The sequence below is a fragment of the Schistocerca americana genome, chromosome 6, assembly GCF_021461395.2.
Source record: "Schistocerca americana isolate TAMUIC-IGC-003095 chromosome 6, iqSchAmer2.1, whole genome shotgun sequence".
In the NCBI taxonomy this organism is placed as follows: Eukaryota; Metazoa; Arthropoda; class Insecta; order Orthoptera; family Acrididae; genus Schistocerca; species Schistocerca americana.
Window position 1 is genome coordinate 90,720,686 of NC_060124.1, and position 229,652 is coordinate 90,950,337.

Below are 229,652 nucleotides of genomic sequence, written 5' to 3' on the forward strand. Positions count from 1 at the left end.
GTGCACACATTACCAGGTGCCGATATTAATAGTGACCACAACTTACTTATGGCAGAAATAGAAATAAGAATGAAAAAACTGAAAAAGGCGACAATGGTGAAGAAATGGGATCTAGAGAAGATAAGGTCCAACAAAGAACAAATTACAGAAATGCTGTCTCGGGACTTTCTAAACACATTACGAGACAAAGAAGCACCTGATAATGCCAACGAGTACTGGAATATGCTGAAAGAAGGAATCATTAAAGCAGGACAGCAAAATATAGGATATGTAAAAGGGAAAAGGTCAAAAAAACCATGGGTCACACAAGAAATGATTTCCAAGATGGGGGAGAGAAGAAAATTGAAAAACAAGAACACTGAAGATGCAAGAGAGATATACCTAAGGTTAAATAACGAACTGCGAAGAGAAACAGAGCAGGCTAGGAAAAAATGGCTAAAAGAGGAATGTGATGAAATTGAAGAACTGGACAGGAAGGGAAGATACGACTTACTATACAACAGAGTAAAGACTATGACATGGGAACAAAACAGAGCAGGAAGTGCTACTATGGAAATTTTGAGTAAAGACGAAGAGGTAGTGTATAAAGATCGTGACGATGTCCTCCAGAGATGGGAAGAATATATTAAAGAGCTATATGACACAAATAGCAAACCAGAAACTCTGGAACTTGAATCACACAACAGTGTAAGTGATGAAGAGAAAGGACCGACCATCATAATGGAAGAAGTAAAGTCTGCCATTGCTGCAATGAAAAATGGCAAAGCAGTAGGTACAGATACAATACCGGGAGAAATACTAAAATGCTTGAACCACAATGGAATAAGAGAAATATTGAGGTTATGTAATAAAATATATGACAGTGGTGAATGGTCTGAGGACTTTTTGACAACAGTAATGATTCCATTACCGAAAAAACAAGGAACCAAGAAATGCAGCGAGCACAGGACAATCAGCCTCATTTCACATGCAGCCAAAGTGATGTTAAGAATAATTAATAAAAGACTTGAAAAAGTAATAGAGGAGAATATCGGCGAGGAGCAGTTTGACTTTAGACGGAATACGGGCATCAGAGATGCAATAGGGCTCCTACGAATCTTGGGAGAAAGGTTTATTGAAAAAGGAAGAGACCTATATATGTGCTTCATCGATTTAGAAAAGGCATTTGACAATGTGGTTTGGGACAAGCTGGCGACTATTATGAGGGAAAAGAGAGTGGACTGGAAAACCAGAAGACTTATAAACTCATTGTACCTTAATCAAAAAGTTTCAGTTAAAGTGAGAGGAGAAAGTACAAACTGGATCAGACTAGGGAAAGGAGTAAGACAAGGATGCTGTTTATCACCTACTCTTTTCAATCTGTACTTGGAAAATATGATTGACCAATGCTCATTAGATGACAAAGGAGCAGAAATTGGAGGAAGAAGAGTAGGGTGCTTGAGATTTGCTGATGACATGGTCCTTCTAGCCACAGGGGAAAACGAATTACAGGATTTGGTGGACAACATTGCAACTAACGGAAAAAAATATGGAATGAAAATTAACACAAATAACACAAAAGTATTGGCAATAGGAGGAAATAAGGAAATAAAAATTGTGCTGAATGGAGAAACACTAGAACAGGTGCAAAATTTTAAGTATCTTGGAAGCAGGATAGACACCGACTGGAAGTGCACCACAGAAAGGATAGCAATGGCAAAAGAGGCATTTTATAAGAAAAGGAGAATCTTCTGCAGCGGTATGGACAGAGAACTCAGAAAGAGACTCATAAAATGTCTTGTATGGAGTGTTTTTCTATATGGCGCTGAAACATGGACTATGAGGAAAAAAGACAGAGAAAGGCTGGAGGCTTTTGAGATCTGGACATGGCGGAAGATGGAAAGAATAAGTTGGATGGACAGAGTAAAAAATGAAGAGGTACTGAGAAGAGTGGGAGAGAAAAGGCAGTTACTAGATGTAATAAAGAGAAGAAAAAGAAATTGGATTGGGCATATATTAAGAAAGAATGACGGACTGATAAAAACAGTTTTAGAAGGTTATGTAGAAGGGAAAAGGAAGCGAGGAAGGAAGAGATTCCAGATACTGGATGACATGATGGACGGTACAACATACAGCAGCCTTAAGAAGGAAGCAATGGATCGCAGAAAATGGAGAGGCAAAGGACCTGCTAATATAGCAGATAACTGATGATGATGATGATGATGACCTAAGTTTGTATATTTGTAGTTCCCTAGTATACATGAGAGAAAATCTGGATAATTTTGACCTTAGGCTGTCAAGACTCCATCAGAACACTAGACAGAGGGATGCAACTGACAAGCCTCATGACAAACTAGCAAAGATCCACAGTAGCTATAAATGCCTTGGTGTCACATATTTTAACAAACTACCTAAAAACGCCCACTCAGTGCCCCTGAATAAATTCAAAAGTGTAATAACAAAGTGTGTAAAAAGCAAAGCCTTCTACACAGTGAAAGAATTTAAAGCATGAGTTTTGAGATGAGACTATAGTAAATTATAAATTGTAATATTTTATGAAGCTACCAGTGTGGTATGTTGATTCACTGTGCCATATTGTATAAGGCAATATAGAGATAAAATTTATGATTATTATAAATGTATACAGATTATTTAGATACAAAGAGACTAACATGATATGCTGATTCATTGTGGCAAACTGTATATAGTTTGCAAAATGTGATCAGTTTGTGTTACAATGTACTTCTCTGAACAGATACTTGTGTAAAAGCCTCCTTGCAAATAATTATGCAAGGATATTTGTAAAATAACTGTAATGCTGTAACTATAAAACATATGACACCAATCACATGTAAACAGGTTCAAAGAGGAATAAATATTCTATTCTATTACATCTTTTTGTGAGATTACTACATTTTGCACCTTTTCCCTTCTATTCCATGGTTAAGAACCTTTCCCCCTATTTTTATCTGCATTTTTAATAGACTACACAGACTTTTCCCTCTTCTTGAATAGGATTAAAATATCTGGTTTAATCAAAAGTCAAAATGGTAAATAAATATTAAAATATACTTTATGGAAAGTATCAGTAATTATTCACACCTCCAGTACAATAACCAGAGTTTCTCAGTATGTAAGGAGCTATTCAGCTCAAAGCACCAGCAACTTAATGTCAAAAACAATGAAATGATGTGTGTAATCCAATATAACAGAACCCTGTAAATGAGACAAAGAAATTTAATGTAGCTGGTTTAAACCCAAATATAGTAATTTCATCAGTACCTCTTTGTATGTTTCTTGCAGAACCTTCGCCCGCCCCTTTTCTGAGCGTATTTGCACCTTGAAATCCTTCCACTATTAATCATGGTGCAACACCCGATGCTACATCACAACCCAAGAGGAAAACCCACAAAACTCAATATGTGATTCAAATCAGAACTGGTACACTAAATATGCTGACAAAAACTGGCTAAACAGAGGAATGTGTAGCTTGACGAAAATGAGGAAAATCAACATACTTGGACACAGTGAAACCAAATGGAAGTCTCAAAAGCACTCAGAGAAGGATATCATGTACAGTGGAACCTCATATAGTGAGCACAATTTGTTCCAGGCTCTTACTCGTAGCGTGAAACACTCGTTAAACGAAACAATTTATTCCATATCAATTAACATAAAATATGATAATGTGTTCCATGCAGAAAAAGTACTAATTTTTTTTTTATTCATGCCATTTATTCAAAGAAAATTATACGCACGGTATTATGTACTTTTTTACGAAAAGGAAAGTTGCCACTCACCATATAGCGGAGATGCTGAGTCACAGATAGGCACAACAAAAAGGCTGTTACAAATAACCTTTTGGGCAGCGAGGCCTTTTGTCAAAAATAGATGACATGCACATGCACACGCACACGCGCACACACGCACACACACACACACACACACACACACACACACACACACACACGCTCTCTCTCTCTCTCTCTCTCTCTCTCTCTCTCTCTCTCTCTCTCTCTCCCCTCTCTCTATCTCTCATGCAAACGCAACTCATATACACATGACTGCAGCATCTGGCAGCTGAACTTTTCATATTAAAGTACATAATACTGTATGTATAATTTTCTTTTAATAAATGACATGAATAAGAAAAAGTTCATCCTTTTTTATTAAGAAGCTACCTACAGTAATTTGTTCTAGGAACACTTCAGCACTCGGCAGAAATGTGACACAGCATTATTGTCAAATAAATTTTTAGCACACAGAGCTACTGTGTTATTGGGGTGATGATTTTTAGTGTACGATGCAACTAATTCCAATGAATTGAAAATGTGCGTCCCAATCGGAACTCGAACCCAGGATCTCCTGCTTACATGGCAGATGCTCTATCCATCTGAGCCACTGAGAGCACAGAGGATAGCTCGACTGCAGGGACTTATCCCTTGCATGCTTCCCGTGAGACCCACATTCCCAACTGCCCACAACCTACATTTGTAATGTTCCTAAAGGATATTTGCCAATTAACTCATTACTTGTGCCAACTAAGGTGAAGATTCCTGTATCATGCAGTAGATGTAAAATCTGTTTCTGATTGGGTACCTCACATTGAGCTAAAATTAAATTCTTCCCAGAACATCAATATCATTCAGTGCTAAGTAGGATGCCTGTGTACAAGATAATTTTGAAGAAGATATTGAGGAAAGAGTAAGACAGGAACGAACAATTATCACAGGTGGTGTGTATGCCCAACTGGGGACTTCAAGAGATGGGTATGATAGTATCCTGGAGTCACTTGACTGAGGTCTATGGTACTCACAAGGTAACAGACTCCTTGATTTCTGTATGAGGAACAACCTTGTAGTAAGGAACTCATGGTATCAAACACAAGATACAGATGAGATGGAGAAAATGAACCTCTTATATGCTATATATTGAATGAGGAACAAATGCAAAATAGATTACTGGATGTTAAAGTGAACCCTAGAGGTTTCTTGGAAAGTGATCACAGTCTGCTCATTGGTTGTTCAGGCTCACTGAGCTAAAAGAAATAAGAAGGACACAGGAGAAGAAACTCAGGACAAGGAAAATGAAAGCAAGTTCCAAGACAACATCAAGACTATATTTCCAAGGATGGATGTAAAAATAGCTGAGGAGAAATGGAAAGATCTGAGAGTAAACTTTATCACAATACCTGAGCAGGTCAGTGAACCAGTGGCATAAGAAACTGCGAGTCGAATGACAGTACAAGAACTGCTGTCCCGAACAAGAAAAACATGTCTAGAAAATACTTCAAAGCCCAGACTGACTATAATAAGGAACTATACAGTATTACTAACTGACAAGCAAGCATAGTTGTTACAGAAAAGTAAGAAAAGTGAATAAATAAGTGGAGTGATGAAATGAGAGAGATGACGATAATGGCAATAACAAAAGCTATGAGGGACGATGAAACAGAAAAAATTATCTGAAACATCCCAAGTCTTTAACAGATAATAAAGGAAATCTCTGCATAGATGATAATAAGATTAAAGAAACTTGCAAGTCTCACTTTGATGAGTTGCTAAATGTAAATTATATACACCGTACACAAGAAGACAGTGCTGTATCACATCCATCCAATTCAGACAACGGGACAGACATAACTTGGAATGATACTGAATATGCCTGGAAATACAGAAACACTGAAAAAATCAGCTGATATCGATGAAGCATCTGGGTGTAGTGGAACAGACCCCTCCCCACTGACGCAAATGATGAAAAAGGAATTTTCGTTTTTTTTTTTTTTTTTTTTATTCAAATGAAATTACACAATTAATTATTTAAACTATCATTTTTGTAAATTAATATTAAAATAAATAAATAAATTTTCTTGTAAACGTGCTCTTTGGTCGGAAGCAGCGAAGACAAGGTATTGCTATCTCTGACCAAAGAGGTGCAGTAGCGTTGATAGACGTTCGCCAGTCAAGAGCGGCAGCAGTTGCAATTAAGATCTCTTGCTGTGATAACACATACAGCAGTTCATAGGAACAGTGCAAGTGACTGATGTATTCTTGTAAATGATATTGACCAGTTTGAAGATTCAATAATGTCAGATTTCATTGCAACTCAATTTCGTATGGTCGTAAATAAGTACAAGGAATAAATGAATATGAAAAACAGCAAGGTCAAGAGTTAGAAAAAAATCATTTCCATACCTACCTACTTCAAGAATCGGAGGGAGAAAATCAACGGAGACAATAGCCTGACCAGCAGCTATCAAGAGAAAACGAAGATCTACACAGCCTACTGTAAAATTAGGTAAAAAGGGATTCTAAAAGCAAATTCACTCTGTTAAATCTCAAAAATTATCCAAGGTTGTTATTTCTGTAGTAAATTGACCCATATTGTCCGATACGGTCGTGAAAAGTTACATTCTCAATACTGCATTAAAAACACTTTCTTTTGGTGACTTAGAAAACTTTAGTAGAAATTTGTTCACATAGAAATAAATTTTCTTTTGGCAATTTTACTTCGGATCGAAAATCAGGGGTAGTCTCATTCACGAGTTCCTATCCCCCTAAAATTTAAAAAATAAACTACCTACCAAAAAACCAAATTTACTACAGAATTGGCGACTGTGACAGGACATGAATATGAGAATGTGTAAAATTTTATAAAAATTGTAGACGTAAGGAAAGTATTTATTGATTCTGTCTTTGTCATTGTTAACATAACGTCAATTTCTGTTACATGTAACAACTTCAAAATTGAGTGCAACATTTCTGGATGAGCAATGCACATAATATAAAACGAAAATTAGTAATATATTAAAAAAGGAGACAGAAAAACGGTGAAAGAAGTACATAAGTGCATTCTTATCAGCAAACAATCAGAAGACACCAATGGTGAGTGATAAAATGCAAATTCATACTGATTCTTTACGCAAGTCGTAACATCTTGTCGTTCATACTTTGCCGCCTATATCTATCGCTTACGCTGCTATTGTGTGATTAGAGAAAGCGTGTGACGTAAGCCAAATTGTCAAAGAGCATTGTCTTTACGTACCCAGTGTTAGAGCACGCTTGGCGGAATACGCGAGTGCAGTGAAGTTTTGTAACACCAACATTCACATTTTTGACAAATTTGAAAGTGAAAAACATCATTTGTAGTGCAAAATTTGTGTATTCGTAAAAAATCTTAACATCAATAATGTCGCAATTGTCGAGTAACGATTCAGAAGCCATGTTGCGCACTACAGGTGACGTCACAGGCCACGTCAACGAACGTGTTGCTATGGACACAGCTGACCTACATGTAAACAACATGACAGACGCGACAGTCAATATTACTGATTTGGACATACAAAGTATGGAAGTGTGTAGTGTTGACAAAGTTACACACCCGATTAACACAGCTTCGGACACGTTAAGTTCTGGTAGTAGCAGTAACGGGCTTGACCCAGAAACTTACGATAGTCCCAACACAATAAGGAAAATAATTTACATACCAAACAGAGATCAAACACAAACACAAATTTCGAGTGCATGTGAATTGCAGAACACACAACCTGTAACTTCACAACCCGACACAACACATTCTGCACAGCAATTAGGCAATGTAGCAGGAAATGGAGCGTTTGCTGCCTTGCTCACTTTCCTAGGAGACAGACTCGCACAGATCACACAAAAGATAGACGAATCCAGCGAGAAAACTAGGTATGACTTAACACAGAAAATGGATGAAATGAATAGGGACTTAACACGGTTAAATCAGAAGGTAGAAGAATCAAAGAGGGATATAACGCAGCAGGTAAGAGGGGTAAAAGACGAAGTACAGAGCCTCACAGTGCAGTTAAAACGCCTCACTGTGGAGCATAACGAATTTAAGAACCAATTAGAAACGGTTTTAGACAATGTACCAAGTGAACATTACAAAATTATCCTTGGAGATTTTAATGCGAAAATAGGGAAAGAAGCAGCCTTCATGGGGACCATTGGAAAGCACAGTTTACATGATGTGAGCAGTGATAACAGCACTAGGCTGGTTAGCTTTGCGACTGCAAAAGGCTTGTTTATAAGTAGTACTGATTTCGACAGGAAGAGAATATATAAAGGAACCTGGGTGTCTCCAGATGGGAAAACAGTGAACCAAATTGACCACCTAATTGTAGAGAGGAGAATAAAGAAGTGGATACAAAATGTTAGAACGGCAAGAGGTGCAGAATGTGGATCAGACCACTTCCTTGTCAGAGGAAGGATGAAAACAATATGGAGAGCCAGGAAGCACAAAAGAATGCAAAGAGTCACTCGATATGACTATGAGAGTCTGACTGAAGATAATATAAGAAGAACTTTCAAGATAGCACTAACAAACCATTTTGAGGCTTTGAATGAAGAGGAAGGAGATACTGTGGTAGATCAGAACTGAAGGCGATTGCAGAGACCATTAAAGAAACAGCCCAAGAAGTAATCCCAAAGCGAACTAGGGGAAAAAGAGTGTGGTTCAATGAGGAGTGTGAGGGAGCAATCAGGGAGAGACAACGGGCTAAACTAGTGTGGATACAAAGCAATATGCAAGAAGAAGAAAAATCGAAGTTTGAAGAAACACGACGTCAGACCCAAGCCACATTGAGGAAAGCAAAGAGAAAATATGTTAAAAGTATCATGGAGGAAGCTGAACAAGACTTTCATGTAAATAGGTATAAAGAACTTTATAGAAAAGTGAAAAGTTTTAAAGGAGGGACATACCATCAACACAGATTCATAAAAGATGCCAATGGAAGAATGTTAACAGAAGACCAAAAAATTGGAAGAAGATGGATGGAATACTTCAGAGAATTACTAAACTCTGATGAACTAACCGAACTACTTGAGTTTGATGAACCAGTAACAGTAGACCCAGAATATCCTCCACCCACCATTGAAGAGATGAGGAACCAGATTAAAAACCTTAAGAATGGTAAAAGTCCAGGTGAGGACGGTATTCCTGCTGAACTTCTCAAGGCTGGAGACGAAACCCTCTGTTTCAAAATCCACAAGCTAATCGAGCAAATTTGGGTAAAACATGAAATACCAGAGGAATGGAATGTAGCTGTGATATGCCCCATATATAAAAAGAAAGACAAATCCGTATGTGACAACTACAGGGGCATAGCGCTACTCAACACCTGTTATAAGATCTTCTCCAACTGCCTATTAGAACGAATAAAACCTATAACAACAGACATAATTGGAGAATACCAAGGAGGTTTCCAGGCAGGGCAATCAACCACGGACCATATTTTTGTCCTAAAACAGGTCTGTGAAAAAATGTACGAATACGGACGAGAGATACATCTCCTGTTTGTAGACTTCAAGAAGGCTTACGACAGTATACATAGACCTAGCCTGATTATAACTATGACAGAGTTTGGTATACCAAAGAAGTTGGTCAAACTGGTAGAGGTATGCCTAAATGACACAAAACTTAAGGTTAAGGTAGGCAATCAAATGACAGAAAGCTTCCAAGTTGTAACAGGATTACGCCAAGGAGATGGGCTATCACCTGTCCTCTTCAACCTGGCACTTGAGAAGGTAATGCGGGATTTCAACAAAGAAAACATCAAGGGCATTCAAATTGGTAATGAACACATTACATATCTGGCCTATGCAGACGACATTGCACTATTAGCATGCACACAAGAAGATCTGAAGAGAAGTATCCAGACCTTGGAGTTATTGGCAGTTAGGATCGGTCTACAAATTAGCTCTGAAAAGACAGAGTATATGACCATAGAAAGAAAGATCCAGAACTCTCAAGATTTAATTGTGAACAACACCAGGTATAAACATGTGAAAGAGTTCAAATACCTTGGATCATTTTTTACAGAAGTAACATCAACTGAAGCAGAGATAAAAGCACGACTACAGGCGGGAAACAGATACTATCACTCTCTAGACCCTATATTAAAATGTAGAAGTGTCTCGCAACAACTAAAGCTACGGTTGTATAAGACATTAATAATGCCAGTAGTACTTTATGGTTCTCAAACCTGGAGCACTCGAAAACAAGACCTTAAGCGACTGCTAACATTTGAAAGGAAAGTCCTCAGGAAAATATTTGGACCAGTCAGAGATCAGACTACTGGAGAATGGAGAAGACGCCATAACACTGAATTAGAAGAGCTGTACAAGGAGCCTAACATCGTGGGAGTGATGAGAAGCAAAAGACTGCAATGGGCTGGACATGTTGTTAGAATGGAGGCAACAAGATGGCCCAAAATCACAATGGACTGGATCCCGTCAGGCAGCAGACCAGTGGGAAGACCTAGAAAGAGGTGGATCGATGGAGTGAGAGAAGACCTGTTGCAGATGGGAGTCACGGAAAACTGGAGACAGATTGCAGAAGACAGAGACGGATGGAGAGGTCTAACTGTGGTGGCGCGCAGTCCTCTGGGCCTGATCGCGTGAAGTCAGAAGTCATTAGGTACACTACATCAACAACAAGAACAATTACAGTCATCACAGAACAAACTGATTACTGACATAGGAAACATGAAAAACGAAGTAAACAGTATACAGGAGAATTACGGAAACATTCCAACAGAGGTTACAAAACTGTCAGATCGAATAGGATCACTAGAATTAGAGCAAAAACAGATCAAGGAAGATCTAAGCTTAGTAAAGGAAAGTCTAGAAGACACTACAACGGCACAAAAGGTGGTGCATGAATACGGCACATGCCTTACAGGTTTCGAAAGACATCTAGCTGAAAAGGAGACAGAAATAGTTGACAGAGTAATGAAACAGGTTAAGACTGTCCTAGAGCAAACCAAACAAACATCTGTAGAGACAAACACACAAACAGAAAAACCTAGAACCGTCACTACTGACACTGCTATAAGCAAACCACCAAGCATTGAATTTGGTAATGAAAAGAGTATTGTACGAGTACAAGATCAGGTACAGCAGCGGTACACACCACAAGCGAAAGATAGAACTTCTCCAGCTGTTAGCTGTTTACACAACATGCTGTCAAGTAGCAATTATACACCGCATTGCTCGTGTAGTCATTCATCAACACCACATGCAACTTTCATAGACAAAAGCTTACTGAAGTACAGGCAGTTCCAGGTATTTTCTGCGGAAAATAAAAAAGTTCACCCTGTTGTCTTCCTCAAATCATTCAAAAACATTTTGCCACAGTATTGGAGTGAGGAGCAGAAAATACAGTATGTCATTGGGTACATACAAGGAGAAGCTGCCCTATAGGTGAATGAAATTGCAGAATACTGCCACACCTATTCAGATTTCAAAAATGCATTCCTAGGCAAATTTTGGTCCCAGGGAATTCAGGAACGATTGCGGAAAGAGGTATTCCACCCTGAACCATTCAATCCAAAAAGCGGAGGATTACGTAAATATTTCAAAAAATATCTAAATAAAACTCGATATTGGCATAAAACCATATCTTATGTTGATGTTTTGGAAATTCTTAAAGAGAAGTTACCAATCCCGATCAGAGAAAGACTCGCCACAGTACCGGCAGATAATGTTGACTATTTTCTATCAGTACTGGACACCTTTGACCTGATTCACAAGGACGGTCAAAGGCAGAACAGCAATAACAGTAACCGCAACGGCAATAATCGTAACGGTAATTACAATCACAATAATAATAATACACCCGGCAGGCAAACACAACAACTTGACTACCCGCGGGGGCAGAATGGTCAAACATATGGAAACAAACCGTGGAACCGCAGGGAAAACAGATACAATCCCGGGTATCAAAACGGCAGAAATAGGAACAGGGGCAGATTTCAGCCAAATTCACATTGGCAAAATAATAACACACAGAACAATAACAGAAACAGCAACACTTTTGGAAGAAACAGGCGAGCCACATATCCAGCAACTGGCAATGCATGGCAAGCGCAAACGCCAAGTGTAAATATTATTGAATTGAATGACAACAACACAGCCAGTACACCCGTACTAGCTAACGGCAGCGTTGCCAACACCGTGGAAAACAGCACGCGACACTGCTCACCCCCGCAGCGGTAGTCGACAGCGGAGTAGGGGGCAATAACACGAAAACAATAAACCTTATCAGATATGACATGGACACGGAGATGGAGGAAGATTTGTGCTTTGAGAGAACAATTTGTACACATCGACAAGAATATGAAGTACAAGCGTTGGTTGAAGGGACACTAGGAGGCGTACCTGTGAAAATTGTTATGGGCACAGGCGCATCCGTGAATGTAATGTCAACCAGCTTGTTCGAACAGATTAACAAGACAACAGTATTGCCTACCTTTCCAGTGCAGAATTGCAAAATATTAAGTGCTATGGGGAATAAGTCAAAGGGAGTTAAAATACAGACACTAGCACCGGTTACACTGGCGAACATAGAAATAAAATGCTCATTTTTAGTAGTTGAAAAGCTCATAGTAAACTGTATCCTAGGAATGGAATTTTTCAGACAACACCAAGTTACACTGGACATAGCCATAGGTAAATGCACATTTCAGTTTGAGGGAAAGGTATTTTCTGTGGACATGATAAGAACACCTGCAATGCATAGTAGATATTGTCATTTGGTTAATCTCGAGCTAACACTACCCAAAATTCTATTTACAAATCAACAGCAACACTATCCTGGAGGTGACACAGAACATGTGAGCACACAAGAAATTATAGAGAAGGTACACGAGTGCAACAGCGTAACGCCTGAGCAACAACGTGAACTTTGTGATGTACTGTGTATACATAAACAAGTATTTAGTAAAAGACCAGGAGTAGTGAAGGATTACGTGTAGAGAATGGACGTTAAACCACATGAAACCTTTTGCCATTCTTCTTACGCTATACCATGGGCCAAGAGGGAGGCAGTAAACAAAGAGATAGAGCGAATGCTGAAATGGAAAATTATAGAGCCATCTCAGTCACCTTACTGCAGTCCCCTCTTGCCAGTTACCAAATCTGACGGTACAGTAAGACTTGTTTTGGATGCTAGAGCCATCAATAAAATTATTATCCCGGTAAGAACAAAACCAGGTAAGTTGGACGAGCAACTACTAATGCTTTATGGTGTAAAATTTCTATCAACTATCGATCTGGAAGCATCATACTGACAAATAGCAATGCATGTAGATAGCCGTAAATACACAGCAGTTGTATGTGATGGGAGAAGCTATCAATTTTGTGTGGTACCTTTTGGCCTGAATGTCAGCACAGGAGTATTTATAGCAGCCTTGGATCAAGTACTTGGGCCTGAATTACGTAGTCGTGTAACAGTATATGTAGATGATTTACTCATTGCTACAGCCACTTGGAGAGAACATTTAGATTTACTAAACAAAGTGTTGACAAAATTTTCAGAGTATGGAGTTACTGTAAATCTTAAAAAGTCAAAATTTGCCAGGCAGGAAGTGAAATTTTTGGGTCACATCATTTCTGAGGAAGGAATAAGACCACACACAAGTAAAACAGATGCAATCAGGAATTGTCCTACTCCTCAAACAAAGAAACAGCTTAAGGCATTTCTAGGATTAGCATCATTCTTTAGGAAGTTTATGCCACACCAAATTTTAAATAGTGAAGCTCTGTTAAACCTATTGAGAAAAAACAACACATGGATTTGGACACAGGAATGTCAGAAAGATTTTGATGCTATCAAACAAGCTTTAGTAAATGCAGACTTATTACATCACCCAGATATGACACAGGATTTCTGTTTAGCCACTGATGTTGCACTAGCTGTTGTATGGGCATTCAGGAAATTTAGATACTATCTGTGGGGTAACCGCATTAAAGTCTTTTGTGACCACCAAGCTTTATCATTTCTATTGACATGCAGACTATTACATGCCAGGTTAGCTCGTTGGTGTCTTTACCTGCAAGAATTTCAATTCGAAATAGTCCATATGGATGGAAAGCAAAACGTTATAGCTGATGCTTTGTCGAGGTTACCTCAAAATTTAACAGAATTTACAGAACTTACAGAACAGACAACAGACTTTAGAATCCTATTAATGTATGATGGTACTTATAGACCATATTATCTAAAACTTTGCAAAAATATGAAATTCCTGCAAGAGAAAGACCCACAATGGAAGTCAGTAAAAGAACAACTAATTAAGGGAGAGAACAACAAGATCTCTACACACTACCGTTTATCTGAAGGAGTTTTGTTTTATAGGCGTACATCCACTTCAAGGCATTGGTGTGTATGCATACCTGAAGACTCTGTGGAGAACTTTATACAACACACTCATCGGGTTTGGGGGCACTATGGTGTTTCCAAATGCATGAGTAAGACATCCATTTATTGCTACTTTCCAAACATGCGTAGGCGCATTCAACAAGTACTTAGATATTGAACCATTTGTCAAAAGGTGAAACACGACAACAAGGACACAAGAACAGAGTTACATCCTATAATACCAGAGAGGCCTTTATCAATAGTAGCTTTAGATGCTGCAGGACCCTTACCCACATCAAAAGGAGGAACTAAATATGTGATTGCATTATATGATGTATACACAAAATATTTGAAATTGTTTGCCACAAAAACTGTTACCTCACAACCCATCATTAAGAGAATCAAAGAAGATTACATTACATGAGTGGGCAAACCACAGGCAATTCTTACTGATAACGCAACGACTTTCACGAGCCACAGATGGAAGAGTTTTATGACAGAACAAGACAAGACACATACTCATTTCACGATTTCACCCAGAAGCAAATCTGGTGGAACGGGTATTCAAAGAATGGAACAGGTTCATCAGAACATACATCCCACATAAACAGACTAAATGGTTAGAATACCTTACACCACTCGAAGAAATTTTTAACAATCTACCACACACATCTACAGGGCTATTTCAAATGATTGAAGCGATTTCATAAATTCACTGTAGCTCCATTCATTGACATATGGTCACGACATACTACAGATATGTAGAAAAACTCATAAAGTTTTGTTCGGCTGAAGCCGCACTTAGGTTTCTGCCGCCAGAGCGCTCGAGAGCACAGTGAGACAACATATGTCGTGCTTGAAATGCACTCACATCAGTCAGTCATAACAGTGCAACGACACTTCAGGACAAAGTTCAACAAAGATCCACCAACTGCTAACTCCATTCGGTGATGGTATGCGCAGTTTAAAGCTTCTGGATGCCTCTGTAAGGGGAAATCAACGGGTCGGCCTGCAGTGAGCAAAGAAATGGTTGAATGCGTGCGGGCAAGTTTCACGCGTAGCCAGCGGAAGTCGACGAATAAAGCAAGCAGGGAGCTAAACGTACCACAGCCGACGGTTTGGAAAATCTTACGGAAAAGGCTAAAGCAGAAGCCTTACCGTTTACAATTGCTACAAGCCCTGACACCTGATGACAAAGTCAAACGCTTTGAATTTTCGGCGCGGTTGCAACAGCTCATGGAAGAGGATGCGTTCAGTGCGAAACTTGTTTTCAGTGATGAAGCAACATTTTTTCTTAATGGTGAAGTGAACAAACACAATGTGCGAATCTGGGCGGTAGAGAATCCTCACGCATTCGTGCAGCAAATTCACAATTCACCAAAAGTTAACGTGTTTTGTGCAATCTCACGGTTTAAAGTTTACGGCCCCTTTTTCTTCTGCGAAAAAAAAAACGTTACAGGACACGTGTATCTGGACATGCTGGAAAATTGGTTCATGCCGCAACTGGAGACCGACAGCGCCGACTTCATCTTTCAACAGGATGGCGCTCCACCGCACTTCCATCATGATGTTCAGCATTTCTTAAACAGGAGATTGGAAAACTGATGGATCGGTCGTGGTGGAGATCATGATGAGCAATTCATGTCATGGCCTCCACGCTCTCCCGACTTAACCCCATGCGATTTCTTTCTGTGGGGTTATGTGAAAGATTCAGTGTTTAAACCTCCTCCACCAAGAAACGTGCCAGAACTGCGAGCTCGCATCAACGATGCTTTCGAACTCATTGACGGGGACATGCTGCGCCGAGTGTGGGAGGAACTTGATTATCAACTTTATGTCTGCCGAATCACTAAAGGGGCACATATCGAACATTTGTGAATGCCTAAAAAAACTTTTTGAGTTTTTGTATGTGTGTGCAAAGCATTGTGAAAATATCTCAAATAATAAAGTTATTGTAGAGCTGTGAAATCGCTTCAATCATTTGTAATAACCCTGTACAGGCTATACACCAGCCGAACTAATGTTTTCTCAACAGGAAAGAAATGAATGGATCAACCCTTTACCTAAGTTAACCAATCATGAAGTTACTTTGGAAGAAAAGATCAGAGGAGCACTAGTACACTTAAAAGAACAGGGTCAAAATAGAAAGAGAGCATTTGACAAAAGACATGGAAACAGAACAGAATACAAGGTAGGAGAGGGGGTACTACTTAGGACACACTCTAAGTCTACCAAGGTTAAGAAACTGAACAAAAAATGGCAGATGCTTTATGCTGGTCCATTTAAAATTAGTAAAATTCCACACCCTGGAGCATACTTGCTAAGCTACCCAAATACTGGGAAAATAAAGGGATTATATCCACATAAAGATTTAAGGAAGTATTTAAGACACACAGAACCTAGTACGAGAGAGAAAGAATAATCTGATTTGGAAGCTATGACAATATCAGGGAAAAGACACATGTGTAAATAGTAAACTTTACTTTAGGCAATAAGTTACATTTAAGTAAGAAAGTAGACTAAGTAAGATATTGTAGAGAACAGGAGGAATAGTGGAGTGCTAGAGACACACACTACATGTTCTAAACACTTCATATACATAACAAGTCAAGGTTAGACAGTAAGTTCACACTATGTACAGCCAATAATAGGAATAAGGAAAGCTATGTACAAAAGATGGATGACAAATTACAAGAGAAAGGAAAACCCACCACCATAACACTAAAGCTATAGCTATGAACATGATGTACAATATTTACAAAACCCACCTTAATTCTGTGTAAAAGGCAGACAGTAAGAGAAGGGAAAACACTTAACACTGAAAACAAATGTCATCTCAAGCTAACATTACGAGGTGCGGCTAGAAAAAAAACGGACTGATGCTGGAAAAAACATTTATTTACAATTATTTACAATTCCATGTTATCTCCTTCAATGTACTCTCCTCCTCGGTCTCTACACCGCTCCATACGAATTTTCCACTGTTCATCGCAATGCTGCAGATCATTTTCGGCAAGTCCATACATTACTTCCGTCGCTTTTTCTTTTACTGCTTCAACAGTCTCAAATCTAGTTCCTTTCAAAGCTGACTTGACTTTAGGGAAAAGAAAAAAGTCACAGGGGGCCAAATCAGGTGAGTAGGGTGGATGATCTAAGATGGGAATGTTGTGTTTTGCCAAAAACGTCTTCACTGACAACGCACTGTGAGCTGGGGCATTGTCTTGGTGAAGGATCCATGACTTTTTTCTCCACAAATCGTTCCGTTTTCTCCGTACTTGCTCACGTAGGGTAGCCAGGACGCTAATGTAGTAATGCTGATTACTGTTTGTCCCTCTGGTACCCAATCAATGCGCACAATCCCTTTGATGTCAAAAAAAAACAATCATCATTGCCTTGAATTTCGATTTTGACATTCGTGCTTTTTTTTGTCGTGGAGAACCAGAAGTTTTCTAATGCATCGATTGGCGTTTAGTTTTGGGATCGTTAGTAAAAAACCACGATTCATCGCAAGCAATAACATTTTGTAAGAAGGTGGGATCACTTTCAATGTTTTCCAGGATGTCAGAACAAATCATTCTTCGGCGTTCCTTCTGTTCAATTGTGAGACACTTTGGAACCATTTTTGAACACACTTTGTTCATGTTGAAACTTTCATGAAGAATCTGCCTAACACTTTCCTTGTCAACTCCTGTTAACTCAGACACTGCTCTGATTGTTAAACGGCGATCTTGTCGAACAAGTTTACCGATTTTTTCAATGTTTGCATCAGTTTTTGCTGACAATGGTCTGCCAGTGCGAGTGTCATCACTGGTGTCTTCGCGGCCATCTTTAAATCGTTTAAACCACTCAAACACTTGTGTTCGCGATAAACAATCATCGCCGTACACTTGTTGTAACATTACAAACGTTTCACTTGCAGATTTTCCTAGTTTGAAACAAAATTTGATGTTAACACGCTGTTCTTTCTGTACACTCAACATTTTCCGACGCACAGACAAAACGTCAACTACTTAAAACAGACGCCACGGGCAGACTGAGTGCAGGAGGCAGATGAAACTCGAGCAGTAGGTGGAGCGAGAGTCACGTGACAGGCCACGCGACTTTCAGCCTTATTGCATTCGTTTTATTGTTTCACCAGTACTAGTCCGGTTTTTTTCTAGCCACACCTCGTATACACAAACACTTGCAAGGTAAAGCCTAGGCAAACTGAAGCAATATTAAGAACCAGATTACAGTAAATGAGAGGAAAAAGCAGAAACTATACAGTATACACTACTTTTCTTTCAGATGGAAGTAAGGAACAATATAAAGACACGATAAATGCATATGAAAAGCACAAAAGGTAACATAAGTTGAAGTGTGAGCAAAAGGTAGTATTCTGAAAGCTGAATAACAAGGAGGAATATTTTGTTGTAAGGAAAAGGTAAACTGTTGAACTATTATAGACTGCATTTATGTTATACACATGGTAACTGTCAGGGAGAGATATAACTTGGATTTTGGTGAGAATTTTGTATGTGAGTGAACACTGAGGTAATCCTACAGGGAGCCTTAACTTAGTTTTAAGTATTGGAGGAAGGAGGAATTTACAGTGGGACCAGAGGATAAAGCCCGGCCCACATTAATGATGGTAGTATTGAGGAAATGGAGGTGTTGGTACCTAATGAGAGGGCCACACAAATATTGTAGATTTAAGGTGAATGAGTGTGTAATGAGAATAGAATATGTGTGAGAGTATGAAGCCACAGTGAACCTCTGACATGATCTAGAAACCATGTATGTTATGATAGTAAGCAATGGCAAGTGTAAAGAATTTTCCATTAGAAAAGCACAGAATATACCACAAATAACCACACTTGTGTTGAGAATAGCTCAAATTTGAAGCCAACTCAGTAGGGACCACCTCAAGGCACAAAATAACACAAGAAGCAATATGCATTTTTGCAACATTTGTTAAGTGTATACGCACAGTTATCTGTAGTTGAGAAGACAACAAATTAACATTCTGTAGCCTAGCTAACATCGTAAGATAAGCTACATGAAACCTAAAGAACCACTAATATCTGAATAAGATTACTGCTCTTACTGTAAACTAGTACCTAACCTATGAAGTTAATAAGCAAACAATGCCTCAGGAATGCTGAGAGAATGTATGACATATCTGCATTTAACAGGAAGAATATGCAAAAGCAATATTTAAGCAATATTAAGCTACAAATCCTTTTACACTACAACTGTATACATGTACACACACACATTATAGTGGGAAGCACACATGAAGGACTTGTACATAGCCATAGCAGAGAATATGACATGATTTTTGAAACATGCAATGGATAGCCATGCACAGCATGTAGCTCTGAAAATATACCTACTTAAATATTGTTTGTTAAGAGTGTACATAATACATTAATAGAAGAAGCATGGAGAGTAAAATTAAGGTAAGTTTCAAGCTTGTAACATGAAAAAACGCTGATACACAAACGATGCTTAAAGTAAAACGCAGACGTCAGATATGCTGAGAGACGAATTTTGCACTAAGTTGACACAACTTGTAGAAATCACTGGTGTACAAGTGAGAAACAAAGAGTAAATGTGGAGTGAATGTGAATATTTATGGTTAAAAGTTCTTCTTTGTAGGTATTGTAGATTGGTAGTTTTTAGCATATTTCTTCACCTTCTACTTGTAGTGTAAAAATAACACGACTTGCAGTAAGAAGTGGTGAAGACCTTTGTGAATAGCGAAGTAGCAATTGAACCTCAAGAATGGAACTTATGTACAACAGGAGTTCACCCTAAAAGAGAGAAAATAAGAAAGAAAAATCAAAGGTTGAAAAAGTTCAGCTCTTTAGGATAAGATATTTAAATTCCATGTTTAAAAATGTATGTAAGGATAACTGATGCCACAAAAGAATAATGACAAAAGAATGAAGGATTTATCATGTAAAACACAAGTATATATGAACTGGAATTTCAGAAGTATAATTATTTGTCTTCTTGTTTTGCATATTTTCATGACGATGTATGTCATAAAAAAAATGTTGGCATGGAAGAAGACAAAGTGAGCATTGTGACAAGAGTAATGGAAAAAATGTGTGTGAAAGGAAAAAGTCTTTCAGTGATTGTGAAAAATCATACCTCTCAAGGGAGGAAAGTGAAGAAAAAGGCGTGCGAGTGTTACTGCTTGTGTTACATACCTGTGAGGTGATACTGCGGGCTGGAAGTTTGCACTTCGACCCTGGAGCACACCAAGGGGCGTCGTAGCGGGTACTTTGGGTACTGGTGCAACCAACGCGACTTCTCGTAGCATTTACCACCAGGAATTCAGCACTTTCACAGCCTCCACATGAAGGGACAACGCGATCATGCGCGAGGACAGGAACGACAGTGTGGGATAAGACAATGCGTGCCTTAGACGCACGAGCCAAACAATGGTCCCATGGAACAAAAGCCTGCCGACCACCAACCGTAAGGGAAACAATGGGTATCCAAGCCCAACAGGACGAATCTGAGGACTCGCCAACGCGAGCAAAAGAGGAAAAAACGCAATTGTAAAACCAAAAACTCTTTTTTGTGTGTAATATATATATGTGTATATATGTATGAATTTATGTAACAAAAATTTTTTGTAGTAGTTAAGAATATCACCTAGTACAGCAATCCTTCAATTAGATTTAGAGCAGAGCTGAATTTTTTCTTAGAGATCTATATAGATATATGTAAAAGTGTAAAAGGTACTGTTCACTATCCACATGAACCAAGGAAAGTGACCTCATGTGTCAGTGAACAGTAGGGGGTGGTGTAGTGGAACAGACCCCTCCCCATTGACGCAAATGACGAAAAAGGAAAATGTTTATTTATTTTTTATTCAAATGAAATTACGCAATTAATTATTTAAATTATCATTTTTGTAAATTAATATTAAAATAAATAAATAAATTTTCTTGTAAACGTGCTCTTTGGTCGGAAGCAGCGAAGACAAGGTATTGCTATCTCTGACCAAAGAGGTGCGGTAGCGTTGATAGACGTTCGCCAGTCGAGAGTGGCAGCAGTTGCAATTAAGATCTCTTACTGTGATAACACGTAGAGCAGTTCATAGGAACAGTGCAAGTGACTGATGCATTCTTGTAAATGATATTGACCAGTTTGAAGATTCGATAATGTCAGATTTCATTGCAACTCAATTTCGTATGGTCGTAAATAAGTACAAGCAATAAATGAATATGGAAAACAGAAAGATCAAGAGTTAGAAAAAAATCATTTCCATACCTACCTACTTCAAGAATCGGAGGGAGAAAATCAATGGAGACAATAGCCTGACCAGCAGCTATCAAGAGAAAACGAAGATCTACACAGCCTACTGTAAAATTAGGTAAAAAGGGATTCTAAAAGCAAATTCACTCTGTTAAATCTCAAAAATTATCCAAGGTTGTTATTTCTGTAGTAAATTGACCCATATTGTCCGATACGGTCGTGAAAAGTTACATTCTCAATACTGCATTAAAAACACTTTCTTTTGGCGACTTAGAAAACTTTAATAGAAATTTGTTCACATAGAAATAAATTTTCTTTTGGCAATTTTACTTCGGATCGAAAATCAGGGGTAGTCTCATTCACGAGTTCCTGTCCCCCTAAACTTTAAAAAATAAACTACCTACCAAAAAACCAAATTTACTACATGGTGAAATGATTGAAGCCATAAGAGTTGCTGGAAAACAAGGAATCCACTGAAAGTTTGAGACACATGGGAAAAAGGAAGATAGGTCTATTTGTTGACTGGAAAATTCGCATCATTATCCCAATTTTCAGGAACACTGATAGAACAAAATATTGTAACTACAGAGGTATCAATGTCACATCTCAAGTGAGTGAACATTATGAAGAAATTGTAGAACATAAGATCACACCCCTCATTGAAGAAAACTCTTGGAAGAACAATATGGATTCAGGAAATGAAGGTCAACAACTGATTTCATTTTTGCTCTCCGCTAATTAATGAAAAAATACCATGTACACAAATTAGACCTATGATTCACCTTCCAGGATATAAAGAAGGTGTTTGATGTTGTGAACAGGGAATATATGTGGGAAACACTGAAGAAAAGCGGAATATAAGATGGCATGGTACACAGGATCAATAATTTGAACTAAGATACCCACAGTAAAGACAAAACACCTGTGGGAATGGCTAAAATCTTTGACATGAAGTATGGGTTAAGGCAAGATGGAGATCTGCCTCCTCTTCTTTTCATTATGGAAATGAAAAAGATATAGAGAAAATTACACCAAATCATCGGCAACGAAAAACTGAAAACCATTTTGTTTGCCAATGATGTATATTCTGCAGAACAACTCTAAATAAGGCCTTCAAGATCAAATAAACACCTGGGCAGAAGCTGCTAAAGTATGTGGTCTCATTTTCAGCCACAAGAAAAGTGAGGCAATGGTCATGAAAAGATATGGGCAACAGTAGGACATGTTGAACTGGAGGGAAACAACAGATAACCTACTGTTTTAACTATCTTGGTAGTGTTCTTTTCGATACTGGTGTAGACAAAGAAATCACACCCACAGAATTCAAGCAGATTCTAACTTCGATCAAACAGTTGAAGACCTAATATGGGATAAGAAAGTACCATTAAAATGTAACTGAGTTATCTACGAAACCTATTATATGGTGTAGGAAAGTACTGTTAGAATATAAATACTTTTGGATTAAAGTAAGCCTCTCACTCAAAGCAGACGTGTTGACTCGCGTAGAGGCACACACAAAAAGAAACAAAACTTGCAAGCTTTTAGAATAATCCTTCTAAGAGGTAAAGTAAAAGCCACACAAAAAATGCACACGCACACATACACATGTCTATGCCCTTACATGGAGCAGGCGAGCCCAGCTGGCACTATGTAGGAAAATAGGTGCATAAGTGCGTACGTGTTTGTTTGTTTGTGTGTGTGTGTGTGTGTGTGTGTGTGTGTGTGTGTGTGTGTGAATTTTACTCTAGCTCACAGAAGGATTACTCCAAAAGCTAGCAAGTTTTCTTTCTTTTTGTGAGCGTCTATTGACAACTCAATGCTACTGCTTTCGGTGAGTTGTCTCCTTTAATATTATCACATGTCCATTTTGATGTACTGTTGTGAAAGAAGTAAAAGCTTCAGATGAATTGAGACAGTTAAGCGGTGGTTTCTTCATAGTATGGTCAGAAAGAAATGAAGGGATAGAAACTGGAATGAGGAAATCTGAAAGCAGACTCAAGTCTGTACGCCTACAAGATAAAATAATCTCATAATAACTGAGATGGTACGGGCATATGTGATGCAGGGATGCTAAAGGTTAATGAGACTACTCTATGATCTGAATATCAGAAACAAAAGACCAAAAGGTAGACCAAAACTCAGGTACAAGAACATAGTGAAGTCTGACATTGAGCAAAGAGGACATACCCAAAACATCATCCCAGAAGAAGAGAAGTTTAAGAACCGTAATTTGCTGAGAAGCCTGATTCGTCAGTCCATAAAATAAGATAGAGTGATGTGGAATATGAACAGCAAATGGGTGAAAAGTATGATGCTGACTAACCTTTTCCCACATCTGAAGAAGTTTGTTACTGGAAAATGTTTCAAATCCACCAAACACGTTATGGTAGCTGTAAATGGATTAGAATAACATAACAGAGAGGGTACTGACTTAAAATACGACTATGTCAAAGCATAAAGAGCATTTTTGATTTAACAGAAACACAAAACTTTCACTGCCAGGCTGAGAACTTTTCACCATGCCATTATGCCACCTTCTGTTAGACAGAATGGCGGTATTTTATTTAATTCAGTACAAGCCCTTTATATAAATATATGACTGTTTTCAAGAACCTATACTTTCAATATATAAATTGAGTCTAATAAAATTTTCTGTACAAATCACAAATAAAAAATCACACCTGATTACAAAGGGCAAAAAATAATATATGTGCCCTTTCTAGCTGCACCAAATGTATATATATTAACTGTATACATATTAAAAACTTACAACTAAAGAGTAAATAACCTTCATGTGCAAAGCAAGCACTGTTGATGTTAAATATTTGGTTGGTACTCAAATGTCATCACCAGTGGGTAAAAACACTGGCTTACTGTCACTCTAAGATAATGACATCATTATCACTGTCAGTATCAATCTCTGGATGTGTTGTTAAGTGCCTTTCCACCTCTTTTGATTCATGTGAATGAAATTCTGATGTATTATTCTTGGACTGTTCACATTTTTGCAGCATACCATTATGTCTGTCCTGCAGTTTAGAAGGTCTCATTTCAGAAGAACAATTTGACACCCTAACATCGATTTTATGTGGCATACCATGTGCTTCAACTTTGATTGAAGCTGTGGCAATTACCACTCTCTCTTTAAGTTCTCTTCTTGGTGATTCCTGTAGCAAATTACATTTTTCATTCTTTTTGCTCCTTTCTGCTTCACGAAGTAACTTTGCCTTATTGTCAGTATTATGTTCTGATTTTTGTTCATGAATTACCACAATTTCTTCTTCATTTTCTGCTTGTTTGCTGTTATTATATTCACACACAGTTTCCTCTGTCTGTCGGTCTTCTCCATCCACGTTGCCATCACCCTCATCATTGGATTCTTCTTCATTTTCACTGGTATCATTGTCATTGTTATCCATATCTGAAACAATTAATAAAAAACAAGGCTTCAAAGGTTTTTCTCAAAATTCTGAATAAGCAACTTTGCTAACTAAATATCCTTTTCAGGTTAAACAACCCTCAAATGTTACACCTTAACTGTCTAGTTTTTCTAGCCAACTAGAAATGCATTGTTATTGAAAAATCTGCAACTTTTATTATTATAACATTTGTTCATCCTTTGTTCATTTTGTACAGCTGTATGTACAAGTCACATTACGAAGAGGTATACAGTCCAGCACAAACCACAGAAATAACCATGTATAGAAACAAACAATGGATGATAATAATGAAAATAATAATAATAATAATAAGCAGACACAGCAAACCCAGCAAAATATCGCCCCATAACATGCCTACCAACAATATACAAAATATTAACTTCAGTCATTACACAGAAATTAATGACACATACAACACAGAACAAAATTATAAACGAAGAACAAAAAGGCTGTTGCAAAGGAGCACGAGGATGTAAAGAGCAACTGATAATAGATACAGAGGTGACATATCAAGCTAAAACTAAGCAAAGGTCACTACACTATGCATACATTGATTACCAAAAAGCTTTTGATAGTGTACCCCACTCATGGTTACTACAAATATTAGAAATATACAAAGTAGCTCCTAAATTGATACAGTTCCTAAACATAGTAATGAAAAATTGGAAAACCACACTTAATATCCAAACAAATTCAAATAATATCACATCACAGCCAATACAGATTAAGCGTGGAATATACCAAGGAGACTCATTAAGTCCTATCTGGTTCTGCCTTGCCCTGAACACACTATCCAACATGCTAAATAATACAAATTATGGATACAATATTACTGGAACATACCCACACAAAATCACACATTTGCTATACATGGATGATCTAAAACTACTGGCAGCAACAAATCAACAACTCAACCAATTACTAAAGATAACAGAAGTATTCAGCAATGATATAAATATGGCTTTTGGAACAGACAAATGTAAGAAAAATAGCATAGTTAAGGGAAAACACACTAAACAAGAAGATTACATACTGGATAACCACAGCGACTGCATAGAAGCGATGGAAAAAACAGATGCCTATAAATATCTAGGATACAGACAAAAAATAGGAATAGATAATACAAATATTAAAGAAGAACTAAAAGAAAAATATAGACAAAGACTAACAAAAATACTGAAAACAGAATTGACAGCAAGAAACAAGACAAAAGCTATAAATACTTATGCTATACCAATATTGACCTACTCATTTGGAGTAGTGAAATGGAGTAACACAGACCTAGAAGCGCTCAATACACTTACACGATCACAATGCCACAAATATAGAATACATCACATACATTCAGCAACAGAAAGATTCACATTAAGCAGAAAGGAATGAGGAAGGGGATTTATCGACATAAAAAACCTGCATTATGGACAGGTAGACAATTTAAGAAAATTCTTTATAGAACAAGCAGAAACTAGCAAAATACACAAACCAATCACTCATATAAATACATTGGCTACACCATTGCAATTTCATAACCACTTCTACAACCCCTTAGATCACATAACATCAACAGACACGAAGAAAATAAATTGGAAAAAAAACACTACATGGCAAGCACCCGTATCATTTAACACAGCCACACATCGATCAAGACGCATCCAACACATGGCTAAGAAAAGGCAATATATACAGTGAGACAGAAGGATTCATGATTGCAATACAGGATCAAACAATAAACACCAGATATTACAGCAAGCATATTATTAAAGATCCCAATACCACAACAGATAAATGCAGACTTTGCAAACAACAAATAGAAACAGTAGATCACATCACAAGCGGATGTACAATACTGGCAATTACAGAATACCCCAGAAGACATGACAATGTAGCAAAAATAATACATCAACAGCTTGCCTTACAACATAAACTTATAAAACAACACGTTCCCACATACAAGTATGCACCACAAAATGTACTGGAGAATGATGAATACAAATTATACTGGAACAGAACCATTATAACAGATAAAACAACACCACATAACAAACCTGACATCATACTCACCAATAAATAGAAGAAATTAACACAACTAATCGAAATATCCATATCCAATACAACAAATATACAGAAGAAAACAGGAGAAAAAATTGAAAAATACATCCAACTGGCTGAGGAAGTCAAGGATATGTGGCATCAGGATAAAGTTGACATTATACCAATTATACTATCAACTACAGGAGTCATACCACACAATATCCACCAGTACATCAATGCAATACAGCTACATCCAAACTTATATATACAACTACAGAAATCAGTAATTATTGATACATGTTCAATTACCCGAAAGTTCCTAAATGCAATATAACACATACCATACAGTTAAAAGGAAGTGACGCTTGATCAAGGTCCGCGTCACTTTCCATTTTTAACCAGACTTAACGTCTGAGAAAGTAAAGAATAATAATAATAATAATAATACATGTTCAATTACCCAAAAGTTCCTAAATGCAATATAACATATACCGTACAGTTAAAAGGAAGTGACACTTGATAAAGGTCCGCGTCACTCCATTCTTAACCAGACTTAACGTCTGAGAAAGTAAAGATAACAATAATAATAATAATGTGTATAGAAAAAACATAAGTATCTCAAATAAGTATAATGATTATTTCAAAACTATATATACATTGTAAATACTGGACAGAGAAGGGATGACAGGTGGTGTTCTAAGAGTAACACAACACTGACTTTCATATTTCAAGCACACCATGATTTAAACAGTCAATAACATTAATAACAAATAGATTTTTTTTTCTTTGGCTGTTACAAAATTCTGTATATCAGTCTGCCATAAAATCAGTTGATTCCGGAGAACAGAAATACCACTGGTACCCTCAGAACTTGATAAAGATACAACATCCTGAATGTAACTAACTAACGAACTAAATTAAAAATACTTTGTATAAATTGGCAAAAAGACTTGATATTTTCAGGTTTCCCCACTGCTAAGTAAACACAGGATACAAGAAGAACTGTCTAATGATACTTCTTGTAATCACACTGGACATATTGACAAATCAATCGATAATTACACATAAGTCCAATGAGGTCTTTAGGGCACACCATAGAAAGACACAATCACAGTGCCATATCACATACCAAAACATTCATAGTAGATTTAAGGGTTGCCACGGACCACCACAGTCTCACTCGTACAGTACGCATAGGGGCACAATGATAAGTTCATTATTAAAAACGTCTATATGTGAGAGTAGGGTATTGTGATTTCACCAAGGTAAGGTATTCATATGTTGGTAACACCAACTGATTTTTCAAGGTGGCCACTTGCTGCACTACTGGCAAAATGTCGCAAGTGTGTCTGAACCTCATTTTTTGCAAGATTTCCATGAAATAAAAACATTTCTACTTGTACAACTTATTGTCCATGAAAGTCAAAAGCAGTAAATGTGAATGCAGTAAATTTGGAAAGGATATTGAAGCACTGAAATTGATCGTACAAGTACTTCTAATTTTATTATGTAGTGAGTTTTGCATACTTTATGTATGGGGCACAACGGGCAACTGATGCTAGGGGCACATTGGACATACTGCCCAGTGTGTTTCACTATCATTAAAATTATTGTTCTGTAGCCTTCTCCTCTCCCCTCTCTCATGTTTCAAGAAATATGATTCAGAATAGGAAAAGGAAAACTAATATCGCATGACACCTGAAGACAGGATGAAAGAAGTTGTACAAGCTTTCCTAAACGATAGTTATGCTGTGCTTGCAGCATCTAAAGAATACGGAATTCCTAAATAGACACTTGCACAGCACACTAACGTAATTTATCTATAGCCAAATTTGAAACTGCAATATGAAACATGTATATAAATCTAAAAGCTACACTAATTCACAAATTTATTTTTCCAGATATGTAAACAAAGCAAAGGCTGCACCAGCCTTTGAAGAAGTTCGGTTTTATCCAAAGTATAATTTTAAACAAGTTTTTACATTGGAGCAAAATCACTTTTACAAGAGTATGCTGAAGTATCTGCTGACATGCTGCATGGTATACCATTACACAGCTTGCTAAGCTGACATATGAGACAGCAGCTCGCAGTAATATCAGAATGCTTGAAAATTGGGAGACAAATAAACGAGCTGGTCCAGGCTTTTAAAACGACATCATTCACTGAGTTTGAGGAAGCTACAGCCTACATCATTATCATGAGCAACTAGTGCCAGCCCCCAGGATGTGGGAGCGTTCTTATGCAGACACCAGCAAAAAAAGTAGGTAGTACGTTGTACACCAATTGGACATGGCCAACTTGTTACCCTAACTTCTTGTGTAACTGCATTGAGGAATTCTATTTCACCTGCAATAATATTCCCTACAGTTCATTATCCAGAACACAAACTATATGGCGTACCACCATAAACGGTAAGGTTAGCTCAGAAGTCAGGGGGGAAATTTTGTTCACGTAATTACATGAACCATGTTGTTAAATGTTCTAGTGCATCTCGTAACGACCCAGTTTTGTTGATTTATGACAATCATGGAAGCCATCTCAATATAGATTGTATGGACACAGTAATGCAGAATGGTGTGACAATTCTGACACTCCAATCTCATTATAGCCACAAACTACAACCTCTAGACAGAACTGTTTATGGTCATTTTAAGAGGTTTTATTACAGGGCTTCTGACAACTTTATGAAAATGAACCCTGAAAAGACTATCAGATTCAAAAATGTTGCAGCACTTAACTGAAAGAGCATATCTGATGGCATTCACAGTATCCAATATCATATCAGGATTCCAGTGCATAAGCATCTACCCTCTTAACACAAATATTTTTACAGAGCAAGATTTCCTGTCTGCTTCTGTAATGCAGCATGAAACAACTGAGGAAAATGAGAAAGAGAACTATGATGCAATTAATGAAAAAGTTGATTATGTAAGTGTTTTATCAACCTTCAGACGAGTCCAGGAAATTGCAATAAAAGGCCACACCTTGGCCTTCAAGAGATGATACCAGCAGAGCATCATGCTTGTCTGTCAAACCTGAGAGCATCATGCTTGTCTGTCAAACCCCAAGAAACTAGTCCACCCACAAAGGCACAACCAAAGTAAAGTTCAATTGCCAGAAGGAAAAAAAGGCAAAACATGAATCCTGACAGACATCCCAGAAAAACAAATACTTGTTGAACAAAAGTAGAAGGAAGCAAAGGGAACTGCAAAAGATATGATCCCTGAGAAGCAAACAGCCAGAGCCAAAATGCAGCTTATTTTTGAAAGTAATGACTCTCGGGCAGAAATGCAACTTGAGTTGGATGACACAGACAATGGACGACACTGATTTCTGTAGTAGTGATGGAGATCACAATATATTCACAATGCTCACTGAAGATCTCAAACAAGATGATTATGTAGTGGTGAAGGGGAATACATTGCAAAAAACAGATCCCATTTCGGCACTTTGTTGCCATAATCACTTCTACCAACAATGAGAAAAAAATTACACAAGTGTCCTACCTGAAGAAATCACATAAAAGTGGCAACCATTTCACTATGCAGAATAATCCACAAAAAAAGTCTCTTTGTACCACTACAATGTTCAGTAAACATGTGAAAATATATGTCTAACAATGAAATAAATGTGTTAATTATGAGAAAAGAAGTCTTTACGTCAATAATTTACCTTCCCAAATGTGTGCTCATAGTGTCCCAAGCAATTTCTAACTCTATCCCTACATGGTGGACAGTGGGCACAAGAGACAGAGCTTTACCAGTATTTGTCCCAAAACTGTTACTGTGAGAACAAATAGAAAAATTACAGAAACAACTAATGTAATTATGTGACTCATGGAGTTTCAACTTTCTATTGCAGTTACTGTAGATGAAATAAAAATATTAAGTGATTTCTGTGCTCACCATGGCCCAGCTTCCCCAACCACAACAAGCCAGCGTTTACAGCAAGCTCTCTGGTGTGTCCTTTGATGACAACCCTGCACTACATGATTTTCTTGGACCATGATTTGGACTTTATTATTAACTATCATCGACATATGGCTAGTGCACAGACTTTCCTACCTGCCTAATGCAGTACTGTCTTCACTCACTGCTCAACTTCTAGCTGTGCTTTCAGTGGCTGAGCCAACAGCTTATGGGTGCACCAAGAGCATGGTTCACATCCAAGACCCTCCCAGTCATATTTCTCTTGTACTGATGTGTGAGTTACCGAACAGTCTTTCAGAATGCTGTATTGATCACAAGGTATCCATCTCCAGAAGTTTTTCATTTTGTGTATTTCCAGTCAAGCCAAGAACAGTTACTTTCTGTGAGTTAATTATAAATAACTTGTGCTTTATTCTGATAACACCGCTGCTGTTAAGGTTAAAACTCCCTCCAAGTAGCAAGCTGAAACTTTGATTTGGTCAATGAGGCATACTCACATAGTGCAATTACATGGTCCAGTCACATTAAAGTGGCCATCACCTATTTTCAGCTTCAATACGCAATAACCACTTACAAACAGCAGGTGGCAGCACTGACAGTGGAGGGTATATGAAGTGAGCCACAGGGTCACTGGAAACACTGCTGTCATCGTCATAATGCAGAAACAGAGTGATTTATCTGACATCCAAAAAGACGATGATTGGCTTTCAGGCCTAGGGTGCAAGACCTATAGAAATGGTTAAGTTTGTAAACTGTTTGCATGCTGCTGTAATTAAATTATATTGGGTGTGGAAAAATGGTGCCAACCAAAACCAGCACCACGGCAACTGTGTTGCACCATGGTTCATAGATGACATGGGCGACGATGACTGTCGAGATATGAATGGGTGAACAGACATGAAACTATTGAGCACTGACCACTCAGATGAACAAAAGGGCCACCAACAGTGTCTCTTCAACACTGATTAGTGGAAGATACTGCATATGGGCCACCACAGCAGGTTAATTCATGCACCCATACTGACTGTTACCCATAAGCAACAGGGGCTGGAATTTGCACACCGATACTGCAACTGCACATCCAAGGAGTGGCAACACATGGCCTTTTCAGATTATTCACATTTTATGCACCATGAATACAGGGCTATATATACAAAATCAAATAGGGGTAATGCAGGAGTAAGTTTAATAATGAATAAAAAAATAGGAGTGCGGGTAAGCTACTACCAACAGCATAGTGAACACATTATTGTGGCCAAGATAGACACGAAGCCCATGCCTACTACAGTACAGTAGTACAAGTTTATATGCCAACTAGCTCTGCCGATGATGAAGAAATTGATGAAATGTATGATGAGATAAAAGAAATTATTCAGGTAGTGAAGGGAGACGAAAATTTAATAGTCATGGGTGACTGGAATTCGAGAGTAGGAAAAGGGAGAGAAGGAAACATAGTGGGTGAATATGGATTGGGGGAGAGAAATGAAAGAGGAAGCCGCCTGGTAGAATTATGCACAGAGCACAACTTAATCATAGCTAACACTTGATTCAAGAATCATAAAAGAAGGTTGTATACATGGAAGAATCCTGGAGACAATAGAAGGTATCAGATAGATTATATAATGGTAAGACAGAGATTTAGGAACCAGGTTTTAAATTGTAGGACATTTCCAGGGGCAGATGTGGACTCTGACCACAATCTATTGGTTATGAACTGTAGATTAAAACTGAAGAAACTGCAAAAAGGTGGGAATTTAAGGAGATGGGACCTGGATAAACTGACTAAACCAGAGGTTGTACAGATTTTCAGGGCGAGCAAACACTTGACAGGAATGGGGGAAAGAAATACAGAAGAAGAAGTATGGGTAGCTCTGAGGGATGAAGTAGTGAAGGCAGCAGACGATCAAGTAGGTAAAAAGATGAGGGCTAGTAGAAATCCATGGGTAACAGAAGAAATATTGAATTTAATTGATGAAAGGAGAAAATATAAAAATGCAGTAAATGAAGAAGGCAAAAAGGAATACAAACGTTTCAAAAATGAGATTGACAGGAAGTGCAAAATGGCTAAGCAGGGATGGCTAGAGGACAAATGTAAGGATGTAGAGGCTTATCTGACTTGGGGTAAGATAGATACTGCCTACAGGAAAATTAAAGAGACCTTTGGAAAAAAGAGAACCACTTGTATGAACATCAAGAGCTCAGATGGAAACCCAGTTCTAAGCAAAGAGAGGAAAGCAGAAAAGTGGAAGGAGTATATAGAGTGTCTATACAAGGGTGACGTACTTGAGGACAATATTCTGGAAATGGAAGAGAATGTAGATGAAGATGAAATGGGAGATACAATACTGCGTGAAGAGTTTGACAGAACACTGAAAGACCCGAGTCGAAACAAGGCCCCGGGAGTACACAACATTCCATTGGAACTACTGACGGCCTTGGGAGAGCCAGTCCTGACAAAACTCTACCATCTGGTGAGCAAGATGTATGAAACAGGCGAAATACCCTCAGACTTCAAGAAGAATATAATAATTCCAATCCCAAAGAAAGCAGGTGTTGACAGATGTGAAAATTACCGAACTATCAGTTTAATAAGTCACAGCTGCAAAATACTAACGCGAATTCTTTACAGACGAATGGAAAAACTAGTATAAGCCGACCTCGGGGAAGATCAGTTTGGATTCCGTAGAAATGTTGGAACACGTGAGGCAATACTGACCCTACGACTTATCTTAGAAGCTAGATTAAGGAAGGGAAAACCTACATTTCTAGCATTTGTAGACTTAGAGAAAGCTTTTGACAATGTTGACTGGAATACTCTCTTTCAAATTCTGAAGGTGGCAGGGGTAAAATACAGGGAGCGAACGGCTATTTACAATTTGTACAGAAAGCAGATGACAGTTATAAGAGTCGAGGGACATGAAAGGGAAGCAGTGGTTGGGAAGGGAGTGAGACAGGGTTGTAGTCTCTCCCCGATGTTATTCAATCTGTATATTGAGCAAGCAGTGAAGGAAACAAAAGAAAAATTCGGAGTAGGTATTAAAATCCATGGAGAAGAAATAAAAACTTTGAGGTTCGCTGATGACATTGTAATTCTGTCAGAGACAGCAAAGGACTTGGAAGAGCAGTTGAACGGAATAGATAGTGTCTTGAAAGGAGGATATAAGATGAACATCAACAATAGCAAAACGAGGATAATGGAATGTAGTCGAATTAAGTCGGGTGATGCTGAAGGAATTAGATTAGGAAATGGGACACTTAAAGTAGTAAAGGAGTTTTGCTATTTAGGGAGCAAAATAACTGATGATGGTCGAAGTAGAGAGGATATAAAATGTAGAGTGGCAATGGCAAGGAAAGCGTTTCTGAAGAAGAGAAATTTGTTAACATAGAGTATAGATTTAAGTGTCCGGAAGTCGTTTCTGAAAGTATTTGTATGGAGTGTAGCCATGTATGGAAGTGAAACATGGACGATAAATAGTTTGGACAAGAAGAGAATAGAAGCTTTCGAAATGTGGTGCTACAGAAGAATGCTGAAGATTAGATGGGTAGATCACATAACTAATGAAGAAGTATTGAATAGGATTGAGGAGAAGAGAAGTTTGTGGCACAACTTGACCAGAAGAAGGGATCGGTTGGTAGGACTTGTTCTGAGGCATCAAGGGATCACCAATTTAATATTGGAGGGCAGCGTGGAGGGTAAAAATCGTAGAGGGAGACCAAGAGATGAATACACTAAGCAGATTCAGAAGGATGTAGGTTGCAGTAGGTACTGGGAGATGAAGAAGCTTGCACAGGATAGATTAGCATGGAGAGCTGCATCAAACCAGTCTCATGACTGAAGACCACAACAACAACAACATGCACCATCAGGCAGATGGCCATTGGTGTGTACAGCATGAAATGTCTAGAAGCAAACATCGTGCAATCAGAAGGGAGCATTATGGTTTGGGGAATGTTTTCATAGCATTCCCTTGGTGGATCAACAAAAGCGACAATGTCCACCCCTACATACAGTTTGTTCTTCCTCAGCATGATGGCATTCACCAGCAGGACAATGCAATTTGTCACACAGCGTGCAGGTATATACGTGGTTCGAAGAGCACCAACATGAGTTGACCATTCTCCCCTGGCCACCAAATTCCCTGTATTTTAACCTGATCAAGAATCTATGGGACCACCACAATCGGGCTACATTTCATACTGCAAAAGGAGTTTATCCAGGCTTTTGACAGGTGGTCACATTAATGTGACTGGATAGTATAGTAGCACTTTGCCAACAAAATGCAAGGATCCGAATTCCAGGCAAATTCTAACATCTTACTAAAGGTTCAATCATCAGGAGTGACTCAGAGAGCAATGACCATACAAATCTGCCTTCGGCATGGAAAACATCTTCAGTAGAAGAATCCTAAGGAAGCCTAATCGCCCAGTGGAGGAGAGCATTGACAAAACTTCTGTCTGATTAGTTCTTCATTATTGTTTGGCACTCTGGGAACTGAACCATGCTGGATTAATGGGAGTGACAGATGAAACCCACAGAGAATTTGTCAAGGGTTTATTTTTCCAGCATAGGAAGATCACAGAAATGGTCTAAAATCCCAGCTGGGAAATACCACATGAAAGATATCAAACACCACTTTCAACCTTCCTTTTAACATGCTGAGATGGTATGCTCACAGCAGAACCAACAAACAATCTTCCTTTGACGAGTAGCTCTTGTAATTACTGCTACCATAAAATTAGAAAAATTCTTATGGGAAGTGTACTGACTATAGTTTTCCTGTGAACCACCTGCAAGGTAAATCAATATATCCACTCTCTATACAAACTTATGAAATACACATGTTATTGCAGATTTCTTCTAGTTCTATTCTCGGAGAGTTGTTAGGAGAGTGGAGGGAGGTTATTCATCTGGAAGGTGTGTGCAAGTGGTTCACTTAAGACAGGGCAGGGGTTCTGGTTCAGCACAGTTTAACCTATCAAAAATGTTGCATATTGAGAACTGAAATAAAATATTTTCATTCATTTTCCAAAATATCAAGCACTTCTAATTGAAGTGTAAGGAACATTACAGAATGAATCCCAACAAATACCTAGAAATAAATAGAGAGAGAGAGAGAGAGAGAGAGAGAGAGAGAGAGAGAGAGAGAGAGAGAGAGAGCATTAGGTAAAAAAAAAAATTATACATCCCACACAAAGCTGTTTTACTGTTTAGTGACAAATGAAACCTTGCTCTAAATTTGGAAAAGTTTAAGTTAATGCAGATGAGTAGGATAAAAAATCCAACACTGTTCAAATTGTGTACAGTCGTGTGCTTGACACAGTGACATTTATTAAATATCTAGGCAAAATATTGCAAAGTGACATGAAATGGAACAAGCACTTGTGATTACCTGAACAAAAAGCAAATGGTCAGCTTCACTTTACTGGGACAACTCTAGGATAGTGTAGCTCCTCCTTCATGGAGACTGCTTACGGAACACTTGAGTGACACATTCTTGGGCACTGATCGAGCTTTTGGGATCCCCACCAGATAAGTTCAGAGTACTAGCATTCGCAGACTGCAGAATGATTCTATGCCCTCAACATACATCTTAAGTAAGGACGACAAAGACAAAGTGAGAGAAATCAGGGCTTGTATGAAACTATATACACAGTGATGTTTCCCTCACTTCATCTGCAAGTAGAGCAGGAATGGGAATGATTAGTAGTGGTACAAAGTGCCACTGCCATGCACCATATGGGGACTTGCAGAGTACATGTATGTAGACGTAGGTGTAGATTTAGATTTATACAGGAGTACAAATAAACTAAGCTGTCAGCACTTAAGAGAGGGTAACTACAGCATTCATCATACCTATTGCCCCTTTAAATGTCTGGAGCGCTATAGTTGAATATGATATTTGAGGACGCATGTTTGTCTTATCGAGGACCTGGTATGAATTGGTCACTATTTAATTGTGTGTCTAACACCTCTTGAGTGTTAGCACATGACACTGACAAAGTTTGTATTGTGCTCAATATGAAAATGGTTTGATTGTTTCCCATCTGGAATTGTGTGTAAGTTGTTTTGATACAATAAAAATAACTGACCTCAAACATGCTTTAAAGTGGGATTTGATTATGTCCTCAGGTCTGAAATTTTTCTAGCTCATTCATAATGTGAATCAGTTAAATGAATACAGTAAGATGGATAGTACAGAGATATGCAGCAATTTATTTGAATATTTCTGTGAATAACACATATAGCAGACATCTGCTTGGAATTCATCAGACAGCCGTTTGCTGAGTCATTAATTCATTTCCTCATAGGCTGGTTTGCTCCACATAATAACGTACACTCTCAAACACTGAAATTAATGGACCCATCATTTGGATGAGATTTTAGCTATTTTACAACCACATGAAATTGCGAAAGTGGTTCAAAAGCAGTTTTATGTAAAACTTGATATCACAAAATTTAACAAGATACTAGAAAAACTAAAGAGAAATAATCCACTGACTGACATTGGATAATGTTTTCCTCATCCTCAAATGTCTTGGAATAAGCAGACAACAGCAGAAAATCACTGTTGTATCCCCGTTTCCAGACTCCTGCTGTTTCTCACTATTGTTAGTCACGCCAAATGCGATAGACGTGTAGCTTGATTTTTGTGTGTGTGTGTGTGTGTGTGTGTGTGTAGTTTTCTTCCTGGAGAAGATTCTGTCCCAAAGCTACAATGTGTAACAGTATTTTCATTGTGCCTGTCTGCAACTCAACAGGTCATCTTATGGTGAACAGCAATCTATCCCTTTCCTAATACTGTTTATATTCCAATCTGGAGTTTCCAGTGTTTGATAGATGTGTAAATACCTTACACTGGTTGTGTGCTCCAATATTTCTACCAAGTCCACACTGCTTTACAGTTCACAGCCAGTGATAAAAACTATTGCACACAATGACCTAGGAGAGTTAGGAAATAATATTTTGAGCTGTTTGAACCAGGATTAGGAAGTGTGTCCTTCCTCCTCTTATTATGATGGGAAGCAGCACTCCCAAAGGCATTTCAAAGCTACTGCTACTGCCAGCTCCCCCTCCCCCCAACTCCCCCTCGCCAGGGAGAAATTCATGTACCCCTTCTGTCCGCACCTAGTGGAATCGCGTGGGCAAATGTTACATCTGTTTTCAATGTGTTTGCATGTTGTAACACTACTATTGATATGGTAAATAATTTGTACTGATTAATTCTGAGTAATGTAAAATGTGTATTCTTTATTACGAAATGTCTTTGATCTACTATAAAGAAGTAGAGTTGTGTGTAATATTTACTCTTTGTGAGTTAAGTTCTTTGTATTACTTGGAGGGCAATATCATTTAATCATGGATATTTTTTGTTAACTCCTTACATGATGAGATTTTTTAAAATATGTCTGTCTGTAACTATGTAACAGCTGGTTCATACCTAGGGACTTTGCATTATATAAAGTAAAACCAAGAGTAATTCCCCTCTGCAATGGAAGTGAGTTGACATGAGCCTGGGCGGCAAATGAGAGAGCACAGTATTGAGTCGGCAGTCAGTAACTGATGAATGAACAGTGCAGGTGCTGAGCAAGGCTTACAGTACTGCAATCGAGACGGAATGGCCTCGGATGTAATTTGTGATTGAAAATAGTGCTCTAGCTTTGGGAAAGGCTCTAAAAATGATATTAATGACGCCAAGAAGAAGTAAATAGAGCTTATTAATGCCAACGTAACAGCCACATGCTCGCCGCAACCACTTCACCACACATACGAAAGGTCAGAACTGTATAACTGTATGAACCAGTAATTTTGTGTTTGGTTTGGCGAAATTATAATTATAATATTGAAAAACTGTTTTTGAAGAATTAGTATGTCCTGTGCACTTATCCAAATAGGATACTCTCCTTGTAAGTGACGAAATCTGAGTGTCCTTTGTAAAAATAACTAGTTAAATTCTTTATTTATACAAGAATGCCTGGAATTCAATGAGAAATTAATAATATGTTGTTGATTAAATTAACTGTTGCATAGACAAAGAAAGGCATTCAATGAGAGATGTATTACAAAGTTTCAAGAGCTTCATATTGCTTTAAATGTGTGTGTCAAAGTTTTGTGATAGTACACTTAATGTGCTTGGTAAAATTACCTGTTTCATATGTAGATAAAAACAAACTCTTTACGTCTGATCATTTTGAATCTTAAATATGAACTGAACTTAAATATGAAACAAGGCAAGAGTATTACCTGGGGAAAAGTGTTTTAATGTTCATTTGCTTTAAAAAGTGTCAGTAAAATTCACTTGCTTCACAAGTGGTATCAAAAAGCAGTTGGTTTGGATGTTGATGGAAACTGAACCTTCACTTGAAGTCATGTTTAAAGTAGTAGAGAGTATTGTCAATGCTAGTAGTGTTGAAACATTGCAAGATTAAAGATCTCAAGCGAGGGAGTAATCTGACTTTTACCATAATATCACATTGTTTCTGGAAGTGTGTATAGTTTGCTCATATGATGAAAAGACAGTTTATGGGATTACATTTCATTCTTTTATATCAGAAAGAAATCAATTTGAATAGTTGTTTCGCAACCAGAGAGACCTGAAGTGATTAATGAAAGAATAAATTTAAAAGGTTTGTATACAGTGTTGTCTTATAGCATATGTACTGTAAATGTGTGTTAACCAAGCTGGGCTACTATCTTGTGCTATTTTGTCTTGTGTGGGTTCTGAAAAACAAGTTTAGGCTGAATTAGTTAAAGGTAGAGGTAATGACTGTGATATATGAAAGGAAAGGTCTCAATTGTAATTCTATGACTTATCTGTGAAAGTGATTGCTGCTACTACCCACTTTGTAGTTCATCCAGTTGTGTGTATTCGTTGCACTTCACTAATCAGAAATTAATGAAAAGTCCTCTTGAAATAGTAAGAATAGATTCTTTCAGAATAATTTTTTCACATTATTATGCCTAATTAGGCTGGCAACCGTATTAGTATTTCATCCACCAATCATCTGTTACTCAAATTTCTTGCCAAATTTAGTCTTTCTGCAATCTGCCAACTACTATCATTACGAAGTTAAAGTTCGATGCCCTTTCTTCTGTTAGGAAAAACAGTCAAATCCAAAACTCCTCTCAGAGGGTAACACCTAATGCATGCTTAGGCCATATTTGATACCAATAGTACGTGGTTGTGTTGTGTGTAACCTCCTTGTGACAGTCTGAAAGTCCTGTTATTGGGAAACTGTGTAGTTCACACATTATCGCGACGCCAGTAGTGTTATACATAGCTTTTCCCGTGACAGGACTATTTGTTCTGTTGGGGTATAGGTGTTATAACGTCATGTATCTGAGGTGGGATGTGGGAACCAGCCCAGTATTTACCTAGGTGGATATGGAAAACCATCCAAAAAATACATCCAGGCTGGTTGGCACACCAGGACCTGTCATTAATCCGCAATCTAGATTCAACCTCGGGCTATCGCAGCTCCCTCTGTACCAGAAGTGGAGGTCTTAATGCACTCAGCTATGCGAATGGGTCTGCATTAAACTGTGAAGCACATTTGTTGTTGCTATGGTCTTCAGTTCAAAACCTGGTTTGAAGCAGCTCTCCATGCTGGCCTATCCTGTGCAAGTCTCTTCATCCCTACGTAACCACTACAAGTCTACATCCATTTGTTATTCAAACTACTCATTTAATTCCCAGCATTTTTCTGTAGTCTCACATTTCTAAGCTTCTATTCTGTTCTTTCTGAACTGTTTATCATAAATATTTTATTTCTGTACAGGGGTAAACTCCAGACAAATTCTTTCAGAAAAGACTTCCTTACACATTAAGTTTATATTCAATGTTAACAAATCCCTCTTTTTCAAAAATGCTTTTGTTGTTATCGCCAAGTCTTCATTTTATATCGTCATCATTTTAGCCATCATCAGTTGCATTGCTGCCCAAATATCAAAACTCATTTACGGCTTTTAGTAGCTCATTTTTTAATCTAATTCCCTCAGTATTAATTCAACTGTATTTCATTACCCTTGTTTTACTTTAGTGATGGTCATCTTGTAACCTATTTTTAAGAAACTAACAATTCCATTCAATGGTTCCTCCAAGTCCTTTGGTGTCTTTAACTGAATTATACTGTCATCAGAAAATCTCAAATATTTTTATTTCTTTTCCCTGAACTTTAATGCCCTTTCTAAATTTGTCCTTGGTTTTCTTTACTGCCTGTTCAATGTACAGATTGAAGCCGAATGTGAAGACTGAATAACACTGGGGGCAGCTGAAACCCTGTCTCACTCCTCCTCAAATGCACCTCCTCTTTCGTATCCTTCGACTAATAAATTGCAGTCTGGTTTCCAAACAAGTTGTAGACAATCTTCCACTCCCTGTAGTTTACCCCTGCCACCTTAGCAGAGGGAGAAATTACAATGAGAATCCCACACCACTTGGTCACTGGCCCACTACTGTTCTTATTTTACATTAACAATCTGTCATTTTATTTGAATCCAGAGACAGAATTAGTCCTGTTCCCACATAATACAAGCATACTTGTGAAGCCAAGCAAAGAAGCATCAACACAGAAATGAGTAAATGACATTTTTCTGAAAAATATGGAATGGTTTTGCATTAATTAGCTAGCCTTAAACTAAAAAAAAAAGAGCAGTTTATTCAATTTTGTACTGTCAAAATTATCCCACCTCCTATTCACTTAATATATTTATAAGAAATTATAAACAGGGTAGAAAACTGTAAATTATAACGTGTCCATACTGATGAAAACTTAAACTAGAAAAACCAGATAGTAGAGCTGCTAAGACATTTAGGTTTGACTACTTTTTCCATAAAAATAACTGCAAAATTTGTGGCTACAGAAGCCAGTAAGTTGACAAATTTTTCATATTTTCTATTCATTAATGTCTTATAGAATAACATTCTGGGACAACACCTCGCTCAAGCAAAAGGTATTGATTAAATAAAGGAAAGTAATTACAACCATGTGGGGAGCTCACACGTGTACATCTTGCAGGCAGCAGTAGCTCTTTAAGCAGCTGTGAATATTAATCACAACCTCACAGTACATTAATTCACTTATGAAATCTGTCACCAGGAATCCATCTAAGTTCAGCAGCAATAGAGATTTTCAAAATGATAAGAAAAGAAAGAAAAATGATCTTCATTACCCTTTTAAGAAATTAACTTTGGCACAGAAAGGGGTGAAATATGCAGTTATAAAACTCTTCTCACGCAAATAATGTGTCCGACAGGTAGCAGAATGTTTTCAAATTTAAAAAATAACAAAACTAAATAAAAAAGACCCTGTAGAGAGACCATATGAAGCCAAATAAATGATGATGTTATTTTCATGTATTTAAGTGTTCTATTGTTCTGTTGAAACATTCCCGATCATAAAGTTGAGTCTGATCGATGGCACAAGTATTACCTATAACTATTCCAGTCGACAGTGTCAAAAAGTTTCTCTAAATCTTCCATGTACCTACATTTCTCCAAAATACAACCTGATCTTCTCCAATGTTGGTTTCTACCAATTTTTCCATTCTTTTATAAATAATTCATGTCAGTATTTTGTAACCATGACTTGTTAAATTGATAGTTTTGTAATATTCATATCTATAGGCACATGCCACTTTTTAACTGGAATTATTACATTCTTCCTGAATGTCTGAAGGTATTTCACTTATTTTCTACATCTTGCACACCAGATAAAGTAGTTTTGTCATGATTAGCTCTCCCAAGCACCTCAGTAATTCTGAGAGAATGTCGTCTGATTCAGAGTCCTTGTTTCAGGTTAAGTCTTGCAGTGCTCTGTCAAATTCTATTTACAGTCACATATCTTCCATCTCATTTTCCTTTCTATAATACTGACTTCAATTTCATTTCCCTTGTGTAGCCCATTTTAAATATTCATTACGTCTTCAGCAGGTGACATCAACTTTCCCTTGAATTTGCAGAGCTCATCCAAATTGGCTTGCTATATGTGATACCTAACTGCTGAGTTGAATACAGTATTACGTCAACTATTAAGCAACTTGCACTCTGTGTGTGTGTGTGTGTGTGTGTGTGTGTGTGTGTGTGTGTGTGTGTGTGTGTGTATCACGTAAGATGTAACACCCCTTTTATTTCATGAACAGTTACACATACCAAAATGTGTTTTTTTGCAAATGTTAAGAGTGTTGAAGGGCATGTATGTTTTTGTTTGGTTAATGTTTTTAGTGTTGGTATGAACTGAGGTACTGAATTAAATATGTTTTTTAAATCAAACCATCTACTTTTTATAACTGCATTCAACATTTCTTGAGGAGGTATTAACAGTGATATAGCATTTGTTAATGTTGATGTTGAAGCCTGTCACAAAAAAATTCACGAAATGTCCTAGAATGTGAGCGCACGATTGCTGGAAATAGTATTTCCGGTACAAACACTGTCAAGCAGGCATCTCAGATGAGACTGCATAGCTGTATACCATAAAGTAGACTTGCAATATGAGAATAAAACTTTATTTTCCCTTGAACCAACTTACAACCTAGATGTAAGTTCAATATGAACACTGTATATGGAAATATGACATAGGCTAACATCTAGCATATCAATATGCTGCAGAAAGCAACTTCTGAATTAAATATCTAAATGTTAAAAGTAATATATGACCTCTGTCTTCTGTACATGGCTGTGAGCTGCTTAGAGGTAAAATGCATGCTGTTGGACAACTGTCTCTACCTACACTGCTATAAATTATATCATACAGGATACATTTGTTAAACTAAACATTTCATTAAAAATACTTCGGTGATCACCAGTACATTGCAAAATAAATATTCTTCACTCGAAACATTGTTTAATGCTGAATGTTAGCACATAACGACAGTGTGTACCAATGTCCATTTAGAATGCCTGAGGTAGAGTCAGGTCCCACAATGTAATTACGTATGACGATGCACCTTACGTTTACACTCCATGGCCACTGATGTTGAACCTGAGGAAGCTAGTGTGGTTTTTTCGCTGTCCAGTAGTGGATGTTATGCAAATTTGCATTATTGTGGTTAGTAAACGTTGCTTCATCGATAAAGAGCACATGTTGCAAAAAATGTAGGGTCATCTCAGTTGCTGAAAGGCAAACCAATAAAATTCTGTATGATGTTTGAAATGCACAGTTGTCAAGTGTTTGATGAAGTGATAGATGATGAGGATGGAAATTCTGTTGACGCAGACTGTGAATGTCACTTGTCTGGCTGATTCCATATTCCTTGACAATATGTCTCGTAGCACTGTGTGGATTCATTAGTGTTGTAGCTAGAACAGCTTCTTTGTGTTGTCTGTCAGTTGCAGTCCTCTTTCTCATTCTCTTTCTGATATTCAAGCAGCCTGTCCGAACCAACTTCTTAATAATTTGTGCAACTGCCTGGTGCATCAGACACTGGCTATCTGGATATATAGCCCTACACCACTGTACTGTTTTTATGGCATTTCTTTTACAGTTACTGTATAAAATTAGCATATCTAACTTCTCCTCATTGTTGTATGTATGCACACTATGAACGTTGAAGCAGAAATGAGTGGCCTAGTGGCCTGCAGTGCAGGTAAGTAAACAGGCAAATGTGTTGACATCCTGTCACAGCATAGCACGAGAGCTCTACTTGGCAGTGTTTGCACCACTAATGTCAATATCGGTCACCATGCTCTCAAATTCTATGACATTTCTTTAATTTTTGTATGACAAGTTTCAATGACAACATTAACAAATGCTTTATCACTGTAATTGTCTTCTCAAGAGTTATTAAATGCAGTTATAAAAGGTATACAGTTCCATTTAAAAAATATTTGCTTCAATATCTCCATTTATACCAGCGCTAAAAACATTAACCAAACAAAAAAACACATGCCCCTGAATGCTCTAAAATTTGCTGAAAACTGCATCAATATGTGTAACCTTTCGTGTAATAAAAGGGGTGTTATGGCTTATGTGATTCACCCTGTATAATGACTGTTACTCAGACACACACATGGTGCATGTGCAGTGAGTGTGCTGTCCGTATGTAGAACAAGAAAGGCACACAATCTACCTGAGTTTGACTGAGGGCATATTGTGATGGCTCAGAGGCTTGGCATGAGCATTCTGGAAAGTGCATGACTTGAGGAGTATTCAAGGAGTGCTGTGATGAGTTCTTCAACATGTGGTGAAACCATGTCCACCGTCATGGGGTTGGGCGGCCACCCTCACTACAGATGTTGAGCATCGTATGCTGGGCAGACTGATAAAACAGGACAGGTGGTGAACTGTGGCAGAACTATCAACAGACTTTAATGCTGGACAGAGTACAAGTGTGTCTGAACATAAAGTGCACTGAACGCTCCAAAGGATGGGCCTCCACAGCCAATGACACATGCATGTTCTGATGTTACCACGATGACATTGGCAACTACAACTGAAATGGGCATGTGACCATTGGCAACTACAACTGAAATGGGCATGTGACCATTGGCACTGGATGTTGACGCTGTGGCAGAGCACTGCATGGTCTGGTGAATCCCAATACCTTCTTCATCATGCCAATGGGAGAGCATGAATCCAATATCTTCCAGGGGAACAGCTCCTTGACACCTGTACTGAGAACAGACACAAGCTGGCAGCGGCTCCATTATGCTCTGGGGAACATTCACATGGGCATCCATGGGTCCAGTGAAGCTCATGCAAGGCACAATCACAGCTCAAGAATATCACACACTGGTTGCAGACCAAGTACACCCTTTCATGATCACTATATTTCCTGACAGCAGTGGCATTTTACAACAGGGAATGCGCCATGTCACAAGGCCAGGAGTATGATGGAACAGTTTTAGGAACACAGTGGTGAGTTTCAATTGATCTGCTGGTCCCCAACTCACCAGATCAGAACATCGCATCAGACCTTATTGACCACCCTCCCCAGAATTAACGGAAATTGGGTGACTTGTGTGTGCAGATGTGCTGCCAACTCCCTCCAGTGACCCACCATTGCTTCCATGCCATGATGCATTGCTGCTGTTATCCAAGCCAAAGATGGACATATAGACTATTAGGTAGGTGGTCATACTTTTGGGGCTGATCAGTGTATGAGAGGGTAAAAAAAAAAAAAAAAACCTGGAATAACACTGCTTGGGTGGAGCTTGTGTAGTACACATTTCTTCCGCTAGGCTTGTACAGCACAACTCATTACCAGTTCAGAGCTGCCTGTGTTGTCAACCTGGCTTGTTCTGTTCATCCCCAGTGACTGTTTTTGCTAGTGCTGTTTTGTTCTTGTTTTGTTTCTCATGATGGCAGGTGAACAATGTGCAGCTGTGAAATTTTGTTTTCTACTTGGTAAAAATGCTGCTGAAATTGTTTTAATGCTGAAAACACCTTACCAAGATGATGCTATACAAAAAACTAAAGTGTACGAGTAGTTTGCTCAATTTAAAAATGGTGACATGTCTACTGATGACAAATCGCATTCTGGACATCCATCAACTGCCCAAATCGTCAAAAATATTGAAAAAATTAGAGCTGAAAGAGCATTGACAGACAACTGATGAACTGTCAGTGATTAGTGGATCTTGGAGCTTGGTTCAACGAATTTTAACAGAAAATTTGGGAATGACAAGGATTGCTGTCAAGTTTGATCCTCAGGTTCTGACTGACAATCGAAAGGAATGTCAAGTTGAAACATGTGGTTTGAAACAGCAGCTTGAAACAGATCCAGATTTTCTGTCAAAGGTCGTTACTGGAGAGGAGTCAAGGTGCTATGGGTACAGCCAAGAAATAAAGCTACTGTCAAGCCAATAGAAGACATCTTCATCACCCCATTCAAAAAAATGTTGTCAAGTCAATAAAAAATCAAAACAATGCTGATTTACTTTTTTGATGCAAAGAGCGTACAATATAACCCCGTTTATACGTTCCTGGAATCAATGTTTTCCCACCATTTACGATTTTTTTTTTTTATCGGTCCTCTCAAATTTCCTATGCCCACAATGTTAATTTGCACCTGATTTTGCGTCAACATATTTATAATTTTCCCCCAATTTATGCATTACGAAAAAATGTTTGTGGCCAAAATATGATGCTGGCATGATGTTGGCCATCCAGAAGTGTTTACAAATATTAAGTGGTTAAGTTTCTTGACACGAGGGCACTCTACTCAGCAGATTTTAACTGGTAAATGAGTAAAAGTTATAACAATTTGTGCCATATCTCTTGCCACTGCCAAGCTCTAATGGTGTGGTGGCTGATGGGAGTAACTAGGTTCATTCGAATGAAGATAATGTGACCAATCATAACCATTTCCAAACTGTCTCTACTGCGCAAATGCAGTTTCGTGATTGTTGTGATCATCGTGACAGCTCTGTCGAACTATATTTAGCGTGTTTCAGCATAGGGCCACGTGGAGCGCTAGTTGACACAGTCTTTCACTTTGTGTTGCTCATATGTTTTCAGTGTAAACACAGTGCTGGTTACGTATTGTATTCATGCTGGGCAAAACGTGTTTCGAGAATTTATTCTCATTGTCAAGTGCAGTATTTACGAATGTATTTTTTGTGATGTTACACAAACAAACAATGAGAGTGATAGTTTGTGTGTGTGAGTGTGGTTTTCTACATAACTAATGAGGTACAGTACCTGATAACCTCAAAAAGACAACTACAGTGCATGAGACGCAGAATAACACATATTCAAACACCATACAAAACACATATTTGCACTTGACAATGACAAAAAATTCTCAAAACTCGTCATGCTAAGCTTGAAAAAATACATAACTAGTGCAGTATTTCATTATTGTATCAATATAATAGAGGGAAACATTCCTCGTGGGAAAAATATATCTAAAAACAAAGATGATGTAACTTACCAAACGAAAGCGTTGGTATGTTGATAGAGACACTAACAAACACAAACACACACACAAAATACAAGCTTTTGCAACCCATGGTTGCTTCATCAGGAAAGAGGGAACCTTCCCTCTTTCCTGATGAAGCAACCATGGGTTGCGAAAGCTTGAATTTTGTGTGTGTTTTTGTGTTTGTTAGTGTCTCTATCGACATACCAACACTTTCGTTTTGTAAATTACATCATCTTTGTTTTTGTGATGGTATCAGTTTCATAACTTTCAAAAAATGGAAAGTTCACTATGGATTAACAACAGTAGGGACTCATCTCTGTCAAAAGACATCGTGCTGTACATTCCGAGCGGCATGTAAAAATCTGTAACCGCCGGACCACATGCAACTCATGATGAACAGTGTCTTTTTACAAACATTTACAAGCTGTGGAGCACACAGTATACAAAACTTACACGTTGAAAGCAGATCTCCCATAACAATGTTTCCATTGGCCTTTTTTTTTGTATTATCATAACAAACATAAGACTACCGTGTTCAGCATAATCACCCATACAACTAGCAGTTAGGTACACCCATGTTTCCTTTGCAAATATGACTTCCTATCTCTTTAGGTGAAGCTGGAGAATGTCTTGAATGTTCAGTCACTAAATATTATTTCTGTTTTTATATAACATTAAAACAAATCATATTTTAATGATTTGTCATTATTTGTATCCATATTCAATGCACAAAATTGGCTAGATTGTGGCTTTTCGCTACATCTGTCGACAATGAAGATTAATTAATTGCCATGCACTTGTAAGAGTGGAAGGCTTCTTACTGCAGTTGCCAAAAATTTAAACTGATTGATAACACGCTTACCATTTTACGTCTTGTCTTTTTTAATTTTATAAATACACGAAGAAACAAGAAAAGAAAAAGATTACATTTCAACTTCAAAGTTGCATCATTAAATTAAAACAGTAATCAAACAATGGAAAATCCAGGATATAATGTAACAATATTATGCATTATGCAGTGAGTAGCAACTTTCCTTTTCATAATGCAGTGAGTAGCAACTTTCCTTTTGAGATGCAGAGTTGCAGAGAGGTACAACAAAAAGACTGTCACAAATAAAGCTTTCAACCAGTAAGGCCTTCGTCCAAACAGACGACAGTCATTCTCTCTCTCTCTCTCTCTCTCTCTCTCTCTCTCTCTCTCTCTCTCTCTCTCTCTCACACACACACACACACACACACACACACACACACACACACAATTGCCCTCTCAGGCAACTGAAACCACAATGCGAGCAGCAGCACCAGGGGATTATGGGAGTGGCGACTGGGTGGGGGTAAGGAGGAGGCTGAGGCAGGGAGGGGGAAGGACAGTAGGTAGGGGTGGCAGACAGTGAAGTGGTGCAGGGGGCAGGTGGGGAGGAGGGGGAGGGGGAGTGGAAAAGGAGAGAAGTAAAAAGACTGGGTGTGATGGTGGAATGAGGGCTGTGTAATGCTGGAATGGGAACAGGGGAGGGACGGGATGGGTGAGGACAGTGACTAACGAAGTTTGAGGCCAGGAGGATTACAGGAACGTAGGATGTATTGGAGGGAAAGTTCCCACCTGCGCAGTTCAGGAAAGCTGGTGTTGGTGGGAAGGATCCATGCGGAACAAGCTATGAAGCAATCACTGAAATGAAGGATGCCATGTTTGGCAGCATTCTCAGTAACAAGGATAGTGGGCAGGACATTTCTCATTTCAGGGTACGACGAGAGGTAGTCGAAACCCTGGCGGAGAATGTAATTCAGTTATTCCAGTCTTGGGTAGTACTGAGATATGAGGAGAATGCTCCTCAGTGGACGGATGGTGAGACTTTGGAAGGTGGTGAGAGACTGGAAAGATAAGGGACGGGAGATTTGCTTTTATACAAGGTTGGAAGGATAATTATGGACCATGAAGGCTTCAGTGAGACCTTCAGTACATTTCAAGAGTGACAGCTCATCACTGCACACACGACACCCACGAGTGGCTAGGATGCATGAAAGGGACTTCTTATCATGGAACGGGTGGCAGTTGTCGAAGTGGAGGTATTGCTGGTGGTTAGTAGGTTTGATGTGGACAGAGGTACTGATGTAGCCGTCTTTGAGGTGGTCAACATTTAGGAAGGTGGCTTGTTGGGTTGAATAAGACCAGGTGAAGCAAATGGGGAAGAATTTGTTGAGGTTCTGGAGGAATGTGGATAGGCGTCCCCACTCTCAATCCAGGTCGCAAAGAAGTCATCAATAAATCTGAATCAGGTGAGGGATTAAGATTCTGGGTGTTTAGGACTCTAGGCGGCCCATGAATAGATTGCCTCAGGATGGTGCCATGCAGGCGCCCATAGCTGTACCCCGATTTATTTGTAGGTAATAACTTTAAAGGAGAAGTAATTGTGGGTGAGGGTATAGTTGGTCATGGCGACTAGGAAGGAGGTTGTTGGTTTGGAATCCATCCATCAGTATACAATAGCAGTAAGGCCACATGCATTAGGGATGTCAGTGTAAATGGGCATGGCATCAACAGTGATGAGCAAGGCACCATGTGATAAAGGGACAGGAACTGTGGAGAGTCGGTGAATGAAATGGTTGACATCTTTTATATAGGAGGGTAGGTTATGTAACAGGTTGAAGGAGTTGGTCTACAAGAGCAGAGATTCTCTTAGTGGGGACACAGTAACCAGCCACAATGGGGCATCCTGGGTGGTTGGGTTTATGGACTTTAGGAAGCATATAGAAGGTAGGAATGCAGGGAGAGGTAGGGGTGTGCAGAGATATGGACTCTGGGGAGAGGTTCTGGGATGGGCCTAAGGATTTGAAGAGTGACTGGAAATCCAGCTGGATTTCTGGATTGGGGTCACTGTGGCAAGTTTTGTAGATGGAAGTATCTGACAGCTGACAGAGTCGTCCTGTCAGGCAATCCTTGTGGTTTAAAACAACAGTAATGGAGCCTTTATCTGCAGGTAGGATTATAAGAGATCAGGATCAGTTTTTAGATGGTGGACTGTGGTTCTTTCTGAGGATGTAAGGTTACTTTCCATGTTGAGGGATTTGGGGAGTGATGGTGAGGCAATGTTTGAGTTTAAAAAATTCTGGAAAGTTAACAAGGGGTGATTTGGGGGCAGTGGGGGTGGATCACGGGTGGATGGAGGAGTGAACTGAGTAAGGCAGGGTTCAACATTGATCTCTGGTTGAGTCTGATTGGTACGGTTGATGGTGAAACAGTGTTTCCACTGTAGGGACTGGGAGAAGGAGTTAAGGTCTTTAACAAGTCCTGCATGATTGAATTTGGGAGTGGGGCAAAAGGTGAGGCCTTTGGAAAGGACTAATATTTCTGTGGAGCTAAGGCTTTTGAGGAAAAGTTCATGACTGTGTTACAGGTCTGTTTAAGTTCTGGATTCTGTGTGATGGTGGGAGGGAGATTTGAAGGGTGGGGTTAAGTGTAGTAGGTCTGCAAGACAGGGTTTTCAGTTATGAGAGGATGTGGGGGAAGTTTGGAGGTGGCTGTAGAGGTGGTGGACAGTGGTACTCCCGAGGCAGGAGTAGGATGTGAGCAGGATGGAGCCCTTTTTGAAGTGGCAGTGTGCATGCTGCTCTATTTTCTGGATGGCAAGAGTTTCAATGTTTGTTTAGGGTTCCAGTAATTTGGGACTGCATAGCAGGAGAATTTTACAGATGGAACCCTGAGCTGTAATAGACACTGACAATGAAAGTTATGAATGTATCTATTACTTTTAAAAATTAATAACTTCTAAGCACTTTAAGTGATCTTACAGAACAAAGTGTCCACAGGTAGTGCTTGAGAACAGCTACTGAAAAACAGCTTCAGAGTTCCTGTTAGGGTAATAAAATTTGAGTTATGTGACTGGTATATTGATGCCATGGACTAAAAAACACATTTAATGCAAAATAAATCACAATATAATAAATGTATCAGCACTGTTAGATAATACACAGCAATTTCTTGGAGGGAGGCAAGGTACTGCAAGGAGGTTAGGGCACAGTTTTGTAGGACTATCTCGGTGAGGACCTAGGATTGGCGGAATCTGAACAGGTGGAGGCCATTGTGGAAGGAGGGGTGGCAGCCAGAGATGCGTAATTTGATGTAAGACCATTTGGGGGGTTTTTATGAGCCAAGCAGCAACACAGGAACTGAGTTCTGGCTAGGGATAAGGAAACTTTTCTGTATTGATGCAGCTGAAAGGAGCAAGGCTCCATGATGGTGGAAAAAATGCAAAAAATTACATCACCTATCCACCAAAGGCAGGGCTACCTGTGAAACCAGTCATGTGATCTACAAGCTAAGCTGCAACCACTGTGTTGCATTCTATGTGGACACGACAACCAACAAACTGTCTGTCTGCATGAATTGTCACTGACAAACTATGGCCAAGAAACACCACCTTGTTGCTGAGCATGCTGCCAAACATGACATCCTTCATTTCAGTGATTCCTTCATAGCCTGTGCCGTATGGATCCTTTCCACGAACACCAGCTTTTCTGAATTTCACAGGTGGGAACTTTCCCTCCAATACACCCTACGTTCCTGTAACCTTTCTGGCATCAACCTTTGTTAGTCACTGTCCAGACCCCTCCAGCCCCTTCCCTGTTCCCATTCCAGCACTACACAGCCCTCATTCCACTATTGCACCCTGTATTTTTAATTCTCTCCTTTTCCGCAACTCCGCCCCCTCTCCCTACCTCTTCCCTGCCCTCCATCTAACCTGCAGCACTTCACTGTCCATCACCTCTACCCTACTATCCATCACCATCCCTACCCCAGCCTCCTCCTTACCCCTACCCAGTCACCACTCCCATCACACACTGGTGCTGCTGCTCGCATTGTGGTTTCAGTTGCCTGAGACTGCAGTCGTGTGTGTGTGTGTGTGTGTGTGTGTGTGTGTGTGTGTGTGTGTGTGTGTGTGTGTGTCTCACCTATTTCTGACTAAGCCCTTAATGGCCAAAAGCTTTATTTGTGACAGTCCTTTCTTTTTTTTTTTTTTCCTCTCGACGACTCATCATCTCCGTTATATGGTAAGTAGCAACTTTCCTTTTCATGATGTTGTTAAATTAAAACAGTATTTGATATCGCACAAATTATATTTTGAAATAGTTTCAAAACAACTACTCTCTCTCACTTATATATATGAATGAAAGTAAGGATTGTTAATTCAGTTGCTGCAAATTTGATTAATCTCAAGAATTAGGTAAGAATTGACTACCACATTTAAAAAATTGATTTTATGCAAAATCAGCCAAAATATCCATTTAAGGAGTTAAACAGCTTATGTCCATATTGCAAAACTAGTTTGAATGGAAGTATTGAAACATATATCACATACACAATTTATATTTCTGTTTTTGAACAACTTTAAACAATGTAAACCCAATAAAATAAAGAAAAAGTCTCTAAATACACTGTAAGGATTAATATGCCTCGAAGTGGTTATCCTTGATGCAATTCAAATTCAAATAAAACTACATTTTTGGAGGAAAAGAGACTACATTCAACAAACTAGTACAATTTGAATAATCTTAAATAAGATAAAAATAGCCCATCTTTTTCATATACAGCACCTTGCAAATAGTAAGTGCAGATGAGCAGAGAGGCAGGTTTTATCTTACTGAATTTCCAAAGTGTTTCACAGTTGAAGTGAGCAATTTTCTATACCTAAATTTGCGACAGACCAAATTTGGGACACATTAAAAAGATTTTAAAATAAAAAAACAAGAGATCTCAATTAAATGTAATAAATGCAAAATATTACTTGTCACAAAAATACATTAATTTATATTTTATTAGTACCTTCTAAGATGAAGCTAGTAAAACATATTGATACAGACAAAATAAATACCTAATTCGAGATAAACTGTTTCATAACTGTTAAATCTGGGACAGATGTCTTAAATTACCTTCGCAAAATTTGGGATAGAGCTACAAAACTGGTGCCTGTCACAGAGAGGAGGAAAGGGGAGGAAGGAGGGGGAAGTGGGATGGGATGGATGATCTCTTGTATATGCTCAAAGAGTTTCAAGGAAGTGTAATAGGAAAGTTATATATAGAAACAATACATCAATCAGGGTCTCCAGCACACACAGATTGTTTGCTGATGGTTCTGTTGTCTATACCTAGATCAGAGCAGGATAACAAACTGATTGATAGTTAATTGTTTACAGGACAGCAGCAGAGTAACCAATCCGAGAATTAGTGTGGTCACATCTCCAGTTCTTTGCAGCATTATATCAATCTCCTACCTCACATAACAGTTACCACTGGCAGCTGCAGATGCTTCTTATGGATGGAAACATTACCTCTGTGGTTTTATTTTACTGTGTAGTTTGTTTCTCTGTGTGCCAAGTTTATTTTATGAAACAAATCTCTAAAGCCACAGTAAAAGTGGGCAGAAAAATGATAAAGATGTTACAATCCTGCGAAGCGCATTCAACGAAGCACATTACAGGAGAGTGTGCGAACGTATTCAGAATGTCATCACATAACTGTTGCTGCCATAGCTATTACGCATGAGTAGATAATATTACAAGCAAAAAAAATTCACCTCCTCCCATGCTCAACTGTCAATCACTTTATTATTCTGATCCTGGTATACATACAAGTATTGTCACAGAACTTTTGTGTGGAAATGCATAACAGAAAACAATATTTAAACATGAAAACTCCAGGTAGGAATATCAGCAATGTAGGAAAAGATAGATTGCTACTTAGTGTATAGAACATGCCTTAGGTTGCAGACAGGCACAATTAAAAGACTCTTACATAAAGCTTTCAGAAACAGCTTGTCAGCAAGAGACAAACACACCACATTCATACACACAAGCAAGCACAGCTCATGCACACATGACCACCACCAACTCCAGCATCTCACACCGCAATGCCGGTGCGAGGTGCTGGAGTTGGTAGTCAGGTGAGCATGAGGTATGCTTGCTTGTGTGTATGAATCATGTGTGTTTCTCTTTTGGTGACAATTGTTGTGACTGAAAGCTTTATGCAAGTGTCTTTTAATTGTGCCTATGTGCAACTTCACGTGTCTTCTTTACGGTAAGTAGCAATCTGTCTTTCCCTACAATGTAGAAAACAATGTTTACTTTAATAACACAGGGAGGTATGTAACACTTTTGGATTAAATAAGCAACAAGTTTCTAAACAAAAATTCTTCTCAGGAACTGCCCAGAAAGAGCATTTCAGCTTCCTTTCCAATTTTTTATCTGTCAGGCAGTTAATATCACTGGGTATGTGATTAAAGATTTTAGAAGCAGCATTATTCATCTCTTCCGAGTTAAAGCCAATTTAATGAGTAATAACGATGTACATTTATTTTTCTTCCAATATTGTAATTACAAGACAATATACTTTCTGTACTCTAGTGAATATTTTTCATGAGAAAAAAATATTTACTGTGATGCTGTAATTAATATACGTAACTCCTTGAACAGCTGGTTACAAGATGGCTGGGAAGAGCACTACCTGTTATTCTTATTGCACTCTTTTGAGCAATCAAAATCACAATTTTATTACTTATAATCATTGATTTAGTGTACAGAACACACATCAGTGTATGTAATGTAATAGAGACATAGAAAGTGTTGGAAAAACCTAAATTAATCAGAATTTACAACCATCAACACAACTTTATTACATTACTTAACGAACACAGCTTTATTATTATTTAAAAATTCTCTGAATAACTAATAATATTTTTGCATTAATTATATCAGGTAACTTTCTTTTCAGCACGCCTAGTTTCATACAATGAAAGTCTTTCACTTTCAATTTATTATAAATTTTCACATCCATGTACTGAGAAGTCTGGAAATAGCATATTGATCTGTGAAATGGAAACATATAATTTTCTTTGTTTATAGCATAATAAATTTCACTGTGAATGCAAGACTGTTTTATCTGTCAAGTAGTTTATGTGAGAAGACCATGGTTTTTTTCACAAATATCCCCAGGAATTTGACAGAATTTTCCTCCCAAGTTTCTGATTTCTATAGGTAATTTGGAAATTATTTGATTTTTTTGTTTAGTTTTATATTTTTTTAGTCAAGTCTTTGTCATGTTTCATTTTCCACCATTTAGATCACACTACCTGTAATATTCTAAGCAGTTTAGTGTGTCACTGACTCTTTGGAGAACTTGCTTAGTGGTTTCACTCCAATGAGTTTAAATGTGTCATTTGAAAACAAAACTGAATAGGGATTATATACAGAGGTGTATCACCTATTAAAAATAAAAACAGGATTGGGTCTAAAATGGAACGTCGTAGGACTCCCTGCAACATATTTTTTTCTGTCCAAGAATAAATTTCCTGTGCATAACGCTGCAACCACATTTTGCTTTTGTATGTTAAATACAATCTGAACTACTTCAAAACACTACTGCTATTCATATAATGTAGACTTCCACAGCCAGTATATGCTTCCTTGGATTTGTAAGCTTCAGGCCATGGTTCAATTGTTTGAGATCGATTGTAAAAGCTTCATGAGTCATTATAGCCTCTGATGATGTCTCCAGCATTGGAAAAAGAACATTTTAGAAGAGAACTATACCACAGACCATGGCCTAATACCCATGAAACAAAAATCATCATAGACAACAATGTTAATTTTGTATGTTAGTACTTTATGGAGCATTAGGGAGTGGTTTACACAATCAAAACATCATAGAAAATCCTGTATACATAGATAAGGAAATTCTTTGACAGATTTGTTGGCTTCCTGGAATCCAAACTGATTTAATGTGATGGAATGTATATTGGAAAGACAGATTAGAGGCCACAGGAGGGGAGAGTGTTCACTGCAGTTGATAAAAATATTCTCTCTATTGAGTGTGACAGTGAAGTTATCTGGTCACGTATAACAGGTGTAGGTGAAAACAAGTTACTTATTGGATGTTTTTACCAGGCACACCGTTCTGCTGTGACAGTTTTAGAGTCATTCAAAGAAAGTCTATGGCCAGCAGTGTGTAAATACCCAGATCTTGCAACACCAGTTGGAGGTTACTTTAACGTACCAAGTATAGACTGGGTGTCTATGGATTCATTGCAGAGGGTGCAGACAGACCATCGTCCAGAGCACTTTTGAACACATTTTCTAAAAACCATCTTGAGCAGCTAGTTCGGCTGCCCACTTGAAATGGAAATATCTGAGACCTTGTAGCTACAAGCAATAGGCCGAACCTTATCGACATCAGTATACAGATGGGTGTTAGTGATCATGATGTCCTTATAGCAACTATTGTTACAGAAGTTAATAAATCAGTCAACAAGGCTAGTACAGTGTTTTTGGTAGAAAGAGCAGATTAGCAGATGTTAGTATATCACAGAGATAGTGAACTGACATCATATAGAGGAATTATTGGCAAAGTTTAAGCAGTCTGTAAATCATGGTATGGAAAGTCATGTGCCTGGTAAGTGGATTAACAACAGTAAACACTCAACATGGTTTAATAACAAAATTCAGAAGATGCTGAGGAAGCAGAGGCTGTTGCACTCTCATTTCAACAGAGAATGCACAAATGACGATAAGAGTCGTTTAGTAGAGACTGGTGCATCTGCGAAAAGATCTAACAAGGGGAGGCCGCCAATTGTGAAATTCAGATTCGATTCATACTGCGCATAATAAAAGCTCATGGCCAGAGGTGTAACGTGGCAAAGCACCAAGATGCACTTCTCAGCCGTTGTCGAGAAAATCGACAGTTAAAAGAAACCGTTGCGGTGAAATACTCTCTACGGTTAATAATTTTCTATAGCGTCGTGGCGCAGCGGTAAGCACTCGGGCTCATAATCCAAAGGTCGCCGGATCGAATCCCGCGGCATGCAACTTTTTTTATTATTAGTTTTTTGTAATTTATATATATATTACTTATCGCGAATGCACCCACAAGGATCACGCAAAGCTTTCTGACGTCGTTTCTTCCATACTTCTTTCATTCGTTCTCCATGTTTTCTTTTTCTTTCTTCTGTCCATTTTGTTCCTGGTCTCTTTAGTGCTTCCTTCTCCGACAATACAATCCACTTTTCCACCTTATTTCTAAAAGTTTTTCTATCTTTGACATCTTTAAGTTCAATATTTGCTTTTTGTAAATCTAATTTTACTTGGCTAATCCATGGTGTTGTTGATTTGACTTTTTCTATGTAAGTGAGAATTCTGTTGGTGAGTCGTGTGGGAGGAAGTCTAGTGACATGTCCATAAAATTTTAATCTTCGCCTTCTTATGTCTGCTGCCAGGTTTGATATAGTTTTTGTGGTTCTTCTTGATTGTATCCGGTATCCTTCTTCGGTTAATTTTGGACCTAAAATCTTTCTCATAATTTTGCGTTCTTCTTTTAGTATTTTTTCTAAATCACATTTTGTGTGGAGTGTGAGCGTTTCACTAGCATATAGTGCTGCTGGCTTAATTATTGTGCAGTAGTGTCTGATTTTTGTGTTCGAGGAGATGCATTTTTTATTGTATATTTCATATGCTCTCTTCATTTTCTGTTGTCTGATCTTCTGTGCAACTTTCTCTCCTCCGGTTGGCTCCAAAATTTCACCTAGGTATTTAAAATGTTTTACTCTATTTATTTTTCCATATTTTGTGTTCAAACTGTGTATATGGAATTTCGTACAGAAAAATTCTGTCTTTTGAAACGAAATTTGTAAACCTACTTTATCCGCGCATTCCTTAAGGATCTCTATTTGTTTGGTGGCGATTTCTTCATCATCTGCAAGTATGGCCAAGTCGTCCGCGAATGCTAAACAAGATATCTCCACATTGTCTTTTGTTCTACCAAAATGGATTGGTTTCCAGTAGGATTGATTTTTTAATTCTTTTTCCCATTCCTTAATGACTTTATCCAGGACTATATTAAACAGACGTGGAGATAGCCCGTCACCTTGACGTACTCCAGTTTTTATGAGAAAAGTTTCAGAGATTTCTCCCCTGAATTTAGCTTTAGATACAGTGTCTGTCAGTGATTCTTTGATAAGCCTTAGTGTTTTGGAGTCAAGTCCAAGTTCCTCTAAAATGTTAAACAAAGATTGCCGGTCAATTGAGTCATAGGCTTTCTTAAAATCTACAAATGTACAAATTATGGGGGCATTTCTAATTGCTTTGTGTTTTAATATTGTCTTTAAATTAAATATTTGTTCTATGCATGAGCGACCGGGGCGGAAGCCTGCTTGATAATCACCAATTTGGCGTTCCAGCTGCTCTTGTGTTCTTTTCAGCAGGCATGTTGAGAGAATTTTGTAGGTGACTTGTAAAAGTGAGATTCCCCTGTAGTTATTGACATTTGTTCTGTCTCCTTTTTTATGTAACGGGTGAATAAGGGCACATTTCCAATCCTCTGGTAATTTTTCTGTTTCCCATATTTTTGTTATTATTTTTGTGAGCTCTTGCAACGTCTTTGGTCCTAGGTTTTTTAATAGCTCTGCAACAATGCCATCTTCGCCAGATGTTCTATTATTTTTTTAAGTTTTTAATGTGACATTTGATTTCTTCCTGTGTTGGTGGTAATGAATCCGGTTGAGCGTTGGCACTGATTTCTTTGGGAAACCTTAAACTAGGTTCTGGGCAATTTAGTAGGTTAGAACAATATTGAGCCAATACTCGACAGTATTCCTGGTTTGTTAGGGCTAATTTACCATCTGGTTTTCTGAACCATAAATTTTGAGGGATATATCCTCGTATTTTATCTGCGAAAGTTCTGTAGAAGTCTCTTGTATTATAGTTTCGGAAATTTTCTTCTATGGCATCCAGTTGTGCCTTTGTGTACTTCCTTTTTGCTTGCCTAATAGATTTTGAAACCTGTTTTCTAACCTCATTAAATAAATGTAGACTTTCTTGTGATTTTTTACTGTTATATTCTTGAAATGCCTTTTTTCTCCATTCCAATGCATCCCACCAAGGGTGTTTGAATATCTTTTTCAAGGGAATAGTTTCCTTAGCTATTCGCGTGATTTTAGAATGAAATTCTTCCCATTTATATATATATAATAAAAAAAGTTGCATGCCGCGAATTAATGAATTGCTTTATGCATGTTGGTGAAGGCGGATCGCTCTCCAATTGTACCGCCTCCATTTTTCCGTTTGTTTAACAGGATGTACCAAAGCTCTCACGCCCGCACTGATTTTCGACGATGTTATAAGTTGCGCTAGGGACCGTATCTACCTTCTTTCGAAGTTAGCAGGCAACTACGCTGTTATGCGGCGGCTCGCTTCGGCCCATTCAACATCTGTCCATCAAGTGTAACGAGCGAGTAACGGAGTTTATATTTCATACCTGCCACAGCAAATTTGTGTTCGTGGGGTCTCTATTCTAATTCGAACGTTTGACTTACGCTATACTTATTCGTTTCGGAATATCGTTTCTACGTCTTCCGTTAACTATACGTGGTAAACGTTGTTGTTGTTGTTGTTGTTGTTGTGGTCTTCAGTCCTGAGACTGGTTTGATGCAGCTCTCCATGCTACTCTATCCTGTGCAAGCTTCTTCATCTCCCAGTACCTACTGCAACCTACATCCTTCTGAATCTGCTTAGTGTATTCATGTCTTGGTCTCCCTCTACGATTTTTACCCTCCACGCTGCCCTCCAATGCTAAATTTGTGATCCCTTGATGCCTCAAAACATGTCCTACCAACCGATCCCTTCTTCTAGTCAAGTTGTGCCACAAACTTCTCTTCTCCCCAATCCTATTCAATACCTCCTCATTAGTTACGTGATCTACCCACCTTATCTTCAGCATTCTTCTGTAGCACCACATTTCGAAAGCTTCTATTCTCTTCTTGTCCAAACTGGTTATCGTCCATGTTTCACTTCCATACATGGCTACACTCCATACAAATACTTTCAGAAACGACTTCCTGACACTTAAATCTATACTCGATGTTAACAAATTTCTCTTCTTCAGAAACGATTTCCTTGCCATTGCCAGTCTACATTTTATATCCTCTCTACTTCGACCATCATCAGTTATTTTACTCCCTAAATAGCAAAACTCCTTTACTACTTTAAGTGTCTCATTTCCTAATCTAATCCCCTCAGCATCACCCGATTTAATTTGACTACATTCCATTATCCTCGTTACATTATGGAGACAATTAATAACATTTGTGAAATACAACTTTGTTTGCGGAAAACATAATGATGTTCGAAGTCGCCAGTTTTTCCACGACAAACAACTTTCAACATCTTATTATATGCATAATTGTTGCAACTGATTGCCGGGAATTATATATATATATTTGTGTGTGTGTGTGTGTGTGTGTGTGTGTGTGTGTGTGTGTGTGTGTGTGTGTGTGTGTATATATATACACATTTGAATTACAAAAAACAAATACTAAAAAAAAAAAGTTGCATGGCGCGAGATTCGATCCGGCGACTTCCGGATTACAAACCCGAGCGTTTACCGCTGCGCCACAACGCTGTAGAAAATTGTAAATCGTAGAGAGTATTTCACCGCAACGGTTTCTCTTTAACTGTCGGTTTTCTCGACAACGGCTGAGAAGTGCATCTTAGTGCTTTGCCACATTACACCTCTGGCCATGAGCTTTTATTATGCGCAGTATGAATCGAATCTGAATTTCACAATTGGCGGCCTCCTCTTGTAAGAGTGAAGCATACAACAATTACCACTGTCATACCTTAGCAAAAGATCTAGCAGAGAACCTGAGGAACTTCTGGTCCTATGTAAAGTCGCTAAGCGCACCTAAGGCTTCCATCCAATTGCTCGTTGACCAGTCTGGTGTGGCAGTTGAAGATAGCAAAACGAAAGCCAAAGTTTTAACTTTGCATTCAAGAAATCATTCACACAGGAGAATCGTACAAACAGACCATCATTTGAACACCAGACAGACTCCTGCATGGATGACACAGTAATAGGTAGGTATCCCTGGCACAGAGAAATGATTGAAAGATTCGAAAGCAAATAAGTCAGTAGATCCGGATGGAATCCCAGTTTGGTTTGACAAAGAATACCCTACAGCACTGGCCACTCACCTAGCTCGCATTTATTGCAAATCTCTTGCCCAATGCAAAGTCCAAAGTGACTCAAAAAAAGCACAGGTGGCTCCTGTTCCTAGGAAGGGTTCACAAACGGACCCACATAATTACAGACCAATATCCTTAACTTCAGTTTGTTGCACAGTAACTGAACATATTCTTAGTTTGAATATAATAAATTTTCTTGAAACTGAGGAGCTTATGTCTACGAATCAGCATAGTTTTAGAAAGCACTGCTTGTGTGAAACTCAGCTTGCCCTTTTCTCACAACAGGCAGATTCCATATTCCTATATTTCCAGAAAGCATGTGACTTGGCACCCCACTGTGCGCTTTTAACAAAGGTGTGAGCATATGGAATATGTGAATGCTCAAAGACTTTTTAAGTTATAGAACCCAGTATGTTGTCCTCGATGCAAATGTTCATCAGAGACAAGGGTATCATCAGCAGTGCCCCAGGGAAGTGTGATAGGACTGCTTTTGCGGTCTATATACATGAATGATTTGGCTATACATAAATGATTTTGCAGACAGGGTGGGCAGCTATCTGAGGTTGTTTGCTGATGGCACTGTGGTGTACAGTAAGGTGTCGAAATTGAGTGACTTGTAGGTGAATACAAGATGACAGACAAAATTTCTAGTTGGTGTGATGAATGGCAGCTAGCTGTAAATGTAGAAAAATGTAAGTTAATATGGATGAGTAGGAAAAACAAACCCATAATGTTTAGATACAACAACTGTACTGTTCTGCGTCACACATTCACTTTGTATAAATAAGCAATATGAAATGGAATGAGCATGTGAAGACTAGTATGGAAGGCAAATGCTCGACTTCAGTTTATTGGGAGAATTTACGAAACTGCAATGGAAACTAAATATGGACACTGATGCTACCTGCTCTTGATAACTGCTCAAGTGTTTGGGATCCATACCAGGTTGGATTAAAGCAAGACATCGAAGCAATTCAGAGGCGGGCTGCTGGATTTGTTACTGTTAAATTCGAACAACACGTAAGTGTCATGGAAATTCTTCAGGAACTCAAATGGGAATCCCTGCAGGGGAAGTGATGTTCTTTTCGAGCAACAGTATTGAGAAAATTTAGAGAACCAGCATTGAAGCTGACTGCTTAATGATTCTACTGCCACTAACATACATTCGTGTAACGCCCATGAAGATAAGATATGAGAAATTAAGCTCAAATGGGGGTATATAGATAGACTTTTTCCCTCCCTCACTATCTGTGAGTGGAACAAGAAAGGAAATAACCAATAGTGATACAGGGTACCCTCCGCCATGTGCCGATGGCTAGAGTTGTATCTATGCAGATGTGGATACTAGATTTGGCTCTAAAATGTTGGACTGAATTGCAACAATTTTTTCCATTACTTTCTTTCTTAAAGACGAGTTACCCAAGAATACAATTCCATATGGAAAATAAGCAGAGTATGTTAACTTGCTGATTTGTCTCTCTCCAAGGCTTGTAATATCATGCAACACAAGAACAACTGAACTATGTTGCTGAAGAAACTCTAAAATGCTTTTTTTTCTTTTGTTTTTCAGTTTTAATTTTGATCAAGATTCTGCCTCCTCGTGCTTTAAATTCATCACTGGTTTTGTACCCTTTAATGAGCAGAATTGAATGCCTTGCATTAGAACATTGTCCAGGTATCTAAGGTGTAATATAAGGGGCAATCAAAAAGTTCCATTTGAAGGCCATACAGTCCTAACCAATTTGCCCATCAGCCAAAATTCCTTTGACCACTAAGGCAATCATTCCTTTGACACACCAAGTTGAAGGTACCCTTTTGGTAAAACACTGCATCCTGCTGCATGAAGAAGTATGTAACTGAAACTTCCTGGCAGATTAAAACTGTGTGCCCGACCGAGACTCGTGCTTCGGTAGCTCAGTTGGTAGAGCACTTGCCCGCGAAAGGCAAAGGTCCTGAGTTCGAGTCTCGGTCGGGCACACAGTTTTAATCTGCCAGGAAGTTTCATATCAGCGCACACTCCGCTGCAGAGTGAAAATCTCATTCTGGAAACACCCCCCAGGCTGTGGCTAAGCCATGTCTCCGCAATATCCTTTCTTTCAGGAGTGCTAGTTCTGCAAGTTTCGCAGGAGAGCTTCTGTAAAGTTTGGAAGGTAGGAGACGAGGTACTGGCAGAAGTAAAGCTGTGGGTACCGGGCGTGAGTCGTGCTTCGGTAGCTCAGTTGGTAGAGCACTTGCCCGCGAAAGGCAAAGGTCCCGAGTTCGAGTCTCGGTCGGGCACACAGTTTTAATCTGCCAGGAAGTTTCATATCAGCGCACACTCCGCTGCAGAGTGAAAATCTCATTCTGGAAGTATGTAACTGCTTGCTGCACATCGTCATTCCACAGGAATCATTGACCTTTCAAGACCCATTTTAGGGCCCAAAGGCATGATAATCAAATGGAGAGAAATGAGGACTGCAGGGGATGTGCACAAGTATCTCTCACTTGAATTGACATAACTTCTGCATTATGAGATTTGTGATGTATGGACACATGTTATCATGAAGCAGCAGCACCCATTCCACAATGGTGGTTTTTGACATACATGCTGATTCATTCACGTTCTTCATTCTCTGATGGATACCTGCTGGTGTTTGTCCTTCACCAGCCAAAAAAACAATAACAGTATGTTGGTCCTGTTTGGAACATCTGGTAATGATGTCACCATAGTTCAAGTTCCTGCATTTACCACACGCACATTGGAAAGACGCGATTCCCACAGTATTCGCTTGCCAAAATGTTGGTCCTTATATACCCGCATCGGAGTTGCACTATGTTGCATATATGCTGCAGTAATGCTCTCAGATGGAAATTTTTTATCACCGCTTCTACTATGAAGAAATATGAAATAGAATGAACAAGTGAAATCAGTACTAGCAAGGATGACAGCATAAATGTATTCAATCTGTTAAGAAGACCATGTATAAAATGTTAATGTGACAGAGTACTCTTCTAATTTTTGGGGTTCTTATCAAGTAGGCCTCAAAACAAACATTCCAGGAATTTGGGTACATGTCTCTAGGATCATAGTAGCTCAGTACAGCTTATAAACAAATGGGAATCACAAGAAAGCCAACATTGCTCCCATAAAGCCCTGTTAAGTAAATTTAGAGAGTTAGTATTCAAGTGGAATGCACTACAGTTCCATTCTCTCCATCATATACCATGCACAGAGAAAATAACATAAATAAGGATGAGAATGCAGTCCTACAGACAGTTACTTTTTTTCCACTACAAATGCAAATAGAATAGAATGGGAAATGGCTAATATTACTACAAAGCACCTTCTACCATGAGCTGTACAAATACATATATATTTGTAGATTTAATTGTCTGGCTATCTTGTAGCCTACATCCGTTGCCTGACAAAAAAAGTGGAACACCCAGAAGAAATGGTCAGACATCAATATAACCTTATAGACACGCACATCATCAGCAGATGAGTTGCAATCCTTAATGACAGGTAGAATGGCCACCACAGTGCATTCATGTTGTTTGTGTTTAGTGTTGTTACCAAGCATGGTAGGTTATATAAGGTGAGAGAACAGCATCATCAGCACCTTACTGAGTTTAAAAGGAGCCTCATTGTGAGTCCTGACTTGGCCAGCTGGTCTGAATCATGCAAGATCCAGATTTGTGAGGCATCTGGGCGTGACTGCGGCCCAATGTCGGACTGCAGGGGAATGTGAGGACAGGTCCCAAACAAACACAAACGGCCACCAGCTACATTGTACTAAGAGTACCAGGCACATCGTAATCCCTTCAAGTCTGTGCCTGCCATTCTAGAACAAGTGACAGACTGTCTGAAATACTGTGTGTCATGTCACACCATCAGTCGGACACTAGCAGCTTTAGGAAATTACCGCTCCTGTTTAGGTTACCATTAATACAACACAAAAAGCTGCATTTGGAGTGATGTCTTGACGGAGAAGCACGGATTGATGATGAATGGTATCACAATGTGTTCACTGATGAATTGCGGTCCCTTAGTACCTTGGATGACCATTGTTGGTAACTGTGGAGGTCCAGTTCTTCCAATGTTTTGGATAGGCACAGTGGTGTGACTTCTGGTATTATGGTGTAGGGAGCTATCAGGTATAACTTCAGGTCACAAATGGTAGTGATTGAGGGACCTCTGATAAACATCCTGCAACCTCATACATTACCCCTCACATGACAGTAATGCGGTGCCATTTTTGAATAAGACGATCCCTTTTCACAAGAGGGACATGTTCTATGAACTGTCTGTGCTATGTTCAGGCAGTCCCATGGTCAACAAGATCCTTTCACATGTCCCCAATAGAACATGTGTGATCAGCTCAAGTATCAACTCCGGCCCAGTGCTAGCACCCAGGTTATCAAGGACCAGTTACAACAGTTGTGGCCCAGTTTGTATAAGGAGAGGAAACAACAGCTTTATGACATGCTTCCCAACCAAATCAGAGCATGCGTCAGGCCAAAGCAGTGCAATGTCGTTCTGATAAGTGGGCTTATAATGCCAAGTTCTTTGTCAGTTTGACTCTATTTTGTAATCACTGAAATACTCTAACATCATATCCTCTCACCAGTGAAGTTTTATTTCATTTCCTCCTCCTCTTCTGGGTGCTTCAACTTTTTAATCACACAGTGTATGTAGAGTTAGATGTCTGACTGAGGACTGATACCACGCTCACAATTTACCTTTGTGTTTGCGTTCCTCCTTATCTTTCTTTCTTCACCAGTTGTCTCTTGTCCTCTTTTTCCCCACTGTCCTCAAAGAAGAAATGCCCTTCTTTAGAAGCTCAATATTCATCACAGATGTTTCTATACTACCAGTAGCATTGTCTCAGTTTCCACTACTGATGACAACAATCTCCTTTAATGCTGACTGGGTTTTGCGTAGGTGCTTGACGCAACATGATAATAATATTAAACAGGAAACACTTCCTAATGTTCTGCAAAACCATATTTATTTGGTCATGAATTAGCTTTCAGCATCTTATGCCATCTTCAGGTAACAACTGACTGTTACAAACAAAGATAAAATGAAGTGTGACTTACAAAGATATTGCTTACACGGAAGATATAAAAGGTACAAAAACAAATAACATTTTGAGTGTTTACATGAGATTTTTTGTCACACATAACTAGTTGCATTAATTAAAAAGGAAACAAATGTTTTAAGTAGGGGCACTTTTAATAACTGATGAAAAATAAAGCTGAATTTACAATAATAATGTAATACTAAGCTGGCATTCTGTGCCGTATGTTTACTGATTCCCAGTGTTTCTTGTAGGGTCACTATTCTGCTTTACTTAACAGAACATAAAATTTCACATTCTCCATAATATGAATGGTTTTCTGTTATGAGATGATCTTGTCAAATGACCAAACCAGTTTTCTTTTTCCTCCTCTGTTATTTAACTTTTAGTTACAAACACCAGAGTAGACCTGTAATTTCAATTTTATTTCTCATCAGCTGTTAAATGTATAAGGGGTAGCCAAATGAAAGGGAGATTTGCGGTTGCTTATGACACTATGAGTGCACACAGGCATGCACCTCTTTGTCTGAAGCAAATTGACAGTCATGAATGTCCTCCTTCAGGGCTCCAAAAATATGGAAATTCCACGGGGAGAGAGCGGGGCTGTGTGGAGGATGTGTAAGGGCTTCCCAGTAAAACTTCTGTAGTGTTGTCAAAACAACATTGTTAACATGTGGGTGGGCATTAGCCTGCAACAGAATTACACCATCTGTCAACATTCCTGGGTGCTTGGACTTGATGGTGCACATAAATTTTTGCAATGTGTCTACATACCGCTGTGCACTAATTGTGACACCACGTTCCAGAAAGTCAATGAGCAGTTGGCCCTTGCAGTCAAAGAACAATGTCACCACATCTTTCCTGGAGCTGGCATGCACAGTTCTGAATTTTTCAGAGGGGTGAATCCATGTGCTTCTACCATTGGCTCGATGTTCTCTGGCTCAAAATGACAGTATGTCTCATCTCCCATGACAATATAGTACAGGAACTGATATTCTTCTTCATTGTGATACCATTCCAGGTGCAGTAGCGATGTTGATATTCTGATCAATTTCTGCTCTTCCATCATCCTGTGCAGAACCCTCAGTTCACAGATTTTCCAGAACTTCTCATGCTCTGTCATGATGGCATGATCCATACTGTGACTGATGCCCAACATGAGCCGAATGTTTTTCACCCTCCACTGTGGTCATTTCTGGTGGCAGCATTCACTGCAACAATGACAGAAGGAGTAATGGGCATGAATTGCACTGCCAGACAATCCCTCTGCAGTCAAAAATCACACTACGTCTCACTGTTCCCCCTTCCTGGCCTACGTAGTGAAGACACACACACACACACACACACACACACACACACACATGGCACAGTGGTGAACATGCATGCTGTTCCTTCCTGATTCCCCATACAGAAAACTTCTACACACATACCAACCTGCATTAACAATGTCCAAGCCTTGTTTTCATTTGCCTGCCCTTTGTATCTTCACATCAAAAAACTTTGTTTTCATTTTTAGTTAATGTAGCTATTTCTGTGTGACAAAAATGTAATGCTTTCCTATGTACACACTTCACATGCCATCATTTTTGTGTCTTCTGTACAAATAAAACCTGTGAGAGTTGCACCTCATTTGATCTGTGTTGCAACATTCTGTTTTCACCTAATAGTGGCTCAAGAAGCTGTAAACCACTCCATGTCCAAATACATACCATTTTGCAGAATGTTAGAAAGTGTTTCCTATTTGATATTAATTATCTCTTTGACTAATTTATTCCAGTACATAGGTTTCATTTCCAACATGCATGATAACACTTCATAACATTGTCTGGCACACACTAACCTGCCAAAATCTTATCAACAAAGTCATCTTCTGTTTCACTTCCATCAACAGTCTCTTTTTCACTACCATCCTCTTCTTCATCCTCTGATTTGCTTGCTATTTCATCATCAGCAACCTCTTCTGGTATAATATCTTTTGTTTGATCAGCAAATTTGTCAATAACCTGTAAAGAAAAGCAAATATATAACAATTACCTAAACAGAAAAAAAGTGCAGAGCAAATTGTGAACTTTTAATTTATATATATTTAATAATTAAAGTGTTGTATGTGCATTCATTTTTATAGTGTGAATTACAATAAGGAGAACCAGGGAAGCTAGTTGCAAATTAAAGACAGTTTGGTCAGGTGTCAAACTGAAACAATATGATACCGCAAAATATCTAGGAATGACACTTGATAGATCCCTTACTTTCAAGAAGCATTGCATGCAATGCCATGTCAAAAGCCTCCACTAGTAACAATATTCTATGGAAACTGTCCATATTACAGTGGGCTAGCCAGCCTCATTCTACACAAATTTCTGCAATGGTACTATGCTTTTCTGCAGCAGAGTATGCATGACCTGTCTGGTATAATTCAACACATGGCAAACAGGTGGACATAGCTCTCAATGATGCTTGCTGAATCATAACAGGTTACTTTAAATATAGTCCAGTCAAATGGCTTCACCACCTCACAAGAATAGCACCAACTGCTGTTCAAAGAGAAATAGCTGCAAATGAGGAAAGAAAGGCAGTGGAGCAAAAAAGAATCCAGCCTCTGTATGTGCACGAACTGCATCTGCAATGACTGAAGTCAAGGAGGAGTTTCCTTAGAACATCGGCGGCACTTAGAACCACGGCTGAAAAAAGTAGGCTGCAACTATCAAGGGCTATGACCTACCTTGCTTCTGAGTAGAAAAGAGTTTCTGAAACTTCTGACTATGATGAAAAATGAATGACTTAGAAGTTCCTGAATAGACTGAGATCTAGAGTTGGCAGATCAAAGTGAATTTGAAAGATGGGGCTACACTGATCAAGATGATATTCATTGTGACTGTGGAGAAGACCAAACTATTCATCACATGCTTCAATGCTAGCTATGTCTAACTGCCTGCCCAAAAGATGAAACTTCATCGTGGAACAGAAAATGCACTGGAAGTGGACGAGTTCTGGACAGAAGTAATACAGTAATATTTCTGATATGAGAATAAATAAAATATTTTATATTACATCAATAATTAAGAACTTATATTTGCAATGAAAACTGAAATTTTTCATTTGATATATAATAGAAACAAAAAGACTTGCATTTTTCATAAGAATAATGATTAGATATGTGTTAATTAGAAAATTTGATGAATTTTATGTTAAATGCTGTAAGTATTCGGGAGGGAGGGTGGAGTCCATAGTGAGATTACCTGATTACAATTCTCTGAACCCACCCAGTGAGCCACTGTACCCATCATGAAAATCACTTTCATTTTAGGGAATTAAAGTTCGTGAAGTTTGGCAGATTTTACAAAGAATTTTTCAGAGCTGCATTGAACAGCTTTGTGTAACTGATGTTTGAGTTTTGAATTTTATGTACCATAAATTAAAAAAAAAATACAATTGCTGGGTGGTCTCTTTGTTAGAAAATATATGAAAAGGTCATTTACAAACATACTGCCTCATCCATTTGTTACTACTCTTTCTCTGTCTGGGATGCTCACTGAGCAGAAGAGTGTCATAGATACACTAACTGTTCAAAAGTATGTAATGCAGAATTGACCACTAGATGTCACAAGGGGCGCATTCACCAGAATAAGAGAAGGCAGGAAGTACTGTGTTGTCAAAAGATGAGTAGTAACAGCGGAACAGGTTGGTCAGGAGAGCTCCACAACTTTGAACCTGGACTAGGCATCGAATGTCACTTGAGTAACAACTCCAATAGTGACATTACAACACTTCTAAAGCTGCCCAGATCAACTGTTGCTGATGCAATTGTGCAGTGGCAACATGGAGGAACAACCACAACTAAACCAAGATCAGACAAACCTCATATACTGAAAGACATGACCCTCTAGTGTTGCAGAAAATGGTTGTAAGACATTTCATCAGTAGAAGATATCACTTTTGAGTTTCAAATGCTACCAGCAATCCAGCTAGTGCTGTGACTGTGCACAGGGAGTGTGAGTAGAACGGTCATGCAGCTTCTCATAAGCCACACCCATCGTGTGTAGTGCCAACAGTGAAGTACAGAAAAGGTGGTGTTACGGTTTTCTTTCTTTTTTTTCCAGATTAGGGTGTGGACTTTTCTATCCTGCATGGCGTAGGTCACCTATTTATAGTCACTTGCTCTGGAGGGTACACTAAACCACAAGGAAACAAACACACATTCCTATATGTCCACAACTGACTGAGTTCACAAAGTGAATGAACTAGTAACAAGTTTGGGACTCCATGAAGTCAGTGTAGAAATACAACAGTTTCGAATCAGTAAACACTTGAGTCCAGAAAACAAACTGAGTCAACTAGGCTGTGCAATGGTACGATACGAGTAGCTACAAGGTACGATACGAGTAGCTACAAGGTACAACATGCAATGATCTGTGCCACGAGCCCAGGCCACAGACTCAGCAGCAAAAAGTTGCCACTGGGTGGTGCCACATGACACTCGTATTTTGACAGTGGCTCCCCTTACGATGGCAGCCCGCAGTTGCTGTTCACAGCCTTAGTACCTCTGACACGTCCATGTCCGTGCTGGGTGGGGAATCCAAATCACTGTCAGATACCGAAATTGTCCCCTTACTGCATGTAAGACAATGCTAAATGCAGAAGGATATGAACACACTTCACATCATGTACTGCATATAATAGAAGAACACTTAGGAGGCAATGATTGTTCGTATTAGCATGACAATGTAACCTGTTATTAAGTAACACCTGTGAGGCAATGATTTGTGGATAATAACATTCCTGAAATGGACAGGCCTGCCGGCAGGCCCAACCAATTAACACCTTTGGGATGAGCCAGAACATCAACTTCACTGCAGATCCCAGTGTCCAACATCACTATCATCTCTGGATTCAGCTCTTGACAAAGAATGGGGTCCCATTCCTCCACAGGCATCCAGGCATATCACTGAAATCATCCCCGGCATAGTTAAAGCTGTCATAAAGCCAAAGGGTGGATACACCCCATGTCATTCTCCACTGATAGGTGTCCAGACACTTTTGATTAGATATTGTGTGTACGATAAACCATTGTGGGACATGCTGAAGCAAACGTAATTTACACTATGGAAACAGTTACTCCTAAAAATTTGAGCACTCACTGGATAAAAATAGCCAAGAAACATATGACTTAAGCCATAAACATAGTGCATAAGGATCTCACCTTTAAAATGTGAGATAATGGAGTTTATACAGTGGCCTAGAGGCTACATGTCTCTCTACACACCATTTTCAGATGGAACCAAAGTGGAGGAAAATTATAATTGATTGGCCTCCACATGTGATAATTTGCAGAGTACAAATGCAGAAGTAGATACACACACAGAAATGACAGAAAACGTAATGCAGAAAGACCTGTACAGGATGTCAATGTGGCCCTTGCAATACAACCTTAGAATGTTAATGCTGATTCAACCTGCTCACTTCTCCTAATGAAAATTTTATAAAGCTTGTTTGGACTTCATTAAAGTCAACAGTTTAAAATATTAATCATCAGTGCACCAACAACAGTAAAGTCAAGTAAACATATTTGCAGCCAAGGCTATGTAATTAATAATACAGTTATTTAAAGTTGCCATATGGGATTTGGAACATGAAGTATGCCATGGTACACTGTTAAGTCAGTTTTACCTACCCAATAAGACAACCACATGGTTCTAAGGGCATTCGAGCAGTGCCCCACCGGGTTTAATAATGCCAAGAGCAATCAAATAACCGAGGGTGAACATTCATAAACACAGAAGAATTTGGCACCCTTGACTGACTACAGGTAGATGTCATTTCTCACTGGGACAGCCCTGCACTGTTGAAATTATCAAGTAGCTGCACAGGAACAGCTCTGTATTGTTGAAATTATCAAGTAGTTGCTCACTGAACAACCAGAAAGACTACAAAAGCTTTGTCTCCTCAAGATATGCATTTCACAACTCTCAAAGAATAGCCATAGGTATTATAATACTGCTGGGATTCTGGACAATAATTCAAAAGCAGTAAATCTTCAGAAAGAAATAACAGATCTCTCTGCAGTGAAGAGGTTGCTCAATATTTTGTGTTTATGGTGCGTAACCACTGGCTAATAGGGCTTGTGCAGTACTAACTACAAAGTGAGTACTGTTAAACAATATCCACAGAGACATTTCTAAATTTAGGTGCTTAATGTGTATACAAATTCCATTCTTTGTTAAAATGTATACAACAAGAAAGTGGATGAACAATAAAACCAGCAATGGAGTAACATCCACAATTCATCAATGAGCTTGAGTAAATGCTGTTATAAATCCACAACACAATCTATAATTAGCAAACCACGCCGAATAGTTTTCCAAGTCAAAATTTTATTGATGCTCACAGATCGCTTTGAACATAAAAGTGGCAGCAGCAGCAACAACAACAACAACAACATAACACATTAGTAGACAATTAATAAAGTACAGCTCAGGACAGGTCTGTTACAGCAATAGTAAGCACAAAAAAGGGCATATGACACTATTTTACTGGAATACATGTTTTAGAGGTTATATCCAAAACTACAATTCAGTACAGATGTCTAGAATATTCCTGTGTTGCAAATGACACCATGCTGTATTAATATAGACCTGCAGCTGATTTATGTTAGCAACCATAGGCCACACTTAACAACAACAACAACAACAACAACAACAAAAGTAAAGTACATATGTAATCACAAAATCTGATGTTGACATATTCCTAAACTACATAAAACTTGTATGTATACTTTTCAGAAACAATAAAACAAAGCACATGCTGAAGATACCATAACTGTGAAACGTGCTTAGGGATTATAAAAAAAAAAAAAAAAAAAAAAAAAAAAAAATTTGTATTCTTGTGAGAAGGCAGACCCTGCTTAATCACAAGGAAACCAAATGATTAAGACACATATGGCAGGCCAGATATCCTACCAAATTTTTTGAGGCCCAGAGAACACACAAAACCTTTTCCCACAATCATTGCAATTTACCTACAATGGAGAGCAGGTCATTTATCCAGGTAAACTGCTGCCTTCTTTTATGAAAATAAAATGCAGTCAATCAGAACTTCACAAACACTGCAAATTGGAGTGTCTTTTTCCTGGACGAGGTGATTATGTCTCTCAGAGCAGTGTCATGTCCGTCCTCATTCATGCCAGCATGACTTATTTACAGCAGAGTAACTCGAGTAACATCCACTATAGCTTTGTAATTCACTTCAACTGACGTAGCTCACTGTTTTGGATCCCCACTCAGTCACTCTCCCTTTAACGTACCCCGGCAGGGAGGGGGATTGCAACATCCTCAAGTACTGTGTTCAGTGGCTCAGGGTATAATATGCGCATACTAAGGGGATGAAGTGTTAGTGATTCATTTGTCAGGGTCAACAGCATCAGACTGCACTCAGGAGGCCTCTCTGCACACCCTCTGCTTTGACACTGCAGACAGTAACTGTGCTCAGTTTAAAGGTGAACAGTGTTTGCAACATTCATTCTACGTTATTACCCATGCACCCCCCTCCCCCCAATAAGTATGTGCTACTGTTGAACAGCTTCAGTCATTTGAACAGGGTCGCACTGAGGGCCTGTGGAAACCTGGATGGAGAGAGGTTTTAACAGATTACTGTGTATGTTGGACACAATGTATCAGTGGTGTCATTGCTTCCAGAAGTCGTCTATGCAACATTCCCACACTTGTAGGTCAGGTTCTGGATGTCCATATCATATAGACGCATGTCAAGATCAACGCCCTGTGTGAGCAGCAGTGGTTCACCAAACATCTTCCACAGATGAAATCCAGGCACATGTTGCACCTGCTGTGTCATCAGGGACAACAGGAACTGTCTGCTTACAGCAGGGTTACAATCAAGTGTGCCTCTGGCCAGGCTACCACTGACACCACGACAATACCAAAAATGGCTACTCTGGCGTCATGAAAGAGTTTACAGGAGAGTGGAACAGCACTCTGTTGCCTTCATTGATTAGATCAGGTTTTGTCTGTATGCAAGCAATGGGTGCACACAAGTATGGTGTACACCTGGTGAGCTGTTTATTCCAGAGTGCATTCACTCACGACACAAAGATCCGATCCCAGGCTTAAAGTATGGGGGGTCAACAGTTATGACTCACAGTCATGTGTGGTATTTCTGCAGGGTAAAGACACTAGTGTCTGATACACTGCACAGGCTGTTATCCCTATTCTACTGCCATTTCTTTGATAGGAAGATGATGTGCTTTTTCAAAAGGACAACGCATGTGCACATACAGCTGCTGCAACGCAACATACTCTTCATGGTTTACAACTGACATAGGCAGTAAGATCACCAGATCTCTCATCTACGGAACACATCTGGGTAAGCCTGCAAGAATGATTGCCAAGCTGCAACAAAAGGCACAAGATGTTTGGGATAATCTATTGATAATGTATTGATGCAACTGTCTGGAAACCCTTTTGTGTGACGTATATTTCATTTGGTGTCAATATGTTGTCATACCATCTCACTTGTCAGTAAAACGACCTTGTCCCTGAGGGTGTTGCATTTTCTTTTTTCTTTTTTTCCCCCACAGGGTATTACTCTTCTCTTTGGCTATGAGGTAATAGTTGATAATGGAATGCCATACTGTATCAGAAAACTTTCCCCATTATTGCCCCTGGCTTGCTCATTCTCATGTACCTAGTCATCCAGCAGGAATATCACCATCTTCCTTCCTGTTTTTCTCACTGTAAAAATATTAGTTTATCCTTGACATTCTAAATCATTCTGTTTTCTGAGAACACTAGCTGAATCCTCTGAAGGGCAAACACGGAATCTGAGAACACATCTAGAAGTCACATCACACTCACTCCAGTGACTTCAGAATCACATGTGTGAGACGGTCATTTCAATTATCACCTCAAAATAATCATGTTGACACCATTAAACTTGGTGACAGCGTTCATCCTTCTTTATATATTCGTCCTTCAATTTGACGTTTCCCAACAAAGGATGATTTGGTGAATACCTTCATTGTACAATCCCGCATTTTGGCTTTCAGAAAACGTTCCACCCCAAAAAATCAGCTTGTACCTATCCTGGAAATGTCTGCAGTGGAATGTTTCTTTCTTAATAAAATATGAAGAGAGTACTGGGTGTCATGTCAGGAGCATACAGAGTGTGAGGCAAAATTTGATAGCACAAAGAAACAGCATGACTGCTGTGTTCTGTGCAGAATGAGTGGCGTGTTCTAATGAAGCATAAACACCCACTTGGACAGCAGTTTGTGACACTTTGTCCAATAAAGTCATCAGCAGAGTTTGGTAGTATGCTCCTATGACAGTTTGCGCCCTACAAGCATTACCTATTAGCTCCAAGTCGTGGCTGTCCCAACAAGTACCCAGCATTACCTTGTCTGATTATGGTTGGTTCTCCACCTTTTTCAGTAGTGTTAATTCACCTGTTTCCAGAGTTTGCTCGATTTTCTTGGTGGCCCAGAACTCATACATGGTGATCAGGCAGCCAAATAAGTCATCTGGCTTGAGCTAACAAAGCTGCAGCATTTCTGCCACTGCCAATTTCGAGAGCTTTTTGAACGGATGTGAGCAGCCACAGGAGGCAGTGACCTCCTTCATTCACAAAAAGTCATGCAAGATGTTGAAAACTCACTGACTGATTTTCACTTTTACCACTATTTCCTCAAATCTGATAGAATTATCTTTTTGAACAGTATGGCTTCCAGTTCTCCTGAGACTTCTCATTCTTCATGTAGAGATGATCTGCCACTTTGCTCTTTGGCATTCAGACTTTTTGACCAAAACAGAAGCATCTACGCCACCTAATCACTGTTTTGCATGACATTCGACTGTTGTCATACACCTCCATCACTCAGCTTGGACTTTTGCACCATTGTCTACTTTCAAATGTGGAGAACAAATTACCACACAATATTCCACTTCATGAATGTGCTATGTCATTTTGCTTTGGCTCCTCTAGCAGTGTGCTACAATACTGTTACCCAGAGATTTTAATGTGTGTCAGGTTTGCTGACATGCACTTGCAAACAGACAAAAAATTGACCTGATTTTTCTGAGATGACCATTAAAACTTTATTACTACCCTCATACAATGACTGTTCAGCCCCATACACAGTGGCAGGGACATTATAATTTACACATTGCTCTCTGAAAGTTTTAGGGCTATAAAATTGGGCTATATGACAAAGCATGACCTCATGGTAACTTCAAAGTGTCTGTAGGAAAATCCAGTTTGGGTTCCATCTTTTCATGATTGCTTCCCATTCTTAGTTCCCTACGACTTCATAATGGATCAAAAAGAATATGGGAAGTACTAAGATACACATTTAAAAGCATTTATACTTCCTTGTGAGTTAGTATTTATAGTGTCAAAATGAGAATGGAATAAAATAATTATGAGGCTTTGGCAATGCAATGAATACCTCTGTATTCTGATGAGTTCTATCCACCTGTTTAGCAAACAACTTAAGGAAATGCACTTTCAAAGTTCAGCCTATAGTATGTTTCATCATTTTTTGAGAATGGTGCAGACACAGCTCCTTCCTAAGGCTCCAGTTGAAGTTCTTGAAATGTGAAGGCACACATGAACTTCAACTACACACTGCTGAAACACATGATAAATGTGGTGGTAATATTAACCATGTGTAGCATGTGTAGGGTATCAGATTCATTTAAATAAATTTCTGTAATTCTTTTAGCTTGCAAATTTATTTAGGACTGGGTGATCCTACACTAGAAACCAGCATATAAGTAACGAGCAGTACATGGCTCAAGACAGAGAGGGTCAAATGTTGACTCAGTGTAGATACGTATGCATAAAATAAATTGTTATATGACACAGTAAATACTATTATAACAAATTTAAAAAGAAAAGGTCTAACCTGAAGACACCTTTCTATGCTGATCACTGCAGAGCACTCCAAGAACAGGAACTGTATCTCTTATGTTTGAAGATTTGAACTGGGATTTGTTTAAAATCAGATGCTTGCAATTAGCACCAGGAGACAATCAGCACGGGTGTGTGAGTTACTGTTATGTAAATGTGTGTGATTTTCTACTTCTGAAGAAGCACTTTGTCTGAAAGTTGAAATATTTCTAGTATACTTTTCCCTTGTGCCTGCCAGTGCCTCATCTATGTGGTGAGTTGCAATCTGCCCTTTCCACATTACTGTTAATTCATCATGTGCCTTCTATTGTTTGTTGCAAATTTCTATATACCATACTAGACAACTGTCATTCGTCCAGGGACATTTCTGCACTAAATGCCCACATTCACAGTACAAAGGTATGATATGCACCACGACACAGAAGAAGAGTGCCTACTGATCAAGCACCAAAATAGGTACAACACGAGTGTGGCCTTCATAAATACAAATTGAAAAAGGCAATGAACTCAAACTTTCAGAACAGGTGACACCATCATTGGGGATGGGGGACTGAAATCTGATGTAGTGAAGAATAAGTCACCCAGAACCTAGGGTCTCAGCACTGTCTCTCTTTTAATTCAACACTCTATGTGGGTCATTCTTCCTTACACTCTATGGTCTATATATATTTTTCCCGTATCTTTTCTTTCTCTCACATGTAGGTTCCTATAAGAAGGCAGCAGTTGTTTCTCTAAGCTACCTCTTCAACACATTGTTCCATTTGTGCTGCTATAAGTCCTACAAACCATTACCAATTAAGCAGTAGGTAATTACTGATTAGGCACAAGAGCTCTGTAATCATGATTCATATTTTATATGTCTATATCGGTAAAAATGAAAAAAAGTAAAAGACAAAAGAGTGCACAAGCTAGTAACCCATCGCTGAAGATGTAGCTATATGGCATCATTTATAAATCAATATTATGATAGTTATGTGTTGTAGTAGAATATCTCTTATGAATTCAAACATCTTCGGGAATTCGGAGTTTGCAACCTGTTATTGATCAAAGCAATTAACATCATTCAAAACAACCAACTTGAAGTATTTAACGTCTGAGCCATGCATATTACTAAAAAATATAAAGATAAATATATTTAACAGTTTGGAAGGAATGATTTCAACCTCATTTATACGACTCCCAAACTCCTTCTTGTTCTCTCTAAGTTTCTCATCCAGCTCCTGGTCGTCTTCAGCTGGATCCCTGTTATCACCCAAATAATATGAGTGTGCATTCCATGTAGAGAATTGTCGCTGCCGCTGCAGTTGCTCTCCAATGGTCTGGAATGCTGCTTTAGCTGTAAAAGATAACTTAGTCAGCATGTTTATGTCTTACGCAAAAAGTTTAGGAGTAATGGAAGCCACTCACTGAATAGCAGAAGTGTTGAGTCGAATCAGTTCTCTCTTGTGTTACACTACCCCTGAAGCACCCCCCCCCCCCTCCACACACACACACACACACACACACACACACACACACACACACACACACACACAGTCAGTGCCCCTACATAGTGCCAGCTGGATGCACTATGCTGTGACTACAGTTTGACAAGTGCACTGGGTGTGGAGGGACTGGAGATTGGGTAGCAAGCAGCTGAAAGGAGGCAGCAGGATTGCTGTCTAGGCATGCAGGAGGGATGGGTGGCAAGTGTATGGCCTAGACATGTGATGCATGGGTGCTGGAGCTCGTGGAGAGCCGGCCAATGATGAAGGTAATGTGGAAATGTGAACTGGTAGGGGTTGATGGACAGAAGAAGGGCAAACTTTTGGTTGGAGGGTGTGTAGACTATGGGTCAACAAAGAATGAGGCCAGCAAGGTTCTGGGAGCAAAGTATGTGTAACTCCCATCTGTGTAGTTGAGAAATGCTGGTGGTGGAAGGTAGGATCCAGATGGCCTGGGTTGTGAAACTGCCTTTGAAATCATGCACAATGTGCTCTACTGCCTCTTGTGCCACTCTATGGTCAACTTTGTATTTGGCCACACTTTGGTGGTAGCCATTCATTCTGATGGTGATGGACAGCTGGCTGGTTGTCATACTGATATAAAAAGTAGTGCAGTGATTGCAGCATAGTTGTTACATGACATGGCTGATATCATGGAGGTACTGCTTCTGTTGGGCTAAGCACAGACAAGCCCGTGACCACTCACTGTGTACACGAAATATTCAGCAAAAGATAAGCACATAATCAAAGGGTTTAAAATAATAAAATAATATCTCAGTTTTCTGCTTGAGTTTTTCTACCAGAGTTTACACACACACACACACACACACACACACACACACACACACACACGATCCACTCAATCCACTAGACGATTTTTTGTTTTGAAAAATATAAGTCACTTTGGACCTACATGATGCTAGGGCAAGGACAGTTGATTCAGATGGAGCTCCACTTACTTGATAAGCCTAATACAACTTCTGTGCAGTACGTACCTCACTGTTTGATTGCAAATGACTGGTTTGCTTCTACAGTCATCCACACCATTAACACATAGCACACCTTGAGATTAATAATGTTATAAATGTTTGAATCACCTCTGAGATCTGAGTGGTGTGACAATACAAGGCACACCCTTCACGTAAATAAAATCAACAGTTTACATCATTCTCCACAATAATGTGCACCACATTACTCATTATTGTGTCATTGTTGCTCATGCCCTCTGTAGTAGGTGGATGTGATGTCACACAGGGGTATGGGGAGTGCTCAGAAGGGCTATTCTGAATTTGGCTATTACAACAGTTATTACAACTGGGAGTTTCCATTGTATGACAGTTGTTCAAGTACTCCGTGGCAGCCACTGACCATATGCAAATGTGCGACAGCACACTGTAGACATCACACTAAAATTACACCATTTCTTTTGTAGCATTCTCTTCACAATAAACAGAAACCTGTGGTGCATTATGAAATTACGGGTAGTTCATGAAAATATAAATGGCATTTCCCGCCAGGGGCCACTGGCTTCCTCTCGCAGGTGACTGCAGTCCACGGTTGGAGGCCTTTGGTGGAGGTGCCCGGAGCCACTCAACAGCGTGCTACTCAAAAGTGACATGTGCTGCAGCAGTGGTGGTGCAGTTGTAATGCATGAGTAACTACACTCCTCCTTTCTTGGGAAGAAGAGTGCCCAGATGCAGGCTCCTCTGCTAAACTATGACGGTTGACACATCCATGCTGTCAGAAGCAGTTGTCCTGGGTCCAAACAGGTCCCAGTCTATGTGAACTAGCAAGCAGGAGCGAAAGTGGCATGAGAGCAGACACACACAAGTCTTCCTCCCCAACCGGAAAAGCCAGTGGACAACCCCAGCGCCCTGCAGGCACAGCTCATGTCAACATAGCACTTTGTGAGAGGTGCCGTGAGCTGGGAAGCTGTGGTGTCTGAAGATAATGTAGTCAATGTAGGAGATGCAGGCACCAGCATAGGAGGTGCCTGTGCGAATGCTGATGATGACCTGGCAGCCATTCCCCCAACTCCCCACACCAGCCCTGCAAAATAAGGCACTGCAGAAGCACTGAGAGGCCGAGCCACATTGGTTGGGTGCAGCCAGGCCACTGGTGGAGCAGCTGGAAATCACCTCAGGAGTGTGCAATGGCACAAACGGCAATGCCAGTGGAAGAGGTGCCAGCATGGCGGTCTGCTGAGTGGCATCACTGTGCACCTGAGGGCACAACTGATTGGAATGGCAGGCCACAAGGCACTCGTCAATGTCCACCATGAACACATGGTGCCCACGGTGACTGTGGATGATGCCTGGACTCCAACATTGGTGTTGTCTGAAGCCTCAGGCTTAGACCACGGTTCCCAGCAGAAATCACAATCACTTTGTAGCTGCTACAGAGGTGACTGACTGGGGGCAAGAGCTATGGCTGCCAGCAGTGCAAAACTCCTCTTCTGGTGGGAATTCCTTGTGTTTTTAAGGACCACAAAAGATATTCTGCCTTGCCATTGGATTGCAGATGAAAGGGAGGCACCATGCCATGGTGGATGCCATTGTGTGAGCAAAAATCTAAAGGACTGAGCCAAAAATTTAGGACCGCTGTCCAAAACTACCGCACAAGGTAGGCCTATATCCAAGAAAGGTCCAGCAAAGCCTATAGAGATTCACTCCAATAGCAAGGGCACTGGCCAAGAGGAAAAAACTGTGTGCTGTGCGGCCTGTTGTTTGGAACACTGGTTGCAGCCTGTGACCAGGCACTTCACCTCACAATCAATGCCAGAATAGAACACACGCCGACATGCCAAATGTCTAGTGCAGTCACCTCGATGTAACAGAGTGAGAACCTTGCAGGGCAGTGGCACTGGAACAACAACAAGGGGAGTACCCCCTTCCGTCAAAAAGAGATTAACACCATCCAACAGGGAAAAATGATTATGGAAAACATAGAAGTTTCACAAAGAGCAGGATGCTCAGCCTGGTGGACAGTCAGTCCACCCATGTCATATCATGTGCACAATTTACTGATACACAACGCTGGGTCTGCGGATCACAACACATATCCTTGGTTGTCACATCCCTCCTTTCGTTCCCCGAAACACCTATGTACCTTGGCACCCACGGAGAGACACCTCTTTCCCAAGCCTTTTCATTTGAGGAGGATGTCCTGGATACTCTGGACTACTTTATCTGCTGGGTACAAGCATTGTAGGGAGTAAGAGGAGCTCAGGGAATTGGAACAGACAAGGAATTTAGCACTCAAAACATCTCTCATTTGCTCCAGCGACTGCAAGATCACATATAATTCCACGTCGATGACAGTAAAGTCTGGAGGCAGTCGGATCTTGAGGACATGATCAGGGAAAATAACATGGTAACCAACAGAGTCCCCCTGTTTAGACCCATCCATAACTACAGCTACAGAGTCAATTAAAACGTTATAAAAGAATGTATTAAAACTGCATACAGAAGTGCAACCTCTCCTGTACTGAACTAAATCCAAAATTACTCTGGGCCTCTGCAGTAACCAGGGTGGCAGGCGGTTGAAATTCTCGGTTTGGTGTGCCATGTGATCCACACCATGGGATGGCAGCACACACTTTGTGCAGATCGCTAATGGCCTCATTGCCTGTGAGCAATTGGTAAAGATGTATTCCCATAGATGGACAAACAATGGTATGGTATACTGGTGAATGAGGAGTAGTGAGGAACTTACACGCCTGGTAGAGTTGCCACTGGATGGTAAGTGGTGGTTCACCAGCCTCAGTGCAGAGACTGGGTATGGGGCTGATCCTGTAAGCACCCATGGCCAGTCTGATACCCTCAGGGCATATAGTGCCAACGATCTTTGGGGTAAGAAGACCTCGCTGACCCTTATGATCTGCACCCATAGTCCAATCACAATCCCATGAAGAACCTACAAAGCTACAGCAGAAGCATTCTGTCTGCTTCCCAAGAGCTGTGGCTCCCTTATCCTCAGGCTCTTTAGTTGTGATAACCATGACAGTTTGGAGTAAAAAATGAGGCCTTGAAACCACAAACAGACTTTAAAATGGAGAATTGTGTCCCACATACACAATTCATGTACAGCAAAAAGACAACGAGAATGATTAAAATGAACAGGTCTCTGCATAAAACATGAAAGCAATCTTTGCAGTCCACCCCTCCAACCTCTTCACCATAAGTTGCAACTGACAACTTGGTCTTGTGATATGAAAGAGCAGAAGACTGCAAAATCATCCATAAATAAGGAGCATTGGAAAGGACTGCCTGCTGTGGATGATGTACTGTGTGCTGATATTCTTGAGTGAATATTGAAAGTAATATGTAGTTAACGAGCTTCATGGTTAATATTCATAAATGTAATAGGTTAAAATTATGTGAAAGACATACTGTGTGTAGTGGTTTTCTTTGTATTCTTGTGTTCAATGTGTCTGAGAATGCTGAAATAATGCCAGCAGACTGGAAGCAGCACAGTAATGGCAGCTTCGGAAGTTGGTTGCTGTACACACCGATCCGACAGCACCGCCACACCAAAGAACCAGAGGAAGACTTCATTGGGCCAGCAGATTCGACACAGAATAAATTATAACATTGTTAATATGAAAAAACTGGTTACTAGTGTAATTTTGTTCATGCCTGTCTTCCACTGAAGTAAGTCATTCGATGGAAACATGTACCATCCTATGTGTACTGTGAAGAATTATAAATCAACGGAGAAGATAGTTATTGTGAAAAGAAAAAAACACTGCTATTGCAGACGTTTTATTTTGGATGCTTGCATGCTGACATTGGTTATCAAAACTGAATCAAAATCCTAATCAGCGGTTGCCTTTTTTTTTCCTTAAAGATGTTATTAATTTTTCTCATGACTGTGAGTGAGTTTACTGAAAACACTGGGAATAGTTAAAGTTAACCTGAAAATTATTGAAGGTTATTAAAGTTTACTGAAAGTAAAATATTTTGACAGTCACACTGTACGAATCAGAGGTATGCTTAATGATATTGCGTGCTTGACTGTTTAGTAATACACGCGAGCATCTCTGGTTGTCTTGACAACAGAAACTAAGTGCAAAATATCCAAATACAAAAAGTAGCCTGAAATTGATATTTCCAACATGAATCTTGATGAGAGAAAAAGCTATTACTGCTCATTTGTAATTTTCGAAAATATGTACCTGCAAAATATAAAAAATAATTCTTCAGAAGAGACAACGTTAAATATCGGCCCATTCACTATAGTTGAAAATAAGGCCAGGCTGATCTGTGGATACATTTCTGTGGCCAGTACACGTCCAGCTGTCTGCATGTTGTAACTAGTAGTATGAATAGAGTTGGATCTGCAGGTATGATGTTTGTGACACACTTTTTAGCTTTCCATGTTTGTTTTAAGTAACAATGATGCATGGGGTGTTGAGGGAGAGCAAGATCTAAGACACAATAATGCAGTAATTAAAAAACCACAGCAGAAATCATAAACATATAAACAAAGTATTTTATCTTAATCCATTAGGTAAAGCTAATATCACAACAATATTAAGTCGTATCTATCATGACAAAATAGTGAAACAGTCTGTTTACTTTTGTGATGATGTAGCTCACTGGTAAAATTTTGCATGAGTTGCCACTGTTCTCAAACACATTTACCAGTTTTCATTCTTACAATTGTGGTAAATCATCAAAGTACATAAGTCAAATCCCCTCTCCTTGTGACACACACTGAAATGACAATATATAGTGATATGTACATATACAGGTGGTGGTAGTATCATATAATCACCTACACAAGGAATAAAGAGGCAGTGCATTGGTAGTGCTGTCGTTTGCACTCAGTTGATTCATGTGAAAAGGTTTCCAACATGATTATGGCCGCACAACAAGAATTAACAGACTCTGGAGACTGGAGCTAGGTACACGAGATACTCCATTTGTGAAATCATCACAATATACCAAATTTCAGGTATTACCTCTTCCCATGGACAAGCTGTGGCTGACGGCCTTCACTTAACGACCAGGGGCAACGGTGTTTGACAAGCTGTCAGTGCTAACAGACAAGTAACACTGCATGAAATAACTGCAGAAATCAATGTTGGATGTACAATGAATATATCTATTATGAGAGTTTATCAAAATTCAGTGTTAATGGGTTATGACAGCAGACAACAATCGTGAGTGCCTGTGCTAGCAGCACAACATTAGCTGGAGTGCCTCTTCTGGGCTCATGACCATGTTAGCTGGGTCCTAGATGACTGGAAAACCATGGCCCAGTCAGATGAGTCCTGATTTCAGTTTGTAAGAGTCTCAGGTACAATTTGAGTGTGGCGCAGAGCCCACGAAGCCATAGATCCACATTGTTAACAAGGCACTGTGCAAACTGATGATGGCTACCTAATCATGTGGGCTGCATTTGCATGAAATGCAATGGGGCCTCTGGTCTAACTGAACTGATTGTCATGGTTATATTTGTCTACCTGGAGACCATCTGCAGTCATTCATGGACTTCGTGTTTGCAAACAATGATGGAATTTTTATGGATGACAATGCACCATGTCACCTCACCACAATTGTTTGGCCTCCAGACTGCCCAACATGAATCCCATCGAACATTTATGGGACATAATCAATAGCTCAGTTCATGCACAAGATTCTGTTCCCGAAACACTTTCACAATTATGGATGGCTCAATATTTCTTCAGGGGACTTCCAACGACTTATTGAGTCCGCACCATGTTGAACTGCTGCACTATGTCATGCAAAAGGAGGTCTGACATATTAGGAGGTATTTATGATTTTTGTACCTAAATGTACTGTGTTCCAAAATGTTGAGTAAAGTTTGAATATACCCTATGTTTACACAAGACATGTGGGCTCTCCAATCTCAACTCTGGAACCCAAGTTCACCAAGCCTGAACCCTGCCAATGCCAACTGAGCATTCTCAAATGCAGCTTACATAATGCTATGGACTTGCCAAGTATTACTGTCTGCAACTATAATTACATTAACCACTCCATACTGGGTCATATGAAAGGGAACATTCATATAACAATCAAAATTGGCGACTAACTGCTAAAGACCAGTTGTCTAAACACTATTGATGAAGTATTCTGGAGCAATACCTTAGTTTATCAAGTGCTGCATGTTATGTATTGCTTGTAGCGGAATCTCATCAGTGGCTATGCTGAGGTGGATAAATTGGTTCCCATCAGATCACCGAAGATAACCGCTATTGAGCATGACCAGAACTTGGATGGGTGACCGTCTGGGTATGCTGCATCCTGTTGACAATTTTGCCATTGCCTTTCAGCGGAGGAGACAGAAGGGGTGGTGGCATTAAGTCCCTGATCATTAGTCTTTGGAGCAATGTCCTGGATTAAATTACAAACCTTTGTGCATCCTTATCTGGTGGATAAGGATGTTAAGCTTGGTGGCCCCCTTGGTACTCCTCAAGAGGATATGCCCATTCTGTGAACTTAAACTGTCGGGTTTTGTCGAATTGTGTGTTAGAAACTGTAAAAACTGAGTCTTATTGTGATTTAGTGTTAGTTATTTTCTACTACAAGCCACGAAGTTATGTCATGAACTGCACTATTTGAAACAGACCCAATGTTGCACAAAACATCCTTTACCACCAAGCTAGTGTCATGAGCACACAGAAATACTTTAGAATTACCCGCAACACAAGAGGCATATCATTTATGTAAATAAGGAACAGGGGTGGCCCCAACACTGATCCCTGGGATACCCCCCCCCCCCCCCCCAATTTACCATACTCCACTCAGACCCCACATCACAGCCATTCTCAACATTGTGAATAATGACCTTTTGCCATCTGTTGTTAAAGTAAGAGGTGAACCAATTGTGAGCTACTTCCCGAATTCCACAACAGTCCCAAATCTGGAGCAATATTTTGTGATCAACACAATCAAATGCCTTAGTTAAATCAAAAAATATGGCTAGTGTTCAAATCCTTTTGTTTAATTCATCCAGTACCTCACATAGAAAAGACAATGTAGCACTTTCTATTGTTAAATGTCTTCTAAAGCCAAACTGTACATTTGATAGCAAATTATGTGATACAAAATGATCAATTATCCTTCCATACACAACCTTTTCAATAACTTTAGCAAACACTGATGGCATAGAAATAGGTCAGAAATTCATCAGGTTACCCTCCATTCAGAGGCTGTTGCACTCAGCGACTGTTATTGACTTGTAAATAATAGATTTCAGCTATCAGTCGTCCTTTTGAAATTTTATTGGCAGATCTAGATTTCAGCTAGAAACTAGCCATTCTCAATGCACTATCATTTTTGATCAATGCATGTAATGCCTGTTGGTCGGGCTTCTTCCACAGTTCATTGAATACTCAATGAACTGTGGATGAGCCCAACCAACAGGCATTACATGCATTGATAGTGCATTGAGAATGGCTAGTTTCTAGCTGAAATGTAGATCTGCTACTTTATTTAATTCACCAGCAATGCTCAGAAAGTGATTGTTAAATACTGTACATATATCTGACTTATGAGGAACAAAAATATTTTTACTATGAACTGACTGTATATCATCAATCTTATGCTGCTGATCAGACACTTCCTTCAAAACTGGCCATTTAGTTTTGTTTTATTCTGTGAATCAGCTATTCTATTTGTATGCCACATACTTTTTGCCTTCCTAATAACATTTTTAAGCACCTTACAATACTGTTTGTAATGGGCTACTGTAGCTTGATTGTCACAACTACTAACATTTTGATAAAATTTCCACTTTGTTCTACATGATATCCTTATCCCACTGATCAACACTGACCTTCTGTCTCATCTTCTTCTTCATTGTCAGGAAACAGTGTTTCCACAAGCAGGGAAGCTGACAATTTAGAAATTTCTGTTACTGCCCTGTCATTTCTTTTGAGCATGGACAAGACTGTTGGTAAATGTATTTTCTCACAGACTGTTTTGTATGGATTCCCCAGGGACTGGACTCCACGAATTGTTTCCATTGTTCCATTTCTGTTGTCCATAATGTAGCACTACTATCTGTTCTTACCACAGCTACAGTAAAACAACCATTACCATGATTAAAAGTAACATTATTAACAATACTAAAATTAAAATTACAGCCTATAAATACACATGGGCCATCAAGGATTGATGTAGTGGCAACTCTTTTCAATTAATTTTTTGCGACACCCACTCCAGTGCCACTCTTCATTTGATTCCTTGATAGCCATGCACATTTGTAGGTTGCAATTGTAATTTTAGTATTGTTAATAACAATACTTTTAGTCATGGTAATGGATGCCTTACTGTAGCCATTGCAAGAACAGGTAGTAGTGGTACTGTTGGGTTGGCGAGTTTTGATTCTCTTCCCAGTTAGCTTCCTTGATGATGTATCTGAGCTTCATGCGCATGTTTTCTGCAGTATCTCGAATTTCCCTTCCAGTGATGATATAGTTTGTGATATTGTGATCACTTGATGTCATTCCACTCTTAACCTTCCAACCTTTCACTCAGTGTGTTGCTGCCATATTTGGTAGAGTAACAACTATGTTTGGTGCTGTCCCAACCCTCCCTTCATACACTGCCAGACTGTCAGTCATATTCAATGCCTGTAGGTTGAGTTCTATGATGGTTTCTTCTAGTTGTCTTCCACGACCATCAGCCAGGCGGCTATGCCGCAATACCAACTTTGCGTGTGCACCAATGGGATACAGAAGTGGCTTCATTCATCCTAAGTGAAATATTCCTTAACTTTAGCAGATACTCACTGATCTAGTCACTAAATTGGAAATACACTAAACACAGGACGCAATTCTCCTTTCCCGTTAACACTTCCACACAGAGTATATGTTCTGAGCAACAGTGTAATATATTTGTCAGTATGATGGCCTTGTTAAATTCTATTGTTGCTGCCATAGGAAATTGCCCTTGGGTGACTATCTGGGTAGTTACTGGCATATTGGGGACCTTTCCGGCCTTAGTATAGAGGCACAATACAACTAACTCCAACTCTTCTGACACTCTTCTAGTCTCATGCAATACACTGGCATTTCTCAAGGCATTAAGCTCTCCTATTTTTATTTCCATTACGGGTGATGGGCATATATTTGACAATCTGGCCATTCTCATATGTAATCCCACGCTACAAGACCATGTGTCATCACAAAGCACTTACATAATGTATCTAAGGAGAATTACTTATTTCTTCTGGCAGGAACCTGTTTCAATAACTTCTCTAGTTTTTCCAATTCTGCTGGCAGACTGTTCACCTAGAGATGGATGCTATATATGAAATCAGGTACAGGAAAAGTAATATATTCTATTTCTGGCTGCATATTCCTTACTAGATGTATTAATGCTATAATAAGTGTCACTGGTTCTTCAGTCTAGTGAGTTACATCACTTTCTCTATGCTTTCATAAATCTGTCACAGACCTGTCCCGGTCTCTGTTCTGTTGTTTACCTCTCTGTAGAACATGTTTGTTCCACGTACGAAATGGCTCTGAGACTCGTACTGTTTTTGTTGCAGATTCATATCCTACACTGGCAAATTTTCTTTTGTTTCTGTAGGCAGCACTATATTTTCCTCGGGTTCTACACACAGCTGCCTAGTTCCCAGTTTCTGCTCACCCGTTTCACACGTCAGTTCTACTTCTGCCTTTGATCCTGGTTTTCTGTTATACCACATTGCTCTGAATTTTTGCCAAAAACTTCTTTCATGCTTTTTTTGAGTGAATTAACTCTACTTCAGTCTATCAGATGTTTTTTTTCCATGGTGTTTGATGGTGATTTATGTTTCTATGTTTCTTACATAGACAGCCTGCACTGGTATCATTAGAGTCCTCACTGTTTTCTAGTTTCCTGAGACACCAGTCCATAGTCCATTCTTAAAATCTGCCTTGTCAAGAGGGTTTGGTACATGTAACATTCATCCCTGTTTCCCATGCACTTTTTACCCCTATACTTATAACACACACATATTGCCCCCTTGCTTGATTTTACAGCAGTCTTTCCTGGTTTGGCCTTCTTTCCCACAGTGTCCACAAATTACTAATTGTTTATGAGAGCATTTTGCCAGATGACCAAGATTATGGCATTGGGCACACCATCTCAGTACTAAACAGTCTTTCACTGAAATGGAATGGACTCCAATATATACTTTTTGTCATTTCATGAGAGTTGTTCTATCCTCAGGGCTCATTTCAATAACTTGATCAAACACTTTTCTTCCCATCGGTCCTGTCTTGTATCATACTGTAAAGCCGCTTTTAAAGCTTTACTTGGTCAGTTCCCCCTCAAAATTTTGCATTTACGAGAGGCATTCAATATGAAATGCAACACACTTTTTTCCAAGTGCTAGTTGGTTTTCTTATGATTCCAATACCATATTATTCCCCACTCTTCTGGCTACAAAATTCTATACTTCAACATAATTTCTGTCCAATGTGACAGCCTTACTCTAGCTTACTGGGAGGGCCTGTGTGCCTGAATAGTACCACTATACTGGTTGACATCAGAGCCAATGTCTTGCTGCACCAATAACCTCCCCGTCATCCCTATATTGCTTCTTGTGGAGTGCCAAACAGATGAAGTCAGAAAGTGTGAGATCCGGGCAGTAGGATGGATGAGGAAGAACAGTCCAATGAACTATAGTAAGCTGCTCTTGGGTGTACAGGCTTTTGTGAAGCCATGTGTTGTCATGGAGAAGGAGAAATTCATTTACGCTTTCGTAGTGATGAACACACTGAAGTCATTTCTTCAGTTTCCTCAGGGTAGCACAATACACTTCCACGTCGATCGTTGCAACATGAGAGTCGACATTAAACAGAACAGCCCCTTTGGGGTCACAGAAAACCATTACCACGACTTTACTGGTTCAGGGTGCAGCTTTAAACTTTTTCTTGAGAGGAGAGGTAGTGTGGCACCACTGCATGGACAGTTGTTATGTTTCTGGTTCAAAGTGATGAACCTAGTTTCATTGCCTGTGACGATGTTCGACAAAAAATTGTCACGGCCAGCCTCATAACACACAAGCAATTCTGCAAAGATGGTCCTTCACTGCTCTTTCTGGTCTTCTGTTAGACGGCGAGGAACTCGGCAGGCTCACACCTTTGATTATCCCAACTCGTGTATGAGTGCGCAGCATTACCAACATAGATGTCCAGTTAGTACAGCGAGGTGTTTGATCGTAATCCATTGATAACCAAGAAAGAGAGTGACTTCATGTTCCAAGATTGTAGGAATCACAGCTACATGTGGCAGCTGGCAAGTGGGACATTGTACAGGTTTGCTCGACCTTGTTGTGATGATGACAGATAACTCACCCAATGATTTACTGTTCACTGCCAGGTCTCTGTGGGCATTCTGCAAGCACCCATAAATATCTGTAATGTTCCAGTTTTCTGCCAAAAGAAACTCAATGACAGATCTCTGCTTGGAACACAGGTCTGCTACAGATGCCATTTTGAAAGCTATGCACGGTGCCGCAATCTAGCAGAACTTTATGAAACTACAGAGGCTGAAGCATGAATATTCCACCCTGTCCCACAACAATTTCCACATTCTTTTAACCGAAGTTGCTTGAGAAAAAAAAGTGTTGAATGCCCCTTATATATTGAGGCTTTTAGTGTCTTTGCATGTGTGTTCTCTGGGGTGTCATACTGTATCATTAAAGGTCTCTTTTTCTTAGGCTGTTCACATATCAGTGTCTTTTGTACCTTTCTGTTGTTCATTATTCTTTCCATGTCACTTTGTGTTGCTGTTTCCAGGATGACTACATTGTTAGTTTGCTTGATCCTCTTTATACACATTTTCTCTTTGGCAGGGTTTAATAAGCTCGTTAGTTTTTGTTGCACAATCTTTACCTCTTCATTTGTTCTCAACATTATGAACAAAGTATTTTGGTGCATAGTTTATGACTGACTGACTGATTGATGAATGGAGGGGGGAGGGGGGTTATGGGACTAAACGACGAGGTCATCATTCCCATGATTCCATTGCACAGTTTGTGATGCTGCAATGTTAACAGCAGGAGATGTTTTGGCTGTATCTCCACTAGGTGGCATTGTTAGTAATGCATTTGGATATGTTTTCTCTGGTTTTTGTCAATTTCTCTATATCTGTCAACAACTTTTGCAGTTGTTCCAGCTATCCAATCAATAATGCTTGTTCTATTGCCCAATGTGATATTTTCTCCTTTAATTCTACTTTAATTCATATAAATAGCCTGCGTCATTTTTTGGGAATAAAATTCATTTTCAATAAAATCCATCAAATCCTCATACTGCTGTTGTATATTCATCACTTCTCTAATTGTTGCAGCTTTCTCCTAGGCATTATCATTTGAATTAGTCAAGTGACTGGTGCCAATCCTTCAAGGGTAGCAATCCTCATTACATCCATTTCCCCATTTTATGGCAAATCCACTGCAGTGTATGGCTTCTCCACACTGAGCTGTGCCACTGCCTTACCTACATCACTGATCACTGAGACATCAAAAGAAGTGCCGTGCGTGCCGAGGTGGCTCAACTCGAACCAACTGTGGCTGGCTGCGGTGGCAGTGCAGCTGACAGCAAGTGCCTAATGCAGTCCTGTTGTCCACATGCCACTACTCACTGATGTGCAGCTTTCTGACACAACGTGTGCACTGATTTGCATTATCCACCAAAGGGAGAGTGACTATCCCTCCACACTGGCAGCAACAAATTACACTTGAAACTTTACACATTTGCTCTGCTTTATTTACATTTACTGTCTTCCAGAAAATACACACTTCAATAAGTGAAACTTCCACTACTCGTGGGCATACCTGCCAATAACAACATCTGCCACACGTAAACACCATCTGAACATGGAGCCATCATCAAACCACAACTAATCCCACAGCCATCTTGGTTTTTCTAACTCCATGTCTCAAGTTTTTGAACCCTAGACATCTTTAACATTATAAAGCAAACCTTTTAACTCTGTTGACTGAATGAAATCCACTGGCCATCATGTCTTTGCAGCACCTTACTAACTTGTTCTGCATATGGCACATCTCAATCTTTTTGGAAGGTGTTTCCAATTTTGGATGCATCATCTGCTCAATTTATTGACCTGAGTAGTCATTTCTTTGGAGAGGACTAAAACGGGTTTAATGTCCCACTGATCATGAGGTAGTAAGAGCTTTTCTTTGGATATCTATTTGTAGGTATCGTAATTTTTTTGTGCTTTTTCCTTGTGTTTTAGTGGGTGAGCTGTATGAGTAAGGTTCATCAACATGACAGTTCGTTGTGATGAATGCTGACGGTGGAATTTATGAAGACAGAGGTCAGTGTGCTTAGAATTTTTTAATTACACTGTTTTCTTGGGACCTGTCTGACCTGTTTAAACTTGCATGTCAAGCTGGGCCTATTCTCCAAGTTCCATCACGAATTTAGTATTACGATGTTTGAAGAAACCTTGAAGTCTTGTTATTAGTTTGGTTCACCACAGAAGATAATAAATGAGCTACCCATCGCCACCTCATAGATTTGTTCATAATATTTTCTGTCAAACAGGAAATGGATTAACACAAATGCCTGCCTGAAGAGAGAAGTACTACTTCTGTCAACCTTCACAGTAATGACAGATAAGAATTCAGAAAGGTAGAATCTCATAAAGAGGATGGTGTACCTTCACCCATGACAGACATCACTCATCCATCCATACAGTTCACAGGCCTGCTTATACAAGCCACCCGAGTTGGCCCCTCACACGCTCTGGCGAGCTGCCAAAGAAACAGTATTATTTAAGCAATTGCAAATAAGTGCTCAGCCTATTTTGTACCCTGCATTACTGTTGTCCAGTCAGGAATGTAACAATATTATGAAAAGGATAGTTGCTACTCACCCTATAGTGGAGATGCAGAGAGACAGATAGGCACAATAAAAAGACTGCCACAAAATAAGCTTTCAGCTGACAAGGCGTTTGTCAAAAATAAACACCACACACACACACACACACACACACACACACACACACACACACACACACACACAAAATTGCAACTCACACACACATGACCACAGTCTCTGGTAGCTAAAGCCAGTCATTGCGTTCAGTGCTACACACAACCTGTACTTCACTGTATGTTACATGTTGCTCTATAATGTACTATGTTCCATAAATCATGTTTTTTCTTGCTATAGCAGAGAGAAACTGCATCAAATCTTCCTGTGATGTCCTGCATCCAGAATCAACTGTGAATTTGCTTACAATATTTTGTCAGCTAGTATGTCAGCATGCCAATATAACTAACTTTTGCTTTTAGGGAATACCTTCCTTGTGTAACTTAGACAGCTCATATAGCTGAGGTGACAAGTCTGCAAGTTCTGAGCCTGGCATATTGCATGAACTAATCATCTTGATCAATACCATCATTATCCTAATTTTATTGGTGATGATGATGATCACCATCCTGAGGGCATTCCTATTCAACAAGCCTAAAATCTTCTTGTTGTAGTCCACAAGTGACGTTAAGACTGTAACACTGCCCTTGTCATTTGGTAGAATTTCCATTTATTTGTTATTCTGCACATTTATAAGTCCTACATACACAGCTAATGTAATCTGGTACTTGTAACCTTTGAGTAGTAGGTATGAAATAATTCCTTTGTTACAAATCCTCAATGTAGTGTTGTCCAGATGGAGCATGTCTTTCACAGACATTAACAGCAATATTACAGATTTCTTTTATCAGAATTTCTTTCAGATAACAAGTAGGTGGGAAGTTACGATTGTGACTAGTTAAGACTTTCATCTGAACCCACACTAGCATTCACCTTTGACTTAACAAAGAATTAAGGAATGTTTTGCACTTAATGTTATTTTAGTACTATGTATATCTGCCGAACAAAAGTGTCTGAGCACAAGTCATGGTACAGAATACAGCTTCAACTTGGCACAAATGACTAAGTAATAAATAGTAATTATCTTCAATTTATTATGAATAATATTTGTTACTGACCTTGGTTCCTTAGCCTCTCAGGAGAAATATTCATTTTCTCCTCCTCATATGCAGACTTGAGAAGTTTCAAAACATCTTGATAATCAGGGAACTGTCCTGTTTTATTCACGTACTTTTCAATAGCACGGTTGACACTTGGAAATGCAGTTCCTGAAACACACACAACATGTTTCCAACTAAATTTTATTCAACACTGGTTGAAGTTGATGACCTAAGTAAGACAGATCATATTCCAGAAATAGCAGTAAAATGAATGTTTAAATGAAATACTCCAGCTCAATGTAATGTCAAAATGAGTCCCTAGGTGCTGTAAAATGGAGTTATTTTGTGCGGACTTCTAAGGCAGAGGACAAGGGAAAGGTATAGATTTCTTTTTTAAAAAGAAGAAGAAGAAGAAGACCACTCAGTAGTATCCTCAATGACTTAATTTCATATTCAGCTTTCTGGACTGACATCATTACAGGAGCAAAACTAATTATATAGACATGCAAAAAATTACCGAAAGCTCTGCATCATAATAGCAGGGGCTCCTTTGCGGCTGCTTCATGGTGTTGATTATTTGCATACTTCTTCCCAGTCTATGCACTTCAGGGAATGAGGAATTTTGCTAGCAGAACTTGCTGCTCAGCATGTGCTTAGGTCCATTCCAAAAGTACCTCAATTAATGGCATACACTTGTTTTACTGCTTACCTCTTTTTGTATTTGTTTTTATCAATCCTACTGCGTCTTCGTTCCCCCCCCCCCCCCTTTTTTCTTCACCCTACCTTCTGTCACTTCTTATTCTCACTTTCCACCACCACCTTTCAGACAGGCATTATTATTTTTGTTTTGATCTTCAGCTACTATTTCTGTCACATCTATTATTTCTTTTTTATTTTTGTTTAGTTCTATCACAAGTTACCTCCTTTCCTTATGTTTGACTTGTCAAATGCTTTCTGCCACAGCAAAGTTCAAACAAGTACATTTTCTTCATCTCGTCTGTTGCACTCCACAGTAAATTCCCATTTACAGACATCAAAACTGAAAGTCACTGGATGTTAATGATTTCATAAAACCTGTTTACTATTACATTTTACTGGTGTTCACATTATGTAGTTGGAGTATTTGTTACGTGCAATGATGGCAGGATGCATAGGTCTTCCTAATACTGATACATCATAGAGACTATAATTGTAATATTCTGAAAAGGATACACTGCTACTCACAACATTGAGATGTTGAGTTGCAGCAGGAACAACAAAATGACTGCTAAAAATGCAAGCTTTCGGCTAAAAGGCCTCCTCCTGAAGTAGACAAAACACAAACACACACACACACACACACACACACACACACACACACACACACACACACACACACATTCACACATTTTCAGACAAGCAGACGGTAGGTGAACTCTGATGGTGGTGGAATATGAGTGCCATGAAGTAAGCTGACTGTTTAAAGAGATGCAAGAAGGCTAGTGGGGTTACTGTGAGTGGTTTTCACCAGACAAGTAGCCGCTGCTGGCCCGTGCATGACGTTAGGCTGCCACCATGGTACAAACTCAGAGACGCAAATTTTTTCAAGGCCACTGCATAAGTGAAATCCATAGCAATAATTATGCTGACTAGACAATAGCACCACATGAAAGACATAAATGAGGTGAGGAACCATATCTAAACACCCTATCTATGGATGTAATAGTATTTTAGATAGTGACAATGAAAGTTATGAATGTAGCTATTACCTTTAAAAGTTAATAATTTCTAGGCACCTTAAGTGATCTTAAAGAACAACATATCCACAGGTAATGCTTGAGGACAGCTACTGAAAAAATTTCAGAGTTTCGATTAAAGTAATGAAATTTGAGTTATGTACTGTAATGTTGATTCCAAGGACTGAAAAACATATTTAATGCAAAATAAATCACAATATAATAAATGTAGCTGAACTGTTAGATAATAAACTGCAATAATGATCTGTAAAACTTTAATTCTCATTATGTGTAATATGGACAACAGTAAATAATGCTAATGTTGACTGTCTCACTGAATAAGATGTAAATAAATCAAAAACCAAGGACCAAGGCAAAAACTTAACATCACCACAGAGAAGGTGGTGAAATTCTTACCCTGATTCAAATATAACACTTATGGTAGCAATAAATTTAATGTAATTTTTATTCACTATAAGGTTCATGAGCAACATGTGCAATGTGAAATGTGCTCCCCTGATAGCAAAGCATATTATCATTCCACTTACAAACCAGTCTGTCATTCAACACTATTGCTATTTGGTGTCTAGTTATCAACTGTCATATACTTATTAATAACAGTGAGTTTAACACTACACATACTATACAAATGAAGTGCCTTATAAGACTAATTTTTCATGAGCGTATATTCATATACCCCTAATCAGCACAAATTTTCATATTGCAATGTTAGCTGTTGTTTATACTAAGCACCAACACCAAGTAGACTCAGTACTCAGTGAGGTCCATAATGGGAGTAGCTGGACTGACAGAAGTTAAAAAGACATTGGCGCCTTCCTAGACACTGCCAACATTAACTAGTAGACAACACTGTGTTCAATCCACTGACATCCACTATAGCATAAGCAACATGAGGAGTTAACAATCACTGAAATATTATATGTAACTTGAGTTTGAAATAACTTCCTTTATTGACAATACAGAGACCTTAAACACTGAGTTGTTTGGTAGCTAACAGTAGTAGTGACCAGAAATGAGTCAACGGCATTTTTGTCAATTCAGTTAGTACCATCAGGCCAGTGGTAGACACAGAAAAACGTCAAGGAGGGGGCACTAAAGATATGTTGAGCTACCTTTACTTTTACTATAAGAAAAAATAATCAAGTCACATGCAAAGTTTAAGAAAGTTTTATTTAAACTGATTATGCACATATACATGACAATGCCATCTTGTGATATAAAACAGTTACAATTGTGGTTCTCTTCTTTAAATGATGAATTCTAGGTGCCTTTTCTTCCTGGCAAATTGGTTAATTACATTGTCAATAGGACAATCAATGTAAGGGTGAGTGTTCAACAGAGGTAAGCCATTAAGTCAATCCTCCTTTATTGTCGACCTCAGCCAAGCCTTTGTATGCCGCAATGTTAAAAACTTCTTTCTACTGCAGCAACATATGCAGCTAGACAAGCAAATATTTTGTACAATGTGTGTAAAGTAGGACAGTCAGATCTAGAACACACAGACAATGCTTGCATAACAGAATCACGAACATTAAGGGCATTTAAGCTTGTTTGCATATATTGAAGAATCTCTCCCTTTAGTCTCTTTTTAATCACGAAGAGTGATTCTTCTTCAAAGAACTGTAGTTCAGTTAAGCACTGATTCAATTTGTGTGCCAGATCATCATTACCGCCATGTTTCAGCAGTTGTGAGGGCAAAAGTATGTTGAATTTTAAATGATAAATATTTTCTTCAGCAAAACATTCTCTCATGTCAGTCGTAACACGCTCCAGTATTGCAATAAAAACAGTTCTTTTTCAATATGTCATAGTATCATCATTATGATAGCAGCTTTCTCTGTGTCTTTGTCTGCTTGTACGATGAGGAACACTCTTTGCCATGTCTAACTCTCCATAACTGCCTTCGCCTCTTCAACAATAAGAGCAAAGTGGATATCAGCATTAGCTCTCATGCCATTGTACACCTTAAGGATCGAATCTAATTTTACTTTTGCCAACGCGACGTCCAAGCTAGGGTCTTGTAAGATATTGCTGACGGTATATGTTATGCTCATAATGCACCCAGTGTAAACAGTGTGATGATAAACTCGCAATTAGAGAGAGCTCGGAGGAGAATATTGGCTTTGACAGTCATCGGTTCTATCCTTCCAACACTGTATTTCTTTCAGAACTTTGCAAACTGACCTGAGATCAGTTGCGAATTGAACAACAACAAGTTGCTCAATCCATCTCGTTTGACAATGTGACTGCAGCAAGTGTTTTAGGTGACACTTCAACATTGTGAACCACTTTCTAAATGCTATAAAGAATGATACTGTTTCTTCAATAGTACCAAGTGAGTTTCTCACACTTGTAACTTTGCAACTGCAAGAGACAGCGAGGTTGAGCCGATGACTTCGACACGGTGCTACTTGCGCCGTTGATGGCTTTCTTTTTTATTGTAGCCACAGCTCCTTTCAATTCTGACATATTAACTAAGCAACCATCACAGCCTATACCCACACAGTTCTCAAGAGACAGAGAAAGGCTTTCAATTCTCCTTAGAATCGTAGTACCTAATACTTCACCAGTAATAGTATGCTCTTCATCTTGACTCTGTTGAGGTTCATCATCAATGTTTACACTACAATCATTTTCTTTATGGATGCCAACAAAACCCAAAAATCTTTCATGTAATTTGCCATCACCATCAACATATCTTGCAGCTAAACTCAGTTGGGCAATGTGCCCAATGTCCGTAGTCTCATTGAGGCTTATGCTTTAATAACAAGAATCTTTGATTTCCTCCACTATTCTTGATAATATCACTGTTTCACAGCATGAAATAAGTTTGTTACACGTTGTTTTACTTATGTAAGTGGAGTTTACTTTAGTGGGCTCAAGGTGATGTTTTAGTTGTAAGTCTCCAGCATCAATTCTAAACCTTAGAAGAGCTCTAGATTGGATTGGATTGTTTGGGGGAAGAGACCAAACAGCGAGGTCATCGGTCTCATCGGATTAGGGAAGGATGGGGAAGGAAGTCGGCCATGCCCTTTCAAAGGAACCATCCCAGCATTTGCCTGGAGCGATTTAGGGAAATCACGGAAAACCTAAATCAGGATGGCCGGACGCGGAATTGAACCGTCATCCTCCCGCATCCGAGTCCAGTGTGGAAGAGCTCTAGAGTTTCCCTCATTACTCACTATACTTTCATGATCATTTTCGTTTTCTAATAGACTCCCATCATCTGTATGCACCCACAGAGGAATATTTTGCTTTCTGTGAAATATGATTGTTTTTGTTATAGGTACAAGACAGTCTCTGTTTTCACTAATGCTTTCCATTCTCTGTGTTGACAACTGATTTATGACCTCAAGTTTGCGGTTGTCTTAAGCCACTCAAAATAATTTTTCATCTGTTGATGCATCACCGTGGTACTTGAGCTGAGTGTGGGTATCCAGGTCATCGTCTTTACCAGTAAGTTTGGCAAATTTTGTTAGTGGTTCAGTCACAAGTTTCTTGGCGATGATGGATTTCTTTCCTCCAACCATTTTATTATTCACAAAAATTGAATAGTTAATGCAAGGAAGTCCCTTTTTAACTTGTGAGAACACCAGCCATGGATACTGTTCAAAGTGATTATCGTGCACTTGTCAGCATTCAACCCATCCCCTCCTCCTGTACTTGGAAGTAGAAAAGATATAACCTTTTTAAGCTTTCCTTGGAACTGTGAGAGGCTTGTGTTTTATAGCATCACTAATATTTCCTGACACTAACATATCCAAATAACGCCAATATCCATGGGATTAAAAGAATCAGCCAATGAACTTTTTTGTGAAAGTTTCAACGAAGTGCTGGGTTCTGCCTGTACATTTGGTGGTGTTTCTGCGGCTGAATGGTGACCGGAGATCCATTTTATTATATTGTTGTGACAAAGGTAAATTAGATGCCAATTATTCTTGAATAAACATTTTATTCACACTGAAAAATGCAACACTAGTACACTTAACACTAAAACACACACTGTCACACTCCGTGTGTTTCTAATATCACGTCCGGCCATCCTGATTTAGGTTTTCCGTGATTTCCCTAAATCGTTTCAGGCAAATGCCGGGATGGTTCCTTTGAAAGGGCACAGCCGATTTCCTTCCCCATCCTTCCCTAGCCCGAGCTTGCGCTCCGTCTCTAATGACCTCGTTGTCGACGGGACGTTAAACACCACTAACCTAACCTAACCTAACTAATATCACTAAGCACAACACTCACTGAAGTCCATGGTGATAGCCAATAATCACAGTTGTTCACTTTTTATCACTTCCAAGTTATTGCGACGATTCTAGCTTTCAAACTGACTACCTGGCAGCAACTCTGCTTCCCTTATACATGTGGCTCAGTTGCTTCGGGAACATTCACTGCTAGAATGTTTGCTTCCAGACTTTTATGGAGTGTGAACAAATAACTACTGTTAAATCTACAAACCAATAAGTGCCTTATGACATATAATATAAGGCCGAGTTTCCAATGATGACATCATCCGGCAATTTATGTGTGTGGAACTTTTATTGTCGATTCTGTTACTTTCTAGTGCATTCGATAGAGGGCCTATATACTAACAATGTGTTTTTAGAAATCTTCCCGAAAGCCAATAATAACAGTATATATGCATCAATAGTTTCCCAGATCTAACTTGTATTACAAGTTAGGTATAGGAAATTATTGTTACATTATTAGTAAAAATATTGTTACAAGTCTCGTAACAATATTTTTACTGAGAAATTACAATGAATTACTATTATTAATACTTCACTCTTGACTAATCTTCACACTTGCACTTGCTACAACTAGGACTTTTTACTTATTCATTCTTCAGTCTTAATATTTCTGCTTCTGAATGTAAACTAGCATCATATTCAGCAAATAGTTCTTATTTATAACGCTATGTATCGAAGGTTCTCTGTACAAGAAAACAGTACAATATTCATGACTTTTCTCGAACAAATGCCAGACAGAATAACGTATTGAGATCACTAGAATGGCTGCGACTTTTCTCGTAGATATGTGTTAGCTATCTATATGCCAGACAGAAACATATAAAATATGATGATGTTGATGTCCGTACTACATAGGAAAGTACAACTACTTGATAACTCGATTCAGTCGAGTCAACTGACGAAAGAAACGAATGAACAGCGTGCGGGTTGACTGGCGAAGGCGGTGCAGGTGGCAATGCGGGCAACCCCGCACCGGGGGGCACACGCCCCACATGTGAGGAGGGTGCCCCCCATATGTATCCACTCCTGCATCTGCCCAGACTCTTCTTAAAATGAAAGTGTAGCACCACCTGCTACCATGACTGGTGTGTTGCCATTTGTTTCCATGGATGAGTGCACAAAACTAATGAAAGCAACATTCATGCATGCTAGCAACTGCTACACTTTGCAGAGAATTTGTTTAGAAAATTGCTCTTACCCTGCCAACCACCATGTGAGAAGATGCTAGCATACTGCAACTGCTATATCACATTACATTCTATATTGATTTGTTCGTCAATGTACCTTTAGTTATCATATTTATACTAGCTATCCTGAGTTATACAGATTTTTCTTTGCCATTTCATTCTTTTTTCCTACGTGAATGACCATCTTAGACTTGCAACTTTGTGTTATCCAGATTCCTTTCACTTAGATTATTAAAATGTTAAGTGTGTGGGGAAGATGGGGATTTGAATAAAAAGTTGACACAAACATTTTTCAGCAAGTATGGAGCTGTACCATTTTGAATTTGATGCACAAAACTCCATAATGAAGAACATGAGTCTAGATGGCTGACATTTGGCTACAACTTGGTGGTAGCCACAGATTAATATGGTCACTATTTCTACATCTACATCTCCAATTATATTCTGCAAACCACCATGAAGTGCATGGCATAGGGTATGCTGCATTGTACCAGTTATTGCGGTTTCTTCCTGTTCCATTCACATATGGAGCACAGGAAGAACAACTGTTTGACTGCCTCTGTGCATGATGTAATTATTCTAATCTTGTCCTCATGTTCCCTACGTGAGCAATACCTAGAGGGTTGTAGTATAATCCGAGAGTCATCATTTAAAGCTGGTTCTTGAAACTTTGTTAGTGGACTTTCTCGTAATAGTTTACGTCTATCTTCAGCATCTCTCTGGTACTCTCCCATGGGACAAACAAATGTGTGACCATTCATGCTACCCTTCCCTGTATGTGTTCAATGTCACCTGTTAGTCCTATCTGGTACAAGTCCCACACATTCTACACTGGGTAGCACAAGTTATTTGTTAGCAATATCCTTTGTAGACTCATTGCACTTCCCTAGTATTCTATCAATAAACCAAAGTCTACCACCTGCTTTACCTGTGACTGAACCTATCCAATCATTCCATTTCATATCCCTACAAAGTGTTAAACCAAGGTATTTATGTGTGTTGGCCGATTCCAACTGTCATTGATATTATAGTCATGGGATACCTTTTTTTTCTTTCTATGAAGTGCACAGTTTTAAATTTCTGAAAATTTAAAGCAAGTTGACAATATTTGCACCACTTTGAAATCTTACCAAAATCTGACTGAATATTTATGCAGCTTCTTTCAGACAGTACTTCATTTTATCAGGCAGTAGTTCATTTTAAATAACTGCATCACCCACAAAAAACTGAGGTTCCTATTAAAAATGTCTGCAAGGTCATTAATATACAACATGAACAGAAACGGTCCCAACACATTTCCCTGGGGCACACCTGAAGTTACTTCTACATGTGACAATGACTCTCCATCCAAGATAACATGCTGCATCCTCCCCACCAAAAAGTCTTCTGTACATTCACAAATTTCACTTGATACCCCATATGATCATACTTTTAACTATTAGCAAAGGTGTTGTACTAAGTCAAATGCTTGCTTTTCAGAAATCGAGAAGTACTGCATCTACATGACTGCATTGATCCAAAGTGTCATGTGAGAAAAATGTGAGTTGGGTTTCACATGATCAATGTTCTCAGAATCCATGCCAATTAACACAGAGGAGGTCATTCCGTTTGAGATACCTTCTCATCTTTGAGCACAGAATATGTTCCAGATTCTACAATAACTCGATGCCAAGGATACTGAATGGTAGTTTTGTGGATCACTTCTATTACCCTTCTTGTAGACAGGTGCAACCTCTGCTTTCTTCCAACCATTGGGCACAGTTTTTTGTTTGAGGGACCTATGATAGATTACAATTATAAGAGGGGCTAATTTAGCCACAAATTCAGTATAGAATCTGACAGGGAACCTATCAGGCCATATAACTTTGTTTAATTTTAATGATTTCAGCTATTTCTCAACACCACTGACATTATTACTTATTCCACTCCTCTTTTCAGTGATTGTCATCATCATCAGGATTTCCTTCCAGCGAGCCAGGTAGGAACTTAGTGAACGATATGCCTCCATTGGTTTCTGTCCTGGTATAGGTTTTCCCTCTCCACTACATCCCATGTTACTTCTCTTCCCTTCAGATCTTCTTTAACCTGGTCTGCCCATCTCTTTCTAGACCACCAATTGGTCTTCTTCCTGGTACCTCCATCTCCAAATACTGGCACGGCGTTGAGTGCACCCGCTTCACATGACTAAACCACTTCAATCTCAAAGCACTCATCCTCTCCTCTGTAGTCAATGTCACCTGCAGGTCTCTCCTTACATAATCATTCCTGACTCTGTCTCTCCTAGTTTTTTGTAGAGCTGACCAAAGGAACTTCATTTCACATGCTTGTATTTATTTGACTCTCTTCTCTCTTATTTATGACACAGGCCTCTAGACTATACATAACGATTGGCAGGAGATAAGTTTTATACATGGTCTGTTTGGCTCTTTGAGGGACTTCCTTGTTCCAGATTACATTTTGTACTTGGTGGAAGAAGCCAGATCCTTTTGTTATTCTGTTTAAGACTGGTTTGGAACTTCCGTTGTGTGATATGATGCTACCCAGATAATTAAAGCATTTCACACATTCAACCTCCTTCCCCTCCAGTATGATGTGACAAGGTGTTGATGTCCTGCTCATCTTCATTGCCACTGTCTTGCTCCTACTCACAGTTAACTTGAATTTTTTAAATTTTGTGTTCCAGTAATCTAGTCTCCTCCGAACCTTCATTTCCATCTCTCCACAAAGTCTCCTCCGAACCTTCATTTCCGTCCCTCCACAAACGGCAATGTCAACAGTAAAAATAAGAGCATTGAGATCTTCATTTTCTCCTTCCTTGACTTCTTTCATGATTGTGTCCATAAGTGTAATGAAGGATAAAGGGGAGAGCGAACTGCCTTGCTGAACACCTCTCTTTGTCTTAAACCATTTTGATCTTTCACCTCCTACTTGTACACTGCTCTCACAACCATCGTACAGCATCTGGACTTATTAAATTAATGAATCAGGAACATTATGTTTTCTCAAGCATTCCCATATTTTATCCCTTGGTATACTGTCATATGCATTTTCCAAATCCACAAATACGACTATCAAGTCCTTTCCTTTTTCCCAGTACTTCTCCATTAACTGATGGAGGTAGAAAATGAGATCTATACCTATTACTTCTGAACCCAAGTTGTTGTTCCTCTAATTGGTGTTCTAGAATTTTCCACAATCATTTTTCTATGACCTTTCCCAATATCTTAAGGCAGTGTAACAACAGTGCGATTCCTCAGTAGTTGGTGCATTTCTTTCTCCTACCTTTCTTGAACAATGGTATTATAATTCCTTTTTCCCATTCATCTGGCACTTTGTTTTCTTTCCATATCACCTCCAGCACCCGGTATAACCATTGTATTCCATGGATTACTGCGGCTTTAATCATATCTGCTGTCAGCTCATCTACTCCAGCCACCTTCCCACTTTTCAGCTGTTTCAGGGAATTCTCGTTTCTAACCAAGAAATTGGATCCTGCTCCTCCTCTAATTCAATGACTTTGGTGTCACTTTCTTGTGCACCTTCCCCATTCAGTAAGATTTCAAAATAATTCTTCATCTCTTCTCTCACAACTTCCATGTTCCTGATAATATCCCCATCCTCTGTTTCAATTACTTTTATGTCTTCTTTATCAGATCTTTTACTTTTCAATAATCCATATAGCAGTTTTTGGTTCCCTTTGCTATCCTGCTCTAATTTCTGGGTGAATATTTCCCAATTCTTCTCCTTTTCTTCTTTCACAATTCTCTTTGCTTGGAGTTTCTTTTGTCGGCATTCCTTCTCCAGTGTTGTCACCTTGTGTTCATCTTTCTTTCCATCTTTTCAGTAATACATGGATTAATCGGGGCAGTTCTTATAGGTTTTCCTTTGTAATGGAACATCTGAAAACAGAATTAAGCGTTTCAAATTTTGCTTTGCTGCCCTCAATTTCACTTCCTGTCTCATCCGCTAGAGACTGGATGCTGGTGCTGCTAACAGCCTTTACATATGACCAGAATTTCATTGGGTTTTGTTGAAGATTATTTGACAACATTCTGCTATGGTACTGAAGGCTTCACGCATGATTCTCTTGATAGACAAATGTATTTCATTCAGCATCTCTCTATCAACAGTGCTATGCCTTGTTTTATACCTATTATGCAATAATCTCTGTTTCTGTAGAAGTTTCTTAACAATGACTGTATACCATGGAAGGTCCCATCCACTGCGAACTGTTCTACTACGTACCTCTCTATTCAGTGCACGGTCAACTATTCTTTCAATCTAGAGCCATTGTTTCACACGATCCTACAGCCCAGACAACAGGCATTACTTGCTGCAATGTGTGCCACAATCTGCAGCTGCTACTGCCCTTTCCTGAAGGTTTCAAGTTCCTCACCAAGATATGATACTACTGATTTTTTATCTAGTTTACTTAACATGTATATCTTTCTGCTTGTTTAGGTTGTCCTTCACACTTTGGTAATCATCACATCATGGTCACTGACGTCAGTTTCAATTTTGACATCCTCAAAGAGGTCGGATCTGTTTGTAGTCATTAGGTGCAATATATTTCCATCATGAGTGGGATTCCGAATTACCTATTCCACATAGTTTTCAGAGCAGGCATTACGCAATGTTTCACACGATGTGTTATCACACCCACCACCAACAAAACAGTAATTTTCCCAGTTGATTGCTGGATGATTAAAGTCTACACCAATGATTACAATACGACTGGTTAACTTGCATACAAGCAAACTGAGGTTCTCTCTAAAGTTTTCATTTACATCAGGGGATGAGTCTGGTGGGAAGGATTCAATTACCATTTTATGCCCATCCTTATACTGAGTCTTGCCCAAACAATCTGACATGCAGCTTCAATTTCTATCTCAGTATATTTGAAATTCTTATCTACTGCAACAAATACACCATCTCCATTTCCCATTAGCCCATGCTTTTGATATATATACTTAAATTTTCCCCAAAAATCTCACTGCTGTCAATTGCAATTACAATGACTGCAGGTCTTCAAATATTCCAGTCAATGTGAATATAGTAATGTCAGTTGCCACAGAGGACAGTGACACCTGGAACCACTTTCCTTTTCTGCAAAACAGAGGGCAGATGAACACCATTCCGCTGGTCATGGATAAATGGTGACACACCACACACACACACTCAGCCACTTGGAGTTCCTGTGCCAGTTCGCCAGTTGTTAGCAGTTAGGGTTCGACAGCTACAGTCACCACCAACCGACGCAGAGCATCAGTTGCCACCATAACAGCTGGATGCTATATGCAAGTTATTGTGAAACAGTCAACATCGAGTGTGTATGTGATATTCACAATCAGAGACAGACTTAAATTGTTAGATACTAAACTTCTTATGATCTCTTTCACTTTGTTAAGTTAGTTAGCGTGTAGGACCTCAGCTACTGAGCCATGCATCAAATATCACTAAAAGCTGAATTCTGTATAAATCCTTTTAATAAACATTTATTACTTGTTTCAATCTGTGTTACACATATTACTGGTTTTAGACACAACGTGTCACAAATTCTCTGTGATCTTTATTGGGTAAAGCTTGACCTTTAATCAATTAAAGGACCATAATGCCATTAATCTGTTAAGATAACAAGAAGTACTGCAGAAGCAGTGCTGCAGTAAGGCAGTCAGCATGTGACACGCTAAGGTAATATGTTATTAATATTTAAATCTAAAGGTCACATGTTTCAATTCTTACTGAAGTACAAAGAGCATGGGTGAACTTTTATTCTAACGAGTAAAGCTTATAAGGGACTGCAACTACTTGTCATCACCAACTGAGCAGATATTAAAGCAACAGAAGCAGGAGCTCCAGATGACCAAGCATTTACAAAATATAGCAATTTTGGTTGGTGTAACTCAGGTGAGGCACAGGCAATTTATGTTAGCACAATTTCCAGGCAGCAGTTTGCGCAGTGAAAAGAATACAGTGTGGTAATAAAAGGGTTGTGGTGTAGATTCCCTATAGTGGAACCTGCCCCCCCCCCCCCCTTCCCAAGCACATTTGGTTTACATTCATAAAAGGTTCTCTTTCATCACACATTTTGGCAGGAAACAACGTGCATCATTTTACCAAATATTGGCAACGATAAATACAATGTAATGTGTTTTGTGCAGTCTTTTCTAAATGTGATTTATTTTTCACTCTTGATTATGTAACAGCAGTTTTGAAACTTCTTAACCAAATTCTTTAGCTAATGTTAAAATTGGACATTGCAGAGCTGCAATGGTATAGTGCATTTTGGGCAACAATCACTTTAATACTGCATGATGATGGAAATATTTCTTGAAGCTATTCTTATGTGTCTGAAGCTGAATCAGAATATTCACATTTGATGTGTCACCCAAAGTACTGTGTGTTAATTAACCTTTAATGCACCTCAGTCACTGTTAATTATCTTTCTTATGTGCAGGTCCTGCAAAGCAGTATCTCTGTAGAATCATATGTGTGCCTTCTACTTTGCAGCAGTTATTGGTGAAAGGAAAAATGATATTACTATAATTACAAAATTATGTCAACATTTCATCATTGGCTGTCTTGTATTTGCTTCAATGGGTGAACAGATCATGATTACTTCGTAACTTGGAGCAGATACAATATAAATTAAATATAACATATGCCTTGAAGTGACATTTCATTTTAGAACTTCTTTTGTTCACTGCTTTTTTCATTCTTGGAGAGGGTGTCTACTCCTTGACAGTCAAGACACTGCCAAGTTGTGATTTCAAAACATGAAAGGCCACACCCACAGTAGGTGAAGATATTTACTCAGCATCAGGCCTTGACAATTACTTGAACCACACACCTCTCCATTCCACTCTGCACATACGTGAAACAAAACGACTGCACACAGCACATGTTTCATGATTTTTCCCTACCTAATACTACTTTACTATTTTGTCAAGATCATCTTTCCTTGTCATAAATAGGGAGTGAGAAATGTCGTTTGCCTAGTTGGCATGTAACACTACAGTGTCAATTATCCTACATACTGAAAAATCTCATTGTATAATTGTGAATTGTTTGTTCTTCCCATGAGTCAATCGCCACAAGAAATCTATTCTCCTACACATAGGAGCATTATATATTGAGCATTATCTCAGTTTATTTGCAGTGTAAGTACTTTTAAAAAAATTCTCCATCCGTATCTGATCTCATGACCCTCAGATTACCATTCTGCACTCTTTCTACTGCATCAATTGCTGCCTGGAGTCCAGGCAAAAATATGGCTCATGCTTTGCCTGAACCTCACTAATAATAGTATTTTTTTCTAAATGTGAAACAAATACTAACAAAGAGATAGAGGGGCTGGCCAGTACTTACCTCAGCTCAGTACAGCCGATAGATACACATAAAACAGAACCGAAAATTTTTTCTAAATGCCTGTCCATCTGGAGCTCCTACCTCTGTCACTTTTGCTTCTGGCAAAGCCCTGTGTACACCATAAATCTGGACAAAATCACTAATTATGAGCAGGTGCCATCCCATTGTTACTCGGACAAAGCCACACACCTCGACACCCAACATGTATGCTTACTGGAGAGAGTTCTGTGCACTTGTAACTGATAGGCAGTAACTTTGTGGCTGCAGTTCTACAATGGTGGATATGCAACCTATGGTTATTAGGAAAATTTTGCTTGATTCAATGTCCCGTGCCCTTCTCTGGGCTTATTACCAGCCTGTTTCTTCTCCACTGCATATTGGTATATTTTCTTCATCTACAGGCTAATTCTGGAAGGTTCACATTGAGGCAGCACAAAATGATGGGACTGTATGGCCAGCAGAAGTTGAAGTAGACAGTGTGAACAGTAAACAAAGTTTTCGCCAAATCTGTAGATTAGTGAATGCACTCTTCTGCAATATGTAGCCATAGAAATTAAGTAATGATCAGGAGGGTAATGTGGTAAATGCCTACCCGAATACGTTACTGTTCTTCTCTCCTGAAGTTTTGGTACGGCACCACATTCATACTGTTGCAGCTTTTTGTACACTGCTACTGCACGCTCTTTATACCTGAAACAAAATAATAATAATATAGTAGCAATATTTTCAGAGCTGTAACAATTTTCAGTAGACGCATGGACACACACACACACACACACACACACACACACACACACACACACACACACACACACACACACAGAGAGAGAGAGAGAGAGAGAGAGAGAGAGGGGGGGGGGGGGGGGAGGGGGGAGTGTACCATGTCAGTTTAGCAGGGAAAGAGGAGGAGAAGCTAGTGCAGCAGAACTGTAGAAAGTTGCATAAACACTGGGAAAAAGGGGAGGGGGGGGTGAGGAGAGGAAGCAGGGCACCAAGATACTGCTGAAAACTAAGGAAAACTGGAGCAGGAAATCAGAAGTGCCCTTTCAAAAGAACCATCCCAGCATTTGCCTTGAGCAATTTTGAGAAATCACGGAAAACCTAAATATGGTTAGCTGGATGTGGGTTTGAGCCATCATCCTCCTGAATGCGAGGCCCGTGTGTTAAAACTGTACTACCTCGCTCAGATGGTAGAGAACACAATGCAAGAAGGCACCGAGCATGGATAATGAGTTGCATACATAGAAAATTAAAACAATAATTAAAACAAGGGAAGGAAGAAACCAGTTAGGGTCGGGGTGGGCACAAAAGGGGTGGGAAAAAGTGCAAAGAGATGGGATGTGCTCCTAGGCACGTGGAGGACACGGGCTAATGGAGATTGATGCCAAGACACAGTGATCGCAAAAATTACTTTTAGAAATTTAATTCCACCAATTTCAATAAAAGTTAACTATCTTATGTGAGTGGCTTACGTATTCCAGCTTGCAAATATATTTTACAAACAGATTTAATTTTTTTTTTCACAGGCATTCCCAGCTGTTAGATGTCACTTTTTTTAAAATATTTATCAAAGTGTACAAAGCTGAATGTGCAGTATGAACTGAAAGACCACAGAGTAAATTTCTGTCAACATTTACTATGAGAGAACTGCACTTAGGAGAAGTTGGTAGTATGTTGTATGTCAAAGATATGTAATAGTCAACTGCACTCTGTAAGGGCACAGAACTGTATTTCGGAAGACTGTTTTGGGAAGCTGAGGCAACAACACATATAATGGCCTTTCTCTCAATTAATAATGCAGCAGAACACAGTGGTCCATCACTAGCTTAAATCTATGGAAAAACAGCCTGCACCAGATATTACTGGTGATGTTAACAGCTGCAAAAATATTCAGATCAAGCAAGTGGTGTACTATAGGTGTGTCAGTTTATTTATCACTGTGCTTCAGATTGTGTAAGTTGTTCCAATTTCGTATACAATATGAAAAAAAGTATTTAAGGAAAACCAACAATTTCTATTTGAGTGATGGTGTGACTTGCATAATCTAATCTGAACATTGCAGTTTTTGTAGTATGTACAAGAGACGCTGGAAAGAGCTGATGCAAGATAATATAATGGGTTTTTGACTGCCAGGGACTGCTGGTTCCTGTTGCAGATCAATGAGGCATTGTCCACTGTTGGCTGCCTCTGGGGGTAGTGCCTGGAGCTGCTGAATGGTGCGTTATGCAGACGTGCCATCTGCCGCAACCATAGTGGCAGACACGTAGTAATGTGGGGGTTACTATACCTCTCCCTCCTTGGGGGAGAAGAGTGCCCAGATGTTGGCTCCTCTGTGACACTCTGATGGTTGACACAACCATAGTGTCAGATGTGGTTGTCCTGTGTGCAAACAGCTATCGGTCCACATGAAAGCATGAATAGAGGTAGCAATGGCATGAGCACAGACACACGTGAATTCCTCCCCCAACTGGAGAGCAGGCGAAAGAACCCAGCTCCTCACAGGCTGCAGACATGTTGACGACAAACACAGAGCTGGAGACTCGGAGTTGGGGGTGCCGCAGCATGCAGAGGTACTGTAGGGGGCAATGGTAGGGAGGCGGTAGGCAGGCAGCAGGGAAGGTGGCACCAGCATCAGTGGAGGAGGCACCTGCGGCAGCTTAGGAGGCAACTGCAAGTGTGCCAATAAAGCCTCAGCAGCTCTCCTCCCTCCCTGCATGAGCAGGCACTACAAGAGCAACAAGAGGTTGAGCTATGTCACCTGTGTATGGCTGAGCCACTAGGGAAGCAATGGAAAATCACGACAGGATGGTGGGCAGGCACAGCCTGGGTGGTATGCTGCCCATAGCATATGGCCATGCTGGTGGAAGAGGTGCTAGTGAGGTGGGTCACCGTGAGGCTTCAGTACTAAACCGAGAGTGCAGCTGATTGGAGTGGCACACCAAAGGCACTAATCAAGGTGCACCATGTCTGCACTGCCTGTGGACAATACCCACAAGCCAACGCAGGTGTCACCTGAACAGTCAGGCTAGATTGTCACACAGATGACAAAATGGTAGATATCGAAATAGAAGGCAGAGGGATAGAGAAACAATTAATATCACTCAAAAGAGGAAAGGCCGCTGGACCTGATGGGATACCAGTTCGATTTTACACAGAGTACGCAAAGGAACTTGCCCCCCTTCTTGCAGCGGTGTACCGTAGGTCTCTAGAAGAGCGTAGCATTCCAAAGGATTGGAAAAGGGCACAGGTCATCCCGGTTTTCAAGAAGGGATGTCGAACAGATGTGCAGAACTATAGACTTATATCTCTAACATCAATCAGTTGTAGAATTTTGTAACACGTATTATGTTCGAGTATAATGACTTTTCTGGAGTCTAGAAATCTACTCTGTAGGAATCAGCATGGGTTTCGAAAAAGACGATCGTGTGAAACCCAGCTCACGCTATTTGTCCACGAGACTCAGAGGGCCATAGACGCAGGTTCCCAGGTAGATGCCGTGTTTCTTGACTTCCGCAAGGCGTTCAATACAGTTCCCCACAGGCGTTTAATGAACAAAGTGAGAGCATATGGACTATCAGACCAATTGTGTGATTGGATTGAAGAGTTCCTAGATAACAGAACGCAGCATGTCATTCTCAATGGAGAGAAGTCTTCCGAAGTAAGAGTGATTTCAGGTGTGCCGCAGGGGAGTGTCGTAGGACCGTTGCTATTCACAATATACATAAATGACCTTGTGGATGACATCGGAAGTTCACTGAGGCTTTTTGCGGATGATGCTGTGGTGTATCGAGAGGTTGTAAAAATGGAAAATTGTACTGAAATGCAGGAGGATGTGCAGCGAATTGACACATGGTGCAGAGAATGGCAATTGAATCTCAATGTAGACAAGTGTAATGTGCTGCGAATACATAGAAAGAAGATCCCTTATCATTTAGCTACAATATAGCAGGTCAGCAACTGGAAGCAGTTAATTCCATAAATTATCTGGGAGTACGCATTAGGAGAGCTTTAAAATGGAATGATCATATAAAGTTGATCGTCGGTAAAGCAGATGCCAGACAGATTCATTGGAAGAATCCTAAAGAAACGCAATCCGAAAACAAAGGAAGTAGGTTACAGTATGCCTGTCCACCCACTGCTTGAATACTGCTCAGCAGTGTGGGATCCGTACCAGATAGGAATGATAGAAGAGAGAGAGAAGATCCAACGGAGAGAGCGCGCTTCGTTACAGGATCTGTAAGTCGCTTCAAAAAGCAGTGAAATACAACTGGGGCACTAGACACCCCACACATTAAACACTGATATTAATAAAGCCCAAAAGACTTGTTCACAACAAGCAGCTGTTTCGATGTATTATCTAATGGAACCTACAGCAAGGCTTCAGCTAAGTCAGATTTGGAAAAGAATTGGCCCTCAGCCAATTTTGCAAGTAACTTATCATTTCAAGGCACAGAGTCAATAACAGACTGAGTATTTATGGTAACTTCAAAGATGCCAGAAAGTCGGTTTTTTCACCAGAACTAATGGTGCACCCCATTCACTTGTTGAAACTGGTCGAATGACGCCAACTGTTATCAACAGATCTATTCAAACTTAACTTGTTTGCACATACTTAACTTGTTCCCATAAGGACACAGGTATGGGCTGGACCCAGAAAAAGCTGAGCTGAAGGTTTAAGTTTGATATGTGTCGTGAAATTGTTCACACCCCCTAAATCTCAGTACACTAGTCCAAAAATTCAAAGCACAATGAATCCAACTCTTGATCATGAATGTGAGCTGACACATGATGCATAGAGTCAGTAATAGAAAATTCAAAAGCAACAAATGCATCAAATCCAAACTAATTCTCACTGACAAGCAAATAGACCAAGAACAGGACCACGCTGTTTACTGTAGTTTACCAGACAGCATGTGATGAGAGCCAACAGTGGGGAGCCCAGCCATGCACACATTTGAGATATGAAGAACAAAACAGCCACTCTGGTGTCTACTTGTAGTAACAATGGTTTGTTCACCAGAGACATTTCGATAAAGGGCTTATCTTGACCTGAAGGCAACAATGAAATAGTATGACTGTTCATGTCCATTGGTTCAGGGGAAGGCTGAGAACGACAAACTGGTGCAATGTTGCCTTTCTTGTGACACTTTATGATACAATGCACAGTGTGTTTGTCTGGGGCGGCCACATTTCCTGGTTTGCATGGCATCGACTCCCTCTTAGCTTGGTGAGCATGTTGCTATGTGCAGTTGTTGTTCATTATCAATGACAGTAATGTTTCCCCCACACTTTTATTTGGTGGCCCGCTGAATGGGAGACCGCAAAGGATTGAGCAATGTTGAAAACTTCTTCCAAAGACAGATCTTCACATTGAAGGGCCCTCTGATGAAATTCCAGTTGGGTACAAGTTGGTGATCACATTGTGAACCATGAAGTTGGCATAGGATTCTTTGGAGGTTTTAGCAATAAAGTGGATTAGATCCTGTAGCTACACTGCTCAAGCCCAATAAGATTGATGTGGCTGATTGAGGCACTGGTAAAACTCTATGTGAGTAGCAATGCCACGACTGTGCTTGCAAAGACAGGAAGACAACAAATTACACATTTCATCAAAGGAAAGGGAAACCAGTTACTGCAAGGGGACCAACTAACACGACAACTGATACATGCAAGGAGGAATACATGGCAAAAACAATGCATTACAAGTATAATCATTGTCACCCTAAATGCAACAAAGTAATGGTGGAACCATTTTTCATAAGCTTACCATCTTCAGCAGGGTTCACATAAGGCAGAAACAGCAGTAGATGCACCTAAGACAGTGGAGCCTAAACAGACAACATAGCCTCGAGTTTTTCCAAAGCGGTCAATAGTAAGTTGCTGCTGGTGCAGAAGTGACTAAATGGAGAAATTATATGATAAAAAAGTCACTGAAGTTGAACACAGAACTTATTCTCGTCGACACTTGTGTTCTAACTCAAAACACAATAAGAAACACAGTTATGAAAAACCAACAACCTTTGAGTCATGGTGTGACATGTGTAACATAATCAGAATGTTACAGACTGGTAATATGTATGAGAGATACCGGCCAGAGTCTATGCAAGAAATTACAAAGGGCATTTGCCCACAAGGATCTGCTGGCTTCCTGCTGCATGCGACTGAGGTGCCATCTACAGTCAACTGCCTCTGGTGAGGGTGCCTAGATCTAACAATGGACAACTGCAGAATCAGAGCTAAGTACTTTGTATGTAGCACACTTAACTCTCTTCCTTTTAATTCTAAACAAAGTAAACATTAACTTTAAAATTAATGTTGGCATTCCCAAATAATCAATATAACGAAAAGCCAACACCAACAGTAGACATTTTATAGTTACAAGAGTAATGATTGCCACAGCTAAAGACAATCAATTACCTTATCTAATCAAATATAACACTCTTCAAGCACATGGGGCTAAAACTAATTAATACTGTCTTCCATGTGAGCTTTGATGATGTGAAAATAGGTCAGTAACTGCATAAACATTCTCAAAACCTGTGAATGAATTTAATATGAATGGCAACATAATCAGTTAGTAATTCAGAGAGTAAAATGTTACATTTGTAATGGATCTGGGAGATGTGTTATTTTCTACCGAATTTGTCGATACCAAATCTAATGAGGGAAGTTGTAAATGTTTTCTTATGTTTTTGAAAGAATATTTTTTTGTGAATTGTAATTTGCCTTATTTTATGCTAATTTACTTATATTTTTGAGAGTGACAGCATATTGATTAATATTAGTAGATGTGACGAAGAATATCAAAGAGACTGGTTACAAGTGGAAGCTTGTGTGTTGTGTAAAATGTCTTTGACGCTGGAGTCGTCTTTGACCATAGTCAGTCGGCAGTGAACTCTCAGTGTGTGTTGAAGGTGGAACAATGTGCAGGTCACCATTATAAATAATTTGCTAGTGAACAGGAAAAATGAATTATGTTACTATTTTTTTATATAAACTTCAAGAAGAAACCACATTCGAAGAAATGCTATTTGAAGCACCAAAAATGAGGCAAACGCATTGAACCAGGTCATTTCTGCAGCCGACAAAACTGCATTGTGGAATCACACTTTCACTAGATGACTGAAGCCAACACAAAAAGACAAATATCGTCTAGCAAACATTTCATGGAAAAGGTACTGTCATGAAATATGCTAAATACAGTATATAAAAAATAGTGAGCATATTTCAACTGGGGACTGTCTACATCTACATCTACATCTACATTGATACTCCGCAAGCCACCCAACGGTGTGTGGCGGAGGGCACTTTACGTGCCACTGTCATTACCTCCCTTTCCTGTTCCAGTCGCGTATGGTTCGCGGGAAGAACGACTGTCTGAAAGCCTCCGTGCGCGCTCTAATCTCTCTAATTTTACATTCGTGATCTCCTCGGGAAGTATAAGTAGGGGGAAGCAATATATTCGATACCTCATCCAGAAACGCACCCTCTCGAAACCTGGCGAGCAAGCTACACCGCGATGCAGAGCGCCTCTCTTGCAAAGTCTGCCACTTGAGTTTATTAAACATCTCCGTAACGCTATCACGGTTACCAAATAACCCAGTGACGAAACGCGCCGCTCTTCTTTGGATCTTCTCTATCTCCTCCGTCAACCCGACCTGGTACGGATCCCACACTGACGAGCAATACTCAAGTATAGGTCGAACGAGTGTTTTGTAAGCCACCTCCTTTGTTGATGGACTACATTTTCTAAGCACTCTCCCAATGAATCTCAACCTGGTACCCGCCTTACCAACAATTAGTTTTATATGATCATTCCACTTCAAATCGTTCCGTACGCATACTCCCAGATATTTTACAGAAGTAACTGCTACCAGTGTTTGTTCCGCTATCATATAATCATACAATAAAGGATCCTTCTTTCTATGTAGCCGGGATATTGTGTTCATGTGATCTTCAACAGTGCTACAAAGAAGAAAATTTGTGTGTGTTAATACCAGTTTTTCAGAATGTGTGTTACAGTATTGGCATTCATCGGGAAGTAAAAGTTTTGGAGAAGAAATGTTTTGGCAAAAAATTTAATTTTCAACAGACGAGGGAATTTCAAGAATTTTGATTAACAATCGCTTGGATGGAAAACGTGGATTTGCAACAGTAGAAGAGAGTTCCAGATAAGTCACGAAACCCTCGTATTTTGTTAAAACAATATTTTTATCTTGTTTTCTATTGTGTTTAATTTTTTTTTCCTTCACAATGACTTATGAGATTTTCAAGAGTATTGTGCCTAAAGTAGAAAATAGTAATTTAATAGACTTTGAAAATCAGGACAGGTCAAATGAAACAGAAAGAACCGATCAATTTGATTTAAAAAGTTTTCTTGTAAATTTCACGAAAGAAATTAAACAATCAGTTGACGACAATAAGACATACTGGGATGAAAAAATTGATAACATTTTGTTGCAAGTCCAAGCAGTCAATACCCAAGTGGGTGATCTTTCGAACAGAGTTGGCAGTGTTGAGGAAAAAATTGCATCTGTGGAAGCAAAAGTAAAAGAAATTGATGCTAAATTCAGCGATGAAATTAATACTGTAAAAAATGAGTTACTGACAGATAGAGAAAGAAATTTAATTGATTTTAATGAGATAAAAGGGGAAATTAAAAATTTGGATGAGAACACAAAAGTTTTAGTAAAAAATGCAGAACAAAAAACTGACAATAGTTTGGTTACTCTAGAAAAAAAGTAGAATACAATGATTTAGAAAACAAAAAAATCTGTTAAAGAACTTAGCAAAAAGAATTGAAAGTTTCGACATTGAATTTCAAAGCAAAAATCACAATGTCAACACTTGCAATCTTGTATCTAATATTCCAGTGAAGCATTTTTCGGTAGATGGACTCTTACAGCCCGTTGATTTTATACAGTATTGTAAGGATTGTTATTTACCTCACTCACCAGATGATATGAAAATTAAATTTGTGCAAAAATTCTTGGAAGGGGAAGCTTTGACTTGGGCAAACCAGATTGTAACTGTGGGGATGACCTTTTCAGAATCTGAATCAAAATTTCTGGAAAATTTTTGGAATGATCTTAAACAAACTAGAATCAAAAGTGAATTTTTGAATGGGAGAAACTAAAGAGAATCAGATGGGAGCATGAAACAATTTTGCAAAAGTGAACTCCAAAAACTTATTCATTTAACAAAACCTTTAGATGACTTGATCAAAATTGATACCTTAAAGAGAAGATTGCCATCAGCAAATGCAGTTGAGTTTAGTTCATTGTCCTGATAGTAATGTTGAGCAGTTTCTCAATTATATTGAAAAGTTGGATAGGATAACAACAAGAACACACAGCGGGTTTACTCAGAAAGATAGTGGTCAAAATTGGGGAAATGATAACTTTCAAAAAAGGGAACAAAACAATTATCATGATGTCAGTCAAAATTCAGGGGGATATAACAATAATTTTCAAAAGCAGGACCATAATTTTCATCCAAAACAAGAACAACATTTTCACAGAAATAATCAACAAAATAGAGAACACTTTAGGGATCAAAATCAAAGAAATTTTGCTAGAGATCAGTACAATAGAAACCACCAACAACCAGGTAATGTTTGGCATAGGAATGGGAACAGAAATGTTGATCAGAGACATTGGCAGAACTACAATCAGCAGTTCAAACAGGAACCAGTTGTAATTCAGGAAATAAAAAACGAGTAGACGCCCCCTTGAAGGTCCGCAAGGTTGAGGCAGAAGGTGAGCATGATGAAAGGACCAATGGATGTGATTATCATAAACCCAAACATGACAGATCCAAACCTAAGCTATCACATGAGGTCATTAGTTGTTACTTATTGAAGAAACTGATACTGATAAAGATAAAATTTTCAGTACACAAGAACATACAGTAGATAAAAGTAATTGTGATTCATTTAATTTAACAGAGTTTTACACTTGGGCAGAAAAGAACAACACTTTGTCAGATGATGTAATTTGCAGTCAGATTTGTAGTAGTTCAGAGACGTGTGTGAATGACAGAGAGAATGCATGCTGTCAGAATGAATGTATTAGTGAAAGGGATCTGGTAACTTTAGAAAGGGGAAATAATATTTTGGGGGATAATTTGAATGTGTATGACCTGAATATGTGTAATGATAATGATGTTGATGATAAAGTTGATAATGATGGTAATGGTATTGATGATGAGGAAAGGTATTTCATTAGTTTAAATAGGGAGTTGGGTATACACATGGTTGAAAATGGATTAAATAGTGAGAATAGAAATTATCAGGGATGTTACCAGGATGAATAAGGCTCGCAAGCAGGGTGTATGTGAAAGTGTGAATTTTGATGCTGTTGGTAAAGAATCTGACTACACAAATAATGATGACACATGTATAACTTCTAGCCTAAGTGAAACATTTACAGATACTAATGACACACACACATTTCTTATGAATCTATGGCTGAACAGTGAAACTATTTCTTTTGACAAGAATTTTAGAAAGGTGCTTATTAATGTACGTGAAACTATATGTCCTGAGTGGTGGAAAAAGATGAGATATTTTATTTTTGAAAAGCTGAAGGATAAGTACTTCAACAGTATACAATGTGATTTGGATGAAAATTCTTGGCTATTTGAGATAATAGAGAGTACTAATGACAATTTTGTATCTTGTGCAAATTTTATAACTGTGACAAATAATACATATAATGGTATACCATATGATTCTGATAAGTATAGGTTTGAGGAAATTGAAAGTGATTTATTACATGAGGATACAGGTTCTGAGAAAAGTGATAAATTTTGCAGTCCTTATATAACAGTTCAAATTGGGCCATGGAATGGTAAATGTTTAATTGATACAGGAAGTGAGATCTCGGGAATATCTGAAAGGTTAAGCAAGAAATTAAAAGTGGGGAAAGATTATGTTGAAATGCCAGTTGTTGGGGTAAAGATAAAAGGTGCTACTGGGAAGAGCACTAAATTGGTAAAAAGCCAGGCTTTAGTGAAATTTTTAATTGAAGGCAAGTTGTTCACACACGGATGTTTTGTAATTCAGGAATTTAATGAGGATTTTCTTTTGAGTATGAATTGGATAGTAAAAGTAAATACAGCATTTGATTGGGGTGGAAGAAAACTTTTGATAGAAACTAGTGAAAGGGAATACATTCAGACAAAATTTGTGAAGACACTTGGGGATCGCAGAGTAATGGAAATTTTGAAAGTATCAATTTACTAAAAGAAAATAGATTGGAGAACATTGAAATTCATAGATTTGATACTGATGAAGTTGAATTTGGGAATTTAGTAAATTTGAAAATTTCAGAAACACAAATTTTATCTGGGGAGCAAAAAGAACAGTTAGAGAATCTGCTGTGGGAATACAGTGATGTTTTCAGTGACATACATGGTACGGTAAAGGGTTATCAGTGTGAGCTTCAGGTAAAACCTCATGAACCATTTTTCATAAAACCATACAGTATTGCAATATCAAAAAGACTTGCTGTTGAGAAAGAGCTGAAAAAGATGGAAGGATGTAATATAATAGAAAGGAGTATCAGTGCATATAACAGTCCTTTAGTAGTTGTTTTGAAAAAAGATGGTGGAGTAAGATTGGTTTTGACTCTAGACACTTAAACAAAATTTTGTTCCAACAGACAGACCATCCTGAAAATATTGATGAGTTACTCTATAAATTTACAGATATAAAATATATGTCAAGTTTGGATCTAACTTCAGGTTTTCATCAGGTACCACTTTCGGTTAATTCTAGAAAATATACTGCTTTCTTGTACAATGGTAGGAGTTACCAATATTGTGTTGTGCCATTTGGGTTAAATTCTTCTGTTTCCGAATTTATAAGAGCTTTGGATCATGTACTGGAGCAAGAACTTGCATCTAAACTGATAATTTATGTAGATGACATTTTGGTTACAGGGCAAAATTGGGAGGAACATTTTTCGATTTTGAAGTCAGTTTGTGAAAAACTTAGAAAAGGGGGGATGACATTGAAATTAGAGAAATGTAAATTTGCAGTTTCTGAATTAAAATTTTTGGGTCATGTTGTCACAGACAAAGGAATTTTGGCAGATCCAGAAAAAATTAAAGCAATTTCAGAAATTCCTATTCCTAAGACTAAAAAACAATTAAAGTCATTCTTTGGGTTATGCGGTTATTACCGAAAACATATAAGTGATCAGAGTCTGAATGCACCATGTTTAAGTCAGTTACCTAAGAAAAACACTGTTTGGGTTTGGGATAAAAGTTGTCAGGAAGAGTTTGATAAAATTAAGCAAGAGTTGAGGAAGCAACACTTATTACACAGACCTGATTTTAATTTACCATTTTGTTTGAACACTGATAGCAGTAATTATGGGCTTGGAGCAGAGTTATTTCAAGAAAGAGTAGAGAATGGAGTTAAGATACATTGTACCATAGCATTTGCAAGCAGAATGTTGCTCAAGCATGAGAAAAATTATACAGTCACAGAGAAGGAACTTTCGGCAATTCATTGGGCTTTTACAAAATTTAGAATTTACCTTATTGGACATAAAACTATAGTATTTTCAGGTCACAAAGCTTTGAGTTACTTACAAGAGTGCAAATTATACCACAGTAGATTAGCCAGATGGGCAATATTTCTGCAACAGTTTGACTTTGAAATCAAGCACATAAAAGGTTCTGAGAATGTAGTAGCTGATTCACTTTCAAGGTTACCAATTGGGGGAGAAAAGGAGATTTTTGAACAAGAGGAGGAAAAGCAATTTAAAATTAGATACTTGAAAGGGGTGGAAAATGAGAAAACAATTAGAGCTGTGTGTAACAAAATTAGGAAAAATCAAAATTTAGATCAAAGTTAGAAATTAATCAAAGAAGGTTTAGGCAAGAAGGGGTATGAGAAACTTGATAAATTTTACAAATTACATAAGGGGATTTTATTTCGGAGAACAGATCTAGATTCTGATAATTGGAAACTGTGTTGGCCAGAGGCAGATGCTGAAAAGCTGATCATTTACATACATGAAAGTTTTGGTCATTTTGGGATACAGAAGTGCATTCAAAAGATACAAGAAAATGTTTATTTTTACAATATTGGAAAGAAGGTAAGAAAAGAATTGGCAACCTGTGACAAATGTCAGAGAGTTAAAGTGAGCAATCAAAGACGTGGTGGAGAGATGCAAAACATTATTCCGGAAAAACCTTTAGAGCTTATCGCTGTGGACTTATACGGAATGTTGCCAAACAGTAAAGATGGTCACTGTTACATATTTGTTATGGTAGATGTATTTTCAAAATTAATTAAACTATACCCAGTGAAAACAGCTACTAGCCATGAAATTGTAATAAAAATTGAAAGAGATTATTTCGCACAGGTGGGTAAACCAAAAGCTATATTATCAGATAATGGTTCACAGTTCACCTCTAAAATATGGAAAAAGTTCATTGAAAGATCAAAATTGAAGCATATACTTATATCTGTTTATTGTCCATCCACCAATCCTGCAGAAAGATATATGAGGGAAATTGGGAGACTCTGCAGAACTTATTGTAGCCATAAACATCCAACCTGGTTTGAGCACATTCGAAATTTTGAAGATATTATAAATAGCCTACAACATAGTTCCACAGGATTTTCACCGTATGAGATTATGTTTAATATCAGACCTGCAAATCTTATATTAGAGCTTATTGAATTTCCTAAATGTACACCTTTAACTATGCGAGAGAGAGAAGATATTGTCAGGGAAACTATGAGGAAACAAGGGGAAAAGAGGAATAAAAGACATAACAACAGGGTAAAATTAACCACTTTCAAAATTGGGGATCTTGTTCTGGTAAAATCTCATGAAAAATCAAAAATGTTAACTTCAGAAATTAAAAAATTCTTTGAAATCTATATTGGGCCTTTTGAAGACATAGAAAATCCAAACCCTAATGCTTATTGTTTGGTATACACTAAGTCAAAGAAATTATTTGGTCTCAGGAATGTTGTCTCTTTGAAACTGTATAGACAGAAATCATAATTTCAAAATTTAAATAACCTATTTTCATCTAAAACAAAAGTCCTCCACTGGAATATGCTTGTTAGAACATAACTACCTGTAGGACCAAGTACGTATATTTGCATGTATAAATTAATAATTTGAAGTCACATGTTAATTGAAACTGATGAAAAAACACTGTTGTAACAAAGAATGAGGGAAAGATTTATTACTATCTTTTTCTACAAAAAAAAAAGTCTCCATAGTGAGCATTTATGAATTTTTCTAATTTTTGGAAGCTAAGTCTTCCCTGTGGGTGAAGGCGTGCATGTGAGGACATGCATGCAAAGATATAAGTTTCAAAACCAATTTTAGATAAAGCCTCATGATATATGACCAATTTATTATTCTCTATACTGATGTTGTGGGGAGCGAAAGTTCTCTTCACAAGAATGTGACTTGTAGTAATATTGTAGTAGAGAGGCAAGTGTACATAAATAATTGTAAAAAAAAATTTAGATAGTACTTAATGTATCTTTAGCTGTACTAACAAAAAAAAAAGAGAGAAAAAAAAGAAAGAAGGAAAATCATGTATACAAAAAATATATAAAATTAAAAAAAAAAACATAACTAAAAAAAACATGCAAAGATGATGTGACTTACCAAACGAAAGTGCTGGAAGGTCAATAGACACACAAACAAACACAAACATACACACAAAATTCAAGCTTTCGCAACAAATGGTTGCTTCATCAGGAAAGAGGGAAGGAGAGGGAAAGACGAAAGGATGTGGGTTTTAAGGGAGAGGGTAAGGAGTCATTCCAATCCCGGGAGCGGAAAGACTTACCTTAGGGGGAAAAAAGGACAGGTATACACTCGCATACACACACATATCCATCCGCACATACACAAACACAAGCTTGTTATTATATATAGAGAGGAAACATTCCACGTGGGAAAAATATATCTAAAAACAAAGATGATGTGACTTGCCAAAAGAAAGTGCTGGCAGGTCGATAGACACACAAACAAACACTAACATACACACAAAATTCAAGCTTTCGCAACCAATGGTTGCTTCGTCAAGAAAGAGGGAAGGAGAGGGAAAGACGAAAGGATGTGGGTTTTAAGGGAGAGGGTAAGGAGTCATTCCAATCCTGGGAGCGGAAAGACCCACCTTAGGGGGAAAAAAGGACGGTTATACACTCGCACACACACGCATATCCATCCACACATATACAGACACCTGTAACCCGGAAGGTGTACACGGTCAAAGGCAGAGCCACGTGTGAAAGCACCCACGTGATTTACCAACTGACCTGCCTACACTGTGAAGCTTTCTATGTGGGAATGACCAGCAACAAACTGTCCATTCGCATGAATGGACACAGGCAGACAGTGTTTGTCGGTAATGAGGACCACCCTGTGGCTAAACATGCCTTGGTGCATGGCCAGCACATCTTGGCACAGTGTTACACTGTCCGGGTTATCTGGATACTTCCCACTAACACCAACCTGTCAGAACTCCGGAGATGGGAACTTGCCCTTCAGTATATCCTCTCTTCTCGTTACCCACCAGGCCTCAACCTCCGCTAATTTCAAGTTGCCGCCGCTCATACCTCAACATCATCTTTGCCTCTGCACTTCCGCCTCGACTGACATCTCTGCCCAAACTCTTTGCCTTTACAAATGTCTGCTTGTGTCTGAGTATGTGCGGATGGATATGTGTGTGTGTGTGTGTGTGTGTGTGCACGAGTGTATACCTGTCCTTTTTTCCCCCTAAGGTAAGTCTTTCCGCTCCCGGGATTGGAATGACTCCTTACCCTCTCCCTTAAAACCCACATCCTTTTGTCTTTCCCTCTCCTTCCCTCTTTCCTGATGAAGCAACCGTTGGTTGCGAAAGCTTGAATTTTGTGTGTATGTGTGTGTTTGTTTGTGTGTCTATCGACCTGCCAGCACGTCTATAGAGATGAGATTGATGGGGAAGGATCATCGCAACAACAGCCAGTAACAAGTCCACAGATTCAAAGAGTCCAAATTTGGAAGAGGTTATCAGACTGCAGCATTTACGTACTAATTGTGTAATACAGATCCATTACTGAGTGTGGTCGGGATTTTGCTGTATATGTTCATAACAACAAAAGCCCTGGGGAGCAGTTGTAATGGATCTGGGAGATGTGTTATTTTCTACCAGATTTGTCGATACCAAATCTAATGAGGGAAGTTGTAAATGTTTTCTTATATTTTTGTCAGAATATTTTTTTGTGAACTGTAATTTGCCTTATTTTATGCTAATTTACTTATATTTCTGAGAATGACAGCATACTGATTAATATTAGTAGATGTGACGAAGAATATCAAAGAGACTGGTTACAAGTGGAAGCTTGTGTGTTGTGTAAAATGTCTTTGACCATAGTCAGTTGGCAGTGAACTCTCGGTGTGTGTTGAAGGTGGAACAATGTGCAGGTCGCCGTTATAAATAATTTGCTAGTGAACAGGAAAAATGAATTATGTTACTATTTTTTATATAAACTTCAAGAAGAAACAATATTCAAAGAAATAGTATTTGAAGCACCAAAAATGAGGCAAATGCATTGAACCAGGACATTTCTGCAGCCGACGAAACTGCACTGTGGAATCATACTTTCACTAGACGACTGAAGCCAACACAAAAAGACAAATATCGTCTTGCAAACATTTCACGGAAAAGGTACTGTCACGAAATATTCTAAATACAGTACATAAAAAATAGTGAGCATATTTCACATTCCACATTAAATTTCTGCTGCTGGCTTCGGAATAACACTGAACAACACACTAAATTCTTTTCACACAAATGAGTATTACTTTGACTTCAATCAAAATACTACCATAGTTGTTTTAAAGTATTACCAGGTTTTTAAAGACTATTATTATTATTATTATTATTATTATTATTATTATCACTGTAATTATTTGTTGTATCTCATTTTGTGTGCTACATGTACATGTAGTGATAGTGATGTTTGCACGACTATGAATGTGGTTCTATAGTACTACCAGGCTCCGTGTTATGCAGCTGTAGTGTCAACCAAAAAATTCGGCACAGTATCCTTCCATTATCTGCCATTATTTTATTAAGGTGATGACACACAATTTAAATAAGGCAATTTCATGAGGAGAACATGACCAGTGCCATAACCCAATTTCCAAGCAGCTTCTCTCAGTGGAACAGGGGCCAAAATAAGCGAACATGTGTGTCTGTTTATCTGTAGATATTCATTCATTTCTGAGAAAAGATCACCAAAATTTTTGATGTAATTTAGAAGTCTTTTAGCATGTGATATGCTCAACCCAACTGGTGGCCTAGTGGCTATCGTTGTGGTCTGTCACTTCTGCATCCAGTGTTAGAACCTGATTATGGTTTTTATTTATATTATTTTATTTTTTCATTTATCTACACTTATCCATAAAAGATTACTATATGAATGTTTCTTATCAGCTTAGGGATACAAGGGCATTATAGTAACTGTAAAAATACAACAGGGTTTCACAATAAGAGTCATATGTTCATTATATAATATTGTCGCAGAAGAAGCTAAGTAGCACAGAGGTTTACTGGTTATGATACTAAACTGTTGCATGGGGGGTCTTGAGTTCAAAACTCATCTGAACTGTAAAATTTTAATTTCTATATTCAGTTCGAGTACATTTTAGAAGTATCCACAAATGTCAAGAATCATTGTACTGGAATGTTCTGTAACTGTATACATAATGTGACTTACCATACGAAAGCGCTGGCAGGTCGATAGAAACACAAACAAACACACACATACACACAAAATTCTAGCTTTCGCAACCAATGGTTGCTTCGTCAGGAAAGAGGGAAGGAGAGGGAAAGACAAAAGGATGTGGGTTTTAAGGGAGAGGGTAAGGAGTCATTCCAATCCCGGGAGTGGAAAGACTTACCTTAGGGGGAAAAAGGACAGGTATACACTCGCACACACACACACACACACACACACACACACACACACACACACACACACACACACATCCATCCGCACAGACACAAGCAGACATTTGTAAAGGCAAAGAGTTTGGGCAGAGATCTCTGCCCAAACTCTCTGCCTTTACAAATGTCTGCTTGTGTCTGTGTATGTGCGGATGGATATGTGTGTGTGTGTGTGTGTGTGTGTGTGTGTGTGTGTGTGTGTGTGGGCGCGCGCGCGAGTGTATACCTGTCCTTTTTCCCCCTAAGGTAAGTCTTTCCACTCCCGGGATTGGAATGACTCCTTACCCTCTCCCTTAAAACCCACATCCTTTCGTCTTTCCCTCTCCTTCCCTCTTTCCTGACGAAGCAACCATTGGTTGCGAAAGCTAAAATTTTGTGTGTATGTATGTGTTTGTTTGTGTTTCTATCGACCTGCCAGTGCTTTCGTATGGTAAATCACATCATCTTTGTTTTTAAAAATATTTTTACCGCATGGAATGTTTCCCTCTATTATATTCATATCATTAATTTGTATACACAATGTGTGTGTTCAGGCTGGAGTCAGTTTGCTCCACGCTCTAGTATGTGCAAGTGCTGAATAAACCTTTGTTGAGTGAAGTTAGTGTTCATCACTTATCCAATTACACCTTTTTCTATGTGACATTATTCTGGTGGAGACGCTGGGTACTGGAACTTCCGATCACGCACATTATCGACCACACAGTGGTTTCCACCAGGCTATGACAGCGCCGCCGTTTACATGGCGAGAAACCCAAGTTCAAGCCATATTCAACAGATCGCAATCTATCAGAGATTGAAGAAGAAGAGAACGTTATGATGACAGCAACTGTGTGCCACCATATGAGACATCCTTCCGGGTTCTCTGGTGATGATGGCCAAGATCCAAACAAATGGCTGAAGGTATATGAGCGTATAGCCAAATTTAACAAATGGGGTGACACCGTGTGTTTTGCTAAAGTATTTTTCTACTTGGAGGGCACTGCCAAGCAATGGTATGAGAACAACAAGGAGAAGTTCACAAGCTGGGAAGTATTCCAGGCAGAACTGCAACAGCGACACACAACGACAGAAGTGCAAGGCTGAAGATAAATTAAAATGCAGGGCACAGCGTCCAGGAGAAAGTACAGCATCCTACATTCAAGACATCTTGGAGCTGTGTAAAGTAGTGGATCCTAGAATGAAGGAGGAAGATAAGATTGCACATCTCATGAAGGGTGTTGCTGAGGACATGTATCAAGCCCTACTCATGAAGGACGTTTCGACAGCAGATGACTTCATAAAATGGTGCCAGTATATCGAGACAATGCATCAAAAAAGAATTACACGCAAGAAGTTTGAATGGCTTCCAAACGTTGTATCGATGTCTGTGTTGGAGGAAGAAACTGATTTCACAAGTGTTCTTCGTCAGATAGTGAGAAAGGAAGTTCAAAAGGCACTTGAATTGCATGGCGAGCACAAAACCAAGACGCTACAAGAGGTCATAAGGGAGGAAGTGGAACATGCATTGAACCCAATCTCTCGTCCTTCATTTCCCTTTAAAACAGTGAAAAAGTCAAGTCTCAGGTGAAGTTACATTCCTACGATGCCACATGAGGAACCTGTTTGGGCACCGAGGAAGACAGACGTCTGGAGGACCCAGGATAACCAACCAGTATGTTTCCACTGTGGACGACCGGGACATATGGTGCACTATTGTCGAGAAAGGTGGCAGATATTTGATGAAGCCTGCGCCAGAAGACAGCAGACCGATCTTAGCTGATGCCAACTCCAGGACGATGAAGACGAACAAGATGATGTGGATGCAGGACAACGTAGGTCACCATCGCCGCAAGCTGGCCGCTGGAGACGACACTCCCCAACACGCCGATCAAGGTCTCCAACGCCATTCAGAAGCTCCAGCTGATCACCTAGCCACCGCAACCTGGAAAACTAAAGGGTGCGACCTTCCTTGGAGGTGAGGCCACCGAAGAGAAAATTCTCCACCATCGATCACTACAAAAATGATAGGACACTATGTCAATATCTTCTTGGATGGCTGACCAGCCCAAGCTCCTGTGGAGCATGTAGCATCATGTTCAGTCATTTCGGAGAAGTACCATCGCCAGTTGCAGAAAACTGTATTCGTTGACAACAAAACATCTCTGCTGAAGGTGGCTAATGGGAAACATGTAAAACCTGCAGGAAGATGTACTTTTCGTGTGAGTATAAGTGGCCATACAAAGCCCTTAGAATTCATTGCCTTACAAGAATGTAGACATGACGTCATTCACAGATGGGACTTTTTGAAAGATTGTCAGGCAATTGTAGATTGTGGTCGCTCGAAGATTATGCTAGACGAGATGAGATACCATGGACAGGAAGATGCGCATCTGAGTGTGTGGAGACTATGTGGGCTGGATGAAATGATCATCCCTGCAATCAGTGCTAGAAAGGTAACTGTCATGTGTCATGCCATGCATCAACCCATGGAGCTTGTAGTGGAATGTAAGAGAAGCATACCACTGACGAATAACTCGGTCATCCCAGCCTCTGTCAGCTCAATCAAAAACAGATTCGGTGATTTGTGGATAGTTAATTGTCGTTGAGAACCGCAGATCCTTCCAAGACGCATTTGCGAAGCAAACACTGAGCCATTAATTGAAGAACAGCTGAGCGTCAGAAACCTCCCATGCCGAGTCTGTGGGCAAAACTAATGCTAGCACTACGAGACAAGATCTTCTAGCTCGACCATCACCAGATCTCACTAAGGAACAGCAGAAGAAGCTACTTGCCATTCTTCAAGAGTTCTCTGAATGCTTCAGTCCACAGGTGAAGAGCAAATTAGACAAATTGACGGTGAAGTACCAGATTAGCACTGGAGACCATCAACCAATAAGCCAGAGAGCATACCGTGTGTCAGCAATGGAGCATTAGATAATTCGTGACGAGGTAGAGAAAATGATGAAAAGTGACATCATTCAGCCTTTGTAGAGCCCATGGTCGTCACCAGTGGTCCTCATCAGGAAGAAGGATGGCATTTGGCGCTGTTGTGTTGATTACATGAAGCTTAATAAGATAACTGAAAAGGACTTTTACCCTCTTCCATGAATTGATGTAAGTTTTTCTCAACCATGGACATGTACTCGGGATACTGGCAAATCAAAGTGGATGAGGCTGATCGTGAGAAAACTGCATTCATCACCCCTGAGGACCTGTATGAGTTTAAGGTAATGCCGATTGGTTTGTGTAATGCACCAGCAACTTTGAACGGATGATGGATAATCTTCTAAGTCACCTAAAGTGGACGATGTGTCTTTGTTATTTAGATGACATGATAGTGTTCTCAGGGACCTTTGATGAACATATAAAAAGACTGAGGCCGTGCTTAAGTGTCTCCAACAAGGCGGACAGAAACTTAATCCAAGAAAGTGTCTCTTTGGAGCAAAATAAATCAAAATACTTGGACACCTTGTGTCAAATGAAGGTGTGCGGCCAGACCAAGAAAAGGTGAGAGCTATATCAGAATTTCCTATTCCTAAAAGTATTAAAGATGAGATAAGCTTCCTTGAATTATGTTCTTATTACCGTTGTTTTATCAAAGACTTTTGTATCAAAGCCAGGCCACTCCAAGAGTTGTTAAAGCCAATACAAAATTTATCTGGGGTGGTGCTCAACAAGATTCTTTCGATGTGCTGTGAAAAGCTCTGACGACTGACCATGTACTTAGTCTGTATGATGAGAAAGCACCTACAGAACTACTCACAGATGCCAGTGGGTACGAGATCGGTGTTGTTCTGGTGCAAATTTTGGATGGAAAAGAGAAGGTTACAGCTTATGCTTCTAGGACACTTACAAATGCTGAGAGAAACTACTCAACTTCAGAAAGAGAATGTCTTGCTGTGATCTGGGCCACATGCAGATTTCGACAGTATCTCTATGGACAGCCACTGACAGTTGTTACAGACCGTCTTTCACTCTGTTGGTTGACAGGTCTTAAGGATCCAACAGGATGACTACATCTTCAAGAGTATGACATTACCATAGTGTACGAAAGTGGGAGAAAACACCAAGATGCCGACTGTCTCTAAAGAAACCCTGTGCAAGACCATCAAGACTTTGATGAAGATAGTGGCTGTCTCACTGCACTCCAGGATCTCTTTGCTGAGCAGAAGAAGAACGCCAAGATATCTCAAATTATGCTTGCCTTAAATTGGTCAGAGGATGGCCCGGTGTGGCTCCATCTACATTTTTCTTATTGTTTTTAGTACTGACAGACATAATCTTATGATTATACGTCTTTATTCCGTATTAGTTTTATTCTGTGACATGGCCAATGTTTGGCACTCAAAATAATTTACTTTTTGTTCTTAAGAAGATACCATTATTGGCATCGAAACCTATGTAAACTAAAAAAAAATTTACCTTGCAACTGAAGGCTTTCTTATTGTCCAAATAGTTCTAGTAGGTCACAACTGATATGAAAACGAGCTCCTCATCCAACCTTGAAGGCCCAAGGGATGTGTACCAACCACTATGTCATCCTGTGCTTTGTGGCATCATGCAGATGAGGTACTGTGAGGTATGTGGTTAGCAAACTGCTCTTCTAGCTGTTTTGTAAACTTTGCAGACAGTGGTGCTGCTGCTACTCGGTCAAGTAGCTACTCAATTGACATCAAGAGACTAAGTGTACCCTGTACCATCCTCCCACCAAGGAAAACTCCTTGGCAGTATCAGGAATCAAACATGGGTCCTCTGCATGACAGTCACCTATGCTGACCACTCAGCTGGGGAGGTAGACTCTTAAATGATATGCAACATCGATGATAGTCATAGGAAATGGCTGGAACAATTTGATGGCAGTAGTTAAACACATGGCTCTTCCTCAATGAAGTTCATTCACCACAATTAAAGAGAACAGGGGATGGGATGAAAATAGCTATGTTAATGTTCTTTACAGTAAGTGAATACATCACCAAACACACAGATGAAGAAGCAAGAGAGAGAGAGAGAGAGAGAGAGAGAGAGATCATGTTATTCTGTAAGATCTTTGCGAATGGCTAGGTTGTGAACCATTGTTGTACTTTCCAAAAAACACACAAAAACAGTAACCAGTCTAATTTCATGTTGCAAGTTTTCATAATGAGTAACTGTTACGAGGAATGAGAGTGTCTTCACTTCAGCCGAAGTGGAGTTGAAAGAGGAACATTTCAGTATCATGTTTTTTGTATTACTTCATAATGCTGTGGAATCCTGTACAACAATTCATAGCTACAAACAGTTCCAAAAATCTGAAAGATTTTCATAGTTTATAGGCGTCTTATGCCAGTAATCAAGTAGTGTGTAACATCTGTTTCTCTAACTGTACCTGTTCACATACGTGGTCCAGTCACAGTAACATGACCAACGTCTACTTTCAACATCAACATGCAATAACCACTCACAGACGAAAGATGATAGCACTTCCAGTGAAGAGTACATAAAGCGTGTCAGAGGGATGCCATTACAGTGTAGCCATTGTCTTAATGAAGAAATGGACCGGTTTAGCTGATGTCCAAAAGGGTATTATCAATGGCTTTCTGGCCAAGAGTGGAAGCATTTCTGAAATGGCTAAGTTTATAAACTGTTCACTTGTCGCCATGGTTAAGGTATACTGTGCACAACAAAATGGCACTATCCAAAACTGGAACTACGGCAATTGTGGAGCACTAGATACCGTAGAGGACAAGGGCAGATGAAAGCTGAGGTGGTGTGTATGGGTGAACAAATGTGTGCCAGTTGAGCAGCTGATTGCCCAGATGAACCAAGAGGCTACCAATTGTCTCCTCACAAACCGTTCAGCAAACATGGCTGCATGTGGGCCTCCACAGCAGATGCCAGGTTCATGCATCCAGAGTGATTGTTGTTCACTGGTGACAGTGGCTGGAATTGGCATGCCAATATCACAACTGGACATCCACAGAGTGCCAACAGGTGGCCTTTTCACGTGAATCACATTTTATGCTCCACTGAACAGATGACTGTTGGTGTGTACAGCACGAAATGTCTCATAGCAAACAACCTACAACCAGGAGCAAGCATTATGGTCTGGGAAATGTTTTCGTGGTGTTGCCTGGGTGGTCTTTTCATCGTGGGAGGCAAATGGATCAACATAAGAATAAATCTATCCTTGGGGACCGTGTCAACCCCACTTGCAGTTTATTTTCCCTCGGCATGATGGTATTTACCAGCAGAACAATGCAACATGTCACACAGCCCGCAATGTACGTGTGTGGTTCAAAGAGCACTAGGATCAGTTTACCATAATCCTCTGGCCACCAAACTCCCCAGGTTTAAACCCAATCGAGGATCTTTGGGGCCACCTTTGTCAGGCTTTCGCGCTGTGGCTCCTCAAACTAGAAACATACAGCACCTGGCCACGGCATTGGGGTGAGTGTGATTCCACATCCCTGTTGGTATCTTCCAAAACCTCACTGAATCTCTTCCTGCACGTCTTGCACTGCAAAAGGTGGTTATTTAGGCTTTTGACAGGTGGTCACACTAATTTCACTGGACAGCACACAATGCAGTTAATGCACAGGGGATCACATGATTACAAAATTGCTGAAAGATGTAAGATAAACTGCAGAAACAGGTATCTTCAACAAAGAAGCCGGTGACCTACATAAACAAATAAAGTGCACTTAGAGACAGGCAAAAACATTTAACAATCTTTGGTTACATAACTTTGCGTTAATCACTGTTGTCAATCACAACTATCAGTTGAGACAATGAGGATATGTGAGTAAATTTATTTTTGGGGTAGGTACATCACAATTACTGGAAGAGTACCACAAAATGTAGTTCATCCAGAAAGGAAGCTCCAAGCAAAATAAATCTGAATGGTTCTTCATAATTGTTGTCAGTCTGGAGCCCTTACCAAAGTGGCTACCTACACAGAAGTCTCACAGGCAAGCCATACAATTCATCTCATATTTCTTTAGTCAGTAGGACAGTCTCACAATAATACTCAACAGTCCCCAGTAAGAGAATATACAGAAAGATATTGTACAGCACAATCAATATTCTCGAAATTCCAAGAGTGTGCATTCATTTGACATAGTAACAATGATATCTATATCTACATGTAACAATGATATCTATATCTACACGTATGTCTAAACTCTACAAATAGAGAGTATTTCAAATACCACAAAAATTTTCTTCCTTTCCTTTTCCATTCACTAACACAGTACACTAGTTTGCCACTAGACAAGTCAAAACAAAACAACACAAGCCATTCATAAACTGGAGTCCTGTGGAATAATCCATTTTCTGAATTTGGAGGAGAACGACATTGCAACAATTCAGGTGGAAATGTACTTCAGCAATGTACCATCATATCGTACAGTGGTTAGGTGGCACAGACATTTCCAGTGAAGTCAAACAAGCCTGAGTGATGAATAACAATGTGGCAGACCATCCCTCTGTGAATAACTGGGAATCGCAAGGGAAATGGAGACACACATGCTCCACATTGCACTTGAGGTGGTAGTAAAAATAGTGAAAATCAGTCACTGATCAGTTTTCAGCATCTTGCCTGGCATTTTGAACATAACAAAGGTCATTGCCCACTGAGCTGTTTGATTGTTCACATCCATTCAAAAAATCTATTGAATCGAGGCAGGAACAAACATACTGCAATGGTGGTAGCTCAATCCAGATGACTTCTTTAGCCATGTAAACACAATGTACAAGTGTTGATTGTATCGGTATGACCGCCCTATAAAAATGGGTCAATGCAAGCAATGGAAAACTGTGGATTCACTACTCTGACAAAGGTGAAGACCCAACCGTCAATGTGCAACATGATATTAAATGTTTTTTGGGAGTAACATGGTGTGGTGCTAACAGATTATGCTCATAAGGGGCAAACCAACACAGCACCATATTGCAGAAATCTCCCAACGACATTGCGGAGGGGGGGGGGGGGGGGGGGGGGGGGGGCTGTCAAGCTGAATCTTCACAGGAAGCTATCAACGGAGCAATTTTTATTCCATGATGATGTTCCAGATCATTATGTACTGGATTCAGTTACACCTGCTACTTCTTTTGGCTATCAAATTTTGCATTTTGCCTCATCCACATCCTGAAATGGCATTCACAGATTTCTTGCTCTTTCCTAGGATGATGAAACCATGGCATGCATGTCATATCCTGAAAGATAACAACATGATATTCAAGGTGTAACCCTTCCAGAACAGCCAAAATATAGACTTCTACAACCAGATCTCTCCCAAGTCATCTATCATTGGGAAAAATGTGACACATCAAGGGTGAATATGTAGACAAGGGCTGACAACATCTCTGAGTTTCATTGCGACAACTTGATTGTTTCAAGGTGATAATTACAACTTCACAACTAGTTCTCATAGTATGTGGGAGGGATGCGTGTCAGTAAGCTTCTATATGAATTCAAATTTCACTCATTTTCCTTCCGTGCTCATTTCAAAAGATGTGAATGGAAAGAAGTGATGTGGTGTCTTCCTCTTCTAAAGGGTCTGCCAGTGGCCAGTGTGTGTGTGTGTGTGTGTGTGTGTGTGTGAGATGCACTAGTTTTCTCCCTTCATGGTCCTGCTATACGGTGCGTGTATTTTCTTCACCTTCTGCAGTGGGGGTGCATGCTGGAAGAACGCTTCTATCTGTCTAAAGTACTAAATGGTGTAAACTGTTTTTCAATAACTCTTCTGTATTGTAACAGCAACATTTCTACAGTACGTTTACTTTTACAATGATGAGTGATGCAGATGTTTCATAAGCTGTGGCATATCTCTGATGCTTTGACATCTGACAGCCAAGTCAGAATGACAGTTCACAAACATGTACTCAACTGTTCAAATGCTTAAATTCTAGTCAGTGGCCCCTTTTCTCTAGGACTACCAAGGCACTGCCAAGTCGCAACGCCAAAGCATAAGCGAGCCTCTCCAGTAGGTGGAGACATGTAATCAATGTAGCGCCTTGTCAATGTCCGGAGCTGGCGGCTTTTGCATCCCATTTGCACATATGTTAAACCGAAGTGCACACACTGGGATGTTCCACACTTAAAAATACCCAAACTACATTTTCAGTTTACATGTGCATCAGCGTAAGAGGATAAAGATGTAACATGTTATTCTGCAGAGCCCCATATTACACCACTACGAAAGTGTGATTCTTTTCTTCATTTTTTTACTCTTGAGTACGAAAGCCTATTAAAGGCGAAAGCAGTTTCGTGGTAAAGAAAATGGTTTCATCCTTTGCAGAAGGAAACTTATAGGATTATCGGCGTAAAAAACACATGCCCAAATTATTATTCATTTGACATATTAAAAATCATCACTAAATTTTTAGTACTGATGGTGTTACACAGGGAAGGTTTTATTTTGTATTAATGTATAAATGTTTGTTTTTATTTTTTATTTAAATGAGTTCAATGGTCTCTAAGATGTTTTAATTTTTTTTAATCACATAAAAAATAAGGACATAAACACAATGAGATCCAGTATTTGTTGCTCTTACTGGTAATTCTTAAAGGGAATGGTCTTCAGCTTGTTGAAGGCACACACCATAAGAGCAGATTTATTTTTAACAATGGGAGTTCGGCTTTCCATTTCTAATCTCGTAAGCAGTCAGTCAGTTCCCAATTTTACTTTGTTTACCTTTTGGAATGTACAACATCACCACCCAGATGAGTGGGCATAGTTGTTGGTTTTTCTGAGACAAGAATGTTGTAACGAGTGGTACACAGCTAAGTGCAATGGGGCTGTAGAATACCTGTCATGCAGTTTAAATTGTTGGTATTAACCCAGGTTGAGTTTGGCTTGGGATGTGGTTTTGTGTGTCCAGGAATGTATCAATCATGGTGAACTCCCATATACTGAGTGCTTTGCTTTGTCATTAGTGACTGGACATTTGTTACTGTGGAAAGTATTGCTTTACTATGCAATGTGCTTAACACACCAAGAACATTATTGCATCCTGTACTATCACAAAATACTATGTGGTGATCAAACAATCTGAATCACAACTGTGTAATTTTGTAGTGCGTGTGAAACATTAAATCATCAATTGGGCAGATACAAGTAATGTTTTGGCTACATATGTAATGCAGTGTGCTGACTATATATGGACACATTAGTGTGAGCTAGAGCAGTGTATTGCAGCAGCAGCGACAACAGAAGCAGCGGACTCACTGGTATTGCACATACTCGTGCAGCAAGAGACAAGGCAGTTTTCCAGCATGGCAGTAGCAGTGGTGTTTTAGGGCACATGATTGTTAGCGGCGCATATGCACAACAATCACACGCTGCCGACTATGAGTAATGGACATTTTGTAATGAAATTATTCATCTCACAGCTCTACCTGGACAACAAGGCTGTGCCCATCGAGGCTGTCAGATGTAAGAGCCAGTAGAAGTAGCCCATTCGAAGCCATGGCACGGCAACAGCTCTATGCAGCAGGTCCCTCCCAGACTTAGTGCCATGACACAGAAGGCCAATCCACCCCTGCTCCAGCAGTACATCTAACTCCTGTCCAGGAGACACACCAGTCATCTTCCACCATCCCAGGATGGGAATCTCATCGTGGTGGGCTTCCCCACACTGGGACAACTGAGGCACCATCCAGGGCTGCAGCAGATACAGCAGTGTCGAGGGTACACACCACTGGCATGGAGGCCTTGCTGCTGGCTCACTTAATGAGCATACAATGGAGACTCTGCATTAGCAACTAGGGTGTGCAAGCAGCGGAACGCAGTGTGGTGTACCACACAGCACAGATGCTTCCATACACAAATTGTTAACTTTGCAGCCACATTTCTCTGGAGCCTTCTGGGCTCTCCCTCACCTCACCACCCACTTGCACCAACCCAGCTCATAGCTGCTCCTCCTTGCACTGGGGTGCTATAGTAATGAAAACTATTGTGTCAGTGAACTATTTTAAATGTGCAAGTGTGTATATGTGCTAATGTTCTGAAAATATCTCAATGTATTTGAGATGAACTGTGGATAATTGCTACTCAGTCACACTCCTTAAATGTTTCGGCTCATTGCAATACTGCAGGTTGGTAAAGTTGTATATTGCACAGTAGCTACCAAAACGACAAATGATGAGCACCACCATAAAAGTTTTATTTAAGTAATAATATAGTATAGTATGCTGTTCAGAAAATTATTTCCTTTATGTGCATGTATTCTGGAGCAGATAGATGCATGTATCTGGAAGCTGGGATGATGATAGCACTTTCACTACCATTTCGTAGAACCTTGGAACCTGCTGTTTGGGTGGTTTATTTCCTGTTGTCGGGTCCTGCCTTGAAGGTATGGTGTGTGCCATAAAAGAAGAACTGCTGTGACAATAACAATGACACCATGAGAAGAGCACAAGCAGTTTCGGCTTTCACTTTTCTGTCAGCTGTCATTCAAGTGAGAATGAATGTCAATTAATATCATGAAATTTTAATAGATACAGCTTGTTTGCCAGAAAGTACTGTACGAGGTTTCTGAGTACTGTAATGAGGTGGTCAATATACTTTTCTTAAAGAAGAAACCCTCTACATCATCATTTCTTGGAAGACTGAGTTTTATGACAGATCTATTCAGCTTCCAGCACAGAAGAAGTTGCAGAAGGAAACAAAGTCTACATCAACAAAGACATACATGGTTATTCTGACTTGGCAATTTAAACAAAAGAGGACAGAATTATTGATTAATGGTGACCGGAAATTTACTTCTCTCATACACAAATTGCTGTTAGACATGAACAAGGAAAAAACTGACAGAAAAAAAGTCCCAAGACCAACTGAGGATTATATCATAAATCTTTTGGAGTCTAACCAGACAGTTACCCACTTAGCTACCAAGCCTTTGTAACTGATTACACACTTCATGTTTACAGACTGAAACAAAGCTCCCTAATGCAGTATAATGTGGCACCTACCCGCCATTGCTGGTGGCGGGGGGTGAATCCCCGACAATTCTTGCAATTCATGCTGACAAAACATTAGAAAAATCATTGTACAAACACAGTCCAAAGATCCTGAGACAAATCCAACAGGAAATACATCAAGTGACCGCAAAAGCCTTTAACAATTTTTTTACATATGCTGTGTTAAAACAGATCCCAACCCCCCCCCCCCCCTCTCTCTCTCTCTCTCTCTCTCTCTCTCTCTCTCTCTCTCTCTCCCCCCCCCCCCCCCCCCCATCTCATATGCCTTCCCTGATCTGACGGGACTGATGAGCTCACTGTTTGGCCCCCTACCTCTCCCCCCCCCCCCCCAAAAAAAAAAAACAACCAACCAACCATAAAACTCACCTTTGTAACTGTATGTACGTGGAGTCATTTTCTTCATCCCAGTCTACTTCTTTTTGTTCTAGTTTTGCGATTCTTCTTTGAAGGCACTGTAAAATGTAAGAAGAGAAATTTCATCAAAATTATGCATGCAATTGTACATAATCCAATCATCAATTTTCCAGCAAGCAAAAACTTAAAGTAAGTAAACTGCATGCAAATGGATGGTATTACATCTGTGTCAATACTAGGAGAATGAGGATAATCTTTCTTGATCTGAACACTATTGACTCAGAGTCTGTGGGTGAATTATGTGAAATTGGCAGAACAATGCTGCCAGCCAAACAAGAAATTGAGGATTTTGTGAAATTGGCAGAACAATCTGCTAGCCAAAACAAGAAATTGATGATACTACAAGAGCAAAGGAAAACGCAAAGTGAAACTCAACATCTAAGGATCAGAAATAAGGGAAGACTCCCTGTTTGTGTGTGTGTGTGTGTGTGTGTGTGTGTGTGTGTGTGTGTGTGTGTGCGCGCTGGGGAGGGAGGGCAGCATGCAAGTGCGAGAGCAAGCACATGCATACATGGGTGGGTGTTCAAGTGGTCATGGTCTTCAGTCCGAAGATTAGTTTCCTGCAGCTCTCCATGCTACTCTATCCCGTGCAAGCCTCTTAATCTCCGAATAACTACTGAAACCTACATCCTTTGGAATCTGTTTACTGTATTCATCTCTTGATCGCCCTCTATGATTTTTACCCTACACATTTCCCTCCAATAGGAATTTGGTGACCTCTTGAGGTCTCAAAATGTGTCCTATCAACTGAACTGAATTCATGGTCTCAGAAAGTAAGGACAGCTGAAAAGTGTTACAGAATGGGAGAGGGGTTGTAAACACCATCTCCTCAGCTTTCACTTACATCTTTGGATCTAATTATTGTAGCCACAAGCAGAGATACGAAGATAAATAAATCTAAGAAATGTGCACTGAATATTCAGCTTCTATAGTGTTTCAATGCCAAAAGAACAAGTGGATCATTACAAATACACTGCCTAACAAAAATGTGAAGCACCCAGAGGACATGGTCAAGTGTCAGTGTAACTTCATACATTTACACACCATCGGTGGATACATAAATGATTAGAGTCGCAGCTCTCTGTGACCACCAGAGTGCATTAGTTTCGTTCGTTTTTAGTGTCATTACCAGGTCTGGTAGGGTACATGGGTGTCCCACGAGGAATGGTCAATATTCAGGGGTAATAAATGAATGGTCATTCAAAGCTAAACTGTCTAGTAAATATGGGTTCTAAAGTGCACACTGAGAGAGCTTTGAGAATTTCTTCATCTTCAATAATGTGAAACAAACCTATTCTACAGCAAGCCGTTTGCTTTCCATATTTTGGGAGTAGTAGTAGTATGGACCAAAACAAGAAAGAAATGTGTAGTTAACATGGGCTCTAAAATGCATACCTTAAGAGCAATTAACAATTGTTTAGTAGAAGAGATGTGTTTGATGGAGCACAGATGAACAAGTGATCACTGATATTAAGGTATGTATTTTAGAGTCCATGTTTACTGTAGTTTTTTTCCATACTGCCACTTCTCAAAATGTGGAAAGCAAAGATCCTGCAGTACAAAAAAATTGTTTCATTCACAGTATTGAAGACGAAGTAGTGCTCATAGCTCTTAAGGTATGCATTCTAGAGCCCACGTTTATTACACTTTTTGCTTCAAATGATCGTTTCTGTCACATCCTTCAATATTGACCATTTCTTCTGGGATGTCATGTATAAGTGTGAAACGCAGAGAAAAGCTGAACTCTGAAGGACACAGAGATGCTTTGTACTCTTGTGTTGTCAGTATGTGTTAAGAGTTTAAAAGGGGTTTAATCACAGGGATCCCATTGGTCGACTGGTTGAATCTTGCAATGTCCAGATTTTGGCAGCATTTGGATGTGACAGTGTTGCCCTATTGGGCTGCATGGGAACATGCGGGCTGGCATACTCATCGTCAAGCTTCAAATTGACCATGTCTGACTACCACAAGGTAGGATCAACATAGTGTGCACAGAACCCTTCATAACCCCTTCACATCTGTGCCTGCCATCTGACAACGAGCAACTGACTCCCTGCAACAGGCTGTGCCATGCTGCACCATTGGTTGGAGACTGGCAGCAATGGGTCTAAGGACTTACCGTCCGATTTGTAGTAGGGTGCTGTTAACATCAGCACACAAACAGCTGCATTTACAGTGGTGTCATGACTGAGAAGCACGGACTACTGATGTATGGTGTAGCACTGTGTTAAGCGATGAATCACAATTCTGCTGTACACCCAATGATCATCATCATCATCATCAAGTACAGCGGCAACCTGGGCAGAGGGCCCAGTTCTTCCAACATTTAGGAGAGTCAAAGTGGTGTTACTGCTGCTATCATGCTATGGGGAGCCATGGGGTATGACTTCTGATCATGGACAGTAGTGTCTGTGGGAACCATGATGGCAAAACGGTTTGTCACAAACACTCTATGTCTTCACATTTTACTCCCATACAACAATATCGTGGTACCACTTTTCAAAATGACAGTGGTCATTCTCACATGGCACTTAGCTCTATGAACTGTTGCAAGATGTTGAGGTACTGCAATAGCTAGCAAAATTGTCAGATATTTCCCCAATGAAATATCTGTGGGCTCAAAATGGACATCAACTCTGTCCCAGTGGTAGTATCCAGCATGTCAAGGTCCATTTGCAACATTTTGTTGGCATGTTTGCCTCCAGAGAAGATACAACAGCTTTATGATACCCTTTCCAATTAAAACAGTGCACGCATCCAGGCCACAGGGGGCACAACGTCATACTGATAAGTGGCTTGTGAGTTCTCTAGGATGTTATTTCAGATAACTGTGTGCTCACTGACGTCCTATCTGTGGTACCATACGGAGGTCACATTGCCACACCAAAGTTGGCAACATGAATTGATACCAAAGATATCAGAGAGGTTTCACTAAATCTGTAGCAATGTATGGGAGGTGCTTCTGAAGACTATGCTTCCCGTCTCAGCACAGCAGCACCTTCACACTGAGGTCAATGTATTGTCCAGCTAGCAAGAGCTCTGCCCCAGTTCGAGACCTCAGTTACAACAGTCCACGTCATTGTACAGGACCAGTGAGTAGTTAAAATTTCAGATGAACTTGTAGTGTTGTTGATGCTGAACATTGTACATCAAGAGAACGGTGCATTAATTAGTGCATCAAATGCTTTGATTGTCCATAACAGTTGTAAATTATCCAGTACTCATGTGGCAAAAAAGGGTGTCAAAGTTACATAACTCTTTTATTCATTATCATATTAAAGTGAACTATATTTCATGAGTTTTATTTTAATGTGCCACCTCACTAAGCAATCAAAGAACCCACAGTTATGGGCAGACAATTGTAGTTTTGTCTCATCACAAAAAATGGCAATGATCAGTGTTTAACCAGCTCATATTCCACACCAACTGCCTGCCTGTTGCACACATCTTATTTTTTTTCTAAATTTTGTTCCTCTGTTTCTAGTCAGTTGTCTTATTGTGTGTCCTACTACATTTCAAGATCTCCGAGCCATAACAGGGAATGAATGTAACTGAACTTGCACAGTTCCAGGTAGGTAGAAAACCTGTGGTCACTGTCAGCCAACTGACATCACTAAACAAACAAGCAGCATGGTCACCAGTAACTGCTACAAAATTCTGTCCTTATTTTTTTGTCCACCGTTGGCCCCAAAGTGTACTGCCTCTGTGTGAAACTCTGTGCTGGAACTACTCCCAACAAAATCACATATGACAAGCTCGTGAAATTGTTAAATGAATATTTTGACAGTCAAATCCATGGAGCTGCTGCATGGTTCAAATTTTTTCACCTGAAGCAGCAGCCTGCTCAGAAGTCAAATAGTGGAAAGTGGTCTCATCAGACACTTTAAGTTTAAAGATTTATGCGGAATTAACTATAATGAAGTAATGTTACATAGTTGCGTTACTCCAACTGTACCTGATGCATGCATTCATGTTGCAATTCTTAAACTGCCTGACCCTGATTGAAAAACTGTACTGTCTATTGTGGAATTTCAAACAAATGTGGACTCAATATAGATTGATTTTGAGGCTCCTTGTGTTTCAGTTTTTCATAGTGCTCCAGACAATCAGTCTCATATACAGAATAGTGCTCTGGCAAACAGTAAGAACAACAAGAGTAAAACCTTCAGTGCTGTAGCCCACAATGTGGGTTAAAAAACTCTGGCAGATTACTGTATCCTCAGTGTTTTTCGAAGCACAATCAGAAAGACTGTCCATGTCATAATGCTCGTTGCTTTGAATGTGGACATGAAGGACCCATTCTAACTGTGTGTTTACAGGCAAGTAAGGCAAGGGAAATGGCTGCTGCCATGTGAGTGTATGGTGGCCACAGCCATGCTGTCAATAGGTGTATACAGTACAGGTTGTGCCACTCACACAGACACAAGCTGAACCAAGTACTTCCACACTGCAGAATTCTTCCAATGCTATATGCAATCAGGCGAACAAACCTTTTTTTTTTCATTTAAAGATGAAACAACAGATAATAAAGTTACAGATGGACACCGGTACTTCTATTTCCCCGATAAATAATGACACTTATGCCAGAATTGGTAGCTCGCCACTACAGCAGCCTACTTATGTTTTGCCTGCCTAAAACTGACAAGAAATTCCTGTCCTTGGCATGTGTAGTTTGCCAGCAACTTTTCAGAGAGTGACTAAATGTGTTTCTTTTCATGCACTCATTTCTAGAAACAGTGCAAACATACTCAGTTTGTTCAATTTGTGGATTCAGTACAATGTGTTATAAATCAGTGTTGGTGTGTCCAACACTAACGTTTCTGACTCGTGTAGCATCTACAAGGAACTATCTGAATCAGCTATAGCGTGGAGCAAAAGACGTTGAAGCACACATCACTGTGAAGGAAAATGCAGAGCCATGATTTTTTTCACGTACGACCTGTCCCCATGCAATACGTGAGCAAGTTGATCAGGAATTGCAAAGATGGCAAGACAATGGGATTATCCAACCAGTTTCTGCAAGCCAATGAGCATCAGACTGTCATTCTGAAAAAGCCATCAGGTGTTTTACATCTGTGTTCTGCCTTTAAGGCGACAGTAAACCCACAAACTGTAGTGGATTCTTTTCCTCTTCCTTATCTGAAAAAAGTGATGGACAGACTGGGATAGGGCAGACACTTTTCAAACATAGATTTGCGAGAGGCTTATGTACAGTTACCGATGACGAACAGTCCAAGTGATACTTCGTGATAAACACTCACTTAGGTTTGTTCTAATTTCAAAGATTGATGTTTGAAAGTGCTTCAACTCCTGCAAATTGTCAATGGTTCCTGGAACAGTCAATAGTCAAAGCCACTGTCTGTGGAGAAGTCCGCGGCGTTCTTCTACATCTGAACCTTCAACCTGCAGATGAGATATTCCACCTTGCATTAAATTGGGGGTGAAAAGGAGCAGAAGTCACGTGGTGAATGCCTTGATGGACGTGGAAATCATGGAAGGCCTGAGACACAAACTGCAGATTGTTATCCATCTCAGGCACATAAGGCAATCCATCCCTAGAAGAAATGTTAGAGAGGGCCTGAATCATAGCGGAGAGCACGTCACCTGCTGTGCAGCCTGATGGGTAGCAGACTGAGAGCATGCCAAAACATGATGTACAATCCCACCATTGATGCCGGGCCAAAACACATGCCAAATGGCCAATAACTTGGTATGCAAAGAGCGCCCAATGTACCTGATGTGGGAGCTGAAGCACATCCCTCTGCAGAGCCGCCGGGATCACAACCTTAGCCAACAGGCCCTCTGTAGCTAAGAGAACAGCTTCATCAAACACTGAAAGGGAGTGACGTAGGCAAAACAGTTCTGCAAAGGATCAAAAGCCCTGTCCTGAGGCATGTCTAGCCAACCATGCTGAATGAGGTGAACAACATGCACAAAATTGGATCGACAGTGATGGCAGTTGCGATATGCGAGCCCGTATTAGGAAACCCTTCCACTTTATGTTGCACCTCAACACCAAAGTGAAAACAAAGGAGTTCATCCTGATCAAAAGGAGGATCCTGCCCCACCAGAAGCCAGGACAGCATACTGGCATCATCATGTTGCACAGAAGACTGAAAATGTATTTCATTGTTGTAGCAAGACAGAAACAACAACCACCGCTGAGGACGATGTGCTGCTTTGTCAGGCAGTGAAGCAGAAGGATTAAACAATCAAACCAAGGGCTTGCAGTCAGTACTAAGGTTAAACTTAAACAAACTCAGGCCCATACAAGAGCACATGGAACTTTTCAGGGCTTAGCAAGTGATTCATTTTCAACTTGGGAGTAGAGTTGAGCATAAGCTTTCAGGCATTCGGAACTGTCCTGCCTCATGTCCATACTAAGAGGTGTCCATAGCCACAACCAGATTATGGCCAGGATAGAAAGTAGCCAAACAAGAAGCAGAATGTAATTTAGATTTCAAAAGCCCTCACAGGCCAGCATCCACTGAAATGGAATGTTCTTGTAGAGCAACTTACAGAACAAGTGGGCCAATATGACTATACCAAGCATAAATTTGTGGTAGTAAGCAATGTCACTTAAACATGCTTGGAGTTCTTTGACATTTGTAGGGTGAGGCAGAGCTGTGGCTGCAATGACATGATGATGTAATGGTTTAACACTATCTCAGGAAACCTCAAACCCCAAATACACAATAGACGACTGAAAAAAGTATGACTTGGCCAAACCGTATTTCAACACTGTTGCATCTATGACCATGAACAAGGTGTGTAAAATATGAAAATGCTCTTCCATGGACGCACCCAACACTACAATGTCATCGAGATAGTTGATGCAGCCTGGAACGGAAAAATCAATTGTTCTTAAAAACGCTGAAGAGCCCTCATCCACTGGAACCTGTAAACAGACTTAAGATAAATAAATATTGAAGAAAAATTGGTCCCCGGCAAAGTAGCCAATAAATCATCTGGATGAGGCAAAGGGTAGGTGTCAATGATAGACTGAGCATTAACCGAAACTTTAAAAGTTGTCGCAGAGATGAAGCTGATCATTCAGTTTTTTAGCAAACATGATGGAGATTGACCATTCACTCAATGCAATAGGCTGTACACTCCCCAATGATGTCGGCTTGTCCAATTCTGACTTCACTTCATCAATAGGGCTACCATGGGGAAAGTGTGTGCCATACATTTCAGAGTAATGTGAGCTGCAAAATTAATGGCACAACCTGACTCATACGAAAAAAGAGATGGGAACTCAGAACACAGAAAATCTAACTAATGGCAAAGGATCTGGTCGGACAAGAGGTGCACCAAATCCACAATGGAAAAAGCAAATGCATTGAAAACATCCAGACTAAACAAATTTGTGGTGCCATCAGCTGATACCAAAAAAGTCAACGAATAAACATTTGTATGTTCTTGGGAAAATATTTTGAAATGTCTGTCTGTTTTCCCCACGTAGTAGCTAGGACAAGTGGGGCATGATACTTTATACACTCCATCGCAGTTGAACTTTTGGTTTTCTGTTATTATGTTGTAGACCAGTGAATGTCCAAATTTATTATTAGTGGAGAATGCAACTGTCGGTTTTTTTTTTTTTTTTTAAGAGGTTAACAATTTTGTGATACAGGACATGGGTGTGAGGTGATGTCAAATATTTTCTCTTCTTTATTAAAATGGCAATTTGTTGTCTTATTTTTATGTATTTGTGTGTCTAAATTATCAGTTGCTTTGGTCGTGTAGCCATTTTTATGGCAATATTTTTTATTGCATCCAATTCTGTCCTAAGACTGTTTCCTTCTAAGTCAAGTAAGCACCCACTGTTCAGCAAAGCACTAGGTCTAAAATAGGAAATAGGGTGCAGCAGAAAAGAACACAAACTCCATCCGAAAGCCATTAAAACACAATAAGAAAGGGATGGGAGAGCAAGCAGAAGCAGGTCAAGGAAGTAGGGCAAGGGGTCCCCAGGTTCAGCATGCAGCAGGAGAAGCCTCAATCCCAACCATCAACCAACCGACACTGCCCACAAGGTAGCTTAAAACTTTATATTTGGAAATAAAAAACACATTCACAAAACACGGGGAGTAAATTAAAGGGAGGAGAGGCAAAAATGCTGACAAGACGGCTGCTAGGCACATTCCAACTGGTAATCCCACCCGACGACGGATATCATGAGGTCGACGCCCCTCATAACCAAAGAGTGAGATACATTGGACAATTATGGAATTCTCAAATGGTGACTGCATACGAGAGTATGAGTTGGTAGAATCAGAACTGAAGATATAATATCCCTGCTTCGGCAAGGAGACTGTCTACAAGACTAGCCCAGATGGCTCCAGTGGCCATATGAACTCCATGATGATGGACTGGATCTAACAATTTCAAAGCCAAAGATGCCACTAAGGCACAAATCTGGCATCACAGTCTGGTCAGAATAAGACCATGGCCTGGTAAATATGGAGAAGAATGGCATAGTTCACATCTCAAAAGGTATGGGCAGGGAAGCAGAGAGTGTTAAGTTTCTGTATGCAATTAGTCTTCAACTGATGACAATGATGCAGTCAAGTCAGCTTTTTATTAAACAGGAGGCCCAAGAAATTGGACTGTGCAACTTCCAAGGACTGGTTACCTAAGTAAGTTCTGGGTCAAGATGGACTGTGGTAGGACAACATAAATGCATGACACATTTTTGTAAGAGAGAACAGGAAGCCTTGGAAATGGCCCAAACAGAGGCTCATAAAATGGCACCTTGGAATCTGTGTTCAGCTGGAGCTACTGACTGGTAGCTGTACCAAATGTAAAAGTCATTGGCATACAGCACAGGGGTGAGCAGTGATCCAATAGAGGGCACTATCCCACTGATGATGATGATGATGATGATGATGATGCGGTAGAGTGGAATGCTCGGGACAGAGCCCTGTGGGACACCATTCTCTTGGGCCCATGGAGAGCTAGTGAAGCACCAGCTCCAACACAGAGCAACTGGTAGGGTAAAAACTGATGAATAAAAATTCATAGGGAGCCTCAAAACCCCAGTCATGGAGGGTAGGTACAATGTGATGATGCCACACACTGTCATACACTTTATGTAGGTCAGAAATACTGCAATGATGCGTTGGCATTTAGAAAAAGCCTGTTTGATTGCTGTTACCAGCTGGACCAGATGGTCAGCTATGGATTGTCCCTCCCGGAAACCACACTAATATGGGGACAAAAGGCCCCGAGACTGAAGAACATCCTTTCAAGCAGTTTACAGAACACATTGGTGAGGCTAACCAATTGGTAGCTGCACAGAGGCATTGGATTTTTGCCTGGTTTAAGGATTGGGATGACAATACTACCTTGCCATGTTGGATTATCTGATTATAAATTGGATATGGGCCTGGGGCAGTATCTTGAGATGAGGCAAAAGCTTGAAGCAGTTCCCAGTAAATGAAAGGTTTATTATAAGATTTGGCTTGGCTGGCAGGGGGAGGAGGGGGGGGGGGGAGGATGAACATGAAACATTGAAACATACGAGGACTTTTTCAACTTGTTGTTTCTGCAGTACAAAAATAGCCAGATAAAAAGAGGACATCAATACTGTGGCAAAGTGGGTCGCCAGGTGTTCAGCAGCAACTGACCCTTTGCTAGAAAGACCCCATTCAAACCTGGAAAAGTTGTTGATTAGAAGATCATGGACTGCATTGAAGTTTCAATTCCTATCTGAAGAGACAGCCAGGTCAGAATGGCCATTTTTTCGTAAAATTTAATGTTTCATGTGCGAAACATCCACCCTGACGCCAACTACTCCAATCAAGGGCTCTACCCAAGGACACTGCCTAGCCACAGCAAAGGCCATCTGGCACAAAGGCTGCTGCTGGGAGTCCTCATGCTTCACAAAGATGGGCATCTACTCATTGGTGTGAGTGAGGAGCTAGCAGCTTAGGCATCAGCAGTTAGGGGGCTCAACCACATGGGCACATAACTACCCCACCATGTCGAATTGGCTACCGTGTTGGCTATGAAGTGTCAATAATAGCCAACACAGGAGCTGTGCACAGCAGGTCTTTAACACTGCATGCAGTAGGTGCTATTTAAGGTTGGTTGATTGGTTGATTTATTTGGGGAATGGGACCAAGCAGCGAGGTCTTCCATCTAATCGGGAATGATGGGGAGGTTTGCTGAGCCCTTTCAAAGGAACCATCCCAGCAATTGCCTGAAGCAATTTAGGGAAATCACAGAAAACCTAAATCAGGATGGCCGGACATGGGTTTGAACTATCATCCTCCCAAATGTAAGCTATTTAAGGTGTTCTTCCACAGTCGGTCCACACTACAGAAAAATTTGGGAAACGAAGGTCAAACCCAAAAGAGGAACACAGACTACTCCAGCCAAAAGGTGGTATTTGAAAGAATGTTACAAGAAAGGAAAACAGAACCTAGGGAATAGCTGGGCTGACATCAAAGGCTGCCACCATGACACAGAGAGCAAGAGAAGGAAGGCACTACAGAGATAAGAGATTGCAGCACAGAAAAGCAAGTAGATGCTGCAATAGCTTGAGGCCAAACACATATATTCACGAGAGAGTCACGAGCACTGAGGGGGGCTGCAGATGTAATGGCGTGTGTAATGGCACAGTTTTTTTTCTTTTTTAGTGTCAAAATATTGGTTGGTTGGTTGTTTTGGTGAAGGAGACCAGACAGCGTGGTCATCGGTCTCATTGGATTAGGGAAGAATGGGAAGGATGTCGGCCGTGCCCTTTCGGAGGAACCATCCCGGCATTTGCCTGGAGTGATTTAGGGAAATCACGGAAAACCTAAATCAGGATGGCCGGACGCGGGATTGAACCGTCGTCCTCCCAAATGCGAGTCCAGTGTCTAACCACTGCGCCACCTCGCTCGGTATCAAAATATTAGCAACAATTCAACAAACTGATTTTTTTTTTTCTGTGAATGTTACACTGGCCAGAACAGAACAAGTTGTTTCATAGTGTAAAGACAGCGAAGAAGTGTTGGTGACAATAACAGTATATGTATATATACAGTCTGCACTATGTCAAGGTTGTACCATTCAAACTTGGACTATGGGGGCTATTTACTGTATAAATAACTTTGTGGATGGTGAAAGCGGCTTCTGAAAGAAAAAAGTGACCAGTGTATATGGAACAACAACTGCGATGATGTTTTAATCATTACTGTGGTAGAACAACTATTGAATGGAATCCAGTTCTCACATTGAATCCAGTAAGTCAGTGAGTGGTAAACTTCGAATCATCAACAATTAATAAAATTCTGATAATCCATAATGAACTTCTTAAATGGGTCAACACATTTCTTGAACTTGTGAGCGTATTTGGTGTTTTGCTACAAGACCTACTCCACTACCAAGGAAAGCTGACTTGAACTGCTATCTATAATTCCTTTTATTCCAGCCGAGACCCTTCAAGACTGATTAGTTCCAGAATGGGAGAGGAATAAATTCTACAGAATGAAGGATGCTTCTGAAGACAGATGAACAGAGGAGCACATCCATTGTTAACATCGGAAAGTGGACACCATTACAGCTGCATAAAACAACTCAGACAAGTGCCCTGTGAGCCAGTGGTTGGTAGTTTAAATTATGTAAATGATTTAGAGTTGCAATTCTCTGCAACAGGTAGAACTTCCACCTGTGTGAATTAGTGTTATTTAATTTTAGTGGCATTACCAGACCTTGTAGGGATACAGGGTCATGAACAGCCCAAGATGGTGAATAATCACTGTGAAGGAAATGGAGGTGCTGTGTACTCTGGTGAGACAGCACTATCAGTATCTGACAGAGTTTGGAAGCAGCCTCACTGTGGGTCTCCGATCAGCTGGTTGAATACTGCGGTTACCAGATTTGTGGGGCATTTGGTTGTGATGAGTGGTCCAATGTTGAACTGCATGGGAATGTTGGGCAGGCATACTCATCATCAAGACTCCAGTCATAAGTGAACAACACAAGGGAGTATCACCATATTTTGCATAAAGCACACTAACTCCTTCATGTACGCACCTGAAATCCGAGAACAAGCAATGGACTTCCTGCAAGTGTGTAGTCATTCCACACCATTGGTTAGAGACTAGCAGTAGACAAAGTAGGGAATCACCACCCCATGCACAGGCTGTCATCAACACCACACCATGATAGTTGTCTGGAAGTGGTGCTGTGACTAGGAAGCCTGAACTGCTCATGAATGGTGTTGCAATGTATTCAGCAATGAATCATGGTTCTGCACTACCCCAGATGACCCTTGTTGGTGAGTACAGTGGAGACTTGGGAGAGGTATCAACCTTCTAAGGTTTTGGAGAGAGAACAGAATTACTTCTGGTGTCACAATGTGGGGGATCATGGGTGTAACTTCAGGTGATGGCTGGTAATTATTGAAGGATCTCAGATGGCATAACAGTAATCACAGATATCCTGTTTACTCATATGTCATGTCTTGTGCAACAGTATCATGGTGCAATTTTTCAATAGGGCAATGACTGTCCTAGGACAATTTCCACACATGGCACATGTCTCTATGAAATGTCTACGTGTTGTTCGAGGTTCTGCCATGACCAGCAAGATCCCCAGAACTGTTCCCACTAGAACATGTGTGGGACCAGCTTGGACATACACGCCATCCCAGCACCAGTATTCGGGATATCCTGGAGAAGTTACGACAGTTGTGGGTCATGTTGCCTCAGGAAATTTCATGGTCCACTTGGATATACAGGGTTATTGTAAATAATGGACCCATTTTCGAAAATTCCTACATATTTAAGTACAAATCCAAAACAAACAAGTTTTATACCAATGAAAAGAGGATGTTTCAAAGCTTTTGGCGGGTGGGCAGTGATGGTTTCAGATGCAGCTTGTAGAGTTCGTGTGGCAATAGGGCCATGTTCCGTTTCACTGTCAGTTGTGAGTGAGATGGTGACTGTGAAGCACAAGGTTTTCTGTATTCTTCAGTTCGTGAAAAGTGAGTTGCAAATTGTAGTGCAACGGGCATTTTGGACCAAATTCAGTATTCAACCAAAGACTCGCAAAAGCATTAGCCATTGGTTTAAGCAATTTAAACAGACTGGGAGTGTGTGCACTGGAAAAAGCACAGGCCGACCGTGTGTGTCAGAGGATGATGTCCAACGGATTCATGAAGTTTTGTGTGGAGTTGCAGTATGTCTACCAACAGAACCAGTTGAGAACTTGGAAAACCAGCTGCATGGAAAGTTCTGAGACAGTGTTTCCTGTACAAGTCCTACCGATTACAACTTGTGTAGGCTCTCAACCCCAATGACGTCTTATATTTTGTGATTATGTGCCAGCAAAGATGGGAGGACAATGCATTTCCACAGCATGTAATTTTTAGTGATAAAGCGATATTCCACCTTGGAAGAAAAGTAAACAGACACAATGTTCACATATGGGGTTTGGAAAATCCACATTCACTACTGCAACTTGAAAGAGACTCACCGAAGATCAATGTGTTCGATGCTGTATCCCATACAAAGGTTAATGAACCATTTTTCTTTGCTGAAAGAACCATAAAGGGAGTCATGTACCTGGACATGTCGGAACAATGGTTGTTTCCTCAAGTTATGGAAGATTCTCAGGGTGGAGCTCTGCCCCATTGGCACTGTGATGTATGAGGCTTTTTGAATGACTACCTTCCTCAATGCTGGATCTGTTTCAGGGGCTTGAGGACCTGGCTCTGCACTTCTGGCCATCAAGCTCTCCTGACCTCACACCCTGCAGCTATTTCTTATGGGGTTATGTGAAGGAAGCTGTTTACGTCCTGCCTCTACCAAGCACTCTGAATGATCTGCGGAACCTGACCACTGCTGCCGTGTACTCAGTAACAGCAGATACACTTTCGCGTGTGTGGGATGCATTTGGCTACCATTTTGATGTTAGGCGTGCAGCCAACAGTGGCCACACTGAAGATTTATCACATTTCTAATTATTAAATAATTATTAAAAATGAATTAATTACAAATTATTAAATTTATTAAATTGATATCAAACATTACCAAAAAGACTTTGAAACTTCCTCTTTTCATTGGTACAAAGCTTGTTCATTTTGCATTTGTACTTGAATAATTATAAAGTTTTGAAAATGGGTCCATCATTTACAATAACCCTATACGTTGACTTCACTGTAGTCTTAATGAAAAGGTCACTTTGTCAGCAAACTAACCACTACTGTAATGCTAGTATAGCACTACAACTGGAATGCTTTTAACTTCAGTAGAATAAAATAGTCGTTGGTAGAAGTGCAGTAACCTTTCACTTGATTAGCGAGATGCCAGACTTTCTGAAGTTTGAAAATTGCTTTAGGGCATTGTTGCCACTCTTTTCTGTCTGGACATGTTGGATTTCATGGTGACGCTGCCTGATTTAATTTTCATATAACGTCCCAATCTGTGAAGGGACTTGGTTTGTTGTTATTATGGGCTCTCCAAAACTTGTAGCTTATGTAGAACTCTGTATGGCGAGGGGCGACACAAGGCACCCATCAGCAGGTGGTGGTGGTGGTGGTGGTGGTGGTGGTGGTGGTGGTTAGTGTTTAACATCCCGTCGACAACGAGGTCATTAGAGACGGAGCGCAAGCTCGGGTTAGGGAAGGATTGGGAAGGAAATCGGCCGTGCCCTTTCAAAGGAACCATCCCGGCATTTGCCTGAAACGATTTAGGGAAATCACGGAAAACCTAAATCTGGATGGCCGGACATCAGCAGGTCTGTTAAGGTGCTGCAGAAAGGGGGGCGGGGACGGGTTAGCTCGTAAATAAAAGTGTGGGTGGGATAGGTTGCCAAAGCAGCCCTGGGACAGCCGTGAAAGACCGCTCAAGCGGCCATAATGTATCATGTGCTGAGGCTGCAGACTGCAATCTCCCTAGAGAATATATATATTCGAACTACGAAACTGAGAAAGTTTTTAATGGCATGAAACCAAAACCTTAACATGATCTGCAATAAAACACAATATCTTAGTGGACCGTGTGACTGGATCTTGCCTTAAATGTTATTAAATATTGTAGCATTGAAACACAGTCATAAAGGCAGGAAACCATTACAACATGTAAGACACACATATTTGCAATGAGTTTCATGTCTTATAGCCACCAGTCAACTCGTTAAAAATGCCACCTTTTTCTGCTGTGTTGAAATTGTTTTAGGGCAATATAATGATAAATTCTTTGAGCATAAAAGTCAAGATTTGTGTCACCTGAAGGGCTTATCATGCATGTTGTTATAAATGATAAAAAGTAAAACCTTTTTGCTAGAATAGACATGCAACTTTTTCTTTAACACCACCTTCCACTCTCCCCATACACACAAAAGTTAGCACTATGTGAGTTTTAAAATTTAAGATAAGAAATAGAAAAGCTAATGATAAGAGAGGACTAAAGCAACTGTAAGTGGCTGATTGATCATGAAACCAAAATATATGACCAGCTACACAGAAACGCATTGAAAGTGCAAGCAAGTAGAACTGTGATGTTTGAATAGCGGTACTTCCCATTGCTTTCTGGAACCGTTCACATGTGGGCAGCTTATCAGACAAGGCTTTAAAAATATTCTATATGATGGGGAGAGAGGGGGGCAGGGTATCGGTATTATTACTGTTAAAACTGTTTTACTGCTTCTTTTTTTTCTTATAGTATTTATAAAATTACTTACATGCAGCATTTTGCTCAATTTCTTTGCGGCTCTCTCTTGAAAATGTGGTTCTTCTTTAACTGTCTTTACTTCTTCAATCGGCTTTTCTAGATTGCTACTCTCCGGTGAATCTGTTTCAAGTTTTATTTTTTTCCTTGGTGGATCTTTCTTACCTCTCAGTTTCAGTTCATCGACAACTTCTTTGATATACACATAAAGATTCTTAGGATCCTTGTCTATCAGTTCCATTCTTGTTTGCAGAAGCTTCTTGAAGGTTTCGGACGATGTATAAGCAGCATTACACGCATGATAATATTTCTTGACTTTTGCGTCAATTATTTTGCACATGTCTGCTGACTTATCATATTTCAAACATTTCATGATGAACTGAAAATCAGATAAACAAAGAACATATACTCGCAGCCATAGTAACATAACAACCTTCTATACAAAAATAAAAAAGAAACAGTGGCAAAGAAATTATAATTTTGGCATAAGATCTATAATTATAGATCTGTACATGTTATTCACATCATCACCAAATTTCTCCAATAATCTTTTTTATAGTATTTTCTTGCAGTATGCAAAATGTGACCCTCAGTTTTTATGATTCCTCTCAGCTAAGGATTTTGCACACAGTTCTTTCATTAAGAAGATACTGGGAAAAATGGTACTTCTGTTATCACTTCACAGAGTGAATCTTCAGCAAACACAGGAAAATATAAGCTTACATCTACTTCTGCATCCACAGCTTACAAGATACTGAGCACTAAAATACAGACCTGATTCATGTGCTTCCTGAATTGTGTGTACAGAATGTGAGCTACAATTAATATTTTCCCCAGATTCAAGCAGATTGTTATAGAATTTGTGTTTCTTTATCAATGAAAATCAATGTATTTCAGCTTTGAATATGTTCCAGTATCAGCTGTTGAGGATACTGGTATGCATGTAGACTTTGCCAGCATACACTGTTGATGAAAAGCACACTAGTCCTGCTTAGCAGCAGTGTTGGAAAACTGCAGCATTTAGACAACTTCCATACACATCATCTTCACAAGAAGACACTCATTGAAACACTGCAGTTTTTCAAGATTGTCACCCGACTGGCAACTCGAGAACTTTTCAACATGTTAAGAATACTGAGCTATAATTTTATACACGAATCATTTCAGCATTCTCATAAAAATGAGCCACATGCATGCATTATGCATCAGCTGGGATCTGGGATTGTTTGCTTTGGAAGACATTCCTTATTAATGAAATTTGAAAAAGTGGCCAATTATAAAGAGCACACCATGCGAAACATCACTGAAATTAAGATCTACAGTTTTTTTGTAGTGACTGCTTATCCTACCCATCTATGTGACATTAAGTACAGGATGAGTAAGAAGTGTGACAGCAACAAAACTGATTACACTCAGTTTGTGTGTGTCCAACACATGGGACACTTCATCTCTGAGGTTGACAAGCACTGGGATTTTCACAATAAACTGTATCATGGATCTACTGTGATTACTTGGATTTGAGGCAAACTGCTGTTTCCACAGTCAGTTGCTGTAAGCAATAAGGTGTTTATGGTAGAGATTACTGAAGGCTGTCTTGGCTTGTAATAGTGAACAGAGAAGACAAAGCAATACCAGACCAAACAACAACACTTATTGAGCATACATAGCAACCACAACCAGCACCCCATTAAAGGGCAAAAAAGCCACAACTCCACATGTGTACCTCAGCTCATCACCAGGCCAGGGTTTAGGGCTACAGTCTAGATCAAGGCCAGCAGCAGTCAAGGCAGTTCTTATCTGCTGCTCATAGGTTGGCAATGTGTCAGTTTTGTGTAGCCAATTGGATGATTCTTTGACATAACCAATGAGAGGCAAGAACAGAGGCAATGTATTTCTAGTGCCAAAATTGAAACCATTGTCCTGTATGCTGTGTTTTGATGTATTAGTGAGTTTGGAGAGAAATATTTTGTGATTATGGCAGCAAATTCTATAAGTGTAAGGTCGTTGGTTAACGTCTCATGGGTAAATTGCAGAGACACAAAAATGTATCAAATGTGGTGGTGAAATTATTACACAACCGATCTATGCAAATACACTGAGTAAGTAGATGATAAATGGTTTTTAATCAAATCATGTTTGAAAGCAGCTGGATCTATATATCAATAAACACTGATCCACCTACCTTCTCCCACAATTTAATTAAAAACATTGATCCATCTACCTTTTCTCATGATTTAGTTGAAAACATTGATCCAGCTACCTCCTTCCATGATTTAATCAAGAAACATTAATCCACTTAGTGTGCTTACGCAGATTGTTTGTGTAGCAACACAGAGCAGAGAAATATTTCACTGCTTTTTGTAATATATCATGGGTTGTGAAGCTGTCCTTGGTCTGCAGATACTAGCACAGTTTCAACAGCTGCGGCTGAAACAACAAGCACTTACATTTATAATCCTCATTTGCAGCAATGTTTCACCGTGTCTTCCAAATGTATTACTTCAAAATACATCCTCTGCCTGCTGCTCTCTCATTGGCTGTGTAACAAAAACAGCTGACACACCTTTTCAATCATATCTCATGGTAAGCCCTGACAACATTCCTGCACCAAACTCGTAAGTACACCGCTGACTCTGTTCTAGACTTTTAGCAGAGATTAGCATGAGTGTAGGAACACTGTCATTAGATGCTCAAACAATGCAAAATGGTCAACTCAACCAATGGGGGACTTTGGATATTATTTAAAATGACATAAGGGGATGTGCTCTGCTTTACAAAAGGGTACTATTCAGGCAGGAGGTCAATGTTTCAAATGTGGAGGATATTTATGTGGGATGTGAATGACACACTAAGAAGTCTGTTATTGTCTCTGATAGATGAATAACACAGTAACCCATTGTCCAATCATGTGCATACGTTTGTTGACTTGCAGCTCCATTGCAGATGACCAATAGTTTTGGTAAGACAATGCTGTCCTATTGCTTACAACCTGTGTCAGAATGGTTTGAGAAACACTCAACAGACATGCAGATTCTTATTAGGTCAGCTGGCTTCAATTTCACTGAGTATATCTAATTGTAAGAAATCGTTGTGCAGGGTGTGCTTGCCATGGGCAGAACTCCAGTCAATTTCCACAAGTTGTGGGCAGCACATGACAAATTATGTTTTAAGATGGTTTCTGACACTGTCGAGCCTCATGTAGTCAGTGTTGCAATCCTTTGCAAACAACACCAGGGCAAAAGTGGATCATACTACTTTGTACTTCAATCTAATTCCATTTCTCATGAGTCTGTAAATAATTAATATATAGTGAGTTGATAAAAAAAATCATGGGATAGTGATATAAACATACACAAGGTATAAAAGGGCAACTGGCAGAGCAGTTATTTGTACTCAGTTGATTCGTATGAAAAGGTTTCCAATATGATTATGGCCACACGACTGAATTAACAGACTTTCACACAGAATGGTAGTTGGAGCTAGATGCATGGGACATTCCATTTTGGAAATCATTAGGGAATTCAATATTCTGATATTCACAACGACAAGTGTGTGCTGAGAGCAACAATTTTCAGGTATTACCTCTTGCCATAGACAATGTAGTGGCCTACAGCCTTCACTTAATGACCAAAAGCAGTGGCATGTTTGCGCAGAGTTGTCAGTGCTAACTGACAAGCAACGGTGTATGAAATTACTATAAAAATCAATGTGGGATGCACAACAAACATATCTGTTATGACAGTGTGGCAAAATATGGGGTAATGGGCTATGGCAGCAGACACCTGATATGAGTACTTAGCTAACAGCAGGATATCACCTGAAACGCCTTTCCTGAGCTTATGACCATATTGGTTCGACCCTAAATGACTGGAAAACGATGGCCTGGTCAAATGAGTCCCAATTTCATTAGGTACGAGCTGATGGAAGAGCTCGAGTGCGACACAGACCCCACAAAACTGTGGATCCAAGTTGTCAACTAGGCACTGCAAGCTGGTGATGGCTCCATAATGGTATGGGCTGTGTTTACATGGAATGGATAAGGCCATCTGGTCTAAATGAATCAATCGCTGGGTGGAAATGCTTATGTTCGGCTAATTGGAGACCATTTACAGCCATTCATGGACTTCATTTCCCAAATGAGTGATACAATTTGTATGGATGACAATGCACCACATCACCAGATGACAAACCCAGATTACCCAACATGAATCCCATCGAACATTTACAGGATCCAATCAAGAGTCAGTTCATGCACAAAATCTTGCACCGGCAACACTTTCACAATTATGAACAGCTATGGTGGAGCATGGCTCAATATTTCTGCAGAGAACTTCCAACTACTTGTTGAGTCCATGTCAAATTGAGTTGCTGCACTACGCCTGGCAAAAGGAGGTCTACATGATATTAGAAGGGATCCCATGGCTTTCATCATTTCAGAATATAATGTCACATATGGACAAAAACATCCTTTGCAATAATACTTATATACAAGCAAAAAACGTGTGTTAGAGGCAATAATCAACATTTAGGGTGTGAAAATAATTTAAGATAGAATGACCATATACACTGATAAACCAAAATACTGTGACCACCTGTTTAATAGTGTGCTAGTTCACCCTCAGAATACAATAAGCAGCCATCCCACACAGTATGGATTCGATAACACCTCAGTAAGTTTCCAGAGATATGTGGCACAAGATTATGCACACATCACACAGTTGCTATATATTGCAGCCCACTGGTTTGTGGGCATGCGACTGGCTCCCGATATTATCCCAGATGTGTTCCATCAGGTTCAGGTCAAGTGAATTTGATGGCCAAGATATTAACACGAGTTCACTATCATGCTCCTAAAAACTACTGAAGCACAGTTTCGGCCTTGTGATGCAGGCAGTTATCCTGCTGAAAGATTCCACTGCCACCAGGTAATATATCAAATGTGATGGATACATGTGGTCTGCAATAATGTAACTGCAGTACACAGCTGTCATACTACCTTCAATTAGTAGCCTACCACAGGTTCCACAGAAGTGCCGATGAATGTCCCCCATAGTACAATAATGACCTCACTGGCCTGTGTTCGTGCAGTGGTGCATGCTTGGAGCAACCATTCTGCTGGATGACACAGTATCCGGGCTCAGGCACTGACCCAGTGGTTTTTATCTGTCCGGACTACAAGTTTCCATCGATGCAAAGCCCAGTCTCTATGATCCCACACTCATTGCAATTTACAATACAATGTCACTGGGCCAACAAAAGAACATATAGGAGTCTCCTGCTGTGCATCTCCAGTTCAACAATGTGCACTGAACTGTGTGTTTCAAAACACTTCTGCCTGCACTAGCACTGTACTCTGACATTGGATCTGTCACAGACTGCTGCCTATCCTCCAACCTTCATGTTCTGTGATGAAGCATGGACATCCAGCACCTTGCTACCTAATTGTGGTTTCACTATCTTTCTATCATTTTCTATAGCTGCTCACAACATCAGCACACAAACAGCGAACCAGAATCACCATTGATAAAATTCTCATTTCCTAGTGCTGGTCCACAGCAATCCATTCTTTGTCACAATCATCACTAGAATCGATCCCCATTTGTCTGTGTTCTGCTTATGTACTTTCCTTAGTGCAGTAAGCAATGGTCATAATGTTTTGGCTTGTCAGTGTAAATCAAGTAATAGGGGACACAAACAGCAACTGAGAATAACAATACGAAATTTGAAAACAGACTCATGTAGAGGAGGAAGCTCAAAAGAGCATTATTTGATCCACTCAGCCTTGGTATCTTGCCAAATCAAATTAATTAGAGAGATTAAAAAGGTTGGAAGAGCAGATGCCCAACTATGATGAATCTATAATGTTCATAGTGAGAAGGTCTGCAGATTTTTTGAATGATTTCATGATGCCTTCAATTGCCATTTCTTTAGTTGATATATGAATGTACAATTTCAGTCTTACGCCATTTTAAAATATCTAAAAAGGAAGCATTTAAACTTGATGACTTCTGTGGTGTTCAATATCTTCACTCTGAAGTATTGATACTGCAGGACTTTACCCTGTGTCTTGTAGGGCAGTGATTCTATGATCTTCATAGAGATACGGTCTGCAATTGTGATGAACTTTTTGAATGATTTGTGCAGCATTCTGCTGCCATTCTCTTTATTTGGTGTACAAATGTAAAATTTCGGCCTTAGGCTATTTTCAAGTATCTAGACTTGTTTACATAGCACACGGTCAGTCTCAAAATACTTTTAAACAAAAGAAAGAGTTCTGCTGAAGATTTTTCTAATATCGCTAAGGCCATTGCATACTGTGAAACCATACGTCATTATTCACTTCAGCAGTGTATGAGGGCACTTGTACATAGAGTTTGAGCTCTGCAGTTGCTGAGCATTGTCTGAATACAGGACATAGGACGGAGTCCCATAATGCTATGGCCCTTTCTATGGCCATGCTGCCAAACCCACATAAAAGAAAATTTAACTAAATGAGATACAAAATGTACACAAAGCAAGGAATAGTTCCCAGTGACGGGCATATTAGTTGACAGCAAGAGGGCTAAAATCTACAACAGAGCCAGCAGCAGTCACAGCAGTGTTTCGCTACTGCTCATAAGCTGGTCCCACATCAGTTTCACATAGAAAATGTGATGATACTTTCACATAATCAATGAAAGGTAATAAAATGAATTTCTAGTGCCAAACTAGAAACCACCATCTTCTTTGCTGTCATGATAAATATTTGACTATCCTCCCCCCCCCCCCCCCCCCGAATATATCACAAATTGTGAGGTGATGACTGGGGGTGGACCCAATAGCACAGCTTCAATTGTAAATTATTGTGAGCAAAACAAGCAGTAATTACATTTATAATATTCGTTGTCACAAATGCTTGACTTTTTTTTCAGAGTATGTCATGAATTCAGACGTGGTTAGGTTGAAGCGTGATAATTTGGTTGCAAGTTGTGAAGCCAATAAATGTGAAAGCTAAAAAAGCTGGTTGTGGCGACAAGCTGATCTGTAGCTTAGCATGAGTTTTAGGTTACGTTGGAATGTGACAGTTTGGTTGCAATGTGGTGAAACCAACAAATGTGAAAGCTAAAATATCTCGTTGCAGTGACAGACTGATCTGTAGCTCAGCCCGAGGCTATGTTAGGTTGGAATGTCAAACAATGGAAAATTCAGGATGGAATGTAACAATATTATGAGAAGGAGAGTTGCTACTCACCATATAGCGGATATGCAATGTTACTTGTAATCCGTCTTTATCGCAAAATATTTAGGCCTATTCACATGACCGGTTTCAGTTCCTCTAGAACCATCTTCAGATCTGCAAATTTTGGTTACAGGAGTAGCCCCTCCACACTCAGCAACATGCAGCAGCATGTGAAGGTTGCTGTGTGTGGACGGGTTACTCCTGTAACCGAAATTTGAGATCTGAAGATGGTTCTAGAGGAACCAAATCCGGTCATGTGAATAAATATTAAGACGGACAGTAAGTAACACTGCATAAAAAAGTGATTGCAGTATCCCTGCAGACATTATGTCTGTTTTTGCAAAATTTAGCGGATATGCTGAGTTGCAGATAGGCACAACAAAAAGACCCTCATAATGAAAGCTTTCGGCCATTAACAACTTCACACACACACACACACACACACACACACACACACACACACACAACTGCAGTCAGGCAACTGCAACCACATTGCGAACAGCAGCACCAGTACATGATGGGAGTGGCGACTGGGTGGGGGTAAAAAGAAGACTGGGGCGAGGAGGGATAGTATGTTGGGGTGGCGATCAGTGAAGTGCAGCAGGTTAGACAGAAGGCAGAGGAGAGGTGGAGAGGGAGGAAGTAGTGGAAAAGGAGAGAAATAAGAAGACAGAGTGTGGCGGTGGAATGACAGCTGTGTAGTGCTGGAATGGGAAAAGGGAAGGGGCTGGATGGATGAGGACAGTGACTAACTGTCCTTGTTCCCATACCAGCACTACACAGCCAGCATTCCACCACCACACCCAGTCTTTTTATTTCTCTCTTTTCCACCACTCCCCCCCCCCCAAATCCCCACCTCTACTCTGCCTAACCTGCTGCACTTCATTGTCTGCCACCCCCACCATACTATCCCTCCCCCTCCCCACCCCAGCCTCCTCCTTACCCCCACCCAGTCACCACTTCCATCATGCACTGGTGCTGCTGCTCGCTGTGTGGTTTCAGTTGCCTGAGACTGCAGTCTCTGTGTGTGTGTGTGTGTGTGTGTGTGTGTGTGTGTGTGTGTGTGTGTGTATTGTTGACAAAGCCCTTAATGGCTGAAAGTTTAATTGTGAGAGTCTTTTTGTTGTGCCTATTTGTGACTCAGCGTCTCCACTATATGGTGAGTACCAACTTTCCTTCTCATAATATTGTTAGGTTGGAATGTAACAGTTCTACTTGAAAAAATTACATTAATAAACTTTGTTGTTTCATATATATTTGTTTCTTCTGAATATTTCACAAATTGCAAGGTTGTGGTTAGATTAGTACCTAACAGCATGGCTTAAATTATATTAATAATCTTGGTTGTCAAAAATTTTCCATTTCTTCCAAACATATTACTATTTCAGAGGTAGTGATATAGTAACACGAAAATTTGACACCATCGCTTCGAAAGATTTCGTATGTCTACTGCTCCCTCACTGGCTGCATAGACCCAGCAGCTGAAATGCCCTCTTGCTTCCCTTCATACCTCATGATGAGGGCTGTGACACTGCTGCATGGAACACTGACCAAGAGACTGGCGAATTCAGAATTCCTTTTATTCAGATTTGGCAGACCACCCACTAGTTTTGTTTGCTACCTGTCAATAGAATGCACTGTTATCTGGGTGCCTGACCCAGAAACTGTTGATTGGCACATTCACACTCATGTTTCATAAGAGTTTACACCTGCTTGGGGTTTACTAACAGAAGCCTACCACATCACCTGAAGAAGAGAAATGTAAAGTAGTGCACGTAAAAAAAATGATGATGTAACAACAGACAGGTTTAAACAACTTGACAAGTCATTCCTGAGGACTAAGAAATACAGGTAACTACAAAATGTAACAGCTTTAACTACATGGTCAATGAGTCACAATTAGAGTCAATCATGTCATATGGGGAATAAAGTGTGCAGATCTGAAGTGCAATGATATTAGAGACTCAGTGACACATAAAGCAAATGAAGTCTTCAGCTCATTGGAAAGAAACTGGGAAACTACAGTTTGTCTACAACAGAGATTCACAAAACACCTGTGCAAAATCATCTAAGAAAAGCAGAAATGCTGAAAGAGCTCAATACATATCTCTCACAAACAAGGGTTAAATTATACTATGGCCCATCAAAGCGCAAACGTTGGCAATATTTGTACTTGTATGGTTGGTGGTACCAAATGGAGACAGGCATCTGCAGAGGGAATTGTGAGCTGTTAACCAGACAAATGAATAACTCGCCTGACTTCTACACACATTGTTTTGGCCAGAAACTGGTGTTCATGACATAAATAAACATCAGAATATGCAATTTTACTTCTGGTGACTGACCTGGACAAATTACATGCATTGGGTAAACAGCCCTTTCTTCAGTTTCTGCTATACAGCATACTGACATTTCTATTATGATCTGTAGCCTAGCAACGTCTAGATTAGGTGGGAAGACTGATCTGTAGCAGAGGCCAAGGTCTATGCAAGTGTGATGTGTCTCAACCTGTAAGTTCCATTAACACCACTCTTGTGTGCTGCAGATATTATTCTAATCAGAGCACATGGAAATGGGATAGAGCAGTGTACTGGGGGTTATGTCCCACCAACCCAAAATAAATAAATTACTAACATCATATATACTTTCACAGACATTGCCTTATAATTTTATGACCTGAGTTTCTCAGTCTCTAATCACCTTAAATTACTACCACAGACTTTTATGCTGCATTTGATGTTCTTGTAAGCAGCCAGTGAGAAATATTGAACAGATTACTTCAGCCTGAGAGAGCACTCTCCTCTGAACACACAATTCGATTTCACTCAATTGCATTTTCAGCCATGGGCTCCGAATGTGTTTGCCTCTGAATGCTTTTCAAAGGAAGCAGGATATATGGTGGTACAAGTCTGTGTTTGAAGGACAAAAAGTTGGCAGAGGCACAAAAATAGGATCTAGGTTTCTGAAGGAACCCGAAGAGGAACCAACAAGTGTTTCTCCAAAGTTGTTCGAAGATGTACAAAGGACATGCTGCTCAGTATTGTCAAAGAGCACATTCTTCTAGGAACAACAGTAATTTCTGAATGCTTTAGGTCATACAAATGCATAAATGATGAAAGGTTCAAGCATTTTCTGTTCATCACAAAGTGACATTTAAGGTTCGCAAAATGGCTGTACACTCAAATAATGCAGAAGGCCCCTGGTCAGCCATAAGGAGATCTCTTCATGGAACCAGACAATGGAAAAAAACTTTTTGACAGTTATTTGTTTGAAAACATGTGGCACAGAAGATACAGTCAAAAGAAGGATTTATCTACAATTTTATGAAGAATGGGGCAACAATGTATAAGCCCTGGTGTGATGTGATGTTTTCAATAAAACGTTGGTGTTACCATCATTTTTATGTTTTCTGGAATTCCTTAGTTGATTCTTTATTTTTATTTTCTTGGAGGTGTGGTCTGCTTGCATGACTGGGCAAAAGGCCATTTGTTTACATCTGATACATGTTTCACTTCCTTTCATTTATGAAGCATCAACAGCGGCCTGTAATACACGACATTTCATAAATACAAAGAAGCGAAAACTGTGTACCATAATTCTCATTTTGTTGCTTAGACAGATCATAACTGCAAGAATATAATAATGATAATACTTGTGTCAAATAATTTCATATATGCTTCTGTGTATACCCGTTTTTCTGCAAAATTTCAGTTCTATCACATTAGGGGAGAGTGGTGAAACTTGATCAGTGGGAAGACTTGTTCTTCCATTACTTTGGCTGTTTTGGGAAATTAAAAATTTTTGCTGTTGAATCCATATATTTATACATATTAATTCTGTAAGCAATGATGGTGGTAACTGTTTCTTATAGAAGTTCATACTTTAAGACACAAAGTATAACCAAAAATAAAAGCTAACTGTAGGTTAGGGAGCATTCAGAAGCAATTTTGTTTACTCATGCCTTGTAGCAAGACTTGACCTTTAAGAACATAGTGATCCAGGGATCGATGTGTCCCTCTTCATATGTTTCCTAAACATTTAATTGTTTTCCTGCCATCACGTTACACTAAGGCTTATATAACACCCAACAAATCACATTATATAGACATTTTATTGTAATATAATGCTTTAAATTATGAAAATGAAACTTAGGCCTAGTAAATTAAAACAAAAATTATCATAATTTTTCTTTATACTGCAGAAACACTTGTCTCATATATAAAATGAAAAGAGGGAGCCGAAGCTAGGAAAAAAATTGACTCCAGAATTATGGAACTTGCAGTCATGGCTTGCCATGGAGAGAGAGACGCATCAAAGTAATTTCAAGGCTAACTGCTGATCTTAAAATATTATGTTAGGAAGCAATTAAATCAAGATACTGACATTTCTTATTGTCCCACATTACATAAGTCTCAAGCATTTTCCACTGAGGAAGAATATTCTTCATGTGAATATTTGAAAACAGCAAGCAAATTACAATTGGGCCTGAGTGCAAAAAGAGATGTGTGAACTTGCATACGAATTTCCTTCTGAAAACAAAAAGAAAATTCCTAAAAATTGGAAGAGAGAGAGAGAGAGAGAGAGAGAGAGAGAGAGAGAGAGAGAGAGAGAGAGCAAAGTTCAAAATAACTGGTTCAGAGGTTTCATGAGAAGGCATCCTGAACTCTCTCTTCATACACCAGAAGGAACCAGTTTAAACAAAGGAAGTAGCTTTAATAGACACAATGTTAACAGTTTTTTGATAATCTTCACCAGATTATAACTGAGAAAGTCCTTGGACCAGACCCAATTTGGAACATAGATGAAATGGGTTTTACTATAGTCCACAAACGAGAAAAAATTGTGTCTGTAAGAGAAGGGAAACAGGTAGGAAAAGTGACTTCTGCCGAGCGAGGCAAAATTGTAAAAGAATGCTGTGCAATAAATGCTATAGGATGCCACATCCCATCACTCATGATCTTTCCATGTGTGAACTGGCAGGATAGGATTCTGCATGGAGCTCTTCCTGGAACCAATGGTTCCACTCATTCCAGCAGTTGGATGAGGTCTGATAATTTTCTTCTGTTTTTAAAACATTTTCAAAAATATGTGAGGTGCAGTGCCGAACATGAAGTGCTTATTATCTTCAACAATAATGATAATCATATTAGTTTGGAATCTTTACATTTTGCGAAAGAAAATGGAATTACCCTTTTGACAATTCGTCCCCATACATCACATAAAATGCAACCTCTTGATAGGTCGGTGTATGGTCCAATGAAGGCATATTATAATTCCACTGCAAGCGACTAGATGACAGCACAACCAGAGAAAACTATCTCTCTCTATGACACCAGAGATTTTTGGTAGAGCTTTCCCCAAAGCTTTTACACCAAAGCAACAGGATCAGTCATTTTTGGGTTTCAGGCATATGCCCCTTTAACTCTGATGTACTTACAGATGATGAATTTTTGTCCATGTATACAACAGGCCACTTAGAATCTGTGATTCTCCAAGAGAGTATGTTTCAGTATCAACACCATCTTCCAGAACCAGACCACACCTCAAGGCAGCAGGTCGCATTGCAGCTAGATACAGAAGGAAACAAGCATCTAAAGTGATCCTAACGAACACTCTGATAAAACAAACTTGCAGAACAATTCATAGCAAGAAATGCATGAAGACTGAAACCTGTGGGGCGACCTAAAAGACCGAATTTAGAAAATGAGAAACAAAAGAATAAGCCTAAAGTAAAATCTTCTGAAAGTGAAAACTCTCTTCATGTGAGTCTGATAATCACTTGGAGAGTTTGAGTAGCAATGATTCTGCTGAATTATTAGATGACGAACCAGGCACTGGAAAACCTATCATTGCAACCTTCCAAACAAAGAAAATTGAAAAACATTAAGTTAGAGAGATTATCAATGTTCCTGATGAAGAGAACTTCACTGTAAAATGTGTGAGAAAGATACAGGGCCAACGGTTCAAAAGGACAGAAGCTGAAGATATACGTGTGACACTGAAAGAAATGAGTGATTCCATCTCCAGCATTTTCTTCAAAGAATGACAGAGTTAACAAGTTTCACTTTTAACAGTGCCCAGTTCAAGGGCTTTAATATTCAATAATTAGCATGTTTGTCTATAATTTTGTCATGTTAAATATTTCAAACAGAGGCAACAATTATTGATCATTTCAAGAAGTGTACTTCTTTTCTTAGTATGAAGGTACTTTGTCTTTTATATCAGCCTGGATACACTAAACATTCAAATTCTAATTTTATTGTCAGTAACTTCAATTATTTAACACATATATTTGATAACTTAGTGACTTTTTGAAGATCTCATAACATGTTTTGCAGGCTACAAATTGCACTTCAATCAATGAATTTAGAGACCATGGATAATTTTGTTTTTTTAAGTTTCTCATGTTAATTTCTTTCATTTATAAAACTCAGTTACCTCTTTTAAATCTTACAGACAAAATAAAATTTGGTTTTAATAATGAATTGTTTTATTTACCACAATAAAGTGGCAGATCAAGTCTCTCCAAGTGTCTAGCACATAGTGAGACTTGATCCACTGTGCAAACTTTTAATTTTCAATTTTTTATGATGATACTAAATGGCAAAGGACTGAATTAAAAATATGGTCAGAAAGAGTTAAAACCTGACTATTTATTACTAATTTTAGTTCCTCTCTGAAGTTTACACCTCCTGTTTTAAAAAATAAAATGTTACCAACAAACACTACAAGGTAAGAGCACTGACAGCCCTTGTAAAACTGATAAAATTGCAAGAATATGGAGCAGAATCTGTCGAGATTCTTTAGGCCTGACATATGATTCTGAGTTAGACCATGAGAATAAAATGGATTAAATCTCATCACTCCTCCCTATGATACACACTATGCCAAAGGATGTTATGTTAAAATGCAATATTTGTTTCTCCCATGACTGAAACTAAAACATTGTTCTTACTGGCTACATGAATCAGTTGTCCTTCCATCTAAGCTTTCCTTTGTCGGTCCCGCCACACATTACCAACGTACCCTTCAAGGTAAGAGCAATGATGACCCTTTGAAAAGTTTTACTGAAACAGAAGAGATAGTGAATTTACTTGATGAAAGGAGAAAATACAAAAATGCAGTAAGTGAAGCAGGCAAAAAGGAATACAAACGTCTCAAAAATGAGATCGACAGGAAGTGCAAAATGGCTAAGTAGGGATGGCTAGACGACAAATGTAAGGATGTAGAGGCTTATCTTAAGAGGGGTAAGATAGATACTGCCTACAGGAAAATTAAAGAGACCTTTGGAGAAAAGAGAACCACTTCCATGAACATCAAGACCTCAGATGGAAACCCAGTTCTTAGCAAAGAAGGGAAAGCAGAAAGGTGGAAGGAGTATATAGAGGGTCTATACAGGGGCGAAGTTCTTGAGGACAGTATTATGGAAATGGAAGAGGAGGTAGATGAAGATGAAATGGCAGATATGATACTGCGTGAAGAGTTTGACAGAGCACTGAAAGACCTAAGTCGAAACAAGGCCCCGGGAGTAGACAACATTCCATTAGAACTACTGACAGCCTTGGGAGAGCCAGGCCTAACAAAACTCTACCATCTGGTTAGTAAGATGTACGAGACAGGCGAAATTCCCTCAGACTTCAAGAAGAATGTAGTAATTCCAATCCCAAAGAAAGCAGGTGTTGACAGATGTGAAAATTACCGAACTATCAGTTTAATAAGTCACAGCTGCAAAATACTAACGCGAATTCTTTACAGATGAATGGAAAAACTGGTAGAAGCTGGCTTCGTGGAAGATCACTTTGGATTCCGTAGAAATGTTTGAACACGTGAGGCAATACTGACCCTAAGACTTATCTTAGAAGCTAGATTAAGGAAAGGCAAACCTATGTTTCTAGCATTTGTAGACTTAGAGAAAGCATTTGACAATGTTGACTGGAATATTCTCTTTCAAATTCTGAAGGTGGCAGGGGTAAAATACAGGGAGCGAATGGCTATTTACAATTTGTACAGAAACCAGATGACAATTATAAGAGTCGAGGGACATGAAAGGGAAGCAGTGGTTGGGAAGGGAGTGAGACAGGGTTGTAGCCTCTCCCCGATGCTATTCAATCTGTATATTGAGCAAGCAAGTAAAGGAAACAAAAGAAAAGTTCGGAGTAGGTATTAAAATCCATGGAGAAGAAATAAAAACTTTGAGATTTGCCGATGACACTGTAATTCTGTCAGAGACAGCAAAGGATATTGAAGAACAGTTGAACGGAATGGACAGTATCTTGAAAGGAGGGTATAAGATGAACATCAACAAAAGCAAAACGAGGATAATGGAATGTAGTCGAATTAAGTCGGGTGATGCCGAGGGAATTAGATTAGGAAATGAGACACTTAAAGTAGTAAAGGAGTTTTGCTATTTGGGGAGCAAAATAACTGATGATGGTCGAAGTAGAGAGGATATAAAATGTAGACTGGCAATGGCAAGGAAAGCGTTTCTGAAGAAGAGAAATTTGTTAACATCCAGTATTGATTTAAGTGTCAGGAAGTCGTTTCTGAAAGTATTTGTACGGAGTGTAGCCATGTATGGAAGTGAAACATGGACGATAAATAGTTTAGACAATAAGAGAATAGAAGCTTTCGAAATGTGGCGCTACAGAAGAATGCTGAAGATTAGATGGGTAGATCACATAAGTAACGAGGAGGTATTGAATAGAATCGGGGGGGAGAGGAGTTTGTGGCACAACTTGACTAGAAGAAGGGATCGGTTGGTAGGACATGTTCTGAGGCATCAAGGGATCACCAATTTGGTACTGGAGGGCAGAGTGGAAGGTAAAAATCGTAGAGGGAGACCAAGAGATGAATACACTAAGCAGATTCAGAAGGACGTAGGCTGCAGTAGGTACTGGGAGATGATGAAACTTGCACAGGATAGAGTAGCATGGAGAGCTGCATCAAACCAGTCTCAGGACTGAAGACAACAACAACAACTGAAACAAGTTGATAAAATTGCAAGAATATGGAGCAGAAGATCTTGAGATTCTTTAGCCACTGACATACAATTCTGAATTAGACCATGAGAATACAATCAGAATTAATAACAACCTAACACATGGAGGGGTATAAGCAACCATTTATCCTAAATTACATATGTGATGGAACAAGAAAAAACGTAAAAATGTAACACAATGAGAAGTACTCACGGCCATATATTTCTTAATGATTTAGCTACAGAGCATAAGTGTACATGTAGAGCATGATGAACAGGTACTCTGTTGAAATATTTACTAGGTTTAGTAAAGCAGCATATCTGACAAGACTCCAGAATGATTCTACTGCCTACAACACATCACATGTACGGGCCACCAGCACAACTGTGGGAGGGTAGGACTTATGCACAGGCAGTTGTTTTCCTCACTCCATTTGAAAGTGGGACAAGAAAGGAATTGACCAGCAATGGTACAAACTACCACCACCATGCACTATACAGCGGTTTCTAGAATGTATGTTCATAACGTGGAGGTCACTTTTAAAATTCTAGGAGATGGCAGAGGGAGCTTTAAGCCTATCCAATGACAGTAAAAGTTAAAGACTGGACCCCCCTTGCATTTTGAAAATGGCCTGAATGTTGGGAACATTAGACTTCCCTACTGGTCAATTTGTTACCACAGCCAGATTTGTTGCTTTCCCATTCATTGGCTTCGCCAATCCACAACCAGATTGCCATTTTGCAACCTAATCTAGACCTTGGGCTGCACTGCAGATCAGACTGTCACCACAGCCAAGATTTCATGGGGGAGGGGGCGAGGAGAGACCAATGCATAACTTTAGGCAAAATGATAGTGTATTTAGAAAACTTTTGGCTCACTTATAAATAAACAAGAACTATTTCCTTTTCCTCACACTCTCTGTGAATGAGACTAATTGCAGACTAATTGAAAAAAAAAGAGAAACATAATGGCTTATTACGTACTGGTACTTGTTGCAACAAAAGTAGGTTATAAAATGTGAACTCGGCACTGATACACAAATCAGACGATTAGTGAAGCATTATGAAATATTACAGCTAAGAAAGTAGACACTATTAAGAAAAATTATAACTTGCAGACAAAACAATAGAAAAAATTTTACAAGTTTAAAATAAAAAGTATCACGAAATGTCAGATTAGATAAGACCTATGACAAAATAAAGGAAAATAGAATTTTAGCATATGGTTCAATGGTGTTAACGCTCTCCCCGAGGAAAAAGAGAAAATTATAAAACACGGTTTTACATAGAACCTGACGAGCCTAGCTACTGATGGTTGATCTGAAGGAGGGGACCAAACTGCGAGGTATCTGTCCCATCGGATTAGGGAACGATGGAGAAGGAAGTCGGCCGTGCCCTTTCAAAAGAACCATCCCGGCATTTTCCTGCCATTAGCGATTTAAGGAAATCACGGTAATCCTAAATCATTATGGTTGGACACGGGTTTGTACAATCGTAATCCCGAGTGCGAGTCCTGTGTACTGCACCACCTCGCTCTGTTGAGATTCTTTAGCCACTGACGTACGATATACTTTGGTATAATTTCTCTTATTAAAGTACTGACTAGTACTAGTACGAAAGGTTTCAAGAAAACAAAACCAATCTGTACCATTTCCAAGGACATCTTTGAATTCGAAACTACTGCCTCTTACACACGATAACAACACTTATGACGTTCACCACAAATCGCAAACAAACAGTTATCGACAAGACCATGGCAATACTACAAATTTCCGTCATCGATATATCGATAGTTCTTTATCGATAGCGGGTCGAGACAAATTCAAACTGGCCGTCACGTCACATCACATCACGTCACGTCACATCATGCACTTCAAAGCATTCCATAAGGTATTCGGAATAGCCGCATTCACACTGCCCGTCACGTCACGTCGCGGCGCCGACATTTATCCCAGTTCACACTTGCCGTCACGTCACGTCACGACACGCCATGTCAAAACATTGCACAATGCATTTCAAATGGTGGCATTCACACTGTCAGTCGTGTCACGTCACGGGGCGATGAGTGTGTCGACTGACGACATTTTTCGTTGTTGACCACGTAACCCCCAAGTCTCCGCCATACACAAATAGCCAGGCTCTCGTCTTCGATATTTCGTTACGTCGTGCTTTTATTAGGTAGTGCTCTCTACGTGTTGTTTATCTGCTTGTTTGCCGTTCACGCTTATTGATTCTGTGTTGTTTTATGTAATTTTTTATAGATAGGAAATAGGTGACGACAGCCATTCAAATTGAAATCAAGTGTCTTGAATTGATCTGACATGACCTAACATGGCGGGCAGTCTAAATACACGTTGACGGTGTGGAGTTCTACAAGATCCAGCATGAACAAGATACCATCGAAACCTTGACTTATTGTAATTACATCCAGTATAGGTCAATTCACACTGGCCACCACGTCATATCACATCGAAAAATTTCACAATGCATTACAAATGGCAGCAATCAAACAGGCCATCAATGGACCGTCATGTCACTTCAAGGTGTCTTGGGCAGAAAGTTTTTACTGTGTCGTCATCGGTTAACATTGAAAATTAAGCTGTTTACGTAGCGTTCACAAGCGTTATACTCATGAAGTCTGTGTTTTTTAATATTTATTTTATTACTGTGGTTTGTTTTCATGGCAATCTGCAAATGTTCCATGAAAACTTGGGTGTTTTTTCCATTGTATGTTCTTCCGCAGGCAAGGTCAAATATCTTAAGTTGAACAGTTACTTAGAATTTACAGTAACAGAAAAGTCCTGATGACCACATTGTGCATAAAGGATACTTCACACTAGCCGTCACGTCACATCACCTCTAAACATCACTCAATGCATTTCACAATGCATTCACAATGACCGTCAACGGACATTCACGTTACATAACGTCATGTCAAGGTGTGTCAGGAATAAAATTTTGAGTGTCCTAGTCAGCTAACATCATACTCTACGGCTATCGTCGAAAGTTAACGTATTTCCGCTGCACTCACTCATGTTATAGTAGACGGTTTTATGCTTGTGTGTCTCCTTAATCTTTGTTTTATAATTGTTATTTGTTTTCGTGGCAAAATGCAAATGTTACATGACGAATTGTATATTTTTCCATTAACTATATGCAGTTAACTTTCCTTCGTGTGGTGGAAAGAAATTTACCTATAATTATCGAACACAAGTTTTACAATTTTTTTTTTTCCAACCACATAAAACAGCCCCCCTCCCATCCCCCCTCCAAAGTGCTGAGCACTGAAGGGTGTAATGCGAACTCGGCGTCTGCGAGGCGTGAGGGCTGTTGGTCGTCGTCATTCGTTGCTCCTCAGATATCATGTTCAGCTTGTACAGCCTGAGTCATGGTGGAAGGCGATGTGGCTAATAGTAGTGTGAGGTAGTGGGGGCTGTGTTGCTTCTGCCTCTGCTGACAACAATGCTGAATCGTCTGTGAGTGGTGTCAGATGCGGAGGCGAGCTGCTTGGAGAGGTAACTGGCAGGGTATCGTGAGTTCACATGCCATTGAGATTCATGAAGACACGGCAATGAAGTCCACTGATGTCAGTAGGTGGAACATTCTGATAAGATCAGTAGCGATTGTCTCGATCGTGGCGTCTAGAGCTGGATGTGTGTCGAGCAGTTTGACTGCGACTTCTTCTGGTTGAAAGTCTCAGACATCAACAGTTCAGTGGGTCACGATCTGGTCATATGTGAGACTCTGGACTGTTGTCGTCTTGAAGGTCATTCACATCCTCTCCAATGATGAGGGTCCGCACACGTTTTGGTCTGTTAATGAAGACCATCATACAGTAAGGCTTTTAGGTCGTCAATGAGTGCCATGCAGACACCGAGAAGTATCCATGGAAGAAACCTAGGTAAACGAGTAAAAATTACCTTGCAACTGAAGGCTGTAAAAATTGTTTATTTCTATCCATGGAAGAGCCTTAGTCCATGTGGCACCACGGCATATGAATACTGTCTTCATTGTGTGGTGCCTTTGTTCCACCATGCCATTGCTCTGGCAATGATTTGCCTTGGTACAACTGTGGTGACAGCAGCCAGTGTGTAGGTACATGGCGAAAAACGCCCCAAATACGGTAAAGTTAAAATTTATTTATAAAAAAAATGAAACAGCGTTCGACCATAAGCGCTGGCAAAGACATTAATTATGAATGCGCATAAGGTATGGACAAATGAAAAAAACTCGTCATTCAATTTTCTTTGTACATGATTCTGTTTCTCACTCTCTAGTATGTACAAGTTCTGTTAAGATGTGCTGCTAGAATAATTACGAGCTACGAGTGTTTTGTATCATTTATGTTTCTAAATAAGAGAAGACTTGGTATCAGTATTACGTATTTTTTATTGAAGTGAAGTGGAACAAAGTAAGGAGGATTTTCTTATTTTTAATGTGCACTGTCGTCCTTGAAGTCGGCTGCCTGCATCTAAAATTGAAATGTATGAGAGGAAGTCCGATCAGCCTAAATTTGTACAAGCAAAGCTTTTCTAATACTGCATTTTTTTAATTATTATAACACAACTGGCGACCTGAGTGCCAGGACTTCTGGGCACCAGTTGTAAGTAGGGTTTGTTAACTATTGTTATAATAAGAAATATCTATGACATTGTTATGAGTCATAAAAACCAGTTGTCTGTATTTTTCTATTGTCTGTATTTTTCTGTTTACATGAATCATGATGGGGAGCACATAAATCAAAAAGGCAAAAATTGAGGAGAAAGTAAGGAGGACTTTTTTTTATTTTTGACATGCACTGGTCTCCTTGAAGTCGGCTGCCTGCATCGACAATTGAAATGTAAGAGAGGAAGTCCAATTAGCCTAAATTCATACAAGCAGAACATTTCTAAAAATGCAATTATATTAGCCTTTAAACTTCTGTCCATCCATACATGTTTTTTCTCTTTCTTATTATTATAACACACCAGGCAACCAAAACATGATAACCATGCCATTATCAAGGTGTTGGTCATGGATTCTGCCATGCTTTCTGTTAGTGGAACAGCTTCCACCCTGCATGAAACTCAGTCTACCGTGAAGAGAAGGTATTTGTACCCTTCTCACTTTGGCAGAGGTTCAGTGATGTCGAAGTCTACATAGGGGAAGTGTCCATGACGTATTTAAAACTAGCAAGAGGCGTCTACATGTGTCGACCCAACTTGCTTCACCGAAAATAAAGGCAAGTGTGTATTATTCATGGCAGTTGCATCTGATGCCCAGCCAAGCAAAGTGCTCAGTGACAAGCTGGATCACAGGCGAACTCTTGGGTGTGTGAGGTAGTTTAGGAAACCATAGATTTTCCATCAAACCGACATCTGTAGGATCTGTCAGATCTGTGCTGTGACGTGTCGCAAAGGACACTGGCCTCCAACCCCAGGGCCAACCGCCATTCGATTCTCTGGTTGTAAGAACTGTGCACGAGTAAAGCTTGAATAGTTGGGTCCTGCTCTAGTTCGTCTGCTAATCTGCTATAATCCAGTGTGAGGGAGGTGGTCTGCACTCATGAAGGGTCATTTGTGACAATGTTATCCTCCCCATGCAGATGCCAGATGTCAGTAGGTTATTGGGCGATTAGGTCAAGGTGATAGAATTGCACGGGGTTGACCATCACTGACGGGTGTCGCATGGCATCTACCAGCAGTTTGTGATCGTTGTAGATCATGATGTGGCCGAGCTGTTCTAAGCACTTCAGTCTGGAACTGTGCAACCGCTACGGTCGCAGGTTCGAATCCTACATCGGGCATGGATGTGTGTGATTTCCTCAGGTTAGTTAGGTTTAAGTAGTTCTTAGTTCTAGAGGACTGATGACCTCAGCTGATAAGTCCCATAGTGCTCAGAGCCAGAGATCACAATGTAGTTCCCCTCTATATCATCCCAAAAGAATGACAGGGGCTTGTATATGGCTAACTGTATTTGAATGCTGCTTGTTTCAGATGCTGTTATTTGATGGAAAGAATCTGAAAGGTCTAGCACTTGCCACTCTTTGCTGGAGGACTGCGCCGGCAGCTAAGGGATGGTAATCTGAGTGTTTGGTATAGGGTGTGCCACTGAATCTGCCATTGCAAGACATTCTGTAGAGTGACTGAAAACCATTTGTGTGTCTGTGCGCCATACTAGCGTTCATTTTCATTGTATGTGTGGGTCCTCCAGAGTGTCAATCAGGGCTACCTCGACTTTTTCTGCATGTAGTTCATCAGTAGAAATTCGGGGTATCAAGGGACCAGCGAATGTCATGATAAGCTCGTGGTGGTGACAACTGGTGAACAAATTCAGCATGGACTGGTGTTAGCTTGATCCCCTCTGCATCGAGATTGTGTCCAAGAAATGTAGCTTCCTGCTCCTGTATTTGTGAATTGTCACTATTAAGGCCAGTTCACACTGGCAATTATATCACATCAAGGCACATCCCGCTAAGACATTCTGCAGCGCATTTCAAATGGCGGCATTCCCACTGGTCTGCCCATCACGTCATGTCACGTCACCTCATGACACAATCAAGGTTTCTTGGGAAGAAGGATCTGAAGCCTGAAGTCATCCATCCGATGTTGATGACGTAATAATCAAGCTCAGTTCCTCCTAACACACAGCCATTCACAGTTCATATTTCGTTTCTTCATGGTTTTTGTCATTGATATCAATTGTTTGTTGGCTGTTATTTCTTATAAATTGTTCCCTTTTGTTATTTATTTTGTTAAAATCTATAATAAATTACAAAAGATTAACTGAAGCAGTGAGGCAGCAATCTGAACCATATCACACTAAATTAGAGGGTCCTATATTACATTTATAAAGTGTATTTTTATATATACTGGTACTGTATTTAATATTTTACAATGAAATGGACTGCAATATAGTTGCAACTTGAAGTGAAGAAAGTGCTGTGGGTGGAATCAGATTGATTAGTGGGTGGAATTGTCAGGCATTTGTGATGTCTGATAAAGAAATAGACTGAAACCTCCATATGCAGCAATAGTGGCAACATGTATTATTTCTGAGCTATAAATGAAGTAATATGTTGGAGTTGTTTCTTTAAATATGTGTTTATGACAGGCTTATTTATTGCTAAGTAGTTCTCTGGACTGTGGGCAAAAACAATTTTGCAACCATCAGTGGCCAATATTTATGTAGTTTCACCAGCTAATCCCAATACAAATAAGGCACTTGAACTATTGAAAGCAAAATACAAGATGCAAAAAAACTATAAATCTTGAGGTGAAATAGATTGATGGAGATATGACTATTGCACAAAAATTTTCACTGGACTGGCGACTAAACTTAACCTCAACAAAAGAGTATTTTGTGGAATGTAATAGCAGTTCATCACACTGTGTTTCTTTCAGTAATTCTGAGTGCAATTTGATGTAACAAATGAAAAACAACTGATGCTTTGACTTTCTAAAATATAAAATGCCCTCTTCTTCAAGCTACTTGTATAGTGTGCGAAATTCCCCTTCTGTACCACGCAATGACATTTTTCGGACACACACTATCTTTTTGCATTGTTTTGCTCTTCTGTCTTCCTTCTCTAACATACAAGCTATTCCTGCAAGCTGCAAACCATTTGAGTCCAAAAATGCCATTTTCATACAAATGTAGACTCCAGCATCCAAATGTGGTTATCATGGAAGATTAGTTGAGAGATAACACTCTTAATATTGAATACACATGTATTGGTCACTTGACATACTCGTGTAACAAAGAATGGCTGTTACACATCTAGGCGCTGAAAGTTCACACAAGAACAATAGTCCAAAGAAGGAAGGTGCAAAAGATAGGGCACTCTGCACCAGAGATGACACGGGGTCCCCCCCCCCCCCCCCCACCCGGAGCAAGAAGCGTCTCGCGGGCCCCGAGGAATCATGACGTCATATCATGGCATGACGTCGTCTCTCATGCAAGCCAATATCGCTGGTGGTTTTCGAAACGCGGATATTCTTTGAACATGGCATGCTGATGCCTTGTGGATTTGTGTATGATGGCGGGATTTGTGTGCGTTAAAGCTTTTCAATCACGGAAAAAAATTGATAATACTTGCTGCAAAAGCACGTGTTTGCAGACGAGAAAGGATAGTTTATATTCCAGACAATGGACGGTAAGTAACTTCCGTTAGTAATCTTATCATGCGCAAGAAAAGTAAAATGTATGGTAAATCTACAGAAATTTCATTCTTTGTGCCTATAGTATTCTGATGCATTATGTTACTCAGTAAAGTTTCTTTCAATGCATCTATGAGGATTATTTGTGGTAACGGCATATTCTCATAACAAATGGCTTCGGTATTTAAGTTGCAATCATCGTAACTTTTTCCTGATCAAAAATTGTGTATAGTAACTGTATTCTAACAGTAACCTGCACATTTGAAAACTTTTGAATGTTCACAATTAATCATTGATCATAGTCAGTATTTTTGACAGTAAAATGGATATGAATTGCAGTGACTGAATCCAGGTTTGTGAGTGGTGTAATGTGTTTTTGTAATGGATGTTTCAGAGTTTCTGAAGTGAAAGTCCAAGGAAGAGAAGACGACGAGAAGTAGCTTTTTTGTCTGTTTCATGGTTTATAGGCCTACTGGGGAAACTCGCCATGTAAAAAAATGAGTAACGCATCCAGCTTGGTACTTCCATGGTGATGTGGAAATCCGAGCATTGTTAATAAAGAAATTAAATCTGTGTGTGTCTTTCTTTTGATTCCTTTATCATGTTGCTTATAGTAGACCAAATTTAATTAAAATACCCAGGTGATAATTTCAACATAAATTGGACTATGTGCATAGCTGCTTCTCACAGGCAAAGTATAAATATTCACCATCCTATGGCATGCGTGTTCACTAGTCAGTTATGGCAAAAGAAATCACTGACTCAAAGCATAATTTGCTTGGTAGACATAATTGGAAATGGCCTTTTTAGTTATAAGTTTACATTATTAGATTATAGTACTCCCTGAGAGATTATCTTCTGCATTTCTTGGCCCTGACATGATTAGGTCTGGAATACAGCATTAAGTGTGCTGCTCTGCTGTCAGCAGCATGGTAGTCAATGTGTTAAGCAGTCGTTTAGGAACTAGTGTGAAGTATATACATCTGTACAGCCTTGGCTAAAAAGATACAGCTAGAATGCTAATTACTGTTTCAGGAATTATCCTTTACACAGTTAAATATATTATGTTAAATATGTATCTAAAACTGAATTCATGAATAACTTTGTAGTCATTTAAATAAAAATACCGCAAACTGAAAAATTGTCTTGAAATGGTAAGGGATATCAAATATAAGTAAATATTTTTCTTTGGTAAGATCAAAGTGTAAAATTGCTGATACCTGGTTGTTACCATGAGATCAGTGCTGGCCCCAGCAGAGCAATCTGCTGTGACCACCGGCACCTTCATACCAGCCAACGGGTTAATACACAAAACAGGGCAGTGTAAGACTTGGTCCGTAATTGTCATTGGTTGAAGCAACTAAAATTAAATTTCTGAGGTATGCTGCAACTGTGTTATTGGTATATTCCCCAGCATGATTTAAAATCTTTGCATTGAAATGGCACTGACAGTGTGTAATATATTTTGCAACTGAGAATAGATAAAAATTTATGTGGGAATATATTTCAAGAACCCCTTTCAAACCAAACCTGACAGTTATATTGACACACCAGTAAACCCACCTGAATGGCACACTGGGTTACACAAGCATTAGCTGTAGAATAGGTAATTTACACAGAAAACTTTTCATACAAATTTTATTGTAAAGCACACTGAAGTTAAGGGAAAGATGCAATGCCTAGATGAGATAAACATGGACACACAATAACTCGTTTTGCTCAGATATATGGAAAATTAACTGTAGTATTATATGATGTATAACATATATATGACATATAACACATCTGAGGTGCAAATTTGTGGAGAGGAGAGATTGCATTGAACCTGTTGTGTATGGTGCATATTCTGTTGCAGTGCTGGGATGATGTCATCCAGATTTCAAAATTAGGGGTCTTGTAATGAAACTCTCACCAGTTTTAATATTTAAAAATAAACACGCCTGAAAAAGGAAGCTGAATAGGACTTTAAATTAAATTGCAAAAATTTTCTTGTTTTGCACATTCACTGCAGCTGACACTTAAAAGCTCGTGGCTAGTAGCTCTTATTGACCTTTGTGTCAGCCACAGTGAACATGTTGAAGATTTTAAAGTAACAAAGTAGTTGTTGACATTCTGGTATTAATGGATGGCAGCAGGAAACACAGCAATGAAATAATGTGAATTACTTAAACCAGGAATTAAACAAGTCTACATAGCTTTGAACACAGTCATTTCACTCTTCTTAGTCACTGCATATTTGTGTGCTATAACTAATACAGCAACCTTTCATTTTCTCATCTTTGATCTGGGACATATGTCACATCTTACTTATTTTCCTAGAGCATCTCTAGGTTTACTAGATCCACATTTCAGAATTCTGGTAATTGTAGTCCTACTTCATGCTGAAAGTGTGGGTTGATGGCTGTCTCTTCAGATATGATATCAACTGCCATTTCAGAAACTTGAAGGAAAAATGTGATTATTAAATTTTCTGTCAGTGATGAATATATCACTAACGTATATACATCACAAATATTTATGATGCTACAGAATAGTACAGGGCCATCTTCTGGAACACCTGCTGAGTCGACTGAACAGTGCACTTCGTATCCAGTGCATCAATTTCTTCATAGGTAGTATCATAGTACACTACTATCTCAGGCTTGATTGTTGCGATGCTCAATGAAACAGCATTATGCCTTGAAGACACTAAACTAACAGCCTTCTTAAGTTTTTGAATGAAGGATATAAGTAAGTAATATATCCAAAAACAATTAAGTTTTACATTTTGCTGTAAGAAACTCGTTTTGAATCTTTCATTTTATTATTATTTTGTACATGTGTGGCCTTTTTGTGTCCTCTTCCCAGTTTGACAAGTACATCTGATTTACTTAATGAGGATATTTATGGTTACAAACAAAAAAAAGAAAAAACATGTGGTGACAATGCAACCTGCGAACAAAGATCATCTTCCAAAACTTTACGAGCCTAGGAAGTAAGCACAATGATTTGGACATAATAGCATGTTTTAATAAACCAGATGTTTCAGTTATTACTGAGCACTGGTATACCAAAAAAGAACCTTATTATGCACCAATTAACAAAAAATTTCTGCTCGTCTTTCAGTAGGGATATCAAACCTTATGGTGATGTTGCAAAAGTGCCAATAGTTGGTGCTCAATTCCTTACATGTTGAAGGTGTTACTGAACTTTCTGCGATAAGCTATAGATGGGAAAGCTAATCTCTATCAATTGCTTGTAGAGAGAGATAGTAAATACTCTGGGAAAACGGCTGGGTAATAATGCTGATAATTGTTCACAGTTTAATGAAACCTTATCTAACACAAATCAGTTTTCACTCTTAAGAATGGCGAGTGGCATACACTGATCTAAAATTACTGATATGTAATGCAGGGTACCCAGGACTTTGTACTGGGATACTTTCTTTTGTCAATTTATGTAAATGACAAAATACTGCTCCCCAAATTCAAGGATAGTTCTGTATGCTGATGCATAGTGTAAAGGTCATGAGCAACTACAAAAACTATGAAACTGTATTACAAATGAAATAATTCAGTATTTCTATGAAAGTCATCTCATTGTCAGCACAAGATAGCAGCAGTAATGGATTTTCACCCCACAAGACAGATTTAGAAATTCAGTTGTGCACTGGAACTGATATTGTCATCAAAGAAAACTACTGCTTGGTTACAGTTAAACTTTCTATATTTAACATGTTATAACATGGAAACTAATTACTGTACAAGAACACAACTTGGTAGCATTAATGTCAAGGACATGAGCAAGAGAAATAATGCAGAATCAATTCAATTGAAACACTTTTAATGTTTCCAGAATGAGAAACATCCCCCAGGCTGTGGCTAAGCCATGTCTCCACTATATCCTTTCTTTCAGGAGTGGTAGTTCTGCAAGGTTCGCAGGAGAGCTTCTGTAAAGTTTGGAAGGTAGGAGACGAGATACTGGCAGAAGTAAAGCTGTGAGTACCGAGCATGAGTCGTTCTTCGGTAGCTCAGATGGTAGAGCGCTTGCTCGTGAAAGGCAAAGGTCCTGAGTTCGAGTCTCGGTCGGGCACACAGTTTTAATCTGCCAGGAAGTTTCACTTTTAATGTGCTGCTACAGTACACCACACCAGTACCATTACTGGTGACGGTGATGGAGGCTGCTATGAAAAGCTTGCGATTTTATTCAAATCTGATGTGGCAAGTTAACAAAACTTTTTATCCATGTGAGTAAAATTATTGTGTAAAATTGATAACGCAGCTTCTTACAGAAGTCTTTTCAGAGCCCTTCGGAGTCTTTCACTTACATGTCGACATACACTCCTGGAAATTGAAATAAGAACACCGTGAATTCATTGTCCCAGGAAGGGGAAACTTTATTGACACATTCCTGGGGTCAGATACATCACATGATCACACTGACAGAACCACAGGCACATAGACACAGGCAACAGAGCATGCACAATGTCGGCACTAGTACAGTGTATATCCACCTTTCGCAGCAATGCAGGCTGCTATTCTCCCATGGAGACGATCGTAGAGATGCTGGATGTAGTCCTGTGGAACGGCTTGCCATGCCATTTCCACCTGGCGCCTCAGTTGGACCAGCGTTCGTGCTGGACGTGCAGACCGCATGAGACGACGCTTCATCCAGTCCCAAACATGCTCAATGGGGGACAGATCCGGAGATCTTGCTGGCCAGGGTAGTTGACTTACACCTTCTAGAGCACGTTGGGTGGCACGGGATACATGCGGACCTGCATCGTCCTGTTGGAACAGCAAGTTCCCTTGCCGGTCTAGGAATGGTAGAACGATGGGTTCGATGACGGTTTGGATGTACCGTGCACTATTCAGTGTCCCCTCGACGATCACCAGTGGTGCACGGCCAGTGTAGGAGATCGCTCCCCACACCATGATGCCGGGTGTTGGCCCTGTGTGCCTCGGTCGTATACAGTCCTGATTGTGGCGCTCACCTGCACGGCGCCAAACACGCATACGACCATCATTGGCACCAAGGCAGAAGCGACTCTCATCGCTGAAGACGACACGTCTCCATTCGTGCCTCCATTCACGCCTGTCGCGACACCACTGGAGGCGGGCTGCACGATGTTGGGGCGTGAGCGGAAGACGGCCTAACGGTGTGCGGGACCGTAGCCCAGCTTCATGGAGACGGTTGCGAATGGTCCTCGCCGATACTCCAGGAGCAACAGTGTCCCTAATTTGCTGGGAAGTGGCGGTGCAGTCCCCTACGGCACTGCGTAGGATCCTACGGTCTTGGCGTGCATCCGTGTGTCGCTGCGGTCCGGTCCCAGGTCGACGGGCACGTGCACCTTCCGCCGACCACTGGCGACAACATCGATGTACTGTGGAGACCTCACGCCCCACGTGTTGAGCAATTCGATGGTACGTCCACCCGGCCTCCCGCATGCCCACTATACGCCCTCACTCAAAGTCCGTCAACTGCACACACGGTTCACGTCCACGCTGTCGCGGCATGCTACCAGTGTTAAAGACTGCGATGGAGCTCCGTATGCCACGGCAAACTGGCTGACACTGACGGCGGCGGTGCACAAATGCTGGGCAGCTAGCGCCATTCGACGGCGAACACCGCGGTTCCTGGTGTGTCCGCTGTGCCATGCGTGTGATCATTGCTTGTACAGCCCTCTCGCAGTGTCCGGAGCAAGTATGGTGGGTCTGACACACCGGTGTCAATGTGTTCTTTTTTCCATTTCCAGGAGTGTATTTACTCCCTAATAGTATTTGTTGTTCATAATAGGTGTAATTTTACTCTGTTCAGTGAAATGAACTTGCAAAATACTGGAAGTAAAAACAGTGTCCATGTAGACTATACATCCCTGCCTACGATTCAGAATGGAATATCACATTCTGATTGAAAGTCTTTAACAGGTTGCTGCTAGACATCAGGCAGAAAACTGAAAATCCTAAGGTAATAAAAAAATACAAAGTAAAAAAAATATTTTATTAGCTTCTCCTTCTATAACTATAATTAAACATAATGTTTCGACTCACGAATGCAATTGCTAGTTAATGTTAACACTAAGTTTCAAATTAACAGGATTTTAATGTTACCATTATATGAACAGCTGACAGTACTCATTGTAAAATTATGAAATGACTTGTACAAAGTATGAGAGAAAAACAGCACTTGAATTTAAAAAAAACACAACCTTTCTAGCTTTCAGGGTTGTTACTTCCTTCCTCTGGGAAGATGAATATAGTTTGTGACTGGAAATGAGGGGAAGATCACTTACACCAGCCGTATAGAACAATTATGTGACACATTCATGAGTACTGCTCCAATGTTTGAGATCCAGGTCAGATTTAAGCAACACATTGAAGCAACTCAGAGTCTGGATGCTATATATGTTACCAGTATTTTCTAACTATGTGTGAGTATAATGAGAATCCCTGGAGGGAAAATAATGTTCTTTTTGTACAACACTATTGAAAAAATTTAGAAGGCATGAGAAATCTGGGTTCGGATGGTAGATAGCCTTTCTTCCCTCTCTCTGTTTGTGAGTGGAACAGGAAAGAAAATGATTTGTAGTGGTACAAGGTACCCTCCACCAGGTACCATTTGGTTGCTTGTGTAGTATGTATGTACATTAAAATACGGAAGAAAATTGTGACTGCCTACTACATTAAGAAGTAATAGTTGAACTAACCTAAGCTTTGTGATTTACTTCAAATGTTTTGTCCCACTGATACACACTGACAATCAGTGACTTGCATCTATAGCAGTCTTACAATTTGGAGATGTCAGTAGGCTTACTGCTTGGATCTATTAATATTCCCTCATTGAGCTCTTTTTATCTTAAGATCACATAAACTGGATTTTTGAGAAACTACATACAGGGAGATGTGATTGGCATATAGCTGTTTGTTTACAGAAAAACAGCGATCAAAATTTAAGCATATCGGTAACACACACTGGGCAAGAGCACATATCTGGGCTAGAGCACTATACTGGATTTCGCCCCCTTCCCCTAGAAACCTTAGCTGGAGTAATAACTATTTGTAGCATAGTCTGAGGTCTACATTAGGTTGAAAAGCGATAATTTCGTCGACAGTTGTGGAACACAGCGAATGAGAAATAATGGTTGTGATAACAGACAGACGTGTGGCTTTGCCTAATATTTGTTTGCGGCTTATTTAAATGCACTTTCCCACATTTAATGCATTTCTCACAATAAAAAAATAAAACTACTGGGTCATCCCCAAAAAACATTTATTAGAAAATGAACAATCATCCGACGTGTTTTGGTGCATATTATTTACAGATATCGTACACAAACTGGAAAATTGCAATGGGCGTTCCACTACGTATCCTTTACCATATTTGATTTGTTTTTCCGCATTTGCTACTGCTGGTATGGGTTCAAAGACAAATTCGTGCTGCAAACGTCTCAGTGGTAGTTAGCCTACATTGGTAAGCTGCAGTTAATGCGTTAAAAACATTTATACACATTGTCCTCAATGCGTAATATGTGTTATGCTATAAATCGCTCTGCCTTTCGACCAATAATTTGTTATCAATTGGCTTCAATCAATCACGTAAGACTCTAATGTGTAACTTTGACTACGCTGCGGATTATTATGTCACCATAATCCAGATTATTCGCATTCAAACCCTCTTTCTACATTTAATTCTGTTAATGGAAGCTTCATTCAAATAATCTGGATTGATTTGACGTTCCAAAACAATGGCTGATAGCAAGTCAGCACAAAGTCACAAACGCTGTGGCCAACGTGTGACGTCACTTACGTCAACAGAGTTGTTTACAGGTCTAGTCACCAGGCAGCGCTGTCACGCTTTCAGCTTTACTGATGACGTCATGAAGCGATTCCTCGGGGCCCGCGAGACGCACGTCCCGGAGCATGGCAGAGAGAAGGCTCACGAGATGAAGTCGTAATCTTGGTGCCAACATGGGGAGTGTAGGTGGCGACTGGAGCGGTAAGTGAGGTCAGCAGTGTCGGCAGTGCTGCAGCCCGGTGGTTCCAACAGCTGCACGTGAGAGGAGATGGCGTGCAGAGACGAATTGGATGAAGGCAGGACGGCTGCTTTGGGAGGAAGGTCGTCATTGTGGGGCTACGCCGGTTTAAGTCTTTTAACTGAGACTGTATAGATACGTTTACATGTGGCACATCTTCCGGAAGACGGAAACCGAATCTCGTAAACCGTTTTTCAGTGTCGCGTTTACATGTGCATGTTGAATCGGTTTTGCTGTCCCTGTCGAAAATCGGATTTCCGATTGTCTTCTAAGATAAACTCAGGAATTAAGAAATTTCATGAATTGTATGAAGGGAAATACAAAATAATTAGAATTCCACACCCCAATGCTGTGGAAGTAGCTAACACAAAAACGGAAGTAAGCAAAGGACTCAACAGTATTATAGACATCAAAAAATACTTTGAACATTAATTACCCTCAGGGGGCAATAGCGCTCTTTGCATTGCTAGGTAGATGACGACTACCAGGTACCCTAGTTAACTAACTGCATTACTTCATTTCCTTTCATGCTGTTCGTTCTTCCTCTGCTTTCATTCTGAGCTGTATTCTGTCTACTTTAACATTCATCTCTATCCACAGCTACGACAAAAGTTTTACACAAACTGTGACAACAAACCCAATTATTGACAGCATACTAACCCAGCAGGATAAACAACTGCATTGCACAGGTAAAAAACAGGAATTGACAGAATATATGTGAACAGGAAGTTTTATAACACGAAAGCATAGGATCACAGATGCCCAAGCAAGACAACATGGTATTACGTTGCATTAAGAAACACCAGAATAGCTTTAAATGACATTTGAAACATCTATCACAAAGTACACAGTGGAACGATTCCTTTTTTAATTTTAAAGAACCAGCAAGAATAATGTTACACATTATGTTTGAAAAATCTGTCAAAAGTAGCAGATAAGTGAAACATGGGCTTTAATTATATCAGACATGAAATAGTATAAGTTTTCGAAAGATAAGCTATGAGTCGCAGAAGAAGAGGACGACGCCAAACCAGGTAAGTGAATATGACGAAAGTTACGAAAGAATAAAATTTGGTGGCAGAAATCGAGGTCAGCAGATTACTAGTGCAAAGGTTGTGTTAACCTTTTGGAGGTAAATACTATATTCTTAAGTATGACTTGCCAGCGACGTAGTTTCTGCTGAGGTAATTGAGTATGCGTTTATAGGCAAGGGATGGTCCTGCCAAAGAGGTTTATGTTACGGAGGAGTATTATTTTTAGACGACAGGTAAGTCGGCCAATTGTAGATGAGAAGTGAGGAAAGGAGAATTATTCGGCGTCGTGTAAGTCGGCCCATTATAACGTAGTGTGAGGAAATGGAGGTTTAAGGCGACATGTGAGTCGGCCCATCATTCAAGAGGTTTTCATTGGCGAAGTGGTTTCCGCCAACTGGTTATGAAGTACAAGGGAATAGACGTAGTATTATTGACATGAGCAAGACATAACACTAACACGAAAATCTCAAGGGACATTAACAATACATTTACGTTTTAAAGATAAGGCCACATTATATAAGGTATGGAGAGGAGTTCACTGGTTTATAATATGGAGTATGAAGAGTAAAATGCTAGCTATGAACAGTTCAATCAGCCCCTACGAAATGAAGTCACATAATGATTAACATACGAATATTGACGCTATAATGTTATGTAACGATTACAGATGTGTACACATGAATACAGTTCCACTGGCTGTGTAAGTAGTAACAAGATTTATGATAAGAGAAAGGTATGGTAACTCTTACTGTTGAGTAACGCAACGTTTCTGGTAGCCGAAATTTTCTTTAAGAGATTTATTCTGAAATAATCTCTCAATATCTGTGAATCACAACTGTGTGTCTATTAATGATTAAGAAGGTTTTGAAGTAACAACTAAAATGAGACTGTACTAACAAAATGTAGATATAACATTAAAGAATATGAGGTGTGTAGCAGCCAAATAGGTCTGCGTAACGAAACAGTTATGCAGCGCAGCGCCGTCTGCTAGAGTTAAAGTGCACATCACCACTGTCGTCTGTATGAATGAATCGGCGAGTATGTCACATGTTGTGAATGGACACTGACCTTACATTGCTACGGGCAACGCCCTAGCCATATGTTAGCAGTCACTGTTTACAAACAGTGGCACTGCATGTAAACATAGAATAATCTTTACTTTTTGAGTCTATTTAGGTACATACTCATTGTATGGTATAATTAAAAGTTTATTTCAGGGTTTATTTAAGTTCTATTAGAAATCTAATGTAAGGCATTTTGTATTGTTACATGAATTGTACCGGTCCTCTACGCTGGAGTTGGAGATTGAGAATGGACAGTCACTTGTCAAACCCAGCACCAATTGAGACTGAGCTATGTAATGTAAGACAACGGCATGGACAATGGAATCTCAAGTTGCTGTTGTAGATCACATGTGTTTGTTCCTGTAATGGTGAGAGTGAAGCGCTATTTCAAAGTGTACATCAATTAGTGAATTGCAGTTCTTCCTTTTCGTTCTTTGTATTTCTAAAGTGGATGTCAGTTTGGTGAAGTGTTAGTAAAGTGTCCTTTAAAAGATGGCAATGAGCCGATAATAATGTATATATTTAAATTTTTATGTAATTTATCTAACAATGTAATTTTCTTCGTGTCTCTTAAAGGACGGCAATGAACAGATAATAGGTGATTATTTTTTGAGGTGCTGTGTTTTTAGGTAACTTCATAACTTTCGTTGGTGAATTTGAAAGACAGTTATAAGCTGATTTTTATTCTTTTTTTATGTGATTTCCTTTGAAAATTCTCCTATTTCTCATATGTTTTGTGTAATCATATAATGATACGCTACTTGTAAAATTTTGACCTCTTGTTCAAATTATTGTGTGATCAGTAGATGTAACTGCATCTTGATAATGTTTGTGGTATAGGGTGTTATTGTTTTGAATTTATTGCAGTCATCATATAATTTTCTTATTCTCAGATTTTGGAAGAGTTTACTAATAATGATAGGGAAAATATGTAAAAGCCATCTTCATGTTTACATGTTGATATCAAAGTAGGGATAGTGTGATAGATTGGTTCTTGAGAGATTACCTATTAGTTTACAGTTCTATCAAAATTTGGTTCAATTTATTTATATATTTCCAAAAGTGTGTGTTGTCTTCAAGAACATCCCAAGTTTTCGAAATCTCAGAAGGAAGGGGATGTGTAATATTTCTGGCTTTGTCAGCCATCATATTAGACAATTGCTACAAATAGTTATTTCAGAGCAGAACCGAGCTACAAGTCAGTTTCAGCCTCAAGATACAGAACCTACGACCTGTGTACTGTTTTCTGCGGTGGGGACATCAACTTGAAGACAGCAGGTTAGTGAACTATAACAGAACCTTTGTATTCCACAATGTGCAGTGGAAACAACTAGGCACCTCACGTGTACTGCATGCGCAGAACAAATGTGCTCAGTGACACGTCATCTGCAGTAATGCAGAGGAGGTAAAGGAGGATGATCGTTATTAACACCAACAATCAACTCATTCTTCCTTTCTTGCCGGAAGCTGAGGATGACACGGTAGTTGGATGGCCCCAATGGGCCACTTGTGGCCTGCATATGGAGTGCTGTATGTATTCCTCAAGCATTACACAATGAAATTAACGTATTTCTCCCCTATCCAAAAAAATTGAAGATACAAACAAAATTAATATAAGATTTTAGTGACAGGCAGGACAACTTGGAATGTAAAAGAGAAATCTAATGTGAAAAAGAAATTCTTACCAGCTTTCAGATTTTCTAGAATGTTATTAGAACGACTGCTCTACTGTAAACAATTCTTAGCAATGAACTGTTTCTCAGTGGTGGAAAATCTTTGCTAACTTGACAAACAAATTCTACCAGCTATTACAAGTGTAACTTGTCTAAGCTCATGGTGATAAATGAAAGAAATAAAAAGATTACCCAATGTTTGTCCTCTACATGTAATCTCAGTGCCTTAGGATTTCATTAAAATTACTCACAGCTATGACTTTCGTATTTTGAAATTTCACTCATAGGCAGGCTCACTCGTGGAATGCCTGATGTATATTCTAAATAGAAGTAACATGTGTTGTATCAGTAATTCAGTATATACCACGTAGTTATTTTTCACATACAACAACATGATAATTTATGCTAAGTCGAAAGTTACTACTCTTTTGAAGTATTTAAACAAATTCTATTGTAATATAGTCTATTAATGTAACCATGCACAATCAGTGGGACTGTTGTTACAAAATTACCTCTTGGAGATGCAGAGTATACCCTCCTGCCATGGTTCATGAAACCGTATACAGGGACTGTATCACCTGAAGAAGAAAGTTTTGGTGTTTATTTGAGCTCCACCAGAATTGTTGTTGAGGCTCAAAGCTCGATGGAGGTGCCTTGCCAAACGCATAGATATAAACTATCAATTTGTGCCTCAACTTGTTGCTACATGTTGTGTACTCCATAACATCACTGAAATGCTCAAAGATCACTTCAGGGAAAACTGGCTAAATGATGTGGACAGGGGAAATGATATGTTCCCTCAACCCAATGAATATACTTGCACAGAAGCTAACCAAGATGCTGAAAGGATAAGAGACTGCCTAAAAACGTATTACATTTCCAGTTATCCATTAAGGAGATTTTGATTACTATTTCAATAAGCACATTCTTATTAAGTGTGTTTAAATACTTGTAAATCAGATCAAATTTGGTGGTTATGAAATGAAAACATACAATTTCAATAACTTGTTTATTTGCTGTACTTCAATTTAATATGTACAAAAAGCTCACTGTCTGTAACTGGAGGTGGATGGGGCACCGGAGTTGGATGGGGCACTGGTGGTGGATTGGACTCTGGAGGTGGATGAGGAAGGAGATCGAGTTGGATAAGGGGTGGTTTGGTGAAAAAAAACGGTCTGTGGAAAGAACAGTGGTGTTTGCTGGTAGGGTATGAATCGTAGTTGAGTGTTCTGACCACTTATAGCGTGAAGGCCACTTAAAAATGAGTTTACTAATTGTTTTGTCTCTTCCGCATGCCTACTTTGGATATTCGCCAACAGTTGCTTCTCGCACTGTCTGTCTTTCTCAAATTCCTCTGATAACCTGTAACATTTTACAGAAATCAGCACAGTATTTATGATGAACTCTTAATGTTAAATTTGTATTATAAACAAATGCACAGTAATGCTGGCAATAAACAAAATAAAATTTTACTTATTTTGTAAGCAATTTGAAGTATGTAAAGAGACAATTCCACATCAAACAGCCATACTTAGGAAACTGTACTGCAAAAATTATTAAAGTCACTAAATTCCTTGTAATGTAGTTAAACTTGGGACTTCTGTAGATGAGGGTGGAGAGCACGATTGGCTTTTACATTGCAGTCATAGTTATTTCAATTCTAAAGTTTATCTTTAACTTGAACTTCAGTTTTTTTTAATGGGGAGTATTAAATATGCAGCAAATTCACAAAAATGACTATGCATTTAATTTAGTTTTTCACCCATGACACAGAACATGAAAAAGTTTGTTCTCTATCTCAACAATATTAGATGTGTTTATTTTAGGTTACAAATAAGGAAAACCAATAAAAACATCCAGTTACCAATAAAACAATAGGTAATATGTAAATGACCATGTTTAAATGTTGAAGATGTCGCTGGATCATATGAGAAAACTAAGGAGGATGACTGCAAATAGATGGAAAGAAAGATAACTAGACAGAAGGAGATGGGGAAAAGATTTTATGTACGAGTTATATAGGGAACTCAGCGGAGGTGTTCAGAAATGAAGAGCCAGCTATATCCCAGATTGAACTTTAACAAGCCGAACAGGCCTATAAGTTATTTACAGCTAACAGTTTAAGTCTTAACCTCACAAAGACACACATTATGCAATTTCAGACAAACAACATATTAACACCAGAAGCAGACATTAATGGTCAAACACTGAATGAAGCACAGTGTGTAAAATTCCTTGGGGTGCAGCTGGATAACAAGTTAAAGTGGAGTCAACACATAAATAAACTAATCAAGAAACTTAGTTCAGCATGTTATGCTCTTAGAAGCATCTCCCATTGTGTTGGCTTATTTTGCATATTTTCATTTCCTGCTGTCATATGGAATTATCTTCCAGGGAAGTGCACCTAAAGTAAATAAAGGTTTTTTGCAACAGCAGCGAGTGGTAAGAATATTGTGTAAAGTGGATAACCGTACATCTTGCAGAATCCTTTTTAAGGATCTAGGAATACTTACACTCACTTCCCAGTACATTTACTCCACAATGCGCTTTTTTGCTGATAAAAAAGATCTTTTCTAGCGGTATTGTACTATACACAGTCACAATACAAGAATGGAGAGATACTGGGCACTAGGGAAAGAACATCACAGAAAGAAGTGCGAGTCAACATACCCCAAGGAGGTTGAAACAGAAGAAGAAGTAACAGGCATAGATATTTTCATCATGAAGAGAACTGTCTTGTTAGAGCAAATTCAATGTTTTCAAAGTAAAATGTGTGTAAAACTCAGAGTTCTTGTAAAATGTGTGGTGTCTCTTCTGTGATGATTAACAACTCACTTTGAAAACTTTTGATATTTATATTTTAACAGAAAGTGCACCAATGAAATTCTTTATTTCTATGTTTACTTTTTATTTTTCACCTTTTGACTGTTGAAAAATGTGGTGCAACTGTCCCAACTGTGATTGTGAAGTTCCACATAGGTACTTCCTTCATAGATTTGTTCTATGTAAGTTAAATACACATTAACGCCAGTTTTCCACTACATTAATGCTTTGTACAAGTAATTGTAATGAACAGGGGGCTATCTCCCAAAGGATTCCCATTACTTGTGTTGTACACCATTTTAACAATCATATGTTGATTAAAAGAAAAAGACTTGCCATTTTTGCTGATCCTTTTGGACTTCCAGGTGGTTTGCACGGGCATCCTTTGCAATGCTGCAAGAGCCCCAGCATAACCCGGTTTGCCGGTATCAGATTTTCTTCCTGAATAAGAAGTATGATGTTGAATATATATATATATATATATATATATATATATATATATATATATATATATATATATATATATATATATATATAGGTATCACATAGATTATATAATGGTAAGACAGGGATTTAGGAACCAGGTATTAAATTGCAAGACATTTCCCGGGGCAGATGTGGACTCTGACCACAATCTATTGGTTATGGGCTGTAGATTAAAACTGAAGAAACTGCAAAAAGGTGGGAATTTAAGGAGGTGGGATCTGGACAAACTGATTAAACCAGAAGTTGTACAGAGTTTCAGGGAGAGCATAAGGGAACAATTGACAGTAATGGGGGAAAGAAATACAGTAGAAGAAGGATGGGTAGCTCTGAGGGATAAAGTAGTGAAGGCAGCAGAGGCTCAAGTAGGTAAACAGACGAGGGCTAGAAGAAATATTGAATTTAACTGATGAAAGGAGAAAGTATAAAAACGCAGTAAATGAAGCAGGCAAAAAGGAATACAAACATCTCGAAAATGAGATCGACAAGAAGTGCAAAATGGCTAAGCAGGGATGGCTAGAGGACAAATGTAAGGATGTAGAGGCTTATCTCACTAGTGGTAAGATAGATACTGCCTACAGGAAAATTAAAGAGACCTTTGGAGAAAAGAGAACCACTTCCATGAACATCAAGACCTCAGATGGAAACCCAGTTCTTAGCAAAGAAGGGAAAGCAGAAAGGTGGAAGGAGTATATAGAGGGTCTATACAAGGGCGATGTACTTGAAGACAATATTATGGAAATGGGAGAGGATGTAGATGAAGATGAAATGGGAGATACAATACTGCGTGAAGAGTTTGACAGAGCACTGAAAGACCTGAGTCGAAACAAGGCCCCGGGAGTAGACAACATTCCAGTAGAACTACTGACGGCCTTGGGAGAGCCAGTCCTGACAAAACTCTACCATCTGGTGAGCAAGATGCATGACACAGGCGAAATACCCTCAGACTTCAAGAAGAATATAATAATTCCAATCCCAAAGAAAGCAGGTGTTGACAGATGTGAAAATTATCGAACAACCAGTTTAATAACCCACAGCTGTAAAATACTAACGCGAATTCTTTACAGATGAGTGGAAAAACTAGTAGAAGCCAACCTTGGGGAAGATCAGTTTGGATCACGTGAGGCAATACTGACCTTTCGACTTATCTTAGAAGAAAGATTAAGGAAAGGCAAACCTACGTTTCTAGCATTTGTAGACTTAGAGAAACCTTTTGACAATGTTGACTGGAATACTCTCTTTCAAATTCTAAAGGTGGCAGGGGTAAAATACAGGGAGCGAAAGGCTATTTACAATTTGTACAGAAACCAGATGGCAATTATAAGAGTTGAGGGACATGAAAGGGAAGCAGTGGTTGGGAAGGGAGTGAGACAGGGTTGTAGCCTCTCCTTGATGTTATTCAATCTGTATATTGAGCAAGCAGTAAAGGAAACAAAAGAAAAATTCGGAGTAGGTATTAAAATCCATGGAGAAGAAATATAAACTCTGAGGTTCGCCGATGATACTGTAATTCTGTCAGAGACAGCAAAGGACTTGGAAGAGCAGTTGAATGGAATGGACAGTGTCTTGAAAGAAGGATATAAGATGAACATCAACAAAAGCAAAACGAGGATAATGGAATGTAGTCGAATTAAGTCGTGTGATGCTGAGGGAATTAGATTAGGAAATGAGACACTTAAAGTAGTAAAGGAGTTTTGTTACTTGGGGAGCAAAGTAACTGATGATGGTCGAAGTAGAGAGGATATAAAATGTAGACTGGCAATGGCAAGGAAAGCGTTTCTGAAGAAGAGAAATTTGTTAACATCGATTGTAGATTTAAGTGTCAGGAAGTCGTTTCTGAAAGTATTTGTATGGAGTGTAGCCATGTATGGAAGTGGTTCAAAAAATGGTTCAAATGGCTCTGAGCACTATGGGACTCAACTGCTGAGGTCATTAGTCCCCTAGAACTTAGAACTAGTTAAACCTAACTAACCTAAGGACATCACAAACATCCATGCCCGAGGCAGGATTCGAACCTGCGACCGTAGCGGTCTTGCGGTTCCAGACTGCAGCGCCTTTACCCGCACGGCCACTTCGGCCGGCTGTATGGAAGTGGAACATGGACGATAAATAGTTTGGACAAGAAGAGAATAGAAGCTTTCGAAATGTGGTGCTACAGAAGAATGCTGAAGATAAGGTGGGTAGATCACGTAACTAACGAGGAGGTATTGAATAGAATTGGGGAGAAGAGGAGTTTGTGGCACAACTTAACAAGAAGAAGGGACCGGTTGGTAGGACATGTTGTGAGGCATCAAGGGATCACAAATTTAGCATTGGAGGGCAGTGTGGAGGGTAAAAATCATAGAGGGAGACCGAGAGATGAATACACTAAGCAGATTCAGAAGGACGTAGGTTGCAGTAAGTACTGGGAGATGAAGAAGCTTGCACAGGATAGAGTAGCATGGAGAGATGCATCAAACCAGTCTCAGGACTGGAAACCAGAACAACAACAACTATATATATATATATATATATATATATATATATATATATAATTTTTTGTGAAACCAATAGTATGGCTTTGCATCAAAATGTGAATGAATGCTAAGCTAGCATATCACCTGGAGTGTGATATCCCAATCCCCTTTAACCTGTCCCACTGATATCTTGGATTTGAAACCAATGTAGCCCGAGATCTAGGTTAGTTCAGAATGTGTGACTTTGGCTTTGAGTTAGTGAAATAAATTAATTATAATATTGCCAACAGAAAAATTATAATAGCCAACGGTCATGTAAATCATGAGCATTTTATGCTTATTATGCACATACACTATACAGAAACAACGAAAAATGCAAGTTGATGGGAGGGGGTGGTCGCAAAGTAATATAATATGAGCACTGTGTAGTTATAATAAGCCACTACAACCAACGGATTTACAGTGACACAATGAAGACATCCACTACTGTCTATCATTCACAAAACTCATTTTCAACAGGCAAGCTTTCAAATGTAAGCAGCACTCACTTTTTGCTGGTCTGCTGGCTGCAGACACCGTAAAGTTCGGCGAGTCACCTGGAGAAACTGTAAACGAAACCTCATGTTGCGGTTCTGATTAAGAAGTTTTGTTTCTGTGTTTCTGCAGATTCTGTACAATAAAGAAATGTACGACGTAGCGTACAATTTAATATCATTAATATAAAAGTAACGAAACTGCTGAATCCTTACTATAGCCAAACTCTTACCTTCTCCACATGGTGTAGAATCTACACCACGATCTAGCAATAAAGCTGACGGCCTCTCGACAAGGAGACATGCCATTTCATCGTAAAACGGAAAATCCGAACGATCATTGCCCCTTTTGGTATATTGCTTCTTGGCGTCGTTGAAGTCTCACTTCAGAGATTTCCACTTCGATCCGAAATACAGTAACATTACGAGTTACATCAAATTTAAACGCAAATAAAATTTGCAGATTTAAATCACGCATATTATTATTATCTAAAAAGTAAACCAACCTTAACTGATCGGGTGTACGTATATATCGCCCGTCAGCCATGGCTTTCGCCAGCTCAGCAAAAATGTCCGCATTCCTGAATCTCTTGCCATCCAACAAATGTAATATGTGCTTTTCTTCTATTAGATAGAGCATATGGATAACCACCTGCTCTGTCCAGTATTTCTTCTTCCCTGAAGATGCGTTTGCTTCTACCATATTTCCTGACATTTCACATACAACAATAAATGCAAGCAATCTGACAGCCCAATACCGCTTCAAAATCGGTTGAGCGTTTACATGGGCGCGAAAACCGCTTGCGGAACTGGAAAACCACCAACTAGAAGCGCATTTCCAGATTCGATTGTGGAGTGTTTACAAGAGCAACCAGAAGTGGAACTGGGAAATCTATTTACGAATTCCGGTTTTGGGAGCCCATGTAAACACACTATATGTGTCTGTCCATGGAAGTGGATGACGAACGTGTTGGTACCCCGACGTATCACATGGTGAGGGCTCGAATAGGGCGCTGAAGGGCTGCCCACACAGTGTCATCCCTCAGCATAACAAAGTCACACATAGCTACGTCCTAGTACTTGTGGATGAACACAGTGGGGTGGTGATATGGGGGCGGGGCATGGGGGTGCAGAGGTGTGTGACCTGCTTGCAGACATGCTCGACCAGGGCTGGGAGGTCCTCGGATGTGGCGGAACGTGAATCCTCAATGAACTCGCCGGAGAGAAGGAGAGTCTCGCCAGACAGAACCCCAGCAAGCAAGGCATTAAGATCTTTATGAGCCGCGCGAATACCCAGCAGCACCCACAGGAGGGCTTCCAACCATAGGCTCCGTGGCACATTAGGGCGGCCTTGAGTGTGCGGGACCACCGCTCAATAAGGCCATTTGCCTGACGGTGGTAAGCTGTGGTATGAAACTTGGCGACACCGCAGAGTTTGCAGAGTCGTGCGAAGAGGGCGGGCTCAGATTGGCGTCCCTGGTCGGTAGCGAGAGACAGGGGACAGACAAAGCGAGCAACCCACCCTGAGACGAAGAAACAGGCGATGGTCTTGACTGTGATGCCAGTAAGGGGGACCACCTCAATTCAGTGGGTCACATGGTCGATGACTGATAAGATATATCTGTAGTCCAGAATGAGATTTTCACTCTGTTTTATATCTGTAGCCCTCGGATGGAGGAAGGGGACCAACGACGTGGATATGGATGTGGTTGAAACGCCCCTTCAGGTTGTCAAACTTGCCCAGAGGAGGTTGGCGTGCCGACCTTACTGCATTGGCACAGAATGCATGCATGGCTCCAAGCGCAACAGTCGTGCTTCACACCAGGCCAGGCAAAGCACTCTGTAACCAACCTTGTCATGGCCCGTGTCCCAGGGTGAGCTAAGCCATACAAGGCGGTAAAGGCGGTATGACAAAGGGCAGTGGGGACCAGGGGGTGAAGTGTGCCCGTAGAGGTGTCACAAAGGACACTGAGTGCTGAACCAAGAAGTGTTGCTGTATTGGATGTGGTGCCTTGTGCCACTCCTAATAGTGCACTGGTAAAACCCAACTCGTGTTGTGTCATGGAAGGGATCTGAATGCAATTGCTGAAGTGAAATGTGCGAGGCAGACAGCACTGTATTGACCTGTTCTGTTTGTTGATGAGCCATTGTCTGATCTATGTTGCTGTATATCGTCATTGTTGGCTTGTAGTCGGGGTAGCTACTCCAGGTCCAGCAGTGCAGTTAGTATGCAGATGTGGGAAAGGTAGTCTGCCACAACATTCTCCACGCCACGGATATAGCATGCTTTGGAAGAGTGCTGACAAGCGTAGCCCATATGACGGAAATGCCTGGGTAGAATAGCGTCCAAGAGTGGCTTGTGATCGTATAGATCGTGAAGTATCGCCCTTCGAGGTCACTACGAAAATGTTTAATTACCTCATACACTGCGAGTAGCTCACAGTCGAATGCTGACCACTTGCACTGGCTTGTAGCCAGTTTCTTAGAAAAGAAGCGGAGGGGCTGGGTGGAGTCGGTGGTGTGTTGCTGTAAAACAGCGCCCACACCTAAGCCATTGGCATCAGTCGTGATCGAGATATGGGCCACAGGGTCAGGGTGGGCGAGTGTGATGGCTTTGGCTTAGGCACTTTTAAGGTTACCAAAAGCGTCAAGCATAGTGTGGGTCCACTCCAACTTCCGTTTTCCAGTGATTTTCTTGCCAGAGAGAGCATCGATGATGGCCATTTGGACGGAGGCAGCTGAGGAATATGGCAGTGGTAAAAGTTTGCCATACCCAGAAAACGACGGAGCTGAGCATAATCCTCAGGGAGAGGAAGTTTAAGTATGATTTAGACACGAGAACTCGTCAGTCAGAGGCCGTCAGCAGAGTCGTAATCGCTGAGGAAGGTAACACTTACGAGCATAGTTGAGATTTATCATGGTTGATCACCACACCATTGGCAGCAAGGACCGAATGGACTGCAGCGAGGTGGACTTGATGCTCCTCAGCAGAGGAAGAAAAGATAAGGATATCGCCTAAATAAGTGTAAGCAAAAGGCAGATGAAGCAAAATGGAATCAATGAACTGTTGACATGTCTGCGCAGCATTTTTCAATCAATAAGGCATGTAACAGTATTCAAAGAGGTTGAAGGGTGTGATGATTGCCATCTTCAGAATATCCAGTGGAAGCATGGGAATCTGGTGATACGCTTTGGAACAATCTAATATGGGGAAAAAGGTAGAACCATGAAGCAACTGTGTGAAATCTTGGGTGTGTGGTTCAAATGGTTCTGAGCACTATGGGACTTAACTGCTGTGGTCATCAGTCCCCTAGAACTTAGAACTACTTAAACCTAACTAACCTAAGGACATCACGCACATCCATGCCCGAGGCAGGATTCGAACCTGCGACCATAGCGGTCGCGCGGTTCCAGACTAGCGCCTAGAACTGCTTGGCCACTCCGGCTGGCTTGGGTGTGTGGCATGGGGTAGTTATCGATAATGGTGTGGGCATTAAGTGACCTGTAGTCCCTGCACATGGATAAGGAGCCGTCCTTTTTGGGAGCAAGGTGAACAGGGGAAGACCAGTTGCTATCGGAGAGGGAGGAGGACGCCCGAAGCCAACAGACCCTGAAAGATCTCCTTAGGGAACGGAAGTTTGGAAGTGTTAAGGTGCCTGGCCTTATAACGAACAGGTAGGCCATTGGTGGTGAGAATCTTACGGCAAGTGCCATTACTGATGGCCGATAATCGATTAGGGAAGTCAGCATGAGGAGCCAAGAAGGTATCCACAGGCAATGTCGGTTCACTGACCTTGATTAACTGGGGCAACGTAGACGGGGCGTCGGCTACAGTCGGCACACAAGAGTGAAGTGGTGTGAAGAATCTGGAGAGGCGCAGGCTAGTTCGTCTTGGAGATTCGTCTGTGGTGGTGCGAAAGAAACCGCAGGTGTTGGAATGCTCGAAGCTGGAGCAGGTTGGCGAGAAGACGCTGCAGAGGCGTCTGCTGGACCACCTTGCTGCGGGGCTGCAGATAGGCGATGTATAGTGTGCCATGCATGTGACAATTTGGGGGAGGCAGAGGCAATGTGGGCTCTTAATGCATCGTTCTGGGTGCGGAGTTCGTCGATCTGGGAGGGCACGTACGACAGATCAAAGATACGTGTGGTTATGCGCTCGACCAGGGAAAGCATAGCCGAGGAGGTGGAGAGCGAAGTGCTGCTGAACTTGGGTGTGTACATAACTGTAGAGCCAGATGCATGGCAGAGTGCGGCGGCCTGCAGGTCTGGTGAAAGTTCCTAATGGTGTAGAAAATCCAATCTGATCACAGGTTCATCCACGTCAGCAGTATCGAAGGTCCAAGGGAAGGTGTGAACAAGTGAGAGGTCAAGCGACATCTTGGTGGAACCATGGACCACAATGGGATAACGGTTGGCAGCGATCAAGACGAGGGTAGAGGGGGATAGCGTGTCATCAGCAAGCTTGGCTGGGATGATGCTAACGTCGGCACCAGTGGCAACGAGAAAGTGTAGGCCGCTAGATGGCGGCTCCTGACGGGCAGCTGAAGCGCCGAGGGAAGTGCATCGGCCTCTGCTGACAGGGTGCGGAACCATAGCCGCAGATGTGGCAACTGAGGATGGTGGAGATGTCGTTCGTGACAGGCAGTGTCAGTGAGGAATGATAACATAAGCCTGATCCGCCGCGCGTAATCGACTCTCGAGTTGGTCAGTGACATGAGACAGTAGATGTAGCTGCAGATCCGAAGGCATTTTAACCATCCACAATGTCCAAAGGGTGGCGCCAGGCAATGCTTGGTCATCGATTAATGCACGTAGGCACCAGCAAAGTTGCGGAGGGATGCAGTTATGAAGACGCTCCTCATGAATAATGTGATGGACAGCCTCCGCCGAAGGGTGGGAAAGGCATTCGATAATCAGTGATTTGGGTGTCTAATATTTCTGCGAGGGAGGCAGCAAGAGGAGTAAGTTTCTAATGAGGTCCGTATGTGTGTGGAGATGGCTGACCAGGCAGACAAAACAGGCGCCGTCGTCGGAAATGCCGTGGATATCCAGGAGGTGGTACACTAAAGCAAACCAAGTTTTGGGTTGTCTTTCTGCAGCGCAGATAACTTAGGGAACATGCCTTGTAACACATGTTGAGGCAGCAGTGGCAGATGGAGATCAGTGTGGGCAGAGCAGGATGCCTCCGACGTTTGAAGTGCGGTACCAGTGAACAGTGCATTGCCCAAGGTGTGGGTGGCGCTGTGGCCATATGCAGAACACGATACAGAGGGGGCGGGCGTATAAGCCAGCAAGGCATGTCCAGTCGGCAAGCCTGATGAAGAACGCGGCTTGGGTGTAACGGCTGGTGCCGTTGCAACAGCGGGTTGGGGGTGGTTATGGCAGAGTCATGGGGTGCTGACGCGGTAAATGGTGCAGGTGGAATGTCCAGTGCCGTCACGAAAGCGAGCGGAAGGCAGTGCACGGGAGGGGGGGGGGGGGGGTTGCTGCGACACTACGTAAATGAGAATAGAAATATTCGAGTCACAGTCCTAGAACTTTGCTGTCACGCAAGCCATCCTGAAGGTAAGAATGTGCTTGAAGGATAAACCACAATGTATTTAACTGGAAGGTCCTGCATGTTGTGGTTAGACAGCGGGCATTGCATGTTGTGGCTGTTGTTGTGCTGCCACGCTAGGCGGCGGCCACGTCGTACTGGGCAAGGTTCCGAGCATAAATAACTGTTCACTTTTAACTAAGTTCGAAGGAAGTACACTTGTCCACTCATGGTCGCAAGTGGCAGAGTTGATGGGGCCTGTTACACTTGCACCAAAAGACACTGGTAGATCCACTGTGGCGTAAACAATGCAGTCTGGCACACAATGTGGGTGAATGACGAAAACAATCAGAAATAACGCTGGATCAGACGACGACGGTGTTGGGGTCACCACTGTGGTTATCACGGAAGATTAGTTGAGAGATAACACACTTAATATTGAATACACATTTACTGGTCACTCACATATATAACAAAGAATGGCTGTTACACATCTGTGCACCGAAAGTTCACACAAGAACACTAGTCTAAAGATGGAAGGTGCCAAGGATAGGGCACTCTGCACCAGAGACGCCATAAACACATATAAGCTACCCTGTTAGGTATGTACACTTTGCTCATAAAAAAAGAGTTGAAAATCATCACGTGAAGATCGCAATTACCCCAAAAATACAGTTGAGGACAGCCATCCGACTTGACGTGCCATGACATGACGGACTGTGTGAATACACCTTGACGTCACGGCGCCGTGATGTGATGGTGCGATGATGGCCAGTGTGAACTGGCCTTTAATTACCACCCCTGCATTATGGAGAGCAGTGAGAAAGAGCTCACGGTATCGCCCATGACTGTAGAAGTCTGCAGAGAAATCTAAAATGTCATCAGGGTACAGTTTGCAGCAACTGATCTCGAAAATCACTCTACCCATAAATAGCTACCACGTCTGTGGCGCGTTTCTCAGTTCACATAGCATTTTGAGGCACTCATGCAAGCCGATGAGTGTAATAATGGCTTTCTTACCGATATCGTTTGAATGCAAGGGAATTTGATCATATGCTTTGTGGCAGTCAATCACATTACAAATCATAGCTCTTGCGAGTGAATGTGTGAGATCTTAAATGTTTGGCATGGGTTAGCTGTCATGAATTATGCAGGCAGTAAGCCATCTGTAGTCCCCATGGAGTCTTACAGAGTCTTCCTTTTTGAGTACCAATTTTACAGGCGATTCGCAAGGACTGTCTGAGAGACGAACGATGCCCACTTACAATATTTCTTCCACCGCTGCCTTAGTTGCTTCGAGGAGACCAGGTGCAATGTGCCACGTCTTGGGGTGAATGGGTTGACCCAGAGTGGTTTGAATGTGGTGCCATGTGCCACTCCTAATGGTGCACTGGTAAAATCCAGCCCGTGTTGAGTCGTGGAAGGGATCAGAATGCAATCGCTGAAGTGAAATGTGCAAGGCAGACAGCACTGTATTGACCTGTTCTGTTTGTCAATGAGGCATGTCCACACATACATATTCTGCAAGGCACCATACGGTGCATGGTGGAGGGTACCCTTTACCACTACTAGTCCTTTCCTTTCCTGTTCCAATCGCAGATACAGCGAGGGAAAAAAAATGACCTGTATGCCTCCATATAAGCCTCAATTTCTCGTATCTTATCTTTGTGGTCGTTACGCAAAATGTATGTTGGCGGCAGCAGAATCGTTATACAGTCAGCTTTAAATGCCGGTTCTCTAAATTTTCTCAATAGCGTTCCTCAAAAAGATTGTCACCTCCCCTCAAAGGATCCCCATTTCAGTTCCATACTTGTGTGTTGTTCAAACCTACCAGTAATTAATCTAGAGCCCTGCCTCAGAAATGCTTCTAGGTCTTCCCTTAGTCCAACATGGCGCAGATCCCAAATACTCGATCAGTATTCAAGAGCAGGTGACACTAGCGTTCTATATGTGTTCTCCTTTACAACTGAACCACACTTTCCTAAAATTCTCCAAAAAAACCTAAGTTGACCATTCGCCTTCCCTACCACAACCCTCACATGCTCATTCCATTTCATATCGCTTTGTACCGTTATGACCTGATATTTAAACGACATGACTGTATCAAGCACGACACTCCTAATGCAGTAGCCGAACATTACAGGTTTGTTTTTCCTACTCATCAGCATTAACTTACATTTTTCTACATTCAGATCTAGCTGCCATTCATCACACCAACTAGAAGTTTTCTCCATCATCTTGTATCCTCCATCAGTCACTCAACTTCGACACTTTCCCGTACATCACAGTATCATCAGAAAATAACTGCAGATTGCTGCCCACCATGTATGCTAGATCATTTATGTATGTAGAAAATAACAGCGGTCCTGTTGTATTACCCTGGGCACTCCTGACCACATCCTGTACCTGATGAACACTCACCATCGTGGACAACATACTGGGTTCTATTGCTAAAGAAGTCCTTGAGCCACTCACATAGCTGGGAACTTATTCCATATGCTTGTGCCTTCGTTAACAACTGCTGTGGGACACTGTGTCAAATGCTTTTCGGAAATCTATAAACATGGAATTTGCCTGTTGCCCTTCATCCACAGTTCATAGTATATCATGTGAGAAAAGGGTTAGCTGAGTTATGTACGAGCAGTGCTTTCTAAACCTGTGCTGATTCGTGGACTTGCGCTTTCTGTTCTCTAGGAAATTTATTATATTCGAACTGAAAATACGTTCAAGAACTCTGCAGAAAACCAATATTAGGGATATTGATCTGACACTACTAACGCGTTTCTGCACATTAAGGGTTTGTGTTTGCTAGTCATCCGCATTATCTTAGATTTTTTTTACATTTAGAGCCAGCTGCCATTCATCAAACCAATTAGAAATTTTGTCTAGGTCATCTTGTATCATCACACAGTTAATGATCTTCGACACATTCCTCTACGCCACTGCATGATCAGAAAACAACCTCAGATCGCTACTCACTCTGTCCGCCAGATCATTTATGTATATACGAGGGCCGTTCAGAAAGTAACCTCCGGTTGATTTAAAAAAATACACCAAGTTAAATAAAAATATTTTAATGTATACATCTTACAACTACATCTTTGCACTATTTTTCTGCATAGTCTCCATAGCGATTGAGGCACTTATCGTATCTCTTCACAAGCTTTGAAATTCCTTCTGCATAAAAATCACCCGCTTGTGCCTGGAGCCAGCCTGTGACCGCATCTTTGAGCTCTTCGTCGTCATCAAACCGATGTGACCCAAGCCATTTCTTCAAATGCATGAAGAGGTGATAATCACTTGGCGCCAGGTCTGGGCTGTAAGGTGGATGGTTGATAATGTCCCGCTTGAAGGACTCAAGAAGGGCCGTTGTTCTGCGAGCAGAGTGAGGATGGGCGTTATCGTGCAAAAAAACGATACCAGAAGTCAGCATACCACGACGTTTGTTCTGTATAGCCCGTCGTAACTTTTTATTGTTTCACAGTACACGTCTTGATTAATGGTCATACCACGTTCCATGAATTCAACCAACAACACCCCTTTGGCATCCCAAAACACCGTTGCCGTCAGTTTTCTGGCAGAAAAATCTTGCGAGGCTTTTCCTGGTTTGGTAGGCGAATTTGAATGTGCCCACATCTTTGATTGTTCTTTTGTCTCAGGGTTCACGTACTTAATCCAGGTTTCGTCACCGGTCACGATTCTGTTTAACAATGGTTCTCCTTCGTCCTCATAACGTGACAGAAAGTCTAATGCAGAGGCCATTCTTTGAGTTTTGTGGTGGTCGGTAAGAATTTTGGGCACCCATCGTGCACAGAACTTACGGTAACCCAATCTTGCTGTCACTATCTCGTACAAGAGAGTCTTAGAAATCTGTGGAAAACCAGTAGACAACTCCGACATTGAGAAACGTCGATTTTCACGAACTTTTGCATCAACTGTCTGAACGAGTTCGTCAGTCACCAATGATGGTCTACCACTCCTCTCTTCATCATGAACGTTTTCTCGTCCACTTTTAAATAAACGTACCCATTCACGGACAACTCCTTCACTCATAACTCTTGGTCCGTACACGGCACAAAGCTCACGATGAATAGCTGCTGCAGAATATCCATTGGCTGTAAAAAACCATATGACAGCACGCACTTCACATTTGGCGGGGTTTTCTATTGCAGCACACATTTCAAACTGCCACAAAAACTAAACTAGCGCAGGTACGACGTTCACTCGACCACGGCTTGATGCCGACTGACCTGTTGAGTGCGTGAACGCACATATGGCGTCGCTACTCCCCCCACAACCCGCACTGTGACCAATCGGAGGTTACTTTCTGAACTGCCCTCGTAGAGAATAGCAACGGTCCTATCACACTCCTCTGGGACACTCTTGACGTTACCCCTGTCTCTGATGAACACTCGCCATCGACGAACGTGCTGGCGTCTGTTACTTACGAAGTGTGCGAGCCGGTCACATATCTGGGGGCCTATTTCGCATGATCGTACTTTCGTTAACAATCTGCAGTGGTGTATCAAGGCGAATGCTTTTAAAAAATCTAGGAATATGGAATATGCCTATTTTCAACTCAGCTGTTTCTCTACACTAGGGATGCTTATTACTATGTCATCCATATGAGACTCTGTGCGTTGGTCAAACGACGATATGTTTGTATGATTCTCCCGTGTGAACGATTTCTTAACCGCGAAATTTAAAACTTCAACTTTCGTTTCGCTGTCTTCAACTGTCACGCCTGACTGGTCAACTAGTGTTTGGACAGAAGCCTTAGACCTGATTAGCGATTTTACATAGCACCAGAATTTTTTCAGTTTCTCAGCCATATCTTTGCTAAAGTATGACGGAGGTAGTTGTATGCTTCTCGCTCAGATCTTTCCACAGACGCACTAATGTCTACTAACCTTTGCATGTGTCATTTTCTCGTCCTCTTTTGGACCGAGAGTGCAACAGACTTTGCTTCCTCAGAATTTTCCGAATTTCATTGTTAAACCATGATAGGTCTTTTCTGTCCTTAATCCATTTACTCGGTACATACTTCTCGAGAGCATGATTTACAATCAGTCTAAACATCACCCGTTATTCCTCTACATTCATCACACTGGAATTAAATTAAGTCAATCATCGTCTAAGAGAAATGCTATCTACTGTTTATCTGCTCTTTCTAGCCTCTCCTAGCCTTCTTGATTGATTTATTAATTTTCGTAACCATTGTCGCTATGGCGACATCATAATCACTAATCCCTGTCTTTATAATGAAGCCATCGATAAGGTCCAGCCTGTTTCTCGCTACAAAGTGTAAGATATTTCCACTGTGTGTGGGCTGCTGAACTAGTTGCTCATGACAGTTTCCAGAAAAGACTTTTCTTGAATGACGCTAAAACTGTTACAGTGGTATCTGGGGGCTGGTAAAAACTTTAACAATTAACTTGGTTTCACCGAGACCTGTTAAACAAGACCAGATAAATTCACTGTCACACTCAGTTTGAACCTCAATAGAGACGATATTTTTGTCAGCTGCAGTGAACACTTCCCCTCCTAAGCCATCTAATATGGCTGTCCGATACATGTCCTATCTCTCTAAATATGTCAGAGCTTTCTGTTTCAGGTTTTAGCCAGCACTCTGACCCAACAACAATCCGAATGTAAGAACTTTCCTGGATGGCAGTAAATTCAGGAACTTTGTTACGAATATTTCGGCAATTTCATGATAAAATTTTGAGAGTCTAAGTGTCTTTTTTTTTTTAATGCTGTCTGAATCCACTGCCTGTATATCGACTGGTGAGTATTCATCAGAGTACCTCAAACTATTGCACAGCGTAAAAAAATGTGCTCCACCTGTGCTCCATAAGTAATCTGTTACTCAGGTAGCTGGAAGAGGAGTCCTACACTTCCCCACCTGATAATGCATCTCCAAAAATCTGCAACCAAGACCATCACAAAGTCAATGAAGCCTTTGGTTGAGACCCTCTGTAACAGTGGTGTAGCGTGCCTCAGATGGGCCCTGTATCAAAATTTGCTGCAGCTCCTTTTACTCAACTGCGGCGAAGACCAAATGGAGGGTAAATATTTTTCACAATAGAAACAAAAACTCTCACTTTGAATAAAACGAATATTTATTGATTAAGTATAGGCTATATAGGTAAGTAATAATTTACAATTAATGCTCCTAGGAGCCAAGTTAGGCAAACAGTTCAAATACATACTTTTCCCACCTTTTTTCGGCAAACTTACTTATTAAATCATCCATAGCCGAATACGATTTTAGTTTTTCGAGATGCTCTGCCTCTATAAACAGCACTGACAATTCTGGAAGCTGTTGTTGATCATGGAGGCCCTAAGATAGTTTTTAATCAGTTTTAATTTCGAAAAACGTCTTTCAGCTATTGCAGTTGTTACGGGAAGGGTAAAAAATGGGAAACATGCTGTTTTACCTCTAGAAATCTGGGTGCTAGGCTACTGATTTTAATCATTGATAATTCCATGTGTTCCTTAATAGAATGGATTTTCTGAGTTTCGGTTTTTAAGCACATTTTCAAAGAAATTAATGGTTCATACAGATCAAATAACATGTCTTTACTGTATTTAGCAGTCAGTTTTCCCACTTCATTTTTTATTATTTATTTTGAAAATGATAAGAGTTTCCCCACTTGCAATACTTCAAGTGTATTAATAAGGAGACAGAGGCTTTTAAATCTTTGTTTAGTTTGAGTAATTAATATATCTAAACAGCAATAGTACACCTGTACTCTGAAATATGATTCTGGGTCTGAAATTCTCCCATCTTCTGATAAATATCACTTAATCATCTTCCGTCTGTTTTTTTAAACAGTTGTTACCTCACACTCTTTTGCTAGGTCTCTGGACTCGTTTAGTAAACAATGAAACGAATCTCGATTTCTCATTTTGCTCAGTGTATTCAAAAGATTACTCAGTAAAATAGAAGCTTTCTGTAAGTCATTATTTTAATGTTGCAGTGTCTTAGAAACTGGATTAATGATTTCAAATAATGAATTAAAAAAGGTGACAAGCACTATGAAATGGAAGTTCTATAAAATATTAATTATACTTTTACATTCATCACATTCGTTTTTTTAGTGGAAATTAAATTTATCTGCTACAAAGCTTTCTTTATTCATTAATAAGTTTTCTTTATAGCAAATAAAGTGTGGTGTCTTAAAGACCATCTAGTAGAGCATACCTTCTTAAGGATAATTTTATATTTTAAATATTTATCGTTACTCAGCATTGACCGCATTTTATACTACTGCCAAAAAAGGTATACATTTTTTCTAAATTATCGAAAAAAATTGACACTTCAGGACGCATTTTGCATTATTTGAAATTAAATTTAATGCGTGTGTCACACAAGGAATATAATCGGCATTTGGTGCAAGTTCTTTTATAATGGCTTGTAATCTACCATACACACCTGACGCAACATTTGCTCCACCGTAGTCCTGCCTTCTACATTTGGACAAATCAATTCCGTATTCTTTTATAGTATTAAAAATTGCAGTTTTAAGCCCTTCTGCACTACAATTAGCTACTGCTATACAAATTCCAAAAGGGACTCGCAAATTTTTGTTTCTTTAGGCACACAATCATCTTTTACGATACTGAGATGTATCGAAAAACTACTGAAAGTTGGTCAGTTTTTGACAGGTCTTGTGTTGTATCCAAAATAATGACTAGAAATGGAGCAGCTCATTTAATTTCTGAAACAATATTTTCTCTAAGTGCAGCAGCAAGTAAATTAACAATCTCATTTTGAATTGTGGGGCTTAAGTAATTTATTTCATCTTTTTGCTTTAAAAGAAGTTCTTTTAAAATAGGATCGTAATTCAATTGAAACATAAAACTGAGATCAAATTTCAGATTCAGAATTATGGCCTCTTAAAGGAAAATTGCATAAAGCTAAAGTAATTATGATATTAATAACATGATGCAATACATCTCACCAGAAAGTAATTTTACAATTGATTTCACTTTGCAGTAAAGTATCGATGGTATTAGCTTGCAACCAACTATTAAAAGAAAGAGTCAATTTAATATGCTGTTGTGAGTTTTCATGGTCAGATATATATTGTGTAAAATTGCTTCTAACAGAAACGCCATTACTCCATGTGGAGGAGTATGATTCGCTTTGACAATTTGCAAACAACCAACAGAAGCGACAATGCGGTTTGTTTAAACTATTAGAATAACATAGGCATGGCCTTGAAATTTTTATACCAGCCTTATTGAAGTATGAGAAATGATAGGTTGAAAAACATTGCTTATGTTCTTGCTCTTTTGAAAACGGTCCTTGTGGTTTAAATAAGCCCAATTTAAAAATAATTTTTCGTTTACATTCAGCAAGGCTTTCACCAAAATATCCTCTATCTGACAAAGATATATTATGAAATTCCTTGGACTTATTAAGATCTTCGGCATGGGTTTCTTCTATTTTCCGAACCTCTGGCAGACAATGTGTTCCAGATGAATCTAAAAATAAAACGAAGTAAAATTAATATTGAAAATTTTTTGAAATTATTTAAAACTGTAGGGCTAAAAATGTTAATTAAACATAACTTTAATTTTTTAATTAATCTTTAAACCAAGCTTGGCGAACCCAAATTGTTTCATGAGCCTCCTCGATAACGTACAACTCCAAAGTGTGCCATATTTTATATGTTGATGAGTCTTAAATTCGCTGTGGATGGAGGTGCGAGGTGAAAAAGGCGGATGAACAATGGTGAGGTGGAAGAAGTGAAATTGTCGTCCTCCATGACTGCTGTGGTGGAGATTCAACGAATACAAGTGATATTTCAAGGAAGCACTTTCTTTGCAGAGCCATTAATACTCGTATGTGATACATTTTTCTACCATATGACATTGAAGTAAGACGGTTCACACACAGATATTTCATGAGTAAGAGAAGACTGACGTTTAAAATACAGTACTTATAAAGACTCTACAATCCTGTTACATGCCCTTGAGGCGGTGAAAAAGTAATACATAATGTGCCAGGAAAACTTTCCTCGCCCATCTAGTATTATTATAAATCCAAGTTAGCGCCCAACAAAGCGATAATAACAACTATAAAACATACATGGCGTGACTGATACTGTAGCACAAGACAAATGATCACTGCATAGACTGGCTGATTATTCAAGGCAGCACGAAAAGATTTAAGCATCACAGGCAAGATTCCTTCAGAACATAGGGGGATCGTCAAAATGTGAACAAAATAGTGGAGTGTAGGGCTTAATTTGGACCAGAATACGCCGAAACGGTATCTCGGCATCTCTGAGAGAAAATTTTTTGGAACTGAGTGGACCAAGTCCGCACCGGTGAATGTAACATTGAATGGACTGTGTGTTATGAAATACTGTTAGCGATTTGTTTCCAAAAACATTTCACACGCATATCAATTTGCAATAGCTGCAAAACTGCAATGTGTGTTGACTGACCTCTCTGTATTTGTGGGCTTCCCATTTGTACTCCTCTGTGAATTTGGTGTATATCGAGAGAAATTTCTGTTCATTCATGTTACACTTTTGCAAAGTGTTACTTATGTATGTACAGTGTAATGTTCCCGTTTTTTTCGATATAAAATGTGCCTTTCTTTTCTTTGGTGAGCTATTTTTTTGTAGTCTCCATTCGTGACAAATGGATGTTATAATAAACACTATGTGAGCATATTCACCTGTGATGTTTTCCAAGGCTCGTGAACATTAAAAACAAATATTTGTGGCAGCTCTAACACGAAATTAATGGCCTTGGGGAGTATGTAACCAGCAAAGTCAACACATCTAACATAGTATCCTGGAATTTATATCGTCGATACAGACGTTTCCGTCTAACCAATAATTCACAAATTCATCGGTCTTTCTCCAAAAATTCGATTATCGTCCTTAATTATAGCAAATTTTCCATCGGCCAGTTCTCTCAAGGAACTATTTTTTTGCTGTTGTAGGTATCAACTGTTATTTTGTTTTTATTACGTGTGACAAAGCGCAAAAATCTGTAAAAAAATACTTTGATAACCTTTGGATAAATGTAGGGTATGGGCTCATAATCGGGGCTCCCCACCCACAATACCGATACGTTAGAAACTATTCAACAATGGGTAGGTAGCTCTGTAGTTACAGTTCTTGCATTCAGTTAGGAAAAAGAATTACTGTAATATTGAAAGGTTGTGTTAAAATGAAATTTAATTACGCTTGGGACTGAAAAAGAGTCCATAATTCGCCTTAACCGAAATTAGTGTTAACCATTAAAATTTACTATTAGAACTAATGTATTTCTGTTTGGACAATTTTTTTCATGTTAACCAGGAGTTCGTCTTAAACAATTATGAGCTAACGAGGTTAAACAGTAATGCTGTACTATATTAATTAAAATTTTATTTTATTAAATGTGTACTTAATAAAATTTACATTGAATGGTTTTATTTTTCATCGCCATTTCCACGCCAGATGTGTTGGCTGGAAGAGATCTCTTCCTGACATAAGCTCATTGTTGTAAACAAATTTAATGTTTCATCATATTGTTAACTGTGTACAATAAAAAATTTGTTTAATTAATACACCCTGCACAAAGCACATAAAATTAAACATCCATGTACATACAAATGGGAAAACGTGTGTATATAAAATTATAGAATGTATTTTGTTGTAAAGATGCATAATGTTTGTATACAAACACTCTGCTAGCATGTGTTTACGTAGTGCAATTTGTTCGACAAGACGATAGACTTGGGTGAAACTTGTCACACGCCACTGTTCTCAAGCAACAGGCATCGCATGCACACCTTTCATCTAACCTTATTGTTTGTTATCATAATTCAAATAAAAATATATATGTTGTACAGGTTCGCAATGAGGTGTAATGATACTTATGAAATCTACGTTACACAGTGTAGAACGCTACACAGACATACATAACGTGACCTAAATTATAAACAAGAAGTATTTTTCCTGAAGAGAGAGATAATTATTAATACTTATCATCGGAAAGTAAACCACTCACAGAATCTGATGGCTGGAAAAATGAAGAAGTTTTGGGCAATTTCTTTATAACTTCCTCCTTCTACTGTTTATTTCTTATTTTCTTAGCTCCACTGGGACAATCTCTCTTTCTTTCACTCATTTCTTTCACAATTAAACCCATCAACGAAAAAATAGTCACTTAGATACACAACATTTCAATGTAATGAACCGTGTGCACAGACTGAAATAAATGTGTATAAATTGTTCTCATTCAATTGAAATGGAGAAATATCATAATCATTGTTGTTCACTGATGTGTGCTGCAGGAAATCTGAGATGTTCAGAGTTGCCAACATTTGGACGTCCAGTTAATTAAGCGCTTAGGGTACAGCCTAAGACTTAAGCATTAACCTTGAGTGAGACTGTGGAAAAGATTTTACGAATTTTCGCTAATACATGTCGGAGCCACTGTAGACGGGGGACCCCATAACACATACGACGGTAGCTATGCCCCTGCCCTGTATTCCCTTTCAGAGGTTTAGTCACAACTGGGAAGCGGTGTGGTCTTGTAACTAAAGCACGGTGCACAGGTTTAGAAAAAAAAAACATCAGTTTATTTGCAAGTGGGGGAGGGGGAGGGGGAGGGGAGGGGGGGCGACTATACGGCAATGATTGCCGGAGGATGAGAGAAGAACTTTAGTAGCCCCAGACCCATCTTGAAGGAGATGGAAAAATTCAAATGTGAAGGAACTAAACATCTGTTCTAGGCGGTGGTTCGGAACAGAAGAGAGAGATTTTTCTGGTCACGGCTCCAATAGCCCACAGTCTCACCAGTCAGGTAATCTGGCGATGTGACTGGATTGCGAAAGTGGCTTTGCTGACGACAATTTGGACTATTCCCGCGCGAACCTTTCGATTGGTGTCGAATCGGTGGAGAGACGATGGACGAAATAGGCGGACTCTTTGTAAAGTTTAAATAATAAGAATTACCCATATTCAGGGTCTGTCAGCACCTTGTACCTCCCATGGGTGAACTCTACAATCTCAATGGGACCATAAATATGGCCGCTAACGATATTTGATTTTGATTTACTGATCCAATGTTTTAATTTCCCTTAACATTTCAAATCTTGGAATGTGAGTCTAATTGTTACTTGACCATGTAGTGACTGGGTGACTGCAATTGTCAACACAAGACTATGATTGCAGCAGCGTTACAGATGTACCCAAAGCTGGTTTCAGAGACAGTCTCGAGGAGTACCAACACCTGAAACACTCATATGACAAGGATGAGGATACAATGTAAAAATAAGCAATACATGCTTATACGATGGACTTTTTTAAATTTTTTAAATCTTTTTTGTTAATGAATGAAATGAATGATTGGTTTCTAGCTTTATTAGAGGAGGTATAGAACCTAATGTAGTTTTTAATAGAATAGTAACTGCTTGACATTGAATTTCCTCATCAGACTGTGGTTGGTCTGCATTAGAATGACATGAATGCACAGTGCCCAGTGTCCTCACAATGACTGGGTAACCACCAAGGTGGCACCATTTGTTTGCCAACCCAGCGATAGGGCAGACCAAAATCGCAGAACAGAGTTTTGAAACATGGCAGTTTGTTTTAACTGTAATCAGGGAGGAGGGGAACATTGTAAGTCAAATCTATTTAGAGTTCGTTGTCACTAGCTATTACATTCTCTACATAATGGTGTAATTATGTAAATGACCCAATAAAAGTTAAACAAACTGAAAATATATTATTGTGTGGAGGGCACCAAGTCAACTACTTGATTAAGTCTTTCTGAGCTTCAGCCAGAATGACATAGGAAATTAAATAGATTGACTAATAAAACCATTAAATGACAACTGCAAAATATAACGCTTCTCACCGTATTGATGCTTGTTACAAACAAATGACAAATCGTTTACAACAAACACCTGAAGGACGAGTCCTTTGACCCAAATTTAGTGTTCGCAAGAGCAAGGTAATTTACATGGAGGTAAAAAAAGAAGGGAGGTGTCATTACATGACAAACGTGAAACCAATGTCAGTCATCTTAACTAGCCCAAAACATTAGGTTTACCACATTCATACCTCCATGGTTCACCGCTTTGATATTTCCCCGTGACGTCACTCTGATGTATCTGTGCCCAGTTTCGACCGTGTTGAGTGCTTTAATTGAGGACGGGTGTAGTAATCGATCCGATCGTAATCTACAGTTTCGTAAGTAGTATTTCCTTTTGTATATATCAATTATTGTTGCACTGTTTATTTTTATTGTAATGGTTTTATTTCTGTCATTTGACTTTAGATTTGCCTTGCTTTAGTCAGTGTCCGTTCTTTCTCTTCTTTCCTGTGTTTTTCACTGCCTTCCATGTCGCAGACGCTCCGACATCCGAGCCACACTGGCTCTCCCACCCAAACAACACACTGCTACGTGATCGTGCTATTATTGGGGCAGCATCTGATGCTCTAAATTCCTCTCGCCGATAATTATTATTCATTGTTCACATTTCCTCCTCATTTTGAAAAGAGTTTAGCTAGAACAGCCAGAGACAGCGGTCAGGGTGCCTGTTTTTTGTGTGTACGATTGCATAACTGTGTATATGAGCTGTGCTTCATTTCTGAAGAAGGCTTTGCCTGAACATTTATATGAATACACTTTTCGCCGTGCCTTCACTGTGCTCGGCGTGTGAGTAGCATCCTATCCACTTCACAATACATATTTCTTCAAGAAGTTTGTTGTAAAGAATACACTGCACTTCAACAGTAACAATGATGTACATAATTACAATATCAGTAGCAAAAACGACATTCATTACACCTCATAAGTCTGTAAAACAAACAGGGGTTCACAATGCTGCAACCAAAAGTTTTTATCACTTTCCCATAAAATGCCTGACACACAGCAAAGTAAAATTTGAGACTAAACTGAAAACGTTTCTCTTTGATAACTCCTCCTATTCCACATAAGAGTATCTATTACTGTAATGTGTAAATGGTGATGGATAGGAATTAAAGTCTAACATCTGTCTGTATTTAATTAAAAAAACGTAAAAATCTAATAAATAGTCAGCATGGACACATCTTTACAAAAAAAAAAAAAAAAAAAAAAAAAAAAAAAAAAAACAGATGCCAGTATATAATGACTCTTTCCATATCATTATGATATGTCATGCAAATGGTATAATTATGGAACATGAACATAAGTAACTAGCTATTGGCTTATCATAAAGCATGGTATAGACTTTGAAACCCACCAGATGAAATTCAAAAGCAAAATCAAGCAGATGATCAAGTATACATATATTCCAGTTATGCTATGTTTGGTTATCCCTGAAAAACTGACATGAAAAAATATTCTGGGAAAAGATGCAAACAGGCTACTGTTGGAAAGGCATGCCGACATCTTACACAGGTTAGGCTGTCATTACTAACAAGTTACTCACATATATGTTAAAGAAAAATATCAATTTTAAGGGGTTTAAGCGTTTGAGACCATTCCCTTAATCAGTTTACACATTCCACAATCCTGGAAGACGTATACAAAATTATATTGTCCTTTTTACTCTATAACTTGCTATTATTGACCACACACTGAATGATGCATCACTGATAAGATTGCAAAGTGAGAAGATGGATAAACTTCAGTGAGATTAATACACTGACAATCTAATAAAACGAACTCTGTTCTGCATGTATATACATCTCTATGTAGTTCTGTTTCGTAGACACTTCAATAATCATTCACAACGTTGACATGCACAAGATACGATAGCATGCCTTGCTTCTTTCCTCACTGTATACATTTATGGACTAGCAAAGAACATCTAGGTAGGTTTTTAGCAAACGTGAATACTAAAAACGTTGTGCGTACGAGTTGAAGTCTGAAAATGTAACCAACAAGAAGCAGTACCGATACTACTATGCAAACAAGCATTAGTTTTGGATTTCCGGTTTCATACGCTATTGATAAGACAGTGAAAGTGGAATTAAATGGAAAGCGTGCCTTTCACATTATCTCCTTCTGTTTCTGCTTATCCGAAATATATCAGCAAAAATCAAGTTATGTTAACGAGGCCAAATGTGATGTATTACTACAAATACGGTTTCAAGAACAGTAAAACGTTCGAAATTGTCTTCCTGACACTATGTTATTCAAGCAAGCTGTATAATTTTTAGTATTCAAAACAGTCGTTGCGCGCAAACGACAGAAATAATGAACAAGAGGCAATCGTAAACAGTACTCTACTAATTTTTTTCGGCTACTTAAAATGGCAGAAAGCAACGCCCACACTGGCTCCAAAACAACGTACAGCGTAAAACCAGGTTCACACCCGCAATAGAAATGTCGCCACAGTTAATAGCATATTGCTGCTGCATGTGTGAATTCCCAGTTGTTAGTGGCGCAACGTAAGAGACGCAACTTTGGTCACGCTGCAAGAAGTTCGCCTTGGTTGTACTTTGTTCCGCCACTTTCCTACCACCAGTGCTCCCTGGTGACAGTGTTTCGAAACACGAGCATTTTGTCGCATTTATCGTGGAGCAATTGCAGCTTTACTCCATTCGCTTTCAATTTGTTTTCATTTTATTTCTGAAAAAAGTGATAGACAGCAGTGGTTGGCAGATACACTTTCGCAGCTTTTGGAACTTCAAGAACAGCAATCTACCAGGTATAGAATGGGATAGTCACACAATCAGAACTGGAGCCAGGGACAGAGACTCTTTTGACATTATCCTGACTGCCTTGTCCGAGAATTACTTCGAGCAGATAGTTAGAGAACCAACTCGTGAAGCTAACGTTTTAGACCTCATAGCAACAAATAGACCGGAACTTTTCGACTCCGTGAATGTAGAAGAGGGTATCAGTGATCATAAGTCAGTGGTTGCATCAATGACTACAAGTGTAATAAGAAATGCCAAGAAAGGAAGGAAAATATATTTGCTTAACAAGAGTGATAGGGCACAAATCGCAGAATATCTGAGTGACCACCATCAAACGTTCATTTCTGAGGAAGAGGATGTGGAACAAAAATGGAAAAAATTCAGAAACATCGTCCAGTACGCCTTAGATAAGTTCGTACCGACTAAGGTCCAAAGCGAGGGGAAAGATCCACCGTGGTATAACAATCATGTACGAAAGGTACTACGGAAACAAAGAAAGCTTCATCATAGGTTTAAGAGTAGTCGAATCATAGCTGATAAGGAAAAGCTGAACGAAGCGAAAAAGAGCGTAAAGAGAGCAATGAGAGAAGCATTCAACGAATTCGAACATAAAACATTGGCAAACAATCTAAACAAGAACCCTAAAAAGTTTTGGTCATATGTAAAATCGGTAAGCGGATCTAAATCCCCTATTCAGTCACTCGTTGACCACGATGGCACCGAAACAGAGGACGACCGATGAAAGGCAGAAATACTGAATTCAGTGTTCCGAAACTGTTTCACTGCGGAAAATCGTAACACGGTCCCTGACTTCAGCCGTCGCACGGACGCCAAAATGGAAAATATTGAAATAAACGATATCGGAATTGAAAAACAACTGCTATCACTTAGTAGCGGAAAAGCATCCGGACCAGACGAGATACCCTTAAGATTCTACAGTGATTATGCTAAAGAACTTGCCCCCTTTCTATCAGCAATTTATCGTAGATCGCTGGAAGAACGTAAAGTACCTAGCGACTGGAAGAAAGCGCAGGTCGTTCCCATTTTCAAGAAGGGCCATAAATCAGATGCGAATAATTATAGGCCTATTTCGCTTACGTCAATCTGTTGTAGAATAATGGAACATGTCTTGTGTTCTCGTATTATGACGTTCTTAGATAATACAAATCTCCTTCATCATAACCAACATGGATTCCGCAAACAGAGATCATGTGACACTCAGCTCGCCCTATTTGCCCAAGAAATTCACAGTGCCGTAGACACTGGCGAGCAGATTGATGCCGTATTCCTGGACTTCAGGAAGGCATTTGATACGGTTCCGCACTTACGTTTAGTGAAAAAAATACGAGCTTACGGAATATCGGACCAGGTTTGTGATTGGATTCAGGATTTCCTAGAAGAAAGAACACAACATGTCATTCTTAACGGTTCAAAATCTGCAGATGTAGAGGTAATTTCGGGAGTACCGCAGGGAAGCGTGATAGGACCTTTATTGTTTACAATATACATAAATGACTTAGTTGACAACATCGGTAGCTCCGTGAGGCTATTTGCAGATGACACGGTTGTCTACAAGAAAGTAGCAACATCAGAAGACTTGTACGTACTCCAGGAGGACCTGCAGAGGATTAATGCATGGTGCGACAGCTGGCAGCTTTCCCTAAACGTAGATAAATGTAATATAATGCGCATACATAGGGGCAGAAATCCATTCCAGTACGATTATGCCATAGGTGGTAAATCATTGGAAGCGGTAACGACCGTAAAATACTTAGGAGTTACTATCCGGAGCGATCTGAAGTGGAATGATCACATAAAACAAATAGTGGGAAAAGCAGGCGCCAGGTTGAGATTCATAGGAAGAATTCTAAGAAAATGTGACTCATCGACGAAAGAAGTAGCTTACAAAACGCTTGTTCGTCCGATTCTTGAGTATTGCTCATCAGTATGGGACCCTTACCAGGTTGGATTAATAGAAGAGATAGACATGATCCAGCGAAAAGCAGCGCGATTCGTCATGGGGACATTTAGTCAGCGCGAGAGCGTTACGGAGATGCTGAACAAGCTCCAGTGGCGGACACTTCAAGAAAGGCGTTACGCAATACGGAGAGGTTTATTATCGAAATTACGAGAGAGCACATTCCGGGAAGAGATGGGCAACATATTACTACCGCCCACATATATCTCGCGTAATGATCACAACGAAAAGATTCGAGAAATTAGAGCAAATACGGAGACTTACAAGCAGTCGTTCTTCCCACGCACAATTCGTGAATGGAACAGGGAAGGGGGGGATCAGATAGTGGTACAATAAGTACCCTCCGCCACACACCGTAAGGTGGCTCGCGGAGTATAGATGTAGATGTAGATGTAGATGTGTGTGTGTGTGTGTGTGTGTGTGTGTGTGTGTGTGTGTGTGTGTGTGTGTGTGTGCAAACTAATGATTAATTTTAAAATATTTTTGGATAAGTGAATAAATAAATAAACTTAATATATGTAACCAAAAAAGCGAGTAGTATAAACTTCGTTATTTGTGAGCCCAAACATTCTATATATTGTGGATTAAATGGAGTAAATAGCTCCAGAGTGTGATGTGGCAGCGGTTAGACTAAAAATTAGCTATTCGAAATGTCTGTATCAACGAATGCAACAAGATTCAAAAATTTTCGAAGAGTGGCATGTCTGAAGATGATATTTACATGCCAGCTGTTGGCTAGTTTGTCACTGCAGACAGCATTTTCGTCTCCAAATGTTATTTCTAATATAAAGGTGTTCGTGGCCCCAAATTTATCCCTAAGCGAAATATAGCTTAGGATACTACATTTGGGTTTCGTCTTTTTCGTGTTCAACTCTTGTCACAGATCTAAATAGCCATAACCTGCACTGTAACATTCATATCCACTCATTTGATTTCACTGTGGAACTATGTAAAATTTGTGGCACCCTGTGTGAACGGTAGCTGACAATGCCACTAGAGAAAGCCACAAGCTGTGGCGTCATATTATATGCCTGTGAGAACCCAGTTTGTGGGGGCCACCTCATTTCTTTTTTTACCTCCATGGGTAATTAAGTCCAGTTAAACCGATTAGGCAGATTGTAAAAACAATCCATGGCAATAATACAAAATCTCATGAACAAATCAGCACAATGATAAAAGGCTACTGTTTGACAGTCGTAGAAGCAAACAGTTTGTAAGACAAATACAAAAAGAAAACAATCCACAGTGAGATTACAAAATTACACTTCATGAGAATAGGGAAATAAAAGTCGTCGTAACGTTTGAGCTGGAACTACGCCAAGGCACGTGATCAGATGGAGTGGCTGTATGTATTCTACTACATAAATTGCGTGTAAAACGTCAGCATATAGTTATGCACAGTATTGGAAAAGCAAACAGGGCGGTAGAACTGCGAGAACAGTTATAATAAGCAAAATACTGTAGAATGCCATAACATGAGCGGCAACTTGGTCTAGAGAAATTTTTTGGTGCTCCTGTGCCATCAACTATGTAATCCATGGAGGTACCATGATGTGAACCCTTCAAAATCGATTCTGGAAATCCGCTTCTAGTTGCAGTCCTCCAATTCCGCAATCGATTTTCCTTTCCATTGAAACGCAACCAGTTTTAAAACGTGCTTGGGCTGTCACATTTCGTCTTGTTCTTAAAAATTTTCGGAGTGGCGTTTTGTACAGTGAAATATTAAACTAAAGCTGCTTACATCTCGTCTAATTGAATAGAAATAACGATTGTGATGACTAATTCAAAACTGTAACAGCAATTTTTCAGGCACCATATTTAACTGGGCTAGCAAATCTGCTTCACATCTTAACATTTTAACACGAAAACGAGAAACGGTTTCCGAAATTCGCTTTTCGTCTTTCGGAAGATGTGTTGCATGTAAACGTAGTGTATGAGTATGGCTGTTTACATAATAAGACAAAATTATTACAGCTGTTTTAGGAATACGTTCAACCCTCCCATTAGTCTTGAGGCCCGTCCACACGCAACGATCTTTCTGCGCAAATGTCTGCGCACATCAGGTCTGCGCAGACAGATCGTTGCGTGTGGACAGAAGATTTGCACCAACCTGGAAGTTGGAGTTGAAGGTTTGAGCGAAACCTCTCAAATCTGTGCGTTCAAACCACATCTGCGCAGACAAGTTGGAGCGTGTGGACAGGAGATCGCCGCAAAGCTGGCGCGAAACAGCTTTTTGATCAGTCTAGTGTTTGTATTTGTGTGCACAGGGCATTAAAATGGTTGATACTCGTCACTGTTCTCGGTGAATTCATTGAAATGTATGGAAACCACCCATGTTTGTGGAAGATTAAAAGTAAAGAATATAGTGACCGAGGCAAAAAGACAGCAGCATACAACGCTCTAATTGAAAAATTGCGGGCAGTTGACGCATCGGCAAACAGATAAACGGTAATAAAAAATAAAAAATTCGTTGCGAACTGGCGAAATTATTTGCGGATGGATGTCGAAAGCTATAATTATCTCTTAAAGCTTGTAACCCCTCATATTATGAGAAAAAAATACTTGTATGACAAGGGAAATTTCTCCTCATGAACGGCTGGCGGTAACATTAAGATTCCTAGCAACAGGAAGGAGCTACAAAGATTTGGAATTTTCAACTGCAATATCGAAATCAGCGTTGAGTAAAATAATACCCAACACATGTGAAACTATTTACGCTGTCCTGAAGGATGAGTTCATAAAGGCAAGTCAAGTAAATTAAGTCTGTCAGCGAACTATTTACCGAAAAGAGTTATCCAAAGTTCAGAAATCTAGAAGATCTGGTGTAAGAGTAGATCAACTATACCAGCCAACGTTATGGTATTTTGATCTGCTTGGCTTTCTTAGTGATCAAGAAACGCCAAGACCAAGCAGGAGTACAATTGAAGATGAAATTGGAGTGTCAATGTGCCAGAAAATGGAACACGAGGTAATGTACTCGTAAAACAAAACAGATTCGCCCTGCAACTCTCGCAGTAAATGTTCGTGAGAAAACTGCTTTCGCTTTAGCAGCCACTGTCTACATCATTTTGACCGCTTTCTCTGTTTCCTGCGGTTGGTCTAAATGTTTTTTTGCAACACAAGTTGCGAACACAGACCACTACAGAACTTCCTCCATTTCTATATTTCAAAATAACTGAATTAAATGTTTGACGTTTACAGGGAGCGTAGTCGCTTGCCACTGATATTTCTTTTCTACACCGACAGATGGCGGGCGAGTAGTAGATTGGGGTTTGTGTCGTGTGAAAACATCACATTTGCAGCGATCTTTTGCATGTACAGGCATCTGCGCCGATGTCTGCGCAGACAGATCGTTGCGTGTGGACCGGGCTTTAGGTTGAAATAAGTAGTTCGCACTTCTTTATTTTGAGTAGTTGACACACCTGTATAATAAGTTTGGACATAAAGTTTGCTCCTTGATGTGTTATAATACCTTCTGGACTTCTAAGTGGTACAACTAAGTAACTGACGAATGCTTTCACAGCTGTCTCAGTGGTCATGTCTTCACTAGATATCATAATAATGTACCAAGAGAAGATGTCAAAGATAGATGAAACATACTGTTATTTTGGGCCGTTACAGGGGAAAGTGAAATTAAATCGAGTGACATGAATTGAAAAAGCCTTATGGCCTATTGCCTCAGGCAACGTTAGAAGAAGTAGTTTTGGACTTCGTCCTTGCGCCCTCTTAGTGCATGAGAGGCAGTTTTGAACGTATTCTTCGAAATCTGTCATTTTCTGTGACCATCAATAACGGCCTGCGATGGGTGCTCATGTAGCGCTTTTCCCATTGCGACATGCCAGTATGCTATCGTGAGACTGTTGCATTTTCGGATAGCTTTTGGCACTATTATCTATTCTCCAAGAGGTGTTTTCTTATATTAAACGTCATCTTTTGTAGCAAAATTTGATGAGGTAGCACATTTCCTACACCTAGCATTGCAGTCTTAATGACCTTTTTAATTTGTCAGTAAGCACCTTGTCTACTTGCAATACCTTAATTTTCCTCTTCAAGGCAACTCCATTTCGATTTAACCTGCCAGGCTTGTGTTTGACTGTAGTGGTGCAAGCACGTGGCTGGGGTAATAACTGTCAAACAAAAGTAACCCATTTCCATTCCATTGTGACAGGGTGCCACAGCAACCGGTTTCGAATTATTTCAGAACAGAAACAGTTCCTCAGACTTAGGCCTAATAACATGTTCCACATTTTTGGGTTGGGACATCATCAGCTCATGTAAAACTATGAGGATATATAACCCATGCATCATAAACCCGCATAAATTGGAGAATGGACTTAAAATAAACTGGATACTTTATATATCAAATATTCAAAAAAATGTTGGCATTTTCGTTGCTCTGCTGCAGTTTTGTCTTCCTGTAAATTTCTTATGTGATAACGGACCAGAGAACATCATGGTTCTCTAATAAGGTGAAAAGTTAAAGAAAAATTCAGGTGTACACAACTTTATTTGATGTTATGTCACATTGTAATCAAAATCTCACACCGAACTGGCTCCTGTACGATTTATCGTGGGTCTTATATATTATCTCTAACATTTGTTGCATACTGTAAGGGCCACAGGCTTAGACGCAGCCGTCACGTTCGGATACGAGTGCGACCTGGCGTTATAGTGGAATCCTGATGAACTGCGGTGTCAGTATAGGACGGCTGAGGAGGTGCAGGGATGTGTAAACTTACGAGAATATCCGGACATCTTGCTGAAAATGACTAACAAGTTCGTGTCGCCCTCCATCGGTAATGCTGGAATTCAATATTATGTTGGCCCTCCCTTAGCCTTGATGACAGCTTCCACTCTCGCAGGCATACGTTTCTTGGGGAATGACAGCCCATTCTTCATGGAGTGCTGCACTAAGGAGAGGTATCGATATCGGCCGGTGAGGCCTGGCACGAAGTCGGCATTTCAGAACATCCCAAATGTGTTCTACAGGATTCAGGTCAGGACTCTGTGCAGGGCAGTCCATTACAGGGATGTCACTATCGTGTAACCACTCCACCACAGGCCGTGCATTACGAACAGGTGCTTGATCGTGCTGAAAGATGAAATTGCCATCCCCGAATTGCTCTTCAACAGTGGGAAGCATGAAACGGCCTTGATACCCCTGGGCATTGAGTCAAACAGAGCTTGGATGGCATGTACAGGTACAGCTGCCCATGCAGCTTCAACACGATACCACAGTTCATCAAGAGAGTGACTTGCGTATTGTGACGAGCTAGTTGCTCAGCCACCATTGACCAGACGTTTTCAATTAGTGAGAGATCTGGGGAATGTGCTGGCCAGGGCAGCAGTTGAACATTTTCTGTATCCAGAAAGGCCCATACAGGACCTACAACATGGGGTCGTGCATTATCCTGCTGAAATGTAGGGTTTCGCAGGGATCAAATGAAGGGTAGAGCCACGGGTCATAACACATCTGAAATGTAGCGTCCACTGTTCACAGTGCCGTCAATGCGAACAAGAGGTGACCGAGACGTGTAACCAATGGCACCCCATACCATCACACCGGTTGATATGTCAACATGGCGATGACGAACACATGCTTCCAATGTGCGTTCACCATGATGTCGCCAATCACAGATGCGACCATCATGATGCTGTAAACAGAACCTGGATTCATCCGAAAAAATAACGTTTTGCCATTCGTGCACCCAGGTTCATCGTTGAGTACACCACTGCAGGCGCTCCTGTCTGTGATATAGTGTCAACGGTAGCCGCAGCCACGGTCCCCGAGCTGATAGTCCATGCTACTGGAAACGTCGTCGAACTGTTTGTGCAGATGGTTGTAGTCTTGCAAATGTCCGTATCTGTTGACTCAGGGATCAAGACGTGGCTGCACGAACCGTTACAGCCATGCGGACAAGATGCCTGTCAGCTCGACTGCTAGTGATACGAGGCCGTTGGGATCCAGCACAGTGTTCTGTATTACCCTCCTGAACCCACCGATTCCATATTCTGCTAACAGTCATTGGATCTCGACCAACGCGAGCAGCAATGTTGCAATACGATAAACCGCAATCGCGGTAGGCAACAATCCGACCTCTATCAAAGTCGGAAATGTGATGGTACGCATTTCTCCTCCTTACACGAGGCATCACAACAACGTTTCACCAGGCAACTGCTGTTTGTGTGTGAGAAATCGGTTGGAAACTTTTCTTATATCAGCACGTTGTAAGTGTCGCCACCGGCGCCAACCTTGTGTGAATGCTCTGAAAAGCTAATCATTTGCATATCGCAGCATCTTCTTCCTGTCGGTTAAATTGCGACTCTGTAGCACGTCATCTTCGTGGTGTAGCAATTTTAGTGGCCAGTAGTGTAAATCAGTATGGGAAACTCTCACCCGGGTGACACGGCCGATCTCCAAACCGTTATAAATGATTTGCGGAAAGAGATTCAACGGTTAAAAGCAGACAGAACTCAGCGCAGCCTTTCACATGACTTGTCAAATGATAGCTCTTGCAGTGCTGGCACGATAAAGAATTTCTCATTGTTGCCATCAGTACCAGAGTTCAATGGTAAACCTGAGGAAGACGTAAAAGTATTCTTCCGCAAACTCGAAGGAGCTGCCTTGTTGGGTTCGTGAACTGATTCAGATAAATTAGCAGTTGCTAAATGAAGAATTCAGGGAGCTGTACAATATTTCATCAGCGTGGGGCCCAGTTGTGTGAAGATTACAACGAATTCAAAGCAACAGAGATTGAAACGCACAAATGCTATCAGATTCTACCAAGAGCAACTCCATAGTCTGCGGATGCGACGAGACGAATCTGTTGAGCAGTTTGCTGACAGAATTCGAAACATTAACGCTCAAACATATGAGCTGCTCAAAGACGAGAATGAGAATCGCATTCAGCTGTTCGAAGCCAATCAGAGAGCTTTAGACACGTTCATTCAAGGGTTGTATGGCGAGGAAGTAAGCAAAGCAGACTGTCGCGATGTAAGACCATTCAGGAAGCAGTAGCAGCAGTTGTTAGCTGCGTAGAAGGATTAAGACGTCCGAATGATACACGAAAAAAAGAGCGTCGGATATTCAACACAAATGCAGAATGTTACAAATGTAACAAGCCTGCTCATAAACATAACGACTTTGTTACAACTGTGGATTACAGGGTCACATATCGAAAAATTGTCACAATAAGAGGAATGCGAGCAACAGACAACTTGTAAGATCGTTAAATGAGTGCGGGGACGTACGGCCATCACATCATCCGCCCCCTGCCCGAGACAGTTATTCCTTTTAGCTCCACCGAAAAACAGATCGAAAATGACTTTGTGATAGGTGCTGTATATCGTGTTCATCAAGCTACTAGTTGACACAGGAGTGCAGACCTGACTAATGCGGTGTTGCATTGACAAAAGGGATAAGTTAAGAGCGCCGCAGCTAAAGGTGCACGGGTTAAACGGCGGGAAATTACGTTACCACGGATACGTTGACTTAGAATTACACACTTCAAACAAAGTTTGCATCATCCCGGTTCCCAGAACTCCTGAAGATAGACGTTGACTGTGGATATTCTATCACAGACACAGTCCCTTTGACTGTTCAGAAATGTCACTAAACCCGCTCAAAAATGTAAACAACCATGTATGAGCAGCGCCTATTAGACGAAGAGGGTCCGACAGCCGACCAGTTTCAGTCATTCCAACAGGAAGGAGCTACACGGCTTGTGTTGTCTGTAGTTCAACCATGCCTAGACTGTCAACACCACTGTTCGATCGTGTTCGCATTGTTACTTTGTGCCAGGAAGGGCTCTCAACAAAGAAAGTGTTTAGGCGTCTCAGAGTGAACCAAAGCAACGTTGTTCGAACATGGGGGAGATAAGAACTGTAGATGACATGCCTCGTTCAGGGCGCCAAAGGGCTATTACTACAGTAGGTGACCGCTACCTAGGGATTATGGCTTGGAGGAACCCTGACAGCAACGCCATCATGTTGAATAAAGCTTTTTGTGCAGCCACAGGACCTCATATTATGACTCAAACTGTGCGCGATAGGCAGCATGATGCGCAACTTCACTCCTGACGTTCATGGCGAGGTGCATCTTTGCAACCACTACATCATGCAGCGTGGTACAGATGGCCCAACAACATGCTGAATGGACTGCTCAGGATTGGCATCACGTTCTCTTCACCGATGAGTGTCGCATATGCTTTCAACCAGACAATCGTCCTAGATGTGTTTGGAGGCAACCTGGTCAGGCTGAACGCCTTAGATACACTGTCCAGCGAGTGCTGCAAGGTGGAGGTTGCTGGTGGTCATGGAAGGCGGCGTAACAGCTGTACGATACATGAATACTATCTTCCGACTGATAGTGCAACCATATCGGCAGCATATTGGTGAGGCATTCGTCCTCGTGGACGACAATTCGTGCCCGCATCGTGC

The 229,652-nt window shown here is 39.9% G+C and overlaps 2 protein-coding genes across 3 annotated transcripts; one reads left to right on the top strand and one right to left on the bottom strand.

Moving 5' to 3' along the window:
- The first annotated feature begins 7,200 nt into the window (after positions 1-7,200).
- Positions 7,201-12,002, top strand: LOC124619982 (protein kinase 4-like). The gene is made up of 3 exons (XM_047146646.1): positions 7,201-7,872; positions 10,455-11,024; positions 11,538-12,002. Exons 1-3 carry the CDS (start codon positions 7,201-7,203, stop codon positions 12,000-12,002), a joined length of 1,707 nt encoding a protein of 568 aa, XP_047002602.1.
- Positions 12,003-23,260: 11,258 nt separating this feature from the next.
- Positions 23,261-173,578, bottom strand: LOC124619894 (death domain-associated protein 6-like). 2 transcript variants are annotated; one of them, XM_047146525.1, is made up of 8 exons: positions 173,480-173,578; positions 155,649-156,014; positions 139,929-140,014; positions 110,232-110,329; positions 95,117-95,266; positions 78,809-78,981; positions 68,566-68,728; positions 23,261-24,820 (listed from the first exon to the last, which is right to left on the bottom strand). In XM_047146525.1, exons 1-8 carry the CDS (start codon positions 173,492-173,494, stop codon positions 24,276-24,278), a joined length of 1,596 nt encoding a protein of 531 aa, XP_047002481.1. In that variant the 5' UTR covers positions 173,495-173,578; the 3' UTR covers positions 23,261-24,275. The 2 variants fall into 2 exon arrangements, with proteins under 2 accessions (XP_047002481.1, XP_047002480.1); XM_047146524.1 differs by lacking the exon at positions 173,480-173,578 and adding an exon at positions 168,292-168,421.
- Between the last annotated feature and the right edge of the window lie 56,074 nt (positions 173,579-229,652).

What these genes read in the sequence shown, in the direction of transcription:
- LOC124619982 (XM_047146646.1), top strand. Translation starts at nt 7,201, where the DNA reads ATGTTGCGCACTACAGGTGACGTCACAGGCCACGTCAACGAACGTGTT. An exon ending in TAGAAACGGTTTTAGACAAT is followed by an intron (nt 7,873 to 10,454) that starts GTACCAAGTGAA and finishes GAACAATTACAG; the next exon opens with TCATCACAGAACAAACTGAT. An exon ending in GTCATTCATCAACACCACAT is followed by an intron (nt 11,025 to 11,537) that starts GCAACTTTCATA and finishes CTGATTCACAAG; the next exon opens with GACGGTCAAAGGCAGAACAG.
- LOC124619894 (XM_047146524.1), bottom strand. Translation starts at nt 168,312, where the DNA reads ATGGACAAAAATTCATCATCT. An exon ending in AAGAACAGTAACGTATTCGG is followed by an intron (nt 95,267 to 110,231) that starts GTAGGCATTTAC and finishes TGTGTGTTTCAG; the next exon opens with GAACTGCATTTCCAAGTGTC. An exon ending in TGTTGATAAGATTTTGGCAG is followed by an intron (nt 24,821 to 68,565) that starts GTTAGTGTGTGC and finishes TAATTGTTTCAG; the next exon opens with ATATGGATAACAATGACAAT.